Source organism: Orcinus orca, chromosome 6, assembly GCF_937001465.1.
Source record: "Orcinus orca chromosome 6, mOrcOrc1.1, whole genome shotgun sequence".
NCBI lineage: Eukaryota > Metazoa > Chordata > Mammalia > Artiodactyla > Delphinidae > Orcinus > Orcinus orca.
The window spans coordinates 35,453,077-35,741,434 of record NC_064564.1 but is presented as its reverse complement, the minus strand read 5'-3'; the positions used below and the strand labels follow the sequence as shown (position 1 = coordinate 35,741,434).

General features: G+C 44.0%; 1 protein-coding gene across 4 annotated transcripts; it reads left to right on the top strand.

Moving 5' to 3' along the window:
• The first annotated feature begins 78,506 nt into the window (after positions 1-78,506).
• On the top strand, positions 78,507-288,158 carry DAPK1 (death associated protein kinase 1). Of its 4 annotated transcripts, none has more exons than XM_033411366.2 (27): positions 78,507-78,848; positions 79,696-79,865; positions 183,492-183,713; positions 222,380-222,518; positions 224,239-224,368; positions 224,538-224,586; positions 224,673-224,699; positions 225,405-225,557; positions 225,920-225,965; positions 227,115-227,204; positions 228,784-228,876; positions 231,168-231,287; positions 231,745-231,843; positions 232,683-232,781; positions 234,593-234,691; positions 235,591-235,788; positions 237,117-237,314; positions 241,048-241,146; positions 248,601-248,678; positions 262,141-262,363; positions 268,047-268,235; positions 270,308-270,505; positions 272,010-272,148; positions 273,261-273,381; positions 275,668-275,856; positions 285,655-286,883; positions 287,338-288,158. In XM_033411366.2, exons 2-27 carry the CDS (start codon positions 79,804-79,806, stop codon positions 287,369-287,371), a joined length of 4,323 nt encoding a protein of 1,440 aa, XP_033267257.1. In that variant the 5' UTR covers positions 78,507-78,848; positions 79,696-79,803; the 3' UTR covers positions 287,372-288,158. The 4 variants fall into 4 exon arrangements, with proteins under 4 accessions (XP_033267257.1, XP_049566856.1, XP_033267258.1 ...); XM_049710899.1 differs by having other exon boundaries at positions 78,519-78,574; XM_033411367.2 differs by lacking the exon at positions 78,507-78,848 and adding an exon at positions 79,233-79,371.
• Positions 288,159-288,358: the final 200 nt, after the last annotated feature.

Here is a 288,358-nt window from a genome sequence, read left to right as displayed (position 1 = left end):
ACGACTGATGTCCTTATAAGAAGAGGAAATTTGGACACAGATGGCACAGAGGAAAGTCCATGTGAAAGCACAGGAGAAGACGACCATTTACAAGCCAAGGAGAGAGGCCTCAGAAGAAACCAATCCTGCTGACATGTTGTCTCAGATTTCTAGCCTCTAGAACTGTGAGAAAATAAATTTTTGTTGTTTAAGCCTCAAAAAAAAAAAAAAAAAAAAGAAGAATGTGACAACAGGTACAATGGGAGTTAATAATTATTATTACTCCCTCCTACATGATTTCCACTTTTCCTCTTGCCCTTGCCATCTAGAGCTGTCCTCTCCCTCACAAAAACCTACCTCGAAAACTTGGTGTTTGCACACTGCCATGCGATACCACACAACCCGACCCCAAGTCCAATAAAAGTCATGGAGAGAAACTGAACCAAAGCATATGATTCATGATTATCTTAAGAAACAAAGCAAATATCCACCTAAGTGTATCTCACCCTTTACCTGAGAACCACCCTATGGAGAGATTCTGAAGGGACGTCTTCAGCTTTGTAACCTGGTCCTGCTCACAGATGCTAATGGATGTGGCCAGGTCAGACAGTCTTGGACCCTCTGGGGCAATGCTTAGTCAAAACCCACCTCTGCACCGCCACTCATGTTTTATCATCAGGACACTTTCTTACAGAAATATAAAAAATAAAGGAGAAAGAAAAAATATTAAGAGGAGATTAGTATGAGGCCTTTGATCATTTTTTAAAAATCTGCCATTGATTAGTGTTTTCATTATCTATTGCTGTGTATTAAACCAGCCCAACTTTAGTAACATAAAACAGCAACAATTTTCATTCAGAAGAACAGGGAGAGGAGGAGAAAAGGTCTGTCTCGGGCTTCCCTGGTGGCGCAGTGGTTGAGAGCCTGCCGATGCAGGGGACACGGGTTCATGCCCCAGTCCGGGAGGATCCCACATGCTGCGGAGCAGTTGGGCCCGTGAGCCGTGGTCGCTGAGCCTGCACGTCCGGAGCCTGTGCTCCGCAACGGGAGAGGCCAGGACAGCGAGAGGCCAACGTACCACAAAAAAAAAAAAATTAAAAATGGTAAAAGGTCAGTCTCACTGGTTTCCATGGGTTGACCAGGGTCAGCTAGGTGGTTCTTACTCGGCGTCAATCACGAGGCTGCTGTCAGAGAGGACAAGGGCTGGGGTCTTCTTGACGCTTCCTCACTCACAGTTCTGGCCGGTGATGCTGACTCTAGGCTGGGAGCTCAGCTGGGCAGAACAGCTACCCGTGGCTCCCCAGGCATCCTGGGCTTCTTCCAGCAGGACAACTGGGTTCTGAGAGCAAGAATCCCAGGAAAAATAGCCAGGTGATTGCCTTTTAAGGCTGGCCTCTGGGGTCACTGTGCCGCTTCACCATATTCTCATCATCAGAAGTGAGCCTATACTCCCGGGAAGGGAAATTAGACTCCTGATTAGAGGAGTATCAAAGAATATGTGGACATGGTTTTAAACCACCACAGTTAGCATTGTCATACTTTTCCTCATTTGTCCCTTTCAAAACTGGGATTAAATATGAAAAAGACAAACTCACCAAATAAAAGCATCAGATGTTAGATCTCTCTGCTTCAATTTTTGCTCTGACAATCAACCCTTTCTTCCTACACATTTTTTGATGAATCAGAGCATCTCTGACACCTTCTCCACATCCTATTCCTAAATATATCCTCCCGTGGACTCTCAGGGCAAGACTACTCACCACAAGAAAGCTGAGGCTGGTGTCCACAGTAGGGAGACGATAAAGGAAAAGACTCAGACACTGGCATTCCCTGAAAAGAATAACTATGCCCAAAAGTCTAAGAAAAAATTTACCCATATGCACTATTTAGCAAGGCTGATATGTCTGGATCTTTATCAATGCAGAAGCCATAGGTCAATTGGAACATCTGCAAGGGCAGCAGCATCTTTTAAATTTCAGGGACGCTGTTCATTTATTCATTCAACAAACACCCACTGAGTACCTCCCGTGCTCAGGCACTACTCCAGATGCTGGGATACAGAGGTGAGCAGACCAAAGTCCTGTATTCTAGCAGGTGACACAAGTAGCTTACATGAGTGCTGGCTGATAAGTTCTATGGAGAAAAATAAAGCAGGGAAAGCAGAAGAGGCATGGCTGGGGGTTGGAGAGGGCATTGTCCTTCTCTGTAAGATGGTCGGGGAAGCCTCTGGTAAGCCACCGTTCAGGCCTAAAGGAAGTATGAGGGGGAGTCATGCAGAGGCGTGCAGGCAGGGGAGAACGCACGGGGAGGGATCTGAGAGAGAAGCAGTCTGGGCCCATCCCACTGCCACCCCCACTGCAAGCCCCTTCTCCCAGCATCTCATAGCTTCAAGACAATCAAGAATTCGGCCACATTTCATACCAAGACTGAGTTCCCTGCAAGAGCCCAGCTCATTCTCCCAATAATTGAAAGTAGATTTACTCTCCCCAATTTTTTTTTTTTTTTTTTAATTTTTGGCCGTACCGTGTAGCATGCAGGATTTTAGTTCCCCAACCAGGGATCAAACCCACGCCCCCTGCAGTGGAAGCATGGCGTCTTAACCACTGGACCACCAGGGAAGTCCCATACTCTCCTCAGTTTAAAATCCCCCCCCCCGCCAGAGCCTGTTAACGGTGGCTCATGGAGTCACAGATGGACGACGGTAAGAAAAAGAGAACCACGGAAAAAGGGAGAACAAAGAGGAAGTAGAAAAGGTGGAGGAGAAAGAGGAAAAAAAGGCAAACGAGGAATATCCACATGTAAGAAGACTTCCTGTAGCAAACCCATGACAGGTAACCTTGTATCTCAGAACGCTGTGCCTCCTAACATGCCACATATTCTGGGCCCAGGGCAGGTATTACTGCAGTACCTCAAGAACCAAAAGAAGCAAGGCTGAAAGGCTTTGAATTAAAAACCTGTAAACACACCACATAAACACAGGACACAAATGTATGGTTTCAAATGTGCAGACACAGAGAATGGACTTGAGGACACGGGGTCAGGGGTGGGATGGGAGCGGGAAGCTGGGACGATGTGAGAGAGTAGCATAGACATATATACAGTACCGAAAGTAAAATAGATAGCTAGTGGGAAGCAGCCGCATAGCACAGGGAGATCAGCTCGGTGCTCTGTGATGACCTAGAGGGGTGGGATAGGGAGGGTGGGAGGGAGACGCAAGAGGGAGGGGATATGGGGACATATGTATGCATATGGCTGATTCTCTTCGTTGTACAACAGAAACTAACACAGTATTGTGAAGCAATTATACTCCAATAAAGGTCTATTTAAAAAAAACACTATTCCAGATAACAATTAAAGCAATCACATCTTTGGTTCCTATCAGTAAGCAATTTTGCCTGAGTATCAGTAACTTTATCTCTACAAAAGTGCACTTGATTAAATAAGGGGATGCCCAGTTTTAAAAAGAGTTCTGCATTTCTGTGAATTGTTAAGAAAAATAAATAAATATTTCCTCTTTTAAGCTCTTTTGAAAAAATAATTCCCAATTAAACATCTTTCCCTCTCGATCTATTTTATACATGTATTTATTTACATCATATGTATTTCTATCTCATATATTATTTTATTTCAATTAGACCCCAAAAACCTATTTCTTTGGCATACTTCTAATTTCCAAAAGCCCCTTCATTGTGTCTAGACAGACTTTTTTCAAAAGAGCATCAGGGTTGTTTGAAATTTACAAAAAGAAAAAGTTGAGTGAACAAATGCTAAAGTCTTTATTTGATGCTAAAGTCTTTCTATGATGGTTCTATGAAACTTTTTAAATTACCTGCACCAAAGGTTACTGGCCTTTCAAATATGCTGAATCCCACCCTTAACAGCAGCCATCATTACAGGAAGCAGGGGTTTCTGGGTTTCCAGGCCGTGCTCGGTGGCCACGAAGCACTTGATAAATAAGTGCTGACTGAGATTCCTCCTCACCCTCTCTCTGGCTCTGCCACATGGCAAAGAAGTGGTTACACCAGGTTTTCTGACTCAGCTATGACTGAGGAATTCTTATCAGCAAAGGGGCTTTAGCTGGAAGTTCTTACATAAAATAATACTAAGAATTCATCCGAAAAACCACTGTTCATGATTTTTTTTTTTTGCTAGCAACACAAAAGATTTGTACTCAAAACTTACAAGATTGAATTTAGTGTTTGACCTTGGAGTTCTCTGGATACTTTTGTATACAAAGTAAAGAAAATCATTTCTAAGGTATTTTCAAAACATAACTGGCAGCACCAAGTTATATTTATATTAATTATACTTAATTACCTAAAGAAGTAATCGACACGCCAAGAGCAAAAACCTAAATTATTTCAAATGTGAAGATCTATAGCAGCCTAGAATGTGGCCACTGAAAGAACTAGGTAGCTTAACCAATGGTGTCCAGGTTTTTGGTTAAAAATGGAGGAGGGACTTGTCTTCTCTTTGAAACAAACCAAACACTAAAGCTGTATTTAATGCATCTTTAATGAAACTAGAACTGCATCAGCATTTTGAAACATATGCAAGGAAGAAAGACTGCAAAGAGCGGCGACAACTGAATTGGTCGAGGCAAGGGAGGTGTGGTGGGGATTGCTGTGTGCTCACAAGATTCATCTCCTTTTCCTGCCAGCACACGGCCAGAATACATTTCCCAGGCTCCTTGCGGTAAGCTTTGGCATGCTGCTGGGTTTTGACTCATGAGTGTGAGAGGGAATGGGTTACTTCTAAAAGAGGTGTGCCTTCTCTCTCTTTTCCCCACAGCCAGTATGCATAGGCTTGGGAACCAAGGGCAGGGGGTAGAAATGGCCACTTTCAATTTTATACCAGATTACTTCATGGGGAAAATTTATTTTCCCTTCCAACTCTTGGGATCAAAGGGTTTGGTAGTCTTAATGCTCAAAGGAGAAATTCTTTGCCCAAGGAATACAGTTTTGGATCTTGTACAGGAGAAGCTGAGACTGTTCCATGGCCAGTTTGAGCTCTTCATACAATGGAGCCCAAAAGCAGAGGAGAGGGTCTCTGTACCGACGAGGTGACAGGAAGACATTGGATGCCGTGACTCACTAGGTCTGGAACTCAGAAGGTTGATGGGGTACCTCTTAACAATTCTTAGCCCAATACTTCTGGTCAATGGAAAACTGAGGTAATACAATAAAGACAAAACAACCAAGGCCTCAGACCCCACATGACTGAAGGTTTGAGTCATCCCACCAGGTGAAGAACCCTACGTGGCCAAGATGCTGCAAGAAGACAGAGGAAATGGAACATGGAGGCTCCTCAACCCTTCATTGCTGTGCTCTGTCACCATTCTCCTCTGCCTTTGGACCTTTGCCCATGCCGGCTTATGGCAAAAGTTGTTAACGCTCACTGATATTCAGGTGCTCTCCTGCATTGAGTTACCAGTATCCTACCTAATTTAACCTTATGAACATGCTAGACAATTAGGTGGGTATCATCTCTTTCAAATGTTTCCTACTTTATTATTTAAATGAGGTCAATTTACTGCATCAACAGGTTAAATAAGAAAAATCTCCTAAAAATCTTAATGGTAACTTTAAAAGAATGTCTTAAAAATGTTTATGCCTTTTAACTCGAGGAATTTATGGAATCTATGGATATTATAAAGACCAAAAAATGTATACACCAAGGTATTCATTGCAGTATTATATGTAATTGCCAAAAGTAGAAACAACCCAAGTATCAACCAATAGATAAATGGTTAATTAAATTATGGAAATTTCATAAGACAATAATTATACAGCCACTAAAAGTATATTTGCAAAGAAATATTAATGACATGGAGGAAGTTGTCATGCTAAAATAAGTGAAATACTATATACAATACAGTCTACATTAGATGAAGCTTTCTAAAATCTCTCTACTTGTTTGTATTTTTTTTGTTTTCAATGAGTGCTATGGTCTTAATGTTTGTGTCCCCACAAAATTCAGATGTTGAAATCCTAATGCCCAAAGAAGGGCCTTTGGGAGGTCCTTAGGTCATGAAGGTGGAACTCTCATGAATGGGATTGGTGTCCTTATAAAAGAGATCCCAGAGAGCTCTCTCTCTCACCTCTTCTACCATGTGAGGACATGGTGAAAACGTGCCTTCTATGAATTAGGAAGCCCTCAGCAAACACGGAACCTTCCAGTGCTGTAATCCTAGACTTCCCAGTCTCCAGAACTGTGAGAAATAAATGTTTGTTGTTTATAAGCCAACGGGTCTGTGGTATTTTATTATAGCAGCCCAAATGGACAAGACCATGAGCATGAGCCTAAGCTACTTTTAAAATCAGGTAAAAAAAATAAAATCTTAAGGGTTCTATTCACATATGACTTTTACCTTAAATTTCCATCCCCGCCACGTAGTTAGAGCCTCATGGAGAACTAGGAGTGCGCTCTGAAGTTACAAAATCATAATCTTTATCTACTACCTTGTAACTTTAGGCTTTCTAAAAATCTTAAGAGAATGTGCAAAGCAGATTTTTCATAAGTCTAATCCTTCCAGCCAAGACCTGGAAATAATGTGGCCATGATCTTAACAGAGGGCTACAGAACTGAGGCCTGGATCTTTTCCATGGATTGTGTTTCCTGACGCTCCCCTGACTTAAAAAAAAAAAAAAAAGGAACACAGGCATTCACCAGTTTTGTTGTTGTTGTTGTTTTTGTTTTACATCCTGAAAAGCACTAAAGAGACCATTGGTATCAAGAGTCTGCAAAAGAAGTAAACAGTTTTCAATTTGTTGACTCATGTGTAACTCCAACCATTTTGAAATAAGCAGATACAGGAATTATTTCATGAGAAAACAATGCAATAGAGTTAGTGAAGCTCTCAAAACCAACTGTATTGCATTACTCTTAAAAGTAAAAAAAAAAAAAAGAGAGAGAGAGAATACCAGACTCTTCCATGCAGTAAGATGCCCTGTGGTTAAATCAGAAAGATAAGTCATTATCCCGTATGGAATGATAAAAGCAACAGTGGGGTGGGAAGGTGGGGAAATGGGCAGATAAAAAAGACTCTTTCCCTAAACTCTCATCCAGTGATCTGATTATGTTTCCTGGATTATGGAGCAAACATGCTTAGAAGAATGCATTTACTTCACTGATGCCTTTTGGAAGATACTTACTTGACCTTGCTTTCCTCCTATGCCTACAGAGTAAATCTGAGGTTTGGTCCTCCCTTGTATCTGATGGGGCGGCCAAGAGAATGCTCAGGCATGTAAGCAATTTACTCAAAAACAGACACAACACTGTGACAAAGCCAGAGAGCAGCTAGAATCTATTATCCCTTGAATTCCAAATTTTTAGGCTGATTTCTCCCACTGTGAGGATTTTCTGTGCCAAGTCAATTAATTACAGGTTTGTGGATCTCCGTTTCCCTTCCACTCAAAATAAAATGGGTCCCTATCACGTTAGAAGTACAAGGCATTCTGTTTCCCTAAGAAAAAATTATCACGCTCAAACATCTAAGCTCCAAAGAAGATTCAGTTTCGTTTTTTTCTGAAGCATGATAGAACCATGATAAAACTAGCAATCAAAAAAAAAAATTAAATGAAGCAGGTAACTTTGAAGTTGTTTAATACTACCTTCATGTTGAACTCTAAGTATCTGCTGTCAACTAAAGATGAGGAATCCATTAGTACTGTATCTTATAGAATAGTGACATGTTTCATTGTTTTCTCTTTGCCCAATCTTTCCCTGCTTTAACCCATTATCCGGGATGAAACCAGAACAACCTAAAAGCCACAAATCTGATCTCAACCCTTCCCTTTTTCAACCTTTCAATGGCTCCCATTTGAGTGAAACACAAATTCTCCAACATGGCTCCCAAGTTCCCAAATTAGCTGGACTCCTGTCTTCCTCTCCAGTGCTAACAGCTGCCCGGAACCCTTTGTGTCCTCTGCTTCTGCCTACCTAGGGCTTCTCAAAAACGCAGCACTACCTCCTGCCTATGATCTGTGTACGTGCTGTTCTCTTGTAGAAACGGTTAGTGCTTACTATGTGTCCTTGTCTTTCTCTCTAACTCCCAGACCCTAAGCATCTAGGAGGATCCTGTGATTGATTTTTGCCAATGATGTGTGAGCAAAAGTGATGAGCCATCTTCAGTCCGAGGAGTTAAGAACAGGTGTGAGATTTCCACGCTCTGCGGGCCATGGGTGATGGACACCCACTACTGGAGCTGATCTCGCTCTGTCTCTTCTCTATGTGAGTAGAGTGTTGTCCCATCCGTTCCATCTAGCGATTCCGATACTGAGATGCAATGGCCAGAAGTGCTCAGCGTCTCTCCCTGGGATTGGAAGATGCGTGGTACACTACTCCCTCAGCATTGATAAACAGTGCATGGTGCTCTGCTGGACGTGAAGTTCCCATTTTTTCCACTCTAAAGCTTCCCCACTTCTCTGCCAACATGTAAGGCCTAGAACTTACCTTCACCTGCCAGGGAGCATCAGGGACTCAAACCTGGCTTCTCACGCTTTGTTGGAGGTGGATTTTCTGAGGAAGCTTAGCTTCAGGTCCCCTGGCCAACACGTAATTGCTGGTGGCTGACTCCTTGCTAGAACACACTCTGAATAAAGAAGGGCAAATCTGATCAGCTTCTAGTGGTTCCTGTGGAACTTGGACTATAGCATCAGCATCACCTGGGAACTGGCTAGAAACGCAAATTCTCAAGCCCCATCCCAGACCTACTATCAGAAACTCCAGGGGTGGGTTCTACAATCTGTTTGAACAAGGCCTCCAGGTGCTGCTGGTCCTTCAGTTTGAGAACCACAACAATATAATAGGATCTGAATTACTCTATGTCCCAAAGGCATTTATCCTTTGGGACCTATACGCATAAGTGGCACCATAAGGTTCCTTCCCCGGGAGAAGATCCTTCCAGGCTGATACTCCCCCAGTCATTGCTACCAAGCGCCAGACAAGCCCCATCTGAACAGCAAGGACAGCACATGCCTCCTCTGGGATCCACGCTTTTTGCATAACATGGCAATCCCCTTTGCAACATGCCACATGCATTTCCTCTCCTTCTTTTTCTGTGCCACCTGGTATTGTGATCTGTTAGAAGACAAACACACTGAATTTGGCTGTGCCCAGTTACTAAGTGTTCTTAAGAAACAGCCAAATTATTCTCGAGATATGGCTTCCTTCCTACTGACTGTTGCCTTATATTTTTATGAGTGTGCTTCTAACACGTGGAAATGGATGTCCTCTAAGCTGAAATCTCATTTTATACGAGCCAGAAATAGCAGAGAGGGGATTCAGAATAGCAGTTTCCAATATCGATGGACTTCTCTCCAGGCTCATAATATTGGTTACAAGTACCTTGGAACACAGTAGATGAGACAGATGAAGAGGAGGAATTTTGCCTTCAAGGTTTTAACTTACAAGTTGAAACTTCCTGATCTAGAAGTTTTACTTCTAAATAAAAAAAAAATTATTTTTTCAGAAGCATCACAGTGGGTTTCAAACAGCTGAAACCAGGGGTAGATGTAGGTGTTGAAGCCTCCAAAGCTTAAACAGTCTCAGGATTCCTCTTTTTTGAAAAGGATACAAAACTGGGTACGATGTGAAGGAAATCAGAAATTACAACAAAATAAAAATTTTGGAAAACTGGTGAATATCACAAGCATCATAAAACCCAGGAGGAAATAATATAAAAATTAACGTAATATAAAAATAGAGTCCTGACACATCTCAAAAATACTTCCTTCCTACATTTTTGGCCACATGCTCTCTGATCACCTCTTCGTATGACAAAGATTCTATAGCAGCAAATACGAGATCAGAGATCTTTTCTCTAGCATCGTTGATCAAATTTTTTTAATTGAGAGCTTAGAAGTCTCTAGAGCATCACAACTGTTATTGATAATGTTTTAGGAATTGTTGTCAAATTTGGGAAGATTTCTATCAAGTTTCCTTCACATATGAGCTTTCCAGTTTGAAAGAGTTTTCACAGACTGGCTGCATGCTCCACAACGTGTCGACTGCACTTCTCCCCGCCTCCCACATATTTGGGTACCAGGCCTTCTGGTGTCTCTCCACCAGGAGAGCAGCAGAGTGGGTCATTCCTCTTTGAGGACAGGAGCAATAATTGAACTGTGGACAGAGAGGAGTGCAAACCAAATAAGTATATTCCACTAAACCCAAATTAGATGGGTCCCCAACTGAACTTTCCCTTAGACGGTTCCCAAAAATGCCTCGGCCACTTGACCTCCAGCCATATGAGGGGGGATGTACCTGAGGAGAAGCTGGAATAGAGAGAGGCCAAAGTTTCTGACATTTGTACCTTTTACAATATGTGACGTTGCGAACACGTTGCTAGGGCCAGTACGATCCAGGGACCCTGAAGCTAAGCTTCCTCAGAAAATCCACCTCCAACCAAGCGTGAGAAGTCAGGTTTGAGTCCCTGATGTGCCCTGGCAGGTGAAGGTAAGTTCTGGGCCTTTAACTGACAACCAAGGAAAAGGGGAGTCCAGAAGGGACAGAAGGAAATGGTGGAGAGAAGGTGACAAGAAAACACCGGTGGCCTGAGGCTACTGTATGAAGGGGATGGGGGGAGGTACCCTGAAGAACATGAGCGTTTGTAAAGAGGCAAATGCACTCGCCTGTGCTTCTCCAGCTAGCCTGCAACCCAGAGCTCATGTGTCAACGAAGCAAATTTGTCATAAATGATTAACTTCTGGAAGAACAAATCATTTGACCTCTCCAGCTGAACAAACACAGAACTCCAGCGACTCAAAGAGCCAAAGGCAATGCTTCAGCAACACTGAACACATTTTCATAAAAGTCCTGCCATTTCATGTCACAAGAGCCTGAGGGAAGCTTAGGTAATGGCGTCTCTTTAGCTAAAGGAAAAGAATTCCCTGGGCTTGGGGACGTGGCTACAGTTCAGGAAAGATACAGAGAATGGCAAAATCAAAGAGTAATTTTGCTGCAGCTTTGGAAACACCCACGGGTTCTTAAACGGAGAGTTTGATTTATGAAAAGATTCCAGTTTCTGGGATGTCAGCAAAGAAATTGAATGAAGATAGCAAAATAGTGCAAGGAGCCATCGAATTACGCCACGTGCAAGTTTCGAGCGACTCTGCTTCTATCCTAAGGGCTCAGCCATTATAATTTACACAAAATAGCTTTTGGCGAGAAGAGTTCTTTGGGATACAGAATGCAAATGTGCAATCACATTAATTCCAAGTTTCCCTGTTCTGTGCTGCTTTCTTTCACAAGTAGATTTTTTTTTTTTTTTTTTTTTTTTGCGGTACGCGGGCCTCTCACTGTTGTGGCCTCTCCCGTTGCGGAGCGCAGGCTCCGGACGCGCAGGCTCAGCGGCCATGGCTCACGGGCCTAGCTGCTCCGCGGCATGTGGGATCTTCCCAGAACGGGGCACGAACCCATGTCCCCTGCATCGGCAGGCGGACTCTCAACCACTGTGCCACCAGGGAAGCCCCACAAGTAGATTTTTAAATAAGGAGAAAGTACTCCCTGTCCCCAGAGAATTCTTGTTTCATTCAGATGTAGCTTAACAAGGACTTTCACAAATAAAATGCAAGTGAGAATAGAAAAAATTAATTAGAAACAAAGATTAGAATTCCTTTTCATTAACTCCATAAAAACCGCCATTCCTTCAAAAGAAAACTTGAAGAAATGTTAATACACTAAAATTAACATGCAAGTCACCACTTGTTTTCTTTGCCATGACCTTGCTAAACTAAAATTAATGATCTGATCAGCCCAGAGACCACATCTTAAAGGGCATTTTCCCCTATAAAGCGGAAGGTCAGAATTCTGTTCTGAAGCCTGTACCTGACCTGTGGTTATTGAAAAACCAGTGTTCCCCCTTTAGGCTCTGGAAGCCAGCACCCGCTGAACAGTGAGACGGTGACCCTGAGGGATGGCTGATTTCTTTAAATGAAACATCAAATACATGGCGATTCTGGTCATACATAAAAAAAATGATTACAGTTTTACTTTAAATTTTACCCACATGCATACACACACAGTAACCTACAGTTTCATTTTAAGTTTAAAAAGTGGAAAAGATAGAAATAACTTAAGAAAATTATTTAAAACAAAACACATTCACAGCAACTACATTATATCATTTATATGCAATGCATTCTTTTAAAACATAAATATATTTAAGGTGTAAAAGTGTGCTCATCACAGGAAACTTGGAAAGAAAAACAGGAGAAAAAAAAATCATCAATGCATCTAACATCCAGATACAACCATGCCAACCTACGGGTTGATCTTCTTCTGGTATTGTTGTTGTTCATATTTTTTTACATATAAATGTCAATATATGGAGTATTCAAAATTTTATATGCAGATTTTCAGTTTTTCCTGATTATACAAATAATACCTGCTTTTTGTAGAGCATCTACATTATATAGAAAATTGTACATCCAAAATGCTACCATCTAGAGAGAACATTTTAAATATGTTGGTGTAACTCTTTACATTATGTTTTCTTTTTTTTAAAACCTAAGCAAGTAAATATGTTCATATTCTTGTTTAATTATTTTTTCTTTTTCAGAAAGCTTAGGATGTCATAGAATAATAGGGAAATCTAACAAGACAATATGTAATAGAATAAAGTGTTGTTATTGAGAAAATAGAGAGAGGTAGGTCCAAAAATTAAAATGAGCACAAGTTCTGGAAAGAAGGAAAACTTTTACACACTATAAGAAAGAATATCCTAATCAATCTTTGGGGATTGATCAGAACAACTTATTTGAGAGTTGTTCATGCTGAGAACATTCCTTCAGTCTCTTCCCACCCCTGGTTCCCACCCCATCCTTCTGAACTCAACCTGAAGTTGAGAATGACTAATCTTAGGTGCAACATCAAATGCTAAGCAGTTTTCTACCATTGGTCATCTTTCCCATTGAAAATAGGAAAAAGGAGATTACTTAAATAATATATTTGCATAGCATTTCTTTTTTTATTGAAATATAATTGATATATAACATTATATTAGTTTTTGCTGTACAATATGGTTTGACATTTGTGTATATTGCAAAATGATCACCATAATAAGTCTAGTTAACATCCATCACCATACATAATTACAAAAAATATTTTCTTGTAATGAGGACTTTCAAGATCTACTCTCTTAGGGCTTCCCTGGTGGCGCAGTGGTTGAGAGTCCGCCTGCCGATGCAGTTCGTGCCCCAGTCCGGGAAGATCCCACATGCCGCAGAGCGGCTAGGCCCGTGAGCCATGGCCGCTGAGCCTGCGCGTCCAGAGCCAGTGCTTCGCAATGGGAGAGGCCGCAACAGTGAGAGGCCCGCATACCGCAAAAAAAAAAAAAAAAAAAATCTACTCTCTTAGCCACTTTTAAATATGCAGTACAGTATGATTAACTATAGTCACCATGCTGCACCTTACATCCCCATGACTTATTCATTTTATAGCCAGAAGTTTGTACCTTTTGACCTCCTTCACTCCTTTTGCCCACCCCTAACCCCCACCTCTGGCAACCACCAATGGGTTCTCTGTATCTATGAGCTCTAGGGCTTTTTGTCTTTTTTTTTTTTTTTAAGAGTCCACATATAAATGAGATCATATGGCATTTGTCTTTCTCTGTATGATTTATTTCACTTAGCATAATGCCCTCAAAGTCCATCCATGTCATTATAAATGGCAAAATTTCATTCTTTTTTATGACTGAGTAATATTCCATTGTGTGTGTGTGTGTGTGTGTGTGTGTGTGTGTGTGTGTGTACCACATCTTCTTTATCCATTCACCCATCTATGGACACTTAGGTTGCTTCCATATCTCAGCTACTGTAAGTAATGCTGTAATGATGTAGGAGTGCTTATATCTTTTCCAGTGAGTGTTTTTATTTTCTTCAGATAAATACCCAAAAGTAAAATTGTTGGAGCATATGGTACTTTCATTTTTTAAATTTTTAAACTTCACGCTATTTTCCACAGTGGCTGCACCAATTTACATTCCCACCAATAGTGCACAAGAGTTCCCTTTCCCCTACATCTTCACCAGTACTTGTTATTTTTTGTCTTTTTGATAATAACCTTTCTAACAGATGTGAGATGATATCTCATTGTGGTTTTGATTTGCATTTCCTTAATTATTAGTGATATTGATCATTTTTTCACGTACCCGTTGGCCATCTGTATGTGCCTGTATATCTTCTTTGGAAAAATGTCTATTCTTCTGCTCATTTTTAAATCAGATTATTTGTTTTTTGATCTCTAGTGAACTCAGTAGCTAGTGCAACTATCACCACTATCAAATTTCAGAACATTTTCATTATCCCCAAAAGAAACCCATACCCATTAGCAATTACCCCCCCCCCCACACACACACACACAAGCCCTTTCCTCAAGGCCTGGCAATATTTCCTATTTTTTGAGAGTTGACTCTTAAACATTTACTACACACCACTGCTAGGAACCCATCTGTTTCTATAACAGTTACTTTTCTCTTTCTTCTCCCTTAATGCTTTGAGTCTCCAAATACCTTGAGGCCTCCTAAACCTGAAGATCTAGATCACAAAGATTTGTATATCTTTAAAAAGAAGTTATTTAGCTCTTGCTTAATTCAGTTTATCCATCACAGAATGAGATGAAAAATAGTCATGCATAGAGTGAAGATCAGGAACTAATAAATCTTTTAAAAGGCTAGATCACTTTCTGCGGGATTAGTATGTGGGATTTACTTCTGCATGAGACAATGAGCTCTTGTCTATTTTTAGATGAGATAATGCATTTCCTAGGACCCATAGGAAGCTTTGGCTTCTCTTATTACTGAGCACACATGCAGAGACCACAGATTTTGTGAAACAGGGGGAAAAAAATGACAAGGGAAAAGGATTGGTGGTTTGCTCTTTTGATCTTTAATGCAACACCCTCAGGAAAGATGAAGCAAAATGCCCAAGAATTTACTGAAAGAAGTTCACCACAAATACACAAAATGCACATGTCAAAAGATGTATATGCATGTACACACTCCTGGGAGTGCACATGCACCATGAGATTATCTGTTAATGTCCTAATGACTCCCTAAACCCAGAACAGTCTCCCCAGATACGGGCTCCCAGACACCACATGCATATTACTCATCTAATTAATGCTTGCTGAATGAACTTGTTTCTAAATCTTTTCTATTTGCAAGCAGGGAATGCTGGGCTGTCCTCTCCAAGTGTGGTCCACTGACCAGCAGCACCAGCATTATCTGGGAGCTTATTAGAAATGCAAAGCCTCAGGTCCCACCCAGGCTTACTGAACTGCATTTGTATTTTATCAACACCTCTATTTGATTCACGTGTGCATTAATGTTTGCGAGGCGTCGGACTGAAACCGGTGGAGGACCCTTTAATTGACATCTGTTGTCATCTCACTTTTCTGAGTTTGTATAGAGAAAGAATGTGTGGACACTTAGATAGAATTCATCTAAACGATCCCTAACCAGAGTTTAGATGTCTTGGGAATCCCCATCCCATCCCAAGCTTTAGTTTTGGAGCTAAAACAAGAGGCTAATTCCCTGCCCAGGTTGGAACCTTACTGACTGCAGAAGGGCCATTGGCCCGTCTTCATGGATCATGGAAAGTTTTACTTAAAAAAATTTTTTTATCATAAAAGAAAATAATATGCTTACAAAGAAAATCTAGAGAGCTATGGAGGAGAAAATTAAAATCACCTGACTTTTAATCTCTGAGTGTTAAACCCTTAACATTTTGGCACTTTTTTTTGTACATGAGGATGTCCCATGCTGTTTCCAGTGGAATTCTTTATTTTACACAATTGAGAAAATGAAGTATAAGAGTTTGTATCCTGGGCATCCCTGGTGGTGCAGTGGTTGAGAGTCCGCCTGCCGATGCAGGCGACACGGGTTCGTGCCCCGGTCCGGGAATATCCCACATGCCGCGGAGCGACTGGGCCCGTGAACCATGGCCGCTGAGCCTGCGCATCCGGAGCCTGTGCTCCGCAATGGGAGAGGCCACAACAGTGAGAGGCCCGCGTACCGCAAAAAAAAAAAAAAAAAGTTTGTATCCTGTTTTTTTCACAAGTCGTGATTATTCTCATACCCCTAAAAATTCTTCAAGAATGATTTTAATGACCTAATATTCTGTGTGACTGAACCATATTCTATTGAAATAGTCTCATATTCTTGAATGTTTTTAGACTTTTTTAACCCTTATGTATGACACTGTGATTAACATCCTTCTGTACAAATCTTTCTGTGATTTTCTGATTTCTTCTTTATAGAATTTCATAAGTACACTTGTGGGGTCAAGTGGTGTGAACTTTACACCTGATTGACACACAATATAGAACTTTATTGTGTATCATAATGTGGGGCAAGCCCCCCAGAACCTCAGCACGCAGATCACACTCTCACCAGCCATTTCAACTCCCCAGCTTCTTGGATGACAATTACCATTGCATTGTTTTAATTTGCGTTGCTTTGATAGCCAGTGTGGTTTCTTCTGTGAATCTCCTATACTCCTTGGTCTTGATCTGCTTTTTGGTTGGGGTGCTACTATAATCAGAGATGCTAGTATCATCCATCATTAACTCTTTATCTTATCATTTTCTTTTTCCAATTGCCATTTAACTGTTTATAAAGTCATATAAATGTTTTACATTTTAAATTGAATATACTGTAGTCAAAATTATGAATCTTTGTGATTTCTTTGTGATTCCATAATACTTATGCTTAGAAAGATCCTCCCCACTAAAAAACACATAATTAATCTCTATATTATTTCCAGAACAAGGTGGAATAGCAGAGCTGATAGTTACTATCCTAACTTCATTCCTGATCAAGCACAATGTTGGCTTTTACCAACATCACGTCCTTTGCCATTTTTTGGTGATGTTTCCTTAATTATATATATCTCCTAAGACATATTCAGGAGTCTGACAGCCAATCTATCTCATTGATCTGTCAATTCTTCTTCCAGTATCATAGGATTTTAACTATATTTTAGCCTTAAAACACCTGGCCAACTCAGTTTTGACAAACAAGGTGTGCTCTTACTGTTCTACTTTCTACCTTTGGCTTCTTATGGCATAAATCAAATTTCAAACCCCAAAGCTGATATGTCTGCCCACATTTTTGGCAAAGAAGCAGTTATCTTTTGTTGCTGTAATGTAGAGCATTAGATATGAATAGAGGTAGGCTCCTCATAGTGCCCTGATAGCTTTGCCTTTCCACAAAAAAGAAACTGGAATGTACAGAACTTTTTTTTTTTTTTTTTTTTTTTTGCGGTACGTGGGCCTCTCACTGTTGTGGCCTCTCCCGTTGCGGAGCACAGGCTCCGGACGCACAGGCTCAGCAGCCATGGCTCACGGGCCCAGTCGCTCCGCGGCATGTGGGATCTTCCCGGACCGGGGCACGAACCCGTGTTGCCTGCATCGGCAGGCGGACTCTCAACCACTGCACCACCAGGGAAGCCCTGTACAGAACTTTTTGACGTAAGGTCCAAAGCTTCATTATATTTTGCCATGCAAAACAATATCCACAAAAAAAAAAACACAATATTCACTCTCTTTCTTGACATAACTGGCTGTTTGGGGATATTAAAAATCCTCTTTAAACAGCTAGGCAAAAGTCTATTTATCTTTATAGCTATTTTTGTGGTTGAAATTGTGAATATCAAGTGTCCTATATTTTCCTGAAGAAATCTTTTCCTTTTCTTTTTGGCTTATCTCACATAGACTCACTTTTTAAATTCCTCACAGCAGGTGTCCTTAAGTAAACCGCTCAAGGGGTGTAGCGAATGAGGAAGAGTTTACCCTCAGTGTTCAACAGAACCGGTTCATCTGCTGAGTTCCTTAACTACTATTAGCTTCTGCTTTGTCATTTATAAAATTAAGAAAAGAACAGCGCCTGTCTTGTTGAGTTGATAGAATAGTTAAATGAGATTATGCATGGAAGAGGCTAACAGAATGCCTGGCACAGAATCAACCCTCAGTAAATGTTAGCTTAAAAAATAGACCCACTCACTCCAGCCCCCCTCAGTCTTTGCAGGTGATCTTGCTTGACCTCTACTTTGCTGAGAAAGTGAAATTCTCAGTCTACGCCTCCTTTATGCTCATCCTTGACCCTAACAATCTTATTCCCTCCTTCTTCCCATCTCGAGAAAAGAAGGTCATCCTCCTTGCCAAAGCTATCACTGCATATGTGATCATCCTCCAATGCAGAAGCTCTAATCCCTTTATAAACTGGCTTTGGAAGCCACACACTGCTCTTTCCACTATATTCTATGGTCCCACACACCAGCCCTGATTCAACGTGGAAGGGAACAGCACAAGTACATGAACACTAAAAGACAATGACCACAGGGGCCATCGTAGAGGCTACCAGACTGCCGTAGACACTCTCCTCTTCCCCCATCCGCACTGGCCACAATTTCTCATCCTCTGCTCTCTCAGGTAGAATTCCTATCTGCAAACAATCCAAGTTGACTCCAAGTATTCAGAAGAGGAATTTATTAAAAAGATTTTTGGGGGATGGCTGGTGACCCAAGGTGGCTGAAGTTACATTTCCAAGAACAATGCCCAAACCAGGCCACAGAACTGGCAGGATGAGAAGACAATTGCCATCGCTGTGGCTGTTGTTACTGCTGCCTCCCTGGGCATCACAGGGAACCATGGTGGTCACGGTCACACCCCAACAGTGACACTTTATTTTTTTGAGTTGGGACTGCAACCTCACAACCTCTGCTCCTCAAAAAGCTAACAACTCTGTTGCCACCCACCCAACAAAAATAATAGAAGATTCTACAAGTAAGTCTTTACCCAAGTTGTTCCTTTCTGAACAGATGTTTCATATGGGCGTGTCTGATCAGTGCTGCGTGAGTCACATTCTTGCATCCCAAGTGCAAGAGAGGCTGGGAGTCTCAATTTTCTGAGTTCTGCTTTGTTTTGGGTGAGACAAGATGCGAAAGGCCAGAAATACCCCAAACGTTGCAAGGGTTTCAAAAAGTGTAGGACACCCAAAAAGAAGGACAAATTGTCCACGATACCCACTCCTTTTAATCCTTATAATTTGGCTTGTGTCCCGCTGTTCCACTAAAGCTGTTTCTCAGTGGTCCTCAGGGTCATTCAACAAGACTTCTCACCCTGGATCAGTCTGGAGAAATGAAAGTAGCCCTTGGCCATCATCTTAGGCAGTTTCCCCAGAAGTGGACCTGGAGACAAGAATTCCTTTCCAAGTGATTTATTAAGGAGCCTGGCTGAGAAGTGGGGGAGCAGAAGGAAGAGGAAGAAGCCAAGTGCGGGCACAATTTCAGACCAAGTCCCATGGAGTAGATTCAGCCTCGTTCTGCAGGGAACTCTGGAGGGTAAACTACGCCTTGGCGTTGTCCTGCCCTGAGGCCAGGGAGCTTTCACAATCCACCTTTGCAAGGAGCCAGAGAGGGACTTGACCGTCTAGCTCTTTGATCTTGAAGGTCAGATGGCTACAGTAGCCTGAGGGTAGTCCTCTGAAAAAGAGAAACAGATCTGAACCTTTGGAGATCAAAGCACACAGATCCCTTCGGGAAAAAGTGCAAGCCCATGTTAAAAGGGACCTCTCGGCAGAGGACAAACAGAGCCCAGGAGAATCAAGGAGTTAGTATTCAATTTCAAATACCCAGACTCAGGTAGTGGCCCAACCCGAGTCTACAGCCTTACCAGTTGTGCTGTCCTCAACCTGCCACCATGAAGCCATGTGTCTCACGAATCCCCTGGATCTACATCCACCTTCATCCAGCTGTACTGTTGGCTTACACACATATCCCTAACCTTTCTTGACTTTCATAGCATCATTTCCTACAGCAAGAAACGCTCCCCCCTGGGTTGCATCTATCATAGAGCTCCCGGAGAACCTGCTCAAACACTGCCTGGTCTCCCCAGCCCTCAAGCATAGCTCTCTCTTGAACTAGAGGAGCTTTTCAGAGCTTTATCACATATTGTAGGTATTTACGTTCTTGTCTTATCTTCACTGATGGATTTTAGACTCCGGAGAACAAAGGCAGCTTCTTATAAAACTATGTTTACTGCATAGCATCTTCTTCATAGTATTCACTTACATGTGTCTGTTGAAAGAATCCTGCTTCTGAGTTCATGAACCATCTAGAATCTTGCAATTTACTTTGAAAATAGAGTATTCCCTAAAGCAGAACCTCCAGTGTAATACCTTAAATATATCCCTCTGTTGAAAGCAGAAGAATAATATAATATACTTTCACGTAATTACTCCTGATCTAAACAGTAAGTACGGAAATAAAAGATGTGGCTCTGGGGCTTCCCTGGTGGTGCAGTGGTTGAGAGTCCGCCTGCCGATGCAGGGGACATGGGTTCGTGCCCCGGTCTGAGAAGATCCCACATGCCGTGGAGCGGCTGGGCCCGTGAACCATGGCTGCTGAGCCTGTGCGTCCGGAGCCTGTGCTCCGCAACGGGAGAGGCCACGACAGTGAGAGGCCCGCGTATCACAAAAAAAAAAAAGCCAGGGCTGATGTCATCTTAGCTGCTGGGGACCACATGCACTCTTGTGCCCTCATCTACTTAAAATCCTTCAGTAGTTTCCCACTGGTCTTAGAATTCATCATTCACAAGACCCTGTCTAACCCCCAGCCTCACCTCAGCACACTTTTCCTTTGCCCACAAAACTCCATCTGCAACAATCTGTCCTCACTGCTTCTATACACCACAGTTTTCTTTGCTTTAGAACTATTGTCCTCGATGTTCCCTCTGCCTACGTACCTTTCCCTCCCCCACAGGGGACATGGAGGGTTGGCTCGTCTTCATCCTTTTGGTCTCAGATCTCTTAGCATTCGATCTCAAGTGGCCCTTTCACCCCTTCCCCAGGAGGTGTCAATCCTATCACTTCGTTTATGTCCTTCAAAGCCTTGATGACAATCCTAAATTATCATTCAAATGATATTTTCTCCCTTTCCCAAGTAAAATTACAAGTTGCCCAAAGGATATTGCCTTGTATATATGCTCAGGGCCAACAAAAATTCTTGAGTCAGTGTAGGCATTCCATTAATAATTAATGAATGAATGGGAAAATATGCTTTGGAGAAGAAAGGTCTTATTTCAGGACAACAAAACAAAATTATAAAGCAATAGGTAAATTTGACTTCATACCATTTTGAAAGTTTCTATGTGATAAAATGTGAGTAACCATGTAAAAAATAGAAAAAAAAAACTTGGAACACACATAACAGACATTATTAATGATCTCCATCAATTTAGGTGACTGATCTTACATGAATGAGAAGGATTTCACTTTATAAAAAGTAAAAAGGAGTCCAGGGCCTTAATAAAAGATTATCATTAATAACAATGAGAAAATTAATGCACCGCCAAATAAGCAAAGACGATTTATGACATCACCACTAAATCTCCACTGAACACAGGAATTATTTGACCCCCACTCCCTGACCCCAGTGTATCCCTGAACTACTTGTGTCCGCTTAGAACTTTGCACCTCCCCCAAGAAAGGCACAAATCACATGGTCTTACAGCTAGTGGTCTAGGCATCTGTTTGTGAAAGCCTCAGGGAAGGAATGGTGTCTTGTTCGTTGTTCTCCAGAGCCAGCTCAAAGCTTGTCACAAAGCAGGTTCCAAGGTGGGGAGAAGAAGACTGGGAGGACAGGGAGGGTCAATAACTGCAAGAATAAAGCCTTTGAGCAGGTAAGGGGAGATGAAACCCAAGAGTAAAGTGGAGGTGCTGGCCCTCCTTCATAGTCATTAACGGGAAGGCACAGGCAGATGAGGGAGTGTGTGCTTAAGGGGTTTCATTTCCTCAACTGAATATGAGACAGACATGGAGGAATGTAAAAGATTTGAGGGGAGTGAAGAAGGTGTAAAGCAGTCATATTACATACTGAGAAAACGAAGCCGTTAGAAAAGCTTAACAAGGTTGACATTGAGTGTACAATTGAGATTTGTCATCATGAAACAAAAGCAAGAACGAGTCAAGGCGGTTATGCACTATTTTCCAGCCATAACTAGCTGCTCGAGTGAAAGCACAGAGGAGGTGGAGAGCTGCGTTCAATCAAGATTTCAGGTTTGCTGAGAAGCCACTGGGGAGAGGGTCTACGAAGTTCATGGCATGTGCAAGAGGAGAATGGACCATGGACCCTAACCTGAGTAGGAAGGAAATGAAAATATGGTAAATCCCTGAGAGTGAAAATATAATAGGACCAAAGGATTAGAGTCCTTGCTGAGGCTGCAGAATTGTTGGAGTGGAGGCTCTAGAATAAGGGAGATAGAAGGTGGTGGTCAGAGGATGGGCTGCTGAAGTTGATTTTCAGGATGATGAAAAGCTCATGTCTTCACCATGGTAGTCGATAGTTTAGTCGGGACAAAAGAAAATAATGAACGTGAAGAGGAAGAGGAACTGAACTTCTAACGTGAAAGACGGACCATCCATGTGATTGTGGAAATCTCTGAGAATGGAGTGAAAGGTGAGTTTTAAATGACTGTGCCATTAAATGCCTTTGAGATACGGAGGGCATTTAATCCTCTCAACAATTCCACATGGCATGACATTTTAATCCCCACTTTACAGGGCAAGGTACCTTGAATCCTTACCTAACATCACTCAGAGAGTAAGTGATTGGGCTGGAATTGGAACCTAAGTCTCTCTGGCTCCAAAGCTTATTACATTCTTTCTATGCCAGTGTGTGTCTTCCATTTTTCATTGGTGAGACTAAGCAGAAAGGAGTTAAGGCATGTTCCATGGCATTCTTGGGCAGTGAATTCTAAGCCCAGAAGGAAGGAAGCACTGAAACGCCTTGGGGAAGAAAATGCAGACTCTAGAAACTCTTAATCTCCGTATCATGAACTTCCTTCCGGATACTACAATCCCAGTTGGAAATATGACTTAATTGTTCAGAGGAATCAGTGAGATTCCAGAAGTAAAGATACATAATTGAGCCGTAGAACTAGAGGGTATCTTAGAAAGTATTTTGTCCAACTCATTTTCTGCTTAGAAAACAGAAAAAGGTAAGTGCTTTGCCTAATATCACAAAGCTAGGTGGTAACATCAGGTCTAACCAGGTCACTGCCAACCCCGTGCATCACACAGACTGTAGTTTTCCCTCCTACTCCAAGAGGATTTTAAGTCAGAATCTTTGAGACTGTTATGTCTCTTCTTAGATCATACTTGCCCACGAGTTAAATCCATTTTGCTTGGGAGTCTTCTCTGTGGTGCATTTGACCTTTTTATGGCATCCACGAGGCCCTTTTTGCTCAAATTTGCTGACTTGGACCTTCTCTCGGATCCAGGAACAGCCTCCTTCACAGAAACCATGACTGTAACCTGCTCTAAACTTGTGGTCAAATCTTGCCAGAGGCAAGGGTCCTCTTCCTGTTGGTCTCTCCCAGACTGGTCTCTTGAGAAACTGGGAGTTCTGGTACCTGTTGTCAAGAAAGAAGTTGGAATCATTGAACGCGAAATTTGACATGTTAGAGGACCAGCTACATACCAGCTGATAATTGGAGGGTTGAAAATGCACTGAACTGTTTTGGCTTCTTCAGTGAAGTCAGATTCAGCAAAGATGAATTAGAAAGTACTTCCTTTACCACAGGCATGTACCTCAGAACAGTTGATCAAGGCATATCAACGTTAATAAATATTGTGTTAAGCATCCTTTGGCTGGAAGACATCAGCTCTCTAAAATGAAGGCTGTTAAGGCAAGTGGCTGTGTAGGGCCTCATAAATTATGAATTTACTAGTTATGGATGAATACAGATAACCCTGCAATCGGAGATAGCTGGTGATTATGAGCAACGCTTCTTTTCATTCAATTAACCACCTGAAGAATCTGGGTTTTGATTTGGATTTGTGTTTGAACTCTATAGCCTCCTTTAAAACAAGGGGGAAAAAATGTAATGCCAGAGCCTAGTACATCTCTTCCAGATTTACGGTGGAAGAGCTCTAACATGGTTAGAAATCAATGAGTTCAAAGAAAATTACCTGCAATGTGTTATTGTCGTTAATAATTACCATTGATCAACTCAGGAGGGAGGATGGGCAAAATATGTTCCATTTCTGAAATCTGATCTTCCCCACAATTGGAGACAGGCTCCTGCTCTAACCGGTTTGACAAACAGGAAACCTGTCTGGGCGGCTGCCCAGTGATTACCTAGCAAGGAGGCAGGCCCAAGGTGGAAACACAGAGCTCCTCATTTTCCAGTTTACCGAGTATTGCCTACTGCACAGACATCCCGCAGATGTTTAAAAGCAGGGGAAGGAAATTCACGAACGCTTCTGTATACAGTCCTGTGGTCCTCCCTGTGCTTCCTAGGCTACTAACATGTCAGACGAACAGAAGGCGTTCCTCCACCTCCACCCACACCAAGACAGGTGCTTTAATAAAATCTAAGACATCTAGTCAGCATCCCAGAAGAAAGATGTGCTTAGCAGCAGTGACCTTTTAAAGAAAGTTCAAATATATTTTTCCTAAAGGTTTCTCAGGATACTTGGAGCCAAGTTTTCTGATGACTTTTCTAAATATAGTATTGAGAATTTACCACCTGCATTATTAGAGCGAGCCTTTCAATATTCAGCCTCCAAAGATAAATATTAATAATGGACGTCATTTACTTGGTTCATTGTTTCACAAAGTATGGCCCAAGTACATGTTCAGATACCAGAGATGGTATGCAAAGTGATTTTAGGTCCTATCTGATGAATTTTTTAAAATTGAAGTATAGTTGATTTACAGTATTGTGCTAGTTTCAAGAGTACAGCACAGTGATTCAGTTATACACACACACACACACACACACACACAATTTTTCAGATTCTTTTCCCTTATAGGTTATTACAAAATACTGAGTACAGTTCCCTGTGCTATACAGTAGGTCCTTGTTGGTTTCCTATTTTATATATAGTAGTGTGTATATGTTACGCCCAACCTCTTAATTTATCCCTCTCCCCCAACGATGAGTGGTTCACTTAAGGTTATATATTTGTTTAAATGTATATTTGAAAACATAATCAGCTCACCAACTCCATGCTTTAATGAATATAGTTGCTTGGGATGAAGCTAAGGTTTTTAAAGAGTTAAATAAAATTAATTAAAATATTTAAGTAAATAAGAGTACAGTCAATAATCAAATATGGTTGAAGTATTACAAGTAATAACTTGGTGCTTACTATAATTTCCAGACACTTTGCTAAAGGATTGTGGTTTCTGCTCCAACCCTTGTTTCTTCAAAAGCTCAAGTTAATCATATCTGTGAGTTGATGGAACCGAACCCTTTTGGCTTTGGTTTTGTTTTCTGAACACTTTACCTTTTGAACTAAATCCTCTTGGATTTTGGATTTTGCAGGATTATTGGCAGATGTATGAAATTCTCCTGCATTAAACAGTGAGCTTTGGAACTCATTTGGTGGTGAGATAGCAGCTCATACCCGCTCACGTGAGCTGCTTATGTGCTTCTCTTCCTAACTCTGCATCCAGGGAGAGCACTTTGGCAGATTGAAATTGGCCACAGTGATAGTATTTACACCACAGATATTGGCAAATGCTATAAATTAGGGTTCGGTTTTGTTTTTTTCTAGAGAATCGGTTGTGAAACATTTACCAAAATAAAACTTTATTTAGCTCTATTATAAAGTCTCCCTGCAATGAATCATCGGGTCCCTGCACAAGCAGAAACATCCACTCAAACACCCGCTATGAATATGATAGCAGCAGAGTAGGCTTATTTCATTAATGTATTTGGCAATGAATGGGAGGTGCTTACAGGATGTTTTAATGGGGCATAAGGGGGAGGTGGAGAGATAATGGATATAACAGTTTGTAGCAGCAACATACACCTTACTATGCAATGTGCAGGGTTATTGCACCCACATTATTTGTTTTAAAATGTAGTCTGGCCACTCTGGAGTAGATAGAATATGATAGCAGCAGAGTGCATCATAGAAAAGGACCTCCAATAAGGGGCAGGCTTTTTAGGTATTTCCTTTTAAAAAACCCTTCTTCCAACCTCTACTTTTGTTACTTGACCAAAAGTGGACCATTAACTTTTTTTAAAATTAATTTATTTTATTTATTTATTATTTTTAGCTGTGTTGGGTCTTCGTTGCTGCACGCAAGCTTTCTCTAGTTGCGGCGAGCGGGGGCTACTTTTTGTTGCAGTGCACAGGCTTCTCATTGCGGTGGCTTCTCTTGTTGCAGAGCACGGGCTCTAGGTGCACGGGCTTCAGTAGTTGTGGAGCACGGGCTTAGTTGCTCCACGGCATGTGGGCTTTTCCTGGACCAAGGCTCGAACCCGTGTCCCCTGCACTGGCAGGTGGATTCTTAACCACTGTGCCACCAGGGAAGCCCAGACCATTAACTTTTTAAAGAGCTATCTGGATTGTATATTTTCCAAATGACACTGGGGAATCAATCTGTTCTCTACCCTTTTATGCTACACACCACTCCTAAAATATTGTATCTAAGTGAACTCTGATCCATGACGAACATCAGGCTAATGCCAAAAGAGGAAAGAAGTGAAGATGTCCACAAGAAGACAATAAGCAAGGTGGTGAGGAAGGTGAGGTGAATGATGTATAGACAACCATCCCAATAGTTAATTCCCCTGTATGTGTACAGGAGCCTCAAGTTTTTCTCAGCACCAGCTGGCCCCTCCTGTTTCCACTCAGTCTCCTTTCATGTTCCAGTAGCCTGTCAGAACTTATCTCCAGGGGTCTTGAAAGCTCAGAATTCAAGAGCCCAGTGGCTAGCCTGATTGGCTATCTCCTGTAGAGATTAGAACTTCAGAACATGAGTAAGCATTCTCCTTCCCTCTTAGATATATATTTGCTGCTTCCCACCTGAAAAATTGTACAATCTCACCAGCCTAAAGCTCATTACAACTGGGCTGGCTAATTCCCAGGTGGGCATTTCATCAGTGATTTCAAGCACATCCCATTGACTAATGGATTACCCCTTGACTGGGGGGAGGGCAATCAGATAGCATTGACTCCAAGCCAAGCAAGTCACAAAGCTTGCTGGGCTCCGCCATGGAGGGAACTTCTCAGCTACAGGCCCTTCACACTGCACAACCCCAGGGAATACATTTTACACTGTCTTCTATGTGCTGGTGACTCCTAGAATTGTACACTGCACATAGATTATCAAACCCTCACAGATGAAGAAAATAAGGCCCTTAGAGAAGATTGCTTCTCCAAGTCGTTTAGCTACTAAGAGAGGAACTGGGATTACACCCCAAGTCTCTGGGTCATAGTCTTTCTACTACACTAAACTGCCTCCCATATTTACTAGTAATAGCAACAGAAAATAATGATGCTCTCTTACCATATTGAACCTTTATTATGTGTCAGGCTCTGCATATTTGATGATTTACATACATTTTCGTTAACATCATGGATGGAATAAGATATGGACCCTGAGGGGCCTAGGTCTCTAACCTGTTGACCAAGTCATAAGAAAGGATTTGGCAGAGTTTTAGAACTAGAGTTTTAGTCTAAGTGTGAATGCAGGAGGACTCATGTTTCTCTTTGCTTCAGAGCACAATACAGGCTTCTCCTACCCACTCTGCCCCCGAGGAGGTAAGGTGACTTTACTGACTGGTAATCCTGGGCATGTGTAGTTCTGCCCACTGTTTCTCCTCTGCTTTTCCATGATTTAAATCTTCCCAGGTCGGGATTCTCATGTCGATAGAGTCCAGAATATACAGGAGCATGGAGATATGGCTGATTTGGGGCTGCTGACTGCCAAGAGGCCTTGCTACCGTTTAATTATTTGTTGTACTGATTGCATAAGAATAAGCCCATACCTCACCAGGCAATTGAATTAGTGTCCTTTCCTCTCTGCCCTAATATCACCTTCTCATCTTGTCCAGGGTCCAACAATGAGACACTGAGAAAGAAACCTAATTCAACTTTTGGAGACTAGATTCCAATCCTTCAAGCCTCTATCCATGCGTCCATCTTCACCCAGAGAGCTTTTTCAGTAAGGATTACATTGAGCTGCAAGTACCAGAAACTCAACAGTTGTGCCTTAAACAAGTTCTCATTAAACAAGAAGTGCAGAGGGGGAAGTCCAGAGCTGATGTAGGTAGATTGCGGAGATCATCAAAGACCTAGGCTCCCCCTAACTTTTTCTCCGCCATCCTTTGCTTGAAGCATTGATCCTATGGTTGCAAGGTGGCAACACAACTGGGTTCAGGCAGGAGAAAGGGAGCCAGTCAATGGACAAGCAGTGCATGCCTGTGGAGTCTTTCTTTTTAACAGGAAAATAATAGCTTTCCAAGAAGCCTTACCAATGGACTTTCAGACTTACGTCACATGGTTATTGCTAGAGAGCCTGAGAAATCAAGTGGTTTGGGGCAGGCGTGCATGCCATCCTGAACAAAAGAAGAACAAAAGAAAGAAGAAGAAAAAGGGTATTTGATGGTGTCAACCCCCAGACGGGAGTCCCTCCCTGAAGCCCTGAAGCCCTGGACCACCAGTCCTGTCCATGTCTGGATCCTTCTACAGATGTCAGAGTTCCCTCTCCAGCTGGAGTCCTAGTTGTATTTAACAACCAGTTGTATTTAACTCTTAGCTGATTCAGGACTCCCTCTGACAAATTAAGCCCTCCATGTCTTACCTGTCTATTAGCCTTGGTCAAAACCCAGAATATAAGTTCCTTGTTAAGCCTAGAGTCTCCTACACTGTACTGTGCTCCGCCAGTGCAAACTCTCATTCTTTTCCTCCCTCCCCAGACTTTGAGCAGCTCCTTCCATCCACAAGGCCTTCATGATTATTGCCTCCACTTCCATGCCCTTCCCTGAAGTTGAATGTCTCCTATGGCCCTCTCAAGTGAGGTTCTCTTCATGCTATACCCACGGAAGCTCAGAGAACTTCCAGACAAGTTCTGCCACCATCCAAATGAGACACAAAGATTCTCACACTTTGGACCCACTCTGAGAAGACTGGTGCCTTCTCCAGACCTCCTTGTCCAAATCTTCCAATCTTGTTCTTTCCAAACTCCTGGTCATCTGGCCAGAACCAACATCCAGAAATCAGAGTAAATCCTTATTACTTCAGATAACCTCCCCTTCTAGGAAAGTGAACAAAGAGATATACTGTTCAAAATCCTGCCCACTGGGAGGGTTTCCCTTCCTCACTACCCTCATATTGAAATGCTTTTATTACCTACTTCTGGCAGAGGCTGGCATCTAGAAGGAATATCTATGAACAGGATCAAGTTGGGTCTTTTTTAAAAACTTCAGTCACAGGGAGCTCTCCACGTGGGCACAAGTGTGGGCTGAAGGAAGGACAGATGTGTGGACGGAGTAGGCAGGCTGGGAGCCTGAACCACATGGTCGTGAAACCTATTTGTGTCTTCAGAGCCAGCCCAGGCCTACTCCTATAGCTGCTTCTTACACCCCATGACTGCAGCCTGACTTTGTGTGCGCAGGAGGGAGGTCGTCAGATAGTATCCAGTTCATGATCATGCATTTAGATCAGAGCCCAGTAACAAGTCAAGAGCTGTTTCTCAAAAGAGAATCGTTACTTGCTTACGGGAGCATGACATTGCTCAGTATTCCCTGGGGGTTTTGTAGTGATTCTCCCATAAGGACTTGCCATGAGCTTCGTCTACATTCTGATATGCCACAGATCCTCTAGAAATCATTGAATGTTCTGAGCCCAAAGAGGAAAATAAAAGCAAGTCCACTGGAGAGTCATACCTTATTCTAGGCTTCATACAAGGTTGACAGCTGGGGGGGGGGGTCCACTTGGTAAACTGGTCCAAATAGAACACACAGTATCCAAAGAGGATCATTTTGAACCATGCCTCTTTCTTGGTGGTAGGAGACATAATATTAAGCGGCATCTGTTTCCTAGTGAAAAAGATAATAACCTAATATTCCCCAGAGCGCTAGAACTCCAGAAACTTCATATGTTATTTTACAATATCTTTGATTCATGTGCCTTAGGAGAGTAACTAAAGAACCTGCTACTTTCTATTCTCCACAGTCTGTCAGCCTAATGTCATCAGTGCAAGCATTAGGGGTTTATACTTTAGAATGATAATTTGGTTGCAATCTTCATGGATTAGGGTGGGGCACAGAGTCAGAGTTGATACCTGCAGCAAGATGGTAAATGTATATTGCTGACCTGTCGGGTGAAAGCAAGATACTTCTGGTGTTCTCCATTTATTAAAACAGATAAAAAATATACCAGCTAAATAACTGCCCATCAAGTACAAGAGCTTTATAAATTTGCTCCAGTAATAAAATTCAGTGTGATGTGCATCCACAATGGAAATTACCACCTAATTAGATTTATAATTTACCACTATTATACAGGATCATTCCACGTTTTGCATTTGCCAAGCTGGAAAACATATCAGAATGCAATCAAGGACCATTAGACATTCATGTTCAAATATCTGATTGTGACATAATCTCTGAAATTCCCCCAGAAATAGAATTTTGCTTTCTAGGTACTATTCAGTGGGTTTGGCCAATTACTCTGATCAATAAACTAAACTGACATTCTGTATTACTGAGAATTCATTTAATCTTAGCATATAATAGTTTTCCCAATAAAATAGCCACAATTATTTGGGGAGAATGTCAGAAGGAACTTGTTAGACGCATGCAGTGATATAGCACATCCTTTCATCAGTGGTACTCAGCTACACCTTCCTTCAAGAGGCTCTAGATTTTTTGACTGACTCGTATTATGTAGTTGGGTAAGAAGTCTCATTTTCTAAAGTAATAGCTTGAGTCAAATTTTCCTTTCATCCATGGACTGCCTGTTGATTTCATTTCTAAGGAGCCTGTAATTTAAACACCACAGCCAGAAAAGTATACATGTCTGATAATCTCTTAAATTCTTCACACCGTGCTTACCCTGCTGCATAATGAAATGACCGTATCCACTTGGCTTCAGCTGTCATTTGAACTCAGGCATTCTGAGCTTCTTTCAACAACAGTGAGATCAAGGAAACTGATTCAATCGCAGCATTTGTCATCAGCATTTTTGATCTCTCAAGAACAGGTTGTAAAGCTCTTTTTAAATATTGTGATGCCTCTCTCATCAACACAGTCTTCATGGCAAGGGTAGAGGGAGAGTCTTCTCAGTCCTATCTGGAGATAGAATAAGGGGGCAGGCCAGGCACACGTGATAGATCCAGTTCAGCGTCTGTTAGACAAACTCTTGAAATTACTGTTCCTGCCTATAAGACCCTTATCGGTCTTTCTGTGTCATTTAGTAAGGGCCAGCATTTAATCCAAGATTATATAAATTAACCCAGAAAACAAGTAGAACCACAGCTGGTTAGCTAACCCTAGCCCACTTTATGCTGAATTTCTAGTAAGTACACCCATGTACATAGACTTGCATCCCTGGTGAAACATCCTCAGAATCCGTTTCAGAAAAATCCATCTAGACATTTAATGATATAAATTTACAAATCCTTTTAGATTCTCCTAAACACAGTGTCTAAATTTTGCACTTCACCCTCCTAAACCATACTGTGTTTAAGATCTTTAGAGCATCAGTAAGAGATAGGGCATGTGGAAAATTATTGTCTTTCTTCTACATAGAAGATGTGGCTTCATCTGTTAAGGGAAATGCCGACTTTAGAAAGTTTGGAGGATCTGAAAACACTTTGAATCTCACCATATTTCCCATTCCAGTTACCGAGGTCCCTGGTCAAAGCCCTAATGTTTAGTAAAAGACCTGGTCAGATTGTAAATTAAACTGGTACTTAAATTAGCAACCTGCAGAGTCAGTCTGTGAATTTCATTTTTAGCTATTTTAGCCCCACGTCCACAAGCCAAAAGCAAGCTATAAGTATTCAGTGTTTTTCAAGCACTTCTGGCCATAACCTACATTATTCATGTAAAATAAATTTTCTATCACAAATAAGTTCACACATACATACAGTTGAATGAAAAATTACGTGAAATATTTCTTACTCCAGCTATATGTAATGTACTATCGTATTTTCTCTTCTGTTATATGTTATTTTTAAACTCTTGGTAATGACTGCACAATAATGGGTTTCAATCACAATCTCATAAAGATTCTGAGTTTTGTCCCATGTCTTGAGGAAGTTCAAAGTCTGATACAGCTAAAATATCCAATGATGTTAGAAACCATCCTATTCCTACGCTCCCAGAATTTCTCATTCTCTTAAAATTGATTTAATAACGAATTCTAATAATCCCCATTCCTTGAGGACCTATATTCTGCAACCCACTCCTTCATTCTCTTTCCTGTCAATTTTTGTATGATTCAGGGATCTTTGGATGCAAATAACAACAATCAATTCCGACTAACCCAAGTAAGAAAAAAAAAGGGCTAATTGGGAATAAACTCAGTAACATAAAATCAAAAGAACTTCTTAACAACCGAACTTTGGAAAAAGTAGGAATGGTAAGTTTCAGGAACCTCAACTTCAGGAATGTATAGGCTGTCTCCTGAAGGTTCTCTTCCAACCACATTTGTTAATGATTAGAATTTGTGGAAAAGAGAGTCTGATTGACCCCGCTTGATGTGGTGTGCCAACCCTGTGGTTGGCATGGTAACAGGGTCTTCTGATGTGTAGCCGCATCAGAACCACATGGACCAGGATGAGAAATAGGTCCCAAAGGAAGAGATGTTCCCAGACACAAATGACAGATGTTCACTATGGTAAACTGTATAATCAAGCTAGCCACCCATTTTAGAACTGGGTTCAAGGAAAGTCTAGTTCAGCAAACTGCAGAATCCATTTTAAGCATCTCAGACAGATGTTCCTCATTCTCAGCGTAGGGACCACTCAGTGACAGGGCTCTGTGATTCTGGCACTGATGGAGAACTCCAGATGTTCCATGTTCCAACAGGCACTGCTGCCCTGGCAAGGCTAATGGGATTTGGGGTGGGTGTCATTCTCAATGCTAAGTCTCCCTCATTATTTTTGAGATGAGGCTGACGCAGTAAAAAAATTCCCACATTAACCAGAAATGCCTAAAAACAGTAGTTCTCACAAAGAATGCCCACCAGGATAAACTGGGGTGCTTTTTCAAAATAAACATGACCATAATACAACCTCACATATTGTGATGGAGCCCAGATACATGTGTTATGGACAGAGAGGTATTTCTCAAGCATAGCCAGGGTTAAAACTCACTGACTTGGATATCAGAGCAGCCCAAAGCCTGGAGGTGAGAAGCACTGTTTGATCCAGCTCTGAAACTCACAGAAAAGGGGGAAGGCAGGCAAGCAAGTCCCTGAGATTAGGGGAAGGAGGTGACATTACAATGAGGTTTTCTATGTGTAAAGTACATTCGCCTAATAATTTCTCTTTTCCCCTCATCTTATCTTCAGATCTCCATAATTACCTGAAATTCTGCCATTAACAGTTCCTCGTTGAGGCAACCTTGCATATTAAGCCCTCCTAGCCACTAACACGTTAGAAAAAAAATTCTAGGAAAAGAGCTGGGAATCAGAGACAAGTCAGGAGACTTTTGATATAGAGTAAGGAGTGGCATGAATGAAAGAGTGTAATGGGGTGGGGGTGGGGTGTGGCAGGGACCACTGGTTGCCTTTATAGTATCTATTTTCCCTTCTTCCTCACTAATAGAACTGTAGTGTAGCCTAGTTCAAAGACTACATTTCCCAGGCTTCCTTGTTGCTAAGAGCGAACAATGAGATGTAAACAGAGGTGAAGTGGTGCTCCCTTGATCCTTCATAAAGGGGACTGACTCAGCTGAGAGGTGTACCCCTCCACGCTTCCCCTTCTCCTTGATTCCACAACGAACTCAGATTTAGTGACTAAAGTTCCAGATGCCATCTGGAACCACGAGGCCATCTGAGTATGGAAGATGCTTGCTGAAACGGTGGAACAGAAGGACTGATGGAGCCTGGCTCCCTGTGATATGAGCTTCAACTGCCTGATCTCAGCCTTAGACTGCCTACCTCCAGAACTTCCTTACAAGAGGGAGAAACAAACCTCTGGTTTGTTAGGTTGCATACTGGGGTCTTCTGTTATATGCAGCCACGCTTAATCCTGGGGGAGAATCTGGAGTACAGCCCTATGCCCAAAGAGGTCATTTTCAGGAGAGGCTCTCAAAAGGAGGGCTCTGAAATATCTTAATGTATTAAAACAAACAAACAACAAAAAAAAACCTTTAGCCTACATCAGGTGGAAAGTAAAAGAAACCTATGGCTTCCTTTTTTGTAACATATCCACACACACATCGTGTCTGTTTGCAATCGGTCCTGCAAGCTTCACCCCAGCAAGCCTCCCAACCCTCACCAGTGTTTCTCTCCCATCTCAGTAGTCATTGCCTGTCCATCCTCAACCTGTCCCTCAAGGCTGACTCTCCTGATAGCTGTCCCAGGTGCGGCTGTGGTCTTCTGTGGTCTTCCAACCCAGTTCCACCAGTAATGCTGCTTTGTGTGAGCACCTGTAGGGCCCACAGTCCTCACTAAGAGAGGTGCCTCCCACCTGTCCACACAAAACCCAGACAGTACTCAGCAAGGAGAAGTTAGCGTGGTAATGGATGAAGAGCCGCAGATTAGAGCTGATTTATTCTCTTAAAGAGCTTAGAGCTAGAATTAAATTCTGTACATGAAGATCTTGGAGTAAAACCTTAGTATTTTGGAGATTGTGTTTAGTTGTTTTACATGTGTTTAGATATCCTTCCCAAGGTCACATCCTATAAGAGGCAGTTAGGAAAATGTCCAAGATAGGCAGACATTGGGTATTATAAAGTTATTTATGATTGGCAAATTCAGTTGCTAATAGCAGTAAGTTCCAGGCTCTTTGCAGTGATTAGTAGTGAGCACCCAGCCGCTGACCTAGCAGCCAGCAGGGTCCAGAGATAGATCCCTCTGGGCTACAGAGGGAGCAGAGGCCTCTGTAAATGGGCTGGGTGGCAGTTGGACTATAGCAGGCATGGCCATGCGGTCCCCTGGGTAGCAGGGGTTCTGTATTCCCCGTCCTCCCTGCTGACCCCTTCTCTGGCAACCTGAGAGGCCCTCCTTCTGGTGTGCTTGACATCCTGTTTCCATGGCTGGGCCTCACATGCATCTTTCATTGTCCATCAGCTGTATTCATAGACAGGACTCTCCGCATACTCAAATCCTGTACTGTTCCATAGTGTCCGTGCTACACCAAATTGGCTTTCCAGAAACCCATGCTCCCACCACCACACAAACGCACGTGCACACCTCCCTGCTTGGCTCTCAAAGCTGTCTGAATCTCCCATTATATTTCTGCGGTCCCTCCTCTACCTCTGCTCGCGCACACACACACACACACCCTCCCACTCTTGAAGGCTCACACATCTTGAGAACATTGACCACTACTGACTTTGGCGTTGTCTAATTTGGGGACCTTGGATGAATCACTTAGCCCTTCCCACTTCAGTTTCTTCATTAGAAATTAATGAAGTTGAAGAGTGAACTTAAAGATCCGTTCCAATTCTGAAAGGCTGCCATATTTTGCACGTAGATTCTGTCTCCCGTGCAGGTATCTTTCCTGATTAATAATATAGATAATAATGGTGATAGCTAACACAGAGGACCTACTATGTGCCAGGCATAGTGCAAGGTGCCTGACATGCATTATGTCAGTCGACACCTCGTAACAATTGTATTAAAGGTGGATACTATTACCCTCCCTTTTTTTCATTGAAGAAGACCAGAGCATTAGAACTATATGTCCAAGGTAATAAAGAGTACAGCCAGGACAGGATGTTGAGGCTGACCCCAGAGCTCATGGTCATAGCCACTGCACTATCCTGAGGTAATGTCAGGAGCCTGCTGGTTGCACGTCGGTGTCAAGAGTCCTAAGCTCAAATTCTGATGCCACCGTTTACAAGCTAAATATTGAAAACAGTGTTGGCATCTAGTAAATGGCCAATTATTATCAGCTATTATTCTTGTTGCTTTCAAAGTTCTTCCATTACTGTTCTCTCCTAGGAGCCACAGATTCCTTTTGGCTGTGATATACTGATATTACCTCTTAAAGACAAAAAAATAAATTAAAAGGGTAAATAACAAATAAAAAGAAAAGGAAACTCCAAAAGAAAAGTGACACTATATAAGTCCTTGGGAGAAGAATTCTTTTTTTCAAACCTTGACAGAATTCAACCTCCACAAACTATGTTTTTTTCAGAAGAACTTCTGCTTTCTTGCTTTCTTTCTTTCTTTCTTTTTTTTTGCCACATACAGAATTCAAAGAACTGACTTAACAAGAATTTGAGCTCCACTTAAAAACTCCACACTGATATATAGCATGCTCTGCAGATATTATGCTACTGGGTAAGGAAGCACCGCTGTTTCTAGGCAACAGACCAGAAGCAACGAAGAACTAAGCAAACAACTCAAGCTCAAGGGCTGGGAATTCTATCTCCCACTTTGCTTCTCTGACCTTGAGCAAGGTCTACTCCATACGCCCCCCTTTCTGCTAAGTGACGATAACAGGTTCAGCCTTGTTTTGAGAAAGCCACTTCTGAAAGCAACCTGCCGATAAAATGTATAATTAAAATGTGTGGTAGAACATTATTTAACCATTAACGTAATTGTCTAGCCATTACATACATGTGTAGTCTTGGTTTTCACGCAGTAGTTATTAAGAATTCTTCAATCAGACTCTTCCTGAATATAAACAAGGGCTAAATTTGTGTTCTACAATTAAGATTGAAAAATACATACACCTCAAGGGGTCCCAGGTCTGAGAGCTACAATACATACAAGGATGCAAATACCTTTGATATAATTGCTCCACTGCCCATAGTTACTTCAGACTAAATTAGCCTTTATTTAGATAGATCCTGAAAGCTCTTTAACATCTCAGTAGGGAGGATGGCCCACGATGCCTCAAGGTTCATGTGTCACTTCTGCATAACTAATTATTATCATCGTCCTTATTATTAACCATAAATGATGAAGCCCTAACTAATTATTTAATAGAGTCGTCAAGTGTCAGTAAACATTGAGAGGCCTTCTTATTTCTCTTGAGTTATTATTTAATTCAGCTGTGAATGTGAAGTTCAACCTCACTATACATCTGCTTTCATTTAGATGGAGATGAAAGAAAAAATATTCAGCCAAAATCAGAGACAAGACCTGCAGACTTACTGCCCTTTTCTTCTGAGGAATAGCCAATTGTAAAGCCTGCACAGGGTTTGACCTGGTTATTTCTGTATTTGAGAAATTGGAGAGAAGAGAGACACTGAAAATGACCGAAAAGAAAAAACCGATTACTAAAGATTAATGACTAGTTTATCTATTTCCCTTTGTCGTGATAGTAACTCAGAATTTCTCTCCCATTTTGTATTTTCTTTGATTTCTCCTTCTGAGCACATTTGGGAAAAACCCTCAGTCGGAATGTTCACCTTAAAGAAGATGACTGAGTGGAATCGCCTGCGAATAGCAATTAAGAACAGTGTGGCAGGACTTCCTTATTTTCTGTATTGGTTTTTGTTTGTTTATTATGGTTTTTCTTTTTTTTTAGCATTTTTTAATTGAAGTATAGTTGATTTAAAATATCGTGTTAGCTTTAGATGTACAGCACAATAATTCAGTTACATGTATATATATATTCTTTTTCAGATTCTTTTCCCTTATAGGTTATTACAAAATACTGGTATAGTTTCCTGTGCTATACCTTTTCTCTCTCTCTCTCTTTTTTTTTAATAAAATCATGTTGATTTGGAAACCTTCCAATAAATAGCATTTTATTTAGAGAGTTCCATTTCCTCATTTTAAAACCAGCTCTGGTGAGCAGAACCCTGTTTTTGTTTGTTGTTTTGTTTTGTTTTTTAAGTTTAGAATGTCCTTTTAATGATTCAATTAAACTTTACAATAATGCAACATAGTGAGACTTAGGCTAAATAGAAAACCTCAAAGACAGTTATTAACTAGAATTTAATATCCACTGAAGCATAATTTTTTCTCTCTAAAATTACCTTCATTTCTTCCACATATGGCCAACTTAAGACTAATTTGCTTGCAAAATAATTCTGGCTTTTAATAAATTTGGCCTTATTATTTACCTAAGTAAAATTGATCATATAGGCTCTTTGATTTGTTTGTTTGTTTTGTTTTATTTTGCTTTGGTGGAGTTTTAACCCCTGGGCCACCAGGGAAGTCCCGATATAAGCTCTTTTAAATTGGCTTTGCTGGAACTTTCCATAAGGAATCTCAGATTGAACTTTTAAAAGATTTCTCAAGACCAGGAGAGCCATGCCAAGGACTTGTCATCAGATTTCTCCTACAATATCTACAGATTTGTTTTGGTTCCTCTCTTCTCGATGTTCTCAAAATATTTTGAGGTTCCTGTACCTGCCAGAAAGTGACCTTTCTTATTTACCTGGTAAGGTTTCTGGGAACCCTGTAAGCAAGGTATCAGGTTGTTTTTCCAAGGAGCTTTAAGGCTCCGTAAAGTCCACCTTAGTTCTTTAAAGCCATCTGGTCTTACCTGATTCTATGCACATTCTCAAATATGACATTCCAGTCAAAGCCACGATAATATGACCAGTATTTCCAATTATGTCCTATTATAAGAAAAACAGATTCTCATTATACTTATGCAAATAATTATATTATCATGAAAATAACAATCTCATTAAGAGTTTCTAGATTGTGCAGGGATCAGTTAGAGAGAAAAAATGTTTCAATTCTGCTCACAGAGGTATAATTTACCAAATTGCTGTAAGCCATAATTAGCTTAAGGGGAAAGTTCCCTTGTATCTGGAAAACAAAGATTAAAGCCATTATATTTCAGAAAAAAAGTCATAAAAATTATCATTCAGCTCTATCTAATTCTTGTTGATCTTGATCTTCTGTTAACAATTTTATGAAGCCATTAGGTTTTACATTAGAATTCTTTATTACCCAATTCAGTGGTATGATCTGAAAGTTATCAGAAACCTTGCTTGTCAAAAAGTTCTTTCTATGGTTCTTCTTAAAGATGAAGGATTTTTGCAAAAGCAACATAGTAAAACAATAACTGTCTGTAACGACAAAAGACTCAAAAAGTCACAGTTAAAGGCCTGATTACAATGTAATAGTCAAAGAAATTTTGTTATTTTTGGACACACAATATTAAAATGTTAACTAGAATTACGACCAATAACATTATACCAGGACACATTCAATTATTAGAAATTCCATGTAATTTCTAGAACATTTATAGTAATGACATTTACTCATACAATATAACCTCAGAAGGTTTATAACCACTCATTTGACAATGTTTCCCATGCAATTTAACACACTAAATAAGCCTAATTAGTTTAATATCTCTCTGAGATGTTCCAGGGGCTCTCTGAAGCATGTCAAAGTTAGCTAGAGGTCAAAATAACTTCATTTAGAATTTGATTTAAGGAAGTTTATCAAAGATATCAAAAGGTTTTAAAACACTTGGTCAAATATGATCATAGGTCACTGTGAAACAATGCTTAATAAATTAGCCTAGTGACAATAAAAGATTTCAAAGGCAAATACAGAGAGTTGCAACAGATTACTTAAAAGGTAAAGAGATGTTATAATGTTATCAAAAGCAGATCACTAATAAAACATTGTAAATCAACTATACTTCAATAAAAAAGGAAAAAACATCAGAGCAATAGTCTAAGAAAACTTAGTCATCTTAACAGAGAGAAACCAAATTCTAACTTTGTACCACATTACCTTTACTATTAAAATTCTTTCCAATCTTAGCCAGTTCTGATCACATATAAAACTCCTTTCCCAGGGTTTCTTTTCCACAAAACTTCAAAGATTCTCTCTTCACCTTCAGATTCCGTCCTTTTCTCTTTTTTTCTTTTTGTAAACTCTTTATTAGGACAAAATGACCTTCTTTGCCCTTATCAAAATGCACTTCCATGCCTTATATCTTCTTTCTTTTGCATACAGTGATGTTTTCCCAATTAATTTTTAGTAGTCTTAATTAGAATATTTTAATTAGAATCTTTAACCTTTAAAAACCTTAATTTCTAGTAAAAACTAAGAAGTAATCAATTATAAACTGTCCTTTACATTAGCATTCTGTAGAATGACAATCTTATAAATGCTATTTATAATTTCTAAAAACATGTGCTTTCTTATAGAAAATGTCTCAGTGTGGCACCAAACACATTTATTAATAGTCCTAAAAATTTTCAGTTTTTCTGTAAGGAAGCCTATGTTCAGTAATGTTTCAGAATCTTATTTTATTTGGGAATGGTCCAGATATTCAATAAACTTCCATCATTTCTATCTATGTCGTCACAAACAGCAGGATTTCCTTCCTTCTCATGGCTGAATAATACTATCCATTATTTATCCATGGATCTATTCATTTATTATTGATGAATACTTAGGTTGTTTCCATGTCTTGGCTATTGTGAATGACATGGTAATGAACACGGGGGTATAGATATCTCTTCAAGATTCAATTTTTCATTTCCTTTGGATATATATATCCGGAAGTGGGATTGCTGGATCATATGGTGGTTCTATTTTTAAATAACTTCCATACTGTTTTTCATAGTGGCTGTACCAATTTACATTCCCGTCAGCAGTTCACCAGACTTCCCTTATTTCCACATCCTTGCCAACACTTACCTTCTGTCCTTTTCATCATAGCCATTCTAACAGGTGTGAGGTCATAGCTCATTGGGGTTTTGTTCGCATTTCCCTGATGATTATTAATGTTGAACACCTTTTCATGCACATGTTGGCCATTTGGAGGTCTTCTTTGGAAAAATGTCTATTCAGATCCTTTGCCCATTTTTTAATTGGATTGTTCGTTTTTTGCTATTGAGTTGAAAAAAACTCTTATGAGAAATTTTGACCTGGAAAAAAGACTTAACTGTAAATAGACCTCAAGAGGTTAAGGACTGCATCATTTTCCCTCCTGTTGTACTCCTCTAGTCTCAAGTACAGCTTCTGATAAGGTAGTAAGTAAAATTTCTTTTCTGAATGAATTGAATAAATAAGTAATAATTTAAAACACACAAGAACAATATGAAGTGATATAAGATATATCTGAAGGGTTATTGAGTAAAATAGGAAACCATTTTCCTTTGTGGCACCAGAAGGTAGAAGTAGCAATAAGTAAAAGAACACAGATTTTTAGGCAAATATTTTAAAGAACGTGTCAATAGTCAGTACTGTCCAAATATGTAATGCACTGCTTGAGGTATTTGGGAGGGGATGGGTGGCCACAAGACAGAAATAATTTTACAGAGGGATGGGACATTGGACTAAGGTCTTAAGGTTCTTTGCAACAGAATATTTCCCCTGTGAGCTGAGGGAAACATGCAGAGAAAGGGATGTACCTAGAAATGTAAAAAAAAAAATTTTTTGCATTTAAAAAAAATATTTATTTTATATTGGAGTATAGTTGATTTACAACATTGTGTTACTTTCAGGTGTACAGCACAGTAATTCAGTTATATGTCTATATATATTCTTTTTCAGATTCTTTTCCCTTATAGGTTATTACAAAATACTGGTATAGTTTCCTGTGCTATACCTTTTCTTTTTTTTTTTTAACAAAATAAAACCATGTTGATTTGGAAATCTTCCAACAAACAGCATTTTATTTGGAGAGTTCCCTTTCCTCATTTTAAAACCAGCTCTGGTGAGCAAAACCCTGTTTAAATCAACAAAGTAAGGGGGGAAATGTTAACTGTTATTCGTGGAACTCTCCCTGCAGTTCCCCAAATATCATTCATAACAACTACTCGAAGCAGATGTCTCCTCATTAGGAGGTTAGTGGTATATAGGCTGGAAGCATCAGGTTGAACAGTGAAGTCAATATTTGTCTTACTTTACATATCAAACTAGAAAATCAAGCGAACAACTCTTGTTATAACAAATGAATTGGTCTTGATAATTTTGTTACGCTATTTTGATAACAAGCTTGCCAGGGCCTCAGCAGGTATTTATCGAGGAGGTCACACACAGAGGTAACACGCTTTTCATAAGACCACAAATATTATGAAAATGTGATACGTAATTGTTTGCAATTCAAACATCCCATTCTTTAGGTGTTGACAGAAAAAGGCCACCACAGTGTATCTGAGGACCGAGGCAGCTGCCTCTGTTTACCTCCAAGTACAATGGGAGGTTACCTGCACAGGGGTGGAAGCAGGTATTTCTTGGTAGTGGCATCTGTCTCCAAGAGGAAGAGCTGAGTTACCTCACCAGAAACCTCCACCTCGCTTTCACCCTCCCAAGCACAGACCTGCTTCACAAGGTTAAGGACTGTTCCGTTAACAACTTTTTTTTTTTTTAACATTGGAATATAATTGCTTTACAATGTTGTGTTAGTTCCTGCTGTATAACAAAGTGAATCAGCTATACTTCACACTAAAGACTCTTGAAAAGGTTTACTTTGCAAACAACCAATTCCTTTTTTTCTAACATAATGACTTTTAACCCCACAGTTTAAATAGCAAAATAGATCGCTCAACATTACAGTTCAGGCAAAGCCATACTCCATACCCGTGAGTTTACCCAGAGACGCCCATGAGGGATGATTTAGGATCGTGTTCCACGTTCGGGTGACTCTGAGATGTTTGGCTTTGCCTAGATACACCAGAGGGATGTAGGAGTGCCACCTCCAACAACTCCTCCCCCCGTGCTGTGCAGCCTGTTTCCAGGTGTTTCATCACAGCTCTTTCATTTTGCCCCAGAAATGTCTTTCTGAGTTAAAATTTCATTTTGCTGTGCAGTTTTAATGCAAGAAAATCATGAGCCCTCCAAAGGTAGAAAAATTGGTGAAGAAAATGGAGCAGAAGAGAGAAAAAGACTTCATGGTGTCTCTCCTCCATCAACCACCAGGAGCCATCATCTTCCTTCTTGGGGACCAAAACCTTTAGCGCATCATGGACAAACTGTATTTATTGACCTTCAGGCTGTTCTTTAGGACCTATATAAAAGTATCATTGCTCAAGTGATATACTTTTCTACCTATGCACATGGTTTGGGCATCTTAGTGCTGGTCTGGAACACATTCTAATTTTTCCTATTAAAATTAATGGAAATTTTTCTTCCCTTAATGGCTTTTCACTTTATAGCAAGATTTGCAGGAATGAATGACACTTACTAAGCAAGGGATAGCTATAGCCTGGTCTTAACCTGATCTATACAAATGCATTCTTCCACCTCCTCAGTGGAATCTTCTCTAATCGCTAATCTGGTATAGCGATTAGATTAGCTAATCGGTATACTTCTGGTATATTTACTGGGCCCTGAAAATGGCTCTGTTTTCCCTGCCTCTTTCCTTTTGGCAAGTTATTCCTGTTCCCTGCAGTTCTCTCTCGTGGCAGATCACCCTATGCAGATCATGCACGTGCTTCAATACCCTACTTGAATGCCTCCGCGAGCACTGCTTTCTCTGACATCCTGATTGTCTGGTTGGTTGCACCATTCCTTTTCTCATGTAGCCACATCTTGCTGAACATTATGGTAAACTGGTGGACAGGCCCAGGTCCTTCTCCCCAGTAGACTGTAAATTCTACTGTTTTCTCTCCCAACCACCATCACCCAGCCTCACAGCACTTAGCAGGGAGCTGGACAAGATGTAGATGCTCAATAAATATTTATTGAATTGGAATTCTATGGAATGAATTATCGTTTTCTAGTCCAGCATACAGTGCAGGCCAAATCTCTGCATGCCCAAATTATTATTTTTATATAAATTTATTTATTTTATTTATTTATTTTTGGCTGCGTTGGGTCTTTGTTGCTGTGCGTGGGCTTTCTCTAGTTGCGGCGAGCAGGGGTTACTCTTCGTTGCAGTGCACAGGCTTCTCATTGCAGTGGATTCTCTTGTTGCAGAGCATGGGCTCTAGGCACACAGGCTTCAGTACTTGTGGCACATGGGCTCAGTAGTTGTGGCTCACGGGCTCTAGAGTACTGGCTCAGTAGTTGTGGTGCAAGGGCTTAGTTGCTCCATGGCATGTAGGATCTTCCCAGACCAGGGCTCGAACCGGTGTCCCCTGCATTGGCAGGCGGATTCTCAACCACCTCGCCACCAGGGAAGCCCCAAATTATTTTTAAAGAAGTACGCTGTTGTATTTCTTCCTTCAGGATGGTCTGAAACAGGCAAAGACATTTTTGCCCTGACACTGATGGGGATAATAATACAGTGCTTAACTAATTGGCTTTGTACTCAGACCCCTGACTGTGACACCCTGCTCTCCTACTTACTGGCTGTGGGACACTGAGCTAGTTTCTTAATCTGTCTAAGCCTCAGACCCTTAATTAGCAAAGAACAAAATGACACCTCCTTTTCTAGTTATTGTAGGTTCAAATGAATGTTTTTCCTTCCTCTGTCTCTTTTGATTTTAGATATACTTTATTTATTTATTGAAGTATAGTTTTTTCAACATTTATTTATTTGTTTGTTAGTTTATTTATTTATTTATTTGGCTGCACTGGGTCTTAGTTGCGGCACGTGGGATTTTTTAGTTGTGGCACGCAGCATGCAGGATCTAGTTCCCTGACCAGGGATCGAACCCAGGCCCCCTGCATTGGGAGCACAGAGTCTTAACCACTCACCACCAGGAAGTCCCTGAAGTATAGTTGACTAACAGCATTGTGTTCTTTTCTGGTGTACAGCAAAGTGATTCAGTTACATCTATGTGTCTATGTATGAGTATATATATGTATGTGTGTACATACATATGTATACATTTTCAGATTCTTTTCCATTACAGTTTATTACAAGATATTGAGTATAGTTCCCTGTACTATAAGGTAGGACTTTGTTGTTTATTTTATATATAGTAGTGAGTATCTGCTAATCCCAGACTCCTTACTTATCCCTCCCCAACCCCTTCCACTTTGGTAACCATAAGTTTGTTTCCTATGTCTGTGAGTCTGTTTCTGTTTTGTAAATAAGTCCATTTGTATCATTTTTTTAGATTCCACATATAAGTGATACATATGATATTTGTCTTTCTCTGGCTTACTTCACTTAGTATGATAATCTCTAGGTCCATCCATGTTGCTGCAAATGGCGTTATTTCACTCTTTTTTATGGCTGAGTAATATTCCATTGTATATGTGTACCACATCTTCTTTATCCATTCCTCTGTCGATGGACATTTAGGTTGCTTCCATGTCCTGGCTATTGTTAATAGTGCTGCAATGAACATTGGGGTGCATGTATCTTTTCAAATTAGAGTTTTCTCCAGATATATGCCCAGGAGTGGGATTGCAGGATCACATGGTAACTCTGTTTTAAGTTTTTTAAGGAAGCTCCAGACTGTTTTCCATAGTGACTGCACCAATTTACACTCCCACCAACAGTGTAGGAGGGTTTCCTTTTTTCCACACACTCTCCAGCATTTGTTATTTGTACACTTTTTGATGATGGTCATTCCGACTGGTGTGAGGTGATACCTCATTGTAGTTTTGATTTGCATTTCCCTAATAATTAGTGATGTTGAGCACCTTTTCATGTGCCTATTGGCCATCTGCAGACATATTTACTTTAAAGTCATTTTCAGATTGCTCCATTATTTTCATTTCCTTGGGAGTAAATCTTTTTTTCAGCATCAGCTTTCTTCACATGCTTTGGACTTGGAGGCTGAGAGCTCCTCATGAGTAGGAGTTCAAGGGTATATATGTTCCCTTCTCTCTAGTTTAGTCTTCCCTTACTGACAACTTTGCTGTTTCCTCCACAATCTACCCCTGTGCTTCCAGGGAGATCCAGATCTTTTTTTTTTTTTTTTTTTTTTTTGCGGTACACGGGCCTCTCACTGTTGTGGCCTCTCCCGTTGCGGAGCGCAGGCTCAGCGGCCATGGCTCATGGGCCAGCCACTCCGCGGCATGTGGGATCTTCACGGACCGGGGCACGAACCCGTGTCCCCTGCGTCGGCAGGCAGACTCTCAACCACTGCGTCACCAGGGAAGCCCGGAAATCCAGATCTTAATGGAGAATCTCAGGGCTCCCACGTGAAGGTAATATTAAGGTATCACAGAGGTATTGACTGCGCCTACCTAGTCGATTGGACCCCTTCCTAGAGTGAGGATGCATCTGTTTCCTTCTGCCACTCAGGCTCATAAGTTTATGACACTGCCCCTTCAGGTAGTACCAGCACTTCCCTCAGCCTCTGTTTGTGCCAGGATTTGGTGGAACTCCCCAGTTTTAGGCAGTGTGCCTGATACACCTCTCATGAGGTATTTGGTCCCAATTACTCCACAGACATTGAACTGTTCCCTCAGACCCAGAGAACAGCCAGTCATAGTTGCAACCCTGCTCACTGCTCCGTCCTGTGTTCGGGTCTAGAGAGATCTTTATCTTGCTTGGAGGATCTTTATCTTGCATGCCTTTGTTATTTATGTATGTATTTAATATTTTGATATTTTTGTATATTACTGATGTGTGTCTGGAGCTACAGATAGAAAGGGATGGTGATGGGGTTGTTGGGCGTGGTTGAAATCACAATGCTGTCCTAACCTGCCAGGAGCACTGTGGAAGGCGTCCTGAAGGAGGTCCATTTGAACTGGGTTCAGGAGATGAAGCAGGACAGGGAACCAACACTGAGAAGGGGCCTGAGCTCTAGTCTAAGGAAGAAACATATAAGCGGTATGTCAGAGAAGACAAAGAGATTGATTTTAGTTGGTAACCATAGCTCCCAAACAGAAAACTGTATTAGACTGAACCATCTGAAATTGCTTTTTACTTGCAAAAACAGTGATTTCATATGGTTCAACCTAATGTGTGTGTGTGTGTGTGTGTGTGTGTGTGTGTGTGTGTGTGTAAGGGGATGTCATGGGAGTTTAGGCTGAAAAAGGAGGCAAGACCAAAATTCAAAGCCCACAGAAATTAAATGACATACCAAGATGGCTGAGCTCTGTCCTCCTCGAGGCACCTAATTTTGAACAAAACCACAGCAAAGCCATAGTAGGGGATGGACAGCCGCATAGGGAGGAAGGAGGAGGAAGAAAAGAGGAAGAAGCAGTAGAGGAGGAGGAGGATATGGAGCAGAACAAGAAGGAGGAGTAGATATAAAGAGGAGCAGGGGGCTTCCCTGGTGGTGCAGTGGCTAAGAATCCGCCTGCCAATGCAGGGGACACGGGTTCAAGCCCTGGTCTGGGAAATTGCCACATGCCACGGAGCAACTAAGCCCGTGTTCCACAACTACTGAGCCTGAGTGCCACAACTACTGAAGCCCGTGCTCTGCAATAAGAGAAGCCACCGCAGTGAGAAACCTGCGTACGGCAACGAAGAGTAGCCCCCGCTCACCGCAACTACAGAAAAGCCCGTGAGCAGCAACAAAGACCCAACGCAACAAAAAATAAAATAGATAAAATTAAATTAATTAATTAATTAATTTTAAAAATAAAATAAAATATAAAGAGAAGGAGGGAGAGGGGAAGAGAGGAGCTAGGAGGAGCAAGAGTACTGTTTTCTCAGGAAGTTTATGCTTTGGTTCTGAATGTCCAACACTCATAAATAGCATATATACAGGTTTGATTCTCAAGATCTTTTACAAAGTAGAGTATGGTAATGAGTAAAATGGGATAAACCACAAGTGAGGGCATGAAAATGAAAAGAAGGACCCCTGGACGTGACTGGAGATCATCTAGTCCAACCTCCTCATTTTATAGGTGGGGAAACTCAGACGCAGAGAGACTCAGTGACTTGCCTGAAGTCATATAAATTCAGACCCAAGACTAGCACACTAGTCTTGTGCAGTTTTCCTCTCATTTCCTCATCAGGGAGAAGTTAGTTAATTGAGAAATAATCACTGGAACAGATATATTTTGAGCCAAACGAAAGGAAGCAGCATTTATAATTTTGGTTCTTGCAAATGCAAATTTTGTAGACACTATGTTGGTGGGTCTAATGATTTGCAAAATGTAATGGAAATGTCTTTTGAGCAAATAAAATGCATTCCATATAAATACTCTATATTTTGGAAAATGACATAATTGACAGAAGAAAGGAGAAATCCTTAAAAAAACGGGGTAGCAAGAAGCCATCACTGGTCACAGGGAGTTATGGTCATGAGTGATGACAGACCAATAAGGCAGTCACCTCTTGACTGACTCCTTAGACCACTGGACTCTGACATTCCTAATGTGCCTGTTGACTTCTGGGAATAAGCTCCTGAAGGAGGAGATTAACGTCTAAACTGGACCATGTTTTTCCCTCAAACACAAACTTAATGTGTAGATACGGCATCTCTTTTCTTTCTGATCAAAAGCTGACCTTCTCTACACAGCCTCTATACAATGAGTAGTACTGAGTTTTGACATTTTATTAAACTTTGGTTTGTTTTCTAAAGCAAAATTCAGCACTCCATACCTACTTTAGGAGACACCAATAAAATAAAGGAATTTATTGCCCTATCCTAGCCATGCTGTAGTTCTAGAAATTGTGTTATAGGTAGGATAATCTTTTTACTGGAAAGACTGTGATTTTTATCCTTTTTAAAGTTCTATTTTCTTAAAGAGAGAAGTTCAGATATTTTAAGCTAGTAATTCCCTTTCTAGGAAGCAATCCTAAGGAAACAATCAGAAACTCAGATTAACATACAGATATGCTCATCATTTAATCATTTATTATCATAAAAAATTAAAATCAGTCTGAATGTCAAGAAATAATAAGATAATTAAAGTACCACATATACATACACTGGAACATTAGATACTGTTGAATTCATGTTTCAAAGAATATGTGACAATATCTCCTATAGAATGTAAGCTTCCTGAGAATACAGACCAGGTCTGATTTTCCTCAACACTGTATTCTCAATTCTTAGCACAGTGCCTCAATTAATATTTGTTGGACGAATGAATGGGTGGATGAAAGTATTAAGGTAGAAAATAAAAAGAATTCAAAGCTATGTATATATTGTAAATCACACTATTTCTTCTCAAGTAAAACACTCCAAAGAGATACTGTCACTATTATTACAAACAAAAGCAATATTACCAAAAGCATTACCTTCTTGTGGCTTCATACCACGTAAATATAATGAAAATGTGTTTGCATTAAAAAGCAGAAATATGTTCTTGGGTGCTCATGTAGAGTTTTGCTGCATATGATAAACAGGTTGAGAGTAAAACAGAAGATAAACTGTCCTTTTATTTTAATCAATTTTCTCCCCAAATTCTATTATATTGAACCTTATTTTTCAAAATTCGTTCTTTGTTGCCATAGTGATCAGCTCCCAGTGTGAAATTATATCACACTGGCTTTCTTTCAAGTTTCAATAACATGCCGTCACCACCCACTTCTCTTTCAAAATGTTCAAATCCTCTAATCACTCAGTATCTTAATAGCCTCACTTTTGGGGAGTTGAAATGGGAATCTGGAGCTAGGAAAGGGTTGTATACAAAGAGTGGGAGTGAAATAAAAGGAAAATAAAAAAGTAAAGTTTGGAAATAAATTATTATATAAAATAAGGTTTGACCTTCTCCATCTAGCAATCTACTCTTCTCAACATACCTCAAACTTTCCTTTTATACATTATATACTAACGAATGAATTAAGCCTTAACTTAGAAGGAGAGCAATTTGAGAATGAAGGTACATTGTCTGTATTAGCACTTATAGATTATCCTTAATATAGAAAGAGTCTTTACAAAGCAATAAGAAAATATTTTCCTATAAAAGAATGAAGGAAAGTTATAGATAGACAATTTACAAAAGAAAATAATAAAATTGTCAATAAACACATAAGAGGATGTTCAACTTTGCTAGTAGTCAAAGAAATAAAAACAAGATACTGCCTTTTGTCTGGTGTTTGGTAAAAATTAAAAAGGACAATAATGCTAATATAGCTAGAGTCTAGAGAAACGGGTACTCTTAAACATTGTGGTAAGAATGTAAATTGGTACAGCCTCACTGGGTATCTTTTGAATTAGGATTTCCACTCCCAGGAATTTATCTAAAGGGGAAAAAAATAGAGAAATGGGGATATATTCCCATTCACAAAGATGGATATACAATGATGTTCATCTTCTCTTTGTTTTCATACAATAAGTGGAATCAACCCCAATGTCCATCAACAAGGAATATTATATAGATTATGATCTAACCATATAATGGAGTGTTCTGAAGACATTGAAAATGATGATGTAGATCTGTATTTCTTGACATGAAAAGTTTTCACATTGACATGGAAAGATATCCACATAACATGAGGTGGGGGAAAGACATACGGAGATTTGGAAGACTTCTGAAAATACCCTAGGAAAAATAAATGTGTATGAGTCTCCACAGAAACAGGTCTAGACGTGGCTACACCAAACTACAGACTGTGGTTATGGCTGAGAGGTACGTTTACAAGTGACTTTTATTCTATAAATTTCTGTATTGTATGAATATTTATAACTGGCAAATTAAAATCAGGAAAATCAACTGAGATGGTTCCATTTTTGTTACACAGCAAGTAAGTTTCTCACAGAATTTGAAACTTAAGTTCCCAGACACATAAAACTCTTAGGACTGAAGTGGACCTTGGAAATCAGAAATGAAGTGGTGATGATTGGGTTGAGGAAGTCTTATGGAAACACCTGACAAAAACCTGTTAGCCAACAAGTAGTTATTGAATAAAAGCCTGGATTTAGGCCCTCATTTTACAAAACAGGAAGCCCAGGCTCAGAGGATGCTTACTCTGGGTCACACAATGAGTAAGGGAGTAACCCAGGCTTCCAGACTCTGAGTCTCCTGGTTTTCTCACCTGAACAGGCCAACCCCATTGAACAAAGTAACCTTTCCCTCCAGCAATTTCGGGTGACTGCCTATTTTGTATAGCCAACGGTGTTGTTTTCTTAATGGATGACACATCTTGAGCAAAGAAAGAAACATAGTATGACTCAAACAATGAGCTGAGTTTACATAGAAATTATAGGCTGTGCCACTGTTTGGTAAGAGTTTGGAACTAATTACAAGGTATTCCCAAAACAACACCTCTTTGGGCATCACATGCATTTCTGAAGATTTCCTGTGGAGGACTGCTGGCCAAGGGCATTTCCTCTGTGAAAATCCAAACATTGCTTGTTTATTGTTATGCAAGATTTCTAGGAATCTTTCTAGTAACCATAACCAAAGACTGGATGTGTAGCCGCTCACCACGGACCTTCCCACATAGGGACCTATTCAGATAAGGAAGCATTTCTGTTGTTAATGTAAACCATCACTCCCGAATAAAAGTGATTCCATTCTGTCTGCCTTTAATACAGGAGATGGGTATAAATGGAGTCATATTAATGGGAAAAGCCCATATTTCTCTGATCCTTGACTGAAAAGCGTCACAGGCTTTGTCTGAGTGTCCCCGACTTGTGTCTCATCTGGGCTACAAATTTGACCCCTAGCTATATCCCCTACATCCCCAAAGAGGGACTCCCACATTCTTTCTCTCTCCTGGTCTCTTCTTTGAGGCTCTCTGCTCTTAGCTACACTGGCCTCTGCCGCCAGTGCCCATCACATGGAGGTCCAAGTCCATGGTCTGGCTCTCTCTGAATGCTCCCGATTGGACCAAAACTCAATGATAGTCTAGTGACATATTGTCCGAAGACTGGGGAGAAAGCATCACTGGCTCTGGGCCATATTTTGTCACCAGGACCTTGAGGGAGCTGAATCTCTCACCAATGGCTCCCCAAGGCCAGCAAGGTAGAGACAGGACAGGGGCAAGAACACCCTCCCCACGCCCCTATCTCTCCCCAGACACACCAAAATCCTCCTCACCCTTCCTGCAACTCAAAACAGGCTGGATGCAGACCAACTCAGGCAAATCACCGCCTAATGACAGCTCTTCAGACAGGTCTGAACCTTGTCACAGGCTCAAGTAAAGATCTCGGCTACATGCATTTCCCTCGTCATTTTATATTCCAAAACAAAAGCCTATTTTTTTTTTAAAGATTTTTTTGGTGTGGACCACCTTGAAAGTCTCCATTAAATTTGTTACAGAGTTGCCTCTGCTTTATGTTTTGGTTTCTTGGATACAAGGCATGTGGGATCCTAGCTCCCGGACCAGGGATCGAACCCACACGCCCTGCATTGGAAGGCGAAGTCCCAACCACTGGACCACAAAGGAAGCCCCACAAAAGCCTATTTTGAAGGAATGAAACTAGTTTGCACTGTGCTAAAACAAATTTAACATCTGACTACTGTAAAGCAGTCTGTCGATTCAGGCTGAGTTCACTGGGAAGGAAATGCAAAGCAAAACACGTAAACATGGATATGAAAACCAAGGAAGACAACAATGAAATCCAACAGTGAAAATGATGCCTTTCTTTTTGGCTTCAATTTGTCATTTCTTTCAGAACAGATCAAACCACTGTGTAGACAACTTTTTAAAAGTGAGCAAGTTAAGTTTAAGCTTCATTTTATTTCAATTTTCAAAGTGAACTTTAAAAAGTGCTTTAATGTGACTTGCATGAATAAACTGAAACGCTAAACACATAGAAGACAGACTCCGTTTCCATAAGATATGGCTGGGCCCGAGTGAATGCACTCAAATCAATGTCAAACATCAGGGATTAGCTACACAAACACACAGAATTTAGCACCGCTGAAGTTGACCGCTCAGACTTAAATGCAACTGTTCTCAGAGAAGATCAATGTTTATAGCCTTAAATTCATTCGATATTTCATTTAAATGCAAGTTGGTTTATGCCCGAAGCCAAGCCCTGACATTTCACGGGGGTTTCATCCCCAACAGCCCCAACCCAGCATAAAGCCTCACGCAGACTCCCAGGTGCCAAGGAGGCTTCAGGACCACAACCTCAAGGCCCACCGACCAGAGGTCCAGAAACAGTGCAGGAAGGCACACCCACATATGCAACCACGTCCTGAAAAGCCTAACGCCAGCTACCTAACTGGTTTCTCTGCCTACCTCTTACCCCCTCCAGCGGTCTCTATGGGGCCGCCAGAGCCATCCTTCCAGAGGCAAGGATGAGTAACATTTACCCCACCATTCAATTCAAGGCCAAGTTAAACACTTAGGAAGGCATTGCCAAAGAGCAGAGCAGACATAATAGTTGAAAATTAGAAGCAGAACCCAAAGAAAAGCTCCAAATAAAACTAGGTCCAACTCATATAGTTTCTTTCACTGGGTGTCTTTTCATTAGCTTGTATTTCAAAAGTTGTGCACACCCAGCACAGAAAAATCAGAAAGGACACCTCTACAGCCATACTTGCATCTCCCGGAATGGCATTTTTGTACCTATCTTTCAAGATCCTTCCTGTGGGCACACATACATAGAGATAATATTTTTACAAAACTGGACCCCTGAAGTAAGTGCTGTCTGTTACACACCGTATTTTAGGTCAGGGGTTCATAAACTTGGCTGCTTATTATAATCACCTGGGGAGACTTTGAATCCCTTGATGGACAGGCCTCAATCCTGACCTCTAAATTAGAATGTCTGGAATGAGACCCAGGCGTCAGTATTTTTAAAAACTTCCTAGGTGTATCCAAGGTACAAAAGAGTTTGAGAACAGCTGTCTCGTGCACAGTAGCAGACTAGGCCACCCCAAAATACGCCTATGCATCTTTGGCATAAAGATTATTTTGAGAAACTGCAGACACGGGAGAAGGTCCGAAAACAGAGTATAAGTTATCCTTTACTAAGGGACATTTACATTTCTAAGGGAAATCTCCATCTGTAGGGATGTCTCCCTCTATACCAGGAGTAGCAGGATGGCTGTAAGTCACAAGAAACTTGTCAGTGGAGAAGGCACCCCTCAAGTCTGCGGAACAACCTCACTCTCCTTTACTGGGCGTTTCCTGGTACCCTCCCACAGCTGGCTCGCCTCCTGCACACCACACACCTCCAACACCTTTCTTTTGTCTTTCACTGAAGATGTATTTACAGAGGTAGCTTGGGCCGTTTCAGGGAGCTCTACTCAGTTTTCCTGGGCATCTCCTATGTATATGTAAGGTATACATGCTAGTAAACTTTCATTTGTTTTTCTCTTGTTAACCTGTCTTTTATCACAAGGGGCACTCAGCCAGGAACCTGGAAGGGTGAAGGGAAAATTACTTTTCCTCCCCTATACTTTCATAAAGAACCGAGAGTAAGGAGATCGGGTTTGGGGTGAGGTAGGGCGGTAGCAGACAAACTTTGCTGTGTATCCGATCCCCTGGGGAACTCGGTGAAGATACCTGGTCCCAGGCTGTCTCCTACTGCCATGAGTCTTGGACTCTGCGTCCTGTATTAGCTCTCTAGGCAATTCAGATACACACCAAGCTGGGAGGCCACCAGCTCAGATGACCAACCTGCTGTTGTGTGATTGTCTCTTAGGTGACCCTCTCCTTCCTCATGCTCACTAACCATAACCTCAGGAACTGGGCTGTTCTCCATGGCAGAAGCCTCTATCCACGTGTGGCTACTGAGTGCTTGAAATGTGGCTGGCTCAAATTGAGAGGCGCTGCAGATATAAAACAAACACTGAATTTCAAAGACTGAGGACACATTGAAATGATAGTATTTTGACTATATTGGGTTTCTCTCTTTTTTCCTCTTTTTTCTTTTTCAGTGTGGCTACTTAGGAAATTTAAATTACGTGTGTGGCATATAACTTATTTCTATGGGACAGGCTGCTCTAGGGGACAAGACTTACGCCTGTTCACTACCGTCTTTCCAGCACCTAGCTCAGCGATTTTGCATCAAATAGGCAATCCATCAATATTTTCTGGAAAGAGGGAATGAGTCAATGAATTAATGAATGAACATCTGGCAGCCCAGGCATTCACGGTATTATTCCACAGACAAAGGAGAAGCTTTCGAAAAATAGTAGCTATGTTGGTTTGGGTTCCCCCAGAAGCAGTCACTGAGACAAGGATTCAAGTGCAAGTGATCTATTTGGGATCTACCTATTTGCTCTCCCATCCCATCCTAGAGGCGCCAAAAACAAAAGGCAGGGAGTGGAGAAGTGAAACTGGGAAGGAAGGAGGCTAATAAAGGGTGTGATCTCAAGCCAGTTACTACTGTGGGCGACTAGAACTTGATCCTGCTGGGAAACCTTAGGGAACAGCACAGAATTAGTACTTTGAAGTTATCTCCTTCCGCCAGGGTATTTCTACACCATTCCTATCTATCATTAGTTAAAGCTGCTGGGAGGGCTGCATGTGTTCATTCCAGGCACTCTGTCCTACTGTGGGACGCAGACAGAGAAAGCCCGCAGGCAAAGAGACATCAGTGTTAGCAGGTGGCATGTGCTAACGTGGTATGGCTGAGGGGCAGGGGCATAGCCAATGACACCTAACTATAATTCCTTTCAAAGCAAGCTTGTTAATTCCATCAGCTAATAATTAAAATTGGTACCACCATCATACAGCTCTCCACATCCACAAGACAGTCAGTAAAGCCCCTTTGGGACCCTATGGCAGCTCTTTCCTTGTTAACTCCACTTCTTGCCCTCCCATCCCATCCTAGAGGCGCCAAATGCATATGGGGAAGAGGTTACCAGTAATGAGCCCAGTGTGGCTTAATGAAGTGTCACCCAAGTTGGTTAAAGATGACCCCAGCTTTGCTGTCACTGAGTCAGAGCTCTGCCCTTCATCTCCTGTTAGTTCACCCTAGGCAGGTGTCTGCGGGCAATTTTCTTTCTTCTGGTTTCTGCATCACGATGCGTACTCACCCAGAAATGTGACTGGCCCTTGTCTTTGAATTGCCCTCAATACATGTACACGTGAAATGATACACGTGTGTGATACATGAAGTGGTAGCAGCTCAATATTTTAACAAAGAGTCACAAATTTCTAGTTCAGAAAATATGACTTCACTCAGTATTAAGTCATTTCCCAGAAACCAGACCATAGCGGTTCTGTATTTGGAGGTTAATTTCTTCTGGTTCTAATCTGAGATGAATCAGGAGAGGCTCCAGAAAAATTTCATTAAGCACAGTGAAGCAAGGCAAGTAAAACAAGTAGTAAACAAATGGAAAATAAGAAATGGCTGATCTAGGGGGAATCGAACTCAAAGGAGTCTGGAGTCTTCATAGTAATTTTAAATTTACTTGATACCATAAAAATGGATGTGTTTTCCATGACCAGCGCATTGCACTAAGGGCCTTGGTTTCATTCAGAGGACTCGGGGCAAACCACTGTCACAACCTGTCACTGCTGGAACTTTGCATTCGAGGCCCTTTCCCCGGTCTAACATTCTAGCATTTATTTTCCCTTCCTGGAATTTAGGTCGTGTAAATATTAGGTTATTTAATTCAACTTTTAGGTTATACATAATCAGGTTATTTAATTTAGATAGATAGATAGATAGATAATCTTAAAGGTCCTGCAAATAGTTGGGCCACCATAACTTTAAAAATAAACTGGATATTCCAATAAAGATATACAAATTTAAATTAATTCCCCGATCACTGATCCTTCTGTACTTAACAAACACCTGTGAAGCATCAAGAGTTGGCAAACACATAGTTTCTGCTGTACAGCAAAGTGAATCAGCTGTACGTATACATATATCCCCTCTGTTTTGGATTTCCTTCCCGTTTAGGTCACCACACAGCACTGAGTAGAGTTCCCTGGGCTATACAGTAGGTTCTCATGATCTATTTTATACATAGTATCAATAGTGTATATATGTCAATCCCAATCTCCCAGTAAGAGGACTCTCTGTGAGGGTCAGGGGCAAAGGTGGGACGCTGGGGCCATCCGCAGGAGGTCTGACAGAGTGTTTCTCAACCACAGACAGGAACTGTGTAGAGAGAACGGCCCTGTACGGGGTCCTCATAAGCAGCACGTGATGCCTGTGACACAACATTCAGAGTCAAGAGATCACTGCTAAGAGGACCACCAAGCAAAACCCCTGAGTTCCTCCTGGTCCCCTCAACCCTGCTCTGACCCAGAAAGACCCAGAAGTAGGGAGGAGCAGTGATGGGTAAGAAAAAGGGGAAGAAGATTCCCACATCCCTCCCCACTTCTGACCCAAGCGGACTCAGCCTCAACGACAGGAAGAGGAATGTTTCAATATGGAGGGACAGAGAAGTTTGGACTTCGACGTGATGTTTTAATACCTGAAAAGCTCTTAACTGACTTGTTCTTACGAATGGAAGCAGCCCAGGAGGCTATAGAGTGAACCCAGGAAGTTGTATGGGGGCGAGGACGGGGGAATCTCCCGTTGCAAGAGCTTGTGTTGGGGGAAGGACGAACTCGCTTCCTTTTGCACCCCAGCAAGTTCATTAACCTGGTTATGCTGTCAAAGATCCTGTGCTTACAATAACCTAACACCAAACTAGTGACCCTTTTCCTTGGCCTTCGATCTGACTTGAACTTCCTTCTGCAAGGAAAATTGATGTTGACTTGATAGCAGGAAAAAAAAAAGAGCTGACAAACACAGATGTTCATAGTGCATTAGAGAACAGCTCTGCCTGGGCAAAGAACCCCCATAAAGATCCCAAATTGTGTGCTTCCCTGCTGGCGCAGTGGTTGAGAGTCCGCTTGAGACACGGGTTCGTGCCCCGGTCCGGGAAAAGATCCTGAATTGTTGCCATGGAGGAACGTGGGCTGCATCTTTCTTAATCTACTGATTGTATAAGAGAAACTGAATCCACAAATTTTTATGAGAAATACCCCCTTTTTTGTTTAACATTGGCAAGTAATTTTTAAAATTTTAAAAATACTGTGCAGATCCACATGAAAAGAGCCAAGCGGGGGCAGGCAAGATTGTGACTTTGAATCTACCATGGGGTAAGTACAGTCATAGGTGCTAACTGGGTCAGATACAAAGATCTGTAGCATGTGCCATGTCATCCAGCAGCTTCCTATCCAGGAGGACAGATGATGCATACAACTAAACTGCATACGAAGGGGAAAAAGAGGCGGGGAGCAGCGTGTATTAGTCAAGGTTCTCCAGAGAAACAGAACCAGTAAGCTCTCCTCCTATAGGTTCTGTATATATATATATATATATATATATATATATATATATATACACCAATGCACATTGTCTATTATCTATATCTATCTATCTATCTATCGAGAGAGAGACAGAGAGTTTGAGATTTATGATTTCTTTGAAGGAACAGGCATGGGGACTGCAAGCCTATAATTTACAGGGCAGGCTGGCAGGTTGGAAATTCAGGCAGGAGTTGATGCTGTAGTCTTGGGGCAGAATTTCCTCTTTTCCAAAGCACCTCAGTTTTTGCTCTTAAGGTCTTCAATTGACTGATCCAGGGTCACATGATCCAGGGTAATATTCTTTACCTAAAGTCAACTAAAGTAGCTAGCCACATCTACAAAATACCTTCACAGCAACATCTAGACCAGCGTTTGAATAACTGGATACTGCAGCCCAGCCAAGTTGACACGTAAAATTAACTATCCCGTGGTAAGTGCTGTAAGAGAGGTACGAAAATTACTACAGGAGTTCAGAAAAATCTGAAATTAAGGAAGGGTAAAGGGTTGAGAAACAATCCCCATGATAAAAGACTAAAGAAATACAGATTTCTCAATAGAGAAGACCAAGAAGAAACACTGCTAATCAACAGTAGCCAAGCACGTGTTGGTCGTTATTACGTGGTATTTCATTTAATCATCTCAACACCCCCTAATGCGGTAGCAGCTATCATTATCCCCATTTTCTAAATGAAGCCACCAACCCCAGTGTTTTCAATATCATATGACTATTAAGTGATGGAGATGGGGACTCAGATTCAGGCAGTTTGAAATCTCTTGAGCCTTAACCACTACTTATACCACCTCGCAATGAAATCATACCCCACATGTTACCTCATTAATTCTCACAAAAGCCCCATGAGGCGGGTATTACTATATCCCCACTTGACAAATGAGGAAGCTGAGGCTTGAAGTACAAGGTAGCTACACATTTCCATCCTGGTCTCTCTGATTCTGAACTTGTGCTCTGACCACCCCCAGCACCCTGCATGCCTCCCACCTCAGCTCCAAGCATGCAAAGAATAACATGTCAAGTGCTCTCGTTTATGTCCACATGCAACCCACAAGAGGAATGGGGCTTAAATTCAAGCAGAACAAAACATTGACAGAAAATTGGAAGTAACTTCTTGGTTGTACATCAGGGAAATACACGCCTCAACCAGAGAAAGAAAGGTTTATCCTTGGAGACCCTGCTGCTTTCAACATTCACCTCCCGAAAGACAAGACAGGTTATAGTCATTTAATGGGAATGTGTATTGAGACTCTGAATTTTGGTTATTGATTGGCAAGAATGAAAACACAGCCACCCACACAGAAAACAACAGCAAAGTTGGCTTCTCCTAAATGAAAATATTTCTTTGGCTTTCTCTTAGCTACATATTTTTAGCAAAAATTCAACATACACTGCAAATCATGCCTTCATTTCTTGGGTAGGGAATAGACTCATTTCAATCTAACTTCAAAGGAGCAACCAGGAGACTCTTCTTTCTCAGCCCAATTTGAAACACTCCCACACTTTTTTATCCTTTTCCCTCTGTGAGTTATTTTTTCCCTCCTCAGAACGTAGAGTATGTGAGAAAATGTACTGTTCTATTTTTGCTGAGGAATGAATTTTAAGCTCATAAACTGTTAACTATTCAATTGTTATTCTTTCTCTAGACCTTTATATTAGAGTCAATGCTAGGTCTTCCTTCCTCCCATGATCATAAAGATAACATGCGATATAGGCTAATAATTTAGCTATTGTCTAAGACTAAATGATGCTCTTTAATTGTAAGCATTATTTTTATTCTAATTATATCTCTATAACAGTAATCATCCAACCCCTCATAATTTTATGTGTGGTCGTGATATTGTAGGTCGAATAATAAAAACAAAATTTATATTCATTGAGCCCTACTGTGTGCCAGGCATCAGGTTATACACATATTTAAAACTCACATCAACCTTCTGAGGTAGGGGCTAATTGTTGTCCCCATCTTTCTAAGGAGAAAGCCGAGGTATAGGGGACTTCAGTAACTTCCCCGTGTTTACACGGAATGGGGCTGAGATTTAAAATGAAACACCTAACTGCAGAGACCATAACAACGTGCACAGCTCCCACTAAAAATTGGTGAGGTTTTATTTTCTTGTTTTACTCTTCCTTCGTGGGAGTTTGAAACAACATTCCATGAGGGCAGAACCAATAAATAAACACAAATACTCCAAAGGGAAACACGGCGAATACGTAGGTGGCCTTATCCTCATTCAGTGGAGATGCCAGTCAGAAGGTGGGCTGTGAATCTACACGAGACAATAAGCTGTAACATGGAGGCGGAGGTTTGGGAGGTCGTTTACAGCAACCACTTGACCTTAAGGACCATAATAGGATTTCTGGGATGCAGCAAAGCTTATGAGAAATCACAGACATAGAGCCTGACACCTGTCTTAGTCTGTCCAGGCTTCTATAATAAAATATGATAGACTGGGTGCTTGTAAACAACAGAAATTTATTCCTCACAGTTCTGGATGCTGGAAATCCAAGATCAGGGTGCCAGTGTGGTTGGGAATCTGGTGAGGGCTCTCTTACGGGCTGCAGACTGCCAACTTCTTGCTATATCCTTACATGGTAGAAGAGAAGGGAGCGCTCTCGGATCGCTTTTATAAGGGCGCTAATCCTGTTCATCACCTAATCCCAAAGGATTAGGGATTTGGAGGTGCTAATACCATCACATTGAGCACTGGAGTTCAACATATGAATCTGCTGGCAGGGGAAACACAAATGTTCAGTCCATGGCAACACCCAACCCATCTCCCTCTTTTTATCAAAGTGACAACAGAGGTCTAAAGCGGGAAAATGGCTTACCCAGATTCATAGAGTTTTTGGTAAAACTAGAGCCATTTATTCAGTTAACCAATTTCTCTGCACCTCATGACCTCTCAAATAGGTGAGTTGAGTTAGGCAAATGGGTGTGGCTTTCAAAATCAATTCAACAGCTCAAGTTAAACACAGAGACAAAAATATTACGGTACCAGATGTTCACTTTCTTTTTTTTAATTGAGGTATAACTGACGTAGAACATTATATTAGTTTCAGGTGTACAAATAATGATTTGATATTTGTATACATGGTGAAATGATCACCACAGTAAGTCTAGGTGACATCTGTCATCACACATAGTTACAAAATTTGTTTTTCTGGCACTGAGAACTTTTAAGATCTACTCTTTTAACAACTTCCAAATACGCAATTTGGTGTTATTAACTATAGTCACTATGCTTTACATTATATCTCCATAATTTGTTTCTTTTGCAACTGGAAGTTTGAGCCTTTGGGCTTCCTTCACCCATTTTCCACATCCCCCAGTCCCGCCTCTGGCAACCACCAATCTGTTCTCTGTATCTGTGAGCTGGTTTTTTGTTTTTGTTTATGTTTTTTAGATTCCACATGTAAATGAGATCATACAGTACTTATTTCACTTATAATGCCCTCAAGGTGTATCTGTGGTGTGGCAAATGGCAAGATTTCATTCTCTTTCACAGCTGAATAATAACCCACTGTTTAGCACAATTTCTTTAGCCATTCATCCATCAATGGACACCTAGGTTATTTCCACATCTTTGCTATTGTAAATAATGCTGCTGTGAACATAGGGGTGCATATGTCTGTTTGAGTTATTGTTTTCATTTTCTTTGGATAAATATCTGAAAGTAGAATTGCTGGATCATATGATAGACCTATTTTTAATTTTGTGAGGAACCTCCATACTGTTTTCCATAGTGGTTGCACCAGTTTACATTCCCACCAACAGTGCACAAGGGTTTCCTTTCTATTTGTCATCTTTTTTCTCTCTTTTTTTTTTTTTTTTTTTTTTTTGCAGTACGTTGGCCTCTCACTGATGTGGCTTCTCCCGTCGCGGAGCACAGGCTCCGGACGCACAGGCTCAGCGGCCATGGCCCACGGGCCCAGCCGCTCCATGGCATGTGGGATCCTCCCGGACCAGGACACGAACCTGCATCCCCTGCATCGGCAGGCAGACTCCCAACCACTGTGCCATCAGGAAAGCCCTATTTGTCATCTTTTTGATAACACCCTTTCTAATAGGTGTGAGGTGATGTCTCGTTGTAGTTTCAATTTGCATTTCCCTAATGATTAGCGATGTTGAGCATCTTTTCACGTGACTGTTTGCCATCTGTATGTCTTCTTTGGAAAAATGTCTGTTCAGATCCTTGGCTCATTTTTTAATTGAATTGTTTGGTTTTTTTGCTATTCAGTTCTATGAGTTCTTTATACATTTGGGATATTAACTCCTTATCAGATATATGATTTGCAAATATAATCTCCCACTCCATAGGTTGCCTTTTAATCTTGTTGATGGTTTCCTTTGCTGAGCAGAAGTTTTTTAGTTTGATATAATCCCACTTGTTTATTTTTGCTTTTGTTGCCTTTGCTTTTGGTGTTAAGTCCAAAAAATCATCACCAACACTGACGTCAAGGAACTTAAAGCCTATGTTAGCTTATAGGATTTTTATGGTGTCAAGTTTTGTGTTCAAGTCTTTAATCCATTCTGGGTTAGTTTTTGTGCATGGTATAAGAGAGGGGTCCAGTCTCATTCTTTTGCATATAGCTGTCCAGTTTTCCCAGCACCATTTATTGAAGATACTGTCCTTCCCCTATGGTATATTCTTGACTCCTTTGATATAAATTAATTGACCATATAGGCTTGGGCTTATTTCTGGGCTCTCTATTCTGTTCCATTGATGTATATGTTTGTTTTTTATGCTAATACCATGCTGTTTTGATTACTACAGCTTTGCAATATAGTTTGAAATCAGGGTGTGTGATGCCTCTAGCTTAATTCTTTCTTCTCAGGATTGCTTTGGCTATTTGGGGTCTAGATGTTCACTTTCTATGTGGCATTACAGCAGATTTTAGCAATATCTCAGTCCCTCCAAATCTCTATTAACTGGAATTTCCATAAAAGATGCTCATAATTCTTCAAGATTTCACTGTGCTTTCTGGATCATTAAAGAAAAGATAAAATTGTGGTCAGTGCAGGTTTGCTGTTATGCAATCGACTTTATTCTGTCTCTCCATATGGCATTTTATCTTGCATCTTCTAAACTCAGAGTCTGCTTATTAACCAGAGCAGCCAGGCTGAGCAGGAATGGTTAAAAGTTGGTGGAGGTGGGTCTTGTTTCTCTCCAGAAAACTCAGTAGGTTCTAAGTATAACTGGAAAAAACTGGGGCAAAATATCAGAGAGAAAATAGCTATAATACAGCATCACCAGCGTGAAGGAGAACAGGAAGCAGGAGAAATACAGTGGGGGTAGAAAAATAAGTAATTAATCGTACTTTACATATGCAGGATGTTTTATGTTTTTCAAAATTCTGTGTGTGTGTGTGTGTGTGTGTGTGTGTGTGTGTGTGTGTGTGTGGTCCCAGTATGCTAATTCTGCCCCTAGAATATTTATATTAAAAAATATCATCTGGGGCTCCCCTGGTGGCACAGTGGTTGAGAATCCGCCTGCCAATGCAGGGGTTCCAGGTTCAATCCCTAGTCCGGGAAGATCCCACACGCCGCGGAGCAGCTAAGCCCATGCACCACAACTACTGAGCCTGCGCTCTAGAGCCCACGAACCACAACTACTGAGCCCACGTGCCACAACTACTGAAGCCCGCGCGCCTAGAACCTGTGCTCCGCAACAAGAGAAGCCAACACAATGAGAAGCCCACCCACCGCAACAAAGAGTAACCCCCACTCGCTGCCACTAGAGAAAACCCGTACACAGTAATAAAGACCCAACGCAGCCATAAATAACTAAATAAATAAATTTATTAAAAAAAATCATCTGTGAATGAATGTGATAAATGCTTGTAAAACAGCTAATCAGAATGTCTGTCTCTGTCTCTCTCTGTGTCTCTGTGTCTCTGTCTGTCTCTGTCTCTCTGTCCCTGTCTCTCTGTCTCTCTGTCTCTTGTCTCTGTCTCTGTCTCTCTCAGGCCTCTGGAGTTGTGAGCAACACCTAGCATATGAGTGAGTGTCTGGAGCGTGTGGTTTTGTAGGGGCTGAGCCGTAGCAGATTTCATTGGCTTCATGACCATTCTTGTCCAGGAAGCCACCTCTAGTGGCTCTTTCTTCTCTTCACCCTTCACTTTCCTCATTCACAATGTTAAATGACATCACCATTTTTTGGAGATTCACCCAAGCTGTGAAGATGGCGAGGTAATGTCACCACTATGACAATAACATCACTTTAATGTTTAACCAAACCACCCACAGTGCTGTCGGTGACTCAGGACAACCATTGAACATCTTCCTCCATCCGGCCTGGGGGATTGAAGCATTTTGTGCGAGAAAACATGAAATAGGGAAAGATAAGACCTCAGCAGTCCTGACTGTCAATCAAACATGACTGCAAGAGGTGATGTTAGAAAAGAAACTGGATGTCTCCCCAGGTGATCATATCCTCTTGTTGTAAGACCGAAGCATAAATGAAAAAACGAAAGTAAAAGGTAGCTCCTAGGACTGCCTATTAAGTTCAGGGGTGGACCACGTCCCGTAAGCTGGTTTGAATCCTTTGCAGAGAAGGCATCATATATACACTTGAGGGACTGATTGGAAACTTCCACTGCTAGCTGCTCACATGTGATTCTTTGATGTCACTTCCTTATTATCATAATAGGTGGAACCTAAACCTTCAAGGCCAATTAACACATCCTTTATTCAGGTATTTGCATGCTGAGAACTACTGAGGAATGTCCTTGCATGGCAACATCATCCTGTCTATTCTCAAGTGAAGAATTAATTAATGGCCTTGCTCCAGTATAAACACATTGTGTTTTCAATAAAATGATGAAAAGCTTATTTTTTAAAAAAAAAGTATCTTGCAAGTCACTACACTTGAAATTGTCCTTCAATACAAAATGCTGAACAATTATTTTAAACAAATCTATTGTAATAACAATTGATGAGGATGTCAGTTCTGTAAGTTCTCTGACGACTAATTCAGCCAGAGACTTTAAGAATACATTTAGGATTTCCCTGGTGGTCCAGTGGTTAAGACTTGCAGGGGGCTCGGGTTCACCTCCTGGTTTGGGAACTAAGATACCACATGCCGCGTGGCAAGGGCAAAAAATTAAAAAAACATTTTTAATTTTTAAAAAGAATATAGTTATATTGTATATTACATGTAAGATGGTATGTTCTATCACATCAGAGCAGTACTCTCCTTGAAGAATTTCAAGAGTTTTCTCAATGCCACTCTGACTAAAATTCTGCAATTCTTTTTTTGAAAAGAAGTTTTATTGAAATTCACTTGTTTTAAGTGTTCAATTCAATGATGTTTAGTACATTTGCTATTCATTTTCAAAGTGATTTTCCCTGGTAAAACCATGCACTGAGTTTTCCTCAATCATATGAATCATTTCCAATTTGGGTGTTTTGGTTGCTCCTGTATCTAGGTTACTCATTTGTACAGAACTCCCAATTCTTGCTAGCTAGAAGACTGAAAGGCCTAGGTTTCCCTGATGACAGCTTTTAACAAATATTTGGTTGCCTCTGCATTGTAATCAAAATACTGATAAATCCACCTGGTTAATCCTAGTTATCGTCACAAAAGACTCCAAGGGCAGGCCATGATATGTTTAACATCTACAAAGCTGCATATAAGTCTGTCTTTTGCAATCATATTTTAAAATGGTTTATTCCACTGTCAAAATACAATGCATTTGATCATCATTAAATAAAATATTCTCGGGCTTCCCTGATGGCGCGGTGGTTGAGAGTCCGCCTGCCGATGCAGGGGACACGGGTTCGTGCCCTGGTCCGGGAAGATCCCACATGCCGCGGAGCGGCTGGTCCGCTGAGCCTGCGCGTCCGGAGGCTGTGCTCTGCAACGGGAGAGGCCACAACAGTGAGAGGACCGTTTACCGCAAAAAATAAATAAAATTTTCTCTGCTTTTTGGCAGGTGGACAACCTATCAGTCATTGGGAAAGATTGCCACAATGCAGAATTTAAAGGTGCTGTAAATTTTGCACCTTAAGAACACCTGTGCCTTGGTGTGCTTAAACAGCTTTCAGTGCATATTAAAAGCCAGCTGATCTAATTTAGCAGTACAGTGATCCACTTGGAAAATAGGTAGAACTGTTATGCTTTCAATTAACATATATGTAATCAAAAGGTAAAGAAGGAAAGCCTAGGAAAGAAACAATTATTCGGCAGTTTTAAATGAAATCCACGTGTGTACCAGGTGTAGGACACTCAGCAGTTATACAAGGCACGTTCCTGAAGAAGCAAACTCTGTACTGAGAGATGAGAGCAGCAAATGGAACAATGAAGGCTATATAAGGGAATACATATATGGGAATAAATTGTGTAGAAAGACCTAAAGTGTCAAAGCAGTTTAGAGAAGAGAGATCAACGTAGACCATAAGTATTAGGGAAATTTTTATGGAGAAAACAGGACATGTTCTGGGCCTAAGGGATAGTTAATATTCTCAACAGAAAGTTTCCAAATTTGGGAATTCTTCAGTACATACAGTAATAATTTTGATGGAGTGGCATAATCTATATTTATATCCAACTAAATTGACTTAGGAATAGCACATAAGTAAAAGTGTATCCATATCCTTATATGCAGAACAATAGAACTGGAAGATATAAAAAGTAGTTTGCACATCTAGAATTCCTGAGCAAAAGAGAAGATCCAATAATTTAGGGAGACCAGGCTTACCAAATTCCTGACTTGGAGCCCTACAAATGATGATATTAAAGGTCTCAGAAGTTGAGCTGAAGAGAAACCGTTTAACTCTACTGTAGAATGTGTGTGGTTTTTGTAGGGGCTGAGCCGTAGCAGATTTCATTGGCTTCATGACCATTCTTGTCCAGGAAGCCACCTCTAGTGGCCCTTTCTTCTCTTCACCCTTCACTTTCCTCATTCACAATGTTAAATGACATCACCATTTTTTGGAGATTCATCCAAGCTGTGAAGATGGCGAGGTAATATCACCACTATGACAATAACATCACTTTAATGTTTAACCAAACATACTGGAGAATTCTGTAGAATTCTCCATGATTATCTGACCATGGAACACTCTCACAAAATACATGTTACACAGAATACACATGTCAAAGAACTGAATCCCATGGGACACAGATTGGAAATAGAAATCTATAACAATAAAAAACAAGCAACCCAGTTTTAAAAATGGGCCAAAGACCTTAAAGACACCTCACCAAAGAAGATATGCATTAACGTGTATGCACTACTACACATAAACTAGACAATCAACAAGAACCTACTGTATAGTACAGGGAACTCTACTCAATATTCTATAATAACCTATCTGGGAAAAGAATCTGAAAAAGAATGGATATATATGTATGTATAGCTGAATCACTTTGCTGTACATCTGAAACTAACACAACATTGTAAATCAACTATACTCCAATATAAAATAAAAAATTAAATAAAAAAAAGAAGATATGTAGGTGGCAAATAAGCATATGAAAAGACATCTGCATGATTTGTCATCCGGGAAATGTAAATTAAAACAACGAGATACCACTACACACCTATTAGAATGGCCAAAATTCAAAACACTGACGACACCAGATGCTGGTGAGGATATGGGACAGCAGGAACTCTCATTCACTGCTGCTTCAAACGCAAGATGGTACAGCCACTTTGGAAGACAGTTTAGAAGTTTCTTACAAACCTAACCAGGATCCAGCAACCACGTTCTTTAGTATTTACCTCCCCAAATTGTAAACTTAACGTCTACACAAGCAACTGCCTATGGACGTTTATAGCAACTTTATTCATAATTGCCAAAACTTGGAAGAAACCAAGATGTCCTCAGTAGGTGATGAATAAATAAACTGTGTCACATGCAGACAATGAACTTACTCAGTGCTAAAAAGAAGTGAGCTATCCGGCCATGACGAGACATGGAGGAAAGTTAAAAACACATTCTTAAGTGAAAGAAGCCAATCTGAAAAGGGTACATACTGTATGATTCCACATATGTGACACTCTGGAAAGGACAAAAACTATGAAGACAGTAAAATGATCGGTGGTTGCCAGGGATTAGGGGTGGGGGAGGGAAGGATGAATACTCAAAGCACAAAGGATTTTTAGGGCAGTGAAACTAGTCTGTATGACACTATAATGGTAGATGCATGTCATTATCAATTTGTCCAAGCCCACAGAATGTACAACACCAAGAGTGAACCCTAATGTAAGCTATGGGCTTTGGGTGATGATGATGTATCAATACAGGTTCATCAATGTGACAAATGTACCACTCTGGTGCAGGATGTTGATGATGTTGATAATAGGGGAAATTGTACATGTGAGGGGCAGGAACTCTATGGGAAATCTCTGTACCTTCCCCTAAACTTTCCCCTCAATTAATCTGCTCTAAAAAATAAAGTCTATTAAAAAAAGTAACCCAGTCAGGCGTGCATTACACATCAGTGGAATCTGGTCCACACACATATTTTGTTTGCTACATTACCTACTTACATTTCCTGTCTGGTACAAAGCTTCATTTAAAAAAGAGAGAGAGAAATTGGCATTGAGAGCTATTATGTGACTTGCACAAGGCCCCATGGTGGTGATCATGGCACAGTGAGTGGCGGAACCCAGGTCTCCTCAACGCCAGTCTTGCGCTTCTTCTGCAAAGTTCTACCTTACAGAAGCTTCCTTGTCTGTATCCTGAAACCCTCAGAAAGACAGGTGAACAGTTTAGAACAATGTCACAACTAATATTGAGAGGAAAAATTAGGAGCCTAAAATGTAACCTACTTAAACGTGGCCAAATATAAATAATCTTTAAAGGGATGAAAGAAAAATGCCTTATGGTTTTAAAAGTGTCAAAAGTGTTCAAATGCATAAAGATGATCACAAGAAGAATTTGCAATCACTAACCAATTCCATAAGGATTTCTGGTCTTTTTTTTTTTTTTTTTTTTTGCTGCACTGCGTGGCTTGTGGGATCTTAGTTCCCAGACCAGGGACTGAACCCTCGAGCTAGGCAGTGAAAGCGTGGAGTCCTAACTACTGGACGGCCAGGGAATTCCCTCTGGTCTACTTTTTAACCACACAAATCTATTATTTCTCCTTAAGAACTGGTGTACTTCCACCCAATCCTTACCTTGAAAAAGCAGACATTTCAAAAAATCATGGCTGAATGCAGTATTTGGAAAATGATCTGATTTAGTCAAACATGTATAAGACCCTCAGCTCCCACTTTTCCTCTTTTCACATGGAAGTTCTTGCATTCCGTACTGCCTGACAGTAACCTAACGACCCTTTTCCATTTGTGTCCTTTTATCATTTTTAAGTTTGATTCCTTCTTCAATGGCTTTAATCATTTTAAACATTCTTATTTTACAACCTCTATCCAATTGTCCCATTAACTAAAATTCTGGGGAGAGAAGTTATTCCCGACATTGATGAAGTCTAGTGGTTTCTAGTTCTGTTGTACTGGTTCCTTGAGGGTTCTACAGTTTTCAATTATGAGCTCATCTTCAGCGGGGTTTGGGTACCCTTCCTGGGGTGAGATGAGGGCAGGTCTCTCCAGAGGAGTTTACCAGCTCAGGACTACTTTCCTGACGTAGGTGATTCTGGACCAACATAAAGTGTCAATTTTAAACTCAATTCCATGTGAGGAGGAGACCTGATGTTACAAATTCTCAAACACCTTGTGGCAGATCAGTATTTGTCATCAACCCATATTAATGGGTGAGTTTTTATCCAGTCCAACTCTTACTAAAGGTTCAATCTCTTAAAGAGTGTTTTATCTAAAACTGCCCAAAGTCTCAACTCCTGTCCCACTTGAGTATTAAAAATCCCAACCCCTTATATTCCTGAGCCTGACACCCATCCCCAGTGCTGTCAGGATCCACTTGTACCTTTATTTATTCTTTTGGTTGTATCTTTCTTACTTTCTTTCAGGTACAGATGTGCATTTAAATGATGTTATTAGTGTTTTGAATACCTCACAGCTAGAAGGTTTTAGGGTTTCTTGTTCACCATACAGCCAAGTTCAAAATGCCCTTTAGCTTTCACTGCACGGCTTCTGTTAGAGAACAAGGGAACAGCTCAGGCTGGTCAGATTATGTTATACACCTTTCTTGATAACTCTATTACAATACATAAAACTACTATTATAAGTTCAAAGTTTTCCAATGAACTGGAAAATGCTGTTGTGTATTCTTTTCTGGGAGTTTTCCTTATATTTCACGATAAACAGAATTTGTAAATAAATTGAGGAAGCAGCAAACAGTGAATGGGAGAGATTTTTGGTCACATTTGAGATTCTTAAAAAAATACTTCTCTGTGTAGCAGCCATTGATGTCAGCAAGTAACACATGTTCATAACCTCATACCATCCTTTGAAGCAGCACTGATGAATTTCAAAGCTTCTTGTTGCTTTAAGGAACTTTTCCAAGAGAGAAAGGGGAATCAGCTCAAACCTTCTTGGACAGATATTGGAAATTTGGCCCATGCCAATTATCCCCCAATGTCCTTCCAAACTCTAAGAAGATAAGCACAATTATTGTTGATGAACTGTTTAATTAATGTATATATTATTCGGCATACTACTTTAACTAGAATTTATGATACTATAAAGTTGCATTTTATGTGATATACATATGTATACGCACGTGTATCTATAACAGTAGAGTGCTGTGGTGATACCTACAGTGCATTTATGCCCATTTTATTAGGCTTGGAGCATAATTTTACTCTTTTGAATTTTCACGGAGTTATTGTCGCTGAGCCTTGGCTTTTATGACATATTTTTGTTTACTGCCATAGTTTTTCCTTAGTCAGTAGTACAACCTCCAATTATTGCATTCTTTCCATGAAAAAGCACTATATGTTTACACCATGGGCTTCATGATGCTCTAGTTTCCTAGAATGCATTTTGGTTAAAAGCAAAAATTGTTTGTATATCAGAACATGATTGTAGCTAATTAATTACACCAAAAGGCAATTAGTCCAGGAAAAAATTTCACTGTGTGCCTAGTACCATGCTTTTTTAGTACTAGCTTTTTGAGATATTCTAAAAGATATAAAACATGGACCTCTAACTCTCAAGGGGCCTACAAGTATTTTAAAAGCTTATATAAATCGAATACCTAATCAAATATTTGCAAAACATTTGATTTTGCAAATCAAATGGACAAAACCCATTTTTAAAAAGATGTATTTAAGACATACTTAAGTCAATTAAAGTGTAATATTTTTTTTTTGGTCATGCTCTGCAGCATGCAGGATCTTAGTTCCCCAACCAGGGATTGAACCCATGTCCCCTGCAGTGGAAGTGCCGAGTTCTAACAAATGGACTGCCACGGAATTCCCCCAAAATGTAAATTTTTCTTTAATGTATGAAAGAATCTAGTTAATATTTGAAAAATTAATCACCCTTGCAAAAAGTTAGGATAGGATGGGAGGTTGGGAATCTATGTTTTTTAAACATGAAGATAGTGAGGTAGACTGGAGAGATGGGGGTGGCGTGGAGGTCTGCAGAAGAGGTGGGAAATGCATTTTCAACTATTGTGTCTTTTTTAATTGCATAACCTTGATTAGGAACTACTCTCATTGATTGTGGCTGGAGAGCTCCACTGGGGGGATTTCTTCTAGGAAACTTAAGCAGGAAATTTCAGAAAAACCAAGTAGATCCTTTCTTTAAGAGGATTCTACAGAAATATAAAACGTGGCTACTTCTTAGTCATTATTCCCTGGGTTTGTCTTATTCACCATTATCCTTACCATTCAATAAATAATTAAATCAATGAGTGAACATTAAATTACTAGAAGTACTTCTGAATTCCCAGGAGGTTATAAACCCAGTGTAGTGTTCTTAAGTGGTATTTCCTCAGAAATTTTCATCATCCGACATTTCTTAAAATTAAAAGAAAATGGTAGAAATACTTAAACAACAAATTAAATTAAGCCCATTCTTCTTCTTTTTTTTTTTGCAGTACGTGGGCCTCTCACTCTTGTGGTCTCTCCCGTTGTGGAGCACAGGCTCCGGATGCGCAGGCTCAGCGGCCATGGCTCAGGGGTCCAGCCGCTCCGCAGCATGTGGGATCCTCCTGGACCGGGGCACGAACCCGTGTCCCCTGCATCGGCAGGCGGACTCTCAACCACTGCACCACCAGGGAAGCCCAAGCCCATTATTCTTATACAGTTTTTTGAAAAGAATATATTTGGACTTATTAAGTCTAAACGAAAAACATCAATTTTCTATAGGTGTGCAAATTTATGAGAATACAGCACTGAAAGGGTCAAAGATTATTGCTTTATTTGCAAATCTTCAGACTGACAAAACCCTCTGGAAAAATTTATGATGTTTGTCTTTTTTAAAAAGAAATGTTTCTATAAACCCTAACAAACTGCTATGAATAAGGCTGTAAATCACTTCACTGGCTTGAGTAATGGGACTTGTATTTCATGAAATCATGCCAAGAAACCTGGAGGCTTTCATTAATATTGAATTTCCTGTAATATTTAATATCTCTGTGTCCCCCAAAAAGACAAATTTTGATACTGACCCAAAACACTTTTACCATAATTTTTTTCTGAAAGGAAAATAAATAGAAATCAATGATATTGTCTGATGGTTTTAAAGAGGTTCATTAGTTACCAAAAGAGAAAAAAAAGTTAGAAGCAGTAGAAAATAAATAGAACTACCTTCACTAAATCAATGTGGCTGTAGGTTTAGATTTTATCTGTAATTATGATTTGTACATCCAGTTCTAATGGATGAATAATGTTGACTTCCTTCTGGATGACTTTTCTTTCAGTCTTGCTTTAAGTTTGTTTTGACAAAACAGAAACTCTGTTGAATGTTCCACTCTTCCTCTTCCCCATTATATCCAAATGGATATAATCCCAATTATATCCATTTTATGCAAATAGGGAAATGTTGTAGAATCTGGTAGCTAACTGCACTAAAAATCCAATAGCAGGAACTCTGTGGAGAGAGAAGCGTACGTGTTATATGAATGCTACATTTGCATTTAATAGTAAAATAAGTGACATGTACAGTGCTTAGAGACAGATCTGTGTACCTCTAGTTAGGAACCTGGCTGACATTCTGGGCCATGAGTTTTATAAGTGCTGCTCAGTGTTACCAATCTTTTGCTTCAGGTAGTGTCTGAACCTAAAAGAAATTGGGCCAGGAATAAAAGAAATCAGGCTAAGGACCAAAGCATCTGTATCCCCAGATGTTTATAATCTCCTGTGGCCTTTCAGACACTGGTCAGTGATTTGTATGTGTTTATTTACATACCTCTTGGGGTTTTTTTTACAAAGGATTTAATGAGGGTTAGCGATGCATTCGATACCACAGGATACAATAAATAAAAATTGGAAAGAAACTGAGTCGGAGGGAAAGTAGGTGTAGACAAGTAGGCAAAATCCATGCCATGGGGTCTTAAACTCTGGGTCCCATACTCCAGTGCAGAGGGCCAGGCAGGTAATGTCAAGCCCTAATCTTTAAACCCATGAGCTACAAAAAGGCTGTGAGTCTGGTACAATGGCAGGAGAAGGGGTCGGAGAGGTGCTTCAAACAGCTCACAGCTCAGAAGGAGTTGTGTAATGTGCATTTGATATTTTGTTTGTGAATATTCAATTCTGTTACAGAAAACAAGAAAATAAATGGGATGGATGAAACTCACGAGATTTGTTAAACACGGAGAGGAAGCTAGTAACTTATTAGACCAAGAAGACAGCAAATATTTATGATGCACTATACATACAGGATACACATAAGGCACTCAATATTCATGAGGTCTCAATTCACCACTCATTGGTGGTACCCATTCTGACTCCAAGAAACACAAGTAAAACCCATAGCTACTCAGCAGACTAATTGGCAATCTATAGCTACTGGCGAGGCATACTTGCCCCTCTGTATTTGCTTGAGTTAATATGCTTCTGTTCTCAAGAGTTTTGCCCCTAGCACTCTCCTTTTTAGTCCTTCATCCTGTTCCTAAATGGCCTCATCTACTCTCATGCTTGAAGCTCCTCTGGTGTACACCAAAATTACCCTCGGCCATCCCATAGGTACCCAACTCCACCTGGATATTATCTAGATGCCCCATGGGCACCTCAGACTTCATATCTCCCGGACTGACCTCATCTTCTCTTTCCCCAAACAGCTTGTCCGTCTGTATTTCAGCCCACATAGCAGCAATATCTACCTAATCACTCAACCAAAAATTTGGATACTGCCCTGACTCTGTCCTTTTCCTCTAGTACCAAGTCCTGTGATTTCTACCTCATTAAAGTTTCTCATTGTTTTTCTCTACCCACCGTCTCCAAGGATGTGCCAGATTAGCACTAATCACACTGGGTATCAAAGAGTCTTCAGAACGAAGACCTAAGTGCCGAGCACAATGGACAGGACTGCAAAGATCTCCCTTGGTTTACCTCTCCGCTCTCCTCCAAGTCCTGGACACAGTGCAAAAGACGCTTCCCCTCTCTACTCTTACCCCTTGACATTTCACTGACTGAATTCGGATTACTTACAGATTCCTGAACGAGCCATTATGTCTCACATCCACGACTCCATCCTCACTGTTTTCCTCTCTCTAGATGTCCTTCTCTCCCACCTCTACAACCCCACAGTCCACCACCCCATCATCCACCATTTTATTCTGTTAACTCTTAGTCTTCTTTTGCATGTTTTAGTGGGACTGTCAACTCCTCCAGAAAACTCCCCTGGAACCCCAGGCTCACCCCTATCATCATCCTCCATCCCTGGCCTTTATCTGAATTAAGTGCCCTCCCTTCGTGTTTCCACAGCAGTCTGTCAGGGCTGCAGAGGAAGGAGATGGCACACTCAAATTAGGATGATTCAAGGAGGTGTGGGAGAGGTGCAGGGGAGCCATAAGGGATGGGGCAGGAACCCCAGGTTAGTAACATGGAGCTGCCACCAACTCTAGGTCTGAAGAGACTAGGGGAGAGAGTGGTTACCAACACCTGGACAGAGAAAGTCACGTAGAAGAGTTTATCTGGTGAGGAGCCTTTGTTTGATAGTGACCAAGGCAAACCTGCAGTGAGAAAAGCATGACAATAATTACCCTGGCCTCATTCTTCTCCCTTCTCCTTGACGCCATGCCACGTTCCCCGCTGGCCAAACCAACCTGCAGCCAGAACATAAGGAAATGAGTTAAAATAATCTTACAGCTCAGCCTGCAGACCTGTAGGGGTGGAGAAGGATAGAAAATACATCTAGAGAAATAAATGGATTATATCTAGCACAACCACACTTTAATAGAATTGTCTCTTTGTTCTTTAGTCTCCATCACTAGACTGAGTTACTCGAGGACTGAGAATGTTTTATTTATCTTTGCATCCTTAGTATCTAATATGTGTTAGACAATAAAAGCTTATTCAGCGAATATGGCAAATTGGCCATAACTTGGAGGATTACATTTTCTGATCTTGCCACTTGCTTTCTCACTTTGGAAAATGGAGAACAGAGTGAGCGCTACAATTTTCATTGTCTGACAAAAAAGAAACGTCATTTGGTCAGGAGTAATGAGTTCTCTTAGCACTCGGTGCTGAGAAGAATTAGAGTCAATCATGTGACTGTCTACCTAAGAAGCACTCAACTGCATAATGGGCAATATCTTCAACATGGAAAGCACAGGTGCAGAAACATTCTTCATGGGGTCATTTAAAAATATTAGCCCTTGATAAAAGCCAAAGGCATGTTATTAAAAAGTAATCCAAAGGTGAACTGAGCTAGTGTGTTCCACTCTGATTAATCTTAGAACATCTTGCCCAAGAAATGGTTAAGCCTTAGACTTCAAACCTGACCCACTAAAAAATTCCAGTCCTCTCTGGATTCTCTCATCTTTCGTCAGCCAATAGATGAAAAGGATCAACTGAGAAACTCAATGCACTGAGGAGTCATGGATCCATTAGAGGGCAGAAGCCTGGGTCCCTGAATGACTAGGTGGAGTGGAGCCCTTTCTCTAATCTCTGCAAACCTCTGTGCTGAGAGCAAGAAATAAGCCTTAAATGTGTCAAACCTCTGAGATCTGTGGAGTTTTATAGCAGCAGTTATTTTACCCTGACTAGTGCAGTTATAAAATAATGTCCTAAATTCTATACTGGAGTCTGTTTTAAATGTTATCACCATTATTATCATAAGCCATAGTCCATATCATATTCAATTTCTTTTCATGGAAGTCCTTTCCAGCTTGAATCTCATAATATCAGGATTATAGTATTGTCTTCCATAGGAGAAAAGTCTCTCAGAGCTCTTCCTTCTTGGACTATGATAGAAAATATAACACCAACATTCTGATGTATTTTATAATGTAAAAAGCCCTGTTTCATGCATTATCGTTTAGAATCTCCCAGCAACTCTGAGGAATACACTCTATTATTATCCTCATTTTGCAGGTGGTGAAACCGAGACTAAGAAAGATAAAGTGGAGAAAACAATTTACAGAGTTGTTTGAAGATAAAGCAAGAGAATAATTTAGTCTGCCTGGCATTTGGTACATGTTAAGAATTAAGTTTTCTTACATGTTATCTATTTCCTCGTAATAAACCACCCCAAAATAATGACTTAGAACAGCAGCAATCACTTACTCTGCCAGCAGAATTGGGGCTGTGGAGACACAAATAGCTGCGGGTGGGGGTAGGGTGGAACAGCTGGCTTCCTTGGGCTTCTCTCTTTCTGTGGTCTCTCCACATGGTCTCTCCACATGGCAGCCCCAGGGTAACCATGGCAGCTGAAGGCTTCCCGAGTGAGTGGAGAGAACAAGAGCAAGAGAGCAAGCAAGAGAAAAAAAGAGAGAGAGAGAGAAAGAGAACGTTAGGCAGAAGCTCTAACACGTTATGACCCAGCCTCAGAAGGATATCACACTGTGTCACTTCTACTACATTTTCTTAGAATCAAGTCACTACAGATAACTCACATTCACGGGGAGGAATGTGCTTCTTCATTGAATTTGGGGGCACATTTCCCTCTCTAAAATGTTTTCCTGAATTAGTACAGACATGAAACTAACAGGTAAGGGACACAGCCAGGGTCATTCACAGCTAGGGTTAAATGTTTCCACCACTATTAGATCCAAATGTGTGACTGCCAAGCCCCTGCTCTTTTTCACTACTCCAGAAAATCTCCTGTGATCAGCATGTCAAATAGGGAAGACATGCTAGTCCCCAAACAGAGGCAGTTCTTCTCATTGCCTTGGAAAGCACACTTAAACATGTATTTTGCAGGAAAATATTACCCTTAAAGCAGTCATCCATAAGCACTTTCCAAGTATCTGTGTTTTTAATCTTCCGCCAACAGATGTATTCATTTGCATTTCCCCTAGATGAACCACGTTTTTTTGTTATTTTTGACTGTATATCTCACCTCTCAAGATCCTTTTGTATTAATTCTCAAACCCATCACTAAGGTTGATGCCGCCACCCAATTTGGAATCTTCCCTTGATTCCATGATCATGAATGTGTGCCCTTCCTGTGGGCCACTGAACGAAATGTTCTTTAAGAGGAGGGTCTGACGTAAGATCTGAGGGGCATTCTTTTTTTTTTATCTCCCAAGAATTTCTATTGAACTAAAGAGAGTTTAAACCATCTCATTTTAGAAAATCTGGAAATTTGAACGATGACATGGATCTGAAATCTCAGAGCGTTCACATACCGGTTTTTGTAACTCTCAGCAGTAAGGCAAATTTCCCTATAGGAGCTTTTCTCTGTTTAGGGATCCCCAGCAGTCCCTATGGGGAAACATCCTTTTTGTTCCCCCTGAACCCCAGGGCTTGGTGGGGGCCTGAGGTAAGAAGTAAAGAGAATGGATAAGGGTCTCCAATGTAGACCAGCACAGTCCACAGGAATGTAACTGTAAGCCACAGAGGTACCATATTTTCTAGTATCTGCATTTTAAAAAGTAAAAAGCGAAATTAATTTTAATAATATATATTTCATTTAACCCAATATGTACAAAATACTATCATTTGAACATGCATTTCATATTAATATAAAAAATATTCAAGGGATTTTTTCATCCTTATTTCCATACCAAGTCTTGGAATCCCATGTGTATTTGACACTTCTTGCACACCTCATTCCGGACTAACCACATTTCAACTCATCAATGGACAATACTGTACTGGACTGCACACATCAACCCTTCGTTTCTGTTGCTGCATCGGGCCTCTGAGACCTCAAACCTTTCTTCTCTGGTTTCATACCTTCTTACAGTTCAGATCTCAGCTCAAAACACCTATCCTGAACAGAAATCCCTTCTAATGCTGTCCATTCCCGCCCGCCCTGTCATTCTCTATCCCGTTACCCTGCAGTATTGTCTCCATGGAACCAATCCCTTCTAAAATGATCTCATTTATTCGTTTACATATTGATTGTCTAGCTTCTCCACCAGAATGTAAGTTTCAAGAGGGCAGGGATTTTTTTTTTAAACCTATTATGGTCTCTGTGATTCTCCGGTGCCAAGCACCGTGCCTGGACCACGCGGGGCGCTCAGGACACCTCTGCAGGATGAAGGAATCTCATTTCTCTGGAGCCCCGCCGAAGGGGGCAGCGTAGCAGCGTGTCACAGGTGGGGCGCCCATGTTGCGCGCGGCCGCGCTGGCTGAGCTCCTGGCGCGGGTGTGGGGTGAGTGGGTGTGTGCGGGGGTGTGCGCGGTAGAGCGCGCCAGCGAGCCCAGAGCGCCGAGCGGGGAGGAGCAGCCAGCGCCGCGCAGCACCCGCAGCACCGGCCCGGCCGGGCAGCTCGGAGGTGGGTGGGCCGTGTCGCCAGCCCGCCCGCGGGGTCCCCATTGGCCGCCTGCCGGCCGCCCTCCGCCCGGAAGGCGGCGAGGAGCCGAGGGGCTGCTCCGGAGCAGGAGCGGGAGAGCCCGGCCGAGCCGACGCCGGACGGACGCGCGGGGTCCGCGCCCCCACTCGCTGCCTCCCTGCGCTCCCGCGGCCGCCCCGCTTGTCCCCGGCGCTGGCGCCTACCGTCGACCTCCGACAGCGCCCCGGAGAGACCCGGGCAGCTCCCGGGCGCCCGGGTGAGTGGCCGCTCGCGGCTCCCCGTCTCCTCCCGGGCCCCGCCGCCTGCTTTTGCTTTCACGGCCGCGGCGCGGCGGGGTTGGCCCGGGCAGCGCCCAGGGCAACCGGGAAGGCCGAGGCGTGGTACACTTGACTGAGGGGAAAAGGGGAATGGCAGCCAGGAGATGACCCCAGCCCCGCGGGCCGGGTGGGAACAGGTGGCGCGGGCCGGGCGCTTTGTGTCGGGACGCGGAGACCGGGAGCGGGCGGCCGCGCCTCCCTCGGCCGCTCCCTTCCCTCCCTTGCTCCCCCGGGCGGCCGCACGCCGGGTCGGCCGGGTAACGGAGCTGGAGTCGCCAGGAATGTGCCTCTGGGGACTGTTTGGCTCGTGGGAGGAGAGAAGGTGGCTGAGGCGGCCGGGGAGGTGCGGGAGCCGAGAGGTGGCGCGGGGGCTGCACCGCCGCTCCAGGCAGGAGAGGGATGCTTCCAGCTAGGCGCGTTCGGCCCCGGCGAGGGCTTCATTCTTCCGCTGCGCCCCTGGAGGTGGGGAGCTGGGTGGGCGTGTGTGCAGAGAAAGGGGAGGCGGGGAGGCCAGCCACTTCCGGAGCGGGTTCTGATCCGTGCCGAGCGCCCTGCTTTCGGGGACGCGGACCTTGGGGTGCGGTTGTGCCCGGCCCCACGCGTGCGCCGGCGATGCGGGGCTGGGGGCGTCCCTGGCCCGGGTTTAACAAAGAGTGCTGCTCTCTACCCGGCGGGGTGCGGCAACTCCGGAGAGGTGGTCTTCAGCGAGCGAGTCTTAGCCCTTGGGAGGGGTACTTCGTTTTTGGGTTGTCATTTTATTGTTGTTATTGCCTTTTTTTTTTAAAGGACTGTTGACTGATGCATGAGGGGCCCACGGAGGCGCAGGAGCGGTGGTGATGGTTTGGGAAGCGGAGCTGAAGTGCGCTGGGCTTCCGTGAGGCGTGACAGTTTATCATGACCGTGTTCAGGCAGGAAAACGTGGATGATTACTACGACACCGGCGAGGAACTTGGCAGGTACTGGGGGTGCCGGAAGCGCACGTTTCTGGGTTGTGGGAATGCACAGTACTGCGGGCAGTGGGCGGTAAACAAATGCAGTTTGAATTCAGGCGTCTCCCTCGTCCTTCCAGGAGATGTGCAAATTATAGAGAAAAGAGTTAACTAACCCAGCAAGGACTAGGGACCGGAAATAAACTACCTAAAACAAGGAGCTGGCGGTGGAGAAGCTATTTCAGTGTTAGATTATGATGCAGAGTGTATTGATCAAGACCCCTGGACAAGAATAGATTTAGTTGTCTGCAGTAACGCTTGTCAGCTTTTGCCCTTCTGAGACAGTGAGGCAAAAGCTGAGATATAGTTGAAACTGGAGTTAGCTCCAGTTAACTGTGAGTTAGCCCTTATGTGTACAGAGAGTACAAACTAATTCATAGGCTTTTAAAGGTTTAATACTTTCCCTCTTTCGGAATTTTCAGAATAACATGCACAAGTATCGGTAGGTCACACATGGAGACTTGCCAGATGTTGATGTTGGGTTTGGATTTTGAAACTTCCTTGAACCAGGAGTTTAATTACCCAGTTGGTGTCAGTGGTTGCTTTGGTTTCATTCACGATGTTAAATTTTTAACACGTCCCTAGTTGAGAGTCTAATATGACTATCTGGATTCAGAGCATACTTCCATTGCTGCAGGAGCTGTGATTCTGAATGTGAAGCCTTTCAGTGCCAGGTGAACAAAGAATGATTCTTTGGGGGCCTCTAAGGGCTGGATGGGTTTCCCCTTGACTGGGGATTTGACAGGGTGTGTTATGCTCTGGTCTAACTTGAGCAGAAAACCCAGTTTTCACACCTAAATTTAAATTCAACATAAGAAATTTGACTGCAGTGTATTTGTATCGTGAGTCAAGTAGACAAAAGGATCTTTAAACCAACAAAAAAGTATGTATTTACTTACATGTGTATCAAAATATGTATTTTTCCGTATACACCTGATGTCCTGATTCAGTGCTTCCTGTTTCCCCATGAAAAGGAAATTCAAAACTACCCACACCCTAGATGACCTTGTGAGAATTGTGAAAGTTGCGTTTAACTAAAATTTTTTCAAGTTCAAGTAATAGTTCAGAACAAAAGCAATTTTTAAAAAGATACTTTATCAAAATATTTCTGTATACATTTAGTATGGATTCAGAACATCACTGGGAAGTTGTGCTTGGGGGAGCTTACTATATATTGGAGATTTACTGAGTGAATAAGTAAGAAGGATAGCTCTCAAAAATATTTCATGGATATGTTTAATGTTAAGGTTTAAGGGTATGTGGTTGAAATACTTGGTTTAACTAGAATTAACTAGAATTAAGTCACTTTATTCCTGTGGTTTTTAGCAAGATGAGTGGTACGTGGTGTTTTCCTTTGGGAGCAGGGGAAAAAGGCAAAAAAGTATGTTTAAATTCTGTTTGTGTAGGGTGGCCTGATTATATGAATTCTCTTATAAAGAAAGATGATTAAAAGTAGGTGAGATGATTGCTTTATAGATTAAGTATGTTGACCTTATTTTCCTTAAGATCTTTTGGTAGAATTATGTGTTATGAGAAGGAAAAATAATGAGGCCTCCCTGTGGCTGGCGGGGGAGTTTGTGATCTTTATTTCGTGGGTGGGATGACAGGCTCTCTGCCTCTGCGCTGGAGAGCAGTTTGCTCATTTGTCACTAGATTTTGCTTTGATTTGGGCTCATTCTACATTTCTGTGTATAATTTTCTCCCCACTGTGCAAGACTAATTGACAAATTGTTTATTGAATAATTTAATTTGTGTGACCTGTGAATTTGAAAGAAGTGCTTTGACAAAGTGGGAGTTGGGAATTTTTAAAAATAAAGTATCCATGCCGATCTGTCTGATAGGTCTTTTTCTTTTGTTTAAAAATGCAGTAAATGGTTGATTTTTTTATTTCAATGTTTTTTTCGAGTCCTGTGAATTTTATGTCTGCCAGGAAATAGCCACTTCCTGAAAACAGATCCTGGCATAAGATGGACATATAGGAAAGATGCTGCTTGTGTCACTGAGAGAAGATTGGGAGTAGAGGAAGGAGCTTAGTAGTAGCAAATGAAAATGGGCAGATGTTTAACACAAAAGCAAGCTTGTTCTAAGCAGTGAGTTGTAAACAAACCAACATCTATGGTTTAAAACTTCATCCACATGTCTTTAGCAGTAATCTACACAATAGCTACTCACTTACTTTATAAATGGTCTAAGACAAAGTCCATAGCTAGAGGAGGGAGGATGGGTTTTTAAACAAGTAGGATATAGTATTTTGATTATTACTATTGTTACTTTACTTTTAGGAAAACAGAAAGTGTGTGTGTACAAGGGTGAGAGTGTGTGTGTGTGTGTGTGTGTGTCTATGTATATTAGTGTGTGTACTGCCCAGGTGTACTGTAAAAGCTGTCAACTCTAAAGAACTTTATAAAGTATTATGATTATTTGTAGTAGTGATAGAGCAGACAGACCACTGGACAGATATTCTGGTCCAGAATTGGCCCTAGAACTTGCTAGCTGTATAACCTTGAATAGGTCACTTACCATCTCTGACCCTCAGGATCTTCATCTATAAAATGAGAGACCTAGTGCTTATTTCATGGCTGTTGTGAATACCAAGTAAAAGAATTTTATCAGCCGTCAAGAGTTAAACAAATATAGATATCATCAGCAGGACTGGTTGAGACATGTGAGTATTCCAGGCATGCTAATAACTTGGTTTGCAACTTGATATTCTTTTTTCTGTTTACCAATTTGGGGAAGGGAGGTCCTGTGGGAAAAGGGTCATGGGGGAGACCCATTGCTGACAGCCCTTGGCCTCTCCACTCTGATTCTGACTAATGCAGCTCTGGCCTTGAACTTGCACACCCTTCAAGTAGAAACAAGTCCCTGCAGTGAAAAGGACTGTCATGGTTAGAATATTGTTTGGTGACCTGTGTTGACTTCAGGAGGCCCTTTGGGTTTCACCCTCTATCCCAGGAGGTAGAACGAAGAACTGCTTCTGTCACATGTAGTGGTTTCTGGGAGGGGTTCTTTTAAATGCGGATTTCTCCATGTGCTGTTACACTGGGTCATTTTAATGCCCCAGGTGCCTTAGCATCTCTTATCAGTTGGCACTCGGGGCAGCTGAAGGCCAGCTTGTCCCACCATCGCGCTCCAGTTACATCCCTGGCTGTGGTTCAGCCTAACCTGCGAGCCTTCTTGGCACCTCTGTGAACACCGCCTTCCTGAGAACTGGCCTTCTTTCTCTTACACCGTCTGACCTTATGTGATCTGAAGACCTGGGTCCCACCTCCTGAATAAATCTCTCCACAATGATCTCTCCCTTTCAGAAGCCAAATGACTTGCTCTCTGAAGCACTCCACTGGTCATGACCACAGACTGCCCCGTCCATGCTCCATCCTTGCTTTGTGTTGTTAATATTCTTGTATGACTCCATGTAGCCGGCTTAAAAGTTCCTTCAGGGTGCGCTGTGGGCTCTTTTCTCCCCTGTGGGTGTGCAATGTGCTGTATCATTCTGGGCAAAAGTTTCATCGACGCCTGAATCGGCAAATGCAGGCCGGCAGGTACCATACTGAGACCAGAATGGGGACTTGAGATGCAAATGCTGATGCGGGTGCTGAGGCCGATGGAGAGGTGGTGTGTAGCGTGGGACAGCCCGGCCCCCTCCTTTGGGAAGTGGGGAGACACCTACCTTTGCAGGATGCTATACGAATTAGAGGCAGTGGCTGTAAACATCTCACACATAGTCGCTGCCTCAGATATTATTTTTAATAACCTCTTTTCCCCGTTACAGCATTTACCACAACGCATACTCATTACTTGTTGGATTATCTACTTTCGCCACAGCTTGTCACAGGGTTGTGACCTTGGACTTGCTTGTCATTTTTTATCTCTTATGCCTAATGAGGTGCATGACGTAGGTGCTCAATAAATGCTGACGGATTGAATAAGTGGATTAATATTTGTAAGGCACCATGAGTACACACACACATGCACCTATATATGGTTACATGTATATGGCCCTCAATGAGTGATGACTCTGGTGGGGGTGAACTTAGGATATTGAAGGCTGCAGCTCATCAAAATAAAAGCTGTTTTTCCTTTTGCGTTCTGTGGCTAAGGTGCACAGCAGCCAGCGTATCCAAGCACAAGATCAGTTTTAAACAAAACAAAGTGGAGCATTAAGTATTCTCCATTTGTTTGGATGGTTGCTGGAAGCTAATAATTTAAAGTTAAAACACTCTCATTGTGGCATAAAATCCAGAGGCATTTTAATTGACGTGAGGAATTGTAATAAACCCTGACAGTCTGAGTACATCTTTCTGCTGGTTTACTGTGAACTGCAGGAATCAGTCCTAAGACTGGCAATCCCGTGGGGATGGGAGAGGGAGAGACTTCCCAGCGTGTTTTCTCCTTGGAAGCGGGACTCGCAGGCTCACAAGGTTGACTAGTGAGATCATCCTGTAGGACCTCCCTGAATGTGAGTTTTCTCTTCTCATTTCTGCTTCTGTGTGCCCTCAGCTGTTTCCTCTGATGGGAAAGGCTGCAAAGGTTTAAGAGAGATAAAGTTCAAATATATGTATTAGAGGTAACAATCAGGGATTTTAAAATTTTGTGCATTCTAGCATGCGAAGGGAGGGCACGGTGACAGTAGTGAGGGGCAGTTGGGTTGAATGCTTGCTTGCCAGCACTGGGAATGCGCCTCCGGACCACCTGGGGATGTAGAAATTAGGTTCACTGGGACCTGGCGGGACATACCATCAGGAACGTAGGCTATGGAGGCGCTAATTGATGGGGAAGCCAGGGAACGTTGAAGCGGCCTTTTTGGTCCTCCTTCGCCCTTTTACCCTAGGCTTGTGTCTCACCCAGCCGCTTAGGAACCTAAAGGCCCCATAGCGTTGGCAGGCCCCTGCAAAGCTGTGAAAAACACAGTAAGCTTACAGAGATGCGTGGTCAGGTGAATTTCAGTAATTGCAATACAGGGTTATATCAGAAGAGGTGACATTATCAGACGTATCCTGTGGTCTCCCAGCAAAGTTGTAACCCCAGAAAGGTAGAGACCATTTCCTTCAGGCATTGGGGTGGGGGTGTGTGGATACCTTCAGAGGTGGTGTGGTGGGGGAATGACGGGGGAGCGACAAGGTCAGGATTAGGTGGTCTGACCTCTGGGACACCCTGTAGGGGAATGAATTATGAACTTTCACCCCTAATTCTACCCAGTTGCAATGTGTACCTAACCTAACCTAATCAGGCATTTTATATGCATGAAATAAAGCATGATTTTAATGGAAACATATTTCTGATCAGGAGACAAAGAATGCCACCTGCTGGTAGAGGGGAGGGGCTCTTGTTGGTGAAGGGTAGCCCAGGACCCTTGGGCACTTAGACCTAGAAGAAGCTGAGCAGTCAGTGAGTCCTTCCTTCTTGTTTCATCCCATCAGTCCTTAGGTCAAGTGGCTTTCTCAAGGTAGCTGGCTACCAGGTAGCAAGAGATGGACCTAGACTCCCGAGCAGGACTGTTTTCATTATATTCTTCACACTACTTAGGATTTGGCAATTCTCATTTTTTTAGAAGCCAGATAATGTTGATATCGAACAGAAGTGATTTGGGCAGCCATCTCGTGCCTATCCATCTTAATACGTGCTTGGAGGGGATGGTCAGGAGTAACTAGTAACCGCTTCATGGTGGGTTTCCATTTTCACCCCATGAAGAGGCTGACGCTTTGAGTTCAGAACTCTCGTGGGCACTTGACAACACACGTGACCTTCTTGCCTTTTCCAAATGGCTCGTGCCCCACAGTTATGAATGGTGCTAGTACATGCCGTAGTCTTACCCAAGTGCCAAAGTGCATAATTTAGCTTTTTAGAAAGTTCACAGAACACTTTCATCGTTATTTAACCTTTGAGTCATGGAATGTATAAGAGTCGTGGCTCTGCCCAGTAGGCCACCCCACTAAAAGACAGTTTCTCATTTCATTAAGTGGCCCTAGTCTGTCTGGTTTAAGGCTGGGGTGTGATTGTTTGAGGCTTTATGTGGAAGGTGATACTTAATTGTTTTGCTTTGGTTTGCTGTGGTAAGTGATCACAACAGAATGCATCAACCCTCGGCCTTGAGAGAGATTATATGGTAGTATAATTATTTATAATATATCCAGTCTATCACTTTGTTTACATTCTAAATTAATTCCTGTAAATGTACAGTTAGGAGAGAGTAGAGGAAAAAATGACTGACCTTTGGTTTTTCTACATCATCTAACAAAAATGGGTTTAAAAATTACTCTGTCGCGCTTCCCTGGTGGCGCAGTGGTTGAGAGTCCGCCTGCCGATGCAGGAGATGCGGGTTCGTGCCCCGGTCCGGGAATATCCCACATGCCGCGGGGCGGCTGGGCCCGTGAGCCATGGCCGCTGAGCCTGCGTGTCTGGAGCCTGTGCTCCGCGGCGGGAGGGGCCCCAGCGGTGAGAGGCCCGCGTACCGCAAAAAAAAAAAAAAAACAAACACAAAACTTTGTCTAACTAGTACATCTTCCTTAGGTAAAACAGAAAGTGTCATATGCCCATTCTAGGTTTAATGTACTAAAAGGATTTTTACAGGGAAGGAGTCTGAAACCTGAAATAGTTGGTCTTATTTTCAATCCCAGTCCAGAACAAAACAAAACCAGTCATGTGCTGGTAACTAATCTCTGGTGATAACTGACAGGTGTGATCCTTAGTGACTCTTGTTTATCGCTTCTGTCTTTTGGAGGTGACGTTGAGAGCTCGTGTGGCTTACAGACCACACTGCCGTCATTTAAGTATAATGTTGCTAACCTCTGAGACGTGACCACGGGGCTTTCCCCTATGTCCTACCTGTCGACATTCCAATTGTCAACTGGAGAAATTTTATTCAGTACTATAATGTATTGATACATTCAGAGATGTCAGGAGGGGAAGGAGGTGGGGAGAAAGTTGTTGATTCTTCCCTTTGTCAAGCATTCAACTTTGGATGAGGAATGTAATGTTTGAGCAAATGAATGCTGTGAACTGCCGATCTCTGGTGTTTGAAAGGTTTATATTGATGGTGCTTATATTCATAAGCCGGATGGCTTTCAGCTGGGAAATTTAGCTCTGTGTGTGGACTCTTGTGGGACACATTCTATTTTCGGTCAAAACTGTCTGATTACTCTTTCTTAGATATAATGTGATGAATGGGGCTGGTTTTCAGATATCTCCAGTACAGTTGATATAGTAAGTTTTCACGTATAAGGAATGAGTGAATTTCCATTTTTTTTTCCATTGTTAGTTTTTTCTGTAGTTCATTGTTTTCTACTTTTGAAACCATGCAACCCTTCCCTTTTTAACTTGTAAGAATTGTCAGGATTTTCGAGACCTTACTTTGGTCCTCCATGCCCTTGTCCCTGGCCCCCCAGTGTGGAATTTTCCAGTTGCAAAAGAAGTGTAGGAGAGGTAATCAGTACCTTTTTTTTGGTCCCATCATGAAGCGGGTCAGATTTCCCTCTGAACTGCCTGTCTCTATGTCCGCCTAGCAACTCATACCACCGTCTACGACCAGGCTGTATATGCAGGAGGGTAGGTACGACTCAGGTGATAGGACAAGATAGTGACAGAGGGATACGTTGGCACATAGATGGAGTGGCTTGGGGGAGAAGAGGTCAGTAGTTAGTGCTGATTCTGTTTTAATGTTTCCTCCCTCCTTTGAGAAGTTCTTCTAAATCGTTTTGCCTCCTCTGGGTAGAGTGCAATTTATTTCTTTTTTTTCCATCTGTGGTTTATGGGTAAGTGGCAGAAATATGTGTCTCTGGGAGAGTGATGAAAGACTGCAACCTTTTGATGTAATATTTAATAGACTGAGAATTGCAAGCTGCTTCCCTTTACAAAAACAAAGCTATGGGCACTGTAGGTATACGAATACTGTAGAGAATAGACTTTTCACAGCTAACTGCTGAGCTGGAAATGCTGAATTGCACCTGACACCCGGAAGAGCTGTCCTGAGAAATTTGGTAAGCCAAAAAAAGCTAAGAAGTTATTTGTTATCTTAAAAATACTATTTTACTGGTACATAAATCAGTGTAATTGAAGCCAGATCCTGCCAAGGGGTTTCTGATGTACACTTGGAATGTGAATATAGAAAGTTGTCTTTCTAAATGTTGTCCTTGCCCCTCAGAGTATCTAGAATCAGCGTGTGAACTGCTGTTTGTAATGCCAGAAACTTCCACCAAAATATCCTCAGGAGCTCCCCTGTCTTTGGATAATCACAGGTTTATTTCCTTCCCCTTTCGTGGCCGGCTTACACTTCTCTGCAGACCATAATTGCAGTGGCACCCGTGTGCTCGGGACAAGGCCTGGCTGATGTAAGGCACCTCTGCTCTTGTTTTCTCCCTAATGTCTCTATTTCCACATTGAACAATCGGAGTGGAGGAGAATCCTCACCTGTCATCCCATTTGGTGGAGAACTTATAAAATGACTGCTTGAGACCTTGTTCTAGGAATTTCTTTGCCATGTAATTCAAACTAGCTTTGGAATGGAGGGAAGATATTTACAGTTCCCCATTTAGAATGGATAAGATTTGAGCACCTGGCCGATATCCCCCCCTCAGGAGCTTCAGGAAGCTGATTCAATTGTTTGGGAGAGGAAGTGAATTAGAACAAGTGGAATATTTTCCAGGATGAAGTTTTATCGGTCTTGCTTTCCTCCCCACCCCTCCCATGGCACACAGAGATAGGAAAGCTTGGCAAATACGGCAGTGGACAGGCAAGGTAAGTCGAGGTGGTGTAGAAGCAGGAAGTCCCTCGGTTTTGCTAAACATGCTTCGGGCACTGAATGAGTATATCCGGTTTTATTAATGTTACCAATTAATATGGACCATCCTTTGTAGGCCTCCTCTTCAGAGGCAACATTCTCTTTCATGCAGATAATTAAAAACATTAAAAAAAAACCTTTTGCACCCACAGGGCAAGGTCAGGCAGAGCAACCGCGGAGCAGGACCCCGCGTCCCGGCGGGTCTGGGCTCCCAACATTCCCAAGTCTCTGGCGCCCCTTCCCCGCACCCTCGCCTGACCCCGCGCCCCAATGTGTCCTTTGACCCCATCCAAAAAAGTGTTCTGAACCAAGCCGCCGACGGAGGAGGGGCCCACAGCGACCTGAGGGACCGCTCTGCTGTGCAGACGCTGCGGCGCAGCCGGGCACCCGCTCGGGGAGGCGGCGGGGAGGCTGCAGGGCTTCGTCCCCTGGCGCAGCCTGCCCTCCGCCCTTCGCCCTCCGCCCGCGGGGCCGGGGTCCTGACCGACCCACGCGCCCAGGCCTGCTGGAGGAGCAACGCGGCGGCGCCGAGGCCGGTGTCCTCGCCGACCCCGAGCCTCCTCCCCTCCGGCCCAGGCTGGGTGGGTGGCAAAAAAAAATTGTTTTAATTAAAAAAATTATCAGTATTAGAGACAAGTTTTAACCTGGAGAACTAAAAAGCGAATGCAAAGTGAGCTGGCCTGTTTCGGCCTGCAGGCTTCTGTGGAGCATGTCCACAGCTAGTCGTGCAGATTCTCTCTTTTATTTCCTATATCCCTTAACAATGTGCGGTAAATAACTGCGCACTTGGTATTATTTTACACTTGGCTTGTTCACGTGATTCTTGGCTCTCTCTGAAGTGTGAGTTTTCTGAGAGTAGAAAACATGGCTTTTTGTGTCTCTTACATGGGGTGGGATTCAGCTAAGCCCACAGGAGGCTTTGTTTATTTGCCTTATGAAGGTACATGTCCAGAAATTAGAATGTGGTTCAGAGCTTTTGACCCAAATCCCTGACTCCACAGTGCACTAGCTGTTGCCTTGGGAAAGTCACTTGACTTCTGTGAGACCCAGTTTTCTCATCTGTGAAATGGGGATAATAAGCATACCTCCCTCATAAGGTTGTTGTGAAGACACACGTAATGCGTGTAAGGCACTTGGCCCAGTAGCAGGCACACTGTAAGTGCTGGAGAAGGGGCCGCTGTTTAATAAGACAGATAGCGCAGGAGAGACTGAACATATGCTTCTGGATCCTTGTCACCGGGGTCCTGCCTTTTTCTGTTAGTTCCTCATTTCCCCACCCAGGTTCTGACCTGGTCTCCCAGGGGCAGGGTGGGGGTGCCGGCCCTCTTCTCCTCAATTCCATCCTTCCTCCTTCTCTTCTTTTCTCCTCTGTCTCTCTCCCCATCTTTGGCTCAGCCTGCGGGGTGGGCTCATTCTACCAAGTTTGACGTCGTTTATGTGATCTGCCCTTCTAGCTGCCTGTTCGGGCTGGCTCGGGCCCAGGACTCGGTTTATGTGCTGGGCTCCCTGGTGGGTCCGCCCAGTAGCGTGGTCAATGATTTGCAGAGCTCCCGAGAAACAAGTTAACCAGGAATTTAGCCGTGCGTTTGAAAGCGGGCTGCTGGAGATGGGGCTTACAGGGATGCCATTGCCAAAGTGCACCCAGACGCCCCTGGAAGAGGGAGGGAGGAGCTCATGTCAAGGAGGGTCTATTAAGATGGGAAAACATGCTTTCAGGGAAGCCAGGACAACTAAAAGCTGAACAAGAGCCGGGAGAGAGCTGCTCGGAAATGCTCAGAGGGACGGTCATCCTGGCGTCATTAAGAACCTGAGGTATGTCAGCACACAAATTTATGTTTTAACAGGGTGTACTGTAACTTCCCGAAAAGTCAATTTCATTTTTCTAGCTGCTTTTTAAATGAAAAAACTGTCTTAAGCAGCCCAATAAGAGACTAGGAATTTGATCAGATGAACAAATCATTGATTTTTCTTACAGATCTTTATGGAAGAAGGGATCTGAATGAGTGTGTGAGTTCCATTCTGAGATGAACTTGCTGCAGAAGGCAAGACGTACGGCAGGTCTGAGCCTCCGTTCAGTTCTGACACGTACTGATTTAAGATGTGAAAATAAGTGTTTGGCCAAGCCAGAATTGCCTGTGCCAAGAAAAGCCTATTAGGTTGGTGGCTGAAAGGCTGAATTGTTAGGATTTACTTAATGGCGAGGTTCTGCCAGCTGCTGGGAGTGAATGCCCACTTAGGCATTTGAGTGCATCCTTGTTCCCTGGACTGGGGGCCCATTTGTTCAAGGAGCATGGCGGTCGCACCAGAGGCCCCTTTAAAGGATGCTTCCTTATTCTTTGGGCCATTGAGTAGAGATATCTGTAGTTTATAAAAGTGACATTAGATGCTCACAAATTTGCAAAGGAAAATGCCCAGAAATTGGGTTTATAAGGTAAATTCAAGAGAAATATCAGGGAGTTGACAATGCTAACTATAAACAGGTAACATAAGTAGACCGTTAAACAGAAGTGTCGTGTGAACTGTGATATCCGTCCATCACATATTCATTCGTCCAGGGTTGATTGGACTTCTGAATGATAGGGCACTGGCTGGGGTGTCAGGCAGGGCCGTTTATCTCAGCAAGCTCCTAACCAAGTAGGGCAGACAGACTTTATACAACCAATGATAATAGAAAACCTAAATAAGGAGTGAGAGGAATTCAGTATGAAAAACTGTTTCTGGAGTTCAGGCGAGAAGAGGCCATTCTGAATTGGAGGGTTCATTCATTTATTCACTCATTCATTCAGATTCTTGTGGGGACAGAAAAACATAAGCAGGTGGGTGCCTGAGCGGATCTGTGTGCGCGCACGTGTCTGCCCATTTATTCCCTGGAAGAAATTGGAACTCAGACATGAAGGAGGAGACAAGGGCACTAAGATTTACTGGGAACCCATTTTAGACCAGGGGCTGGAGGGAGGTATTTAATCCACATTTTACAGATGAGAAAACCGAGGTTCGGAAAGACATTGGCCTTGGATAATGTGTTTAAGATGGTGGAGGCAACCATTGGACACCCAAAATTGCTAAGTCACGACTGGAGATTGGGTGATGGGTGGTAGGGCTTACTCTGTGACCTGTTTCTCTGCCCTGTCATGGAAGCGAGAAGTTTAAAGAACTTTAAAACATCCAGCACAGTGCCTGGCTCATACAATGTGTTCAATATATGTCTCCTTCCTTTTTTTAAAAAAAATAAATTTAATTAATTAATTTATTTATTTTTTACTGGGTTGGGTCTTTGTTGCTATGTGCAGGCTTTCTCTGGTTGCATCGAGCGGGGGCTACTCTTTGTTGCAGTGCGTGGGGTTCTCATTGCAGTGGCTTCTCTTGTTGCAGAGCACGGACTCTAGGTGCGCAGGCTTCAGTAGTTGTGTCACACGGGCTCAGTAGCTGTGGCTCGTGGGCTCTAGAACACAGGCTCAGTAGTTGTGGCTCATGGGCTTAGTTGCTCCGCGGCATATGGGATCTTCCCAGGCCAGGGCTCAAGCCTGTGTCCCCTGCATTGGGAGGAGGATTCTTAACCACTGCACCACCAGCGAAGCCCGATGTTTCCTTCCTTTAAACTGAAAGTTCTCAACCTTGGTACTAGTGACATTTTGGTAGAGATGATTCTTTGTGGTTGTGGGATGTTTAACAGCATCCCTGGCTTCTGCCCTCTGGATGCTAGTAACATCTGCCCCAGCCCATTGAGAACCACTGGGCTACAGTATCAGGACAGGGAAGTGTTAACAAATGGACCTAGGGGTTGGAGCGGGTAGTAGGCAAGGAAGATCCTGCACCCAGTGAGCAAAGAAAGTGCCCCTGAAGGAAGGTATTGACCTTGGGTGTCCAGAGCTTAGGAAGGAAGAGAGCAGGATGCAGATGGTGTGAGCCAGAGGTCTGAGGCAGGTGTTGTCTTAGTCTGGCTTTTATGTACTATCCCTGGAGTGGGTGTGTCTGCTGTTTCCCAGAGGCGTGGGGTGGCACTGACAATGAGTAAGACCTGGAGAGACTTCCGGATGTCGCTTGTCCAGTGTGGTAGCCACCCATGACCAACATCGGAGTTTCTGCCTTGCCCCATCCTGCTGAGCAGGCTTCTCTGAGTCATGGCTCGGCTGGGTCCCCATCACTGCCAGACTTCAGTCCACCCTCCTGTCTCCTAAGGGGGGCCTTCTGCTGCCATCTCCACGACTCTGTTTTTAACCTGCTGAATAGCTTTGTGTGTGTGTTTTTTTAATGCTGATTTCTAATTTTTAGTCAAAGCTCGATAACTCCTTGCTTTTTATTCGCTTTTCATTCTCTTAGGCCCCAGATCTTGCCTCTCCAGCAGGCTGGATGGCATAGCATGCTGTGTGACTGTGGGGAACCCATATAGCTTAGTTATTGCCTCCAATATCCCCTCTTCCAGCAGGGGGCTTTTAAAGGTGAAAAGTCAGGTCTCAGGATGTGGCAGGAGGTGTGAAGAGTGCCCTCTCCCAGCTCCCTGGGGGAGGGGCACTTATACAGAAGTCACCTGGGGAAGCTTGTCAGTGGTGGAGGGTGTGAAAGGACAGGGGCTGATTTGGAGGGCACGGTGGGGAAGGGAAATGGGTCAAGCAGGGTGCTGGCAACAAATGTGTCCACTCCTCTTCCCTGGTGGCACAGTGGCACCTGCCAATGCAGGGAACACGGGTTCGAGCCCTGGTATGGGAAGATCCCACGTGCTGCAGAGCAACTAAGCCCATGTGCCACAACTACTGAGCCCGCGTGCCACAACTACTGAAGCCCGCACACCTAGAGCCCGTGCTCCGCACCAAGAGAAGCCACCGCATTGAGAACATGCGCACTGCAACGAAGAGTAGCCCCCGCTCGCTGCAACCAGAGAAAGCCCGCACGCGCAGCAACGAAGACCCAACACAGCCAAAAATAAATAAATAAAATTAAAAAAAAAAGAAATGAGTCCACTCCTGATAGTCAAGGTGAAGGACGGCCAAGTACACACAGTCTGGGAAGCTGATACTGTGCCTAGGGCTGAGCTGGGGCCACTGAGGAGGGCCTTCAGCACATATGCCACTTCGGGGAAGACACACCCTGACTTCTCCCTCCTCCTTTCTGCCAGTGCCTCCTCTTACCCCCCCCCCGCCCCCCAGGGAGCAGGATATGGGGCAGCCTCCAGCTGGGCAGAGAACGGTGAAGAACAGATTGGGGGTGGGGTGGGGAGGGTGGGTGGACAGATGGAGGAGATGGAGAGTAACCAGGAGAGGGGTGTCCACTAGTGACAGCTGTGAAATAGCACTGGGTTTGCCATGGAACTGCTCCCCTCTGTTGGTGCAGGTGATCAGAATCTGTACTCTCAGTGTGCAGGGTCCTCCTCCCTACTCTGAATACTGGATTTATATTCCATTTTTCCCAGGAAGTCACTCCTGACCATCCCCTTTCAAAATGTTCCCTCCTCTTGCAAACTCCTGGATATTTCCTCTTTGGCACAGTCATCCAGCATTTAGACTCTCCATGTTGCATTGCTGGCCGTCCCTGCCTGTGTGTGTGTGTGTGTGTGTGTGTGTGTATCTGTGTTTATCTTCCCTAGATTGTAAGCCCCTTAAGGTGTCATAGTTCTTTTGTTCCCAGCATCTTGCACAGAGAAAGTATTCCAGAAATACCTGTTGTCTTAATTGGTCATATTACAATATTCTGAAATGAAGGACTGTACCATAGTTCCTATGAGTTTTAAAGGTGGATAAGTAATCACTAAAAAGTTCCTTAAGATGCATAGTATGTTTTCATCCTTGGAATAGCCCTGGGTAGTGACAGCCCTGTAAAGGTCCAGAGTGGGTCCCAGTTTCAACTGCTAGCTGGAGAGTAGGATATGAACAAAACGGCTATATCCTTTCCATTGTATAATTTCCATTGCAGAAATCCTGATGATTTCCCCCAAATCTATTGGTACTTTTTTTTTTTTTTTTTTACCATGTTACCTATTCTCATTGTCTGATTTTAAAGTCTGGGGGAGGCTAGTGGGAATACACTGTGGTTGACCCCCTCTCGGTTACTGAAGGGAAAGGTACTAGAGGCAATAGGCACCAGCGGTTGATGTGCCCATGTCACAGCTAGCGTGGTTCTTAGAGAAAGCAGCACATGTTTGTGTTGAGTCTGTGAACACAGCCTCTACAGCACAACTGTTTGCCCTGGAATATTTGCAGTTTAAAAGTGAAAACCATGGGACTTGATGTTAAACCTTTCTGCAGTCGGCAGTCTCTTCAGTACCATCAAATTTGCTCTCTTTTTTTTTACGATGCTGGAAAACTGGGGCTTCAGAAGGCAAAAAGGAAGTCTGAGTATAGAATTGACTTCTTCCCCAGTAAATTTTAATTGATTCTAGTGCGAGTAGAAAGGTGTATCATGTGTTCTTAAAAGATAGGATTTAATTATGATTTAAAATTAATTCTCTAGAAAGTGCTGGAGTTGCACCCAGAGAGAAAAAAACAGAGGGCTCTGGTAGAATCCTGTAAACGGATTGATGGGAAAGTGGGCTCCTGCTGCTGAGGGTTTGGGAGCGTTGCCAGCCTTACGACAAGGTGTCAGTTAGCCTTCCCACTCAGGGAGCAAGTGGAGGGACTGCCAGCTTGGGGGAGCCCTGCTCTGAGGGGGCAGGGACATCTGGAGCCAGAGCAGTTTCCAAGGCGGTGCAGCTCTTGTTTCTCGGGTAGCATTCCTTCTTGTGGTAATAAAGAGGTTACAGGCGAGAAGACAGCTGCTCGAAAGCCAAGGACAGTTGTTGCGAACAGGTATTTAAAAATCAGCCACCGTGGGATGGGAAGAATCAGGATATTGGAGACAACTAGGGTTCAACTTTATGGCTTGAAGTTTCTCTTTTGACCCTTGAAGGCAGGTGGGAAGTTGTTGTTTTATGCTTCTTTTTCAGATTGGGAAACCAGAGTTTAGAGAAGTTAATCTCAAGGTAGCAGAGTTCAATTCAGTGTGAATTGAAATGCGTGTATGTGTGTATATACTTACATACATATATATATATACACATATATATATATATATACACATATATATAATGTACACATGTATATCATACATACATTTATTGTAAATTTTACTAATGTAAAGGATGTGTAACAATTTACAAATAATCACAAAATATCCATATTCATGATTATAAATTCCATATATATAGCCAGAATGCGTTTGTTAATTTTTGCTGTGGTCAACCTGTGCTTGATGATGTTTTGACAAATGGAAAGGCATCCCCATCTGCTAATTCTTTTCCCAGTAAATTGATTGCCACTCAATCTGGCATGTGATCTACTGTCCAACGATTTCTCACCCTTGTACAAATTATATTCAGTAAATTGAACCCTCTTTCAACTTCAGCACTGCTGATTGCAGTAGTGCTATCCTTTTTGCTTTTGGTGTCATTGCCGGGATTGGGACATTGTTGGATTCTGTATTCTTTAACAGTGGCTATGTGTAACACGCAGCTCACAAAATTTCTGCAAAATGAGCAGTAGGCTCTCATGAGCAGCACGGACTGGCTGGAGCGCTTCCCCAGCTCCGTGTTTAAGCAGTTGTCTGAGAAGGCAACTGCTTACCTGTCTTACTCACTGCTGAGCCCAGTTCCAAGGCTGGTGCCAGATGTGTGCTTGGAGACTCAGAAAGTGTTGTTCACATGGATGAGTGAGACTTCAAAGCTGGAAGCAGCAGCCAGTTCATGGGACTCCAGTTTGCACCCCATGAGGACAAGGTCCTTGCTTGACACTGAGGGAGCTCAGGAAGGAAGAGGCACCAGAGACCATCTCCACCATCAGAACTGCCTGACAGAGCCCTGCCTTCTGGTGGGATGTTAGCGCTCGGGCAGTGACACAAAGAAGAGGAGAGAGGACAGCATCTCCTTCTGTGTCCCTTTCTTCCAGCTTTATTAAGTCTGGCATTTTTCTTCCCCATCTTCTAGGGAAGGCAGGGCCTTCTTGTCTACCAGTGTAGGGACTTGCCCTAGTCATCAGTACCCGATGCGGGTAACCAGTTATGGGGAACAAGAGACATATAGATCCCTTTACGTCTTCTAAAATGAAATGGGTCACACCTTTCACACAACACAGAGGTCAGAGAGAACAATGCAGGGAAAGTCGTGTCCCTCCTTCTGTCTTCCAGCTACCAGCTCCTCAGCTTCTTGGGGATCCTTCCAGGTAGAGCCTGTGCATATTTCAGTCAGTAAGCTTATGCATATTTTCATGTTTTTACTGAGATCGTATCATGTTATATGCATTGTTCTACACTTGGTTTTTTTCACCTCACAACGTATTTTGAAAATCATCCCATTACTGCAGAAAGAGAAAGGCTTCTTTCTGTTCTTTGAGTTTACCGTAATTTATTTAACTCTCTCCCTATCTATGAACTTTTAGGGTTCGTTTCTAATTTTTTATTACAAATAATTCTTCAGTGAATACTTTTGTATAAAAGGTTGAAATTATCTGTAGGATAAATTCCTAGAAGTGAAATAGCTGGGTCAGAGGGTATGAGCATTTGTCATTCTGGTAGATATCGCCAAGTTGCTCTTCACAGAAGATAAGCCAGTTTACAACCCAACGACCCAAAATTGAGAAAGCTGATTTCTCCACCTTCTTTTAAAACTTCTGGGTGCATTCTATTTTGATAGGTGTGGTTTCATTAATTTTTTTTTTTTGGCCCCGCTGCATGGCTTGCAGGATCTTAGTTCCGCAACCAGCGATTGAACCCAGGCCGCGGCAATGAAAGCGCCAAGTCCTAACCACTGAACCGCCAGGGAATTCCCTCGTTAATTTTTAAATATGAATGAGTATAAGCTTCTCTTCATGTGTTTAAGAACTATTTGTCTTTGCTGTGAACTTTCAGTTCATACTATTTGCTCATTTTTCAATAACTTTTTAGACCTCTATTAATTTGTAGGAACTCATTATATATTAAAAATTGCTTTATGCCCATGGCATGATTTAGACATCTTTTCTCTAGGTTGTTCTTTGTCTTTTGACTTTGTTTCTGGTCTTTCCCCCCCCCATGGATATGTTTTTCTGTATTATGGTAAAATATACATAAAATAAAATATACCATTTTAACCATTTTTCGTGGATTTTTTTTTTTGGCGGTACGCGGGCCTCTTACTGCTGTGGCCTCTCCCATTACGGAGCACAGGCTCCGAACGCACAGGCTCAGCGGCCACGGCTCACGGGCCCAGCCGCTCTGCGGCATGTGGGATCCTCCCGGACCGGGGCACGAACCCGCGTCCCCTGCATCGGGAGGCAGACTCCCAACCACTGCGCCACCAGGGAAGCCCCATTTTAACCATTTTTAAGTGTACAGTTTAGTGGTATTAAGTACATTCACATTGGTTATGCACCACAATCCAGCTCCAGAACATTTTCATCATCCCAAGCGGACATTTTTTTAAAGTAGTCAAATTTATCCAAGTTTTTTCATCTTTTTTAGGTTTTGTATCACATTTAGAAAGTCTCTGCTCATTTTGAGTTCATTAAAAAATATTTTCTGTAGTTTCTTCTAGTACTTTTATGGTTTAGTACTTATGTTTAAATTCTGTCATCCATCTGGAATTCCTTTGGGTATAAAGTGTGAGGTGTGACTCCAAGTGTACTTTTTCCAGATAGGGAGCTCCTTAGTTGCCATTTGGCCATCAAACAGGTTTGAGGACTAGCTAGATTCGGTTCTTGGGAGCTATAGGGAAGCAGCAGAGGAAGCCACTTTGAGCCGTCCATGTGAGCGTGGGAGACTTCAAAGTTAAGCCTGACCTAGACTGAGGAAATTGAATTGTAGGAAACTATGAACTCCTAGGTATTTATGTTTGCTATCCTCAAAAAAAAAATCACAGACATGCTAGTCAGTACTTTGAATTTGCTGAAAGACGGTCTGTTCCCCCTGACAGAGGTGGATAGGATATGTGCAGCACACAGGACAGAACTTCTGGCTCTTAGGCAAGGCCATCCTGCAGGACGAGCAGTTTGTACCCTGCCAAAGGCTCTGCAGCAGGCTGAGAAGGGGTGGGGTCAGGACTGTAGTCCAGCTGATGCTCTGGGACCTCTTCCTGGAAGAGGGGGCACGTGTTTCGCAAAGGCTCCAAGTAGGCCAGAGGTGCCCTAACACTAGAACTCAGTTTCCCAGGTCTCTAGACCCACTGGCAAGCACCCTTCTGGATCCTCCCAGGCTCCTCGAGTGGAGGATCAAGGAGCATCCCTCACGTTCCAGGTGGACTGGGCTGTGGTTCGGTGCCCTCACTCTCAGAGTAACTAGGCAGGGCCTGGGATCATTGGAGCCCCCTGGCTGGTTATCTCAGGCTGCAAGAAGCATAGATATCCTTTCTATATGGTCCATGAGGTGGGATAGAAAGGTTGGGAAGCACAGACTTGACCTCTTGAACTTGCATCTTTCTCAGAAGCCTGCAGGTGGAGCTGGGGTGAGTTTCCTGCCAGAACCACCTCCTCACAGAATTCCAGGGGACACCAGTCACAGACATTCACATCCAAGCTGTATGAATGGTGTGCCCTGCAGTCTCCCCAGGGTCCCATTTTATCCCGTGGAAGCCTGTGGTGGCCCAGTGGAAGCAATTGGGGTGGATGAATGTCTTTCTGTATGTGGGGGTGAGTTCCAGGACTTTCTGCATCTCTGTTTTTCACTGTGCTTAACTCAAAAATGAGTTGAATTAATGAACGATGTGATGTCAACTTCCAGAAAAACCTGTGGTATTTCTTTTTTTTTTTTTTTTTTTTTGGTGTGGTATTTCTTTTGCAAAGCAGCCAAAGCAGCAGGTTGGGAACTCTGGTCTACCTCCCCCTTCCCCTGTGAGCTCTCCAAGGCCTGGCACTGGGGCATCTCCGTTTTCCCCAGCTCCTCTCTCTAGACCTGACTCCTACTGGATGCTTGAAAGTTTGAGGAGCTTAATTACCTGTCCCTGTTGCTCCTAAGGACACAGCCAGTCAGTTGAGCCACCAGTGTACAGAGAGATGCAAGTTTGGTTTTATGTTTTATTTTATTTTTATTTATTTTTAATTTTATCTTGGAGTATAGGCAATTAACAATGTTGTGATAGTTTCAGGTGCACAGCAGAGGGACTCAGCCATATGTATACATGTATCCATTCTCCCCCAGTAAGTTTGTTTTTGAATATTAAAGTGGAACTCACCTAGAAACAGCAAATATTTAAATTCTTTGTTGGGTTTTGCTCTTTTTCCTGGTTACTACTAGATTTTTTTGCGGGGGGGACCTTTTTTTCAGATATAGTTTGCATGCAGTAGCATTAGACTTTATATTGTACGGTGTTATGAGTTTTAACAAATACATATTGTCATGTAACCGCCACTGCAATCGAGGTACAGTAGTTTTGTAATCCCCTCAAATTTCCTTGTGCCTCTTGTAGTTACCACCCCCACTGTCCCCAGCATCTGACCACTATTTATCAGTTTTCTGTTCCTCTCTAGTCTCTCGTTTTTGAGAATGCTGTAGAAATGGAATCATAGCATGTGTACCTTTTAAGTCTGGGTAGCATAATGCATTTGACATTCATCCAAGTTGTTGCTATATCAGTCATCCCTTTGTATTGCTGAGTAGTACCCTGTCCTATGAACATGCCACAGTGTATCCATTCACCAACTGAAGGACATCTGGGATTTTCCAGTGTTAGCATTTTGACTCCATTTGCTAGTGGGTGGGAAGCTTTCTAGAGGATCACTGTGGTCCTAACCAAGTATGTTTGGTATCTTTTTCGAAGACATTCCCCAAGACACTGCTGTGTAATTGTGCACTGAATGGTCCTTTAAGGTGATGGTAATGGTGGTGTCACTGCCCAAATCTGGTTGACATCTCACCATTCAGCCATCCTTAATTGTTCTCTGCTGTTCTCTGACACGCCTTCTTTGATGTTGAGGCCAATTAGAAATGTTATAAAGGCATTTCTCTGAAAAACTCAGAACCCAAACTAAACCACCTCCATATGCTGTTTTCTGCTTCAAAGGCAGCGAGAGGCTAGTTCGACACAATTCCTTCCCATAAGAACAGAGAAGACTCTTGGCAGTGGGGCCAAGGAGGAGGGGATGGAAAGAACCACCTGAACAGAACACACTGGTCTCAGGCAGGCTGTGAAAGTGGATGCCTGAAGGGTGGAGGGCCAAAGGCCATGTTAGTTGTGCTTACTTAGCTGATGGAACAAACATTCCACAAACATTCTGTGAGACCAAAGGCTAGTAGGCGGCTGCACACTCAAGTGAGGAGAGCTGGGGTCTACATACTTCACTGATACATTGTTTCATTTGGGGCAACCCTCTGCCTCTCTAGGTCTTGATCTCCCAGTGACTGAAAAAAATCCGAGAAGGGAATTGAGGAAACTCATCTTTTGACCTTGACTTGTGTGCTCTTGAGCATTGTGTGTCCTTGGGTGGGTCACCTACCCTCCAGTTCCTCTTTGCTAGAATGAGGGGCTTGGAGGGGATGGGCCTCCTGGGTCTCTGACACTGATCTCACCCTCTCAGAGCCCAGCACATACGGGCTCTTTGCATCTGCTGGGTCTGCAAGTCCAGAAGCAACAGCTCGGTACCACAGGGAAGCCCCCGCTGCCATCACTGCTCACCAGTCATGGCGGTGGGGGGAATGCTCTGTTGTAGGACAAGCCTGGGCTGGCCAAGCCCCCCTAGCAGAGTGCAGAGAGAGCTTGCTCCCCCTGGGAACTTTTCTGGAAGCTTCTCTGATGCATTCTGAATCCAGGCCTATAAGGAAGGTGATCTGGCAAAAGATCCCCAGAGCCTTTGAAAACCCCTTTTATAGATGTTCATGCAATACTGTCTTCCAAAACACAAACTTCATGTTTTCTTTGGGTCATTTCCAAACACTGAGCTTTTTTCTGAGCTGTCACTGGCTGAAGTATTGGGACTTACCTCAGGTGGTTCTTTCACATCCTCCTCTTCTCGCAAGTGACATTTAAAATACTTCTCCTTTGATAGCACGCTATGTTAAGCCAGGAAAAAATCCAAGGACTGGAAGGGATCTTCTGGCTGAGGTCTTATCTGCAAGCGATCGTTTGTCGACTGGAATGCAGAAACCGCGAGTCCTCCTTTGCTGCTGCGTTCTAGTGACTTTGAAGTGGAAAGTTAGATTTCAGAAGCACTCCCAGTGCGCTGTGCAGGCCACATTATTTCATACTCCTGTATGCATAGGTAGTTTGAATTCATCATATGCGTTCATCAACATAGTAAGCCACATTTGTACAGAGAATGCCGGTGACACTAACACGAACGTGCCGTGTAAGCCTAATATCCAGATGGTTGAACACTGTTCTACATTAATCATTCTTCCGAGTACTTCAGCAATATATGGACGCTTTATCCATTTAAGCTTATTGTTGGAATGCGATGTCTATTCCCTCTTCCTGGGATGCTCTTCCCCCCGAGAGTCACATGTTAACCCTCACCTCCTTCAGCGTTTGCTCAAGTGTAACTTTCTCAACGAAGCCAAACTTTACCACCCTATTAAAATCACCTCTCACCCCACACTGTACCCCATTTTCTGCCCTATTTCTCCCCCAGCACTTAGCACTTTCTAACATACTACTAACATAACCTTACCTTTTTAAAGTTAAGGATGTTCTTTATTCTGTGACTCTTTGGGCAGAGATCTTTGTCTCTTTTGTCTTAGGCATCTAGAACAGTACCTGCCTGACACATAGTAGGTGCTCAATAAAAAGTGATGGAGTGAATGCATGCATGAATGGGGGGATGAATGGCATAGTTATTTGGTTATTTGTTTGTTTTAATTTCTTGACCGCAGAGCTGGAGGGAAGGCCCAGGTTGCATTGGAGGAGACCGAGCTTTAACACCACATGGGCTGCAGCCCATATCCCTTTTCCTGCTGGATAACTGACTACATTGAGGCTGCCTGGAGCAAGGAAGCTGCCAGCCCCAGAGGCTTAGGCTGGCCCGGGAGAGCCCAGGAGGAGGGGTCCTGGTTGCCTGCCCCTTAGTGCAGGGCAGATCCCCTCTGTTGCACTGGGATCTGGTCTCCTGCTGTAAGTTTCTTCCTTGTTGCCTCTGGCCCTTTAAACTTGGGGTTTTATGAGAATATCTGGGGTGGTGGAGTATCTGATGTCTCCTTCACTTCTCAGAACTCCTGCTTCCTCATCTGCAAAATAGGATCCTAAGAACTGCCTTAGAGATCTGTGTACATTAAATGAAAGAATGTCCATAACTTCTTACTGCAGTGCTGTCATTAATTTTTAAGCTCACTGCTCCCTCCCTGCTACTATCCGTATTTAGAATTAAAAAGCACAGCCTAATCTTGCCCTCCTGTTTTCCCCAACAAGAACCTATATGGTTTCTCTAAAATGCAAATCAAAATTACAGTGAGGTATCACCTCATACTGGTCAGAATGGCCATCATCAAAAAATCTACAAACAATAAATGCTGGAGAGTGTGTGGAGAAAAGGGAACCCTCTTGCACTGGTGGTGGGAATATAAATTGATACAGCCACTATGGAGAACAGTATGGAGGGTCCTTAAAAAACTAAAAATAGAACTACCATACTACCCAGCAATCCCACTACTGGGCATATACCCTGAGAAAACCATAATTCAGAGAGAGTCATGTACCACAATATTCGCAGCTCTATTTACAATAGCCAAGACGTGGAAGCAACCTAAGTGTCCATCGACAGATGAATGGATAAAGAAGATGTGGCACATATATGCAATGGAATATTACTCAACCATAAAAGGAAATGAAATTGAGTTATTTGTAGTGAGGTGGATGGACCTAGAGTCTGTCATACAGAGTGAAGTAAGTCAGAAACAGAAAAACAAATACTGTATGCTAACACATATATATGGAATCTAAAAAAGAAAATGGTTCTGATGAACCTAGGGGCAGGACAGGAATAAAGACGCAGATGTAGAGAATGGACTTGAGGACACGGGGAGGGGGAAGGGTAAGCTGGGATGAAGTGAGAGAGTGGCATGGACATATATACACTACCAAATGTAAAATAGATAGCTAGTGGGAAGCAGCCACATAGCACAGGGAGATCAGCTCGGTGCTTCGTGACCACCTAGAAGGGTGAGATAGGGAGGGTGGGAGGGAGACACGAGAGGGAGGGGATATGGGGATATATGTATACGTATAGCTGATTCACTTTGTCATAAAGCAGAAACTAACACACCATTGTAAAGCAATTATACTCCAATAAAGATGTTTTTTTAAAAATATGTATATATATAAGCGCCTTTTCAAAAAAAAAAAAAGGAACTTACATGGTTTCTCTTGTGTTCTGTTATTCTTCCATTCAGCATAACTTATACCATAGCAACGTAGCATTTTCCAGAATGTGAGAAATAGCTGAACATTGAGACTGTCACTTTTGTGCGGTTGTCAGAGATCTAGGAGAAGCAGTTGAGAGCTCTTTCGACTTTTAGCACCAACCTCAGAGACCCTGTGTTACCAACATAGGTTGTGTTATCAGTTCCTGCCTTTAGTCTTTTAAAGGTAGCTTGATTTTCAGTCTGCAAGTTGATTTCAAGTTTGTTTTGTATGTACAATGTACATTCAGCACATTAACAGCCTCGATCTCTCTGAGGGTCAGATAATAGGTCTGCTTTTCTGCACCCATTTTGAAGTTAGCAGAGACAGTTAATAGGCAGCTGCGTGCCCTCCCTTTTAGTTTTAATAACGGACGAAAAGTTCTTTCATCCACTGTATTTCTTCGAAAATTCCAGAGCAGTTTTCCTCTATTTGAGGAATATTAATGTGGCTCTTTAAAAAGATAAACATGTTATTTCATTTCTAAACTTGACTTTCCAGTGGAATTCTGGCATTCGGGGACAGCCTGGATGAACTGGGTTGGGTGTTGCTACATGAAAAAGATGTGCAGTGGGGAGCCTTCGTGGCCAGTGGGAAAGGACATCCAAGGATATCTCTAAGGGGCCCTTTTGAAGGTCAGGCTCCCTGGAACAAAGATACTCATTGGGCCCAGATCCGTGACCTCTTCATATTCATGCAGATCTCCCCTTCAAATAAGTAATTTCCTTCCCCAGGGGGACAGAGCAGCCGTGAACCAAGGATTAGCATCAGGCCTTTTAAAGATAGAGACCGATGAATTTAAGAAATGCTTACCCTTTAGAAAGTCAAGTAGAGACATAGATATATTTTAAAGTATCTGTCTATCTAACCCTCTCCCTCAAAGGAGACGGAGAGGGAGGGAAGAGAGCCAGAGAGTGCGAGAGAAAGCTAGAGAGAGGTGCATTTGTGGAGGAGATGGGGGAAGGGAGGAGAGGGAGAGAAGAGACAGAACCATTTTTTAGGGAAAATATCGTCTGATAGTTCTGGGTTGCACGCAGTGGGTTTGGTTCCGTGTGCTTCTCGTTTGCACCCCATGATGGATCGTGGCTTGTTCACAAGTCCTCTTGTGCACGGTCCCCTCCGAGTGGAGGGCTGTGCCCCATGCCCTCTGCTGGAGTGCATTACTGGGCCACCAGCCTCCAGCCTGTTGTTCAAAGAAGAAACAATATTTGAAAGCTGGCCTGATTTTTTTTTTTCCCGTTGGGCTTTCCTGCATTTTCTTTACTGAGCATGTAATACGTTGTATTATAATTGGGGAAAACAGAATAAATAGCAAAAAGAAGGGTCATGAGGTGAGACCATCTGAAGGCTTTGTAAGTTGTTAAGAGGGAGAGGTGGGGCGAGGACACAGTCACTGGGCAGCAAAGACTGGTGGGTTTCAGGCCAGTGCAAACCTCTGCAAGATTAGTGACCCAGGACGAGTAGAAAAAAGTCATCACTTCTGTTTAATGCTAAGAAAAAGCCACCCCCTCTCTGGCAGAGGGCATGGAATCCTTCAGGATTTCATACAGGACTAGATATTACGTATAGTTTTAAAAGCTAGTTACCTTAAAATTAAACTGTTATTGTTTTCTCTGGCTTACAGGAGAGTTACAGAATATTGGAGTGAGGAAGTGGGGGGGAGGGGCCTGAAAGATGGGTATCAGTTCAGAGCAATCCCCTGGACTCTCTTATTTCTGCAGTTCTCCCCCTGTGCGTCCCGTGGGCATTTGCCCCATGATCTGTTACAGGTAGTGCTGAGAGTGTTCCTGGCTCTTGATTTTCCTTTTTCGAGGCACCATCTCATATTCCTGAACGGGCTTTAGTGCTGTGCTGGGCCTGCTCTCTGTCTGGCCACATGGGCATTAATGACACCCTTTGAGCTCCTCCTATTTGTAAGCCCTTATATGCCGTGGATAACTGGGGCCAGAAGTGGCCAGGGTACTGTGGTTTATATCAGGGGTCACAAAAGATGACTTGAAGGACAAGTCTGGCCCAACGCCTTTTTGTCCAGCCCACAGGCTAAGAATGGTTTTCAAATTTTTAAATGATTGGAAAAAGTCAAAAGAAGATAATATTTTGTGACATGTAAGAATTAGATGAGATTCAAATTTCAATATCCACACATAAAGATTTATTGGAACACAGCCTCACCCATTCTTTTACATTTGGTCTACGGCTGCTCTCATGCTATAGAGTTGCGTCGTCGTGGCAGAGATCTGGAGCCCTTGAAGCTGAAAATACTTACTATCTAGCCGTTTACAGAAAAAGGTTTTCAATCCCTAGTTTACATCATTGGGCTGTGCCTGTTGTACTGTTGTCCTGTTGTTTAAATTTTGAGATCTGAAATGTATTAAATTAATCCCACTTACATTATAATGTAACATTTTTGTTTTGACAGCACTTTTCATGCCCCCTATAAAAATCTGAAAATGCCAGACAATGACTCAATGTTGAAACTGTTGAATACACAGAGCCAGGTGTCCATAACCGAACGCTCTGATGCTTTAAGAGAAGAAAAGCCTCATCCCTCCTTTTCCATCCCCTTCTTTTTTCCCAACATGTTATTAAGAAAAATTTCAAATATGCAGAGAAGCTGATGGAATATGCAGAGAAATTTACTATGCAGTGAACACTGATATGCCCACCACTGAGATTCTGCATTTGCTTAACATTTTGCTTTATTTCCTCTATCCTATATCTATCCATCAGTGTACCTTATTTTCAATGCATTTTAACATAAGTTGCATATGTTACTACATTTCAACTATGGGTTACTTTTATTTCCACTGTTGATGAGGCATAACCAGAAGGGTGTGGAATGTTTTCATTCTCAGAATGGAATAAAAGGGAGGTGGTAAAAGCAGATAGGAGCAAACAGGAAGAGATAATGTAATTAAAGCCTGGGTTTAAAAAAAAATACATGTGTTTGTGTGTGTTTGTATGCGCACACACACATTGTAAAATTGTGTGTGCATATACATGTGTGTGTATATATGTATGTATGTCTACATATAAAATAAAGGACAAAAATTGTCCCTAAAGTAATGGAATCTTAGGGAAGCTTATTCAGAGGCAGCTGCTGGCAAAGAAGTATGTGTAGCTGTGCCCGGACACCAGGACAGTGTTGTGAAATTAAAGATGCCAGAGACAAGGCCATGCTGAGTGTCTAAACTGGGGGCAGATGTGTTTTAAGGAAGGAAACACGTGGCCACCTGGGTAGCCCTGTTTCTAGCCAGGCCACGTGGCACCGCCAGGGCAGCCTCGACTTCCCTGCCCTTCACTGGCATGTCCTCTAGAAGCCTGAGCTCTCCTGAAGTTGTAGTTGTGTTGCAGTGCTGCCCGAACCTATTTGGCTGTGTTTCAGGAGAGCATCCGAGGAGTGGGACGAGGCAGGAAAAGTGGTGTCTGTGTGTTCCAGGCGGCTTCAGATGGGTTGAGTGCTACCTTCAGGATCAGAAGCCAGCCAGTCCAGAATGTGCTTGTGTCTACGTGTGCAAGCAGCGCTCTGGGGAGCAGAGCCGGGTGCCTGGGGGAAAGTCTGAAGTGCATTAGGCAACCTGCTACCTGAAGGACCAGTGAGGAAACATTATCAGAGAAGCCCTTTTGGACAGGAACAATTAATCTTTAACTAACTCATTATGTCCATTCATTTTCTCACAGGCTTCTCAGCTCCCTGTCCTGACGGCCTATTTAAATGCGTTTGCATAGCGCTTTACAAATTTTAAAGCACTTTTCATGGGTGGTATTAGCCGTCACTATGATCACGTGGGGGTTATTATCCCAATTTCTTAGGAGAGGCAAATTGATTTGAGTTCTTAGGGAAAATTGTGTAATAAACACTACAGCCTATCTACCAGTAAATGTACATGGAGCTATACACCACATGTGGCAAAATACAGATGGCTTATTTTGGTAATTGTTTTTTGTTTTAATGCTATAATGCTGTTCCAACTGGTTTGGCTTAGAAGTTTTTTAATTGACAGTTTTTGCCCCTCCCAATCTTTGCTCCCTGAGGGCTCCCGTACGCTGTTGGACTTTTAATCGAACCTTCTAAGGCCCTTAACATAATGTTGATCCTCGTGCAGATACTTTGTAATGTTTACTTTAAACTGACTTTGAGTTATTGATAGGATGACTTAGTTTTGATTCCATCTCTGACTCAAGGATCAGCAAAAATAACTTTAGGCACACTCGGTGTTCTTGTCAGTAGATACTGTTGTGAACAAGCGAAATACCTTTCTGTTGATGACCATTATTTCAAAATTATGTTCTTCCTTGTGTTGTATTCTTCCTTGATTTGTTTTCTATAGTCGATTTGATTTGTGCAAATGTATTTGTTAATATGAAGAATATTTTTTTGGAAGACATGTTATTCAGAAGATTAAGGAATAAATAAACAGTTCCTGGTTTCAAACAATATTGCAAAGCTATAGTAATCAAAACAGTATGGTACTGACATAAAACAGATACATAAAAAAATGGAATGGAATAGAAAGCCCAGAAATAAACCCACATGTTTATAGTGAATTTTCAACAAAGGAGACAAGACTTTACGAAAGGACAGTCTCTTCAATAAATGGTGTTGGGAAAATAGGATATCCACATGCACAAGGATGAAACTGGACCCCTATCTTACACCATACACAAAATCAACTCAAAATGGATTAAAGACTTGAATATAACTGCTAGAAGAAAACATAGGGGGTAAGCACCTTGACATCAGTCTTGGCAATTATTTTTTGGATTTGACACCAAAGCAAAAATAAACAAGTGGGACTACATCAAACTAAAAAGCTTCTGTACATCAAACGAAATCACTAACAAAATGAAAAGGCAACTTATGGAATGGGAGAAAATACTTGCATATCTAATAAAAGGTTATTATCCAAAATATATAAAGAACTCATATAACTCAATAGCAAAAATACCCAAACAATCTGATTAGAAAATGGGCAGAAGAACTGAATAGACATTTTTCCAAAGAAGACATACAAATGGCTAACAGGTACATGAAAAGATACTCAACATCACTAATCATCAGGGAAATGCAAATCAAAACCACGATGAGATATCACCTCACACATGTTAGAATGGCTATCATAAAAAAGATAAATGTTGGTGAGGATGTGGAGAAAAGGGAACCCATGTGCACTGTTGGTAGGAATGTAAATTGGTGCAGCCACTATGGAAAACAGTGTGGAGGTTTCTCAAAAATTAAAAAATAGGACCACCATATGATCCAGCAATCCCACTTCTGGGTATATCCAAAGCAGATGAAAACAGGATATCAAAGATATATATGCACCCCCATGTTCATTGCAGCATTATTCATAATAACCCAGATATGGAAACAACCTAAATGTCTCAATGAATAAAGAAGAAGTGGTATAGAATATTATTCAGCCATGAGAAAGAAGGACACCTTGCCATTTGTGACAACATGGACAAACCTTGAGGGCATTATGCTAAATGAAATAAACCAGACACAGAAAGACAAACACTGCATGGTATCACTTATATTATGTGGAATCAAAAAAACTGCCCCCAAAACCCAGTCAAACTCACAGAAAAAGAGATAGAAAAATGGTTACCAGGGGCTGGGGGCAGGGGAAGATAGGGAGTGGTTGTCAAAAGGGTGCAAACTTTCAGCTACAAGATGAATAAGGTCTGAGGATCTAATGTATAACATGGTGACTATAGTTGATAACACTATATTGCTATTGTATGATTGAAATCCACTAAGGGAGTACACACACACACACACACAAAAGAATAAATAAAAAATCTTCATCAGCTCTTAGCTGCTGGAAATTACGTGATGTAAATGATTGGATGACACAGAGACCATATCTCTTTTTCGTGTTCTCTGTGTGTTTCTAGCCCCTGGCTAATCCTCTTGTAATGGCCCCTGTTGTGTTTTCACCATGGTTTATGAACTGCTTTTCCATTAACTCCCCTTTTCTGGGTTTACCTGACTCTGGATTATTGTTTCCTCAACAGCATCAAGCAGAAATCAGCAGAGAGATGCTTGTGAACATGCTGTATCCCCAGTGTTCTTAGATTTATTTTAGTGTTCAATCCTAGGAGTGACATGAAATTAATTTTTTTGATATTGATTTACATAAAAATTATAAGTCCTAACTTTTGAGCGTGGTTTAAACAAATCCTGTAAATTTGAAACTGGTTCTTCTGTGGGATCAGCATTTTATATTGTAAATTATAGACACTAAGAATAACTTACAAGGAGGTTCAGTTGATCCTAACGTGGAGTTCTCACGTGTGAAGGTCTCCTTTGATGTCAAATATAATGTAATATATTTTTAATGTAATACTGTCTATAAATATGGTTTTTTTCTCTAAGCAAGGTTATAGTCTTACCTTAGTTAATTTAGATACATAGTCCTTTAGAATTTTATTTCCCTTTATATCATAATTCACATAATTCAGGATATCTTAGAGTATTTCCAGATCCATAAATTTGCTTCACCAATTCTTTACAAAATTATTAAACTGTTTATTATTTTTAATAAAATAGGTGATGATATAGTAAAGGTCTTTTGCCTAAGACATACTGTTAAGGCAACTTAATATGTTTGTACGTATAGGGAAGAAAATGGTTAGACATATAAACCAAAGGCCAGTGGTGGTTATCTTTCCGTAGAAAACTGCATTTTGGTGATTTTTGTTTCCCTTTTACTCATCGGTTTTCTAAAATTTCTACAGTAGATGTTTTACCTAATAAAATGGAACAAAATGATACTTTACTTTTTTTTTTATTATTAATAAAGTCAGTTATACCTGCCCCTCAGCTTTTCTCCCCTCCCAAGTGAGGCAGGACTCACATGAATTTTTTTTTTAAGCTTTATTGAGGTATAATTGACAAAACTTGAAGATATTTAAAGTGGACATCATGGTGATTTGATATACATTGTGAAAGGATTCCTCCCATTTACTTAGTTCCATCCATCACTTCATGTGTATATGTGTGTGTGTATATAATTTTTATATATATATAAATTTTTTTTAAGTGAGAACATTTAAATGCTACTCTCTTAGCAAATGTCCATTATACAATGCACTGTTATCAATGGCAATCACCTCAGGGTTCTACCTGGTGTCCTTGACTGCATTCTAGGTTAGGTTACTGCTCAGGTCAGCCCCAGGTGCTGTAGGAGCTCAGGAGTAAGGGTAGTCTGCTGTCACCATGCTGTGGCCTCACTGGCTGAGACATGGGTGTGGAGACAATTTAATTTAATTAAATTGTATTTAGAAAAAATTGATACTGATGAGAGATGAGGTTTTGATGTGTTTTGGAAGTCCTGTTGAGGACATCAGCGTCTCCTGTGATACAGCACTGTCTTACCTCCCCCACTGGACAGGCTGGGGGTCCGGGGAGATGTTCCTGGGTGTGGTAGGGTCTGCGTATATGTGTGTGGTATATGGGATGCATGTGTGTGGGTGTGTGCGTGTGTGTAGTATGTGATGTGTAAGGTGTGTGTCTGTGTGTTCTCGTCAGGAGTAGTGGACGCCATAAAGGATGCGTTCTCACGCTCTGCTAAATGGAGGGAGAAGGGTTTCAGGAAACAGCAGGTGTAATAAAATGTGCAGCTGTAAAGTTAGAAGAAAATGTTGTTGAGGACCAGATTGGTTCTCAGGCCCAAGAAGGAGAAGGAGCATCCTCATAACATCCACCGCTTAAAACTATAAACATCAGATAGAGCCTCAGGCCACCCAGGGGCTGAGAGGAGCTAAAATGTGCTCTCATTCACAAAAGCAGTGGCTGCCAGCTTGATCCACAATCCTATAGGAATTACAACTGTTTTACTGGTCCCAAACGCTTTGTAATTCAGCAGATGGCTTGAAGAATTCAGTATCTTCCCATTTTTACTGTAAAGTTAAAGGGATTCTAATTAAAGCTAAAGCTACAATCTCAATGTCATTGTTTAAATGAATTCACTAGGACTATAGCTGTGGAATCTTTTTAAAGACATTTTAAGATGTTAATTTCCTATAGAAGTGTAGTATACTAATAACTGAACCAAATAATTACACTAAAGAATGATTTAGGGATCTGCCCTTTTGGAGTACATTTTTTTTTAAAAAAGAATTTTTTCTTTCCTAATTATAAAAGTAATAAATGGTCATTAAAAAAAAAAACCCTGAAAGAAAAGAAAAATCACTTATAATCCCCCCCACCCAAAGAGAATCATTGTAAATATTCACTCATTTCCCAATCATAAATGCAGATGTCTGAGGCTGTGTAGGGGTATGTGTATTGGTTTGTTTTGCACGTCTGCAGTTAAAGGCCAATATCTTTCCATTCAACTTAAGATTCTATTATTGTCTCCCTTTAAACGGCCTTTATCTGAAATCCCCAGTATGTCACAGTTCACACGTCCTGGAGACCTGCTGTTAGAACAAATATTTGAACAGAATTCTTTTAAAATCCTGAAATGTACAAGATACAATATTTAAGCAAGACTGACTTTCTGCCCAGATGTTTTGTTGCTGGCTCATTCTACAGGAATTGCCTATATGACTAAAAATTCATTGTGAGAGATTAAAATAAATAAATAAATAAATAAACAACAAAACCAACCTTACGTCTGATTAATTAAAAATGTTAAATTTACCTATGTTAAAAAAATTAAATTACAAAACAACAATGAATTAGTATAGCTTTATAAACTGTTGGCTTTGTTGTTTTTTGTTTGTTTTTGTTTTGTTTTGTTTTTTATTGGCTTTGTTGTTTTAATTTTAACAATTTTTAAAATTAGGTGGTTTTGAGTCTTTAGCTGTGATGTCTTTGTACTTGTTAGACAGTAAAGGCCTTTGTACTCTAAACAGTGGGCTAAACACCCTAACTGGATTATATATTGATATATATTTGGAGGCCTTTTATGAAAACTCTTGGTGTTAGCTTAAGTGTCCTAAAAGTGATAAGACTTACATTAAGACAGTTACTAAAGTTCAGGATGTGTAGATTTTATATAGACTTAAGATGTATAGATGTATAGTTTAAGATGTATAGGTTATATGTGCTGGTAAAAGCTAGATGTAACCTTTTCCTGGCTGCTATTAAGTTAGTTTAATAGGAAAAATAATTGTAGTTGATAATAGGAGTATCAGTGTGACCACAGAAACTAATTCTATTATTATACACATTATATGACAATGTAGTGGCTCACTTATCTGTCTCTTTCCTAAACTGTGAGACTCTCAGTGAAACCTGTGTCTTAATCATTTTTTAATTCCTAGGGCTGACATGTACTTGAGATAGAAATAATTGTTGAAATAAGGAAAGACCCTCTCTCTGAACTTTCTCTTTACTCAAGTTCATTTGGACTGTGACATACATCCCACAGAAATCTGTTTCAGTTTTCTATGCCAATCTCAACCTCACACAGAAATGAAAGTAATTTGAAAGACTTTCCAGGAGCATTCTCATACTTTCCCACATTTTAATTAAAGTACTCCAGATTTTCAAAAAGAAATAGTAATATTATTATGTATAAATTATCAGAAGTAGTTACGTAAAGACAACATCAAGACATTCAAATAGAACATCCTTTTACTAAACATTGAATATTGGTTACTGCTTTTATTCCTCCATCAGCCATTTCTGGTAAATGCTTCTATATTCCTGTGTAGTTTATGACCAGCTCAAGTATAAGTGATTCTTCTTCTAACGCTTAAAGAATGATGACAAGAGACAACGAAAGGCAGTAGAGCAAACTGCATGCCACTGGAGGAAACTTGTGACTTTCTGAAAACTTCCTCAAAACACTGTGGTTAACCAATGAAGAAATGCAAAAGGGGAAATGGGAGGTTTATTTTTAAACTGAAGATAGTAGTAAGAAGACCTAGAACCTCTCAAGAATATATTTTTCATTAACTACAATCACACATCACATTCCCACAGGTGCTATCGTGATCTGTAGGGCCATTCCTGTTACTAATGTGATTGATTCATTTTTCTGTTATATATCTATCACATATCTGTGTAGTCCGTATGTATTTATGCTTTTCCTGTTTGTTACAATTGGATTTTGTTGTTTTCAGCAGTTGCTTGTTTCTCAGGTCAGAGAATGTCTTTGCTCATTTTTAAAGTGGTATCGATAACTACACAGAATTAAATGAATTTTTGAAGAAATTGAAATCAGCAGGTTGTTTTAAGGACTACAGCAGTATTTATAAGCCCTTTGCTCTGATAAGAAAGAATCAGGGACTTAGTTAAACTAAAAAAAATAACTTATAGGGTTTGTCAGCAAACTTTTGTGCTAATCTGTCCCTTCATAATGATTTAGCTCACTTTAATCCCAGACTAACAATAAAAAATTAATAAGGTGCAAAACTTACTTATTAATAGTAATGGGTAGCATTTCCTGAAAACATGAGACAAGTCAAGACAGTGTTAGTGTTTAGCAGTGCTTTCTGCAGATTATCCCACAGTCATCACAACAATCATAAGAGGTTGCTGCTGTTACACGTATTTTACAGATGAGAAAACCGAGGCTTGACAGGTAAAGGGATTTGTCCATGTCACACAGAGAGTAAGGGATAAAGCCAGACTCTGAGCCCAGGTGTGTCTGGCCTCCTGGTCCCAGACCTTGTGCTCCACCCATCATTGCTAACTTTGTCAGCAGTCCAGCATATGAACCTGCAAGCAATGCACATGTCATTGCCTCACCAGACCTACCCTGTGCTGCAGGGGTTCCAACTAGGTTTTCCTATGCATGTTAATGAGTACTTATCAAGTACCTACCCTGCTGGTTGACTTACATTCAGTGACTTTTTGAAGCCTCGCCAAACCCTATGCAGTTAGAAGGATCATTCCCATTTTAAGGATGAAGAAACTGGCTTTGTGGCTAAGTCACCAAAAGACAGATGGCCAGTGAGAAGTGAACCCAAGTCTGTCTGAAGTCAAGTGTAACACCCTTGCCGTTACCCAGGGCTGGCTTCAGAGTCAACGCAGAGCCACTCCCCAAGGCCTTGAAATGATTGGATGCCCTGCACAGGTTTGCTAGCCCTTATCACCACAGAGTTCATTGACAAATACGGGAAATGTTATCAGGATCCTAAATAGATGTTCAAATAACCTGGCGTATTGTTAGCATGTCATTTTATAACTAATTATCCTAATGTGACTGGACAGGTGACAAATCAGAAAATAAATTTTTGTTGCTTCTACCGTGAAGCATGTAGACATTTTGTAGGAATTATTTTAATAAATATTTAAAATATGGCATATATTATATAGAACAAGTTAGAGAATGTTAACATAAAAGAGGTTCTTTTTTAAAATTAATTAACTAATTTATTTATTTTTTGGCTGCACTGGGTCTTTGTTGCTGTGTGCGGGCTTTTCTCTAGTTGCAGCAAGCGGAGGCTACTTTTCCTTGCAGTGTGCGGGCTTCTCATTGGGTGGCTTCTCTTGCGGAGCACGGGCTTCAGTAGTTGTGGCCCTCGGGCTCGGTAGTTGTGGCGCACGGGCTTAGTCTGCGGCATGTGGGATCTTCCTGGACCAGGGTTCGAACCCGCGTGCCCTGCATTGGCAGGTGGATTCTTAACCACTGCGCCACCAGGGAAGCCCAAAGGAGGTTCTAAAAGTATTATTTAAGGTTGCACATTTATGTGCAAAATATGTAATTCTTGTCTGGATAGTTCTGCTTGTCTAAAACAAATGATCTGATAAGGAACATGCCTTAGCCCCCGAAGGTGAGGGGGAGGGGCAGGAAACCTTTATAAAAAACAAAATTATGGTGGCCTCCTTAACAGGCATAAGGTTGAATATTTCTCAATGCTCATCTCTTAAAAATCGCTTTTCATTCAGAAAATTTCCTTTGCTCACCAATTAAATATAACTATTAATCATTTTGAACCCAATTTCTTTAAAATACACTGTTGTTAATAAATGTTTTCTGGTGGTAGATAAGCGGATTCTGACGTAGTTAATAAAAACAACACAATCAGCCTAAATGATTCTAAGGATTATCTTTTCATTTCGTGGCGCTTTCTGCGTATTTATCATTTATCCCTATCTGGGTTTTTTTTTTCTGCAGTTGCTTTATTAAGCATTGCATTATTTGGTAATACAGATTGTGAGTTGAATGAAGTGGTATAAACTTGGGAAAAATGTACAAGGCTCACTTAAATATCCAGATTACATTCAGTATAGTCTTATGTGTTTAGAGTTTGTTTATTGTAACACTGTACCGTAGGTTTAAGGATTGAGGACTTAGAAGACGATTGCAGCCTGAATTAGTGATCTGTCATATTTTAAGCAAACTTGTGGTGATATAATAAAGATAGAAGTTGTAAATATATAATCCTCCAGAAGGCAAGGGTTCTATCCAAAAAATTATTTCAGATAATGTTTCAGAAGAGGAATATACATGATTAAATATATAAATCTATTGTCTTAGGAAAAATTATACAAGGAACATGATTCATTATCCAAATTTTGAAAAAACAGAAGAAAATTCACCCACAGCTCCACTGTTTCAATAAAACTCTGTCATGATTTTGAGTTAATAAATGCTTGTTGACAATAAAGATAAAACAGTGAGCTCACCAGATTTTCATTTTTAAATATTGCATGCATGAGCAGAGAAAAATTTTATAAATACCTTACTCAAGAATATATGGTACTTGAGAATCTGAGTGTGTACAGAGGTATGTGTATCCATGTATACATATACGTACACACGTTTCAGGAAATTGTCTAATATTTCTTACAAAACACAATCCACATCTTTATGAAGGTAAGTATTTTTGCGTTGTATTTAGTGACCGTATCATTTATTTTTCATAGCAAGATTTGGGTGGTCCCTACAGATGGTGCTCTCCTCCAAGCTCTCCCTGGCAAGGTGGATTCTATATGTCCCACTTCAAACAGGGAAGGCAGGACGACTTGAAAATGTTGAATTTTAAATGAGAGTTTAAGATTGACATAAAGTTAACTTCCCCTCAGGTATCCAAAATGCAGGAAGAAAAAAAGCATTTTTCTCTAGGATGAAATAGAAAAGTGAAGATTTTCATTCAGTCCCTGCCCCACCCCGCTCCCAGCTCCCCCAGGCGGAACTGGCAAAACAGCTCTGCTTTGTGGCAGGTAAACGATTTTCTGCACGTTTGTGGCCCACTCTTGCACCTCGCACACTGTGTGTGTGGGTCTCACACTCCCTAGGTTGCTTTCAGCATCTCACTGCTTGCTTTCAAATCTGCTTCCCATCTGGAAGATATTGTCAGCTACCACTGTACTTCGCAGGCGTGGACAGAACTCCTGAAGAGCAGAGGCTGTCGGACCAGCTGTTGAAGGGCTTACCACCTTTTATTCAGAAAGTCAGAGGCCCCCAGCAGCATGGTCTCCCTGCTTCTCCCAGAGCAGGCTCCCTGTTGAGATGTTAGGAAGGACTTAGCTTGAGAATGGTTCCTGAACCCACAGCTAAACTATTTATTAATCATCTCAACTCCAGCAGTTACTTGGGATGAATAGATCTTAATGGCTGCTTAATGAAAATATACATAATATAGAGGATTAGACAACCGCAAGCAAGAGTCTACGTCATTTATTAGTTTCTTTCCATTTTAGGTGAGTGTGGACCAGACTGAGAAAAATATGCTAGACAGACATCAGTCAGAACATCTAGGATCCAATCCTAGCTTTGCCCCTGCTGGTGACCTTGGGCGAGACGTTCCAGCTGTAAAATAAAGGTGTTTGTGTGATCATCTGACAATTAGGTTTGAGCGATTGCACATGGTCCTGTAAGATGGACCATTTTGCTGCGTCCCAAAAAAACTCTAAAAGAAGAGTTTTGTTTTGGCTTTTTGGTTTGATTTGGTATTTTGTTTTTTTTGCTTTGTTTCTTTTTTTGTTTGTCTTGCAGAACTTACATATCCTCAGTCCTTCCCACAGCACAGCTGAATAACACACTCCAGCTCTTTGGCTAGGAAATTGATTTTCAGTTAAACAAACTTGAGTTTTCCAGTGGTGAGACTGGGTGTGGTGGGGTGCAGCTGTTTCCAGATGTAGATTTTGTTATTATTCAGGTATGGTGAGGTCAACAGGTCAGGAGACTACTGCCACTGGAAAGGTGGTTTATTACTGACGGTTCCCAAGAGGAGGGGGCACACCACGTTTGGTGGGGGGGCCACCAGGGGAAGCACCGGGTGGTCAGGAGGCAGAAGGACTGAGGGGAAAATGTGGGTAAGAGCCTATATTGTGGTTTCCGCAGAAAGGAATGGGCCAGACTGCCTAGTTTGAGTAGCTTCAGAAGGCCCTGCGGTACAGGAGTGGTCTGAGCTCTCTGATACCTGACCCTGGAGTGAGACTGAGGGATACTGACCCAGAGTGTGAGGGCCTAATAGCGATGGTCGGGGCGGGGTGGTCTGGGCTCTGGATTGGCTGGTTTGAATATGAAAGGTACACTGGCAGGTGTGTTATTATCTAAGAACTGCCTAGTCCCGGGAGAGCGTTCCTTCCTGGGTTGCAAGGTCCTGGAATAGAGCAAAGCATCAGAATATAGAAAATAAAAAGGCATGATTGATGCAGACAGTGTGTTGGTTTGGGATGACAAGAGGCACATCCTTTTTCCCCCTCTTCCACACCCTGCTTCTATGCACCTCGCTTCCTTTCTTCTGCCCTGTTCTCTCTGCCTTCTACCTCATCTGTTTTTGTTTTCCTCGCCCTTCCTTTTACCAGAAGATTCAGACCAAGTCCAAAAACATCTGCACTGACTAGAGCAATCTGCGTTCTTTTTTACCTTTATAAGTAAAAAATTCACAGGGGGGGTTTAAATACCTGATGTAATGATAATAGCAGTAACAACAATGATAATAAAGCCAAGACCCTCCCTGCCATCTTAGCAGATTTTTACTTAGGAGCCACTGGCTTCCTAGGGAAAAGGCTCCTTTCCTTTCCTAGAGGAGTCCCGTCCAAGAGAGCTCTCTGAATGGAAATCTCTGTATCTGCACTGTGCAGTACGGGAGCCACTGGCCACACATGGCTGTTGAGCATTTGAAAAGTAGCTAGTGAGATTGAGGAGCTGAATTTTTAATTTTAGCTCACCTAAAGTTAAATTTAAATAGCCACCCCAGCTGGTGGCCACAGTGCTGGACAGCGCACATGTAAGGACACTCTGCCTGTCGTGTGCCAGGCACTTCACCTGGGGCTCCACCAGATAAGTGCTATTGTACATTCTGTAGGAAACATTGCGGAAGCACCTAGTCAGTCACTTGCCCAATGTCACACAGCTGGTAAATCGGGATTCACACCCAGGCAGCTTGGCTACAGAGGTCGTGCTTTACCACCACCTCTACTGAGCCTCCCCTAGCTTTGAGGGGCAGAGTTGCTTTCTAAACATCAGACTTTTTTCTCGTGGGGGCTGAAGTCAGAAGGCTTAGGTTAGAACCCTAGTTCTGCCCCTTAAATAGCTGTGTGATGTGTATGTCACTGAGTATCTGTGAACCTCTGTGTCATCGTATGTAATATAGGAAGGATAATTCTTTCCCCTTGCATTTTTTTTTGAGGGGAAGGAGGGTCCTAACATTTTGTTTGCATTTCTCTCTCTCATCATTTTGTGGACTACATTTTTCTTATTGCTGTGTCTATTCTGCAAAATATAAGCTTGAAAATGTCATCGGTAAAAGGCATTTGGTTATTAAAGAGTTATACTGATTTACATTATTTTTTCCTTTAACACTAGAATGCTGGAATTGCTTCTTTGATTATACAGGAACAACTAAACTTACGTATTCAGAATTACCTCGCTTACTCAAAGAGGAAAGCATGGCATTGTTCTTATTTGTGTAAGGTTTTCCTTTTAAGTAACTGTCTCTGAGCCAGTTCCCCATATTTGGCTGCCGTCTTGGGGAGCATGGTACTGATTTTCCTCCTGGTGTGCACACTCTGAGGTTCTCCGTTGGAATCTCCCCATCAAGTTTCAGTAGCTGGTTCTGCTTTTCGGAACTTCTGTCAATGCCGCGCCTCCACACGAGGCTGTACAGGACACAACTTTTCAGAACTCAGCACTGAATGTGAATTTAATTTTTATGTGGTTTGTTGGTTTGGGTTATCCTCAGGATTATTAAGAATAGACATCCCTCATAAAAAAAGAATGAAAATTTTGCCATTTGCAACAGCACAGATAGACCTGGAGGGTATTATGCTAAATGAAATAAGTCAGACAGAGAAAGACGAACACTATGATATCACTTATATGTGGAATCTAACAAATACAACAAACCAGTGAAGATAACAAAAAAGAAGCAGACTCACAGATATAGAGAACAAACTAGTGGTTACCAGTGGGGAGAGGGGCAACATAGGGGCAGGAGACTAAGAGGTACAGACTATTATGTATAAAGTAAGCTACAAGGATATATTGTACAACATGGGAATACAGCCAGTATTTTATAATAACTATAAGTGGTGTATAACCTTTAAAAATTGTGAATCAGGGGGCTTCCCTGGTGGCACAGTGGTTGAGAGTCCGCCTGCCGATGCAGGGGACACGGGTTCGTGCCCCGGTCCGGGAAGATCCCACATGCCGCAAAGCAGCTGGGCCCGTGAGCCATGGCCATTGAGCCTGCGCGTCCGGAGCCTGTGCTCCGCAACGGGAGAGACCACAACAGTGAGAGGCCCACATACCGCCAAAAAAAAAAAAAAATTGTGAATCGGGGCTTCCCTGGTGGCGCAGTGATTGAGAATCTGCCTGCCAATGCAGGGAACACAGTTTCGAGCCCTAGTCTGGGAAGATCCCACATGTCACGGAGCAACTGAGCCCGTGTGCCACAATGACTGAACCTGTGCTCTATAGCCCGTAAGCCACAACTACTGAGCCTGCGAGCCACAACTACTGAGCCCACATGCCACAACTACTGAAGCCCGTGCACCTAGAGTACTCACTGCAATGAAGAGTAGAGCCCACTCACCACAGCTAGAGAAAGCCCATGTGCAGCAACGAAGACCCAACACAGCCAAAAATGAAAATTAATTAATTAATTAATTAAAAAATTCAGCCCAGAACCCCAACAAATGACTGAAAGAGCCTCCTAGGTTGTTGCATGTGTCAGTACTTTGTTCTGGTTGATGAGTAGTTTTCCATCGCAAAAGTAAACTAAAGTTTGCTTAGTCACTGTCCTGTTGGTGGGCACTAGTTCTGGCTGTTGTGACTAAAGCTGCCAGGAACCTCCTGAGCCAGTCTTTCTGTGGACTTGCGCCTTTGTTTCTCTTGGATGTAGACCTAGTGTGGAATGGATGGCCTATCTCCTTCCAGCTGTAACCTACTGAGATTCAGAAGTAAACCTCTGGGCTTCTGTTTCCATATCTGTGGAATGAAGATTATTAGAGTCAATAAATAATCTTGAAGAAAATAGCTTCCTTCTACATTTCTCTACAATAATAACCAAGAGATGGAGGATTCCCCAGAATGTCAAGTCCTGTCAGCTGTAGGACAGTAACCATAGTAACCTTTGAATATTGGCTCTGCAGACTTGGGGAAAGTGGAAAAACAAGTGAATTTCGTACTTGCCATAAAATGGCTCCTGTAGAATGATTGACATTTGGCCATAAATGTTCCTTAACAGCATAGAAAGTATACAGTGAAATAATAATGAGAAAGTCAGTTTCTACTTGACTAACAGTGTGAGAGGTTCAACAAATATATATAGAATGGATAAACAACAAGGTCCTACTGTATAGCACAGGGAACCGTATTTAATATCCTGTGATAAACCATAATGGAAAAGAATATGAAAAAGAATGTATATATACGTATAACTGAGTCACCTTGCTGTACAGCAGTAATTAACAGAACATGGTAATGCAACTATACTTCAATCAAAAATAAATTTTAAAAAAAGAAAGGCACAGACTGGAAGAAAGTATTACATCATATATAAGTTACAAAGGACTTGTGTTCTGAATTTATAAGAACCTTCTACAAATTCAAACAACAATAAAAAGACAATCAGGAAAGAGACTTGAAGAGGTACTACATAGACGAAGTTATCCACATATATGAAAATGTGCTCAAACTCATTCATCCAGACAGTCAGAGGAGAGTCTGAACCCCTGTGTCATCTCAGGGACTTGGGACCAGGAACAAGGATGAGATGCCTCAGCGTCCAGAAGCAGCAATATTCAGGAAGGCAAAGACAAAAAAATATGTGTGTTATATTTTTATATATAATAAAAATAAATAAAAGCCTTTTCAGGGTTGTGCAGAAGAGCCTGGTGCCCAAGGTAGAACTCTTAGAGAGCCTGGGAGGGAGAAGTTGCTCCACCCACAGAGAAGCCAGAGGGGCCGACTCAGGATGGAAGGGTGGATGTTGAAGGGCATTCCTCTCCAGGCCAGAGGACCCCAGCTGGTGGATTCCCCCACCCCCACCCCCATCTGCTGTGGGCAGCAGCCTGAAAGTGTTGCTGGGATACAGTCCAGTTGGGAGGCAGCAATTACAAACCACAGACCCTCCTTCTTAAAAGTGGGTGACATCTTCATGTCCCTTCATTTAGATCCTAGGCCAGGATCTATTGGTCTCACTCTAAAGTTAGTAATGAAGTCCCTAAAGACCCAGTGGCTGAGGGTGTTACTGGGACAGCAGAGCAAAGGGAGGTGGGGAGATAGTCCCCAGGCCTCTGCTGGCAGCTGATGAAGGACAGAGAAGAAGGTGAAGTCCTCCAGAGCTGCAGGGAAACGGGGACAGAGTTCCCTGGGCATCCTTGGGGGCCAGCCCAGCAGGATGTCCCTTGCATCCTGCCATGGGGAAGCAAGCGATCAGCACCCCGCACGCTTCCAAGGCAGCTCAGGTGCCTGATACATCAGCACAGAGAAGCCTTAACGAAACCAGAGGGTGTAGAACCCTGACGGCAGATCTTAAAGATAAGCGTCTGCCTGTACAGTCATCTCCCTGCAGCGATAGACATGCGAGCCTGAAGCTGATGCGGGAGTTTCAGATCCCTCTGTGGGATGGCAATCCACAGGCAATCTAGATGAACTGCACTCCAGATAATCTCAGCTGCCAGTAAGCCTGGGGGCTTTGTGATAACCAAGATCAAGTTCTGAGATGACCAGGAGGCCCATGTAACTCTCCCCACAAGCAGCTCACTTTTCAGGCTGCTAGTGACGGAAACGTGATGCTGTCCGGGGTCCACTCTCTGGGCCCCGGCAGGGAGCCCAGGAGCAGGCAGGAGAGCTTGCAGCTGGTGGCCATTCCGAGTGTGGGGACTCGGTCAGATGAGGCTACAGACACCGCAGCTCTGGTCAGGGATGCTCAGGGCTTCCTTTCCAACCCTGAGAACGTCCCAGAGGAGAGAAAGGAGGGGAGTGTCGGCCTGAGCATGGACAGGGACGCTGCCTGAGAAAGAACCTGGCACGCATCAGGGCTTGTGAGACTCTGGGCCCAGCAGACTCATCTTCTTTAGCACCCCTGCAGAAATGGGTGCCAGTAGCATCTCTTTTTGCCAATCACATACAGAAAAATCAACACTACTTTTTTTTTTTCTTTTTAAATTGTGGGAAAATGTACATTCCATAAAATTTACCATTTTAACCATTTTTAAGTGATCGGTTCATTGCCATCAAGTCCATTCACATTGTTGGGCAACCCTCACCACCATTCATTCGTCTTCAGAACTTTTTCATCTTCCCAGTGAAAACTCTGTACTCATGAAACACCAACTCCCCATTCCCAACCTTCCTCCTAGCCATTCTGCTTTCTGTCTCTGAATCTAAGACTGCTCTTGAGCTCATCCTTGACATTTTTATTGATACTGCCAACGAAAAAAACTAATCAATAGTTGATCTAAGAAAGAAATGGAAAATTTTATTCAAACCACCCTGAGGATGATAACCCGGGAGACAGTCTTTCAGAAATCTCTGAGGACTGCGACCAACCGTTAGAGGTCAAAGCACAGTTATAATAAGTATTTGAGATAAAGGGTTATACATCAAATGACAGTATTGTTGACAGTTTACACAATCCAGGCCTACAAAGCGAGTAGTGGGTCATGGGTCATCTTGGCCTCTTACAGGATTAAGAACGAAGGTTATCTCCTGAGTAGTTGTGACCCTTGATGAGATTAAGAAGGAATGTTATCTCCTAAGGAGGTCTGGGTAATGCAGATGCACAACACACACTAACAGGGAGGGAGGAGAGGCCCAAAGAGGCAGAGAAAAATTTTGTTTAAATTTTTCTCATCTTGCCGTAAAATATGAATTTTATTTCATCAGTACTTAAGTTTCCAGCCAGCCAACTAGGCAAGAAAGCAAACAAAACCTCATTCATCAGGTTCTTTGAATATGTTCTTCCTTGATTTTTGTCTGTGACCTAGGGTGGGGTTGGGGATTGGAAATTGACACCTACAGAGCAATCTCCGAACCTCCCCCAGCTTTCTGTTCGTCTGCATCTCAATAATCATTACATGGATGAGATCATCTATTTGTGTGTCCTTCTTTTCCATCTGACTCTGAGCTCCCTGAGAACATGGGCCCTGTCTGATTTGTCCTTGTATCTCCAACACTGAACACTATGTCCAGCACATGGTGCTCAGTATTTATTTATTTATAAATATTCTCCAGATGAGGGGGACGAGGAGAGGAGGAAGAAAAGGAAGAAGAGAGAGGATGAGGTGTGTAACTTGTGGGCAGAAAGGCGAGGCAGGAAAACATCCCCGTATGTATCTTCCACCAAGTTCTGACATGTTCAAGGGAATAAAAGGAACTGGATCGGGGAAATTTGCTATCGATTAAGTAGACTGTAAGCATTTTGGGGAACTCCTCTGAGAATAGTTGAGAGCTCTATATACCCCTTTCTCAGAAAAACGCCCTCAAATACTCAAACACATAGCCTGCTCACAGACCTGCAGGTCAGAAATCCTGTCCTGAGGCATAAAAAATAGAATTTTTATTTTCATGTCAGTAGTTTAGTTCATAAGGAGCTACAGATGCATTAAAATTTTACCGTAGGTTTTGCCCTCAATGAGGGCAAGGGAGTCAAAGGAGAATATTCTCAGATGCGGTCACACTGATGCTTTTAAGCGTTCTTGTTGCTGACTACCATTTTGAAAATGATTATTATTCCCGTCTTGTGCAATGCCTCAAGGCATTTTTTTAAAATATTTATTTATTTATTTTGCGGCACGCGGGATCTTCATTGCTGGGCACGGGCTTCTCTTTCGTTGTGCTGCGCGGGCTCCAGAGCGCGAGGGCTCAGTAGTTGCAGTGCTCCAGCTTAGTTGCCCTGAGGCATGTGGGATCTTAGTTCCCCAGCCAGGGATCGAACCTGTGTCCCCTCCCCTGCATTTGGAAGGCGGATTCTTAACCACTGAACCACCAGGGAAGTCCCCCGCAAGATCTTTTTTAAGCTCAATAGCAATCATTAATTGAATTAATGATTAAATAATTGTGGAATACTGGAAGCAAAACAAGTAAAATGTAATACCAAAAAAAGAAAAGTCATCTTCATTTCATCTAGAAAATTCAGTTTAAAGAAAAAAATCCTGCCCCTCCAGACATAACAGTGACTAAGCCAGAACACTCCCTCTGACTCAGCGGGACATTGGGGGGCCCAACCTTACACAATCCCCCTCCAACCCCGTGCACTGCCTTGACTTAGGGGTGCTCACTTAGCTTCCTCCAGTGGTCCTGTAGTGGGGGCATCCAGGGAGACTCCTGATCTCCATGGCAACCTGGATCCAAGTAAGCAAAGCCCATCAACTGTTCTGGGCTTGCTGACTACTCGGAGGGACAGAGGCAGCTGGTCCCGCCCTGGCTTCCTGCACCACCTCCCCTGGACACCTGGAGCAGGGGGTTTCTGCTCTCAGCTTCAGCTGGTTCTCCAGGAGGTCTTTAAAGAGAAGCCCAGCTGGTGACAAATTCTCTACCAGAACCTGGAGTGCTGTTGTAATGATGCCTCTTTAGATGGGTCAGGGAGCCAAGTGACTTGCTGGAATAGAGGAGGAACTGTGGACCGGCCTCCCAGAGCCGCAGCAAAGCAGATACAGGAGAGCTGTGTGCTCAGGGCAGCCTCACTAGTATAACTTTTAAGGACTTGGGGGTTTACATAACATCCCTTTTTCTCAGCTAAGTAAGTTCCTTCTTTCTGAACCTCATTGCTCTGAGAAGACCCAGTTTCTGATCTAGCTGTCCCATTCGAGCATTTCCCTAATATAGCATGTGCTTAAGCAGATGTTAAATCAGGAAGCAATTAGATCAGAGCTAAGCCTGGTCTTAACCTTCTAAAGCAATGTATCTGTCCTTCCCTTTAGCCTGTCTCCTGTCTCATGGACACAGGGAGAAGCTGGGACTGATACCCTGGGGTCATCTGGTACTTTCCTTGGGAAATATTAGTAAACAAACAACAAAAACAAAACAAAAAATTTAAGCCCCAAGTTTAAAAAACTAAGCACTAGAAACACCTTAAAACTTACTGTTAAGCACAAGTATGCAGAGTGCACTATTGTAAAATTACTGGCTAACTAAAAAGTAGGTGAGTTCCATGTCAATATGATGAAGCAGTGCACAGAAAAATTATTATTGAAAGGAATGGAGGTAGTCACGTGCTGCCACTGCGGGAGATACTGTTTTATTCTTAAAAAGACAACTGAGAAAATTAAGTATTGTGAATGAAGGAGCAAGTGCAAATGTGACCATCATAATTACTGCCGAGGAGCAGAGGAAGAGCCATTTATCTCCTTTCTAGTCTTGGCCACTGGGACTCATTGGTGAGGCAGGACCAAAAACAGGAGAAGGCAATTTGGGGTGGACGTTTCATTAACAGCAACTTGTGTGGCCCAGCAGCTGTGAGGGTCGGGCACCGCACCAAGTGCTTTTTCATGTATTATCTCGTTTTAATCCTTGCAGTCCTTGCATATTCATGTTGCGGGTGAGGAGGCTAAGGCAGCAAGCTGGAGGGCTTGCCAGAGCTTCCCTGTCAAAGGTGGCAGGGCCGGGTTAAGTGCCCACGTGTGCCCCCACACCCTCTCAGCTACTCACGACGCCCAGCTTGCTCTCTGGCTCACTGATTTACCACCGTATATTGATGGGAAAGCTGCCACACACTGGTCAGCGTTTGGCCCCTGGGGTACCTCGGTGGACAGGACAGCGTGACCCCGTGGTCTGGTAGGGAGGAGGGTTTGGCGGCGGTGCGGCAGGTAGGGCCACCGTGTTCTCGCGCCGAAACCCGGTGAAGCAACTCCACCGCCCTTCCACGGAGGGCATCCTTGGTCTCTGAGAGGTGAAGTCGTTTGCTCAAGGCCAAGGTATTCGGAACACGATGCGAGGATTCTGGCCCAGGCCTGTGTGGCGCCCAGCCCCTCAGGAGGACAACTTCCAGGCTGAAATGGGGTGCGGTCACCGAGGTAGGGCCCAGAGGCTGGGGGCTTGGGCCGTCTGAGCTGCTTTTCCCGAGGGGCCAGCCCAGAGGTGGAAGCAGGGCGGGCAGAGCTCCTCGGACCTGGTGGTGGAGGTGGATGGAGGACCTTCAGCTTTTCCCGTCTGGCCGGCAGCTGCTCACGCCCTTTATGGGTCAAGGAAAGAGGAAGGTGGAGGCCTGGCCTCTAACCCCATCCTCCCTGAGGCCGCTCTGCAGGAAGCCTCCCGGAGGGCCAGCACCTCCTTTCTCGCCGGGTGGCTTCTCGGAGCTCAGTGTCTGGCTTTGTGAGGCCAGTGGTTTTCAAATCCTCTTTGGTCTCGAGCCCTTTGTTCAAAGCGTGTTACCGGGCAGCCCCACACGCGCCAGGCAGCCCTCTGAGGCACGCGTGGGACTCCTGAGAAGAGTCCAGAAGCCTGGGATCTGCCTTTTCCTCCGTGGCGGGACCTCGGGAGAATCACCTCTCGTCTTTGTCCTGCCCTCTGTTCACGACATCTGGCCCCTTCCTCGTGCCTCTGATGCGCTGTATTCGAGAAGAATATTCGTTTTCCTTCTGTGACTCAAAGAAGCCTCTTTTGTGAGCTCTAAAGCCATGCAGATTAAGAAATTACAAATTTAAAATAACATCGAGGGACTTCCCTGGTTGCACAGTGGTTAAGACTCTGCCCTCCCAATGCAGGGGGCCTGGGTTCCATCCCTGGTCAGGGAACTAGATCCCACGTGCCTGCCGCAACTCAGAGTTCACATGCCACAACTAAGACCCGGTGCCACCAAATAAAAATAAATAAATAAATAAATGAATAAATAAATATAAAAAAATAGCGAGTATTCATTGTTTTTTTTTTTTTTGGCCATGCTGCACAGCTTGTGGGATCTTAGTTCCCCCACCAGGGGTCAAACCCCGGCCCTTGACAGTGAAAGCACAGAGGCCTAACAACTGGACCGCCAAGGAATTCCCCATGTTCATTGCTCTTATTGACAAACAACTTTAGTCATTAGAGTTTTTTTCCTGTCTCCTACAGAATCCTCCTCTTATTACTTAAACCATTACTTATTGAGAAGTTATCTATTAAGAGAAAAATGTGTTGGGTTTTTAAAAATACCTAATCCTTTAGCCAAGTGTGTCTCTTGGAAGAGTCAGTTATTAATCCTTAGAGCATTTTCCTTCTTTCACTTACCCAACCATGATCAGTCTTTAATTTTAACTTCAGTGATCAGGATCCTGAGTGAGAGCCCAGCGTGGTAACTGGTACTTAGCTCGTCACACGTCCTATCATCTTGCCAGCCCCTTGGAAGCCAAGTGCAGGATACAGGTGATCTGTCTGGCTTCACATCATGGTCACAGAATCTCCCAGGCTGATGTCTTATCTGCACACTGGGTGTCTTGGCCTGTCCATACCGTCCTTGAGGGCTCCTAGGAAGATACTAAACAATATGGGTCATATCCTTTTGTCATGAGTAAACCAACGGGCAGCATTACAAAATCTGAGAATAAACCCACAGACTAGTGGGAGAAAATAAAACAAGCAAGCACATAAAATCAAGGGATATATTATAACCGTGAAAAAATCTTAAATAAGTAAAGGAGCTTGGAATCACCTGAATATATGCTCCACATATATAAATGCACACATATATATGTCCACACACATAAACACGTACACAGTAGCAGATAGGCAAGGTGCAAGACGGTCATTGCATGTCGGTGCCCCTCTTGAGGGACATGAACAATTCCTGGTACCAGCTGGTCCCTGGGTGTCTGCTATCTATCCTGCAGAGTCATTGGAGGGAAGGGCTGTGATTAAAGGGGTTCCTGTTGACACGGGCAGCAGTTTTCCTCTGTGGATCCCTCACTTGCCTTGTTGAACAGCCTGCTGGGGCCAAGTGGGGGCTCAGTCAGAGGCTGCTCTGGGCTGCGCCTACCCATGTGGCCTCCCACCTGTGGTCCCCATCCCCTCATTCCCTCTGGTTGGACTCCTGATAGGCAGGTGGGAGAAGGGAGACCAGACCTCCCTGCACCTGGTCACCGTGCCTGGTACCTGGTGGGCCATCTTGGAGGTGCTGTCCATTTCAGTTGTTTAATCAGAATCTGTTACGCTTTCTGTGGATGGGGAAGGTGTACAGATGACTCATTCATGCTCTCTCGTTGCAGGGAGTCCCACATGTATGTGTGTTTGTGTGCATTTGTATTCTAGTTGCGCCCTTCCCCAAAATAATACCTAGCATTCATTGAGCTCTTACCATGTGCCTTACAGGTGTGATCTCGTTTACTCCGCTTAACAGACCTATAAGTTACATGCTAATACTATAACTTATGTATAACATATATATATATGTTAGGTGTAATACATTTTACACGTGAGGAAACTGAGGCAGAGAGAGGTTGTGTGTCATCACTGGTACACCCCAAGTTCCCAGTGTCCCAGGAAGGCTTCTTCCCATTACTGTATAGTGTAGTATACAGTAGTGTCTATACCGATGCTGTGCGCTAGAACTTTCTGCAATTATGGATATGTTCTGTGCTGTCCACTGTGGTGGCCTAGAGGTTCCTTTTGAACTGAATGGTATTCCACTGAATGTATCTCACATTTTCTTTATCCATTCATCCACTGATGGATATTTAGGTGCCCTTCCATCTTATCTTTTCTTCCTTTCCCTCCCATTTCCGTCCAAATATAATAGGTAATTAAAATATCTAGACAATTATTGTATTAGATGAGGAGCAGTTTGTGCTTATTTCATATTTTAAGAGCAGCAAGTGCCGAACCTTTATTCTCCCCCCAGCATCACCCCAAGATGTACCAAATGTGTCTGCCAAAAGTGGATTTTTAGTCTGATGAAGCCTCCTGTTGACTTTTAATTTCTCTGGGTCATTGACTTTCCATAGAAAAAAGAAATTCCCCAGGTCTGCTTAGGGTATGACCCTGTTCAGATGGTAGGTTGGAGAGGCTCTGCATTGGGGTAATGTTTGGGTATGTTGGGTGACAGTAGTCTTGACCTGTTAAAGAGTTAATTGTTTTTTCCTGCAAAAGTGGGGAGGTAAGTGGCCGAGTGTGACATGGTGGCCCCTCGGTGCCATTGGAGACACAGACCCCTGGGTTTCTCCCCTGCCATCCTTAGGGGTCACTGTCATCTGTGAGGTTCCACGGTGGCCACCAAAGCTCCATCCACCATGCCCATGGTTCAGGCAAGAGGATGGGAAGCGTAAAGGGTCCCAGAGGTGCCACCCGAGGCTCTGTCCGCTTATCAGCCAGACTATGTCACACGGTACCCTGGCCCCACCGCCGGAGCATGGGAGGCAAGGCACGTGGCTGCCGTGAATAAAGTTTGATTCTGCTGGGAAGACAGAAGCGGGTGGACATAGGGCAGGCAGCCAGCAGCTCATCTGGTGGCTTCAGCATCCACCCTCTTGGGGTTCAGGCTATGGTACCAAGAATTGGGGGCACAGACCCCTTTCAAATGGCCTGCCCTTGATACTAGAGGCATTTGTCTGCTTCTTTTGCTGCTAGAGCAGGCCAGCTTCCCTTTGTGAGCGCGGGCTCTAAATTCTTCCAAAAATAGAGGAAAAGGGTGTGTTGTATCCCTGTCTGGTTTCTTTGTGCGTCTGGTCACGGAGAAGTGTGGGATAAAGTCGCTGCCTGTGAGGTCTCCTCTGCATGGGACTGTTTTAAAATTCTTCTATTTAAATGGGTTTTAAAATGTGAAAGGGGAAAAAAGGGTTGTCCCCTTAAAGAAGTCTCTTTCAGACGATGGTTCATCAGACTGCGGCTTAATAAAGACACTCATTCATAGTGATTAGGTCTTTGTTAGAAAGGATGGGGGAGAGTTTTTGAGGCTGGTTTGCAGAGACTGCGATTGCCCAGATACCCTCGTGGTTTGAGCAGACAGGTAATTTACTCTTCCTCCGCGCTTCACAGGGGGCCTGTGAAGGAAGGGGGCACAGGGAGTGTGGAGATTGTCATAAGTCCTGGCTCCTCGAAGGAGTGAAGTAGGAACAGGGCAGTCAGGGTTCCAGGCCCTACTCTGGAGGGCTCAGCGGGAGTGCTGGGGAGTTTGGGCAGGGTTTCCTTGCTGAGTCGCTGTGAACAGAAGTGGTAGGCTTTGGGCATCCCGGGGCTGGCCTTTGAGGCGATATAGCTGTGGGACCAGAGAAAAGACACCTCTTGGGGAAGCAGGGGAATCTCAAGCCTCGGAACCCTCAGACCAGCTGTATAGAGACAGAAAAGGCAAGTCAGATTCCAGGGGAAAGAAGACAGGCAGGAACTGGCTTCCATACAGTGTATGTACTAGTGTCGGGGGGACAGTCTATGAGTCAGCAATGAGCCCAGGAAAACAGCCGGGTTTCAGACCTGGGTTTGCTACTTACTCTAGGCAAGTGGCTCACTCTTTGCTACTCAGGGTCAGGATTGTGAATGAAATGGCCCCGATGGGCAACACGAATATCCCCTGACCCTATGATCTAGACTTGGGGATGCTGTCAAAGGGGTCAAAGCCAAGATCCCGTGCCAGAGAGGAATTTGATAGGCCGCAAGCTCTCTCCCTTAACCCAGTCACTTCTGTGCGTTTCCTGCAAAGAAAGGAAGTAAAGCAGTTTCCTAAATTCAGGGCAGGCAAGGAGAGAGAAGTAGGAGCAATTAGGCAGAGGGAAGTGAGGAGCACGTAAACTGCTCTAAAACCAGGAGTCATCTTGCTTAAACGGGCTATCACTTTCTTCCTCCCAGCAATTAAGGATACTTACGTGTTCAGCGTAGTTATAGTAAGTTAGGACAGGCAAAGTCATGCCGCTGTAACGAACAATGCCAATGCCCAGTATGAGCGAGCTGGGGGCTCTGTCTCACACGTCCTGACCACGGGACCAAAGCTCTACCATCTGAAAAATGACAGTCACCTTGGTGAGGGAAGAGGATGTGGCATATTGAGGACTGGCTCTTGAAGCTTTCATCCAAGGCAAGTACTTTGGTGGCCAAAGGAAGTCACGTGGCCAAGCCTAACTTGAAGAGCATCGGGGGCGCCCTCCTACCGTATCCTGACCGGAAAGGTCCCTGAAATATGTGATGAATAGCACTGCCACAGTAGTTATTTTAATAAAGAGTTACATTTTTACAGAAAAGGGGTCAGGAACTGGGTCATTTGCTAATCCAAGTCCCTACATTATTTATACCTGAAGAAAGCTGAGATTCCCATATAACCTTACCATACCATTTAGCTTAATCTCAAGCACAATGTCCAGAAGGAAATAAATCTTGCCAGGTCTAACCCATAGAATGATAGCTTGTCATTGTCAGCTGTCCAGATTAGGAGGACGGGTTGAAACAGCGGTCTGCTGTTACTGCCGAGGAAAGACAATTTGCCGTGTATTAAGTTTAAAGGGTGACTTAAAGAGGATTCCGCCCAGACGTGATGACTGCTCTGCTTTTTCAGTGGAACCTAAAGCAGGTGCTGACCTCTTAAACTTTTTTACTTCCCTCGTGACACATGATGGGATTTGGAGTGAAGGTTGGTAAATGGAGGGAGAGCAACGGTCTCCCTGGAGATTTGCTACTGGTGAATTTCGGGGCACATTCATGTTCTTTGTGAAACGGTCACGTTCTTATTCTTTCGTCTCAACGTTTTTTGTAAGCAAAAGAGACTTTTTATTCTTTATTCACTGGGCCTTTGGGAATTCTCTGCTGATAAATTCCAATTCCTGAGTTTATAATTATGTGTATTTGTGACAATTTAATTAGTCCACATGAATTTATTAAACACGCACTGTGTGGAGAGAACTACGGGCGTTGCAGTTGGGGCTACAAAGGTAAATAGAATTTTAGGCTACTTGAGTGCTTTTGAATTTAAGGGCCCCGCAGAGAAGGTATAAACTCGTGCCCTAATAATCTCTCTTTCCGTTCTGGGTTGCACCGTAATATTCATGGTCGCTAAGGAACCTCTCGGTGACCCACCCCCTGGCAGTTCGGCATTGCTGTTCTTCCCTTCCCTTTGAATCAGGACTGGCCCTGTGACTTGTCCTGGCCAACAGAATCCTGCAGAAGGGATGTTGTGACTTCCAAGGCCGGGCCTCGCTCTCTTGGTACACGTCATCCTCACATAAGGGCTCTCTGGGTGACGTCCTGGAGGGTGAGAGGCACGTGGAGGGAGGGGCCCAGCTGACGGCCAGCAGGCGCCACCGGACACATAAGCGAGGCCATCAGCCCCCGCCAATCCCACTGGATTGCAAACAGGTGAATGAGCCCGGATAGCACCATGAGGAGTGGACAACCTGCCCAGTGGAGCCCAGCCCATACTGCAACCATCAGAACTGTGAGCAAGCCAGTTATTGTTATTTGAACTACTAAGCTTGGGGTGGTTTTTGTGCCCAGTGGTTGACCGTTGCCCAGTCCCTGCACTGACCCAGCCAGACGGACCTTCTGGTCATTCTCCAACATGATGTGATTTTTGGCTCCTCCTTGGGCGTGTTGTCCCTTCAGTCTAGAATGCCGCCCCTCACTTCCTTTCTCGGAACTTTCTGTCCTATCTTCAAGATCCAGGTACCTCTCTGAGTTCCCCTGGAGCCCTCGATACACGTCTTTTATTGATACTTTCTCTGTTGTCCTGTGGTTCTTTGTTTACAGGTTGGTATCACCCATTAGATAGATGCTGACCTCCTAGGGGAAGAGGCTGTCCTCTCCTTCACTGACTCCTGGGCCTCTACTCAGATCCTGACACACAGTGGATGTGGCAGTCCATTGGGAGACAAAGTGTGGGGAATAACTCCTTTGTGAGAGTGGGCACTGCACTGGTAGTGGGAACATGGCTGCCGAGTCCTGACTATAACTGGATATCATACAGCAGTGCCTCTCACACTTTAACCATGTGCACGTGATCGCCTGGGATCTTGTTAAAACGCGGGCTCTGATTCAGTAGGTCTGGAGAGGGGCCAAGAGTCTGCATTTTTTTTTTTTAACATCTTTATTGGAGTGTAATTGCTTTACAATGGTGTGTTAGTTTCTGCTTTATAACAAAGTGAATCAGCTATACATATATCCCCATATCTCCTCTCTCTTGCGTCTCCCTCCCACCCTCCCTATCCCACCCCTCTAGGTGGTCACAAAGCTCTGAGTTGGTCTCCCTGTGCTATGTGGATGCTTCCCACTAGCTATCTATTTTACATTTGCTCGTGTATATATGTCCATGCCACTCTCTCACTTCGTCCCAGCTTATCCTTCCCCCTCCCCATGTCCTCAAGTCCATTCTCTGTGTCTTTATTCCTGTCCTGCCCCTAGGTTCTTCAGAACCCTTCTTTTTTTTTTTAGATTCCATATATGTGTGTTAGCATGCGGTATAAGAGTCTGCATTTCTAACAAGCCCCCGCAGTCCACACTTTGAGTAGCAAGGCCATAAGATAACCCAGGTGCCCAAGAACAACAGTCAGTAGTTACAGAGGTCCTCAGTGGTTCAAAAAAAACAGGGATGAGTCTTTTTTTATTGAAGTACAGTTGATGTACAATATTATATAAGTTACAGGTGTACAGTATAGTGACTCACAAATTTTAAAGGTTTTACTCCATTTATAGCTATTATAGGATGTTGGCTGTATTTCTTGTGTTGTACGATATATCCTTGTAGCTTATTTTATACATAATAGTCTGTACCTCTTAATCCTCTACCCCTCTGTTGCCCCTCCCCACTTCCCTCTCCCCACTGGTAACCACTGGTTTGTTCTTTATATCTGTATCTGTTTCTTTTTGGTTATATCCACTAGTTTGTTATTGATATATTTTTTAGATTCCACATATACGTGATCTCATACAGTATTTGTCTTTCTCTGTTTGACTTATTTCGCTTAGCATAAACCTCCAAGTCCATCCATGTTGTTGCAAATGGCAAAATTTCCTTCTTTTTTATGGCTGAGTAGTATTTCATTGTACATTGTACACCACATCTTTATTCATGAATTTGTTGATGGACACTTAATAGGGATGAGCCTTAATAGCAGTGCTGATGGCCGTAGAACACAGAATATGGCAAATAAAGTGAGCTTGATCATTTTGAGGGTGCTCCAATTGAAGAGCAACGGTAGAAGGAGATAAATATTTATTGGGAAAGGAGTGTTCTAAATAAGCTGAGATTTTTAAAGGATCTACCAGAAATAAGGTGGGGAGAATGAACTATATCAGTACTGTTGACTACAGAACTAGCCTAGATTCTGACAGATACTAAATACAGAAAAAAAACAAAAAAATTTTGTAGACTGGTGTCCTGAAGAAGAACAAGGATGGGGTAGACACATTAATCGACTTCTTAGAAGGATGAAAGGAAAGCAGTGAACACTGGGGAGCTGGTTGTATCAGGCTAACCTTATTTTCTTATTTGAAAAGATGACTGGGCTGCGGGAACAGAGAAGTGTGGTCCTGGCACACAGCGGATTTCAGCAGGGCATTTGACTCCTACCTGGGACACATCCTGTGGTCAATATGGAAAAAGCATGTATGTTTCGAAGTGTACAGTGTGTATGTTTGGAAGTGTACGGTGTGTATGTTTGAAAAGATATTTGTACATTTTGATGACTAGTTGGAAATCAAGACAGCAAGAACGCGGATTGATCAGGTTTACCAATGCAAAGAGAGGTGCCCTAGAATTTGTGCTAGTGGTTCATCTGAAGATATAGTTGGTACTTACGAAATATAGAGTTCCTTCCAAAACAAATTATTAGGAGATTAAAATATACTCTTTCTATTGACACAGCAAGTAAAGGCAAAGTCGAGGGGACTTGAGAAATGCTTGGCGTCACCCCCCCCCCCACCGTGGCTGGTGCCAAGTCAATCTGTAGCTGTTTATTGTCTTGAATATGTACTCAGATTAGCTGTGTAGCAGGCCATCTGCCGTCTCCTCCAGACTCAGTTGATAGGCCCTGGGAAAGGGAGATCCTGCCAAAATGCAAATAACCTACTAAACTGATAATAAAGGGAAAGATAAGGTCTGTGGGGGGATGGGGTAGGAATAAGTGACTGTCTTCTCAGCTCCTCTTTGTCTTTCTTCTGCCTGTATTTCTTCCTGTTAGAGAAAGACCAGGTGTGCGTCAGGAGACCCCGGTCTCGATTGGAGATGCTGGGTCAGACCCGAAGTAATGGGGCAACTAGGAGGCTCAGTTGTAAGACTACGTTTTGCAACCTCCCAAACTAGTCTCTTCGTTTGAACTCAGCAGCTGGCTTGGTTTCCACTGGTCGCCTTGCCGAGGTGGAAGCCCTGGTCAGAGTTGCGCTCTTCCAGGTGAGGGCTGTGGTCTCTGCCCCCAGGGGGCTAGCACCTGGATTCCCCAGGTTGCCTGCCATCACATTAATTCATGAGCCCGGTCTCTTCTCCCCCCCCCCCCGCCCCTGCCCCCAACTGCCCTCCATAGCATTCCCACCCAAGCATGATTCAACTGTTCCCAGCAGCAGTCTTGAGCTGATTGGACAGCTGTCATTTACATGCGCCTACTACTTTAGTTTCCAAACACTTTCATATTCACCTTCAGCTCCTTTCAATACTCATAGCCACCCCAGGAAGCTGTCACTAGTCAATTGGAATAGTAATGTTAAAGAAACTAAGGCTCCATCCCAGGAGGAGGTTGTGACCATCTAAGACCTTGTAGCTAAGGAGTAGGAGACCAAAAATGTGAATGCAGATCCTATCCCCAGTTCTGTCACTTTAGGGTGAGTCGTTGAGTAAAGAAGAGTTTGCCAACTCAGATGTCAGCAGGGCCTCTGCTCCTAGCAGCAAATGTGTGAAGCTGACCAGGTACCAGGCAATAGGGAGCAGTGAGGCCTGTGTCCAGCTGGAGAGCACAGGGCCATCCCAAGGGGGCTGCCATTATTCACCGTGTGATGGTTGTATGTGCGGACTGGGCCAGCACTCAGCTCTTCCAAGTCTAGGCAATGCTGAGAATTCGTTTTAAAATATTGACGATGGATTCATTTCTTTTCACACTCTGTGGCTCAAACAACAGTCATCCCCACAACCCTCCAGTTTGATCAGTGGATTAAAGTAACATTCCCCGGTGAATGAGGCTTCGCTTCTTTTGAGGGTACTTGCCTTTTAAAAGAGTTTGTTGAAGCAATTTAGTTTCTAATTAATGCAGTCCATGGGGGAGATGTTTTTTCATCCGCGTCACTACCTTCCTGAGCCTGCTTTAAGTCCCTCAGCTTCAACAAATCTTGGCTAAAGAGAGTTTGAAAATGAGATGCAGTATGCATGGCATCACCCCGCAGCTTAACCGTATTGCCCCCATCCAGGGGTCTAAACTCCACAAGGTGGCTGCCCACCAGGGTACAGAAGGGGAGGCTATCTAAACTTACCTTGGGGGATGCACAGAAGTCATTAAAAAAACATTTTCCAAAAATCCTTGGAAAGGGGGAAGGGGACTGTCTAAGCTGTAGTTTATAGTTTGGAACTGTTGCAGAGCAGATCCATTTTTAAATTGCAGTTGTTAATCACCCACGCCCTGTGTTGGAAGGAGGATCTTGCCACAGGAAGGGACTTGGTGTAATCCTGGGCTGAGGTAATGAGCAGACTTAATACTGGGAAAGGAGTTTAGAGGAACATAGAGTCAGCTCCAAAAAGGAAGTGTCAACCTAGCAGGAGTGATTGAAAAAATATGGGGGTTGGGGGGTTCTCTTGATATAGGGAACGCCTTAGGCCATCTTCATTTTGCATAAGCGGCACCAGTCTGCGTTAGTCTCAGGGGTTCTGGGGGATCTCCTGGGAGCTTTAGAAACCACTGCTACCCAGGCCCAGCCTCCAAGATTAGATTTAACTGGTCCAGGTCTGGTCTAGGCACCTGCATTCTCTACGGCTCCCTGTAACTCTGGTTGAGAACGATTACTCCAGGTTTGGGGGTTTCAGACTTCACAGCATCAAAGAGCCCGGGGGGCTTGTTAACATGGGCATTGCAACGCCTCTCCTGTCCAATGAATAAGAACCTCAGGGAGGCCCTGGACTCTTTATTTTTTAAAGACCCCAGATGATCCTTGACTTAGGTTTTGAGCAGCCCTTTGTAAACCACCCCCTACCTTGTGGGCACCCAAGTACACACACAGAGATGCCATTTGCAACCGATAAATAGAAATACTTTAGTGTCCCACTTTGGCAAGCACTTGAGGTGAAAATAGATCTCCTGAAACAGATGTCAGTTAAGGCACAAAGGCTGTGACTGCCTAACTCTTAACTGCTGGGGAGTGGGGTCAGCGGGGACAGTGAGGACTGCACCAGGCCGGGCTTCTGGTTAAACTCAGGCTTTCCCTGTGAGAGGTCTTCCAGCCCATTGATCTTGTGTCATTTGTAGAAAGGGTGGCAAACAGCTGTAAATGCAGGGCTGAGAGCTATTTGTCCCCTTGCTTTGTTCTCTTTCAGATTACAGAAAACACTTTTGACCAATAATGTAAACAAAGTTTTACTTATTCTCTTTTGATTCAAAAAATCACCATAAAACACAACTTCAGAAACTCTGAATGTCATGATTTTATAGCTGGCGATATAATATTTGTGTTTCTGGGTCTTAAGTTGTTAGAAGAGCTTATGAAACAAAAGCAGTTTGTTTTTCCCGCATCTGATTCTTACACCCCTCATTTTGAAGTTTGCACTGCACATTTAGTGTTGGTCTTTGCATAACTGAGTCACTTGCTAATATAATTTTTGTTGTTCTTTTGTGATAAGAGCAGAATTTCTGTGAGTTGCAGTCCAGGAGACAGAAGGTACAAACACGGCAGATCAAATATCACCTGGGCCTGTATGGACTCCTGACCTCGTTTCCCTCTTGTATCTACAGGATACGCACTTCATTCTGACCGTTTAAGCCTCTCTGTCTACTAGAAACTTCCCTTCTGATTCCAACCTTGTCTAATTATTAACACTCTGAGATACTACTTTTCAGTTGATCAGAAAAGGGGAGAAAACTTGGGTTTAGGACTAATTTTATTACATCTCAAAATGGCTTTGATGGAAATCTGCCGTATGTATCTTTTTATATATCATCAGGTGCTTTGCTTTAACTCCAAGGATATTACCCTCCAGTTGGGCCATGCTCTTTTCCATTCTTCTTCTTATTTTGTTACGCAAATGAACAGCCAGTTGCACACAGCGTAAATAATACAGGTTTTGTGTGCAGAGCTAGAATTCGTGGGACACCTACAACCAAAGACCTTGCGTGCAGGGAGTGAAAACCCCGCTGAGCATGTCCTCTTCTCAGGAATTTCTTGAAGGAAGGGAATCATCATTTACGGCAGCCACCCTAGGAGATTTTATTCCAAAGACTGAATTTTCTGTTCAAATGTCTGAAATACCTGATTCCCTAGATTTGGGGGACAGAAGAGGGAGAGAAATTACTCAGGAACACATAGGGTGTTGGCTATGCGTCTCAGCGATTTTTTTTTTTTCATCCTAAGTGTCATTTGCTCAATTTGTTTTCCTTGCTTACATGTGGAACTGACCCCTAAACGTGCTGATAAGAGAAGAATAAGTAAGTAAACACTCCCAAGGTTCGAGGCTGATATAAAAGTCACTTGGTTTCAGTGAACCGGACTGGAACACGAGCCTTTTGTTTGCTGTTGAAAGTTTAGCACTTGAATTTCGGGTTGGGCTGTTCATTTCATTAAGGAAAATGTGGACACCTCATGCCAACTCCTGTTTTCCTTAGTCCCTGAGAATGGAAGGCATTGTGTATTTGGTCCACACACCAAAAAGTGAACAGTGACTTAATTGTGCCCTGGGAACAAAAGCTATTACCTGGGGACAAGATGGGAGACCCCAGGCTTCTGCTCACCCTGCTTCACTCTTTACAAAAGTCAGCATTGCTGGGAACCCCAGAGCAAATGTTTGCATTGTGGCCACTGTTTGCGTTTGAAACTGTAACCCGTAGAGTGGTTTCTCCTGGTGCTTACAATTGAGAGGAATGTGGCAAAGTGGGGACCAGGCTTATGCGAAGAGATCAGGCGTCGGGCCCCAAGTCCCCCGACAAAGACCAGATGTCAAGCAGAAGGGGGAGACCGAAAAGGAAACAGAGAGAGTTTGGTTCCTCCACTCAATCTGCCTCTTCCTCGCAAAAGCCCCAGTGACACACATTGAAGCTTGCATCAGTCATGTGGCTGCCCATCTGCTTGCCAGCAGTTCAACTTTGGTTAAATCTGTTTAAAAAGCACTTACGCACTGTTCAGTTATAGGCAGGCAACGAGTATGTGCCAGTGTGAGAATTGGGGGGGCATCAGCTTTTCAGGCAGATGGTGGCAGTCCCTTGATTCTTCTGTCACATGAATATGATGACACTGTACCTCCTTGAATGGTGATGTCGGGGTAGGAAGCCTCTTTCCTCCTGAGAGTGCCTAAGGAGCTGGCTTTGCTGTTGGTTAAAGCCAGCACTTTGGTTGATGACCCCGAGTCCCAGGACATTCTGTTTTCTTTTGCCTTTGGAGTATCGGCCAAGACTGAGATTTTGAATGTTTTTTGGTTCATCGGGGAGAATGTTGACTTGCCAGGGGTTGGGAATAAAGTATCTCAAGTAAAAAGAGTTGCTTCACAATTTGAAATTCCTCTTCCCCCAGTGGTTCTCTTGAGTTCTGGTAAATCAAGACCAATGAATATCACAGCTAATAATAGTGGTAGCAAAAACAAAACTAGAATTTTTTTGACCTTTTATACTATACCATAACATGTATAAGCATTATCACTTATAATCCTTACAATAAGTGGTTCTTATTTTTAGAAATGAAACAAGATGAAAAGCAAGTATTGAGATTGGATCTCAGGACAATGGCTAAATGTGTTATGTTCTCCATGAAATCATGACATCATGGACCTAAGCCAGCATTTCCCAAACTTTGGTGTGTACATGGATCACCTGGGATCTTATTAAAATGCAGATTCCGATTCAGTAGGTGTGGGTGGGGACCGAGAGTTTGCATTTCTAATGAGTGTGATGCTGCAGGTCCGCGGAACACTCTGAGTGGCAAGTTTCTAAGTCAGAGATTGCCAAACCTGGCTGATCGTTGGAATCGCCCGGAGATTCTGGAACACATAGCTTCCCTTCCACCTTTGAGATGCTGATTCTTAAGACCCCAGCCTTACTTTTATAAAATGAGCAAACAGTGGCCCTGAGAGCGGCTGTGATCTATACAAGATCACACGCGAGAATCTAGCCTCCTGGGATCTGGAACACACTTGTTCCTCACACTACCTGTGACTTAACGTTGACTGGTATCACGTGCTGAAATGTGCACCCAAGTTCCCATCTTCTTTCCTTCTTGCCGAATCTGCACAGCTGGCAAACCACCCTGGTTGCCGGGAGGAATGGGCCTCACTTCCCCCCGCATGATCTGAGCTGGTCTTCCTCCTTGGACTGCTTATTGTGTGCTACACATTTCTCCCAGGTGGCACCAAAACTAAGGCTCTGTCTCTGCAAGATGGAAACACTGCTCCCTGAAGAGCTGGTGACACTCGAGTTCTGTCCTTGCACACAGCCATTTATTAATACGACATCAGGAGGTGATGTGAGGAGGACAGGGGGGCTGGTGCTGGGGCAGTGGGGCTAAGTGGAGGTGTGGTGTGTTTGCAGAGGTGAACAGCGCAGCTGGGGGCTTCTCCGGCATGGCTGCATCATTGCTGCCCATCCCTGACCAGGAAGGCTCAGACTTCTGGAAGTGCTCCCAGCTCTAGCCAGCACCTTATGTAAGTGTCCTGTGGCCTCAGGACCTTCTCTAGTCACTTCTGCACAGCTTCCATCTCCCTAAGTGTCCAGGAACTCAGCAAGCTTATGAAATGGTCCTACAGGATTCACTTCATGCCCCTGATCTCTGTGACTCTAACCCAAGCTGACCCTTGATCATTTGGAGTTTTGAAGATATTTTCATTACTGAATATTTGTTAGGATTAGTTTTGGCTGCTTGGGTTTGACAGAAAACCCAAAATAATAACAGCTTAAAGAAAATAGGACTTTATTTCTATCTTGTGTAGGAGTCCAGAGCTGCTGTGGCAGCTCTGTAGTATCAAGCACTTTGCCTTCTTTTATGATGTCACTCTGCCAATATGGCTGCACATGCGTCAGCCATCACATCTTCATTCCATCCAGCAAGAAGAAAGAAGGGCATGCCCTTTCTCATGAAGGACATTCCTTGACGATTGCACCCAATACTTCTGCTCACATCCTGTTCACCAGAATGTAGTTACATGGCCACAGCTAGGTAGTTACATGGCCACAAGAAAGCTAGGAAATGTAGTCTTTATATCAAGGTGGCCTGATTATCAGCTGAAAATTGATAATTCTAGGACTCAAGACAAAGGAAAGATCAAATATTAGGATAGACAACTGGCCATGCCTCACCAAGGTCTTAAGGTCATTTTCAAACCCAAGTAGTGTTTGAATTAGAACCAGATTTTCAGATTGCTGCTTCCAAGCCACTTTATATACCACAGGAGGTTTGAGGTTATGCTGGATCTCTTAGGCATTCCTCCAAGAGGAGCCAGAGCTGGCCATTACACTTTTATTCAATTAATTATGATTTAATAATTTAATTAATTAGGGCTGATGTGGAATGCAGATTTAAGGAGAGAGTTGCTGGCAGTAATCAAAGCTTTAAGGCAGAAGGCAAGACTCGTAGATTGATAGCATTTCCCCTGATGCCGTCTTCAGCTTGCTAGAACTGCTTGTTCATATGTTTGGAGCTGGGCAAAAAGATTAACTATAACCACGGAAAGAAGAGAAAAATGGACCAAGTCTTAGCACCAGAAGGGATGGTTGTTTTGAGTCAGCATTGGGTGCTTTCTGGAGCATGATAGAACCTGTGAATCTTAAGGAGTGTCTGGGTCCTGAGATCCTTATTTTGTAAAATGAAAGCCCAGATCTAGAAGTACCTGGGATGTCAGTCTTCATGGGGGTTTCAAAGACACAGTTTGAAGAGTGGCATCCATATTATTTGAACATTGATAGTTAAATAGATTTCCTCAGATAGTATACGACTGAGTGGGCCATTCTGTGTTTTTTCTAGAATGTTCTGCCTTGTTCTTAGAAAATACCTAGGATAACTTCTGTATAGCCCATAAATGGATGTTAACACCTCACTTCCCCGCCACCCCTCTTTTTGCCTAACAGCAAACACAAAGTTTTCTCTTTAGAAGAGAATGGCCAAGAGAGGTGGGAAAATAAGAATACATTTCTTAAACCTAATCATTCCAGACAGTTGGAACAAAGCAATCGTCACACAGGTAATAAGGAGCTCCCCTGACAAGTGGAATCTAGAGCAGAACAGAAGGTGTGGGTAGACCTGGCCATGCCTTGCAGGGGGAGGCTGTGAATATAGTTACCTCCTGAAACCAAAGTAGGCAAATCACACGTCTTTTACAGATGCTTCCCATGACTTGACGGCTTGCTTTTACCGACTATTCAGGATGTCTGCTTTAGTGTAATGCTCTTTAACATCAGTGTCCAGTGTATTCCAAACTCCAGTGGATTTTGATGGGCTCATTCTTCACAGACATACACATGGAAAATACGTTTGAATTTGTGCTAAAGGCAGGCTGAACAGATGTTTTCTTATACTGAATGCATTGCTGCTTTCCTGTACTAATAACTGTAAGAATTTAAAAACAGTATAATGAACTCATATATTTGCTCCTGCATTTTCCCCGTGTTATATAGGTCATGAGTTTTCAGGCAGCATGATACTTGCTTAGAGGAAAGGTTTTATCTAGTAAAATGTGTGTATGTTCTCTGAGGGAGAAAAGCCAGGACTTGGGCATCTGACAAGCCTTGGTTGCATCTCGACCTCACCCTTCACTAGCTGCCCATCCGTGGCAAATGACCCTGTTTCCCTGGATCTCAGTTTTCATTTTCCTGTGATAGAGATGGCCGTGCCTCCTCACAGGAGGATGGCATGAGCTCTAGAGGATGTGAAGGGTCCAGCCCAGTGCCCAGTTCCCTGCAGCTGCTCAGTGAATGGGCATTTTCTTTCTTTGTTTTGATTTTCTGGACCTATGCCTTCTTTGGAAAAAAAAAAACCTGCTGGTCAGTGTTTAGAGGAAGAAATAATAATCTGGTTTGTCACTAAAATTTATCTGAGAATCTGCTATGGGACTCAAGGTCCCTGGGGCAAATCCAAGAAGCTGTTGCTCTACAGCAGTAGCTCTTGAAGTGTGGTCCTCAGCCCCACAGTATCATCGCCTGGGAAATCATCAGAAATGCAGATTCTCAGGCACCACCGCAGACTTGTCAGTTGGGAACTCTGGGAGTAGAGCCCAGCAATCTGCGTTTTAACCAGACTTCTGGGTGATTTGAATGTATACTAACATTTGAGAACCACTCCTCTCTACATCTGGGTTCTCGGACCTTGCTGGACCTGAGAATTCTGAGGTGCATTTTTATTTATTTATTAGATTAATTAATTAATTAATTTTTGGCTGCGTTGGGTCTTTGTTGCTGTGCACAGGCTTTCTCTAGTTCTGGCGAGTGGGGGCTACTCTTCGTTGCAGTGCACAGGCTTCTCATTGCAGTGGCTTCTCTTGTTGCAGAGCATGGGCTCTAGGCACGTGGGCTTCAGTAGTTGTGGTGTGCGGGCTTCAGTAGTTGTGGCTCGCGGGCTCTAGAGCGCAGGCTCAGTAGTTGTGGCGCACAGGTTTAGTTGCTCCATGGCATGTGGGACCTTCCCGGACCAGGGCTCGAACCCGTGTCCCCTGCGGTGGCAGGCAGATTCTTAACCACTGCGCCACCAGGGAAGCACCACCCCCCACATCCGGCCCCAAGGTGCATTTTTAAATACCTGCGCCTGGGCCCTGATCCCAGAGATTGTGATGCTGGGAGTCTGGGGTGGAACCCAGCATGGTTTTTTTTTAAAGTCTCCCAGGTGATTCCATTATGTGCAAGGATTAAAAAATTTCTGCTCTAAAGAGTTTCCATCTCATCTTCTCTCTTTCTCCTTCCCTCTTACCCTCCCCCCCTCCTCCTCTTCTCTCCTCCTTCATCTACTCTTTGGGGCGGGATGCTGGAATTAGGGCGAGAATTGTAACATGAGCTCAGAGGGGCTCACAGGGAGTGGGTGAGATGCTACCCACAGACCACAGAAAATTTCCATTGCCTTTGCCTCATTCCTACAGCCCTCTGCTATGTTTTGATGGAAGTCTTCTGATTTTAAATGTACCACATGCTCGTGTAGAAAGTTTGAAAAAACCTGGGAAACTTTGAAGGAGAAAATGGAAATACCCCATAATCCTATTCCTCCAAGGATCCCATTAAATGTTAACATTTTGCTGTATTAGCCTCCAGTCTTGCACTTATATGTCATGTTTAATATGAAATTAGGATCGTATGTATAGCTGCCTATCTTGCTTTTTTACCTAACATTATATTATGATAATTTTGTATGATATTCTTTGAATTTCAAAGCCAGCATCAAATTGCACTTTGTGGATTTGCTGTAATTGGCTCAGCCATTTCACTCTGGTTAATTCCATTCTTTTTTTTCCAGGATAAGTTCAAATATCCTTGTAAATAAGTCCTTGTTTTTCTGATTATTTCCTTAGGGTAGATTCCTAGAAGTAGACTCACTGAGCCAAAAGTTAAACTTTAAAAGTTCTTGTTACCTAGTGCTAAATTCGTTTCCCAAAAGGGCTGTGCCGTTTTCACTGCTACTCTCTGAAAGTGTTCTGTTTGCTTGTACTTTTGCTAACATTGGTTATTATCTAAACAAACAAAACAAACAAACAAAACTTGTCATTTTGCTGAGGCAGGTGGTCGTGTTCTTGCTGTCTAGCAGCTCTCTGTGGACATGGTCACAGATTTCTAAACACGTGTCTTATCTTCCTTTCGTTCATCTTTTGGATCGTGTTTATCTTTTAACATCTGACAGCACTGGTTTGGGAATTTTCATCTTATCTTGGGATTTGAGACCATCTGGAATTTCCAACTCTGCTCTCTTATAGCTCCATCCTCACTGTATCTGGGCTGCATCTTCACTGCCTTTGTACCTTTGAACCCATTCATGCCATGCACACCAGCTTACCAGGAAGACACTTAGGACAGTACCCTCAAGAGACCCTTAATAAGTGCTCTGAGATATGACAGCAAAGGGCATACATCAGGTTACAGTCACAGTTAAATTATTGTAGATCATCAACCAAGGTGTAAGTCATCTAATGCAGAAGGACACTGCATCTGCACCCAACACACACACACACACACACACACACACACACACACACACACACACACCCCTTCAAGTGCATTTCTGTAGTGCATCATGTAGGGAAGTCTTTTAAGGACCCTCAACAGAAAGAATCAGAGAATTCATTTTCTTGGCCTTCCTTGACAAATGATATTTGCTTGAAGCACCAAATAACTTATAATTGTAGACTTTCCTTTTAAACTGAATGTGCCTTGCTTCAGTGAAGGAAGAGGTCGAGAACATTTCCACTATCCACACTTAACATCGTGCAGCCATCCCAACTTGTAACAATGGCTAAGGCCATGTAGATAAAACCAGGATAACTTGTCTTTAGGTTTGGGACCTCCTAGGAAAGTCTCTGTGCTGGAAGGGTGCTGGTGAAGTCATAAACCATCATTGCTGTAATTCATGAAGCTTCCGGCACCTTCACATCCTAGGTGCTCTACTTTTGGAAATGTAGACAACTACGTGCCAGCTTGAATTCAAGCTTAGAGCATCTGCGGTCTGGGAAGAATAACAGTTAGAGACCCAGCTGATGGTGAATTTCAAGAACTTTGCATTATTTGAGAAGTGGGGAAGTTCAGGAGAGACAAGAGCAGGAAGGATTGAACTCTTCTATTCCAGGGTCAAGGCCACAGGTTTACACATTCTCTTCTATTTGTTTGCAAAGGGATTCCTCTTCTTCAGTTTAGGGAAATCAGATAACTGATGCTGCAGAAACAGACTGATGGCCTTATTTTTATCCCGAAGGCTCCTGGATGTCTTCTGTCCTATCCATCCACCCATCCATACATCTACCTACCCACCCATTCAGCCAGCCAGCCAGCCAGCCATCCACCCATCTCCCCACCCATCCATCCATCTCCCCACCTACCCATCCATCCATCCACCTACGTACCCATTCAGCCAGCCAGCTACCCAGCCAGCCAGCCAGCCACTCAGCCACTCATCTATCCAGCCACCCACTACCCATCCACCCACTCACCCATCCACCCACTCATCCACCCATACATCCATCCACCCATCTATCTTTCCAATACAAATTTATTGAATACCTGCTACTAGAAAGCAGCCACTGTGGTCCATGGTCTTCTGAAGCACTGCAATACTGTACAACACGAGTGTGTGCTGTGTATCCAGAGGCCTAGGAGTGGCCTGGTGTGGACTCACTGGCATATGCAGATTTTTTTTCACTTAAACTGGACATTATGACAAACAAATAGAAAATTAGCCAATAATAAGGCCTAATCTATTCAAAGACAGTAGTTACTGCATGTAAATAGTGATTGAAGGGGCAGGCGGGGAGCAGCTTTAACTGTGGGTAAGAGAACCTCCAGGTTATAGATAGAACTGCCCAGTCTGCTCCTTCTTCCCGACAATTCCTTTTAGTTCCTAATTTAAAAAATAAATAAGTAAGAAGGTCTATGGTTATGTTTAGATCATTTTACAGGTGTGGTAGGCTTGGATAATGGCCCGTAATGATGTCCTCCTCCTAATCCCTGGAACCTGGTAAAGGGGACTTTGCAGAGATGGCAGTAGGAAACTAACATGGGGAGTGGGGTGTTCCAGTGCAGAAGCAATCTCAAATATTTTGTCCTCATAAGTATACTTTACTTTTTTATACTACATATCCTGGTTTGGGGTTTGAAGGGTACAATCTCCATAGCAGATTACACAGGAATGAATTCTATCCTCCATCCCTTTATCTTTGGAGGAATTTTTCGCTCCGAAGTTTAGTTTATTGGATGTTATTGGCACTTACTGTATACAACGCTAACATAAGAGTAACTACACAGGTTGATACCTGCTCTTGCTTTGCATGACTTTACCACCTGCTCTAAGACTCCCTTCATCTCAGCCCTCCGTGGTGTCCCAGTAGTGATCTGATTGCCCCATAAACGTAGCACATGTATGGCTCTCCCAGGTAGGACTGCAAAGTTAAACTTCTGAAGAGGATTTTGGAAGTTTTAGGGAGAAGCAGTACTCAGAGTATGGTTCCAACAGTGCATGAGGACAGGTGATATGAACACATCATCATTATTTCAGTGTGTGGCCTTTATACAACTTGGTGTTGACTCTACTGTAAAATGGAGATGACACAGACCTCTGTGGGATGCTATCCTCCATCCCCCTACTACAAAGTCAGCGGAGAGGTAGAACTACCATATGACCCAGCAATCCCACTACTGGGCATGTACCCTGAGAAAACCATAATTCAAAAAGATACATGCACCCCAATGTTCATTGCAGTGCTAGTTACAATAGCTAGGACATGGAAACAACCTAAATATCCATCAACAGAGGAATTGATAAAGAAGATGTGGTACATATATACAATGGAATATTACTCAGCCATAAAAAGGAATGGAAATTGGTCATTTGTAGAGACGTGGATGGACCTAGAGACTGTCATACAGAGTGAAGTAAGTCAGAAAGAGAAAAACAAATATTGTATATTAATGCATATATATGGAATCTGAAAAAATTGGTATAGACAAAGAAGAAATAGAGACATAGATGTAGAGAACAAATGTATGGATACCAAGAGGGAAAGGGAGGGGTGGGATGAATTGGGAGATTGGGATTGACATATAAACACTATTGATACTATGTATAAAATAGATAACTAATGAGAACCTGCTGTACAGCACAGGGAACTCTACTCAGTGCTCTGTGGTGACCTAAATGGGAAGGAAATCCAAAACAGAGGGGATATATGTATACGTATGGCTGACTCACTTTGCTGTACAGTAGAAACTAACACAACATTGTAAAGCAACTATACTCCAATAAATTTTTTTTTTTTTAAAAGTAAAGTCAGCAGAGAGGGACTGCGTGCCCCAGTCAGAGGTGACCTCTCTGAGTGGTCTCTCTACCCGCTCAGTCTCCTGGACCACTTTTAGACTCATCATCTAAAACCACGATGCAGGCGGTTTCACTCAGCTGTTCAGACCAGCCTCCAAAAACATAGCTTCCTTGCACACCAGCTGTAATCCTTAAATTGCATAGTTTTTGTGCCTTTGTTTCCATTTTTCCTTCTGAGGGGAGGAGTGGGGAATGGCAGTGAGTGGTGGGAGTTACCTTAATCTGTCATTAAAGCTCTTCTGTCTGTAGGCAGATAGACTCAGCTTTGCCAGAGCACAAATCGTGATGATGGAAACAAGCTGTGACTTTTTAAAAACTTAGCTAATTTTTTTTTTTTTTTGGGGGGTGGTACGCGGGCCTCTCACTGTTGTGGCCTCTCCCGTTGTGGAGCCCAGGCTCCGGACGCGCAGGGTCAGCGGCCATGGCTCACGGGCGCAGCCGCTCCGCGGCCTGTGGGATCTTCCTGGACCGGGGCACGAACCCATGTCCCCTGCATCGGCAGGCGGACTCTCAACCACTGTGCCACCAGGGAAGCCCTTAGCTAATTTTACTTAAACAATATTCTGCAATCAAAATGGATTTTAAATTGTGTAGTTATCCTTATCGATAATAAATAAGCTGATTCCAGGTCCTGTGCTTTCAGAGGTGTTTAAGCCCATTTCCGTTTTGAGATCCACATGTTATTTATGGCTAGGTCAGGGTGGAAATTAGAAGTTGATTCTTCTCCCAATTCCCTCTTGGCCATGTGGACAGTAAGCTGTTGTGGGTCGAAAGCAATGTGCTCACATGACCAGCCTACAAAACAGAGCCAGCCTTAAAACCTGCCTGACTGAACCAGTTTGGAAACTTGGAGAAACTTCTCACAGGGGTAGAGGGTCGTGGCCAGGGAACAAACCAGCAATTCATCTTATGCCCTTCACCTGGAGTAGATCATGTGCCCGGAGGTCATATGTAGTTTTCAACATTTCTTCCGTCTTATTTTCTTTCATTTGAAACTCTGGGCTTAATGTAATAAGAAAAGGTAACTGAAATTTTGAACAGGGCCTCACATATAGAGTTCAGTATTCTACCAAAAAATGACTAAACTTTTCAAAAGAAAACTAATTTAGAAGGCCTTCAAAGCTATATACTTAAAACAATCAACTTTATGTTTTCAACGAAGATAGATTTTGTGTTCTGCTGGAATGTGGCCCCTTACCAGGTACGTCCTTCTCCTCTGATTCCCTTCTTAATGAGCTAGAGTATCTAGCGAGATCTGAATGAAGTGTACACAAAGTAAAACTGAAAGAATTGCCACAATCTTGGCAGCTTTTCTGATTGTACCAAATAATTTAAAGCAAAGTGAAGTTGGAGGTATATATGAGTCAGCTCAGGCAGCCATAACAAAATTCCATAGACTGGATGGCTTAAACAACAGAGATGTATTTTCTCATAGTTCTGGAGGCTGGAGGTCCAAGAATAGGGTACAGCATTGTTGGATTCTGGTGAGAACTTTCTTCCTGGCTTGAAGATGGCTGCCTTCTCGCTGTGTCTCTTCTTACAAGGGCACTAATCCCATCATGAGGGCCCCACCCTCATGACCTCATCTAAACCTACTTCTCTCCCAAAGGTTCCAAATTCCACCTCCAAATATCAACATACTGGAAGTTAGGGCTTCAACATATGAATTGGGGGGGACACAAACATTCAACCCTTAATGCGGTGAAATGAGTTAAAAGGCTGGACGTGTCATGAAGAAAACAGTAGAGAAACAACAGTCATTAGAGTCTCTGGGACTGTAGCCTTCTGGGGCCCAGTAATGGTTGACATTCAGTGACAGTTTTCACTGCTCTTCAGTGTAACAGAAGTATGAGTCCTTAAAATGTAGTCAGGAGTGGCTGGCAAGTTTGTTGAGACTGACATTCTACTTCAGTTGCTTCTCCCTAAATGGGGAGAAAGAGTCCTAGAGATGTAATTCTCAGCCAGGCAAGGGAAGAATAACATTTCATTGTTACAGATTCCCCCCTTTTGTGATATTTTAGGAGAAAAAACTCCCACCAAACTGTGCCTGACACACAGACGGTGCTCAAGAAGTGTTCACTGAGTGAGTGAATGAGTGAATGTATGCATGCAAGTAACAATCACCTGGAATTCAGGCAGAGACCCCAGTTTTTCTCAGCATATTTAAACTGGCCATCTGGCAGGAACGCTAAGCACACTGTACATAAATGCCTATGGCAGATTTAGTGAGTCCTGCGTGATAGGCTTGTTAATTCTTATGACTTTCCCAAGCAAGGGGAAATAATGGATGTCAATACTGTGATCTCTCACAAGTGAGGGAGAAATGAATCAGACCTGTGTTTGAGAAATATGGTGCATAGAGAGGGCAGATGTCAGTGAACATGAAAATCCGGGCTTGCAGGCTTCCCTTTCACCCCTCCCCTGCCATCCTGTCAGCTGCATTAACCTCCCTGTGGATGATGATATAACCATTACCCTGCCTCCTACTTCCTTTGACCCCCTCGTTTCCAGTATCCTTTTCCTCTGCTTCATGGTGTCACCAGAGACTCTACCAATATCTCCATTTCCAAGCAGGCCTTCTCACAGCACCTCCCCCACTGGCCAGCCCACCCCTTACACCATAGATACTCTTTGGCCTTGCAGTCATCCACCACTTCTCCATATCCATCACCATTCTTCTCTACTTTAGTCCTTGGGTAGGAGAAGGGGGTAACTGAAATAAATAAGATCATATCCAAAATCAATTTACCGAATAAGGTCAAACTTTTAAAGTTAGCTGAATCATAATCTCTGTGTTTCTCACTGGGGTGGATGTATTTTTGTAGCCTCATGTAGTATGCTGCTTAGAAATCTTGACGTTTGCCTTTTTGGAGCTATAAGACTGTCTACACCAAACAGTGGTTCATGATAGCAGGAATTTGCTAGAGAAGGCTGTACGGAGTCTTAGTAAATGCCTTCAAATGCATAAAAGTTGGTTAAAGCACGCAGGTTGTCCAGTTGACTCCTGTACTCTAAACAGCAGTGTACGCTTACAAAGAAGACTATCTTTGAAGAATTGAAAACATATTCACATAATTTTAAGAAGAATATCCAGAATACCTGGTCTGGGTTGTCAAGAGAATGTTGGTCTCTATTCTTCTTCTAATAAGGTCAGCGGTAATATCTTTATCTTCCAATGGTTAATGTGTTAAATTAGCAATGGTTTACCTCCTAGGGCTTTCACAAGTATCCTTTCCACCTCCCTTCTGTAAATAAAATAATCACGCTATGTCCCAGTTTTATATTATGGCTATAAAATTAGCCTGAAGCGGTGCTGTGTGACACAGTAGCCACCAGCCACTTGTAGCCATAGAGCCCTTGGAGTGTGGCTGTCACAACTGAGGTGCGCTGTGGGTGTCAAGCACACACTGGAGTTCAAGCACCCAAGAAAGGGTAAAATAAGTCATAATAATTTTTAATTCTTGATCACATGTTGAAATTATAACGTTTTGATATGTTGAGATAAATAAAATATATTATTAAAGTTAATTATACCTGTTTCTTTTTACTTTTCTTAATGTAGCTACTCAAAAATTTTAAGTTGCACATGGGGTTTGCATTTGTGGCTTGTATTATATTTCTGTTGGACAGCTCTGTCTTAAATAAGTCATGTTTTAATTTATAAATGTTTATTGCTTAAAACTTAATTTTATATTTATGTCCTAATTAGGAAGATGACATATTTATTTATAACTATGTAAATATATAAATCTTATATAAATATATAAGATTACATATTTGTAATTCAATTACTATAGGAAAAAACTATTAGATACATTTCTGGACAAATTAATTGACACTGGGACTTAAATAGATTAATGTAAATTGAATTGACCTTAATATAGTTAAATTGCAAGCTTTTAAAGCTTTTCTTATGTGAAATTTTATTCTAAGTATGTTTGCTTAAGAGAGGTTAGAATTCTGGAACTAGTGCAAAGTTCAGTTCCGTTTGCTTTGCCCTGAACCACAAATATTAACTCTTCTGAACCAGTAATATAGTGACATGACACCCAGAATTTTTAAAGTTAATTCAACGTCCTAAAAGTCATTTTCTTCAGTTTGTTTACATATGTCTTTATCGTATCCCGTGGACCTAACAATGAAAAACATCTAACATTTTCTTTAATTGGGTTAGTGAATCAAGAATTAACAAGAGAAGCTTGGAATGCCAAGGCCCAAGGCTAAACAAATTAATTCATCCACCCATTCAGCAAACATTTGCTGAGAGGAAGAGGGAGATGAGGTGTCCTAGCAGGGTTGGAACTCCTCTTCTCCCTCACCATGTAAGGTTCAGGGATTTGTAGACAGACCCAAAGACATAGATTCAAAAGCACACGGTATGTTCTAGTAGCTACAGGTTGCCGAGTCCATCGCTGTCGGGTTTATAGGGACAGAGTTACAGCTAGCTCCCAGGCATGAAGCTTTCCTCAGTGTTCCCTGTCTTCATGGCAGGTAGATGATAATATTTCACATATATGTTATTAATAATGGGAGAAAAAACAAGGCCAGATCTTTCTCTACTCCCTTTCTATATTTTATATTTTATATTTTATATTTTTTAATGCTTTGTTTACCTACACAGAGCGTGTCTGTGCGTTAGAAAATGTTAATCTTATTTTCTTGTGCATGATAAATGTTGGTCTTGAATGATCAAAGTCACAATTGTTAGCTTGAGAAATTTGAGGCTTCTTTGACCATAGGTAAACTCGAGTTAGAAACAGCCTCAAACAGCCTCAGTTAGAGTCTTTCCTCCATGGCTGTCCAAGAGATGGACCTATAATTGTCCCAGGGTGAGGTTGCCCCACAGAATTTGACCATCCAGTCACTCCTGAGGCCATGAGGCCAGAAAGATGTCAGAATGATTTTAGTCAAGGACCCAAGGTGTGAAAATTGGCCACTTTTGTTCTCATGCTTTCTGTCTCTTCACCCTGAATATTTCAGTATTTCATAAGTCCAAGTGATTAGCACCTTCCCCACATGCCAAGGTGTTCTGAAGCCATCAGCCTTCATGGGAGATCCACTCAGCAGCCCACGCTCAAGACAGCGTCTCCAGAACAGGGTGAGAAAGAAATTGCATAAATCTTTCCTTCTCTTATTTCTCTAGTAAGACAGTGTAAGAGCCTTGACATGTGTCTAAGAGATGCAGATGGTTTTAAGCAACAATATTCAATAATAGCACAGGTTTTTCCCACTACCCAAAAGGAGAGCATTCCTATGAAGCCTCTTCTAAGCTGAAATAGCATAAAGTGAAGAGTATCCCCCGCTTTCCAAAAGTTCATTTTATACCACTTTGCTTTTATGAAAAACCTACGTTAGTACCTGTTTTTGCTAACTGCAAGAAATCCAAAGAGTAACAGAAATGTGTTTTTTTTTTCATAAAAGTAAAAATTCTCTTTTCTCCTTAAGGCTCTCATCAGGCAGCTTGTAAGTGGCAAGGCCAGGATTCGAAACCAGGTCCTCTCTTTCCAAAGTTCGAGATACATGATGTCATGCAGATCTGTCTGTCTAGATATTTATTGTAAGTTTTCATTTTGGAAGACTTGAATGGGCTGTTTCTAAATCCTGCTTAAAAGAATTCTTTCCTTCCCTTGTCATCCCCTATTAGAGACTGACCTGAACTTATTAGGGATCTTTGGACATGGACACAGAGGTTTTATTCCCAGCTGTGATATCACTTAAATATTTCCAATTATTAACATTGTATTTGTGTGATAGTATGGAGTGTATAAAACACAATCACATCTTTTTACTTCTTTTTAGTCTTACAACAGTCCTATAAGCTAAGCATCTTTAATCTCAGTTGTGTGTGTGTGTCTTTTAATTTCCCAAATGACCATGCTAAGGTTCAGGAAGGGTACTAAAGTATCAGCGTTCCCACTGTTGCTAGATGGGAGAGTGGGGTCAGCTGCCTCCTGGCTGAGCTCTCTTCCCTCCCCACAATGCATTTCCACTCAGGTTGTTAATACTGTCTGTCACTTTGGAGAGTTAATCTCAAGGTGCAGATGCATAAAATGTATTTCCAAAGAGAGTCTAGAGAAGTTGATGGAAATATGGATTTGATTTTGAGTTTCAGTCTGGGAAGATCATTAATATAACAGAGATTCAGAAAATGCGTGAAGAAAAAATAGTGTCATAGGATTTCAGGTATACTAAATAATATGTTTTCTTTTAGTTAAGTGAGGAGTATAGCAAGCCAGAGTCTTGATTTCTGCAACCCCTAGAAACAGAGCATCTTAAGGTTGGAAGGAATTTAAGAGACCATCGTCCAACCTCCCACTCATTCTTGGCTGATGGCCTGATTCCTCTTGACAGCTTTTCAGATAGTGACAGTTCTTATGACCAGAAGCAAAACCTCCCTATTGTCCTTGTCCTCCCCCGACTGCCACCTACACTGCCAGCATCTTTCCTACCAAGTGCAAGTGCCCAGCATGAGGCCCAGGCTTGCGCTGAGAGCAGGAGCAATGCACCCCTTCAGCACACTGGGACCAAGTGCATGGTATGGACAGTGAGGTTACACTGTGCTTGTGTCATGTGTGGTCAGATAGAACCATCGTCTGTTTTCTATAAGAACTGCTGTCCCGTGAGGTTCATTTCCTTGAACTTAACTTTAGGGATATCTATTTCTCTTACGAATTTTATTATTCAGCCTGTTGGGATAATTTAGACTCTAGGTTCTGTCAGTAAATACAGCCATTACTTTTAGACTAGTTATTTTAAAATGTGGTAAGTATGCTTTCATCTGATACTCTGAAAAATGTCTAGAACAGCGCTAAACTCGAGAGTCTTATGGCCTGCCAAAATCCGCCACATGGTGATTCACCATTTCAGCTACAAAAATGTCATGAAAAATTATGTCACAGGCCCTGCTGAAATCAAAACATTTTCTTGTCTGTAGCATTTCCCATTTCTGCTTGTCTTAGAACCCAGTTGGGACAGTGGGAAAGTTCTTGCTGGTTATGCTGTTGATCACTTGCTGTTTTTAATTCATCTGAACGATAACTGATCCTCAGTTTTTGCTGGGTACTAATAACAAGCTAATTGATCTTAGGTAGGGAGTGGGTCCTCTTTTGAACATCAGTTCAGCATCACTCCTTAACATTTGTCCGAGATTACCAGCAATAGAGATTGCTTCTGCCACACTGAGGTTTAACTTTCCCAGACCTGTGGATTGGAATTTCTTTTATTTGTCAAGCCAGACAATCTTTTACCATGTCTTTTCTAAACTCAAGCTTCGGTTCCACTTTATCAGTGTTTTCCCAGTCTTCCCTAAGGGAAGACCATTGACCATTGACCTCATACATGAAAAAAATGAAAGCTTAAGAGAATTAATTTTGTTTCCTACATGTCTATTACACCGTCGACTCTGACCAGCCGTTTGTAGCCCTTTTCTATCCATCGTCTGTTAAGTTTTTGAGGGTTTTTTTCCCCCAAATCTTAGCTCATTTAGGGTTCCTATTGGGTACATATGAGAGCATGAACCTAACCTCCTCATTTTCCCTTCTTCAGAAATCTGACCTCATGGAGTTTGCAAATTGCATTGGCCTTTCAGGGGCCAGTTACAAATTGCTTAATGACTATGAGCAATTCTTATTTAAAAAATCTTTAGATTGTGCTTCAGTTAGGGGATTTACCCAGTTACCTAAAGTTATAGCCTAAGGCAACTGCTTGGGAAAAGCACTTGGCCCTAAGGAGATCTTAGCCCCAAGGAGACTGGGGGAATTCAGAGAATTGTCAATAGCCCTATGAGAACCGTAATACACCTTTGCTTTTTAAATGAATGTACAAGATCAAATGCACTGATTGCCCCTTTGACAGCTTCTAAGGCAGGTGGGCAGCTCCTGGGGGGCCAGTTGGGACCTAGCACAAGGCTGGAGCCCAGTAAATTTTGGAGAAAAGTAAATGCACATGGACTGCCTAGGGCCAGGAAGTTCCTAAAGCTAATGATGAGACATCTTGTGTGATATTTTAAAATACTGGAACAACTGTTTTTCCATGTCCAGAAGGTCAGTGGAAACAATTTAAACAGTTAAGTAGTCAGCATATAAATTTAGGGTGACCTGTAAGGTGATTGAGTCAACATGTATTAATTCCAAAATTGTACTGAATGTACCATGTTGGTCTCTTGGTACTGAGTAGTGGTGTCAATTTTCAGGAAGGATCTTATATACAAATGTGATATAAACAATATTTTAGAAGTTAATATATTGGTAGATCACTATGAAGGGGATTAAAATTCAGACTCTATAATAGACGATTCTTCTAGTGTTACTTCTTTGTGGTTCTAAATGTCATAAATAGTGGTGTATCTCTCATGGTTGCCTAACAGGTCACAGAGTAGCTAGAAAAATGGGTTCTACTTTTGTGCCATTCACTTGCCTGTTAAGTGGAAAGTTAGTTCCAAATTGTGTATATTGGACTTCTACAGCCCCTGCCACCATGAAGCCACCTAGCCACACTTGAGTCCAGCTGCCCTCCCTTCTCAAGTTGCTCTAGAATCCCCAGAAGTCAGCCCCTAGACCGTAAGGCCTAAACAAGTGGCCTGGAGTGTTGCACATAACCTCTGGTGTGCCCGCCTAGGGCATCACGAGTGTGTTTGTTCCCATTAGATTGTCCACTGCTCCAGGCCTATAGCCATGTTTCCTTTGGCCTCATTACCTGCCCGGAAGTTGTGGATCTTTTTTTTTTTTTAATATTCTTTTTTTTCTTTTAAACCCCACATTTGTTTATTTATTTATTTTTGGCTGTGTTGGGTCTTTGTTTCTGTGCGAGGGCTTTCTCTAGTTGTGGCAAGCGGGGACCACTCTTCATCACAGTGTGCGGGCCTCTCACTATCGCGGCCGCTCTTGTTGTGGAGCACAGGCTCCAGACGCGCAGGCTCAGTAGTTGTGGCTCACAGGCCTAGTTGCTCCGTGGCGTGTGGGATCTTCCCAGACCAGGGCTCGAACCCGTGTCCCCTGCATTAGCAGGCAGATTCTCAACCACTGCGCCACCAGGGAAGCCCGAAGTTGTGGATCTTGAAAGCAAGTAGCCTGGCCCAGGTGTTTCTACGAAACTGCAGATAAGCACAGGCTCTTGATCGGGTGACAAGACAGTGTAGACCTTCCGGGGAGGTGTTCCGGCAGCCTCACTCAGCTCTGTGGAGTCCAAGGCCATCAGTGGGGCGGGGGTGGGGTCGCAGAGCCCCTCAGTGCCCCACACTGCAGATGAGGAAGCGGGAGAAAGGTTTCTCACCTGCACCTCTTCAGGGGCCGTTCCAGAAGTTTCCAGCAGACACAGCTTCTGAAGCCCCTGCGCATGATCACTCTGAGTCTCCCTGAATGCAGGTTCCACATTTGCTTAGGAAGCGACATGTCACGAAAAGGCCTTGGGGTTTGAAGCCTCTGCTTCGGGAAGAATCACTTTCATACCTCATACACGTGAATTATTTTTCATTTTCTTTTATGTTTGACCTAAGACCTGCTAAGGGGCACCTGCTCCTCAGAAGTCTCCCTTCCCGGGAGAAGAAACGTCATCCGTGTGTTCGGGCTCTGGGCTGGGCTGTTTACAGCCCTCCCGGCCTCCAGCGATAAGCTTCATGTTTGCTCTGGTCGGGGCGCAGGGGTGAGGTCAGCCCACGTGGCGGGCTTCCAGGGAGTTCTGCTTCCATTGAGGGAATACTCAGCCTTCCCGGGAGCTCTGGTTTCTCTTTAACTTATCATCTTTCAGTTTTATCTGCGTGGCTCTCTCTTCAGGTAACTCCAGCAGTGAATTTCCCTGCCAGCCTCTCCTTGCCTGGCCTGAAGTGACCCCCTCGGTCCTCTACCTGTTTTCTCCTCTCCCCAGACTTCCTCCGGGAGGTGAGTCCCCTCCTGATTCAGAGCCAAGGTGACAGGTCCATAGACATCATGGGAAAGGGCTTGGCCAAGAGCGCTGTGAAAGGACTCCTCCCAGCTAGGCTGATGGCCAGACAGCAATTGGCTGCCTCATTGAGACCTGGGCCTGCGACTTCTGCTGCCCCAGAGAAGGCAAACCCTCAGGAAGCCACTGCCCCAGCTGTATTCAGTGTCCAGAGCCAGACAGGCTCGTGAGCAGTGTCTCCAAAGAGCATCGGTCTATGGCTGCACTAAAAGCCGTGTAATGCCAAGCGTATTTGAATTTCTGTCAAGTCACTCAAGTCCAAACTCTTCACTAATATAGACCCGACTTCCTGGAATAAGATAGAGCTGATTCTTCCCATGACAAAGTGTGACAGAGGGTCCCAAACCTGCTCATGAAAACACGCAAGCAAGTAGTATTTCTACCTAAACTGAGAGGGAAGACATGAAAATAGTCAAACATCTTTGTTCAGCACCTCGAATGCTCCAGAACTGGGCAGAGTACATATGGGAGGGCGGGGGTCATCCCACAGTTCCTATAAGTTACATTTAGTCTATGCAACTCAATACAGTATTTGCGCACTTACAACCCATACCCATCAGATTGCGGAACTGGTCCTTTCTCGTTCCCTGGAGCGTGTTCCCTCATCTTGAACCCTAGCACCTTGCACGAATCTTTCTCTCTGGCTGAGACATAAGGAACTTCAGCTCAGCTCCTCGTTTGTCTTCTCTCTCCCTGTGAAGTTATATGAACCTCCTGCTCCCTTTTTGTTTTTTTCCCCTGAGAACGGCTTGCTGAGTTAAGAACAGATCGTACCTTATGGCCCAGTTACCTTTAGTCCAATAGCTAGAAGGGGATTACATGACAAAGTCAGGATGATCAAATAATGGGATTGGCCCAGGGGGTAGCTTGCTGAAGTTGGAGTGATCAAACAAGGGACGGACCCCTCTGAGTCTCGATGGGACAACCGGAGGGCCCCCTGCAGCTCCAGCTGTCTGGGGCAGGAAGCCCCAGTCGCCAGTCCCCCGATGTGGTCACCATTCATTAAATGGGCGAGCTGACCCTGGAGTGATGCCCTGTCTGTAAAGGCATTTGACTCTCCATAAAACTGGATCCACGAGCAATCCTGGTTCCGATGTGGGACTTACTATTTGGAGAAAACATTTGGAGTATTGCTGTTTGTTTTGTCTGGTCCATTGGAGCATTGTTTAGATTGTATTAAATGACACTTTTCCAGTACTTGTTTTCTTCTTTCCTTTCCCTTTTGGCTTTAAAAACAAAACCAAACAGCTCTCAAACACCATGTCTGTGCTCTGAGTTCGGTACCAGGAGTGGTGCTCAGCAGTGGATAAAGCTCCCCTCAGCCCTCAGCTAGAGCAGGACACGCACCTGCTCTGCACACCTCCATCACGTAGCACGCGCAGCTCTGTCATAGAGAAATGTATAAAGTCTTGTTAATCCCTGTGGGTTGTAAGTTCCTTAAGTCACAGACCGGATCTGAATCAGGCAAGATGATTAGGCATGAGTAATGCAAACTGAAGGAACTGCACCCAGAACAAGATGTTTTTTCTAGGCTCCTGAAAATCAAGTGCTGGGGGAGGCCATTCAGGACTCACTTTAAGGGCTCCACAGGATCCAGGCTCCTTTCCACCACCACACTCCTCTCAGGGCTGGTGCTCACGGTCCAAGGCGGCGGCAAGGGCTCCACACGTCACCTGTAAACCATCCAGCAAGTATCACTGCGCTCTGCCTTGGAGCTCCCACTCTCCACACCTACTCAGCCTGTTCTCAGTTGCCACGGTAAATACCCAACCCAACTGACAGTCTGAAAGAAAAGGAAAACACAAAATTCCCTGCTGGTCTCCAGTGGCACTGGGCTTCTGTTAGGACCGAGGCCATCATGCGTTTGCCTGTCTCCTGTGAGCAACCCAGACCAGCAGCCAGAAGGAGGCCGGGGAGCCCCAGGTCCGAGGCAGCAGGTGGCCTCCTCTCCCAGGCGTGACTCGGATGGTCCCCACCCTTCTAATAGGCCAGAGCCCCAAAAGGGTCTGGACCCCCATGGACACCTCCATCGAGCTCTGCACTCAGCTCCACCCAGGCCTGTGACTGATATCGTGCCTTAGGAAACACCTCAAAATGCAGCTCTTGATTGAAAAGGAAAAGGAAACGGTGCATTCAGAGTCAGTCCCAGCTCTTTTTTTTAACCTTTTTATTTTATATTGGAGTGTAGCCGATTAACCGTGTTGTGATAGTTTCGGGTGCACAGCAAAGGGACTCAGCCATACATACACATATATCCGTTCTCCCCCAAGCTCCTCTCCCATCCAGGCTGCCACATAACATTGAGCAGAGTTCCCCGTACTATATAGCAGGTCCTTGTTGGTCATCCATTTTAAATATAGCAGTGTGTACATGTCAGTCCCAAACTCCCTAAATATCCCTTCCCCCATCCTTCCCCCCAGTAACCATAAGTTCCTTCTCTAAGTCTAGTCCCAGCTCTTAAGAAGCTGACCATTAACCGGGAGAGAGGAACAAAGCAAACTTCTATTAGAAAACTGGACTTCACGACAAAAAAGTGGTGAACAGCACCCTCCAACCTGCTGCAGCGCTGAATCCTGTGCCCCGCCTGCAGGGTCCTTCACAACAGAGGCCTGTTGTGACTCTGTTGACCCAGTTTTCCCTAAAAGTGCTTAGCCATGAAACTCTTTCTCCAAGTAGCCTTTTTGTTTTTTAATTTTATTGAAGTATAGTTGATTTACAATATTGTGTTAATTTCCGCTGCACAGCAAAGTGTCTCAGTTATACATATATATTCTTTTTCATGTTCTTTTCTATAATGGTTTATCACAGGATACTGAATATAGTGTGCTGTGCCATGCAGTAGGACCTTATTGTTTATCCATCCTATATGTAATAGTTTGCATCTGCTAATCCCAAATACGAGCCCCGGAGAACCCACTCTGGGAAATGCTCTTCCAGGTGGATCTCAGACCTTCCCCCTCCAAAGAGGTATCCTGGGGACCAGTGGAGTGAACAAAGATATCCACTGCTCTCTTTCTGATCTTCCTTATTTCTGAGTCTTCACCTGCTCTGGTTTGCTAATTTCTTAATTATAATGAGGCTGCTCTAGCCACCCGATACTCAGTGTATTTGGTTTCTCTGACCCACTGGCAGCACCACACTTGGGTGGGAAGTGAGACCCTTGCCTGCCCTTGCCATGGGTCCTGGGTCTTGCCCTGTTCTCCTGGACTTCTCTGTGTCCTGTCTTCTGGGAGGATGCTCTCCCCAAGGGGGTGGCCTCTGGTCCGAGCTCCTCTGCCCAGTTTGTGGCTCCCAGCATACCCTCCGGCAGCACTTACGTTCTGCATCTCACTCCTGACTCGCATGTGTTGTCCCGGTTCCTGGGGTGACAGTGCTGCTGTTTATCCCCTTGGCAAACTCTGCTTCTCCCTGTTGGTACCCTGGCAACCTGCTCTGTTTTCTCACTGGTGGGGGAACTGTTGTTCTCCAGATCACGTGCCATTTTAACTGACCCATGGCAGCAGTTCAAAATAATTTTTGGAGGGTCGTTTTTTTTTAATAATAGTGATAAATCACCAGTTTTGTTTTTTTGTAAAAAGTGGTTTCGCGGGCTTCCCTGGTGGCGCAGTGGTTGAGAGTCCGCCTGCCGATGCAGGGGACACGGGTTCATGCCCCGGTCCGGGAAGAACCCACATGCCGCGGAGCAGCTGGGCCCGTGAGCCATGGCCGCTGAGCCTGCGCGTCCGGAGCCCGTGCCCCGCAACGGGAGAGGCCACGATGGTGAGAGGCCCATGTACAGCAAAAAAAAAAAAAAAAAAAGTGGTTTCGCTTGCTGTCACATGTAGCTAGCTTCTCAAAAGGCAGAAAGAGAGCAGTTTCCAAGTGTAGGCTGCACCGCGGAAACATTCCAAGGGAATTTAACTTGGTGCTGAAGTACCAGGTTCCCATACTGAGTTAGCCATCATCATATTCTGAAATCTGCACAGCCGGTGGGTTAGGATGGAAGGGGAGGTTTCCACTGAACGAGGACAAAGTGCTTCCTCTTCACCAGAGACCCCTCCAGGTGATGTCACTAGGGGTAGGCCCTGGACGTTCAGAGCAGTCAGGATGGAGATTAGCAGTCATATGTTTACTGGGTCCTGCTGGAGAGTTTGGTTCTTGTGTGTTTCCCAGAGTGGGGACCTGCTTCACCAGAGAGACTGGGAAAGGTAGGTTGGAGATGAGCACAGCTCAGGCAGACATCTGCGAAAGCATTTCAGGGAGATCTTTGGGTTTTGTTGTCGTCGGTTTGGGGTTCTGGCACAGAGGTCCCTCGTAAGTGATGCAGCATTTTTCTTGAAAGAGGGGGAATTGCTGCCAAGATGAGAAGCAAAGAACCTGAAAAGTGAGGCCACACGTGCTGATGTAACGAGGGGGCTGTTTGTGGGAGGCCCTACCCCACCCCAGGGGGACCTGCGTTCAGAATGGTCTGGACACTCTCACTCCTTTCCCAGGCTCTCCCTTTAGGCTCGTCAGCAGCACTGGTCACCTTCTGGCGCCTCACCTTCTGTACTGAATCCTTTCTTCGTGTAGCTTCTGGGGTCATCTGTTTAAAAAACAAAAATAGTGGCTGTTCCACTTATCCATTGCTGTGGAACAAACACCCCAAAACTTGATAGCTTGAAACAACAATTTTTTATGAGCTCATGCTTCTGCTTCTGTGGGTTGCTTGACTGTTCTTGCTAGTGGTCTCTCACATGGTAGCACTAAGATGTTGGCTGGGGCTTGAGCCATCTGAAGACTCACCTGGCTGGTCTTTTTTTTTTTTTTTTTTGAATTTTTGAATTTAATTTAATTTATTTATTTATACAGGAGGTTCTTCTTAGTTATGGATTTTATACATATTAGTGTATACATGTCAATCCCAATCTCCCAATTCATCACACCCCCCCCAACTTTCCCCCCTTGGTGTCCATACGTTTGTTCTCTACATCTGTGTCTCTATTTCTGCCCTGCAAACCAGTTCATCTGTACCATTTTTCTAGCTTCCACATATATGCGTTAATATACGATATTTGTTTTTCTCTTTCTGACTTACTTCACTCTGTATGACACTCTCCAGATCCATCCACGTTGCTGCAAATGCCCAATTTCATTCCTTTTTATGGCTGAGTAATATTCCATTGTATATATGTGCCACATCTTCTTTATCCATTCGTCTGTCAATGGGCATTTAGGTTGCTTCCATGACCTGGCTATTGTAAATAGTGCTGCAATGAACATTGGGGTGCATGTGTCTTTTTGAATTATGGTTTTCTCTGGGTATATGCCCAGTAGTGGGGTTGCTGGGTCATATGGTAATTCTATTTTTACTTTTTAAGGAACCTCCAAACTGTTCTCTGTAGTGACTATATCAATTTACATTCCCACCAACAGTGCAAGAGGGTTCCCTTTTCTCCACACCCTCTCCAGCGTTTGTTGTTTGCAGATTTTCTGTTGATGCCCATTCTAACTGGTGTGAGGTGATACCTCACTGTAGTTTTGATTTGAATTTCTCTAATAATTAGTGATGTTGAGCAGCTTTTCATGTGCTTCTTGGCCATCTGTATGTCTTCTTTGGAGAAATGTCTATTTAGGTCTTCTGCCCATTTCTGGATTGGGTTGTTTATTTTTTTAATATTGAGCTGCATGAGCTGTTTGTATAATTTGGAGATTAATCCTTTGTCCATTGATTCACTTGCAAATATTTTCTCCCATTCTGAGGGTTGTCTTTTCATCTTGTTTGTAGTTTACTTTGCTGTGCAAAATCTTTTACGTTTCATTAGGTCCCATTTGTTTATTTTTGTTTTTATTTCCATTACTCTAGGAGGTGGATCAAAAGAGATCTTGTTGTAATTTATGTCAAAGAGTGTTCTTCCTATGTTTTCCTCTAAGACTTTTATAGTGTCCAGTCTTACATTTAGGTCTCTAATCCATTTTGAGTTTATTTTCATGTATGGTGTTAGGGAGTGTTCTAATTTCATTCTTTTACATGTAGCTGTCCAGTTTTTGAAGCACCACTTATTGAAAAGACTGTCTTTCCTCCATTGTATATTCTTGCCTCCTTTATCAAAGATAAGGTGACCATATGTGCATGGGTAATCGCTGGGCTTTCTATCCTGACCCACTGATGTGTATTTTTCTGTCAGTACCATACTGTCTTGATTACTGTAGCTTTGTAGTATAGTCTGAAATCCGGGAGCCTGATTCCTCCCACTCCGTTTTTCTTTCTCAAAATTACTTTGGCTTTTTGGGGTCTTTGATGTTTCCATACAAATCATGAAATTTTTTGTCCCAGTTCTCTGAAAAATGCTATTGGTAGTTTGATAGGGATTGCATTGAATCTGTAGATTGCTTTGGGTAGTATAGTCATTTTAACAATGTTGATTCTTCCAATCCAAGAACATGGTATATCTCTCCATCTGTGGTATCATCTTTAATTTCTTTCATCAGTGCCTTATAGTTATCTGCATACAGGTCTTTTGTCTCCCTAGGTAGGTTTATTCCTAGGTATTTTACTCTTTTTGTTGCAATGGTAAATGGGAGTGTTTCCTTAACTTCTCTTTCAGATTCTTCATCATTAGTGTATAGGAATGTAAAAAGATTTCTGTGCGTTAATTTTGTATCCTGCTACTTTACCAAATTCATTGATCAGCTCTAGTTGTTTTCTGGTAGCATCTTTAGGATTCTCTATGTATAGTGTCATGTCATCTGCAAATAGTGACAGTTTTATTTCTTCTTTTCTGATTTGGATTCCTTTTATTTCTTTTTCTTCTCTGATTGCTATGTCTAAAACTCCCAAAACTATGTTGAATAACAGTGGTAAGAGTGGGTCACCTTGTCTTATTCCTGATCTTAGGGTAAATGGTTTCAGTTTTTCACCATTGAGAATGGTGTTGGCTGTGGGTTTGTCATATATGGCCTTTATCATGTTGAGGTAAGTTTCCTCTATGCCTACGTTCTGGAGGGTTTTTATCATAAATGGGTGTTGAATTTTGTCAAAAGCTTTTTCTGCATCTATTGAGATGATCATATGGTTTTCATCCTCAATTTGTTAATATGGTTTATCACATTGAATGATTTGCATATATTGAAGAATCCTTGCATTCCTGGGATAAACCCCACTTGGTCATGGTGTATGATCCTTTTAATGTCCTGTTGGATTCTCTTTGCTAGTATTTTGTTGAGGATTTTTGCATCTATGTTCATCAGAGATATTGGCCTGTAGTTTTCTTTCTTTATGACATCTTTGTCTGCTTTTGGTATCAGGGTGATGGTGGCCTCGTAGAATGAGTTTGGGAGTGTTCCTCCCTCTGCTATATTTTGGAAGAGTTTGAGAAGGATGGGTGTTAACTCTTCTCTAAATGCTTAATAGAATTCACCTGTGAAGCCATCTGATCCTGGACTTTTGTTTGTTGGAAGATTTTAAATCACAGTTTCAATTTCATTACTTTTGATTGGTCTGTTCATATTTTCTATTTCTTCCTGGTCTGTCTTGGAAGGGTATACCTTTCTAAGAATTTGTGCATTTCTTCCAGGTTGTCCATTTTATTGGCATAGAGTTGCTTGTAGTAGTCTCTTAGGATGCTTTGTATCTCAGTGGTGTCTGTTGTAACTTCTCCTTTTCATTTCTAATTTTATTGATTTGAGTCCTCTCCCTCCTTTTCTTGATTTGTTTAGCTAATGGTTTATCAATTTTGTTTGTCTTCTCAAAGAACCAGCTTTTAGTTTTATTGATCTTTGCTATTGTTTTCTTTGTTTCTATTTCATTTATTTCTGCTCTAATCTTTATGATTTCTTTCCTTCCTCTAACTTTGGGTTTTGTTTGTTCTTCTTTCTCTAGTTCCTTTAGGTGTAAGGTTAGATTGTTTATTAGAGATTTTTCTTGTTTCTTGAGATAGGCTTGTATTGCTATAAACTTCCTTCTTAGAACTGCTTTTGCTGCATCCCATAGGTTTTGGATCATTGTGTTTTCGTTGTAACTGGTCTCTAGGTAATTTTTGATTTCTTCAATGATCTCTTCGTTACTTAGTAACTTTTTTTGTTTGTTTGTTTTGGTACACGGGCCTCTCAGTCTTGTGGCCTCTCCCGTTGTGGAGCACAGGCTCCAGACACACAGGCTCAGCGGCCATGGCTCACGGGCCTAGCCGCTCCGTGGCATGTGGGATCTTCCCAGACCGGGGCACGAACCCGTGTCCCCTGCATTGGCAGGTGGACTCTCAACCACTGCACCACCAGGGAAGCCTGAGTAACGTATTTTTTAGCCTCCATGTGTTTGCGTTTTTTACATTGTTTTCCCTGTAATTGATACCTAATCTCATAGCATTGTGGTCAGAAAGATGCTTGATATGATTTCAGTTTTCTTAAATTTACTGAGGCTAGATTTGTGACCCAAGATATTATCTATCCTGGAGAATGTTCTGTGTGCACTTGAGAAGAAAGTGTAATCTGCTCCTTTTGGATGGAATGTCCTATTAATATCAATTAAATCTAGCTAGTCTGTTGTGTCATTTAAAACTTGTGTTTCCTTATTAATTTTCTGTTCTGATGATCTGTCCATTGGTGTTAAGCGAGGTGTTAAAGTCCCCCAGTACTATTGTGTTACTGTCGATTTCCTCTTTTATAGCTGTTAACAGTTGCCTTATGTATTGAGGTGCTCCTATGTTGGGTACATAATATTTACAATTGTTATATCTTCTTCTTGGATTGATCACTTGATCATTAATTATGGAGTGTCCTTCCTTGCCTCTTGTAACATTCTGTATTTTAAAGTGTATTTTATCTGATATGAGTATTGCTACTCCAGCTTTCTTTTGATTTCCAATTGCATGGAATATCTTTTTCCATCCCCTCACTTATAGTCTGTATGTGTCCCTAGGTCTGAAGTGGGTCTCTTGTAGACAGCATATATATGGGTCTTGTTTTTGTATCCATTCAGCAAGCCTGTGTCTTTTGGTTGGAGCATTTAATCCATTCACGTTTAAGGTAACTATTGATATGTATGTTCCTATTACCATTTTCTTAATTGTTATGGGTTTGTTTTTGTAGGTCCTTTCCTTCTCTTGTGTTTCCCACTAAGAGAAGTTCCTTTAGCATCTATTGTAGAGCTGGTTTGGTGGTGCTGAATTCTCTTAGCTTTTGCTTGTCTGTAAAGCTTTTGATTTCTCTGTTGAATCTGAATGAGATCCTTGCTGGGTGGAGTAATCTTGGTTGTACGTTCTTCCCTTTCATCACTTTAAGTATATCATGCCAGTCCCTTCTGGCTTGTAGAGTTTCTGCTGAGAAATCAGCTGTTAACCTTATGGGAGTTCCTTTGTATGTTATTTGTCATTTTTTCCCTTGCTGCTTTCAATAAGTTTTCTTTGTCTTTAATTGCTGTCAATTTGACTACTATGTGTCTCAGCATGTTTCTCCTTGAGTTTATCTTGCCTGGGACTCTCTGCGCTTCCTGGACTTGGGTGGCTATTTTCTTTCCCATATTAGGGCAGTTTTCTACTATATCTCTTCAAATATTTTCTTGGGTCCTTTCTCTCTCTCTTCTCCTTCTGGGACCCCTATAATGTGAATGTTGTTGCATTTAATGTTGTCCCAGAGGTCTCTCAGGCTGTCTTCATTTCTTTTCATTCTTTTTGCTTTATTCTGTTCTGTTGCAGTGAATTCCACGATTCTGTCTTCCAGGTCACTTATCCATTCTTCTACCTCAGTTATTCTGCTGCTGATTGCTTCTAGTGTATTTTTCACTTCTGTTATTGTATTGTTCATCTCTGTTTGTTTGTTCTTTAATTTTTCTAGGTATTTGTTCTTTAATTCTTCTAGATCTTTGTTAAACATTTCTTGTTTACAAGAAACTTTTCACTATCATTATTCTGAATTCTTTTTCTGGACGATTGCCCATCTCCACTTCATTTAGTTGTCTTTCTGGGGTTTTGTCTTGTTCCTTCATCTGGTACTTAGCCCTCTGCCTTTTTATCTTGTCTATCTCTCTATGAATGTGGTTTTTTTTCCCTCACAGGCTGCAGGATTGTAGTTCTTCTTGCTTCTGATGTCCGTCCTCTGGTGGATAAGTCTATCTAAGAGCCTTGTGCAAGTTTCCTGATGGGAGGGACTGGTGGTGGGTAGAGCTGGGTGTTGCTCTGGTGGACAGAGCTCAGTAAAACTTTAATCCGCTTGTCTGCTGATGGGTGGGGCTGGGTTCCATCCCTGTTGGTTCTTTGGCCTGAGGCGACCCAACACTGGAGCCTACCCAGCTCTTTGGTGGGGCTAATGGCAGACTGTGGGAGGACTCACGCCAAGGAGTACTTCCCAGAACTTCTGCTGCCAGTGTCCTTGTCCCCATGGTGAGCCACAGCCACCCCTGCTGCCTCTGCAGGAGACCCTCCAACACTAGCAGGTAGGTCTGGTTCAGTCTTCTATAGGGTCACTGCTCCTTCCCCTGGGTCCTGATGCACACACTACTTTGTGTGTGCCCTCCAAGAGTGGAGTCTCTGTTTCCCCCAGTCCTGTAGAAGTCCTACAATCAAATCCCATTAGCCTTCAAAGTCTGTTTCTCTAGGAATTCTTCCTCCCGTTGCTGGACCTTCAAATTGGGAAGCATGACGTGGGGCTCAGAACCTTCACTCCAGTGGGTGGACTTCCATGGTATAAGTGTTCTTCAGTTAGTGAGTCACCCACCCAGCAGTTGTGGGATTTTATTTTATTGTGATTGCGCCCCTCCTACCATCTCATTTTGGCTTCTCCTTTGTCTTTGGATGTGGGGTATCTTTTTTGGTGAGTTCCAGTGTCTTCCTGTCGATGATTGTTCAGCAGTTAGTTGTGATTTCAGTGCTCTTGCCAGAGGGAGTGAGTGCACATCCTTCTACTCCGCCATCTTAAACCAATCTCCCGGCTGGCCTTTTAAAGCTACTGTCAGCCCAGCTGGAGCTATTGACGGGAACACATCCACATGGCCTCTCCAAAGAGCTTGGGCTTCTCCCAGCATGGTGGCTCCGTTCCCAGAGGGAGCTCCAAAGAATGTGCATGCTGAGCAACCCAGGCAGAAACCCCAGAATCAACTCTGCCTCATTCTAGTGATCAAGCAACGCTCAGATTCCAGGGGACCAGGATGATGGGAGAGGCAGGGCCACACTGCGGAAGAGCATGTGAGATAGAAGATATGGCTGAGGCCGTGTTTACAAAATGCAGTCTGCTTCCCATCACCTACCTACAGGCTAAAACTTCAGCATACAAACAACGTCACAAGATCCTTTAGGAACCAAGGGGGTAAAAATCAAATAGGTCCCACCCAAAATGAAAATAGCTTTGTTGAGTCCTAATGGGGAAAAAAAATGTAGAGACTTAACACTCAGATTTCAAAGATGTTGGAAAGAAAAATGCCAAGAAGAAATTAGGTGCTGCTTTTCAGCCTCTGAAATACTACCATCTTGGCTTCTTTGAGAAATCTGAAGCTGAGACAGCATACTAATTTTCATTCTTTACATGTGCTTGATGTGCTGCACTCACATGAGTGGCCTCATTTCATGTTGCCGTTGCCCTTGCACAGATGTGGAAACTGAGGCTCAGCCAGTTCCCTGCTTTCCCATGTTGTTGGCAGAGTTGGGGCTGGCATTGCTCCACTCTGGGCAGGGCCATGATTGTGGGGATCCCTCATACCTCCCCCATCACTTCCTCCTCCCTCAGAAATATTATGCAGGCTCTTTCATGCCCCCCTGCCTCGGGTCACGCTCTTCCTGCTCTTGGAAGCGTCCCTCCAACACACACTTTCTTCCTCTCCTGGCTGGAGCCCAGCCTTCAGGACACAGCCTGGGCCTCCTGACCTCACCCTCTCGCCTGGAGTGGCCCTGAGTGGCTATGTCCTGTTTGTGGCCCTTTCCACATTATAGCGTTACATGCTTCTCCCTTCCTTATTCTATAAACCCTTTGGGGTTTGTATCCCCTGCCATAAATGTGAATTATTATCAAATGTTAACTCATCCTTGAAAAATCTTTTCTGTCACCTCACCTCTTATATAAGACCTGTAATTTCAGTATTCTAGCAGGATTTGAGTCAATGCCACTCTCAGAATGCAGTTCTTCAAGACAAATAGATGACCCATAAACCAGCACTAAAATTTTGCCACGGGCTTGATATATGAATTCAAAAGTAAAAATTATTTTGTGTTAATTAAAAACCTTTTTGCAAATCTTGGGAGGAGGGGAGAGATGGAACTGATCAGCTGTTTGATTTAATCCAGATCTGTTTCCAGCATTAATGTGGGGAAGTCACAATCATAAATAGTTACCAAAAATAATTTTAACTGTCATATGCACCGGGTAGATACATATTTAAAATCAAAGAAAAAATTACACCCTGTTTTAGTCACTCTTTTTGAATCCGCACCCACCTTCCTTGGTGGGAGCTCGTTCAAATGTAGTGTCTGGATCAAGGTCGATGTTGAAAATGTCAGGCCCTAGGGTAGGTACCAACCCATAAGGTAGAAAAAATTGTCACTCCAGCCAGTTTGCTCTTCATTCTAAATGCAGCATTTTCTCTAACATTGTGTGTCCATCCAGTCTTTCCCCAAGTGAGAGCAAAACTGCCACAGAGAGATAAATTTGAAAACAAAACCTGGGGACTTCCCTGGTGGCGCAGTGGTTAAGAATCCGCCTGCCAGTGCAGGGGACACAGGTTCGATCCCTGGTCCAGGAATATCCCACATGCTGCAGAGCAACTAAGTGCCACAACTACTGAGCCTGCGCTCTAGGGCCCATGTGCCACAACTATGGAGCCCACGTGCTGCAACTACTGAAGCCCATACGCCTACAGCCTGTGCGCCACAAAAAGAGAAGCCACCACAATAAGAAGCCCGCGCACCACAACAAAGGGTAGCACCCACTCGCACACAGCAAACGAAGACCCAACCCAGCCAAAATAAAATAAGATAAAATAAAATAAAATCCTTACTGGATTAAACAAACTTCAACAGGTTTAGTTATGTATGTATGTATGTATGTATTATTTTTGGCTGCATGGGGTCTTAGTTGCGGCACGTGGGCTCTTCGTTGCAGCACACGGGCTTCTCTCTAGTTGTGGCGTGCGGGTTTTCTCTCTCTAGTTGAGGTGCACTGGCTCAGTTGCCCTGCAGCATGTTGGATCTTAGTTTCTGACCAGGGATCGTACCTGCGTCCCCTGCATTGGAAGGCTTTACCACTGGACCACTAGGGAAGTCCCACAATAAGTTTATTTTTAATGAGCAGTGAAATATACACAAATGCTTCCGCAACTGTGTGTGATCCTTGTGTGCTGACCTTGAGAATGCACCTTCTGTGGTTCTTTCTTATTGTTAGTATCATGCTTCCTAAGCACACATACAAACAGGGTTCTCTTTTTATTGCAGAGCCCCTCTGAGCATGTTAAAGCCATGGTTTCAGCTAATTAAAACACTGTCTGAGTTTTCAGTGGGGAGGAGGAGGCTGCATTGCCCAAACTTACTTAACCACAAGGCCCCTCTCTTTGCCTTGCCCTCACAAAACTCTTTCCTGAATGATACTCCAGTCCTGTCTGTGACTTTACGGGAGTGGCTTGTATCTCAGACAAACTGGACACAAGCCCAGCACAGCAACTGTGCTCAGTGAATAGAGCTTTGGAGGCAAATGCACTTGGGTTTGAATTCATTTCTCAATTATGCAATTTACTTGCTGAATGATTTGGGGCAATTTTTAAAGTCTCTTTGAGGCTTGGTTTTCTCATTGATAGAAGAGACAGTGATAATGTGAATCTCATAGTTGTGATTATTAATAAGATAATACGTGTAAAATGCCTTGCATAGCATCCTGGATACAGTTCACTGAGTGACTACAAGGGTACTGTTTAAATTACATATATTGGTAAATTAGACAAAAAAATCACATTGGAAATTAGGTTAGGTGTTTTTATATGAAGCTTTGCTCCTTTTAGCTAAAGTTTTTCTCTCTTTTTTTTTTTTGAGTTTATTTTTGTGTATGGTGTTAGGGAGTGTTCTAATTTCATTCTTTTACATGTAGCTGTCCAGTTTACCAAACACCACTTATTGAAGAGACTGTCTTTTCTCCATTGTATATCCTTGCCTCCTTTGTCATAGATTAGTTGACCATAGGTGTGTGGGTTTTTCTCTGGGCATTCTATCCTGTTCCATTGATCTATATTTCTGTTTTTGTGCCAGTACCATACTGTCTTGATTACTGTAGCTTTGTAGTATAATCTGAAGCCAGGGAGTCTGATTCCTCCAGCTCCATTTTTTTCCCTCAAGACTGCTTTGGCTATTCAGGGTATTTTGTGTCTCCATACAAATTTTAAGATTTTTTGTTCTAGCTCTGTAAAAAATGCCATTGGTAATTTAATAGGGATTGCATTTAATCTGTAGATGGTTTTGGGTAGTATAGTCATTTTCACAATATTAATTCTTCCAATCTAAGAACATGGTATATCTCTCCATCTGTGGTATCATCTTTAATTTCTTTCATCAGTGTCTTATAGTTTTCTGCATACAGGTCTTTTGTCTCCCTAGGTAGGTTTATTCCTAGGTATTTTATTCTTTTTGTTGCAGTAGTAAATGGGAGTGTTTCCTTAATTTCTCTTTCAGATTTTTCATCATTAGTGTATAACAATGCAAGAGATTTCTGTGCATTAATTTTGTATCCTGCAACTTTACCAAATTGATTAATTAGCTCTAGTAGTTTTCTGGTAGCATCTTTAGGATTCTCTATGTATAGTATGTCATCTGCAAACAGTGAGAGTTTTACTTCTTCTTTTCCAATTTGTATTCCCTTTATTTCTTTTTCTTCCCTGACTACCGTGGCTAGGACTTCCAAAACTATGTTGAATAATAGTAGTGAGAGTGGACATCCTTGTCTTGTTCCTGATCATAGAGGAAATGCTTTCAGTTTTTCACCATTGAGAATGATGTTTGCTGTGGGTTTGTCATATATGGCCTTTATTATGTTGAAGTAGGTTCCCTCTATGCCCACTTTCTGGAGAGTTTTTATCATAAATGGGTGTTGAATTTTGTCAAAAGCTTTTACTGCATCTATTGAGATGATCATATGGTTTTTATTCTTCAATCTGTTAATATGGTGTATCACATTGACTGATTTGCATATATTGAAGAATCCTTTCATCCCTGGGATAAATCCCACTTGATCATGGTGTATGATCCTTTTAATGTGTTGTTGGATTCTGTTTGTTAGTATTTTGTTGAGGTTTTTTGCATCTATATTCATCAGTGATAATGGTCTGTAGTTTTCTTTTTTTTGTAATATCTTTGTCTGGTTTTGGTTTCAGGGTGATGGTGGCCTCATAGAATGAGTTTGGAAGTTTTCCTTCCTCTGCAATTTTTTGGAAGAGTTTGAGAAGGCTGGGTATTAGCTCTTCTCTAAATGTTTGATAGAATTCACCTGTGAAGCCATCTGGTCCTGGACTTTTGTTTGTTGGAAGATTTTTAATCACAGTTTCAATTTCATTACTTTTGATTGGTCTGTTCATATTTTCTATTTCTTCCTGGTTCAGTCTTGGAAGGTTATACCTTTCTAAGAATGTGTCCATTTCTTCCAGGTTGTCCATTTTATTGCATTGAGTTGCTTGTAGTAGTCTCTTAGGATGCTTTGTATTTCTGCAGTCTGTTGTAACTTCTCCTTTTTCATTTCTAATTTTAATGATTTGAGTCCTTTCCCTCTTTTTCTTGATTTGTCTAGCTAATGGTTTATCAATTTTGTTTATCTCCTCAGAGAACCAGCTTTTGGTTTTATTGATCTTTACTATTGTTTTCTTTGTTTCTATTTCATTTATTTTTGCTCTGATCTTTATGATTTCTTTCCTTCAACTAACCTTGGGTTTTGTTTGTTCTTCTTTCTCTAGTTCCTTTAGGTGTAATGTTAGATTGTTTATTTGAGATGTTTGTTGTTTCTTGAGGTAGGATTGTATTGCTATCAACTTCCCTCTTAGAACTGCTTTTGCTGCATCCCATAGGTTTTGGATCTTCATTGTCATTTGTCTCTAGGTATTTTTTGATTTCCTCTTTGATTTCTTGGTTATTTAGTAACATATTGTTTAACCTCCATGTGTTTGTGTTTTTTACGGTTTTTTTCCCTGTAATTGATACCTAATCTCATAGCATTGTGGTCAGAAAAGATTCTTGATAATGATTTCAATTTTCTTAAATTTACTGAGGCTTGATTTGTGACCTAAGATGTGATCTATCCTGGAGAATGTTCTGTGTGCACTTGAGAAGAAAGTGTAATCTGCTGTTTTTGGATGGAACGTCCTACAAATATCAATTAAATCTATCTGCTTTATTGTGTCATTTAAAGCTTGTGTTTCCTTATTAATTTTCTGTTTGGATGATCTGTCCATTGGTGTTAAGAGAGGTGTTAAAGTCCCCCAGTATTACTGTGTTACTGTCGATTTCCTCTTTTATAGCTGTTAGCAGTTGCCTAATGTATTGAGGTGCTCCTATGTTGGGTGCATAATATTTATAATTGTTATATCTTCTTCTTGGGTTGATCACCTGATCATTAATTATGGAGTGTCTTTCCTTGTCTCTTGTAACATTCTGTACTTTAAAGTGTATTTTATCTGATATGAGTATTGCTACTCCAGCTTTCTTTTGATTTCCAATTGCATGGAATATCTTTTTCCATCCCCTCACTTTCAATCTGTATGTGTCCCCAGGTCTGAAGTGGGTCTCTTGTAGACAGCATATATATGGGTCTTATTTTTGTATCCATTCAGCAAGCCTGTGTCTTTTGGTTGGAGCATTTAATCCATTCATGTTTAAGGTACTTATTGATATGTATGTTCTATTACCATTTTCTTAATTGTTTTGGGTTTGTTTTTGCAGGTCCTTTTCTTCTTTTGTGTTTCCCCCTTAGAGAAGTTCCTTTAGCATTTGTTGTAGAGCTGGTTTGGTGGTGCTGAATTCTCTTAGTTTTTGCTTGTCTGTAAAGCTTTTGATTTCTCCGTTGAATCTGAATGAGATCCTTGCTGGGTGGAGTAATCTTGATTGTAGGTTCTTCCCTTTCATCACTTTAAGTATATTATGCCAGTCCCTTCTGGGTTGTAGAGTGTCTGCTGAGAAATCAGCTGTTAACCTTATGGGAGTTCCCTTATATGTTTTTTGTCATTCTTCCCTTGCTTCTTTCAATAATTTTTCTTTCTTTTCTTTTTTTTCCTTTTAAGATGTTGGGGGTAGGAGTTTAGTCATTTATTTATTTATTTTTGCTGTGTTGGGTCTTCGTTTCTGTGCGAGGGCTTTCTCTAGTTGTAGCAAGCGGGGGCCACTCTTCGTTGTGGTGCGCAGGCCTCTCAGTATCGCGGCCTCTCTTGTTGCAGAGCACAGGCTCCAGACGCACAGGCTCAGTAGTTGTGGCTCACGGGCCTAGTTGCTCCGCGGCATGTGGGATCTTCCCAGACCAGGGCTCAAACCCGTGTCCCCTGCATTAGCAGGCAGATTCTCAACCACTGCACCACCAGGGAAGCCCAATAATTTTTCTTTGTCTTTAATTTTTTGCCAATTTGATTACTATGTGTCTCCGTGTGTTTCTCCTTGGGTTTATCTTGCCTGGGACTCTCCGCGCTTCCTGGACTTGGGTGGATATTTCCTTTCCCATGTTAGGGAAGTTTTTGAGTATAATCTCTTGAAATATTTTCTTGGGTCCCTTTTCTCTCTCTTCTCCTTCTGGGACTCCTATAATGCAAACGTTGTTGCATTTAATGTTGTCCCAGAGGTCTCTTAGGCTGTCTTCATTTCTTTTCATTCTTTTCTCTTTATTCTGTTCTGCAGCAGTGAATTCCACCATTCTGTCTTCCAGGTCACTTATCCGTTCTTCTGCCTCAGTTATTCTGCTATTGATTCCTTCTAGTGTATTTTTCATTTCAGTTATTGTATTGTTCATCTCTGTTTGTTTGTTCTTTAATTCTTCTAGGTCTTTGTTAAACATTTCTTGCATCTTCTCGATCTTTGCCTCCATTCTTTTTCCGAGGTCCTGGATCATCTTCACTATCATTATTCTGAATTCTTTTTCTGGAAGATTCCCTATCTCCATTTCATTTAGTTGTTTTTCTGGGGTTTTATCTTGTTCCTACATCTGGTACATAGCCCTCTGCCTTTTCACCTTGTCTGTCTTTCTGTGAACGTGGTTTTTGTTCCACAGGATGCAGGATTGTCGTTTTTCTTGCTTCTGCTGTCTGCCCTCTAAGTTTTTCTCTTTTTAATAAAATTTGTGATTGTGTATAAAACACATTTTTTTAAGTAGGTAATTCTTTAATGCAAGGGTGGGTCTCCTTGTTTTTATACTCATCTGACCAGTAGAGCTTAATAAATGTTTATTACATTGAAGTAAAAGTTTTCATTTTAAAATGAGTGTGGCTGTCTGTACCTAGTGCAGCAAACTGTCAGTTATTAAATGACGGAATGTTAGTCGAGTTTTTTAAAATGACACACAGTTAATTCTCATTGTGGTATGTTCTATAAATTCATCACAAACACTGAATTAATGGATACTGAACCATTGGTTCTGGAGGACATACAGGGTTAGGTACCGGTGAGCCTCTGGTCACATTTTCATCAACAGATCAATGCATAACCTTGTTTGATGTGTGTTTCTTTTTAAAGGTACCTTATTTAATATATATCGTTGATTCACTAACAGTGAACTCACAGCCAGCACTGCTTATCTAGCACACGTTTTCTCTATAAGGTGCACCATAGCGTCCATGCTTCTGGACAACACTTCAAAGCCATGTTTAGGGACCATTAAATAGTGAAACCACAAACAAAAAACACAAAATTCAATTAAAAAAAAACCCCAAAACAAAACAAAAAACCATGGCACTAAACAGACTGTAAAGTGGACACTGTTTACAGTGTGAGAGCTGAAAAAGGAAGGCAGAGTGTGGCCTTGCCCGAGCTCAGCTGGGAGCATGCACGTCTGGCTATTCAAATCCACAAATGACCACAAAAGTACTGCGAGTATTGATTTTTTCGTTTAAAAATAAATTTTAGGGAGTAAGTGAATTCACAAATATGGATCCCACAAAAAATGAGGATAGCCTGTACTCTGTTTTGTCAAGTTTAAATGATAATATACAGTGAGTTTTTGCTTTCTAGTGAGGAAGGTACATTCCCCATCCACGGAACCGTCACCACAGCCTGTGTGGGCATCATTCACTGAGGAGCCTCGTGTGTTTGTCACGGGAGGGGGGCTGGAGCGACAAGCAGTCCCCCAAGTGGGCAGCAGTGGTGGCCTGGCTTCTCTGTGTGTGCTTACCCTCCTCCTGCCCAGAGCTCACCCTGGAAGCTGGAGCAGGATGTTGCTCTGGGAGCCCACAATTTAAAAGCCCTTGCCACAAAAATCCCAAGCAAATTGTTTTTCAATTGAGGCGGGGGGGGTGTTGGAGAAGAGGACTTTCCCCCAATGTGGCCAAATGCAGGGTGGAATGTGGGCGCGAGGGAGACGGGGGCCAGGTGCCCAGGCAGGGAAGGATGGCAGCAGCAGTTAACCAACGGCCCAACTGGAATTAGGCCTCGCAAAGCAAATCACTGTGTTAGAGAAGAATGTCTTCTCTGAGGAGTCTGTCCTCAGCCTGCTGGTCGCCTGAGGAGGTGGCCCTGTGGAAATGCCCGACGAGCATCACCGAGTCACACCAAGCCCCTCCCTGTGGGCCTTGCATGTGGCTCAGCTGGGACTCCATCCTCGTCCCAGGCACTGAGTGCAGCCAGCTTCAGGGACCAGGAGTCCTGAGCAGCTCCTCTCCCTCGGGGTGGGGCAGTGAGAAGAAGGGGGACAGGACGCTGTGTTGGAAGGCTGGAGCCAGCCTCCAGATTTAGCAGCAGTTTTACATACTTTAACAGAGTATCGCCCTGCTGTGTGTGTGTTTGGTGTTGCTTTTCCATTTAGGGCTCTCTTCCCCCAGGCAGTCCTGAGAGGTGACATTTTGGGGGTAAATACTGCAGCGCTTTGAGATTTGAGCAACCGTGAGCTAATGACAATAACTCCAGTTTGGGGGACTTCCCTGATGGCGCAGTGGTTAAGAATCTGCCTGCCAATGCAGGGGCACGGGTTCGAGTCCTGGTCCTGGAAGATCCCACAGGCCACGGAGCAACTAAGCCTGTGTGCCACAACTACTGAGCCTGCACTCTAGAGCCTGTGAGCCACAACTACTGAGCCTGCGTGCCACAACTACTGAAACCCACATGCCTAGAGCCCGTGCTCCACAGCAAGAGAAGCCACCACAGTGAGAAGCACGTGCACTGCAAAGAAGAGTAGCCCCCGCTCGCCGCAACTAGAGAAAGCCTGCACGCAGCAATGAAGACCCAATGCAGCCAAAAAGTAAATTTAAAAAAACACAAAAAATCCCCCAGTTTTGGAAGAAAATAGCTCACAGTTACTGAAGATTTACTATTGCCAGGAACTGTTCTAACCACTTGACCCATCTTAGCTCATTTATCCCTGCTCCCTCCATCCCAACAACCCTCCCAGGTAGGCACTCTATTGTACCCACTTTACAGGTAAGGAAAGTGAGGCAGAGTGGTTAAGTAGGTTAAGTAAGCCCACAGGTACGCAGCTACTAGGCATTCAAATACAGGCAGTGTGAGCCCCTCGCGGCTCCACGGCTCTATGGAATTACAGTGAGGCAGCTTCAGTTTAGCACCTCTGGTTTTTAGGGTTATAGATTCGGAATTCAAGAGCAGGACATCAGCATTGTGCGTGGGCTCCTGGCGGGGCTCTGCACCAAGGGCCTCGGGGATAGAAGATGCACCCGACAGCCCTCGGTCCTGAAGGGATTACGGTCTTGGGAGGGGTGGAAATGGGCAAGAAACAGGAAACAGCAGGTGCCACAGAGGGGTATGAGGTTCCCTGTGGACTCAGGGGTGGAGCACTGGTTGGAGCAAGGGAGTGGGGAGGCAGATTGTTCAAGAATTGGCAATAAATAAGGAGAAGTGTCTTTAAAGAGACAGCATTGAGATAAGTCTAAAAGGTGTTTTCCAAAATTGTTCTACACCCTCGTCTGACCCTCTGCAGCCAGGGTTATTCAGAGCACTAGCGTGCTGCCGTGGGGCACTAGAATCACATCCTCTCCTGTGCGGGGGCCTTTCCCACCTGCTGGCCCCTCCTCTCCCACCAGCACCCCTCATGTGGGGACCCTGAAGTGTGAGTGGGGGATCAATGATTTGGTGAGGGGATGGGTTCCAGATGTTTTCGCTGCAAACCTGGGCAACATGGTCAGCTTAGATCTGTGCACACACTACTGGCCTCGACACACAGGACGTTCAGAACCATGCCTGAACTCAGCCCTTAGGGTTGGGAGGCCTGATGCTCTCACTTCCCATAATTAAAAGCATCAAAGGTCAACGTGAAGGGTTTTCCTGGTGGCACAGTGGTTAAGAATCCGCCTGCCAGTGCAGGGGACACGGCTTCGAGCCCTGGTCCGGGAAGATCCCATATGCCGCGGAGCAACTAAGCCCGTGGGCCATAACTACTGAGCCTGTGCTCTAGAGCCCACGAGCCACAACTTCTGAGCCCGGGTGCCTAGAGCCCGCGCTCCGCAACAGGAGAAGCCACTGCAATGAGAAGCCCGCACGCCTCAATGAAGAGTAGCCCCCGCTTGCCGCAACTAGAGAAAGCTTGTGCGCAGCAATGAAGACCCAACGCAGCCATAAATAAATAATTTTTTTTTAAAAGTTTAGCTTAAAAAAAAAAAGAATGTCCAAAACTTTAAAAAAAAAAAGGTCAGCATGGAACATTTGGCAGTGAAAACACATTCGGAATAGTCTTTGAGTTTAGGCTTGCATTCAGCAGGCTTTTGGCTCTTTGCTTTTGTTTTTTAAAGCAGTGATTCAAACCACTGAGTTTGCCTTGAGTCTGCCTTTACAGCCCCCGAGACAAGTGTCTGTGACTGCAAGATATGTGCAAGGCCCAGCTCCTGGAAGCATGGGTTGCTATGGGTTGGGGGTCCTGGGCTGGCCCGGGGCCCCTTGAGAGCACTCAGTGGGGACTTGGTACTGTCTTTGAGAGGAGAGCGGATACAAGCACCACTTCACTGGCCTCTGTAAAGCAGTAACTAACTTTGTTTTGTATTCAGGCTGTTTTTCCTCTTTCCTCCATAAGCCCCATCTCCGCTGCTCACCTCCCACCCCACCCCCCCCACCAGAGAGAAAGCCCAGTTCTTCACTCCCCAAAGAAATCAGGAAATGGTTGTAATAAAGTCATAACAGATCCCATGACTCTTTAAGGCTGTGAGTTTACGGGCAATAGGTGCTAGGGTTCCGATGTGATTTATTCTTCAGCTTCTCGGCTATCCTGCTGCAGGGGGAAAGATGGTGTTAATAAGCTGTCATGCAAAAAAATTGACGCTGCTGTAAAAATAATCCTTCATTATGTATTTTTTCTTCACTGGCCTCCCGCTGCCAAAGTAAATGAGTAACGTTTTAAAGTATCGATTCTTTGACATCAAAATATTAACCTTAATTTGATTTTTCTGTCTCCCTTTTGTCTTCTTGTGAGGAGAATAAAGCTAGCTAGAAATAACTGTGGTAATTCTCCACATGGCAGTTCCCTAGAAGGTGCCAAGAAATATACAGATCCTGTGATGGGTGGATGGACCCTGGGCACTAGGGTGTTAGGGAGGAAGTGAAGGTGCCGCCATTGACACAGGAAGCATCCTTCCATTACTTTCAGGGTAGCCTACTTGCTTCTCAAGATTTCAGCTGCTTACATAGTCACTTTATTTTGTCAAGCTCTGTTATTATATTCTTTTATATGTGGATAGGAGACTCTGGTTGCTTGCTGTCGAATTTAGGGTGCTTTCCTCTGCAAGAAATAAAAAACCCAAATCAAACTGGTTTTAGTGGTAAAGGGAATTTTATTGGCTTACGTTGCTGAAAGATCTAAAGGCAGATAACTTCAGGCTAAGGTTGATCCAGCCATTCCACAGTGTTACTGCAGTGTTACTGGTTTCTTTCCTTTTACCAGCTTTGCCTCTACTTTAGATCAAGAGTGGTCATAAGATGACTGGCAGCAGTTTTGGGGGGTCAAAGTGTCTCAGAAAAAATCTTTGTCTCACATTCTCCAAAAGGTCTCACTTAGGTCATGTGACTTATCAGTCCCTGAAGTGTGAACAAAATATACACAGGCAGACTCAGAGACATCACAGGTTCAGTTCCAGACCACGGCAATGCAGCAAATATTACAATAAAGTGAGTCACAGGCATTTTTTGGTTTCCCAATGCATATAAAAGTTATGTTTATACTATACTGTAGTCTGTTAGGTGTGCAATAACATTTTATCTAAAACAAAACAATGTAGATACCTTAGTTAAAGAATAATTTATTGCCAAAAAATGCTAACAATCATCTGAGCCTTCAGCGAGTTGTAATCTTTTTTCAGGGATAACATCAAAGGTCACTGATCACAGATAACTATAACAAATATAACAATAATCAAAAAGTTTGAAATATTGCAAGAATTACCAACATGTGACACAGACACAAAGTGAGCAAATGCTGTTGGAAAAATGGAGCCAACAGACTTACTCAATACTGGGTTACCAGAAACCTTCAAATTGTAAAAATATCTATGAAGCACAATAAAGTGAAGCATGATAAAATGAGGTATACCTGTATTGTTTGTTGTTGTTTTGAGTGTTTCAATTGACAAATATTGGTGCTAGAAATATTTCATTGAAGGCAGGGCCCTATATATTTTTCTGTTGGTCCCGATCCCTTGCTTTCCTAGACATACAGGATAAGAACAAGGAAATGAGGTCAGACAGGAGGGAGCTCCTTCCTGTGGCCCCTGAATCTGAAATGGGGGAGATGGAGGAGAGCAGAGAAACGGGGGCATATTACCAATTAATAACATTTAATTCAAGAAAATAAATTTTTGTTCTTTGCAACAATGTTCATAAAGAGACAGGCTTAATGGAACTGAAATACAGAAGAAATTTCTCTGGTGAATTTGTTAATTTCCCACAATTTGGACTTTCCTATTTGTAATCCTGTTGTCCTCCCCCCGCCGCCTCCCCCGCCACACACACACCACCACCGGCATGGGGCCACATCCTTGCCCAAACCTGGGTTTTAGTGAACAATAAAGGATGTATAAATGACCTGGGACCTCTTCTGCCTTCTCTCTTCAGTGGGCAGTTTGCAGTTGTGAAGAAATGCCGTGAGAAAAGCACTGGTCTACAGTATGCCGCCAAATTCATCAAGAAGAGGAGGACCAAATCCAGCCGGCGGGGCGTGAGCCGTGAGGATATCGAGAGGGAGGTCAGCATCCTGAAGGAGATCCAGCACCCCAACGTCATCACCCTGCACGAGGTTTATGAGAACAAGACGGACGTCATCCTGATCCTGGAACTGTGAGTGCTGTGGCTGGGCGGGGAGGAGGGTGGGCTGCAGGCTTCCCGGCAGCTGGACAGCGCAGTGACCAGCCCCGGAGCCTCGTCAGGGATTGACTTGGCTTTGCCAAGTTCGAGAACTGCAGTGGGCGGTGCGCTGTGAGGCCGGCTGCAGTTATCTGGAGTAATTCTGCAGCAGCTTCCGTTGATGGGGTCCCACTTGATCTGCAGGTGGGTCCCCAATCTTGGGGTTCTTCCCCGTTTGTCTTGAGGTCGTCTGCCTTTTGAGTTTCATGTTAAGCTTTAGGCTTACGTTCTTCCCTCCTGTCACGCTGTTCCTCTGCCTCCCCTCTGTTTTCCTACTTCTCTTTTTCTCTTTCTTTCTCTATTCTCTTCCCTCTGTCTTACCACACCCCATTTTTAACTGTTGGAACTGTCAACACTCATATGAAAGGGTAAAAGTGAACCAGAATCACTCAGGGTGAGTGATTGTTTTTAAAGCGTTTTGCTGATTTTCTCAGGCACACCCTGCCCATCGGATGTTATTGTGGGAAACTGTAGCGTGATGTTCTGTGACGCATCCCCCTGTCCCTGGCCCTCTGCCTGAGGGCCCCACTCCTGGTCATGAGTCCAGCAACATGGGCTGGCAGGAGAGGAGAGGAAGTCATCAAAAACACGCCATTGGGAGTGTCTCTGGGCTGTTTGGATGGAGGACACACATTAGTACCCTGAGGGCAGAGGGAGGGATGGATGGAGCAATCCTGGGTGGTTCTTAGTGAACCACCCATTTCCTGGAGCCTCGAATTAAGATGTGTCCTTCTGCCAGCCCAGCAGCTCCCCCTAATGTGCAGATCTCTTAGGGCTAAGAGGTGATTTTTGAGACCAGGGGAGATGGAAGTGAAGGGAGGTATACAGAGGAAGCCCAGCCTTGGGGGCACTGCACTATGGGGACCTGCGCTTTGCTGTCACAAGGGCCTGGGATGCCCACTGCCTCTTGCCTCACCATTGGGATCTGGGCACATACCTTTATGTGTCTGAGCAACAACCTTCTTAACTATAAATTGGGGTCAATAATACCTACCTCAAAAGAGTTTTGAGGAGATAAATGAGATGAGAACGTAAACATGTCTGGCTCATGGATGTGTTTAATACATGTTTCTGGGAAGTTCTCAACCTCTGCACTAGTGACATATTGGGCTGCATAATCCTTTGTTCAGGGGGCCATCTTGTGTGTTGTAGGATGTTTAGCAACATCTCTGGCTTCTACCCACCAGATAGCATCCTCTTCCCTAGCTGTCACAGCTAAAAATGCCTCCAGACACTTCCACATATCCCCTGGGGGGCAGATTCTTTTCTCCCCCTACCCTCCTCCCCATCCCCCCACCCCCTCCTTGAGAACCACTGCTTTAAAGGAAGAGCAGGGTTTTAAGGGCACAGAGGATTAGAGGCCTGCTCAGGATTCAGCAGAGAAAAGACAGGAATCAGAGTGTAATCCTTGCTATGGCTTTATATGGTGACTTGGAAACCAGACAGAACCAAGATCAAAATCCAGGGCAAATCCTTTACCATTTATCTCTAAGCCTAAATTTCCTCCCTTAAGGCTGTTGTCAGAGACCATGAATGCAAAGTTCCTGGGAAAGAAATTATGTAGATCACAACTGTTTTGCGTTTTCAGAGAATTACCAGGTCACGCGTAGTAAGTCAAGAATATAATTTGCTCCCTTTGTATATCAGAATGTACAAATGATGCCGGGGAGTTACTTCCACCTGCGTGTGTATATTCTGGATTCAGCTTCTGTTGACTGACTCCCAATTCGTAGGTATTTTCCACTAGGTGCATTTATCCTGTGCATAGAATGGATAACATACAGATTTTTTTTACCACTTGATTTAAATTTTTTTAAAATTATTATACAGTAAATTTGATGTTGGGGGAGGGTTGTGTAATTCTATGAAAGTTGACACATGTATAGATTTGTGTAACCACCACCCAAATCAGGATTCAGAATAGTCCCATTGCCCCCAAAACTCCCTTGTACTCTCCCCTTCTAGTCACACCCACCTTCTTCCCTCTACCCTCTGGCAATCACTGAGCCATTCTCTATTACTGTAGTTTTGTCTTTTCAAAAATTATATAAGTAGGATTATAAAGTATTCAATCTTTTGAGACCGACTTCTTTCACTCAACATAATGCTTTTGAGATTTGTGCATGAGTCGTTTGCTCCTTTTTATTGCTGAATGGTATTCCATTGTGTGGTGTTTGTTTATCTACTCACCCATTGAAGGACATTTGGGTTGTTTCTAATATTTGGTGATCGTGCATACAGCTACCATAAACAGTCATGTGTGTGAACATAAGTTTTCATTTCTTTGGGGTAAATAACACTGAGTGGGTTTGCTGGGCCATGTGGTAAGTGTACATCTAACTCTACAAGCAGTTGCTAAACTGTGTTCTAAAGTGGCTTCACCATTTTACAGCCCTTCCAGCAATGAATGAACGTTCCAGTTGCTCCCATCAACCCTTTGTATTGTCAATATTTGTTTCTAATTGTAGCCATTCTGTTAGGTGGATAGTGGTGCACAGCTTTACACAGTTCATTATGTGGAGACCTTGAATAAAAGTTGAGGGGCTTCCCTGGTGGCGCAGTGGTTGAGAGTCCGCCTGCCGATGCAGGGGACGCGGGTTCGTGCCCCGGTCCGGGAAGATCCCACATACCGCGGAGCGGCTGGGCCCGTGAGCCATGGCCGCTGAACCTGTGTGTCCAGAGCCTGTGCTCCGCAACGGGAGAGGCCACAACAGTGAGAGGCCCGCGTACCGCAAAAAAAAAAAAAAAAAAAAAGTTAGCTCACAAAGAGCAGCTCTTAGGTGGAAGAAGCAGGAGGGATCTTAGAAGATGGCCCCTCCCCCACAGGGTCAGATGCATGTTTGTCTTCCCTGGGTATTTGCTCCTTACAGATTCCAGCATTCCCTGTGAGCTGATTGTCCTAGCCTTTTCACCCACCGGGCATGTGGGGAGTAGTGATGGTTACTTTTATGTGTCAATTGATTGTGCCACAGGGTGTCCCTACATTTGGTTAAACATTATTCTGGGTTGTGTCTTGAGGGTGTTTCTGGATGAGGTTAACATTTGAATCATAGACTTAGTAAAGCAGATTGCCCTCCCCAATGGGGGTGGGCCTCATCTAATTAGTTGAGGTTCCACATGGAACATAAAAGCTCACCTTACCCTGAATAAAAAGGAATTCCTCCTACCTGACGGCCTTCAAGCAGGGACATTGGCTTTTTCCTGTCTTCAGACTGAAACTGATACATTGGCCCTACTGGGTCACCAGCTGGGTTCAGTGGACTCCCCTTGCAGGTCTTGGGACTTGTCAGCCTCCATGATTGCATGCGCCAGTTTCTTAAAATAAATCTCTTTCTCTCTTTATATCTGTACATCCTTTTGGTTTTGTTTCTCTGGAGAACCCTGACTAATACAGTGGTACCAAAGGCTAAGGAGGGAAAGTGCACCCTTGTTTTCACATCACAAGTCTGTCCCATTTTATATCTATATTTACTTTGCCATGAAGAGGTGTTTTCATTTTTAATAGACTATTCAAAATATTAGGTCTGCCCAGGAGAAAGAGTCATCTTTGCCTTTGAGAAAATTATTGTTGTTGTAAATTCTAACAGCTTTAAAGGAAGATTTAGTCATCAGTGACATATTCCATCTCTTCTTTCCTTTCTTAAGAATGCTGGGATACAGTGGTGGTTAAGGAGAGAATAAAATGTAAGAATTTGTCAGAAAATAGCCCTATGACCTAATAGGGGCCCCTTGTCTGTATCCTCTGGTTCAGAAATCTTTAAGTGGATATATTTTTTTGATTTTGTTGCTTTGGGATGAACTCCATGGCAATAGAGCTTCCTTCAGGCTTACTAATGAAGCTTGCTCCCTTGTTGAAACTTCCCTCATTGAAGCCTGTTTCCACGTGGATGTGTGAGTTCTCACTCCCACATCTGGCCCTGTCCTTACCACTGAGACAGAGACCCCAAACTGCCACTCCATGCACTATTTCATGAGCTGCCCCTAATGATCTGGGCAAGATACAGAAATGATATCTTTTCCGTTCTTTGTACAGAAGCTACTTGGTGTCTGTGTTAAAGGCACAGTTGTCAAATCCTACTCCAGGATTTGACTTAAAATTTCTGTAAGCCCTGAAAGTAGTTTTTAAGAATGATATTTCCCCCACATGCTTCTCTGGAAAAGAATCTTTCCACACCTTATCTGCTATTGCAGCTCAGCAGAGCGTATACACCAAGGAAATAAACCTGATGTCTCAAAATCACAATTCCATGTCCTCCACATCCCATCGTTCCATAATGAAGTCATACAAAAATCTCTTTGTTCTGTTACAGCTCACCCGTGCATTGTCACATGGGCAAGCCACTACAAAACTTTGATCTTCAGCGCATGAGTCATTTCATAGCTTGCCCTGTTACCTGGTGAAAAGTGACGCTAAACAAAGTCAGTGCTAATCAGAGACACTGGCTTCTAGAATTCTGTTCCTAAACTTGCTGCTCAGAAACAGCTAAGTATTTCAAGCTGTGGATAATTTAGGTTCCCTCTGCCCAGACATGGGTCAAACCCAAATGCCTTTAGGGGCTGGACAGGTGATGTAAGTGAGTGAGGTTGTTCTACACAAAGCCTCAGAATCAGGGAGGCATCAGGGAATGGTGGGGACTGTGGCTAACTGAACCCTCAGCCGCTCTTCAGTTGATTGTTGCCATGTGGGATTTTGGATCCAGTGTTGCCAGACCCTGCAATCTTTTTCAAGAAAAGTCTGGTATCTAGGTTTTTAATTTTGGCAGTTCATAGTATTCATGAGCAGACAAAATAAAACCTTCCTGAAGGTCACATGTGGCCTTCACAGAACTCCAGATTCTAGCCTGTTTTATGTAAGCAATAAGTATTAGCAGCATGTGATAAATACAGTCAGAGACAGCCCCAAAAGGCTAGCAATTCTGTTGGAAAGGCAAGATACACACTTAGCATTACAAAATGATTTTTTAAATGTCCAGTGTGGTTTAACAGTGGTTCTCAAACTTCAGCGTGCTTCAGAATCTCCTGAAGCCTTGTTAAAATACACATTATTTGGCTGCACTTCCAGAGTTTCTGAATCAGTATGTCTAGGGTAAGGCCCAAGAATTTACATTTTAAACAAATTCCCAGGTGATGCCGATGCTGCTGGTCTAGGGTTCACCTTTTGAGAAGCTGTAGTAGGTTGAATTGTGTCTCCCCCAAAATGATAGGTTGAAGTCCCAACTCCCTTTATCACAAAGTGTCCCCTTATTTGGCAATAGGGTCGTTGCAGATGTCATTAGTTAAGATGAGGTCACACTGGAGTAGAGCGGGCTCCTTATCCCACGTGACCTTATAAGAAGAAGGCCATGTGGAGACAGAGACCTGGGGAGAAGGCCCTGTGGAGATGGAGGATTGAAGTGATGCAATAGTAGCATCTACAGGCTACTAGGAGAGAGGCCTGGAACAGATTCCTGTTGGAGCCCTCAGAAGGAACCACAGCCCACACCTTGCTTTCAGACTTCTGGCCTCCAGAGCTGTGAGACAATGAATTTCTGTTGTTTTTAGCCACCCATTGTGTGGTACTTTGTTACAGGAGCCTTAGCAAACTAATAGAGAAGCACTAGAATAGAAAACTACCCGTTGCTGGACTGCGAGCCCACTCATGTGTTAACCAAAAACTCTGTGAGCCAGTTAACAACAAAATAAAACACCTAATCATGGTAGTTCTTCCATCAGGCAACCAAGAAACAGTGGGATGCGTGACGCTTCCTCCCTGCAGGAAGCTTGCGCAGAGGAGGGCTGGAGTGGGGTAGGTGATTCTGGGTCTACCTTAAGTCAGGAATGGACATCACCCTGTCATGGCCTGCTTCAGGAGGGTCACCTGAGCTTTGGATGACCTGTCTGAAAGGTTACCCTGTTAAGATTTATAAAGTAAACATCCTAGAATTGCCATGTAAACTTGGCATAGAGGATTGTTCCAAAGAAATCAAGCCAGTTTGGATCTCCAACCTTAAATTTTCCCCTTTATTTGTTCTGCTTGGAATTTAAAGCAGGTCTTTAAGTTAGAGTAGTCTCTCCCCCCCCCCCCCTCTCTCTCTCTCTCTCTCTCTCTCTCTCTCTCTCTCTCTTTCTCTTTCTCGTAGGAAATTCAGTTTAGTGCAATATGCAGTGGTTGTAGCCAGGTGCAGGACATGGAATTAATGCACTCTATTTTTATTTATTTAATAAAGTAAATTTTATTACTTTTTTACTGTGGTAGAAAACACATAACATAAAATTGACCATCTTAACCATTTTTAAGTATACAGTTCAGTAGCATAACGTATTCACCTGTGCAACATATCTCCAGAACTTGTTCATCTTGCAAAATGGAAACTCTATACCAATGGAAGAACAACTCTCCTTTTCAGCTCTCTTTCTGACTTTGTCTAAGTTAATAATTTCTGGAATTCAGTTTGTTCATTGCAAACAACTGCCGAGTTGTATTCAGATATTTGTGTAATACTAGATCACTTTATGCGGGATCATTGTTAAGTTGGCTCACTCTCTTGTAGCCAAACGGAGATGCAGACTCATAAGAATATAAATATGATTGTTTCATTGTACATCAGCACAGTGGATGTATGTGGATAGGTTCATGCTTCACTGACAGCAAATCCAGAATTGCAAGGGCCTTTCAAGAAGCAAATGCAGTGATTAAAGTGATGGTTTCAGGGTACCTTAAAAGTGGCAAAGTTGTACTAAGCTGAACACAGTTATAGGGACATAAGTGATGCTGGTAAATGAGGCGTATCTGACGCCAGGGGCCTTTCAGTCTCCCACCCCCATTCTCTGCTGCTCTCCTGGTCCTCACAAGACACAAAAACACGTTAAGATTGCTTAAATGCTTTCCTTCCTTCCTTCCTTCCTTCCTTTCTTTCTTTCTCCCTCTCTCTTTCTTTCTTTCTTTCTTTCCTTTTCTTTCTTTCTTTCTTTCTTTCTTTCTTTCTTTCTTTCCTTCTTTCTTTCTTTCTTTCTTTCCTTCCTTCCTTCCTTCCTTCCTTCCTTCCTTCTTTTTTTTTCCTTTTTTGCTGCTACATTTGTTCTCTCTTCTCTGAGCTCCAGCCAGCTCTTTTTGACTTTTTGAACTTTTGTTTTTATTCACAAAGGTAATTTCAAGAACTGTTCTGGGTTACACTTTTGGCTTCTGGATCCTCAGATATCTACTATTAGGCAAGAACAGAGAACTGAAATGCATTTGGCAACAGTCTCAACCTTTCACAACAGAATTAAATTTGTGTAGAATAGGTTATTTTCCACTCAGGCATTCTCTTGAGAAATAAAACCCTGTATGTATGTCTTCCCCCATGCTCTTACTTCTTGCTAATTCGGTTGAAAGTGTTTCCTTGGCGTTTATTAAATGGGCATTTTTATTCACTTAAGTGGATTATTTGATTTCCAGATGGTCTTAGAAAAATTGGGACAATAAAAATCATAAAAACAAATCACACGTAGTATCTGTGAGCTCATAGATGTGTAGTTTTTATCATATATTCATAATTTTAATATCTGGCTCGATTTACTCTGTGCTGTATACGTAAGTTATAGATAGTGAGTATTTGAAATCTTTGCTTATCTCCAAGAAAGGTGTATAATTATTAAGGTTTGGTAAACTGGGGTAACACTGCTGCCTGCCAGCCTCAGAGACTTCCATAGCTGCAGTGATGGGCTATTAATCCCTCCTCAGGGACCACAGATTCTACTTTATGATGCTCTGGGGTACTCCAAGTCCCTGGGAACTGTTCACACTTCCTCTTGGAATCTCACAGCCATGTCACAGATCTCATTCTTCTTCCTGTCTTGGTTAACCATTCTCCTAATCAACACTTCAAGAGCATGCAACAGGTTACTCTGTAGAATTGTGGCTTCAAATGACCCCTCAGGCGTTCTGGTTTCCCCTCTTGCTCTGCTCCCTCTCCTTGCCTCTCTGGTTTCGTCCGTCCGAGGTGGGGGCCGTCCTGGACACGATCACAGCCTCGCTGCACTGCTCAGCTTCTTTTCTGCCCCCAGAGCCCAGGTCCCTCCCAGGTCGAGGGCTGCTGGTTTGGTGGTCCACGTTCAGTCCAGACCTTCTGCCTGGCTTGCCTCACGCTGCTCATACAGCACCCACGTCTAGGCACACGGCGCCCAGAATTCTGGGGTGTGGTTGGGATCAGCTTCGGGAACAAGAAGCTGGGGGGGACTCCCCCCGAGCCAGTGCCACAGAAGAGAGAGCATCCAGATCACAGGTCATGGGTGGGATTCCCTTATTAGGCTAGTATTTAGAGTAGATCAGTAACAATCTCTCCAGAGCATCGATGACTCCCTGGGAGCCTCCCTTCTGCCTCTCGTCATTGAAAAATGTTGTTTAAAGAACAAACAGAAGGTCAAGACCTTCAAGATGGCGGAGGAGTAACACGTGGAGATCACCTTCCTCCCCACAAATACATCAGAAATACATCTACACGTGGAACAACTCCTACAGAACACCTACTGAACGCTGGCAGAAGAGCTTAGACCTCCCAAAAGGCAAGAAACTCCCCACGTACCTGGGTAGGGCAAAAGAAAAAAGAAAACACAGAGACAAAAGAATAGGGACAGGACCTGCACCAGTGGGAGGCATCTGTGAAGGAGGAAAGGTTTCCACACAGTAGAAGCCCCTTCGCGGGTGGAGACTGCGGGTGGCGGAGGGGGGAGCTTCAGAGCCACGGAGGTGAGCGCAGCCACCGGGGTGCGGAGGGCAAAGAGGAGAGATTCCCGCACAGAGTATCGGTATTGACCAGCACTCACCATCCGATAGGCTTGTCTCCCCACCCGCCGGGGCGGGCGGGGCTGCGAGCTGAGGCTCGGGCTTCAGAGGTCAGATCCCAGGGAGAGGACTGGGGTTGGCTGCCTGAACACAGCCTGGAGGGGTCTAGTGCGCCACAGCAAGCTAAGAGGGAGTCCGGGAAAAAGTCTGGACCTGCCTAAGAGTCAAGAGATCATTGTTTCGGGGTGCGCGAGGAGAGGGAATTCAGAGCACCGCCTAAACGAGCTCCTGAGACAGGCACGAGCCGCGGCTATCAGCGTGTACACCAGAGACGGGCATGAGACACTAAGGCTGCTGCTGCTGCCACCAAGAAGCCTGTGTGCAAGCACAGGTGACTATCCACACCTCCTCTCCCGGGAGTCTTTGCAGCCCACCACTGCCAGGGTCCCGTGATCCAGGGATAGCTTCCCTGGGAGAACACATGGTGCACCTCAGGTGCAACGTCCCGCCGGACTCTGCCGCCGCAGGCTCTCCCCTCATCCGTACCCCTCCCTCCCCCCGGCCTGAGTGAGCCAGAGCCCCACTCAAGCTACTTCTTTAACCCCGTCCTGTCTGAGCGACAAACAGATGCCCTCAGGCGACCTACACGCAGAGGTGGGGCCAAATCCAAAGCTGAGCCCCTGGGAGCTGTGCGAACAAAGAAGAGAAAGGGAAATCTCTCCCAGCAGCCTCAAGAGCAGCAGATTAAATCTCCACAATCAACTTATGTACCCTGCATCTGTGGAATACCTGAATAGACAACGAATCATCCCAAATTGAGGAAGTGGACTTTGGGAGCAACTGTAGACTTGGGGTTCGCTTTCTGCACCCAATTTATTTCTGGTTTTATGTTTATCTTAGTTTAGTATTTAGAGTTTATTATCCTTGGTAGATTTGTTTATTCATTTGGTTGCTCTCTTCCTTTTTTTTTTAATATAGATATATATATATTTTTTTCTTTTCTCTCTTTTTGTGAGTGTGTATATGTATGCTTCTTTATGTGATTTTGTCCGTATAGCTTTGCTTATGCCATTTATCCTCAGGTTCTATCTGTCCGTTTGTTTTTTTTCTTTGTTTGTTTGTTTTTGCAATATGCGGGCCTCTCACTGTCGTGGACTCTCCCATTGCAGAGCACAGGCTCCGGATGGGCAGGCTCAGCGGCCATGGCTCACGGTCCCAGCCGCTCAGCGGCATGTGGGATCTTCCTGGACTGGGGCACAAACCCGTGTCCCCTGCATTGGCAGGTGGACTCTCAACCACTGTGCCACCAGGGAAGCCCTTTTTTTTTTTTTTTAGTATAGTTTTTAGCACTTGTTATCATTAGTGGATTTGTTTTTTGGTTTAGGTGCTCTCCTTTCTTTTTTTAAATTAATTTTTAAGTTTTTAATAATTTTTAAATTTTTATTTTATTAACTTTATTTTATTTTATTTTATTCTTTCGTTTTTTCTCCATTTTCTTCTGAGCCATGTGGCTGACAGGGTCTTGCTGCTCCAGCCAGGTGTCAGGCCTGTGCCTCTGAGGTGGGAGAGCCAAGTTTGGCACCAGAAACCTCCCAGTAACATGTAATATAAAATGGCAAAACCTCTCCCAGAGACCTCCATCTCAATGCTAAGACCCAGCTCCACTCAACGACCAGCAAGCTCCAGTGTTGGACACCCTATGCCAAACAACTAGCAAGACACTAGGAACACTAAAGCACCCATTAGCACAGAGACTGACCAAAATCATAATAAGGTCACAGTTACCCCCAAACCCAACACTGGACATGGTCCTGCCCACCAAAAAGACAGGCTCCAGCCTCATCCACCAAAAAGCAGGCACCAGTCCCCTCCACCAGGAAGCCTACACAACCCACTGAACCAACCTTACCCGCTGAGGGCAGACACCAAAAACAACGGGAACTACGAACCTGCAGCCTGTGAAAAGGAGACCCCAAACACAGTAAGTTATGCAAAATGAGAAGACACAGAAACACACAGCAGATGAAGGAGCAAGGTAAAAACCCACAAGACCAAACAAATGAAGAGGAAATAGGCAGTCTACCTGAAAAAGAATTCAGATTAATGATAGTAAAGATGATCCAAAATCTTGGAAATAGAATGGAGAAAATACAAGAAACGTTTAACAAGGACCTAGAAGAACTAAAGAGCAAACAAACAATGATGAACAACACAATAAATAAAATTAAAAGTTCTCTAGAAGGAATCAATAGCAGAATAACTGAGGCAGAAGAACGGATAAGTGACCTGGAAGATAAAATAGTGGAAATAACTACCATAGAGCAGAATAAAGAAAAAAGAATGAAAAGAATTGAGGACAGTCTCAGAGACCTCTGGGACAACATAAAACACACCAACATTCAAATTATAGGGGTACCAGAAAAAGAAGAACAAAGAAAGGGACTGAGAAAATACTTGAAGAGATTATAGTTGTAAACTTCCCTAATATGGGAAAGGAAATAATCAAGTCCAGGAAGCACAGAGTCCCATACAGGATAAATCCAAGGAGAAACATGCCAAGTCACATATTAATCAAACTAGCAAAAATTAAATACAAAGAAAAAATATTAAAAGCAGCAAGGGAAAAACAACAAATGACATACAAGGGAGTCCCTAAAAGGTTAACAGCTGATCTTTCAGCAGAAATTCTGCAAGCCAGAGGGAGTGGCAGGACATATTTAAAGTGATGAAAGGGAAAAACCTACAACCCAGATTACTCTGCCCAGCAAGGATCTCATTCAGATTCTATGGAGAAATCAAAAGCTTTACAGACAAGCAAAAGCTAAGAGAATTCAGCACCACCAAACCAGCTTTACAACAAATGCTAAAGAAACTTCTCTAGGAATGAAACACAAGACAAGGAAAAGACCTACAGTAACAAACCAAAAACAATTAAGAAAATGGTAATAGGAACATACATATTGATAACTAACTTAAATGTAAATGGATTAAATGCTCCAACCAAAAGACATAGACTGGCTGAATGGATACAAAAACAAGACCTGTATATATCGTGTCTACACGAGACCTACTTCAGACCTAGTGACACATACAGACTGAAAGCGAGAGGATGGAAAAAGATACTCCATGTAAATGGAAATCAAAGGAAAGCTGGAGTAGCAATTCTCATATCAGACAAAATAGACTTTAATATAAAGACTATTAGAAGAGACAAAAAAGGATACTACATAATAATCAAGGGATCAATCCAAGAAGAAGATATAACAATTGTAAATATTTATGTACCCAACATAGGAGCACCTCAATACATAAGGCAAATGCTAACAGCCATAAAAGGGAAAACCAACAGTAACAGAATCAAAGTAGGGGACTTTAACACCCCACTTTTACCAATGAACAGATCATCCAAAATGAAAATAAATAAGGAAACACAAGCTTTAAATGATACATTAAACAAGATGGACTTAATTGATATTTATAAGAAATTCCATCCAAAAACAACACAATAAACTTTCTTCCCAAGTGCTCATGGAACAATCTCCAGGATAGATCATATCCTGGGTCACAAATCAAGCCGTGGTAAATTTAAGAAAACTGAAATTGTATCAAGTATCTTTTCTGACCACAACGCTATGAGACTAGATATCAATTACAGGGAAAGAAATTTGTAAAAAATATAAACACATAGAGGCTAAACAGCACTACTAAATAACCGAGAACACTGAAGAAATCAAAGACGAAATCAAAAAATACCTAGAAACAAATGACAATGAAGACCCAAAACCTATGGGATGCAGCAAAAGCAGTTCTAAGAGAGACGTTTATAGCAACACAGTCCTACCTCAAGAAACAAGAAACATCTCAAATAAACAAGCTAACCTTACAGCTAAAGCAATTAGAGAAAGAAGAACAAGAAAACCCCAAAGTTAGAAGAGGGAAAGAAATCATAAAGATCAGGTCAGAAATAAGTGAAAAAGAAATGAAGGAAACAATAGCAAAGACCAGTAAAACTAAAAGCTAGTTGTTTGAGAAGATAAACAAAATTGATAAACCATTAGCCAGACTCATCAAGAAAAAAAGGGAGAAGACTCAAATCAATAGAGTTAGAAATGAAAAAGGAGAAGTAACAACTGACACTGCAGAAATACAAAGAATCATGAGAGATTACTACAAGTAACTATATGCCAATAAAATGGACAACATGGAAGAAATGGACACATTCTTAGAAAAGCACAACCTTCCAAGACTGAACCAGGAAGAAGTAGAAAATACAGACCAATCACAAGCAATGAAATTCAGACTGTGATTAAAAATCTTCCAACAAACAAAAGCCCAGGACCAGATGGCTTCACAGGCGAATTCTATGAAACATTCAGAAAAGAGCTAACACCTATCCTTCTCAAACTCTTCCAAAATATAGCAAAGGGAGGAACACTCCCAAAATCATTCTATGCGGCCACCATCACCCTGATACCAAAACCAGACAAATATATCACAAAGAAAGAAAACTACAGGCCAACATCACTGATGAACATAGATGCAAAAATCCTCAACAGAATACTAGCAAAGAGAATCCAACAGCACATTAAAAGGATCATACACCATGATCAAGTGGGGTTTATCCCAGGAATGCAGGGATTCTTCAATATATGCAAATCAATCAATGTGATAAACCATGTTAAATTGAAGGAGAAAAACCATATGATCATCTCAATAGATGCAGAGAAAGCTTTCGACAAAATTCAACACCCATTTATGATAAAAACCCTCCAGAAAGTAGGCATAGAGAACCTCAGCATAATAAAGGCCATATATGACAAACCCACAGCCAACATAATTCTCAATGGTGAAAAACTGAAACCATTTCCTCTAAGAACAGGAACAAGACAAGGTTGTCCACTCTCACCACTATTATTCAACATAGTTTTGGAAGTTTTAGCCACAGCAATCAGAGAAGAAAAAGAAATAAAAGGAATCCAAATTGGAAAAGAAGAAGTAAAACTCTCACTGTTTGCAGATGACATACTATACATAGAGAATCCTAAAGATGCTACCAGAAAACTACTAGAGCTAATTAATCAATTTGGTAAAGTTGCAGGATACAAAATTAATGCACAGAAATCTCTTGCATTCCTATACACTAATGAATAAAATACCTAGGAATAAACCTACCTAAGGAGACAAAACACCTGTATGCAGAAAACTATAAGACACTGATTAAAGAAATTAAAGATGATACAAACAGATGGAGAGATATACCATGTTCTGGGATTGGAAGAATCAACATTCTGAAAATGTACTACCCAAAGCAATCTACAGATTCAATGCAATCCCTATCAAACTACCAATGGCATTTTTCACAGAACTAGAAAAAAAACATTTCACAATTTGTATGGAAACACAAAAGACCCTGAATAGCCAATGCAATCCTGAGAAAGAAAAACGGAGCTGGAGGAATCAGGCTCCCAGACTTCAGACTATACTACAAAGCTACAGTAATCAAGACAGTATGGTACTGGCACAAAAACAGAAATATAGGTCAATGGAACAGGGTAGAAAGTCCAGAGATAAACCCACGCACATATGATCACCTTATTTTTGATAAGGGAGGCAAGAATATACAATGGAGAAAAGACAGTCTCTTCAATAAGTGGTGCTCGGAAAACTGGACAGCTCCATGTAAAAGAATGAAATTAGAATACTCCCTAACACTATACACAAAAATAAATTCAAAATGGCTTAAAGACCTAAATGTAAGGCCTGACACTATAAAACTCTTAGAGGAAAACATAGGCAGAACATTCTATGACATAAATCAGCAAGATCCTTTCTGACCCACCTCCTAGAGAAATGGAGATAAAAACAAAAATAAACAAATGGGAACTAATGAAACTTAAAAGGCTTTTTACAGCAAAGGAAACCATAAACAAGATAAAAAGACAACCCTCAGAATGGGAGAAAATATTTGCAAGTGAAGCAACTGACAAAGGGTTAATCTCCAAAATTTACAAGCAGCTCATGCAGCTCAATATCAAAAAAACAAACAACCTAATCCAAAAATGGGCAGAAGACCTAAATAGACATTTCTCCAAAGAAGATATACAGATTGCAAACAAACACATGAAAGGATGCTTAACATCACTAGTCATTAGAGAAATGCAAATCAAAACTACAATGAGGTATCACCTCACATCAGTCAGAATGGCCATCATCAAAAAATCTTCAAACAATAAAGGCTGGAGAGAGTGTGGAGAAATGGGAAGCCTCTTGCACTGTTGGTGGGAATGTCAATTGATACAGCCACTGTGGAGAACAGTATGGTGGTTCCTTAAAAAACTAAAAATAGAACTACCATACCACCCAGCAATCCTGGCATATACCCTGCGAAAACCATAATTCATAAAGAGTCAAGTACCACAATGTTCATTGCAGCTCTATTTACAATAGCTAGGACATGGAAGCAACCTAAGTGTCCATTGACAGATGAATGGATAAAGAAGATGTGGAACATATATACAATGGAGTATTACTCAGCCATAAAAAGAAACGAAATTGAGTTATTTGTTGTGAGGTGGATGGACCTAGAGTCTGTCCTGCAAACTGAAGTAAGTCAGAAAGAGAAAAACAAATACCGTATGCTAACACATATATATGGAATCTAAAAAAAAAAAAAAAAAAAAGACGCAGATGTAGAGAATGGACTTGAGGACACGGAGAGGGGGAAGGGTAAGCTGGGATGAAGTAAGAGAGTGGCATGGATGTATAAATACACTACCAAATGTAAAATAGATAGCTAGTGGGAAGCAGCTGCATAGCCCAAGGAGATCAGCTCGGTACTTTGTGACCACCTAGAGGGGTGGGATAGGGAGGGCGGGAGGGAGATGAAAGAGGGAGGAGATATGGGGATATATATATACATATAGCTGATTCAGTTTGTTATACAGCAGAAACTAACACAACATTGTAAAGCAATTATACTCCAATAAAGATGTTTTAAAAAAAAGAACAAACAGAAATAGTTCTAAAAACAACCTTATATTGCTTTTTTCCCTTACTTGTCTTTCCAAGTAACTGAATATTACCTTACTTTCTTATGTTTCTTTCTTTTTTTTTTAATCATGTGTCTAACTTGTTTTCATTATGGTCGAAATCACTCTAAGGCAGAGGAGGAACCTCAGCAGTTGGTATTTGCTTGTTCCATCCTGAAATGTCAGTTTCATTTCCAGCCTCTAAACGAATGTAGTTACCAGTCATGGCTACAGTGAAACGTGAATGCTGCTCTATTGATGAAATCAGGTGTAAGTGAAACATCGGCTAAAGGACCTCGTTCTCCCTAGATGACAGAATATTTTCCCCCAATATTTTGATGATAAAATTCAAGTAGAATTGATTGTTTCAGAAACACAGGGTAGAATGTTCACTTGTATTTAGTCATGTGCAGTCGGTGTGGATCTTTCTATATAAACTTCCTTGAGAGAGAGGATAAAGGACAAGAGAGGCTTTCCTTGGAGAAGAAAGAGAAGCTGCACTTCACTGAGTCTTTGGGTCAGTCAGTCTCTGCGGGGCCCCTGCCTTATGTTTTCTCATTTAGTCCTTGGGCACAAGCCCAGGAGGGTGGTATTGTCACCACCCTCCAGATTTGGAAAGCTGTGCCTATCCAATCCTGATAGAGGGATGGGGGATTCTAACTCTCAGACAGCTTCTCAGGGAGGGAAATTTTTTGTTTGAGTCCTGAAGTTCTGCTGAGCCCCTGTAGGACTTAGCCGACAAGGCTAGGCCGTCATCTTTGGGGGTTGCGGGGAGGGTGAATGAAATAAAAGACCATCTTGGAGCAGGGAGGGTGTTCCCGGTCTGCCCCCTCACCCTGTTCCTCATCTAGGGCTGCAGTCACCTTGACCATGACCTTCAAGGGCAGTGATGCTCACATTCCAGTGGCTCTTGAGCCGTATTTGCTCCTCTCAATTTCAAAGCAGTGACTTAGCAGCTTTTGAAAGCCAATCTGGACCTTGAGAACCTTTCTGTTTCTCTCTTTGTTTCTGTTTCTCCGACAGTCATGTTGTTCTTACCCCCTCATTTCTTTGTGTTTCCACGATGTTGGGAGAGAGCAGAAAACGTCCTAGTGTCCCCATGGGAATGAAGGTGTCCAGGGCGGCTTTGTGAGGGCCCTGGTGTGTGTATTTGCCCCCCTCAATGTGTTTCTTTGAGGGCAAGAGCATATCCTGCTTTGGGTCCCACAGCTCTTAAGACTGTTCTTGGCCCAATAAATGTATGCAAAGTCCAGATAGAGTCAGAAGAACATCACAATATGATGGAAGGGGTCACGTGTGGCTCAAGAGCCAGCTGACTACTGATGGAGACATTTTTCTTTGTGAGATGCTGATTGACTTGCTTGGGCTTCAGATAACGTAGTACTCTTTTTTTTTTTTTTTTTTTTTTTTTTGCGGTACACGGGCCTCTCACTGTTGTGGCCTCTCCCGTTGCGGAGCACAGGCTCCGGACGCACAGGCTCAGCGGCCATGGCTCACGGGCGCAGGCGCTCCACGGCATGTAGGATCTTCCCGGACCGGGGCACGAACCCGTGTCCCCTGCATCGGCAGGCGGACTCTCAACCACTGCGCCACCAGGGAAGCCCAAACGTAGTACTCTTGACTAAGTTTCTTAGAGGGTAAGGAATAAAACCTTGAACCTGAGGGTTTGAGTCAGTCTGGATTCTACCAGAAAGCAGATGGCACACCCAAGCAGGGATATTTGAAGAGCATTTAATAAAGAGACAATTAATAAAGGTGTGTCCAAGGGTTAAAGAAAACAAGTACTGGGAAAGCACCCTGGAACTAGTGATAGCAAGGTGCTCCCACCACCCTTAGATCTGAAGGGGAGGAGAGGGAGTGACTTAGGAAAGGATAACTTCCTGGAGAGAAGAACCACCTGACCTGAGCTGAGCGCTCAGTAGAGGGACTCGGCCCTTCCTTGGCAACCTGGCAGGGGAAACAGGGTTGACCTCACTCTCCTTCCCTGTTGATGCTGCCTATTGACCAAACCAAACCTGAAGCCAATTGACAAGGGAACCTTTTCATTCAGTCTCAGTGAGCAGCCTCCCTGCACCCAGAAGTGGATGGAGAAGAGTAGAACATGGACCTGGAGAGGTAAATAGAAAATAATCTTGCTCTGGGTTTAGAGGGGTTTTCTTCTTGATTCTCTAATCCTTTTGACACTAAGTACTTACAGTCCGAACTTCCTGGCACCCCCTCATGAAATCTGTCCAGACCTGAAAAATACCAATCTGTCACTGGATGGTTAGGGTCCATTTGATCTCATGCCCTCTTTTATCAAAGGCTGTGTGCCCATCACACATTCGTAAAAAGGAAGGACTTTTTTTGAAGCATGACTCCCTTTTGTTTTCCCCGTTTTTCACTTTATTAAAAACTCTATTGGGGCTTCCCTGGTGGTGCAGTGGTTGAGAGTCCGCCTGCCGATGCAGGGGACACGGGTTCGTGCCCCGGTCCGGGAGGATCCCACGTGCCGCGGAGCGGCTGGGCCCGTGAGCCATGGCCACTGAGCCTGCACGTCCAGAGCCTGTGCTCCGCAATGGGAGAGGCCACGACAGTGAGAGGCCCGTGTACCGCAAAACAAACAAACAACAACAAAAAAACAACTCTATTGGAGTGATGAGGTGGAGACATGGAGGGCAAGGCTCGAAGTCCTGGCTCTTTGACAGGCGGTAGTTCTCCTTTGCCAGGGTAACTCACCCAGCAGGAGAGTTGTGTTCATCCTGCCTCTCTTACCCCTTGAGTGCTGTGTCCCTCTCTGAAGGGACAGGAGTTGTCTTCATGCTCCTTGTCATCCATGTGTCTAATGGCGGCAGTGGGAAGGATTTCCGTGGAGATGGGAAGCACTCTGTATCTTCTTTCCTGTGATTCTCATTCCCTCTTCAGATCACTTTAATCTACCTTCCATTTCTCTACTTGCCACTGAAAGGACTCTTGCCGAAGCTTTCTAATTTGCAAAATTCTTTAATCTATATACAACCATGATACTCAACTATCACCTTCCAATATATTGATATCCCTACAGCTATATCTCTCAGTCTCTCTGCAGCCCCACAATTGCTTCTCCAGTTGCCTGTTCAACGTCTACCCAAATGGATCTCCCCAAACTTAACATGTCCTAACTGAACTCATAATCTTGCACTCTCCAATTTACTTCTCCCCCTCCTTCTCTAGCTCAGTTCGTGGCATCACCATAGTCCTGGTTGCCCAGCCTGGAAACCTTGGCACCACCCTTGCCGCTTCCTTCTCCCCTCACTCCCCACTGACCTACACAGCCAATCTTTCATTACATCCTGTGGGTGCTGCTTCTGAAAGATTTCCTGAATCCCTCTCTTTGTTACCATGCTCATACTTTTTCTCTGGTCCAGGATCTCATTAACTCTCCCCTGAGTTATTACAACATCCTCTAGTTTCTCTTCTGTCCACCTCACCCCCAGATTTATTATACAACAGCTACTTCTCTTGCTTAAAAATCTTTGATGTGAATAAGCATGTGAAAAGATGCTCAATATCGTTCATCATTAGGTATTCCTACAAATCAAAACCACAGTGAGACCACGTCACATCCAGTAGGATGGCCATAATAAAAAAAACACAGACAATATCAAATGTTGGTGGGGTTTTGGAGAAATTGGAACATTCTCCAAAACATTAACATTGCAATGTAATTAAAATGTAATGTAACATAATTACATTGCTAGTGAGAATATAAAATGGTTCCGCTACTTGGAAAACAATTTAGCCATTCCTCAAAATGTTCAACATAGAGTTACCATATGACTCAACATTTCCACTCCTCAGATTGTACCCAAGAAAAATGGAAATATATGTTCATACAAAAACTTATTCATGAAGTATGTAGCAGCATTATTCACAAGAGCCAAAAAAGTTAAAACAACCCAAATGTCTATCAACTGATAAATGGATAAACAAAAATCTATACAATGGACTGTTATTTGGCAATAAAGAAGGCAGAGGTACTAATACATGCTGCTGTGGATGAATCTTCGAAACATTAAGCTGAGTGACAACAGCCAGGCTCAAAAGACCAGGTATCATATGGTTGATGAATATGAAATGTCCAGAATAGGCAAATCTGTAGAGACAGAATGTAGATTAGTGGTTGCCTCAAGAACGTGGGGTGTCAGTGGCAGGGAATGAGGAGTGGCTACTAATGGGCATGAAGTGTCTTTTGGGACCATGAGAATGTTCTAAAATTAGATTGTAGTGATAACTTCACAGCTCTGTGAATATAGTAAAAACCATTGAATTGTAGACTTTTTTTTTTTTTGCGGTACGCAGGCCTCTCACTGCTGTGGCCTCTCTCGTTGCGGAGCACAGGCTCCGGACGCGCAGGCTCAGTGGCCATAGCTCACGGGCCCAGCTGCTCCGCGGCATGTGGGATCCTCCCGGACCGCGGCACGAACCCGTGTCCCCTGCATCGGCAAGCGGACTCTCAACCACTGCGCCACCAGGGAAGCCCGAATTGTAGACTTTAAAAGAGTCAATTATATAGGAAGTCATATCTCAAGAAAGCTTTAGAAGATACCTTTGATGGCTCCCTCCTGCCTGCACAATCCATAGAATGGTGTAGGATCTTTGAACCCATGTCCAGTCCCCTCCTTATATCCAACCACTTCCCCTGCACTCCTTTGCCTGTGCCCCTGATGCATGATTCACAGAGAATCTCTTGTCTTTTTCAGATTCTGCCAGGCTTCTAGGCGCCCCCAACCTGTGTTTATGCTGCCCCCTCTGCCTCTCACTCCATACCTTGTCCACCTGGAGAATTCCTACCCATCTGTCAAAGCTCAGCTCACACATCACCCTCTCTCTTTGGCTCTCCTGTCTGCCCCAGTTAGATTTAATTGCTTTCTTCTGTGTGTTTTTGTCACCTTTGAGAAGTGTGTTGATTATAGCACTTACCATACTATATTTTATATATATTTATATATACTTTTATATATATTTTTTGTGTTGTTCCCCTGTAATGGATTGTGAGCTTTCCAGGAGATATGCTAGTGTTTTATTTACTTGTCTTTCCATCTCAAGCCCCTAGAAGAGGGCATAAATACTAGTGCACAGGCAGTGCCTGGTAAAAGCGGCTGAAGTTGAATTCAGTTAAGGAGACTAGCAGGGAGATGCTGATGAACAGCGATGAGTGGCTTTTCTAGCGTTAGGACAGTGGGGATGAAAAGAATTAACAAAGCCAAAAGCTGTGCTTCATTTGTGACCTGTGAAAGTTGCCCTCTCTCCTGAGAATAGAGCAGTTTGTCACCTTAGCTAATTTCTATCTTGGGCCTGAATAGGACCGTATGTTTAAGCTGGGTGCATGGGATGAGGAAAGAGTAGGATAGAAGGATAGTTGATGGGATTCCGAGGGTCAGGAATTGAGAACCTACAATATGCCTGACATTGTGACGCCAATGACAATCAGAGGTAGGTGGCTAAAATTAAAGCTGCTGATTGTCATTGGCATCTGGTATAATAATCCCATCACATGGCAGGTACTCAATAAACATTTATGCAAATGAAAAAAAGAAAGCTTTTGAGACCATCAAAAGTCACCCTTGCCCGTTACAGCATTCTGCATAGAGCCTGCCCTTCTCAAACCCCGGCATGGTCCCAGGCTGATCATGCTGTTGGAAAAGAGATCCAAATCCCATCTCCATCTTTCTTCGAGGCCTCCGGTTGAGGGGGTGACTCTCTGCTCTCAGCCTCCTCTTCCAAGGAGCAGGTTTCAGGCTTCCCTTTCCTTCCCTCCGTTTACCGACCAAGGTGGCCAGTAGGAGGCGCTCAGCCTCACGCCACTCCTCTACCCATGACTCCCCACCTTCTGCCGGTGGCCATGTTTTTGGCGTTCTCAGGGGGAAGCCAAGGTAGGGCATGACCTGAGAGCCTCCCACCTGCTGAGTGACTATCAACTCCCTCACCTTTTCCACCTCTTCCTCCTCCAACTCTTATTCGTCTTCCTCAAATCCGTCCTCAAACTGAAGGGAAAGACCACTTTGCTCTACACCTATTTAAAATCACAGCTTTCCACATCGCGGGTAGCCTGGCCCACACCGTGCGTACTTCAGATTGGCCGGTGCCACCTATGTGATAGGCCATTGGTCTTTCATCCCGTGATTTCCAGGTCGTTAGCAATAGTCAGCAGCTTTCGTCTGAGCCCTTCGGGATGGATTGTCATAGAGAATGAAGCTGATCAAGGAGTAGTTGGAGGAGATGGATCCCTGTGCTTCCCCAGATAATAGCCTTGCCTTGTTTGCAACTAGACGAGCCAGAATGATTTTGGAAACAGCCTCCATCTCTGGCTGTTCCAGTGTGGTTTACTTCCCACTGGCCTTTTGTTCTTGCACCAGTTACAATGACCCAGGCTGAAGAGGTGTCTGGCTGCCCGGCTTTTCCATTTGCCCCACTTTTTTTTTTTCTTTTTTTTTTTTTGCGGTACGCGGGCCTTCACTGCTGTGGCCTCTCCCACTGCGGAGCACAGGCTCCGGACGCGGAGGCTCAGTGACCATGGCTCACGGACCCAGCCGCTCCGCGGCATATGGGATCCTCCCGGACCGGGACACGAACCCGTGTCCCCTGCATCGGCAGGCGGACTCTCAACCACTGCGCCACCAGGGAAGCCCTTGCCCCACTTTTGATTGACCTCTGGAGCCATTAAAGTAGAAAGAGGCTTGTCAGTTGCTGTGGTCAGTCTTGCTGTTGAGTTTCCCATGTCCCTTTACGTGAGTACCTTCTTTTGTTGAAGAAATCTGCATGGGCATATTGAAAGGAGGGACCAGTCTGTCTCTCAGCGCCTTCTTTACTAGCCCCCAGCCTACAGCAGTACTGCTCATCCCTCGTCATGTGACACTGGTTTGGGGTAAACCGATGAGGCTGTTCATGGCTGGAGGTGACCATCCTTTAGGTTCAGATGGGCACCTCTGGGCCCCATCCAGACACCTGAAGGCTGGGACCCCTCTACTTCTGTTCATCTGTACCCCTCCTATGGTAACCCAGTTGGCAGGCTCGGCCACTGAACTGTGGGACACCATGCCCAGGAGGCTACCTGTGGCCTTTCTAGCGAGCTTCTTGCCTGAACCACCTCAGCTGGGATTCCTGCATTCCTGGGCCACCTGTGTCCGGTCTTCCTGCATCTCCTGACCTCCCTAAGCTCCTCAGGGCTGAGCAGTCTTTGTGTGTATCATGTAGCCTCATGTGTATCGCCCTCACTGTCGGCGTGGCATTTCCTGAGGATCCTCCAGACTCTGTCTCTCTCTTGAAATGTAGGGCTGGGACTGTGTGCTCTCCTCAGGATGTGGACGGATGGGCAACCACTTGTCTTCAGGTTTTAAATCCACCGTGCATTCCCAGCACAAGTGGCCGAGGATCTCCTCTGACGCTGGTTCCCTTCCTTGCGTGCTAGCATCTGCTTTTTCTCATCTGAATTTTTTATAATTTCACCCGGAGCCGACACTTTTGACTCTCCCTCTCCACCCTCCCTTTCTTCTTCCCCACCACCCCCATTAGAACAGAGGCCTGGGTGCCCCCAGATCTGGGGCTGCACATCACCCTAACTCAGAAATGCAAGGTTCTCCAGACGGCATGCTGGGCTCCCAACACGGCCCTTTCTCGCACACTATTCCCTCTCTCCAAGGGCATCCTTCGGTCTCATGGAATTATCGGGAAAGCACACTGAGCCATTGCTCTACAGAGGTTTTTGTTCTTGCTGTCTTATACCTTTTTCCCTCCTAAACGGATATACTCCATCATTTTTTGTTTCTGGGAGGTTTCTGGAAACTTGAAACTGATTTTATCTATTTGGCATATTTTTATGTTCCCTCCCCCATCCCTTTCTCCTTCCCATGTCCCTTTACTCCCTAGCCAGTATGGGGGAAAATGCAAGTAGGGGATCGGAAAATGAGGAAGTGCTCAGGGTTGGGGGTGGGAGGGCTGTGGCTTACATGAATCTACTGTAGGTGTGATGACCACCTAAATAAGACATCCTGCGGCATGATGTGTCACCCCACTGCCTGAGCAGCAGGCCCTGACACCCAAAAAACAGACATCAAGGTTTTCTTCTCCAGAGACCTGCAGTAACAAACCACGTCTCTGAACCGGTACCATATTTTCAAGAGTCGTGATGATTTTGATCTAGTCAGTGGCAGAGGGCAAGTAGATTCTGATTCCCGAAAGAGGAAGAAAGAAACAAAACTGGTTTGGGTTTGTTGGCTTGTTTTGCAAATGCCTCATTATATTCCACATAGAGCTTCTTCAATTTAAAAGAAATAATTAGGGATTTTTTTTAGTACCATGTCCAGCTGAGAACTGAAGCCTCCTGTTTGAAAGTCTGCCTCAGCAAACTGCGGCTCTCTCCTTCGACCTTGAACTTGAGCCTGTGGTCATTTAAGTGAGGGGGTTGGATAATCGCATCCGGGACCACTCGGACTGGAGCACAATCGCTCATTATACTTTGTCCACAACTACTGCCACCTTCTTAACAGCTGAGTGATGTGGCCTGGCCCTGTGCATCGTGCCTGCTGTATTGATAAATCATGATGCATTTTCTGTTTACCAGTCCAGCATCCTATTTCCATCCTGGATACTGAAAGAAAGTCATGATTCTGCTCTTTCATTCATGAATGAAAGTGACTGCTTTAAGATCTTCATCTCTTCACAGAAGTCATACTTTAACCCAGCTTCACAGATTAGTCCTTCCTGACAATAGAAGACCAGATTTTTGAGGCAAGGGACCTTTTGGGGACCCCAGCTTATTTCCAAATGTATGTCTTTGTACAAGACTGGAATCTTCCTTTTCTTGCCACAGCTGGCAAAGCCAACAAGTTTGGTGCCTCTTGCACAAAGTGTACACCCCTAAAAGCACATAGACCAACTCGCTATTTATTTAATACCATTTCAGGTTTTCTTGCCAGTTACTTCAGTCAGTCATTCTTGAATCATGGAGGTGCCATGTCCACCGGGATGCAAAGAAACTGAAATGAAATTGTTAATTCTTGAAGAGTTAGAGGACCAGGCAGAGCTGCCCAGGTGTGGTGGTTGCGCGGTGGGCTGGAGGGTGGGTTGGGAGTGGAGATGTGAAATGAGCTAGAGCTTGTGTGAAAGTTTCCGAGCACCAAAGCAGAAGGGTTTTTGATGTTTCATGAGCAACTACTTTATGCCATACTCTGCTAAGTGCTTTTCATAGAATCTCATTTAATGAAGAAGCCACAAAAGTCATCAGCCTCTTTAGAAAGCTCAGCGTTAGGAGCAAACCCCCTAAGATAAGGAAGTAAAACATTTCCCCTATCCCCGGAAGGGAACTCAAGCAGCTGTATTTTCTCTGAATAGTAATTGACATTACTGAGGACTTTTTATGTGCCAGGCATTGAGCTAATTAAGCACGCAAAAGCCCAAGGAGGTAGTGTTCTGAGGCCCCATTCTGGGTGTCTTTTGCTGCATAACGAACCACCCCAAAGCTTAACGGCCTAAAATGGCAACAGTCATTTGTTTTGATCATGACTCTCTGATGTGGGCAGGGATCAATGGCGCCAGCTCCTCGCTGCTCCCTGTAGCATCAGCAGGTGACTACTTGGGGCTGGAGGACCCCCTTCTAAGACAGCTGTCTCACTTGACGGGCCAGGTGGTACTGACCGTCAGCTGGGAGTTCAGCCGGGGGTGTTGGCTCTGCTCCACGTGTGCCTGCCTCTCCGCAGAGCGGCTTGGGCTCTCCCACAGCATGGCAACTGGGTTCCAAGGGCAAGAATTCCAAACGGGATGTAGAAACTGTCAGCGTCTTATGACTGACACAACATCACTTCTTTCATCTTCTATCGGTCAAGCACAGAGCATGCTCAGGTTTGAGGCGAGGAGACCGAGGCCACAGCTCTCAGTGGGTAGTGGCAAAAAACGGGCAGCCACCTTTATCCTCCACGAGCCCAGAAAGGTTAAGTGCCTTGTCCTGGATCACACAGCTAGCACGTTGACAGGTCCCCTGTGCTCTGCGTCTTCTAGATCCTGTGACACTCCCCGAGGTGCCCAGAGCACCTGACGGACCTCAGTCCAGATTTCTGTACCTTTTCCTGCCATGAACTGGGCCTGTAGTGTCAATGCCCAGTGAAGCAGATTCTAGAAACATTCCTAAATCACTTCACCTGTATTTGGAATTGACTTTAAGAACATCCCTGGAAGAATCCTAGGCCTGAGAAGAAAAGACCCAGGGGTACGTGAGAACCATTTTTAGATACGGGAAAGCTGGTTGTGTAGGTCACGGCGTGGCTTACATTCTGCATCCTGTATTGTTCGTGAGCAGAGCTTGTCAGACTACAGCCGGTGGGCCAAAGCCTGCCACCTGGTTTATGTGTAGCCCTCGAGAAAAAAAATAGTTTGACATTTTTAAATGGTTGAAGAAAAAAGCAAGAAGAATATGTAACAGAGTGAGATAGTTGCAGCGGAGACTGTATAGCACACAAAGCCTCTTACAGAAAAAGTTAGTTGACCTTTGTTCTAGAAGGCAGAATCAGCACTGTGTTAGCAGAGCTAGATTTCAGGTCCATGTAAGAATTTTCTATCTAGAGCTGTCCACGTGCAGGAACAGCAGCTCTCAGCTGAAGGCCATGCAGGCAGAGGGCTGTGCATAGGATGCTGCTGTCAGTGGTGTGCTGGTAAATGTGTACCGACCGGCTCTCCAGGGAAGAAAAACCCTGATATGTAATGTTTGTCTGTTTCTTTGGATCCCACCGTGGTCACAGCTGAAAACCGTGGTCACTTTTCAGTTCTGGCACGATGTCACGAAAGGTGGAGTTGGGAAGAGATGCACATAATCGGCTGCAGGAGTGTTCCAGTTTACCACTGTGATGGGTTCAGGGGATCGATGCTCTATAATGCTGCCCTCAAGTAGCTCCCAATGCGGAGAGCTGCAGGTGTGCAGGGAGGAACAGTAGTGCTGGGAAACCTTTGACATTCCATCTGCCTCTCTGGGCCTCCATCGTTAGCATCTGCAAACGCAGAAAGATTACGTACCGTGCCCTGGATTACACAGCTGCTAAACTCCACCTGCCATTTCCTGCCTCACATTTGGTTTAGAAAATCTTGATTTCTACAAAGAGTGATAGGTTGGACTGCATGCAAGTCGAGAACTTCCATTTAAGAAAACATCACTTTAAGCAAAGGTAAAATGTAAATGACAGATTGGAAGAAAACATGTGGAATCTTAAGAGATCCAGGCCTAATGTCGAAAGGATGTAAAAAACACCTATCAATCAATTAAAATTAAAAACAAAGACAGTCCAATAGAAAAATGGGCAAAGGGTGTGGACATACAGTGTATACCTACTCAGATACGAAGGGGCTTCCCTGGTGGCGCAGTGGTTGAGAGTCCGCCTGACGATGCAGGGGACACGGGTTCGTGTCCCGGTTTGGGAAGATCCCACATGCCGCAGAGCGGCTGGGCCCGTGAGCCATGGCCGCTGAGCCTGCACGTCCGGAGCCTGTGCTCCGCAGCGGGAGAGGCCACAACAGTGAGAGGCCCACGTACCGCAAAAAAAAACAAAAACAAAAACAAAAACGAAAGGCTGATAAATGTAGGAAAGATGATTAGCCTTTCGATATGAAAGAATATCAGCCTCACTACTAAGCAGAGAAATAATGGGATAATAGTGGGATTCATTTACTTCATCCATCAAATTGGCCCAAAGTAATAATACCAAGCAAGTGAGGCTGTGATCAGAGCACATTCATTGACTGCAGCTGGAAGAACGTAAGTTAAAACGTCCATACGCAAAACTAAATTTCCTTCTATCTCCCCCCCTCCCCAACCTTGGCCCTCTCCCTCCCTCCCTCCCCCACCTCCCCCAAAGTAAAGATGGTCCGAATTCAACTTAATGGTTTTTCAACTTTATGATGGTACCAAAGCAGTAAGCACTCAGTAGAAGCCATACTTCGAAGTTTGAATTTTGATCTTTTCCCAGGGCTAGTGATACGTGGTACAGTCCTCTCCCATGACGCTGGGCAGCTCCCAGTCAGCTACACGAAGGGAGAGGACAGACACTCTACAGGGTACCGCGTTGCCAGCATGTATTGCATATTGTGTTTCATGTTTCAAATCCCATCATGTCTACAAAGTAACCGCTGACCCAGAAATTCCAAATCGGGCCTAGAAAAAAACCTCACATTTTCAGAGGAGGCAGGGACACAAAAAGGTCATCCGCCTTGTAGTTTGCGGTCGTGAAAAACTGGAAACAACCTAAAGCCCCTCGGTCGGGGAATAGCTAAGTATACCCTGATCTAGATATCCCTGTGAGCGCCAGGCAGCAGTGAAAAAGAGGACACAGGAGCTCTGTACCAACGGGCATTGCTGAGGTGAGCTAGCAAATTCTAGAACGGCTCAGGCAGTCGAGTACCATTTATGTTCTTAAAATGGAGGTGAAAGAATGCTGCGTAGTCTGTAGAACATCCCTAGAAAGTTCCAGGGGCCTATATACCATAATAGTGTACACAGGTGCTCCTTGACTGATGTTGGGGTTATGTCCTGATAAACCCATTATAAGCTGGAAATGCATGTAATACACCCGACCTCCCGAGCACTGTAGCTTAGCCTGGCCTCCCCTAAACATGCTCAGAGCACTTTCATCAGCCTACAGTTGGGCAGTTGTCTTGAGTTTAAGTTCAAGAGTAATTACCTTCCCCTTCTTCTCACCAGAAGCAGGAGACACAGATGGACATTTCGTAGACATGGTGGGATTTGAAACACAAAATACAATACACAGTGAATGCTGGCAACATGGTACCTTATAGAGTACTGGTCGTTTCCCCTCGTGATCGCATGGTTGCTGCAGCCCGGCAACACGGGAGAGGAGTGTACCAGGCGTCACTAGCCCCAGGAAAAGATCAAAATGCAAATTTCATTTCTACCAAATGCTTATGGCTTTTGTACCATCAGGAAGTTGGAAAATCGTAAGTCAAACTGGCACCATCTGTACTTTTGTGGAGGGTGTAGGGAGGGAGAGGGCCAGGACTGGGGAGAAGGGGAGATAGAAGGAACTTTAGTTTTGTATGTGGGTGTTTTAATTTTTCTTAAGGAGAATATATTTATGTATTTCTTGTATAATATTTTCAAGAGACCAAGTTAAAGTTCGGTGCTCCCCACATGGAAGGGCTTCTGTGAGGGAATGTGCCGTCTCCCTGGCTAAGCCCACATCTCCCAGGTTGGCCATGCGGGGACCACTTGGGAGGGGTGTGTGAGTGGTGCTGACTTTGGCCCATGAGCTTGAACTTCCCTTGAGGACTCTCTCTCTCTCACCTCCGTCCAGGCCTCAATGTTCTCTTAACACTTTTGCCTAAGTGAGGAAAAGCCTTTGTCCTTAATTTCCTGTTGCAAGATTGAGGCTGGCCAGGAGCGAGGGCAGCAGTCACATTAGATGGACCCTACTGGGTTGAGGTTACCAGCACTGCCTTCTGCCCGCCCCTCCCACCTTCCCCCTCAGGGCTCTCATCCCTGCGCCCTCCGGCTGCTCTCAGGCACATCTAGACTTCTCTATGTCTAGACCCAAGGAAACTGGGCCGAGGCACCCTTCCAACTTACCTATTTCATGTCTAGGAACCCACCTCTTCCCCAGATTTTTGGCCCCAGGTATGTCCACCCATTTCAGGAAAACTCTTCTGTTTAACCATAGGCGAATGTGTGGTCTCATTGTACTGTTAGCATGACAGCCACATCAGAAGCCCACACCGTACGATGGCAGCTGGACAAGAGATACACAGAGAGTAGCTTCGAGGGTTTTCCTCGCCTGTAGTTAAGAGGAGTGAAGGCCCAGGATGGCTGCATGGAATATTGACCCGCTGACCATGTGGCAGACACACTCATCCTACATCATATTATCCCCATTCATCCCCAGAGGTAATAATGAACACTAGGTGTTACTATTCCTATTCTACAAGCAAAGGAACTGTGCCTCAGAAAGTAACTTAACCTATCTGAGGTCACAGAGTCCAGACTGAAACCCAGAATGCCTGCCTCCAATGCTTTGTAACCTGAGCCATATTTTTCCTTTAGGGATTTCATTCTAGAAGTCTTCAGAAGTCTTCTCCCTGCTTTTTGCATAACCTCCCAGAGTGAAATGAAAGATCACTTCCCCCATGAATTTTGAGTGCCAGGCATTCTTTTCCTTGAGAATCCCCAGAGCTCCTTTTAAGTTGTTGCTTAAATTTGAAGTGAAAACAGACAGAAAATGTGTTTACAGATACGGCTTGCACTAATTCAAGAGGAGGCATGAAGGTTAGGACTCCTTTGATATTATTTATGTGATTTGAGGCAACAGTATATAATCAAAGAATGCTATTCGCAGACTCCTAATCTACTTTGACCTTAAATTCACACCTATTTCATGGATGCAAAAAGGAAGGTATCACATTGCGTCTTTCCTTTGGATTCTCCAGCTTCAGTTTTGCATTCCTCAAAGTCCTCAGTAACCCAGGAAATTTAGAGGGTGAGAGGTGAGAATGTGAAAACCCTTCAGGACTTCCCCTAGATTAACAAGAAAGAGTGTTCAGCAGTTGGTGATGACAATGGAGCATTGGGTTTTAATTTGGGGTTTATTTAGAGGCAGAGCCGAGAAGTGGTTGGGTACTTCCCCTCACACCTTCACAGCACGGTTCACCAGGAGAGTTAGGTTTCAAAGAAGACGCATCTCAAAGTGTTGGGGAAATTACTTCAGGATGGGATCAGATATGCATTTTTCTCCCACATTTTCTGACGTGAATTTAAAAGTTTTTATAATAGTGCATGGATGAACCCTTCCTTCACAGGAGAATCTGAAAGCAAGACTAACAAAAAACATCAGTAGATTCTAATTATCGTCTCTCTCTGTTGCATCCTCTCCTTTTCCTGAGTTGCTTTAGACATCCCATATGTAATACTTTGTTTGCAGCCTGTGAGCAATTACTACCTGTTATGGTTTGAATTGTGCCCCATGCCCCCAGAAAAAAGAAGATACGGTGAAGCTCTAACCCCCAGTACCTCAGAATGTGACCTTATTTGAAAATAAGGCCTTAGCGGATGTAATCGGGTTAAAATGAGGCCACTAGGGTGGGCCCTTATCCAACCTGACTGGTGTCCTTATATAAAGGGTAAAATTGAGCCATAAACACAGACATGCACAGAGGGAAGATGGTGTGAAGAGACACAGAGAGAAGGAAGTCCATGTGCAGGTATAGGATTTGAGGGATGTATCAACAACCAAGGAAAGCCCAAGGTTGCTGGCAAACCACTAAAAGCTGGGAAGAATTAAGGAAGATTCCCCTACAGCCTTCAGAGGGAGCAAGGCAGTGCTGACACCTTGATTTCGAACTTGTAGCTTCCAGAACTGTGAGACCGTAGATTTGTTATCTGAAGCCATACAGTTTGTTCGTGTAGCCCTAGTAAACTAACACAGCTACCTGTACCTAACCCTTATAAAATACACATGTAGGATAAATAAGATTGAGAATTTCTGTTCATCTGTTATAGTCAGCGTGACATTATATTTTCCAAAGATGGCTGCAAGATCATCCCCTGTCCTACGTGTCTGTCTAGACCCTTGAAATTCCCCCATCAAGAGATGAATTCTAGGGCTTCCCTGGTGGTACAGTGGTTAAGAATCCACCTGCCAGTGCAGGGGACACAGGTTCGATCCCTGGTCCGGGAAGATCCCACATGCTGTGGAGCAACTAAGCCCGTGCACCACAACTACTGAGCCTGTGCTCTAGAGCCCACGTGCCACAACTATGGAAGCCCATGCACCTAGAGCCGGTACTCTGCGACAAGAGAAGCCACCGCGATGAGAAGCCCGCACACCGCGGTGAAGAGTAGCCCCTGCTCGCCACAACTAGAGAAAGCCCGTGCACAGCAACAAAGACACAGCACAGCCAAAAATAAAATAAATACATTTTTTAAAAAAAGAGATGAATTCTAAATCCCCTCCCCTTGAACCTGGATGGGCTGTGACTCCCTTTTGATGTTCTATGACTTCTGAGGCAGCTTCCACCCTGTTTCCTAGAACACTTGCCCTGGAGCCCTGAACTGCCATGTAAATAGTCCACTTGTCTCGAGTCCTCCATGCTGTGAGGAAGCCCATACTACCCCAAATGGAGAGACCACATGGAGACACAAGACTATATGGAGACAGATACCCAGACGCCCCTAGATGCTCCAGCAACCCTACGGTTTTGGCTTCAGCCACTATCTGGTTGCACCCCCATGACAGACACTGAGCCAGAGCTGCCCAGTCCAACCCTTCCTGGATTCCTGACCCATCGAAGCTTTAAGAGATCACAAAATAATTGACATATTTAAAGCCACTAAGTTCTGGGGAGATTTGTTACACAGCAGTAGATGTCTGGGACAGTTAGTGTACTCTGTGCTTTGCATTAGGTGTTTTCATTTTAATTTAAAAAATGGATTGAATTTTTACTTCTGACTAAATAGTTTTATATTTAGAGAAGACAGACTATAACCACAAAATCTCAATGATTTAATCTAATAGTATTTATTTCTCACTCACTCAAAGTCCAATGTGGATGTTACAGGTTGGGTGGCTCTCCTACAAGCATTGACTCAGGGATCCATATTCCTTCTACCTAATGTCTTTGCTGTCCCCGGTCCTCCTTGGGGTCCTCTGCTGGGTCATCTGTGTTCAGGTAGCCAAAGAGAAAGGGTAGAGAGAGAGTGGAAGATCATGTGAGATATTTCAGAGGCTGGGTCTGAAAGTGGCACACGTCATTCTGGTCCACGTTGCACTGGCTAGAACTAGTCCCTGACTCAAGGGAGCTGGGAAGTGCAGATTAGCTGTGCACCCAGGAGGAAAAGGTAAGTGTAATGGGAGCATAGCTCTGCTACATTCGCACGCTGGCTGATAGAATCTTGTATTATCAGAACTGGAAGGGACATGAGAGATCGGCTTCTCCAAGTGTGGTCCACCAGCATCAGGACCACCTGAGGGACTTGTTAAAATGCAGATTCTGGGGCCCCACCTGCTGAGTCAGAACCTCAGGAAGTGGGTTCTAGCCAGTTGATTTTTGCCAAATCCCCCCCAGTTCTTGTTATGTACACTAAGGTTAGAGAGTCGCTTACCAGTTCAACCCTGTCACTGTACAGATAGCAAAGTTGAGGTCCAGAGAAAGGACGTGACCTCCATACTTCCCTTCCAGCTACTCACAACCTGAGGCCAGAGCTGGAGTTGGGGACCTGTGTGCTGAGGCCCATCCAGTCCTCTTGCCGCCCCTCCCAGGGTTCTGCATCACAGCTGGCCAGGACCCCGATGGTGTGCCCTGGCAGAGCGTACTCGGTTACTGAATTGTAGCCTTGGCCCCCAATTCAACAACCACACATACTTGCTCTGAGACACCAACAGGGAAATCCAGCCCAGTGTGGTAGAATCACAGCGTTTTCCTTGAAAAGTCTCATCAGTTTATAACCAAGAGTCCCCTGCAGTTTAGATTATGACCAGATCTAGTCCAGAATCAAGTCCTGTTGTATCTTGGACATGCCTAGCAAGAGTCGGGGAACCGGAATAGTGTTTTAATATTGAAATTGGAATCCTATAATAATTTCTCTTCTGTCACTCTGCAGGCCTACCTTATCTTTAAAGCTGTAATGTGTCCTAATGACATTCCGATAGAGCTAGCTTGTAGGGGAGGCCTTGGTGGTAATGAAAGGCATGGGGAGGAGAGGGAAACTTCATATTTTCCAGAGCTCTTGATGAAAACAGCCAATGCTTATTAGCATGCATTCCACACAATTTCCATGATGATGCTATAATTTAAAACACTGACTGAAAGACCTAATAAAGGAGGTGAAACTAGCTTTCTAAATTTGCTGAACAAATTGCTCATCTCTCCCTCCATCAATCTTCCTTCTCTTGAGCAAAATGTAAAATTTGGAACAAAGAGTGAAGATACTAGGGTTTTGACTGATCTTTTTGTTAACAGTATTCTGCTGTGTGGCAGCTGCATTGTAAGCATTCGAGTTCTGATTCTAAGCATGTATGTGAAAGTTCCCATGAAAAAAAATCTTCAAGTCACTGTCTACCTTCTGAGTTTGGGGGACAAACGGGGGTAAATTAACAAAGGATACTTATCACGCTCCCCAACCTTTGCTGAAATCACTTAGTTTCAATTACTTTGATTAATCACTGAAGATTTTGTAAGCAGCTAAAACATCTGCCTTCCCATATTGGCGTGCAGGAGAATGAGAATGTAGATAAGACCTTCAGGGCATCAGGAAACCGGTGATGGTTCCAGGCCCAGTGAGATGGGGGGTGTCCTTACCCTCCTGATGCCTAGCTGAACGATTTGGCTCCCAGCACAAGCTCATCGCACAAGCGATGGTGTGGACCTCATCGTGAACAGCATGGGATTTGCACAGGGCTTGCGAGCAGGGTAGATGGAGAAAATCAGAGATGACGCCTGCCTCCTTCCCCTCAGTTGTGGTCAGGCACTGCCACTTTGCAGTCTGGCCCCTCACTCCAGGGGCTCCAGGGTTGTTCCCAGTTACCACTTCTCTTGTCAGGAAGCACTGTTGGAGTTAAGTTACTCGGGACAGGAAGACTGGACAGGGCACGAGGTGGCCAGCCTGTAGAAAGGCAAACCTGATCTTTGACTGAACTGAGTAAACAGACCCAGTCAAGATGGTGAGTGTTCTGGTCAGCTATTGCTGCATAACAAACTACCCCCAAATTTAATGGGGGGCAGGGTGGGTTCTCTGGGAAGCAGACTCTGAGCTGGAGAAGAGCATGCAGGATGTTCCTTAAGAACTACTCTTAGAATCAAGTCTTCCAAGGGAGAAGAAGCAGTAGGAGTGGGCAGAGAAAGTCATGCTGTCTTGCAGCTCAGTGACAGCCCCGGCTGGCCCGACAGAGTCCTGGAGCCAGAATGACTCTTGAGAGTTGCCCCACATTAGGCTGAGATGACCTGGCTTTTATATCAGGGGTTCACAAACTGGCATGTCTTACAAATCAGGTGGCCACCTCTCTTTGTAAATAAAGTTTTACTGGAACACAGTTCCACCTCTTCGTTTACGTATGATCTAAGGCTGCTTTCACGCTGCTTGGGTAGAGCTGAGTAGTTGTGACAGAAGCTGCATGGCCCACGAAGCCTAAACTATTTAATATCTTGCCATTTCTAGAAGTGAGTCGACCTCAGCTTTACGCTTCCACAGTAGCCATTGGCTGTGGGCTTCCAGGGAAAGGACAAGACCTTGGGCAGTGGGTCTGCAGCAGAGGTGAGCCCTGCTGGATGAGGGCTGAGGGCTGTGCTGCTTCCATGCCCAGCACTGGGGACAGTAGGTCCTTCCTCAAGGGGAATGTGTGCAGTGCTCATGGTGTCCACCACAGCGGATTAAAATGACCGTTGCATTAGGTGGGTCAGGAACTCCGAAAGGGCTCAGATGGACAGTCTGACCTCCATGGCCTCATCTGGGCTGGAGGGTTCACTGCCAAGATTCCCTCCTCACTCAGTGCTCCTTTGCCTCTTTCTCTCTCTCTTTTTTTTTTTTTTTTTCTTTTGGTGGTATGCGGGCCTCTCACTGTTGTGGCCTCTCCCGTTGTGGAGCACAGGCTCCGGACGTGCAGGCTCAGCGGCCATGGCTCACGGGCCCAGCCGCTCCGCGGCATGTGGGATCTTCCCGGACCGGGGCACGAACCCGTGTCCCCTGCATCTGCAGGCGGACGCTCAACCACTGCGCCACCAGGGAAGCCCTGCCTCTTTCTCTCTTTATGGGGCATCTCATCTTCTGGGGGTTCTCCATGCCACGGTATGGTTTCGGGATCATCACACTTCTTACAGGAGGGACTCAAGAGGCAGGATGTGGAAGCCCTGGGCCCATGAAAAAGCATACCGGAGGTGACACAGCATCACTCTGCTGCGTCTTATTGGTCAAAGCTATGATGGGGCCCATCCATATTCAAGGGGGTGGAGCCTCAGATGCAAGGTCACAGCACAGAGCAGGGGCGGGAAGTGCTGTTGCACCATCTCTGGAAAATCCACAGTGCCTCAGTGGGCCGGGTCTCGGAGCTGTTTGAGCACATCCTTCCCACCTCCACAGTCGCCATCATCACGAGGGGGGCTTGAAATGACCATGGTGGGAATATGACACCTCGGGGATGGGCTTTGCCCCAGCCCAACCCCAGAGAGCCGGTTGTTAAGTATGGCCCAGCACACCATGGCTGCCGTGGTCGGGGCAGCGGGGGTTACGATTTGAAGCAAGGCAAGAAGAAAGACAGCAGTACTGATTGATTGCTGAGGCACTCAACATATCCTGGGACATCAGAACAACTCTAGGGGGTGTCTCTTATTTCACAAAAGAGGAATCCCAGGTGTGGCGAGATTGGGTAACTGGGCAGGATTCGAACCGGGCTCTCCTCACCCTCCGCCAGGTCTCAGGAAGATGAAATAGGCTTCTTGTCACGGGCCTGAGGGAAGCTCAGGTTGGGCGAGAGGGAGGAAAGCCAGCCATAGAAGGAAGGGGAGCAAAGGCCTGGCCGGGGCAGCCGTGAGGTTCCTGGGAAGGACTCATGCCTCCACATCGGGCCCAGCTGTGTGGACACTGGAAGATTCGCCCCAACTCCTAGCAACCAAACCCCAGCCCTTTCTTATTGTCAGGAAACTTATCAATGTTGTAAAGGCACAAGCAGGCTGTGTGAGCAAGGGGGAGTGGGGAAGCCACTGAAGGGGAGGCAAAGAGAGGAAAGGCCGACACCATATTTACAGGAGCACCTGTAATGCTCCCCTGACCGGAAGTACAGTGGTTAAGCCAGACCAATGGACTTGAAAGCGGGAGAGGGGAGAAGCAGGGCAGGAAGGGGACTTTCATGATGGAGCCCGCCCTTAGGCAGGTGGCATGGATTCTTCCTTTATAACAGTACCGGTTCCCCTTACTGGGCCTCAGCCTAAAGCTAGACCTGCCTGCCGCGGGCTTTACATATATTTATTATCATTAGTCCTCAAAACCCTCAGAGGAATGGGTCCTATGATTCCCATTTGATAAGAAAACGAGGCTCAGCAAGAAGGAGTAACCTTCTGGCCGCAGAATCAAGGTTTGCGTTGGATGTGCCAGCTCTGGACCATCTCCCCACCGTGCGGCCGTGATGCCACAGTTTACCTAAGGAATGGCCGCGCGGGCCAGAGAGCAGAGAAGCAAACGGATGATAGAGCGTCTTTCTCAGCGTTAGTTGGTTCACAACTTCCCATTTTTTCCTTCTTTCTGTTCCCTAGAGTTGAAAGATTCCCTCTCCCTGTTTTGTTGGTTTTAAGAGGAATAAAGAAGACAAAATGTGCGACGCAAAGGGCTGCACGGAGTTGGGCAGGGAGCCAGTGCAGGGGCGCAAGGCGGGACGGTGCGTTGGTGGAGGGGCGTTGCTGCATCAGCTGCAGGCCTCTGCCCCCCAGGCAAGGCTCAGGCTCTGTGGCAGAAACGCTCTTGGGCCCCGGGAGGTGGAGGAGTCCCTTCGCCCTCCCCTCCGGATAAACATCCTGAATTTAAATATCAGAGGGAGGCCTTGCAGCGGGAGGATGCAATTAAGACTTCCGAAAACTGATCCTCAGTTTTTCGTGTGCTAAGAATCACCTGGGGTGCTTGTTTAAAATGCTGCCTTCCTGGTCCCCACTCTTAGAAACTCATGCAGCAGGTTGGACGTGAGGCCCAGGGTCCGCATATTGAAAACACCCCAAGCAATTCTGGTGCCAGGAGATCCTGAGCCAGGCTAAGAAAAACACCCACTTGGAGGGTGATGGTGCAGGATCTGAAACTCTTCTTTTACAAAAATAGCTTTTTTGTCATTATAATTTCATCTCAAGGACACCAGTTTTCTTATTCTGGATGTAGATGTGGTAGGTATGTTTATGGAGCTGTCTTGCTGAAAGAAAGATTATGCACATATGGTTATGTGCATAATTGCAGTTAATTATTATGTTGTGAACATATGGTTAAACTTGATAAAGATTAACTTATAAAAACTCTTATTAAAAGTTCCCTGTTATTTGCCATGAATCAGTACCGTGGATTTTTTTAGGGGAGTGTGTTCATTCATCCACTTAATTAAAAGTTTTTTCATTCTTGCTGCGTGGCTGGCCCTGTGCAAGGATGGGGAGACTGCGCGCAGTGGGCCAGCAGCCGGGAGCTGACCGCTGCCCTCTAGGGCTTTACAGTCTGGCCAGGGAGACAGATTCATCAAATCCCCAACAACCACGGGCATTTCGATTTTGTGTATGTTTATTCTTATTAGTTAAGGTGTTTGTTAAGTTCATTACTAAATGTGATTTTTATAAACGTAGAAGTATTTACATATATACAAATACAAAGCATACAAACAAAAAATCCTTGTCAGGCCATATATTGTGATTTGTGTTTTAAAAAAAATTGGCTAATACAGAGATTTTGAATTTTCCAGGTGTCTCTCTTTGGGCTAGGAAGATATAGTCTATAAATTCTATACAAAGTTGGATTGTAGTTTTTTTTTAATCAGTGAGTTAAGACTTCCTCTCTAAACATGTTTAATTAAGATGTCTGAAGGATGCATTAATTTTTTTCCCCATCACATTTCTACTCTCTCCCCTATTTGTGAACCTAGCACATTAGGAAAGCAGTACCCAAGTGCTTTCAAGCACAAATGTACCTGAATGCAGAATTCTTATCCAACAGGGAGAAGCACAGAGAATTCTGATTCCTTGCTTAGCAGTTTCAGCATGTCCTCAATGCTATTTTCTTGCCAGACACTTGAGCGTGCAAATCATCTATGAGAGAACAAATCAATATGAGACAGAACTGTCATCAATAACGTCTGCCTCTTGATTTTCAGTGTTGCAGGTGGTGAACTCTTTGACTTCTTAGCTGAAAAGGAATCTCTGACTGAAGAGGAAGCAACTGAATTTCTCAAACAAATTCTTAATGGTGTTTACTACCTGCATTCCCTTCAGATTGCCCACTTTGATCTCAAGGTATGTTGCTTGGTGTGAATCAGATAAAAGCTTACACGTACCACAGCATTCGCTGTCTGCTAAGAAAAACTGAGGGCGTCCCAAAGAGATACACGTTTTTTTCCTAGAGGGGTTTAACCAATGAAATTATCAATATAAATCAGCAAGTGTATGATGCGTGCCTACTACAGGAATTCCTAACCAATGTGTGAGATAGAGGCTTAAGATGAATGATTACATTTGAGAATTCTTGGGGAAGAATCAAGGGGTCTTACCAGCCAGGTCTTTAAGAAAGGGGGCTGCTGTTGGATATGGGGTATTTTCAACCTAGAGTACCCATTGGCTGCCCAGTTTCCATCCCCTTCTGGCTACAAGGCATATAAGATGGAAGGTGTCTTGATCTCTACTCTCCCTCTTGATGCAAAGCCTTCTGGGCTGACTCAGTCTCTGGCAATCAATCAAACCAAACTCTGAGACTGGCTAATTGTGGTCTTTGCTTGGCTGGAGGCAAGGCATTATCGGACATAAAAAGGCACATCATACTCCCATCCATCACAGAGGTGATGGTCTCTCTGAGAGGGGAAGATATACATATGAGCAACAGAAGTGGCAATGTAAGATTCAGGTACAATCCGAGGCAGCGAGAAGATTATCACAAAAAGTGTGGGGTTGATTGCCAAGTGAGTGATTCAGACCATTGGAGCTAGGATAGATGTAAGAGAAGGGAAGATTTTCTCCATACTTATTGTAGCAGAGCCGTCAAGACCCCATCTGGATCCCCCAACACTCACTAACACACACCCTAAAGACTGCTGCTGGGAGCTGGAAATGCCAAAGAGTAAATGCCTACTGAAGCAGCTCTTAGCAGTGGAGCTGGGGAGAAGGTGGATAAATACCCCAACTCCCTCGTGCTTCAGTTGAAAGATTCTGAGTGCTGCCCTTTCTCCCCAAGTCCTCCAAAGGGATTGTGCTCCAGTCACTCCTACCTTGATAAGACACTTTGTATCAGCTTCCTTCCTTCTGTTTCCTGTCTCCCCATTCCTCTACCAAGTATTCCCTGGAGTCCCCTCCTACATAAGCTGCTTGCATCCAAATCCATGTCACAGGTCTGCTCCTGGGAGAATCTAAACCAAGACATTTATTTTTCCTAGTGTTCTCTTGCAACTACTCTTTCATCCCTACGTTTTGGTTGTTTTTTCAGGGAAGAGGAAGAACTATCTGCCATCTTGTCCTCAGCATAACATATGATAGGGTTTTTTTTAATTGTGGAAAAATAAACATAATATAAAATTTACCATTTTAACCATTTCAAAGTATGCAGTTAAGTGACATTAAGTATATTCACATTGTTTTACAACCGTCACAGCCATCTATTTCTGGAAATTATTGATCTTCCCAAACTGAACCTATGTACCCATTAAACCCTAACTCCCCAACCCTCCTACCCCCAGCTGCTGGCATCCACTATTCTACTTTCTGTCTCTATGATTTTGCGTATTCTAGGTATTTCATGTAAGTGGAGTCACGCACTATTTCTCCTTTTGTGACTGACTGATTTCAGTTCACATAGTGTCTTCAGGATTCATGCATATTGTAGCACATGTCAGAATTTCCTTTCTTTCTCAGGCTGAATGGTATTCCATTGTATGGCTAGACCACGTTTTGTTTATCCGTTCATCTGATGGGCATCATGTTATTTCCACCTATGAACATTGCTGTACTATTTTTCTTTTTTTTAAAGCCTGAAAACATAATGCTTTTGGATAGAAATGTTCCCAAACCTCGGATCAAGATCATCGACTTTGGGTTGGCCCATAAAATTGACTTTGGAAATGAATTCAAGAACATATTTGGGACACCAGAGTTTGTTGGTAAGTTTTCTTATTCCTGTGGTCATTCATTTCTCATAAACATTATGCTGGCAAAATTCACCCTGCTGCAGCATCATTTCCCTGGTACATATTTCTGGTTTATACATGAAGATTAGAATCTGTTGGTTCACTTTCTTCCCAAACTAAATGTGCGTTCATTTCCTCTTAGCTCCTGAGATAGTCAACTATGAACCTCTTGGTCTTGAGGCAGACATGTGGTAAGGAGCATGTTCTTGATGTTGTCACCTTTCTGATTTATTTTACTATTCTTCTGATGTTGTTTTTCTTTTTATTTTGTGTCTAGGAGTATTGGGGTAATAACCTATATTCTGTAAGTACCCAGATCCACAGCTCATGTTCTTTTCCTTTTTCTTTGAGACCGTATGTTTTACTGACCATTCTATGTGTCGTGTTGATCAGTTCAGCTTATGTATGCTTTTTTTTTTTTTTTGCGGTACGTGGGCCTCTCACTGTTGTGCCTCTCCTGTTGCGGAGCACAGGCTCCGGACACGCAGGCTCAGCAGCCACGGGTCAGGGGTCCAGCCGCTCCACGGCATGTGGGATCTTCCCGGACCGGGGCACGAACCCGTGTCCCCCGCATCGGCAGGCAGACTCTCAATCACTGCGCCACCAGGGAAGCCCTATGCTTTTTAAGCATATTCATTTTACACCTCCACAACATGTTTACTTTATACTAATGAAACATTTTCTCCTAATTTGAAATGAATCATCAGAAACTGCAGCATAATCACTGAAAGAAAGCATGGCTGTCTATTACTGCTGAGAAAATAGGAAAGGCTTTCTTTTTCTTTTTTTTAAGCTACTAAATGCTGTTCTAAATTAACTGTCCTTTGCATTAAGCTGAAGCTTTTGTGCATAACAATTAAATGGCCTATAAAATGTAACTGAATTCTAAAGTGACCGCTCAAGCACCAGATTATAATGTTATTCCTCACTCCCTTTATCAGATATTGTAGGAACAGAATGACAACACAAGAGGGACTTACTCATGTTCTGTGCCCTGTTTTATTAACAGCCTAAGTGGGGCATCCCCATTTCTTGGAGACACTAAACAAGAAACGTTAGCGAACGTATCTGCTGTCAACTACGAATTTGAGGAAGAATACTTCAGTAATACCAGTGCCCTAGCCAAAGATTTCATAAGAAGACTCCTCGTCAAGGATCCAAAGTGAGTGTCCATTATACCCGAAAGGTGCCCAGCTGTGGCCTCAGCTAGACGAGAGTTAGCACCTGTCCTGTGCACACGGCCACGTTTTATGCGACCCTGGTTGTTTCCTCCTGGCAAAGAGAAGCATGCCGTGTGAAACGCTTCAGAAAATGCAGGCAGGGCCCTTTGTACCTGCTCAGTCAGCCCCTGCGGGCACAGTGAAATAATCACACAAAGACTGATGTTGTTTTCGGCTCCGTGAAGCAGGCCCCGAACTGCATTTTCCAGAGCATCTCCTTGGTAGGCCCAGCCGGCATGGAAACAACCTTAGTGTTTGCTTCTATGGTCACTGCATTTTTTTTCTTTCCCCTCCCCCCACAAAGGAAGAGAATGACAATTCAAGATAGTTTGCAGCATCCCTGGATCAAGGTAAGTTGCATATTGTGATTGGTTTGGGGATTATAGGGCGACCTGGAATTCGTTTGTCCTAGGGTATCACTAGGCACTGTGGGTTCTAACCACGGTCACGTCTGGAGTATTGTGTTTGCTGTTGGTGCTATACTTTAAGACAGCTGACAGCTGAGAGAATCCTCATGATGACGGAGGTAGAAAGGAGCGAGCTACCACAGTGCAGGACTGTGATGAGGAACTGAAGGGCAGGTCCACTCAACAGCCTCGAGTTTGATTGTGGGATATTAGCCCAAACAATATTCTTGAAAATTCTTGAATTAACTTCCAGCATTTAAGTATCATATCAAATCTGGATTTCCAGCTTCTCTTGAAAAATCTGAAGATCTATCAACACTGAGCCCTCATTCTGCAAGGCTGCCAGAAACTCTGCCCAGTTGCCTTTGTACCAGGCCAGCAGCCACCCCCGATGTATATACACCTTTACACTGTTTGCCTGGCGCCTGTCAGCATTTGGGTTAAAGAACGGAAGTTGCTTCAGCTAGACCAGAAAGGACTAAGAGTGGGGAAGCATGGCAGTTACAGAATAAAATCATGGAACTATTGTGGTGCAGTAACTTGCGTTGCAGAAGTAGGTTTGGGGCAGCTGGAGACCTCTGTCTGTGCCAGCTCCCAGCAGTTGCCTGGGCTTCCCTAGAAGGCAACGGTGTCTCCTTCCTTCAGAGGTAGAGTTGCATGGCCTCCTGAAAAAATGCAGTAGGAGGGATTTTAATGCTGTAAGATAGACCGAATTTGCTAACATCTGAGGTCCCAACCAGCTCTAAATGACTTGATGATGTTAAGTTCACATGCCTCGCAATGTGGCCTCACCGTGAATCATGCCATTCCCAGATTCTCTTATGGAAAGTTGTAATTCAGCTTGTCCAAGCTCAACTTTTCAACTTTCCCTCAAGATCCAGCCTTCATGGATTTGCTCAAACCCTTAGCCACAAGAGTTTAGCCTCTGGAGACTAGGTTCCTGAATCAGGCATATTATCCCAACTCGTTTTGTTACTTCAGCAAGGTGAATATGTAAGCGTCCCAAATAATGAGAGGTTTTCAAAAGTTGTCATGTAACGCATTTCTATAATTTGAGAGCTCTAAATGGTCTTTTTTGGATTTTCGTTTTAGCCTAAAGATACCCAACAAGCACTTAGTAGAAAAGCATCGGCAGTAAACATGGAGAAATTCAAGAAGTTCGCAGCCCGGAAAAAATGGAAAGTAAGATTGTTTGATTTGAAGGGATGAACTAATTCTGTGTCCCCTGTGGCTCTCCCTCTGTTCAGGGCTCACTTCTTCTGATACTGGCAGTGCAGAACTGCATCCTTTTTAAAAATTCACTCTGTAGTCATCTGCACTGTTGCCCTATTTTCAAAGACAATCAAAAATACTATTTCAGTCCTATTAACTCATCTTTTCACATGTAATTTTGCATTTTTTTAAATTAAAACCATTCCCAAGGCAAATTTTTAAATCAGTACAATAAAATTATAGTGCAGTCTTTTTCTAAAGGCAACAAGCCACATTTTAAATAGATTTGTTTCTTGCGGTAGGCACCATAGCATTATGATTATACCAGAACTTGTGTAAATGGTTCTCTAAATCCAGCCTTGGTCTGTGAGTGGTTGGGATGGGGGTGGGGTGTGACCATGAGCGTCTGCGATGTGATCCCTTCTCAGTGCGGATGGTTTCTGCAGGGGCTGAGTAGGATGTGGCTCTAAAGGGCATTCCAGCCAAACTTGAACAAATGAAAATTCAGGGTTAAGAAGGGGACAGGATGGCTTCCTGTGCACAGGGTCATGTCAAGCCCAGAGGAGGCAGGTACTTGCCATGTCTCCTCATCACTGGGCCAGAAGTGTACCTCATTGTACTCATCAGGTTGGGGATGGCTTGATAGAGATGAGGAGGACCACAGCCATGGGTTACTCAAGACTTGACTCTTAGTCTCAAAGAAGCCTTGAAAATAAGGCTTAAAATGTAGAGTGAACCACCATAAGTTTCTCTTTCTCTCCCTCTCTTTCATTCATGTACAGACACGCACACACACACACATTCTTTACCTGTTGCTTCTGCCTTTGAGAGTAAGTGCAGAGGTGTTTGTCCTATAGGCTAAAGAGTCCCCAACCTGCTCATTTCCAACAACTGGATGAGTTTTGAGAGTCACACTGTCTGCCATTACCAACTTGCCTGGGCACCGAGGACACAGGGCAAGACCCTTGCATACCATGCTTCTCTGAGGGGAGACGTGCAAGGGCTTTGTTAGGGTAAGATCCCATTCCTCAAAGAGTAGAGAGTGAATATGGAGAGAGAAGGGATGCATCCAGTTCTGCAGCTTAATAACGAAATGCAGGAGAATCTCTCTCTATTGTTGTCTTGATTTATAAGACCTTCAGAAATTTCTTTAAGCAAATATGATCCGGGCTTCCCTGGTGGCGCAGTGGTTGAGAGTCTGCCTGCCGATGCAGGGGATATGGGTTCGTGCCCTGGTCCAGGAAGATCCCACATGCCGCGGAGCGGCTGGGCCCGTGAGCCATGGCCGCTGAGCCTGCGCGTCCGGAGCCTGTGCTCCGCAACGGGAGAGGCCACAACAGTGAGAGGCCCGCGTACCATAAAAAATAAAAAAAATATGATCCAACCTGCTTGTGGGATCGCCCACCCCTGAAGAATAATACACGCTGTCAGCCTTGAATGCTATCTCAAAGGCTTTGTCATTTGCACTAATTTGAGTATTGTTATGTAAGCTCTCTCTCCTCCTCTCCCCCTGCATTTTTTTCACTCTCTCTCTCTTTTTTTTTTAAAGCAATCTGTTCGCTTGATATCACTGTGCCAAAGATTATCCAGGTCATTCTTGTCCAGAAGTAACATGAGTGTTGCCAGAAGCGATGATACTCTGGTAAGCAAACCTTTTCCCCAGATAGGTTTGTTCTTAGCACTGTGTATTTACCGTGTTTAGGTTGTTTAATTTGTTCAGCAACCCAGAAAACCTGAAGTCTTGGAAACATCAGGCCTGTTCTTCCTCCTCTTGAGTGGGGGAGTTGGGGTGGCTGATTGGATCTACTCTGTTACTGTTTCGTCCTTTTTCCTCTTTGTTTTGATTGGCTATACCTACTAGCTCTAACACTACCACCTTCCCACCCTCCTCTCACCCCCAACACGGTTTGATAAAAGAGAGGCTTGCCAGTAGAAGAGGAAAGATCATATTCTAATTTTCATGAACTAAAACGAGAGCCCTCTGTTTCCACCAACCTTGGAGAATCTTAGACTGTACTAGTACAAAAGGGGCAGACAACCCTCCTTCTGAACACATACACACACACACACACACACACAAACACACCAGAAAATCAGGGGAAATGCAGTGGAATTTGCTGATATAGTTCATGGTAGACCAGAAGGCTAAACCCACTCACTTTGTTGATGTTGTATTGATTTCTAAAGGCTCTTGAGAACAACTCCACGACTTTTTTCCCTTAATCCAAACTGAAACCTAATCACAGATTAACTCTTCAGATATGACTGGACACATCAGAATTCAACGAGACTTTCCCCAACAGTCAGACAACGGGGCTTTGTGAATCCTGGAGGTAAAGGGGACTCCAGAAAAGGCAGAAAGGGTGGTTCTGTGGGAACCAGCCTGCTCCTGTAACTGAATAGTCAGTGTTTCCTGAGTGGAATCCGGGAACTCCAAGGGCAGGATCACACATCAGCAGACACCAGCTCTTTTTTTACTCCCTGAAGCCAGTAGTTTTACTCAAGTTCCAGATCTAACCTTATAGCCTGAAAAGAGATAGGAAATTTTAAAAAGAAATAAAGAAGTAGGAGAGAAGCAAGTTAGGAGGAGAAGGGAGAGAAAGAGGAGGAAAGCTGGACTGGGGAATTGTTTGAGGGTGGCCGTGGAACCAGGACAAGATATAAACTATTAATCTGAGTAAGGTGATGAGAACAATGAAATCTTACAAATTAAAATTGCCCTGAATAATCAGTTGGGAGACAGTTTGTTGCAATGAAGAGTTTAGGGTAAGAGAGGGACAGGGCTTGTGTAGAAGCTCCAGGTGGGAAGACCCCCCTCCCCAGCCCTCAGGGTCTCTCTCTCATCATCTCAGTGTCCTGCTGATCGTGAGGCTGTGTTACAACAACGTGCTTATTCCTCCCATTCTCCCATTTCTTGTCACTCTCACTTTCAGTCAAATGTCTCTTAGTCTTCAACTCGGATTGTGATAGAAAAGCAAAACCAGTGGTGTTCTTAAACATGTACTCTGTGCAGATATTATTATGTCTCTCATGAAGCTTGTTTGGATTCAGATTTATAGAGAAGAGAAAGCAGAGTTCAGAGAAACGCCTTCTCCATTCCACCCCCCATAGGCAGAGGTTCAGCCTCTGTAGGTACGCTTTTCCAGATTTGAAATTTTAGTAGCAGTACCTCTGTAAGTCCAAAACTTTTGTTTGGGACTTTTCTAGCTTATTTTTTTTTTGTTTTAATTTACCATATTGTGCAAATTTCTTATTATTTATATTTAAGAAAGTACTTTAACAAAGTAGCAAAAATTTAACAAACTTACTGTTCCACAGTATCTAGTTATTTTCTCTTTGTAAATGAAATGCCTCCATTTTCCCATTTCTGGCCTTTATTTTTACATTTCTCCCCTTTTCATACCTTTTTTTAAAAATAATTGTGACCAGCTTTCAGAGAATTTTGCTATGTTATAGAATACCTAGAGAATGAAGAATTTCTAGTGCTCAAAAAATGACAATCTGTAATTGCAAAAATTACAAAGTAAGACTTTCTTATTCAAAGATAACATTTCCTTGGTTCTATGGTTTTTAGAATCTGAGTTACACCTGAAATTTTCTACAGTGGTTTCTGGGACTATATGTTTTTAAAGATTCCTAAGGTAAACACAAAGTGTAGTTTGTCATCAATCGTTGTTCTAAATCTGAATCTTAAGAGATGTTTGCTCTCTGGGTAATAATGCAGGCAGCATAAAGACACTGATAAATAGTAGGTGAAGGGGCAAAAAATGACCTCCTGCTTCCCTTCATGACCAGGTGGATTTTGGGATTAAATGGCTTACTTTCCCCTGAACACTCCTTTTAATAAATGAGCATTGGTTTCTCTGATGTTGGTAGAAGGAGCAGCATGACCAACAGTCTAACACTTTTTCCCTCTTCCATGTCTCTCTCAAGGATGAGGAAGACTCCTTCGTGATGAAAGCTATCATCCACGCCATCAACGATGACAACGTCCCAGGCCTGCAGCACCTCCTGGGCTCCTTGTCCAACTATGACGTTAACCAACCCAACAAGGTCTGATGCTGTCCTGCCAGGGGTAGTGGGGGTCGGGGGGTCATGGTGATTGGGCACCTCCAAGTCCAAGGTGGAAAGACCCCATCTGCTCTTCATTCTCCCTTACTGTTGTAAGCTCCATACTGTGGGGAAAATCACTTCTGCTTAGAAAGTGAGCTGAGTTAGGAATAAGGTCTTTTTGCATTGAGGGCCTTTCTACACGCACCTAGCACTCGCCTCTAACCATGAAAATTTAAATGTGCTCATCGTGCAAATGAAAATGTCACTTTGGATTGTGAATCCAAAAGAGGAAGATGTTGTGTCCTTCTGACTGTCTTCCGTTCCTGTCACGCAGGACAGGAATGTGTCCTGTGTCTGTGGAGACACAGGAAGGTATCTGGGGCAGCAGGGCTAGTTTGGGCTTTTCCTTTCCTACCAAACCTGAAAAATAGGTATTTTTTTTTCTTGCCTTTTCCAGCATGGGACACCACCGTTACTTATTGCTGCTGGCTGTGGGAATATTCAAATACTACAGTTGCTCATTAAAAGAGGCTCAAGAATCGATGTCCAGGATAAGGTCATAATTCTGTTTTATTGCAAAGGAATTAATTTTTTAAGTATTTCCAAATGTCTCTAATCGAAAGGTAATAGAGAAAAATAACACATATGCCCTACTTCGTTTCTCAGTTTCCTATAAAGGAAGATGAACTACTTGAATAGCCTGTTCCTGTCTAACATGTTACAGAGAAAAAGGCAAACATTCATCTTCCTCGTGGCTCAGTTGCCCTGCATCATCCTTTCTTTGTGTCCTGCCCCAGATTGACTCCTTACTGATCATATTTACTCAGCGGTGTTATTTGATGTCACATTGAAAATGTTTTAATTATCCAATTAATCTCATCAGAAATGTATTTTTCCGCACATTAATTAGGGCAACAGAGTAAGGAGGATATGCTTTGAGGTGTAGACCACATTGGAAGTGTAGACACAAGTGATGATCAGCTAAGCGTCATTACAACGGGTCTGTCATCAGCTTCCATAGACTTTCAACTGAGCTGTAAAGGGACTAGATCTGGCCCTTGACAATATAGGGAATTCTAACCAGAAGTTGAAATGAAGGTTTTAGGAAAAGAAAAACAACTTTTTATTTCGAAATAATTCTAGATTTACCAAAAAAAAAATCTGCAGAGATAGTATAGAGAGCTCCCTTATCCCTTTCACCCAGCTTCCTGGAATGTTAACGTCTTACATAACCTTGGTCCCTTTGTCAAACTGAAAAGCGAAGTGGGGTTTTATTCCTCTTGGGAGTTGCTCCTTTGGAGGTTGTCATCACATAGGAAGGGAAATATAGCAACTGAGTGATGTTTGCATTCAGATCCAGCCTGGGAATGTGACTCTGCCTTGGTTTTTGTACAGGGTGGATCCAATGCCATCTACTGGGCCTCTCGGCATGGCCACGTAGATACCTTGAAATTTCTCAATGAGAACAAATGCCCTTTGGATGTTAAAGACAAGGTAAGGCCACTCCTCTTCTTAAGGAAAGTAATAAAAGGCATGCCTTCTGCATCATGACCCAAAGAACAAGGATTCAGGACCAAAATCTTCCTACAGAGAATTTAAGTAGAAGTTTCTTTTTGCTGGTGGCTTAGTCTAATATTAAAATCAGGGGGATTCCCTGGTGGCGCAGTGGTTGAGAGTCCGCCTGCCGATGCAGGGGACGCGGGTTCATGCCCCAGTCCGGGAGGATCCCGCATGCCGCGGAGCGGCTGGGCCCGTGAGCCATGGCCGCTGAGCCTGTGTGTCCGGAGCCTGTGCTCCGCAACGGGAGAGGCCACAACAGTGAGAGGCCCGCGTACCGCAAAAAAAAAAATTTTTTTTTAATATACATAAATAAAATCTGATTTTACTTGAAATCTGCCAAGGGTTTTCCATGTTTTATAAGCAGTGAACTATCTTCCCCATAACATGAAAACTCAGTTCAGCCAGAAAGACAACCAGAAAGTGACCTGAGTCCTGGTCCTCTTCTTGACCCGCCATGTGCACATCTCTACCATTCTCTTCCTCTTTGATGTGACTGACTGACAGTGCTGACCTTACGATCACTGGCACTAGAAGGGTTAATGAGACAATGCAAGTAAAGTAAGGCTTTTGGGGTAAAGATGTTATCAAAATGATTGGTTTAGGAAGATACCTTACTTTCACGTACCCATGTTTCATTCAGTCCACACAGCGGCCCTGTGAATTCATTGCAGGGCTGGGACCTGAACTTAAGATTCCTATTTTCTCATCTGTTATGTATTCCATTATGCAACCCCTCTCTGATTCTACTACCAGTAGACTGAGTTGTCATGTTCAGTCAGGGCTGCCACATACAGTTGTATGTATTGTGCACTGCACCATATCTAAGGGAGGACATTTACATTAAAGACATACATTTATTTTTTTTCATTATTATTTTTTAAATATTTATCTATTTATTTTTGGCTGCATCGGGTCTTTGTTGCAGCACTTGAGATCTTTCGTTGTAGTGCACGGGCTCTTCGTTGTGGCCCGTGGGTTCTGGAGCACGTGGGCTCTGTAGTTGTGGCTCGCATACTCGGTAGTTGCGGCGTGCAGGCTTAGTTGCCCCATGGCATGTGGGACCTTAGTTTCCTGACCAGGGATCAAACCTGCATCCCCTGCATTGGAAGGCAGATTCTTAATCATTGGACCACCAGGGAAGTCCCGACATACATTTATTATAACAGTTTTCTGCCGGGTGGCAACAAGTATCTCATTCTGTTATGTTTTTAGATCAGTTTATTCTGACAGTTTCATGGCAGATATAAAAAAAAATCTTAAGGAAGTTGCATCTATGACTAATTCATAGAATGTTATTGTATGGGCTAATGGTAATGTTTTTTAAAATCTCTGAGAATGTAAGAAATGACATTCTAAACATAGACAAAATGAAATCAGAAACTTGGTATTAAATAAAACCCTGTGTTTAAAGAACTTAATATTAAAAAAGGAATTTTGTGTTTTGAAAAAAAATCACATAGCTGGAAGCGTCAGTATATAATGAGAATTGAGACCAGCTATCACAAAAAAGGGAACGCACTCTTACTTAGGGAGGGAGGGTTATCACACACAGGATGAGCCAGGTGTGTGGATTTAACTCTAGCTACATAGTGGGTGCCCCACCCCAGGGTCCTTGGCCCAGTCACCAAAGGGGCATCTGGCCTGAGAGGGGCAGGTACCACCTCAGGGGAGGAGGTGGAGCCAGGCATGGGTGGGAGTGGGACGGCTCCCAGGGGGCTCTGAATCTTTGGCTGTGTCTTTTGCAGTCTGGAGAGACAGCCCTTCATGTGGCAGCTCGCTATGGCCATGCCGATGTGGTTCAGTTACTGTGCAGCTTTGGCTCAAATCCCAACTTCCAGGACAAGGTGGGTCATGGTACCTGATGTCCTCACTTCTTTCTGCTTTTTGCATGGGTATACAGGCAGCCAGGTGATGTGTCTGGGTCTTACGGAGTTTTATCCAAGTTAGGTTTTCTGCTTAGATTACAGAGGGCAGGGACTCGAACAAAAGCACTAACATTCATTCATCCGTTCATTAATCCTCTGGACAACCCTATAATTCTCATTTTACAGATGAGGAAACTGAGGCAGAGAGAGGTTCAAGAACTTGCCCAAGGTAACACAGCTCAACGGTGGTGGAGCCGGTGCTCAAGCCCACCCGGTCTGGTTCCAGAGTCTGTGTTCGTAACCACTACAGTACAGCCGCCCCTCATAGACAGATACATGTGTCTAATGATGTCGATCATGAATATGTAGACCTCACGACCAACCATTTTTGTTAAAGCTTGGTTGTCTTGGCCCCTTCTTTGCCAGAGCAGTAATCAATTTATGTGACTCATCTTTATGCTATATACATGACAGGAATCTTGGGGTGTCAAGATTATTCGAAGAGTTCCTGCTCAGAGAAGTGCTGTCCCATGGTTAGTAGTCTCCAATGAAGTAAAGGACAGACAGCACTTTTACGAGACAGATGATATAAATCCACCCACGCAGAGGCTCTATTGTTCAGAAGAGCTGAGCCATGGTTCCAGTGGGCTCCGCAAAGTCAGTTGTCAGTAAAATGCTGAGAAAGCTGAATTCGAATTAAGGAAAGCCGTCAGACCCATGCCCGTTATTTCACACTAATGTTTTGCTCCAATAGCTACGAGCTCTTTCAATCCGCTGCCTTGAGTTTGCTGCCAGGTTTGGCCAGGACTCTCACCATGCCCGTACTTTCTTTCATAGTCTTGCATTCTCCTCCTCTATGTACTTGTCTCCTTGGCCAGGAAGAAGAAACACCCCTGCACTGTGCTGCCTGGCACGGCTATTACCCTGTGGCCAAAGTCCTTTGCGAAGCCGGCTGCAATGTGAACATTAAGAATCGAGAAGGAGAGACCCCCCTCCTGACAGCCTCCGCCAGGGGCTACCACGACATTGTGGAGTGTCTGGCTGAGCACGGAGCCGACCTTAATGCATCCGACAAGGTGCTTAGTGGGTCAATATATCCCACTTGCTGAAAAGCGATCTGGGGGGCTGGAGGGACCACAAGACTTCTCAGTGACTTTACCTAAAATAACAAACTTGAGTGCAACAAGTTATATCATCCTTTCTCCTCTCCAAAGATTCTGTGATTCTAGATGCTGTTTAATAATTAATGTTCATTTGTGGGGTGTAACAAAATTTATGAATTGGTCAGATGACTCGGGTCTCTGTTTTTAGCCTTTTTAGCTTTGCAGCAGGTACAGTGATGATCACAGAGCCCAAGACAAATCCTCACTTAGGACTGAAATTGGCAACACACTATTAATTTGTAGATAGACAAAGAAATAGGTGGTTTATTTACTTCCATCACCTGCTATTTTGTAGAAAAACAATAAACTATTCTTATTCGTTTGGCAATCTCAATTCCAGGCCAGGTTTTCCTTTTTTAATTAAGCACATTCAGCGTAATCTGTTCTTATAGTGAACTCGTACTTACAATGAGGCTGTGATGTTGCTATTAGATCTGGCGCACTGTGGTTAATTTAGGAACTGCCACTTGTGGAGTATTTTCTGGGTACAGAGAAGTAGCTCTCAAGTGGGGTGACCTTGCCCCCAGGAGACATTGGTAGTGGCTGGAGACATATTTTGGTCGTCACAGCCAGGGTGGGGCATCTAGAAGATAAAGACCACGGGTGCTGCTGAACAGCCTACAGTTCCCAGAACAGGTCCCAAATGTCAGTAGTGCTGACACTGAGCAACCCTAGAACAAGTACGTTACAGAGATGTTTCCACACTCCCTCTACCCAGCGCCTACAACTCAACACGCTTCTTCACCGGGGGTTCTAGAGCAGGTGAATTCCCGGACTGATGCTCCTATCCATGACAGCAAGTCGCCTTGCTCTCTCAGTTTCTCCTGGTGTCAAATAAAATAATAAACTTTCTCCTTAGGAAGTTAGTAAACATTGCTGAGCAAATGTTTTGAAAAGTGTTTTTCGAATACTTGATAAAAGAGGCCATTGGAGTACCAAACATAACTGAAGTCCTATAAATTCAGACACAAAAAGGAGTGTGGAGTCTTCCTACCCGAACGTACTGGCCAAGCCTAGGTTAATTAAGCTGACGTTCAGCTTGGTCTGGGATTATTCAGAGTGAGATGTATGGGGCCTCGCCCCGACCCCACCAGGAGTAAAGTTCACGGTTTTAATCCTCCTTCAGGCTTTGCAGTAATGGTCCCATTGCCAGTTAAACCTGGCCCAGTGCAGCCGGAAAGGGAAGCGTCCAGGCCCACGTGCCCAAGCGAAAGCGCTCACGGCCCTGGTGTTTGTTGCAGGACGGACACATAGCTCTGCATCTTGCTGTGAGACGATGTCAGATGGAGGTCATCCAGGCTCTCATCAGCCAGGGCTCTTCCGTCGATTTCCAAGACAGGCATGGCAACACCCCCCTCCACGTGGCCTGCAAAGATGGCAACGTGCCGATTGTGGTGGCCCTCTGTGAAGCCAACTGCAATCTGGATCTCTCCAACAAGGTAAAGCTGGAAGGAAGATCCCTGCAGGGTCCGTCTGTGTCTGTCTGTCCACGTGTTTCCGGGCTTGGGCAAGTTTCTCTCTGCATCTTTTCGTTGTTCGAAGTCAGTATTGCTTATATGAACCTGTTCCTTTTTATAGGGCTCTCCACTTGAAGTATATTTTACATCTGACTTTTGAATAATTTCCTAGAGTAACAGAAAATTACATTAATAAGTACTTCCTGCTAAGCCCGGCTTACCATTTATGGGCATCGAGAAAGAGAGAGAGTGTGTGTGCGTGTGTGTGTGCCTGCGTGCGCACGCACGCGCGTCCCCTCCTGTAGAGGAATCAGAGAACATGGTACAAATTGGGGCACCTTCCTGGAGCACTAAGTCTTCAGGGAAACACCTAATGAGTTCTGATGTGATTGAAATTCCTGGGGCCAGATTTCTCCAGTTTCCCCCACTGAGAGTTTTATGGTCAAAAGTTCATAACATCTTTTTTGTGCTTAATAAGTTTGGTAAGACCAAGGGGATACTATCATTTGGTGAATGATAAAGAAATAAAAATCCCCATATGCTGACTCCTAGAAATTAGCTAACACCTTCTCTTTTCCCTGAACACCATCTAGATTTTCATTACCAAATATGATAGAACAGTTGGATATTCATGTGGTTTCAGCCCTGCAACTGTATGAAAGGCAAGCACTATTCTGTTATGATTATGTTAAAAACAAAGTCCAGGTAGAATTAATTTTTTAATTGCAGGAAATGTTTGTTTATAAATGGTAGACATGATACCAGCAGAATTTTATTATGATTTGTTTGAGGTAAAAAGAATTAATATCTGAAACAACTGGAAAATGATGCTTCTATCAAAAAAAATAGTCCTCTTGCGTATTACGTGATTAATTCTAATGGGAATTGAAATTGGTAATCTTCATATTCTGGAAATATGAAAAGACAATATACTAGGTCTTAACCATTAGCTGCTGGTTGCTTTCTTAGTTTATCCTATTCTAACCTTGCCAAGTCAGTTATATAAGTGGCTTAAGGAGGAAACTAAATGCAATATTAAGCAGCATCAAGACCTAGGCTTTCCTTCCAGGAGTCTTTAAATGAATAAAAAGCAGCTTAGGAACCTCGTGGCACTCATTTGAATACCTTTGACTTGGCCATTGTACACCACGACTTTGTGGGTCTCACGCCTTCTTCAGAAGGGTTGGTGTCAGCTTGTTTTCCTGTTCATTTTTTCGCTGTTTATTTTAGGAAAGATGCTGGGGGCTGTAGGGGAGCTTAAAAGATGCACAGAAAAGTAAGAGAAAGGCATTATTTCTCCAGAAAGCACATCTGGCTTTACATGGTCTCACCCCGGTAGCCGGTTGTCAGCATGGAGGTGGCACAGTGATGGCCCATATCCCACAGGCAGACTGTCACTCCTTTCCCATGATGTGTCCTGCCTTTTCCTTACCTGGACTCAATTCCCCCGGAGATGAAAATGTTCATTCAGATCCTACCCCTGTCAGCAGTATGTGACAGGAACTTGTCACTATTTTTGACGCTCATTGCAGTGAAACAGACATGTCTTTTTCTGCATTCTTCTCATGTGAAAATCCGGAGAGTGGCTATTTACTCGGCCACATCGGGAAATGCAGGAGAGGAGAGGAACTAGATGATGCAGAGTGCACGGCCCTTAACCCTTTGTTCCTTTCTGGATTGGCTCTTCTTATCAGCGAAAGTAGAAAAAGCACGTCGATACACACGTGTGTGTGCGCGCACACACACACAGATGCGCACACACATCCAGGAGCCTGCAAGAGAATTCCGTGCCTGCCAAGCATTGATGAATGCCCTTCTGTGACAACACTGTGCCAGGCGCGGGTGGGGAGCAGGGCTAGGCAGGGTATGGACGGCAGGGAATGGTTCTTGCCCTCAGGCTGCTTTTGGACAGACACACAGACATTTCAATATAACAGCATCTCATATTGCAGTCACTGCTGTGATAGAGGTACAGGTGCTCCAGAAACATGGACATCTGGACATTAAAGAAACCGGGAAAAGCTTTTCAGAGGTGATCATTTTAAATGAGTAGGACTTGGACAGATGAAGAAGAGGGGAAAGCATATTTCAAGAAGAGGAGGGAGGCAGTTAGAAACGGCACTGAATCCAGATGGTGAAAGACCTTGAGTGTAATGCTAAGGAGTTTGGGTTTTGTTCTGTCAATCACTGGGGGCCATCAAAAGTGTAAACTCTCCTAGTCCATTTTATTCATCACACGTCTCTTCATTGACCTTCTTCCCTTCTCTAAAACTATGCATCCTGTAACCAAGACTATCCTCCTTACACAGAAATCCAAACTCTTCATCCAGGTCTTCCAAACCTCCTCCTTTCCTTCGCACTTTAACTCTAGGGTATTTGAAAGCTTCGTATCTGCTTTCTAAATCACGCTAGAAGCTAACAGTAAACAAAACATAAATTTGCACATACATTGCAGCGTTATTTATAATCGCAAGAAGTGGAACCACCTTAAGTGTCCATCCTCAGCAGGCTGGCTAAATGAGTGATGATATAGCCGTATATTGAATATTATTCAGGTGTCTGAAAGAATGTAATAGATTTCCTTATAGACATGAAAAATTATTCACAACCCATTGTTAGGTGAAAAATGCAAGGGACAGAATAGAAGGTGGAGTGTGATTAATGTCTTGGCTCTTCAGATTATTCCTCTCCATTTATGGATTCATAGAGAAAAGCCTGGAAGGTTTGAGTAGGGGAACTTGGGGGAGGGGGAGGGGGAGGGAGACTTCATTTTTCTCCCATATATCCTTCTATGTTGTTTGGATTTTCTACCTGAGCATGTGTTAACTTTCTAGCAGAAACCTGTATTTGCACATAAACAGTATAAAGCAGAGATACCCACACTTGCTCAATTTGTGTCTTCCATAGTGTCTTAGTAATCTTTTTCATGGCTCCCCCGGAGCAAAAGAAATACCTAAAGTTCTGTTCTCATAACTCCTCAAACCTTGGACTCAGAGTGGACACCACCACCCTTATATCCTATTCTACGTGGATTTTCTCAAGATATTTGCCTCTTATCACAGCAGCGACCAACCCCCTGCTGTGCATACATGATGTCATTGAAAGGAAGGCAGTACCAGCTACTTTGAGACTTTGAACTACCTGGAGCTGGTAGTTTCCCTGGTGTCTGAACCTGCTGGTTCCATCAAAAATTTAAAATGTTCCTCAGCACCCCATGAATTCACTGTAGTGCCTCCAGATGCCTTGGGTTTGGGAACCCATAGGCATAAAAAATGGTGGGTATGGCCTTGGAATTTCACCTCATTAGAGTGTCTTCAGTGGCTGTGCTTCCATGCCTTTTCCCTTTGCTGTATCTAAATTTGAACTGTGGTGCGGATCTTTCCGGAACTTTGGGGCCCTTGAGCCCTGACTCATGCCTCCTTTCTGCTGGCGCAGCAGGAGACTTAATTTAGTTATCTTATGATAAGCCTCCCACTCTTTCATCCTTTTAAGTTTTATTTTAAAGTTACTCTTTTAACTGAGAAATACTTGAAAATGTTTTGCTTGGCTTGCCTCCCCAAGGAGATGGCAAGTTTCTGGAGAAGGGAGACCTCGCCTCCTATTTCTTCTTGGAGGATCCCAGATGCCCCAGTGATGGCCCTGTGAGGTCACTCCATAAACGTCTTCCTCAGCAGCAGCCGTGAGGACTCTCCTGGGTCTTTCTTGTCTCTTCCAGTATGGACGGACGCCTCTGCACCTTGCAGCCAACAACGGGATTCTGGACGTGGTCCGCTACCTCTGTCTGACAGGCGCCAACGTGGAGGCGCTGACTTCGGTGAGTAGCCCTCTGGCAGGAGAAAGCAATTGCAAACCCCTCAGGCCTCGAGGGCACAAGGGGAAAGGTATTGCTTGCCAGCTGCACTCCAGAGCAGACAGGCTGCCGTTAAGCTTCAGCTCCTCCACTGCAGTTACGTAAACATTTGCCCACACAAACCCAGGGTGAGATCCCGAGAACGCCTCCTCCTCTTCTTCCACCAGGTCTGCACTGCCAGGAACACCTGCTGTTTCCCACTGGCCTTTTCGTTTCCTGCGTTACGCAACACGCCTTTGTGTTTTCCATTAGGTTGTGTGTTTATCTTTTCTAAAAGTGCCCCCTCCTTCCAGGGAGGGAGGAGGAAGGCCCCCCAGCGTCGGGGGAACAGGTGACAAGAGCTGTTCTCTCTTTTTTAAAAAAGTCCGGCTTTGCTCTTAGGCCCACAACATATTTTAAAATGAGATTTCTTTAAATCTCATTTCTTTAAATGTCTCACTCCCGACATTCCCCGTTCCAGACCTGGTACCTCCCTGCAGAAGAAACCCTTTGTTTCACATTTCAAGAAATACCAAAGAGGAAAAATATGTCCGCTAAGAGATAAGGTTGCTGTTTTTACCGCTGCGGTGAAACATTATCATTTGAGTTGTCTCTGGCCCAACAGTGGATTGAGTCTCCATTTGCTCATGTGGGTGATTCCTAAAACTCACTAGGACTTTGCTGACATAAAGTGTTTCTCTAAGGAGACCCATCGGAGTCTTGAAATATGGTGGCCAACCTTGGGAAAATCAGGGCTCTGAGGCTGGAGAGTCATACAGGGGTTGGCAAACTATGGACCACAGGCCAAATTCAGCCTGCTGCCTGCTTCTTTTAATAAAGCTTTACTGGGACACAGCCACGCCCATTGTTTACACATTGTCTGTGCCCATTTTCACTCTACAAGGGCAGACGAGCGATTGCAACAGAGACCCTATGGTCCTCAGAGTCCCAAATATCTGCTACCTGGCCCTTGACAGAAAATGGGTACTGGCTCTTGGCCTAGGACATTGCCTCCCTGGCTGCGCTAATGTGACAGGGATGTGATTCCCTCCCCACAAGCAGTGGGTCTGTTCTCTGCAGTGTTGAGCCCTGAGCTGGGCTCTTCTGCAGGCCCAGTGCTTACCAGCGCTCTACTTGGGGTTGTCTCTTCTTAGGGCACCTCCTTGTCCATCACAAACCCACCTACCGCCGTGCAATGACCTGATGAGCCATTATCAAACCCTGACCATCCATGCCTTGACACTCGGTCCAGCTACTCCACGATAGAGCACTGATGTACATTTTGATGGGGAGAAGCACTTTTTTGTTACAGATGTTGCCTCATAAAAAATAAACTGTCGGGCTTCCCTGGTGGCGCAGTGGTTGAGAGTCCGCCTGCCGATGCAGAGGACACGGATTCGTGCCCCGGTCCGGGAAGACCCCACATGCCGCAGAGCGGCTGGGCCCGTGAGCCATGGCCGCTGGGCCTGCGTGTCCGGAGCCTGTGCTCCGCAACGGGAGAGGCCACAACAGTGAGAGGCCCGCGTACCGCAAAAAAAAAAAAAAAAAAAAGTAAACTGTCGAGGACGGCTGTGAAGATGCCAGCAGCTGCTCCTGCCTACCCGGCAGTGTGGGCCGGGACCTTCGGCCTCTGCTGGGTCCTTGGGCTGCCCCCTGACCACTGTGAGCCCGCGGTCATCTCGCCGTGCCTTTGGCCTCCCCTCAGGAGGCCCTCGGGTGTAACTCTGCTCCCCACCCTTCCCAGCTCACTGCAGGCGCTTCTCCCTGGTCCCTACGAGTCCACCACGGGGCCTCAGTCATTTATTCATTCAGCAGATACTGAGCATACACTGCGCACCAGGCACAGAACAGCGAACACAGAGGGGCCAAGTCAGGCAAGCTGCCCCTCCCTCGGGAAACTTCTAGTCTAATGGGAGAGAGTCAGACCCAAGGGTCACAGCTACTGGATGGGACCCGTGAGAATTAAGAGCCAGAGTCCCCAGGGACGTTTCCAGGCGTGTCAGGACCACTCCTTAGAGAGAGTGGAGAGAGAAGGAAGGGCCTAGGCCGGCGGAGCTGGAAGAACAGTGAGCTGGAGCGCAGCCTGGACTGGCCCGGCCAAGGTGGGGCTTGGTGGGGCTGGATGTACATGGCCCCCCAGCGGGCATGGTGGAGACGGGGGTCTCCTAGGGCGGGGAAGCCACGTGGGCTCCACGCAGGGTGTGGGTCATCTCAGAGGCGCCGTGCTGCGGGCTGAGGCCGGCTCCACGGAAGGACAGCTTGCTGCCTGTGTCGTCCTAGACTTTGTAGTGGCCGCACCTGACAAGGAAAAAGAAACAGGAAATTAATTTCACTGATATATTTTCATATGTTAAAAGTAACATATAAAGTAATGTATTTTGCCCAATAACATGCAAAATATTATCATTTTGACTTGTAATCAGTATTTATAAATTATTGAGATACTTCCAGTTCTTTGATTGAAGTCTTGGAAATCTGGGTACGTTTTATACCCACAGCACATCTTAGCTCGGCCATGTTTCCAGCCCCGCGGAGCCGCGTGTGGGCTGGGCTGCCGCCTTATTGGACGGCACAGCCCAGCCCTCTTCGTGAGCCAGCTTTTCCCCTCTGCCTGACCGCAGGGTTCTTCCCGTCGGGCACCACCTCCCTCGACCCTACAGCTCCTCTAGCTGTTACCCTGCCTCTCCCAGTCTGTTCTCAGCCGGGATAACTGAGAAGAGTCTTCTGAAGGTCCGGTCCTCTTTTCCCTTCCCTCCCGCCTCTCCTCCACCTGCCACAGTCTGTCCTCGACTCCCGGAATTCCCTCGACTCTGCAGAAGCCCCAGTCACCTCGCCTTCAAAATTTTTTTATTGTAAAATAAAACAGATTTTTTTTAAGGAAAGGACACGAGCAAAAGTAAAACTTGGTGTATTTGACAAACACCTTTGTAACCCCACTAAGGTCAAGAGGTAGAATTTTCGAGGCCACCCCAGAAACCCCCGGTGGCCTGTCCCAGCCGCAGCTCACCCCCGCCCCTGCCCCCAGCGGAAGCCCCACTCTGACTTTTGTTGTACTATTATCACCTCCTTCCTTACCTTTCTTTGTTGTCTTGCTCACCTGAGTGCCAGCAGTTATGTCTAGTTATCTCTCCAGGACACGACACTTCCTTGACACTCTCTCCGGCCTTGGGTAAGAAAATCCTACTGGCCCCTGCTTCCCCTCCCATCTCTGCCTCCCTCCTCCAGCTCCAAAGCTCTTGCTGCTGTTCCACGCCCCCTGGCCGGCTGCCCTCCCGCTCTCTGCCCCCTGCTCCTCTCACCAGCCCCAGGGGTGCAGCTGCACTTAGGAACTCAGGTCCACGTCCGGGTCTCCGGCCCCACTTGTTCCCTGAGCACTGCGCTGGGACCCAGCCTGGTGAACACCACCTGTGGAAGGCCCCCTGCCTCCACGCTGCATCCTCTCCCTCTGGGTCTGCTCTCCTCCCTCAGTGTCTGCCCTTTGCAAAAGCCTTCTGCGTACATCCAAGCGTCTGGTCCAGGAAATGTGGATGCTCCCTTCCCTGGCATCACGCTGGTGGCCACATCCTGGATTCTTCTCGAACTCACAGCTCTTCGTCCTCTGCCTCCACTTGGTTAAAATCTCAGTGTATTTCCCCCAGGACCAGCTCTGCCTCGGAACTGGTCCCTCACCTGTAGCCTCATGGCCCTCCTGACAGTTCTGACCCAGCGCCACATTTATCATTCTGGAAAAGCCAGTCTGCAGTGGGTTCCCGTTGCAAATCATCCCGGGGCTCCGTTGCCCTCAGGATGTGCCCTCCATGGCCTGGTCCCTGCCCACTGCCCACCTCACCCTTCACCTTGCACCCCCTTGGCTATACCAAACTGAGTAGGACTCTTTGCAGGTCCGGGGACCTCGCTCATTCCACCTCAGCCAGTTGGTACGTGCTGTTCCTTCCCTCTGGAACCTCCTCTGTTTCCAGCCCCACCCCTTGCACATAGTGCCCCCACGTACACACACATACCCCTACCATGAGGCAATAAGACATGCTTCTGCCTTCACAGGGAGAGCCTTTCAGTGCCTAGGAGGCACCCAGGCACATAGTAGTGCGTGATGTTGGTGTCAGGAAGATTCCGGAACACTAACTCTTTGTCATCTTGCAGTATTCAACTGGAGCCCCAGGACGCCTCCTCTTTCCCAGTCCCCTTCAGTGGGTGTGATTTGCCCCCTTTCTTGCTCTGTTGGAATTGACTGCTGATTCTCCCATGAGGCTGTGAGCCCTTGGCCATGATCACGTGTAACTTGTCCTGGTCTCCTAACTGGTGTCCCTGCTCCCATCCTGCCCTGTCCACAGTCTGTTCCTCACACAGCAGCCTGCCTGACCCTGTGCAGACATATGTCAGATCATGTCCCTCATCTGTTCAGACCTTCCTTCAGCGTAAAAGTCCTTGTGATGGGGACGTCCCTAAAGATCTGCATTGCCTCCCTGTCCCCCATCTCTTCCTCCTCCTCCCCTTGCTCCGTCTGCACCAGTCACACGAGCTTCCTTGATATTCTCCAAACATGAGAGTCATCCTGCTGCCTCAGGGCCTTTGCACTTGCTGTTCTTTGCAAGACTTCCTCAGGTATCCAAATGTCTTGCTCACTCACCTCCTTCAGGTTTTGACTCAAATATAACCTTCTCGGGCTTCCCTGGTGGCGCAGTGGTTGAGACTCCACCTGCCGATGCAGGGGACACGGGTTTGTGCCCCGGTCCGGGAAGATCCCACATGCCACGGAGCAGCTGGGCCCGTGAGCCATGGCTGCTGAGCCTGCACGTCCGGAGCCTGTGCTCCACAACGCGAGAGGTCACAATAGTGAGAGGCCCGCGTACCACACACACACACACACACACACACACAAATATATATATATATATAAAACCTTCTCAGTGAGACCTCCCAGACCACTGTGTGTGACAAGCAGGGCAGTGAGTGCTAGGATCGCTTGTGGGCCAGCTGCAGACCTGGCACCTTGCTCAGGGGTGCATGGTAGCACAGGGCCAGAATGAAGAGATCCAGCTCCTACCCTTTTCCCTCTTGGACAGAAAGTCAGGGAGTTTTGGGACACTCTCAGCTCTTTTTTTTTTCTTTGATGATTACTGCTGCTTGCTTTTTCTGCGCCTGGTACTTTGTTGGTTCTTTCCATTTGGTTTTCTCTAATCTGCTCAAGAACCTATGCAGTCAAGGTGTCATTTCTCATGCTGTAGATGAAGAAACCCAGGCTTCGGGAGGCCGAGGGACTGACCACACAGCTGGGGAGGGGCAGAATCCGGACTTAAACCTGGGTCCTTCTCACTCCAAAGTTCAAACTCTTTCCACTACCCTGGCAGACATTGCTTTTGGAAGCCCAAACAGTGTCCTTTAGAGCGATACGTTTTGCAAACTGTGAAGTGCTGTGCAAACGTAAGGAATTGTTATTGATGGCTGTTTTCCTGACATTTGAGAGACTTAACAGTGGAGAGTAACTTGGCCAGTGAACATCCTCTGTCTGTGTGCTATGCAGATCTGAGGTCTTCAAGAGAAATTCATGGCCAGTCACACCAGAGGACAGAAAATTTAAGTCGAAGCTCAGATTGCTTCCAACTAAGGCAACGGTCCCAAAACTTCGCTGCACAATAGAATCACCTGGGAGGGCTTTCGAACCCTAATGTCCAGATCGCACTCCAGAGAGGTAGAAGCAGAGCATACGGGTGGGAGCCTGGCAGCAGGAGTTCTTAAAGACCCTGGTGATTCCAACGTGCTGTGAGATTTGGGAACGAAGGCCTGTTCTTATCACGTCAGGAAGGATCTAGACAGTTTGGCATGCATCCCTGGTTTGGATGTGGTGTCTGACAAATTACCTAATTCACCCCAAAGCAAACTAGAAGCTTTCGTCTGCCCGTTGGAGCCATTTCAGGACTTGAGGGGGGGCAGAGAGAGGCGGGTGGCATGACTGTAAAGCACGCCTCCTCCGGAGTGCCCACCTGAGCTTCGACCACAGCCTACGGCTATGGTTCTCAGTTGGGCAGCTTCACCCCCCAGGGGACGTTTGGTAATGTCCAGAAACACGGGGTTGTCACAGCTGGTGGAAGAGGGATGCTACTGGTGTCTAGTGATGGAGGCCAAGGTGCTGCTAGCCATCCCACAGCGCACGGGACAGCCTTCCACAGCAGAGAATCGGCCTGGCCACAATGTCAGTAGTGCTGAGGCTGAGAAAAGCTGATCTGACGGCAGGGATTGTGACCTGGGTTGAGAGATTGGCAGGTGTGCTGTCCGTCAGATCCGGGCATTCCCCCAGCCTCCCCGGGGAAGAGAACTTTAACTGTCACTGGTGAACACTGAGAGATGGGCCAAAGGCCCCTTAGTCTTCTTATTAAAAAAAAATACTGCTTTTATTTCTTTTGAAGTTGCCTCCCATCTTTTCTACTTTTAAATTTGTAATAATTCCTAAAACTGCAGCAGAAAGATCCCTCAGCCTCCGTTCCCTCCTTGGTAGTGCGTGAACAGCCGGCGTTCCTGCCGCCCTGGAGTGGCTCTGAGGTTACTGCACACGACGCACTGAGATTATTAAGAGGCGCTCAGTAAATGTTAGCCATCATCGTGCATGTTCACGGCCTGGAAACAGAAAGGAATTCGTTCAGTGTGAAACTGCAGCCCTGTGAAAATTCTCTAATTAAAAAGCGAACACCAAAGTGCTGTGGACCCTTATTTCCTCCTTTTATGTTCACCGAAAATCTTCAGATAAAAATTGTAAAACTCAGCCTTTCCTTTGAAATGCACAGTAATTAACAGTAACTAGCTTGATATGAGTGCTACAGATTGTCTATGGAAGGATTTTTTTTTTTTTTTTTGCGGTACGCGGGCCTCTCACTGTTGTGGCCTCTCCGTTGCGGAGCACAGGCTCTGGACGCGCAGGTTCAGCGGCCATGGCTCACGGACCCAGCCGCTCCGTGGCATGTGGGATCTTCCCAGACCGGGGCACGAACCCGTGTCCCCTGCATCGGCAGGCGGACTCTCAACCACTGCGCCACCAGGGAAGCCCTATGGAAGGATTTTAAGACGTTAGCTTCCACTAACTAGAATTCGCCAGCAAATGGCAGTCTTTACCGTTGGCCTAACTGAAGAGAGGAGGCTCAGGACACAGGGTAATCTGCCCGCTAACGAGGTGCCCGGTTTGATTAAAGCCTGTGGGCCTGAGACATCTCGCCATTGGACCTCAAAGCACCGATGCACGTTTTTTTCTACCTCTTATCTTCCTTTTTTGGACAATCAAGTGAAATAAGGATTCCACAGAAAGGGAAATAATCCAGGACATGGTCTTTTGTTCACCTTATTTGCTTCTGATGCCTGTTACACTGTTTATGCCTTAGATGGCAGTACTGGTGTATGAAACACACAGCTCTCTGTCGTGAAGGAAAATACTAATCGTTTTTCTCCAACAGGATGGAAAGACAGCAGAAGATCTTGCTAAATCGGAACAGCATGAACAGGTAGCAGGTCTCCTCACAAGACTCCGAAAGGTGAGAAATTGTGGTCTGAAGTGCTCTGTTTTTATGTGGAAGATTCTGTTTTTTCCCTTGTAAACTATGAAGATGAACAAAAGAGGCTTTGGACACACAAGTGGTACCAAAAGGCACTGGTCCTGTGCTGTGGTTTGCATATCGATTTGCGTGAACACATTGGCTACCTCTCTGATTTCTTCTTCTGTATCGAGACTTGGAAATCATTGGCCTCTTTGCAGTCGCTGTGCCTGGTTTCCCTCCTACCCGCTTTGTAATACCTGTCCCCTCCCCACCGTGAAGTAGAGGGGAAATGAGAAAGCTGACTCTGCTTCTTTCTTTCTTAATGTTTCGAGCTCCAAGATATCACTTGTGCTCCAGTTTATCAAACCTTGTTGCTCTAAGGTTTGAGGAAACATGACAAAAATAAGTAAATGCAGGTGTACCTTTCCAGCCCACATCATAGCAGTATGTACTGAGAGACTTCAAAATAGTCAAACCCTTTAAGCTAGGGATTCTATGTCTGTGACTCTATCCTGAAGAAATGGAAGAAACACAGAGAAAAAAAGTTCTATGCACAAAGATATCCATTGCAGTATTATGTATAATACAGTAATAAAAATTGGAAACATTGAATGACCAACAATGAAGTCTAGTAAATTGACAGACAGCTATAAAAGAGAGTGGTTTGGGGCCGTTAAAATGTTTTTGAAGAGGTTTTAGTAACAGGAGTTTATTGCTTAGGATGTTCCTGGGCTTCAAAGCAGAAGATAAATTATGTGCACATTGTAATCTCAGTTATGTCTTTTTAAAATGCATGGGAAAAAAGGGTAACAGTGGTGTCTTTGGATTTTGCTTTTTTAATTAACACTCTTCTTTAAACATTACTGTATTTTTTCCAAATTTCGTATAATAATCATGTAATAATTTTTCAAAAGACAAACTTTATAGGAATAAAAAAAATTGCTCAGTTAAGTGCTCATTGGAAAGGTATTGTCCAGAATAAGCTTGGGGTATCCTACAAAGATCCTGCCATATAAATTGAAAAGTGCCTGGAGGAGGGATTATAATGTCTTATAATCACAGTAACTTTCACAGCTACTGAAAGTTTGAATTTTCATAGTGGTCCCCTGGTCTCCTGGTCCTGGTTGAGAGGGGGAGTGAGAAGGGACACATCCGTAGGTTGGAATGATTTCTTCCCCAGTGCTCGGAGTTGACCTGGGGAAGATAATTCATTTCACACCTTTGTGCTTTGGATCCTGTAAACTGATAAACACTGAGATCCCCCAGGCCACTGCAGGGGTTCAGTCTCCCCTTTGATCTAGAGGTTCTACAAAGAGATCCCTCCTTATTCACACGTTCTTACAGGAAAGACTTAAATTAACTCTGGGCTTCGAATTCTCCTACTCTGTACCACCACAGACTGTCTCATTGTGAAGGAGAATTTGAACTAGAAAAACAAGGGAAAACTTTTTGTTTACAGGCAAAACAAGGGGGGTGCAGGGGAGCCTATGAGTCTGTCAGCAAATCAATAATGAACTTTCACATAAAATCTCCTAATCTTAAAATTCACTTTATTTGAAGCTATTTTCAGCCAAAGGAAACACACCCTCAGGCCACCGGTTTGCAACCTCTGACTTTTGCTGGATTTTATAGCAGGGAGCCCCACATTGGAGTGTGTGTGGAGTCTTACGTTCATAGACAAAGTGTCACAATATAAGAGCTGTTTTAAACTGATTCCCCATTATAGTATTCATCCATAGAGGAAAGAAACTGAAACGAAATCTGGTCCACAGGCTGGATGCGCACACGTTTTTACAGTTAATTATTTAGCCTCTAGTATGGACCACTGGTAGAAAGCAACACTTTATCAGGCTTAACACCTTAGCAGGTCTATAAACATGCTGAGTCAGGTATTCTCAGGTTTCCCAAATTCCAGAGACGGGGATTTTAGCCCACCTGCCACTCCCGGCACCGTCGTCCTGATCGGAGCCCCCCAGCATTGTCCTTGTGGGTGTTTTGTGGGCTCAGCTGGCACGCGGGGAGCCCCCTCACAAGGGTAGCACTCTGGACAATCCCATTGCCGCATACTTTCCTGGAGTGCTGTTCACCATCTCAGAAACTCTTGTTATACGGCAGTGACCCCAGGGGAAGGTGCAGTCTATTCATCTTTAAGCAAAAATCAACTGCAAACCACGATCTCCAGTGGTCTGAGGGTCACCCTTGGCCGAGGGACGAGGCTTCTCCTTGGACTGTGCTGTGTTTTACTGCCCATCTACCCCTTAGGAAGATCCTTCCTTTTATTTAAAAACAGATTGCTACGCTGGGTGCAAACCCAGGTGTCTATTATGGCAGATTGGAAACAACGGATAAATGCCCAGAAAAAAAGACAGGAAGGAGAGTACCTAAGGTTGGGTGGATTGGATGGGTGTAATATGTTTCGACTGCTTTTATAATTAGGAACATATAGAGGAGGTACAGCTCCATGCATCTCAGGGAAGGGTGGCTGTTTCCAGACCAGAATTTTGAATTCCGGGTGGCGTGGGTGTTTGCCTGGTCCCAGTTTGGCTTTCCCTTTTTTTTTTTTCTTCCATTAATTTGCACTTTGTTTTTTGGTGTCTAGATTTTTTTTAAGAGGAAATATGACAACCTTTAGTAGTTTACCATTATCCTGTGGTTTTTGTAAGGAGACAAAGAAAGTCATTTCAATGCCTGTGAATAGAGTACGTCATCCCTGTTAGAGCCCACAACCTACCTAAAAGTTCACCTCTCATCTTTGCTTTGAGAGGCAAAATATGGGGTAAAGGCTGAGAGCACAGACTCAGGAGTCCCCACGCTGCCACCTAGCTGGATGAACTAGCCACCAGTTTAACAGCCCTGGGCCTCACTTTCCCTGTCTGTTAAATGGGCTGAATATAGTGCTGTTCACGGGATGGTGATGAGGGTCGGATGGGTGACGTAAATGATGTCCTTAGAGCATTGCCTGCACACAGTAAGCACCATGTGTTTGCCACAGTCGGCATCCTTGCTTGCATCCTGTGGACCACTCTCTGAGTCTCGGGGAAACATGGAGGTTTCCGTGGAGGCTCCTCTTGTGACCCACCCCCCCCAGGAGCAGATGTTGAGGCTCCTCTTGTGACCCACCCCCCCAGGAGCAGATGTTGGGGCATCAGCAATGGCAAATGTGGCAGGGTACACTTGAGAGTCACTTTTAGTAACAGCCACCATTTACTCCTCAGTATGTGTGGCAGCACAGTAATTTTACATCCCTGCGATGGGGATGTTCCTGCAGGAAACCTGGACTCCACAAGGTTAAGCAATGTACTAATTAGTGCAGAGCAGAGATCCAGACCCAAACAGAAATATCTGCTTTCAGGGCTCGATCAGGGGCTCAGGGCTTCTTCGGTGCTGATTCCTCACCAGCCAGGGATGGTCCTTTCCCCCAGTGAGCTCACGTGCTCTGTGGCAGGCATGGGTCGCCTTCCGCGGGGTCACCCAGAGCCCCATTGCCTTCAGCAGAGTTTTCCCCAGCTCTGTGTTCAGCGAGACGTGCGTTTTCGCTTGCCTTTGTCATTCCCTCAAACGGCTCTAGACCTCAGCTTTCTGAGTCTCCAGAAAGGGAGGAGTTGGCTGCCAAGCATTTCTAACCACCCTCTATCTTTTTTTTTTTTTAAATAAATCCCCAAATAAATAACTGCTTGGGATTTGGGGACACCCAGCACTGGAACCTGATTCTTGAAAATGATCGCGATATCCCAGTGCATCCCTGGAGAACGCATCGCAGAGGACTTGTGGGCGGTTGCCTCAAGGAGCAGGCTCTACCTGCAGAGAAAGCCAAGAAAGTAGATTTATGTGCAATCATAACCTGGACCATCTGCAGGAAGAGACTGTCCACAACCCGGTACAATGGGTGAGGGGAACGGGAAGAGGGTAATTTATACTTAGGGGCATCTTATCACCATTTCCTTTCAATGTCATTGTCTCCCCCGTATTTGCCACTGTTTCTCACCAGAGTGTTAACAGCAGCAGCATTTGGGGTGGGTGGAACTTCCTGTCCTTGGAGGATGCGAGGACCCCCAAGCGTCTAATGTCTAAGGTATTCCCTCCCTCATTCATTGTGGAAACCGAAAAACCTGCCTCTGCACCTTTCCTAACACCCCTGAGGTTGCCACCCTCAGTCCTACCCACCCCACGTGGATCCTAAGCACAGTCATGGGGAGAAGTCTGCATCTGGGACAGCAGGGAGGTTGGCCTTAAATTGCCTTGCTATGCCATTTGGTTTCTGAGGGCCAAATTAGCAACAGAAATGTTCCCTGTGTTTTCACCTTTAATCAGTTGGCAAGTCTAGGGACGTATTTTTAAACATTTGTTAGGGGTAAGCCATGGAGCTTTCCCTTCTGGAAATAGAACCAAAGTCATCTTGTTCTTCTGCCTGATCTAGGTGTTGGTACGTTCCCAGGGTTTCATCTGTTCACTCTTAACCCCCTCCCAGTGGGTAGTGTCATCTTTGCCTTTGACTTCAACTGTTGACACGTACTGAGGACTTTCCAACCCTCCCTCCACCCCTCATCTCCTTCTAGAAGCCCACACCTGCGTGTCCATAGATTTTTTTTTTTAATTTATTTATTTGTGGCTGTATTGGGTCTTCGTTGCTGCACGCAGGCTTTCTCTAGTTGCGGTGAGCAGGGGCTACTCTTTGTTGCAGTGCACGGGCTTCTCATTCCTGTGGCTTCTCTTGTTGCTCTAGGCTCTAGGCGTGCAGGCTTCAGTAGTTGTGGCACGCGGGCTCAGTAGTTGTGGCTCGCGGGCCCTAGAGCACAGTCTTAGTACTTGTGGCACATGGGCTTAGTTGCTCTGCCGCATGTGGGATCTTCCCGGACCAGGGCTCGAACCCTTGTCCCCTGCATTGGCAGGTGGGTTCTTAACCACTGCACCACCAGGGAAGCCCATGTCCATAGATCTTCTGATCTCCATCTGATGATTCACAAACTTGATGTGTTTAAAAGTCTATTCTTCATCTTCCTCTCTAGTCTGTTCTTCCCTAGTGAATGCATGACTCTTTCCAATCACGGAAATCAGAAATTTGGAAAAAAAGAAAAAAAAAGTCATCGTGTTGACCAGCTCGGGACAGCAGAGGGTGGGCCGGAGGAAACTGAGAGAAGATTTTGATCCTTTGAGCAGGGGGCTGACTTCGGGGAAGTGAGACCCTTGCAGCCAGCACATCTGGGCAGGTGCGGGGAGAGGGCGGCTGAGCTGGGGCTTGTGAGGGTAGGAAGAACACAGTCCATCTTCCTCTCTGATCCAGTTCAGCAGGAGATGATTTGGGGGTAGTGGCATGTTGGGGCCCCAGGTACTGTCTGGGAGAGCCCCCAATACACATCTCTCCCCAACTGCGTGTCCAGTGCCTTCCACATTCGGGGCTTGAAATCAGCCGTGGTGGTGGTATTTCCACCACAGGAATCAGCAAACACTACAGATCAGGCCTTTCCCACCCCCGCCCCAAGCCCCCTGCAATGAGCTGGTTTTCCAGCACACCATTGCTACGGGGTCTCTGGAGGCTCCCACAATTCCACCTTGCATTGTAGGCACCATCTTCTTATAAAGGGGAGCTGCACCCTCTACTGTCCCCGGCTCACCCCCACTACTAAACAAAGCCCCCTCCGGCCCTCCAAACCTGCCCAAGACCTGTGTTGTTACTTAGCCAAACCACTTCTCCTTCTCCTAGAGAAAGGAGGGGTGCGTGTTGTGACAGGCGGGGATGGCTTGCACTTAGATTTTGCGTTGGCATCCATTTTTACTATCACTGCAAGGTCCATTCTCATCTGATTTTAAAATACTACTTTCAAGGGGGTTTGGGGAGTTGGCTTATTTTTATTTTGTTTGATTGTCCCTCTAATCAGCTTTTCTGTAAACTGATATTAAAAGTAGTTGCTTTTCCTAAGCCTGAGACTAGACAGTGAAGAAACATGCCCAGGAATATTTTGAAAAATAGGACAAAGTTGGGAGTTTGCCCAGAATTTAAAATTCACCACAAGTAAACTGCATTTGCATAATTAAGAGTTGCTGCTCCCATCCTGCTGGGTCTAATTGCATCCTGCCACGTGTGGAAAGCCATGTCATCTCTCCATGCTCTTATCTGTCTTTCCCAGATTGGAGATGGTCCTCCCTGTCAATCTGCTGACGTTTAGTTACCTTTGCAGATGAGAAAGTGAAAGCTAAATTGCCAGGGGGCAAAAGGTGCTGGAAGAAAGGAAACTAGAAACCCAAATTAACCAGGCCTTCAAAAAGCAATGCAGTTTCCAAATAATACTCGTTTAAAAGATAGTCACAGTATCTACTATAGGCCAAGAACTGTTCTAGGCCCCAAAGAGACCACAGCGAACAAAAGAGGCAAGACCAGCCAATAAACAAATAAGAAAATGCCAGATAGGTCAGGGGGTGGCAAACAATGGTCATAGAGCCAAAACCAGCCCATCGCCTGTTTTTGTAAATATAGTTTTATGGGAGCACAGCTACACCCCTCCATTTACTCCTGTCTCTGGCTGGTTTCTAGACACGCACGTGGCAGTCACAACAGAGACCACCTGGTGCTTTACAGAAAGGTTTGCTGCCCCCTGGTGTAAGTGTAGGGGATTCAAATGGGCTGAAATGAGAGAAAGTAAGGGGATGGCAGGTGGTGGCTGCTTTCCACTTACGGGTGTGGGGATGCCTCTCTGATGGTGACATTTAAACCAACACCCAAAGGCAAGAAAGAGGAGCCAACCGGAGGAAGGGCTGGGAGAAGGCAGAGGGAATGAGTGAAAAGGGCCTGAGGCGGTAAAGAGTCAGGTGCGTTCTAGGAAATAGATCGAAAAGGAGGGGCTGATGGGGTTAGCAGCAGAGTCTGAGTGCGGTCTTTGGAGCAGAAAATGATGCCCGAGGAGATCTGATCTGAAAGATAGGCCCAGCTTTACAGATCTTGGTAAGGTGATTGGGTATTGGTCCAAGTGCGTTAAGTAAGTAGGTTAGGAATTTCCCTCTGCTCAGACCGGGAGACCAGATAGAAGGTGGTCTTGGCAGCCAGGTGAGATAGGACAGCTGCTTGGACCAGAGCTGTCCAGGCTCGGTTACTTTGGGAGCTTTGGGCAAGAATACAAATGGGAGCTCGCTTTCCTGTGTAAATATTTAAAGTATATAGTTAAAGCTAACGGGGAAACATGTGCTCTAGCCTCCCACTCTCACAGACGCACCTTTGGGAGCACCTGGAAGCCCAGCTTCTGGTTTAGGATTCTGATTCCTCGGGGTTCACTGCTGCTTCCCCCCAGCTTCCCAGCCCGCTTGCAAGAGGCCTCACCACGTCCCAGCCACATCTGCCAGCCTTTGGGGGAGAGGGGGACAGGACACGAGAATATTTCAACGCATGAGCCAAGACTTGGGTAACAAAGAACCCTCCACTCCCTCGGGCAGTGTCCCTGCTCATGCTTCCCCGGCCCAGCCAGTGAGGACCTGACCAGCCCAGGCACAGGGAGGGTCTTAGGGCTTCTGTTAAATATAGACCACGGATGGACTTCAGTGCTCCCCCTCCAAAGAAATCGATATCCTATCACCTTCTAGAGCTAGCCAAGAGCACACTCCGTACCTTCCTCTGCCCCTGTCCGCATCAAAACCATAGTCTGCCTTGGAGAGCACACACTCAGGCTGATGCAAGCTGCCTTCCCGGGGACCCCGGTCTGGATGCGTCCCTGCTGCGACATCTAGTGGTGAAAAGTGGAAACGCATCACCCACCAGGAGGGAAGAGATTTCAGAAACTTCTGTCTCAGGTTGCTATATCAAATTCAGTTGTGTTCAGATTCTCCAAAGTTCTTAGTGAGCACGAAGAGGGGTCATCCCCGAGGACGAGGTTAAATTTCCTTAGACAGGAAATCTCGAGTATATCTTGCTTTTCCTTGCCTTTCAAGATAATGGTGGATTCTGTCAGTCTTGATGGAGAGAAGTTTCCTGGCTCATCTTCCCAAGGGCAAGGTGAAGGGTGAATGAGTCCATCCCAGCCCAGGCCAGCAGGTCCTGGTGGAAGGGGAAAGGAAGGGCCAGGAGATGTGCAAAGGCCCTGGGCAGAGGGCAGGAACGTGGGATGGCTTGCAACCCCTGTACCCCTTTCTTTGGCCTGCGAATTATTTTTCTCATCTGCCCGCCATTCACCTCCACTTGAAAGGTGAGAATGCACGTGTGTTCGTATGATCGTCTGGAATTGAGGACATTGTAAAAGCCGAGCTGTCAGTCCAGTGAAGCAGTATTTTCTCGGACAAAAGATTTCCTGAGGACAGTTATTATTGGGGAAACAACATGTGAGCTAGTGATGGGTTCTGAGATGAGCACAGCCCCTCCAGATGAAGGCTCAATCTGCAATTTCATAAAAAAAAAAAAAAAACAAACTTGAAGCCTCCCTGGGGCTCCCCGAGGACGTGGAGCCTGTTAACACGGGCCAGCAATCCAACTCATTTGCTTAGGAAAAATGAGGTGCCAAAATGTGCCCTTTGTCCATGCAAATCCAGAGCAGGGGGGCCCCTTCTCATTCTACTTGCCTTTATCGTAGCAATGACTTATAAATCTTACTTTAAATCGGGACCCTGCACTAACTGGGAAGTGTCTTCTGAGTGGGACAAACTGGAAATGGCCCTCCTTGGATATTCACAGTGCTTGTAACTCAAGACATCCCCACTTTGAGATTCTGCTCTCGATCTGCAAATCCTTGTTTACCGCTCCCTGCTCCCCAGTCCCCTTCTGAGAAACCCACCACCTCCCTTTCACTGACAGCAGTGGTAGAAAAGAGACCTGGTGGTGAGTTCTGTCTTTGCCTTGGGCAAGTGTCTTGGCCCCTCTGAGCCTTGGTTTCCACATCTGAAACAGAGAACGACCACATTAACCACAAAGGTTTCTTTGAGGTTTAATAAGGGATGTGAGTGAAAAGACAGCATAAGCTGGAAGATACAAATGTGGAAGTTACTCCTGCAGACAGGAAATGCATCTGTCACAACTCCTCCGTTCGTGAAAGAATAATTCATGACCCCTCCAGGGGTACTGCAGTGGGCGTGTAGCAGAGGAAAGAGACTGGCTCAACCCCAACTTCAGCAAAGACAAGTGGGGATTTATAGCCAAGGAGCAAGGGTGGGGGGAGGTCAGTGGGTGGAAAATTGCTAAGAGGAAACCCAAAGGCTGGGAGGCTTCTTGCTGGATTGAGTGCTTTAGATTCTTTTATGAGATGGTCAGCCGGTTGTGGCCACAAGAGGAGACAGAGGGGAGGCTCAGGGCAAAACATAGCTTTTTATATCATAGGTCCCAGAGAGACAGGGGTTAGAGCATTGCCACAGAGCTCAGACTCAAGCCAGGGGCAAGCTGCGAGCCCCCGGGGCAAGCTGCGAGCCCCCGTGGCAAGTGCCTTTGCTAGGGATCAGGGTGGTACATGAGGAAAGGCAGGGGGAGCGGGGGGCAGTGTCACTGGTGCGTTTGAATGTCACGGGGTCACCCTTGGGAGGGTAGGAAGGGGAACTTATGGCTGAGGCCACCTTGCAGACGGGTGCACCTGGGCCGGCACTCACAGCCTGTTTGCGGGGATGTTGAGGCAGCGGGAAAATAGGAAGTTTTAAAGGTTATAATAGTCATCAGGATTCTTGCTGAAGGCGCGCCAGGGTGATCAGGTATCAAGGTTGGGCATGAAGAATTTGCTCAGATATCAGGGGTGGGGGATTTTCTGTAAACGTGACCCTGCAGGATTCTTGTTTAACCTGGACTAACCAGACCAAGGTCACAGCCCACTGTCACTGGCTTCTCGTCCCTCTTGCCTCCATTTCTGGGGCTGACCCGGGAAGCAGACAAACAGATCGCCAGCCGCTGCCGGCCCGCCACTGCCCTGCGTGGAGTGGGGAGGAGTGAACGGGGCTCTCAGGCTCAGGCGGCGCTGAGCAAAGTGGAGACATACCGTCTGTCAGCTGCGTAGGGCAAGCCCACTTTGGTTCAGAGCTGCTGCTGGAAGCACGCAGGGTAGCACCTGTGTCCATCGGGTCCCTCGGTGCAAGTCTGCTCAGAGAGGAAGGGCCTGCGGGGACTCGTGCAGAAAGGGCAGAAGTGCCCTCAGTCCTTCACACAGGACAGACATGTTGGCCAAACTCACAGTGCCAGGACCAGGAAGGCACGAAACAGAAGAGAGCAGCGAGCGATTCACTGCGCAGTGCGTCCAGACCTAATGACGGGACTGAAGCAGTGCCTTTGCACTGTGTCGGGAGAAGCAGATACTGGCTTCACACAAAGGAGCTGGGCGTGTTAGGTGGCTGTGGGTCATGAAATAGGCGGAGAAGTTTTTAATTTATTCGGTGAGGTACTCCTAGCGGAAGGGGATGCTTCTAGTTCAGACACTCAGCGTGAGGTGGGTGGAGGTGTAGCGGGTCCTGACTTAGAGGGAAGATAATGGGCTGGTTTCGGAGATTAAATTAGAATGAGAGATGGTAGATTTCTTTCAGGGGGTCATGGGCTCATCGGCAGCAGTAGATGGCATGGGGGAGAATGCCAGCACCCGATTTCTTCATGCCTGCTCAGCAACACCCCAGTGAGTCACTGTCTCAGGATAGAACTTTTCAGCTTCTGTGCTGACTTGGGTAATAATTCAGGGAAATTGTGGGCAAGATATCCCAGCTTTTTCCACCCAATGCAGTGCTTGAGGTTAGAAAAAGAAACCAGATCACTGTCCCAACCATGGTTTCCAATCCTAGCCGACCCAATACTTTATAATGTACATATTGTGTTGCCCCTTTACTCTCCCAAAATAAAATTCAAAGGTAACAATGTACCTACACAGGTAATTTTAAAAGATCAATAGAGGGACTTCCCTGGTGGTCCAGTGGTTAAGACTCACGTGCTCCCGATGCACGGGGCCCAGGTTCGACCCCTGGTTGGGGAACTAGATCCCGCGTGCCACAACTAAGAGCCCGTGTGCCGCAACTGAAGATCCCACATGCCACAACTAAGACCTGGCACAGCCAAATAAATAAATATTTTAAAAATACAAATAAAATAAAAGATCAATAGAGTGCCCTAACGATAATATAACAAAGACATCGAAGGAATATATATAGTATAATAGAATGTGTATGTAAATGCGGAGCACAGGCAAAGAGGAGACATTGTGAAATTGGCAGATACTTGGACCCATCTGCAGAATCACTGAATGTAACACCTACAGACGCCACGGATGTGGGAGGGATGGCAACTCAAATACAGCAGCAACAGGCTGACGTTTCAGAAGTGGGGATCACAGCTCCTGAAAGATTAGGAAAAAAACCCATGTATATGTAATTCCACCAGCGTATAAAATAGTTGCGTTCTTGGGAAAGTCACTATGTATTAAACCAAGCCCTCCCAAAACCCTCTGGGAGGGTCATAGGTAAAATGCAATTAAGTCCTAAGCTCAGATGATCATAAACAAGGTTTTTCTCTTATATAAATGCTCAGCAGACACTCAGAAGTCAGGCCGACTCAAGAGAATGCTTACCGCTCAGGACATTGTATGTACACGTCAGTACCCCTAGCACCCACCTACCCACCGCCAGCAGTATCCCCCAACACTGAGAACTAAAGCTGCTACCGTCCATTTCCAAAATGCCAGCTAGGGGACAGTGTTGCCCCTGCTGAGAAAGAGGGGTCAGAGTTTACCAAGAGAAAATGGGGGTAGGAACTCAGGAGAGCCGTGTTTGTTATTGAGCACGCTCCCGTCCTTGGTCGTTGGTGGAAAAAGTAACGGTGGCTCAGCTGGAAGAGATCAGCAGTAAATCAGCGCCTCCCAGGATTTGGGTCTGGAAGCAGTGGTCCGGCCAGGTCTGAGGTCACACTGAAAGGGAAAGGCAGACACTTGCCTCCGAAACGCTCTTGCGTGGGTCACCCCCTGAGTACATCATTGACACAACACCTCTTTATCGGGCATCCTACCTGTGCCAGGTGCTGGGGATGCCGTCTAACCCCTCAAGGTCTGGCCCTTGAGTCTAAAGGAGAAGAGTGTCACATGATTACCCTACAGTCTAGTGGGGTGACGATGGAGAGCCACACGTGCGCTTGAGCCTGCCTGTGAGGAAACCTCCTGGAGAGGCCACAGCAAGATAGGTCTCCTGAGATGCGTGGAAGTTAACAAGCTAAAGCAAAGGGGATCTTCGTGGGTAGGGGAGAAGGGCTCAACCTCAGGCTGCAAGCCACAGCTCTGACAGGCTGTTATTACTGGGTTAGGAGCTGGGAAGCGGGCCGGGTGTGTGAGTCTGGGATGGAGCCAGGGTGTCATGATCAATGCCCCCCGCCACGTAGCCCTTGAGGTGGGTTCTCTGGGGGCACAGAGCACCTCAGCAACACCATCCCTTCAAAAGCACCCATGTTATATTTGATGTCACACTGTTCGCATGTCTGTGTCCCCCCAAAACTGCAGATCTGGGGTGGGTGTAGACCTTCCCGTTCCAGCACACGGGAGGTCCTCCATAAATGTTTGATGATGAATGTGTGAATCTAGGGCTGTGGAGACCCCTGCTTCTCCCCTGTAGGGCTGAGAAAGAAGAAAGCGGAAAGGTTGTCATGGCCCCCAGGCCCCTCCCCAGCATTTAGCTTTGTACCACGTGATGCCCTTCTTCTCATCATCTCGTACCTTCAGAGCGTCGTAAAGGAACAAGACCCCTCCACCGAGAAGGAGGAGGTGACCTGACCAGTCTAACGGGGCTGACCCCGTTTCACTTTTAAATGGACCACTTGGCAGGAGTTGCTCCATGCAATTCATTGTGCATCAAAATGCAATGGAGGAAGGCAAATCCACTGAGACAGAGCACATCGGTGGTTGCCAACAGCCGGGCAGAGAGGGGCCTGGGAAGTGGCTGCTCGTGGGCACAGAGTTTCCTTGTGGGGGGATGAAAACACTCTGGGACCAGATCGCAGTGATGGTTGTACAACATTGTACACGCACCAAAAGCCTCTGAATGGTTCATTTTAAAATGGTGAATTGTATGTTTATTTTACATTTAAATTTTTTTAATGCGGTGGGGACAGAACAGACTGTATCTGCCACCTGGGTAGAAATTGCAGGTTGGGGTACAAACTTCCAGTTATAAGTTAAATAAGTCTTGGGGATGTAACGTACAGCATGGTGACTGTACCGCACATCTGAAAGTTGATGAGAATAGATCTTTAAAATTCTCATCACAAGGAAAAAAATTGTTACTATGTGTGGTGATGGATGGTAACTAGACTTACTGTGGTGATAAATTTCACAATATATACAGACATCAAATCATTTACATTGTACACCTGAAACTAATATAACGTTATAGGTCACTTATAACCTCAATTTTTTTAAAAAGGCAAAGAAAACTCGCAGACCGGAAGGATGCAGCAGCGGTCCTGAGCCGTGGGAATCAGCGTGTGCCTTTTCCTCCGGGCTGCGCTTCTCCTGTGACTAACAGTCCCTCTCTCATCTATATTCAGGACACGCACCGAGGACTCTTCATCCAGCAACTGAGACCCACACAGAACCTGCAGCCGAGAATCAAGCTGAAGCTATTTGGCCACTCGGGGTCTGGGAAGACCACCCTGGTGGAATCTCTCAAGTGTGGGCTGCTGAGAAGCTTCTTCCGAAGACGCCGGCCCCGGCTGTCCTCCACCAACTCCACCCGGTTCCCACCCTCACCCCTGGCCTCCAAGCCGGCAGGTAGGCACCGCACCAGCCCCTGTCTCTCCACTGGGTACTTCCAAGGTCAAGGTCTGGGAGGAGGTGTGGCTTTGTTTGGAGCACTTGGCCTGAGGCTGACCGGTTCCCGCTGCCTTGGTGGCTTCCAGGTGTGGTCCTCCCGGCTCTTGGCCAGTGAGCGCACCCTGCCCCGGTGCTAGCGAGGAAAGGGCCACACTGAAATCACGGTCCGCAATCACGAACGTGCAAAATGGCACAGTCGTGTTCTGCTCGGGGACTCTGCCCTTGAAGACACAAAGAGCTTGTTTGGACTGACATAGGTTCAAGGTTGCACGGATGGAATATCAGCCCGCAGGACGGGTCCTCACCCCTTATGCTTTCTTCTTGGAATGCTGCGGGCACATCCAGGAATGTGAGAGCACAGAGCCACAAAACTGGGTGCACGGGGAAGCCCGTCCTCGTGTATCTGGAAGTGGGGTGGTGACTTTGAAAGGCTCCTTTATGGCTCTTCGGTTAGCCCGTCTGTTCACCTGGACCCTAGTCAGGAAGACGATTTTGCCATCTGCCTCCACCTCCCACAGACGCGATTATCAACGGGTTCACACCCGGAACTCCAGGGTGGCCTGTCCCTCCCCAGGGAGAAACACCTGCAGTGAGCAAGAGGAAGTGGTGCAGTCTGGGGTGTCATTTTTCCTAAACCCACCCTTTTAGAGTGAGGAAATGAAGGTTTTCAAAGGTAAGAATAGAGACCTTCAGAGAGTTTCCTAAACAATGTCAGTGTTGAAACTCTGTGCCTCAGACTCACTTTCTGTACATATTACGAAGGTGTCATATCTGCTCCCTAGGATGAAAACAAATGTTTTAAAGTTTGTGTTTCTATGTCATTTCTGTCTCCGTGAGGAAGGATGTCTGGGCAGCATTAGCTGGAGTGAGGGACAGCTGACCAAGATCTGCACGCCCCTTTCAACTTCTCCCCTCCGAACACAGCAATAGAATTGAAACTAGGGGGAGAAGTGTAACCAAAATGGATATACAATTAGAATGATTACAATATTGCTAACACGTGTTGCTAATGCGTACTGAGTACTAACGACGTGCCAGGAGCTGGGCAGAATGTGGTACGTGTGACACCTCATTTAATCCACGTGACAGACTTATTGGCATTTTTACCACCCTTTTGCTGAAGCCTTGAGGGGTCAAGTAGACTGCCCGGAGTCACACAGCTGGCGATTCAGGAAGTGTCTGGCTTCTGAGCCAGGGCTTATTCATGATACTTATAACTCCGTCTGCCTTGGGGCATATATGTGCTCATGTTTTCCATTTTCCACTGTAATTTTGCTCAATTTCAGTATGTAAGATAGGTCTACCCCTTCTCAGAAGCCGATAGTTTTCCAGGTTTCATGATTAAGTTGAGCCTCTAATGTGTGGGCCAGACCAGTATTGCTTCAAGGTTCAAAGTGAGCTTCTCTAGCAGTTCCTCGTGTCACCCCTAGAGGGAACCAGCTCTCTCCTGCTGTGGGTTAAGGTCACTCCAGTCTGACTCTGGCGGGGCGGGGGGCGGCAGGGGGCCAGAGAGACAGAGACAAAGAGCAGAGACAGAGAAAGACAAAGAGATGAGAGCTATCCAGATCTGTGACCTGGAATTTTTATAAGTCGTATTGGATATGAATTTATACCTCGGGAGCCCATGGGCTAACCTGAAGCAGCCACATATCAAGTGACATCTGGGTTCCCCCGGAGGGAGAACGGCTCAACCCTCACCCCTCAGAAGTAATGTCTCCATTCATCTTCCTTCTGGTCAATTTCCCACATCTGGAAGAATCCAGAAGTAGATTCTTGATAAAATGCAGCTCAGGATGGCTGCATTATCAGCAAATCTCACTGTGTCCTTCAGCCAGGGCTTAGAGAGACTTGGGTCATGGGGCTGCCTGACACAAGATTCTCTCGAGGACAACAGGTGCTCTGGACCAGGAGAACCTCCCCCACTACACTCAGCAGAGAGAAAAGTAACTCGAGGCGCTGGGAAATAAGGTCAGAGGTCAGCAGCCTGGTGAGCTGCAGCGTTGTGTAGTGTGAGGGGAAGGAGAAACATTGAATTAGCTTCCAACGTTTAAAAGTCAAGATGTCTGGACTTCCCTGATGGCACAGTGGTTAAGAACCCGCCTGCCAATGCAGGGGACACGGGTTCGAGCCCTGGTCCGGGAAGATCCCACATGCCGCGGAGCAACTAAGCCCTTATGCCACAACTACTGAGCCTGCGCTCTAGACCCCGTGAGCCACAACTACGGAGCCCTCGAGCCTAGAGCCCGTGTTCCTCAACAAGAGAAGCCACTGCAATGAGAAGCCCGCGTGCAGCAACGAAGACCCAATGCAGCCAAAAATAAATAAATAAATAAAATCAAGAGGTCTCACCTAAAAAGTTGGCTATTTGGTTTCTTGTAACAAGTTGGTAGCTCTGGCCACACTGGATTCACATTTCCGCCTGGAGCCGGTTAGTGGAGAGGAGCGGCTACCCCATGTAGAGGGGCCCTGGCTCTGCCTTTCACCCTGTCTCACACAGCGCCCTAACTCCAGGCGGGAGAGCTCAGGAGCAGACCCCTCCACGCCCGTGTCCGAAGGTTTGCCCTGTGGCAGAAATGACATTTCAGGAGTGCATTGGAGTGTGTGACCCCTGGACTAAGGTCACACCTAGTTCATCCCAGAGCTGTCTGGCCAGAGCCAGGCAGCCTCCCGCAGGGCCTGGGCAAGGACGGAAGAGGCCCGCGCTGCTTCATGCCCAGGTGGCTGGTCTGCTCCAAGGGGGTGGGTGAAGTTTCTATCCAGACAACCCCTGCAGGTGACAAGATTCGTCCTCAGTTAATTCTAGTCCTGCCTGACGCTGGGAAGAGCCAGGAGGCTGTGTCTGCAGGAGGCTCCGGAGCAGGCACTCCTCCTGCCCTGCCCTGCCCAGCGGGAGGCGAGCACACCCTGGGCTGAGGGAGCGCAGCCGCCTGCATGGCCTGGACCCCGCCAGTCCTCGACTGGGCCTGGCCCTAACAAAACAGCAGAAGGGAGTCCTGGGAAAAGCAGCATAGCGCAAATAGGAAGCGGCAGGAGGGCCACCTGCGGGAGACCCAGCCAGAGGCATCTGGCAGGTCCTAGGGGCCTCGTGTGCCGTAGGGGAATGGACGGAGCAGCGTTTCTTTGTTAGGCACTTGAGGAAAGCCTACTCCGGAGTGTGGCCTCCAGGGAAGGAGGTCCGTCTCCAGAAACAGCAGCATTGTCCCTTCACAGTGGCACTGCTAGTGCCTGGGAGCCATGCTCTGCTGTGTCCCAGGCCAGAGCTCTGGATGCCCCTGACCTCTGCTAGAATGGTCAGGCCTTCTTCCTTTCCCTGGGAGAGGTGCCCACGTGGGCACATTTCCATCACTCAGGCAGCAGGAAGGTCATTTGCCTTTAGAAACTTGGCTTTGCATTGCACTGGAGGCTAAAGGCTGAGCCACCAGCCAGGAGACAGGATGGGGTGGTGTGGGGACCTGGGGGCAGCCGCTCACGGCACGTGGCTACCACGCATACACTGCCTTTGTGGCCACAGCTGCTGCACTGTGGTTCTGCGGTAGGAAGGAAACCCCCGGTGCCAGTGGAGGAGCACGCAGCCAGGAAGATCACTGCAGGAGGCTGTTGCCTGCTCACCAGAGAGGAGCGTTTGCAGGAAGTCTCTTCTGACCTGGGTGCAAAAGCGGCTTCTCCCTCGGGGCCTGCCACTTTTTACCACTAGGGGTCAGTGGTTAGCAAAAAAGTTTTCCTCCTATGATTTTAATGTTTCCCTGTGAAATTGTTATTTTAATAATACCGTATACAAACTCTGTCCTAACCTTTCATCCTCCCAACAAAAACTGTCCGTGAGGTGCCGGAGTGCCTGTCATTTACCGAATCCATTCTGGTCTCCCTCGGCAAGCCCCAGCCCACAGTGCCACTAAGACAAAGCTTATTCCCAACAGGGGTCGTCCCCAGGTTTCCACGCACAGGGAAATGGACAAACCCATTCTTGTGAAGTCGCATGGCTTTTCTCAGACTTGGACTAAAAATCTCTAAAGAAATACACTAAAATGTCCATCACATTGGCCTAGAGAGTTGAGTCATTTTGTTTTCTAATTTGCACTTCTGTTTGCCAAGTTTTCTACTTTTATAACCCGGGGCAGTGGGGAGCTCCAGTTTTCTCCTCCTCCCTGCCAACCCCTTGGATATTCCCATTGTCCTGTCCTCAGTCTGAAGTCTTTGGTCTTTGAACAAGGGTTACCTTTGTGTTTGGATCACCAAGTTTAAAAGTCAGGTGGCTCAGGTGAAATGGTCATTTCTTTAGTCTCTTGCAGTGACTGTCACTATTAACTCTGAACCAAAGGTACGAACTATATGGTGCGATTCGGTTCACTGAGCCCCTCCCTGATGCACTCATGGAGCCTCCCCCTGTGCCCACCCAAGTTCTAGCCCTGAAGCGGAGAGGCCAGGTCTGCCTTCACAGTGCTGTCGGGGGTCTGTTGCGAGAGACGGGCAAAAAGCCGGAAGGAGGTCAGGACCAAGGGCACACAGGGCACCGCTCCTGGCCGAGGGGACCCAAATGTGTTATTCAGCTGATTCCCCTGCCCCACAAAGTTCTACCATTATTATTTATGTAAAATTTTAAAAACTGATTCTTTTTATTTACTAAAAGACATAGGTTTGAAAGTGAAATCGCTAATGTCCTTACCATAAATGGAAAACCCATGTCACTACTACCAATAAATAAAAATAAATGCAATGAACAGCAATGTGATTAAAATCTAGCTATATACTGTTGCCCACTCCCTCTTTTTTTTTTTTCTAGAAAGAGGAAGAACATGCTTCCATCTTTTTCTTTTTTTTTTTTTTTTAATTGGGATATAGTTTTTTACACTCCCTCTTTACTAAAAGGGAAGATTAGCAAGGATTGAAGCCATGCTAAAAACTTAATGTCACGCATTGAGACTTGCTACTAGAGCAATTTAAAGACCTTCAAGGGGATTTTATAAAGGAATGGCCTTCTCACTGTGTGATTCAGCGTTACTTAATGCCATGCATTTTGCATTCAACCTAACAATCTCGTGTACCAGAGTGGTACTCATCTCATCTGTATCAGTCAGGGTCCTGGTGGAGATTTAATGAAAGTTCAAAGTCACAGGCACAATTCACAAGAACACACAAGAGACGGTGAAGCATCCGGAGGCTAGGAACAGAGGGGAGCCATTAGTTACCACCCCTGAGGCTGAAAAGGCAAGAGGAGGAAGTCAGGATCCTGGGAAAGCTGGAGCTCCAGGGGAGAAGCCTCCAGGGCGTCTCGGGTCAGAGACACAACTGCTATCAGAAAAGCAGCAGGCAGTAAGGAGGGAAAATATATACCTCGACCTTTCTCTCCTCCCAGCCTCTACAGTGCCTCCCAATGGTGGACCCTCACCGGAGGCAAATGGCACGCAAGCCTAGGAGATGCAGTCCATGGGGTTAGCCTCTCGGGACACAGAGCAGCGCAGGAAAGGATGCGGGAGGTGAAGCAAACAATCAACACAGTGTCCCTGGGAAACATTGCTGCCCAGCATACGCGAGAGGCACACGCACAAAGCAGGCTGAAGCAGGGGTGGGGCAAGGGCAGAGGGCAAAGTCTGGGAAGGAGGGCAGGGGGCAAGGTCTAACCTGCTTGCTCTCTGGCCTGCAGTGTCCGTGAGCATCAACAACCTGTACCCGGGCTGTGAGAATGTGAACGTCAGGAGCCGCAGCATGATGTTCGAGCCGGGCCTCACCAAGGGGATGCTAGAGGTGTTCGGGTCCCCGTCCCACCACCCGCACTGCTCCGCCGATGACCAGTCCACAAAGGCCATCGACATCCAGAACGCCTATTTGAACGGTATGGCTCTCCCACCCCAAATGGGAAGGACCTCGAGTTTCCCCCGGGGAGCCTGGCCCAGCGGGCATCCGTCACAAAGGTTGGAAGAAGGGCCAGCGCAGAGTGATGTTGGGAGTGACCCAGGACTGAAGCATGGCCAGTTAACAGCCCCAAAAAGTAAAACTAAACCCCCTGGTGTCCCCAGCACCTGGCAAAGCACTGGGCACACAGAGGTGCTTAATAAATGACTTGAGTACATTAGTACATTTTTTAAAGTACTGCCGAACTTCCACTTGGATGGGAAATCTCATAAAATACGGTCCCACTAGCTTTTTGACATACTCGAGTTCGAAACACAAGGGCTGCTCCCCCGGAGCTCCCAGGGCCCCCAGCTGGGCCCAAGGCACTGGAACACAAGCCTCTTCGAGACACGGTCCGGAGCAGGGATAGAGCAGTTTCTCTGAGGCTGAGTTCCCACGGCTGTGAGGATATTACGAGCTGGTGTTTATTGAAGGTCCTAGTATGATGTCTAGCAGGGAGAGGCTCTCAAAAAGTGGAAATTGGGAGCATATTCATGAAGGCCCTTTTATTATACTAAACCCAGTGAAAAATAGAATACTCAGGGTGTTTACCTAAAGCAGTGGTTCTTAGACTCCAGCATACGCACAAATCCCCTGGAGGGCATGTGAAAACACAGACTTGCCAGCCCGCCCTCGAGCGTCTGATTCATCCCATCTGGGGAGTTTCTTGGTGATGCTGCTGCTGGACCAGGGACCCTAATGAAATAGAATAAAAGTCCGTGTGCATTCTGCTCTCTTAAAAGCTGAGTGTTCTCTGAGCTGCCGGGAGCAAAGCCGGCCCCGCAGCATAGGGAGAGCACCCACCACCCCTACCCTCATCCTTCGTCCTCCCCTGGCATTATCCCCGTCCCACGTCCCTCGCAGTGCTCCCCAAGCTCAAAGGGCCTATTTCTGTGTTCCAGAACTCTTCACACTAAGGCCTTAGCTGCCAGACTTAGAGGGCCATGCTCCCCAGGAGCGCCTGTGCTCTAGAAAAGCCCTATGGATCTTCCAAAATGACTCTCAACTGCAGAATTTCTGGCACAGGATAAGCACCAAGGGGAAAAATTAGGGAAAGGAAGCCTGAAATCCTATAACATAAGTGGTCCTGCCTGGCTTCCCGGAGGCCAGTGGGTAGGTGGTCACTGACCTGGTGGGATGTGGCAGCGTAGAGGTGACTGTGTCCATGTGTCTGCACAGTCATTAGGAGGTTCCGGGTGCCTAGGAACTCCAGGTCAGAATCTCACCCATGAGACTTGCGGGAAAAGCAGCCGTCCCCAGAGCTCCTGTGTGGGAGAGTGGGAGAGTAGCTGCCCCCCTACCCACACCCACAGCCTTCCTCCCCCCGCCCCTTCGGCCACCTCCCCAGCAGAGGTGGCCTCTTGGACCCAATTTCCTCACAGCTCCTCTTGCATCCTTCCTGTGCAAAGCCACTCATCAATTACTGCACCTTACACCTGTGCACGGCACCCTGCTCCCTTCTGACCGATCAAAACAGGTCTCTCACTCACCTGTGGAAGGTGAATTTAGTGACCGTTTAACCAAAATTAAGGTTACATTTCATAGTGAATATACCAATATTTGGGGGTGAAAAACATAATATATGTGTCCACGTACACCTTTCCGTGTATGCTTATAGGCATGCATATACACACACGTGTGTGGGTGTTGTGTGTGTGTGTGTGTGTGTGTGTGTGTGTGTGTGTGTACCACTCTGCGGTATTATAAGTAGATGTGCTAGAGAGAGAGATACAGATACAATAATGAAGGCATTAAGGAAAATTGATAAGCAGATACAGATATAAGTAGGTTTATGGATATAGATATTATAAAAGGCATGGATGTAAAAATAGACATAAGAAATAGGGAAATGTAAATATTCCGTATGTAGATCTATACTTAAGTAGATGCATAAATAAATAGATGAATGTCACTGTCCCTACTGGTCATCCCTAAAGTGCTGAGAAAAACTGTGATTGAAATTTGGTGGTGGTGTTTCACAATCATAATCTTTCTTTTTCTTTTTCTCTGTAGGCGTTGGCGATTTCAGTGTGTGGGAGTTCTCTGGAAATCCTGTATACTTCTGCTGTTATGACTATTTTGCTGCAAATGATCCCACGTCCATCCATGTCATCGTTTTCAGTCTAGAAGAACCCTACGAGATCCAGCTGAATCAAGTGGTTTTCTGGCTCAGTTTTCTGAAGTCTCTTGTCCCGGTTGAAGAACCCATAGGTAAGCCGAGGTGCCCCTCAGGGAGGGCGTGCCCTTCCTGCTGACCTCACACCCTGGTCACGCCCGGATCCAACAGCTTGTGGCCAACAGCTGCGGGCACCCTTGTTCCTCCTTCCTATCAGGAGATTTCAACTCTGGAAGTTTCCTAGGGCTCAGCTGTTTTTTTTTGTTCTGCAAGGAGTTGTTTCATGATTGCATATTTCTGCCACAAAGACTCGATTCTGAGCAATTCCTTGAGAGCCATTTCTTGCTTTCTTTCTATATTTTAGGGCTGTGGTCATTTTTGTTAGGTGCAAAGTGGAATACCTCTTTGACAGCTACTGTGCCTTACCTAATGGGTACATAATTAATAGAATGAGCTCTCCTTCGTTCTGTAGTTCCATCAAAAATGAAAGAAAAGGGGGCTTCCCTGGTGGCGCAGTGGTTGAGAGTCCGCCTGCCGATGCAGGGGACACGGGTTCGTGCCCCAGTCCGGGAAGATCCCACATGCCGTGGAGCGGCTGTGCCCTTGAGCCATGGCCGCTGAGCCTGCGCGTCCGGAGCCTGTGCTCCGCAGCGGGAGAGGCCACAACAGTGAGAGGCCCGCGTACCGCAAAAAAAAAAAAAAAAAGAAAGAAAGAAAAGGAACCGTGTTAACTGAATGCATTATCTTAGCCTTATCCCTAAAGGAAAAGACAGCATGGACAGACTTATTTTCATCTTTTCATACAAAAAAAGAAGCAGCCTTCCCTGATGAAATGCAAAACTCAGCAGTCATTTTGTTTTTGAAAAACTTACAATAATAAAATAAATTGGGCTAATTCCCCTCAGGGTACCTCCAATTTTGCCTTTTTTTTTTTTGCGGTACGCAGGCCTCTCACTGTTGTGGCCTCTCCCATTGCAGAGCACAGGCTCCGGACGCACAGGCTCAGTGGCCATGGCTCACGGGCCCAGCCGCTCCGCGGCATGTGGGATCTTCCCGGACCGGGGCACGAACCCGTGTCCCCTGCATTGGCAGGCGGACTCTCAACCACTGCGCCATCAGGGAAGCCCTTGCCTCTTTCTTTCTCACTCTTTTTCATGTTTTCGTTTTAAACATGCCCATAAGTGAGAGGCTCTCTGCCTGTGTGAACTGCAGGAGTCTCCCTTCTGAGCCATTTCTGTGCTGGTGCTGCATTCAGCGGGCTTGCTCTCATCTCGTAAAGGGTGTCCCCCTGGTCATCTCCTCACCATGCAAACAAGGCCTATTTGGAGGAAGATCTGAGAAGCTGCCTTATGCCCTGTGGTCGCTTCTACTCCACTTCTGAGCAATCTTCCCGGAGGCCCAGGAAATAGGCTCATTCCATTCTGGGCCAGGCCTAGGCCTTCCAGAGGTCACTCCTAGCAGCAGGCCTGGGGCCCTCGGGTCTGCGGGCAAAGTTGCATGTCCACCTGGCGAGACGGCCCAGGCCTCAGGCAGAGCACGCAACCTCAGCTGGGCAGGATGGAGGACCCACCTGTGAAACGGCTTGCTCTCTGCCCTCAGCCTTTGGCGGCAAGCTGAAGAACCCACTCCGAGTTGTCCTGGTGGCCACGCACGCCGACATCATGAACATTCCTCGTCCAGCTGGAGGCGAGTTCGGATATGACAAAGACACCTCGTTGCTGAAAGAGGTCAGGAACAGGTAAGTCGGCTGCTGCATCTTCAGGGGTGATACAGCCAAAGTCATGTGACCCAGGGAAAGGAATTAAAGAACTGAAAGGCCTCTTTGGCTTGGTCGAATTTCTTTTACCAAATACACATAATAACAAATCGAACAGAAGTAAAGGGCACATAATAAAAACCAGCAGCCTTCTCACTTCTGTCCTCGCCCCCGAGTACCCCTGCCCAGGGGTAACTCCTTTTAGTTGTTGGATGTATTTTTTTTCAGCTCTAGGGAGGAATAATTGACAAGTGAAATTGTAAGATATTTAAATGGTATGAAGCGGCGATTTGATGTGTGTGTACAATGTGAAAGGATTCTCTCCATCTCGTTAATTAACGTATCCGTCACCTCACCCATTTATCTTTTTTTTTTTTTTTTTTTTTTGGTGAGAACATCCATCAGCATTTCTCAAAATGTAACCTGCTAGTGGATCATGAAATTCATTTAGGAGGTCTGGAGTGGAGTGGAGGGGAGAAGGACGTGATGGAAAGTATCAGAGTGCATTTTGTATCAAGTATTTTTGGAGAACTTCTTTTTCACTTATAAATATGGATGTGCACAGAATCACAATGTAAACGTATCTATTTTTACTTAGTGTCTATCCCCAAAACAGTTTGAACCTGCAGTTCTATTTAATATGCTGGTAATGTGAATTCTTGGTTTATCAACTGACAACCCTTCTCTGTTATCTTCCTGATGTGAGAAATAGGGCTTCTACTAAGATTTTAGATCTAAGGTGTTATTTCATACTCATCCCTCTGTTCTCACTCCATCAACCTGCAGAAGCATCTCTTCTTCTGCCTTGTAAAGTGAGTGCATTAGGCCTCCCCTTTCCTGCATCGGGGGAAGCTGTTTCCCCCGTTTTGTGGAAGCTGGGGCGCCTGTCTGCACCCGGAGCAGGCGGTGTCCCCAGGCCTCCACCCCAGGGTGACGTTACAGAGTCCAGCCAACAGCAGGTGTGGGGTGTCTCTACAAGGCCACCAGAACTTCCTTGCCTCCCATCAACCTTTTGGGCCAGCAGGAGCCTGGCCCTCTGTGGAAACACCCAGTGAGACTGTGTCACTCTGAGGAGGTCACTGCTCTTTCCTTAGGTTTGGGAACGATCTTCACATTTCAAATAAGCTGTTCGTTCTGGATGCCGGGGCTTCTGGGTCTAAGGACATGAAGGTACTTCGAAATCACCTGCAAGAAATACGGAGCCAGATTGTTTCGGTGAGTATACCTGGGGAGGGCTGGACCCAACCTTCCCCCGGACCATCCAGTGACCCAGGAGTTGGGCCTCTTTGTGTGGCCCTCTGGGTTTGGTCTGGTTTTCATGGGACCCAGTACGCGGTGTCTGCATGGCCATGTTTTTATCCTGTTACCCTGGGGTAAGGAAGGAAGAGTAGAGAAACAAGGAGAGATGGCCATGAGATGAAGCGTTGTTATGGGCAAGGTTAGAGTATATGAAATTCTGACAGTTTGGGTTGTTTGTTTAAAAGTAAAATTGTTTGTTAGAAATTACAAAAGCAATGCAAAAGTGACTTATTGTGAAATATTTGGGAAATGCAGAAAAGTAGGAAAACCGTCACCAACAAAATTCACTGAAGAGCATAACATAATAGCTGTCCAAATGGAATAAGGTGGCGTTCTTGGATGGCAAGACTTTATTACTAAGTGTTTCATTTTCCCAAGTTATATAAACTTCATACAGTTCCAGTCAGCATCTGAATGGGGTTGAGGAGATTGGGTTTTTGTCTTAAAATTTCAATAGAAGAATAAATGAAACATGTTATAAAGGCTCTGTAATCAATAAACCAATAAATAATTGGAATAGATTAGTGAGTGTCGAAGTAAATCAGAACATCTGCAGAAATTTAATAGACAACATAGATGTTATTTAAAGTTAATGGAGAAAATGTTTATTTAATAAATGATCTGGCACACCTGGCTGTTTGCCTAGAAGGAAATGAGGTTGAACTCCTGCTTACTACATAGCGCAAAAATAGACTGTAGGCAGATTAAAGCTTTTAAATGTAAAAAATAAAGTAATATCTTGATGGAAATGCAAGATCATTTATTTTTAAAATAACTTAGAAGTGCTTTGAGAAACCTTTTCAGCCAAGTTAGAAAACCTCAGAAGTTTTCAAAGAAAATACACCAATATTTTGTCAAATACATTTGACAACATAGAAGATTTTTCTGGCCAATAAATTCCATAAACAAAGTTAAAAGGTGAGATAGATTGGGGAAAAAATATTCTCAATGCACCTGGCGTATAAAAGGTTGCTATCCATAATATTCAAAAAGCTGTCTGAAATGGGTAAGACATGGGCAAATATCCCAATGGAAAACTCCTAAAACAAAATGCTCCGGGGACTGTTCCTGCTTCTAAGCTCGAGTGTAACAAGGAGGACATGGCTCTCGCTCCCCTGCATGGCAGGTGCCATCTTTAGTAATAACTCACCGTTTGCCTGATAGAAGTGCTGTGCTTACAATACCAGGCTCCGGTTCTAGACATGCTTTTGGAATTTTCAGGAACCCTCTCCTCTCTCGTGAAGCCTGACCCTCGCTTTCTAAAGGGGGGTACGTTACGGCAGAGTCAGTGGGCAGGGTAAAGCCTAGAGGGCTCTGGAGAACCTGGTCACGGAAACCAGTGGGTGGCGATCGGGAACAGTGGTCTGTGGCTGGCTCAGCGCCTGCTCACCAGGTGGGATGAGGGCCTGTGCTCCCTGAAGAGTCTTGAGCTGGGGTGTGGCATGATGTCTGCTTCACATCCCGCACACACCCAACTTCTGCGGTCAGGCAGATGAAACTCACCAAACAAACTGCCTTTATCCCTGGGAATATTGTTCGTTGAATAGGGAGTGGAATTTAGGGGGTGTAAAAGATGAGATTCGAGAAGGGACTGCCTGATTAATGATGCAGTGCAGTGTATGGCTCGTGGCGTTTTTAACTAGGAAAGTGTGCTGATTATGAGTCTGTAACATAGACTGATTTATTTAACCAAGTTAAGAGCTTAAAAACTCATTTCAAGCCAATTACCAAGAACTAATCAAATTTGAAATATTTCAACAGTAATCCCCATGAATACCTAATTTACTGGTAAAAAGCCATCTAATGTTGATAATGATACTCTCTTTTCCTGTCTCTTCGTTCATAAAGCGGCCATCACCTGGCTGAAACCCTCACTCCAAGAGAGGGAGGGAGGAAAACATTAGGACTTCATGAACGTTAGTTAATTGAGTCCACAATGCCAAAGCCATTTTTTGTGAATCCTTGCCATCTATTTAAGACGAGCAGTGGAAATGAAAGCCTCTATAAAATTTTATATTTGTTAAATAGATTCTGCTTAAAGGCAACACTGAAAAAACAAAACTGCCCCAGTACTTAACCAAAAATCACTGGCGCATCCGAAGAATTACATGCAACAGTGCAGATGTGAGCGGCATCATTTTGTGCCGGCTCCTCCTGAGTCCCCACAGCTGTGCGTTGACCTGCCTGTACTGCATGTTCTAGGTCTGCCCTCCAATGACTCACCTGTGTGAGAAAATCATCTCCACCCTGCCCTCCTGGAGGAAGCTCAACGGGCCCAACCAGCTGATGTCATTGCAGCAGTTTGTGTACGACGTGCAGGACCAGCTGAACCCCCTGGCCAGCGAGGTGGACCTCCGGCGCATCGCCCAGCAGCTCCACAGTGCCGGCGAGGTGAGGGCTCCAGCCCTGGCAAGGGTCTGGGAGGGGGCCCTGGGATGCATTTCCAGTGTCTGAGTGGGCTGAGCAGTGGGCTGAGCTGCGGAGGCCGAGTGGCAACTGCCTATTACCCATGATGTTTCCAGACGTGCGACTATCACAGGAAGGCTCCAGTGATTCCCCGAACTGCGGTTCTTTGCTCTCCTGTTCACCTTAAGAGCTGTTGTTTCGTCTTGCTTTGGTTGGTTTGTTTTCCGGCTTCTCTTAGTTTGGGAGCACAGTTCCTGCTACACTGGGTGACGGGGCCTCTCCTCTCTCTCCCTGGGGCAGCTGATGCTTAGCTGTGATTCCTGCAGCCTTCAGGATGGCTGCTCTCCATGGAGTGTATCAGCTCCAAACAGACCTCTTGGGCTCACAGACAATCAAGAAATAGTAGTGATGTATCTTCAAGGAGAGAACGTGTGGAGACACTAAGACACGGCAAGCAGTGATCCCCAGAAATGACCAAGAGATAGGAATCTCTCTTCCTGGTTCAGCTCTGGGGTGCAGTTTGGGAACCCTGTTCTAATTGCTTCATATGCTGCCTGTTCCTCTCAACGGGGCATAGCCTTCACGTTCTTCCATCATGTGAAATCAGGAGACAGTGTAAGCTAGTATGGGCTAAGACAGTTCTGATTATGAAAAACCAGAAGCAGTTCCAGGAATTTTGCAAACCAGAAGCTTCCCTGCCCAGTCTCAGGTGCCATGTGTGGCCCTTGGCCATGGATTACATAGGTTTGAAATTCTACTTGAATCAAGAAGCCAGCGACCCTAAAAACTAGAGCCTCAAGCAGTGATTGTGTCAGTCTTTAAATTCCAATGAAACTACCGGCTAATCTACTGGCCCCTCCAGCAGTACTTTTTTTTTTTTTTTTTTGGTAACATCTTTATTGGAGTATAATTGCTTTACAATGCTGTGTTATTTTCTGCTTTATAACAGAGTGAATCAGCTATATGTATACATATACCCCCATATCCCCTCCCTCTTGCATCTCCCTCCCGCCCTCCCTATACCACCCCTCTAGGTGGTCACAAAGCACGGAGCTAATCTCCCTGTGGTATGCGGCTGCTTCCCACTAGCTATCTATTTTACATTTGGTAGTGTATATATATGTCCATGCCACTCGTCCCAGCTTACCCTTCCCCCTCCCCATGTCCTCAAGTCCATTCTCTACGTCTGCGTCTTTATTGCTGTCCTGCCCCTAGGTTCTTCAGAATGATTTTCTTTTTTTTTTTTAGATTCCATATATGTGTGTTAGCATACGGTATTTGTTTTTCTCTTTCTGACTTACTTCACTCTGTATGACAGACTCTAGGTCCATCCACCTCACTACAAATAACTCAATTTCGTTTCTTTTTATGGCTGAGTAATATTCCATTGTATATATGTGCCACATCTTCTTTATCCATTCATCTGTCGATGGACACTTAGGTTGCTCCCATGTCCTGGCTATTGTAAATAGAGCTGCAGTGAACATTGTGGTACATGACTCTTTTTGAATTTTGGTTTTCTCAAGGTATATGCCCAGTAATGAGATTCCTGGGTCGTGTGGTAGTTTATTTTCAGTTTTTTAAGGAACCTCCATACTGTTCTCCATAGTGGTTGTATAAATCTATATTCCCGCAAACGGTGCAAGAGGGTTCCCTTTTCTCCACACCCTCTCCAGCATTTATTGATTGTAGATTTTTTGATGATGACCATTCTGACTGGTGTGAGGTGATACCTCATTGTGGTTTTGATTTGCATTTCTCTAATGACTAGTGATGTTAAGCATCCTTTCATGTGTTTGTGGGCAATCTGTATATCTTCTTTAGAGAAATGTCTATTTAGTTCTTCTGCCCATTTTTGGATTGGGTTGTTTGTTTTTTTGATATTGAGCTGCATGAGCTGCTTGTACATTTTGGAGATTAATCCTGTGTCAGTTGCTTCATTTGCAAATATTCTCTCCCATTCTGAGGGTTGTCTTTTCGTCTTGTTTATGTTTTCCTTTGCTGTGCAAAGCTTTTAAGATTCATTAGGACCCATTTGTTTATTTTTGGTTTTATTTCCATTTCTCTAGGAGGTGTGTCAAAAAGGATCTTGCTGTGATTTATGTCATAGAGTGTTCTGCCTGTGTTTTCCTCTAAGAGTTTGATAGTGTCTGCCTTACATTTAGGTCTTTAATACACTTTGAGTTTATTTTTGTGTATGGTGTTAGGGAGTGATCTAATTTCATTCTTTTACATGTAGCTGTCCAGTTTTCCCAGCACCACTTATTGAAGAGGCTGTCTTTTCTCCATTATATATTCTTGCCTCCTTTATCAAAAATAAGGTGGCCATATGTGCGTGGGTTTATCTCTGGGCTTTCTATCCTATTCCATTGATCTATATTTCTGTTTTTGTGCTAGTACCATACTGTCTTGATTACTGTAGCTTTGTAGTATAGTCTGAAGTCAGGGAGCCTGATTCCTCCAGCTCCGTTTTTCTTTCTCAGGATTGCATTGGCTATTCAGGGTCTTTTGTGTTTCCAAAGAAATTGTGAAATTTTTTGTTCTAGTTCTGTGAAGAATGTCATTGGTAGTTTGATAGGCATTGCATTGAATCTGTAGATTGCTTTGGGTAGTATAGTCATTTTCACAATGTTGATTCTTCCAATCCAAGAACATGGTATATCTCTCCATCTGTTTGTATCATCTTTTTTCTTTCATCAGTGTCTTATAGTTTTCTGCATACAGGTCTTTTGTCTCCTTAGGTAGGTTTATTCCTAGGTATTTCATTCCTTAGTATATAGGAATGCAAGAGATTTCTGTGCATTAACTTTGTATCCTGCTACTTTACCAAATTCGTTGATTAGCTCTAGTATTTTTCTGGTAGCATCTTTAGGATTCTCTATGCATAGTATCATGTCATCTGCAAACAGTGACAGCTTTACTTCTTCTTTTCTGTCTTGGATTCCTTTTACTTCTTTTTCTTCTCTGATTGCTGTGGCTAAAACTTCCAAAATTATGTTGAATAATAGTGGTGAGAGTGGACAACCTTGTCTTTTTCCTGAGCTTAGGGGAAATGGTTTCAGTTTTTCACCATTGGGAACAATGTTGGCTGTGGGTTTGTCATCTATGGCTTTTATTATGTTGAGCTAAGTTCCCTCTGTGCCTACTTTCTGAAGGGTTTTTTATCATAAATGGGTGTTGAATTTTGTCAAAAGCTTTTTATGCATCTACTGAGATGATCATATTTTTTTTCTCCTTCAGTTTGTTAATATGGTTTGGTTTTCCTCCTTCAGTTTGTTAATATACTTTATCACATTGATTGACTTGCATATATTGAAGAATCCTTGCCTTCCTGGGGTAAACCCCACTTGATCATGGTGTATGATCCTTTTAATGTGCTGTTGGATTCTCTTTGCTAGTATTTTGTTGAGGATTTTTGCATCTATGTTCATCAGTGATAATTGGCTTGTAGTTTTCTTTCTTTGTGACATCTTGGTCTGGTTTAGGTATCAGGGTGATGGTGGCCTCGTAGAATGCGTTTGGGAGTGTTCCTCCCTCTGCTATATTTTGAAAGAGTTTGAGAAGGATAGGTGTTAGCTCTTCTCTAAATGTTTGATAGAATTCGCCTGTGAAGCCATCTGGTCCTGGGCTTTTGTTTGTTGGAAGATTTTTAATCACAGTCTCAATGTCAGTGTTTGTGATTGGTCTGTTCATATTTTCTATTTCTTCCTGGTTCAGTCTCGGAAAGTTGTTAATTTCTAAGAATTTGTCCATTTCTTCCAGGTTGTCCATTTTATTGGCATATAGTTGCTTGTAGTAATCTCTCATGATCCTTTGTATTTCTGCAGTGTCAGTTGTTACTTCTCCTTTTTCATTTCCCATTCTATTGATTTGAGTCTTCTCCTCTTTTTTCTTGATGAATCTGCCTAAAGGTTTATCAATTTTGTTTATCTTCTCAAAGAACCAGCTTTTAGTTTTACTGATCTTTGCTATCATTTCCTTCATTTGTTTTTCATTTATTTCTGATCTGATCTTTATGATTTCTTTCCTTCTTCTAACTTTGGGGTTTTTTGTTCTTCTTTCTCTAATTGCTTTAAGTGTAAGGTTAGCTTGTTAATTTAAGATGTTTCTTGTTTCTTGAGGTAGGATTGTATTTCTATAAACCTCCCTCTTAGAACTGCTTTTCTTGCATCCCATAGGTTTTGGATCATCCTGTTTTCATTGTCATTTGTTCCTAGGTATTTTTTGATTTCCTCTTTGATTTCTTCAGTGATCTCTTCGTTGATTAGCAGTGTATTGTTTAGCCTTCATGTGTTTGTATTCTTTACAGATTTTTTCTGTAATTGATATCATTGTGGTCGGAAAAGATACTTGACATGATTTCAATTTTCTTAAATTTACCAAGGCTTGATTTGTGACCTAAGATATGATCTATCCTGGAGAATGTTCCATGAGCACTTGAGAAGAAAGTGTATTCTCTTGTTTTTGGGTAGAATGTCCCATAAATATCAATTAAGTCCATCTTGTTTAATGTATCATTTAAAGCTTGTGTTTCCTTACTTATTTTCATTTTGGACTATCTGTCCGTTGGTGAGAGTGGGGTGTTAAAGTCCCCCACTATTATTGTATTACTGTTGATTTCCCCTTTTATGGCTGTTAGCATTTGCCTTATGTATTGAGGTGCTCCTATGTTGGGTGCATAAATATTTACAGTTGTTATATCTTCTTCTTGGATTGATCCCTTGATCATTATGCAGTGTCCTTCTTTGTCTCTTATAATAGTCTTTATATTAAAGTCTATTTTGTCTGATATGAGAATTGCTACTCCAGCTTTCTTTTGATTTCCATTTTCATGGAATAGCTTTTTCCATCCCCTCACTTTCAGTCTGTATGTGTCACTAGGTCTGAAGTGGGTCTCTTGTAGACAGCATATATACGGGTCTTGTTTTTGTATCCATTCAGCCAGTCTGTGTCTTTTGGTTGGAGCATTTAATCCATATTACCATTTTCTTAATTGTTTTGGGTTTGTTATTGCAGGTCTTTTCCTTCTCTTGTGTTTCCTGTCTAGAGAAGTTCCTTTAGTATTTGTTGTAAAGCTGGTTTGGTGGAGCTGAATTCTTTTAGCTTTTGCTTATCTCTAAAGGTTTTAATTTCTCTGTCGAATCTGAATGACATCCGTGCTGGGTAGAGTAAACTTGGTTGTAGGTTTTTCCCTTTCATCACTTTAAATATGTCCTGCCACTCCCTCTGGCTTGCAGAGTTTCTGCTGAAAGATCAGCTGTTAACCTTTTGGCAATTTCTTTGTATGTTATTTGTTGTTTTTCCCTTGCTGCTTTTAATATTTTTTCTTTGTATTTAATTTTTGACAGTTTGATTAATATGTGTCTTGGAGTGTTTCTCCTTGGGTTTATCCTGTTTGGGACGCTCTGTGCTTCCTGGACTTGATTAACTATTTCCTTTCCCATATTAGGGAAGTTTTCAACTATAATCTCTTCAAATATTTTCTCAGTCCCTTTCTTTTTCTCTTCTTTTTCTGGGACCCCTATAATTCGAATGTTGGTGCGTTTAATGTTGTCCCAGAGGTCTCTGAGTCTGTCCTCAGTTCTTTTCATTTTTTTCTTTTTCTTTATTCTGCTCTGCAGTAGTTATCTCCAGTATTTTATCTTCCAGGTCACTTATCCGTTCTTCTGCCTCAGTTATTCTGCTATTGATCCCTTCTAGAGAATTTTGAATTTCACTTATTGTGTTGTTCATCATCGTTTGTTTGCTCTTTAGTTCTTCTAGGTCCTTGTTCAACGTTTCTTGCATTTTCTCCATTCTATTTACAAGATTTTGGATCATCTTTACTATCATTAATCTGAATTCTTTTTCAGGTAGACTGCCTATTCCCTCTTCATTTGTTTGATCTGGTGGGTTTTTACCTTGCTCCTTCATCTGCTGTGTGTTTCTCTGTCTTCTCATTTTTCTTAACTTACTGTGTTTGGGGTCTCCTTTTCGCAGGCTGCAGGTTCGTAGTTCCTGTTGTTTTTGGTGTCTGCCCCCAGTGGCTAAGGTTGGTTCAGTGGGTTGTGTAGGCTTCCTGGTGGAGGGGACTAGTCCCTGTGTTCTGGTGGATGAGGCTGGATCTTGTCTTTCTGGTGGGCATGACCGCGTCCAGTGGTGTGTGTTGGAGTAACTGTGAACTTATTATGATTTTAGGCAGTCTCTCTGCTGATGGGTGGGTTTGTGTTCCTGTCTTGCTAGTTGTTTGGCATAGGGTATCCAGCCCTGGAGCTTGCTGGTCATTGAGTGGAGCTGGGTCTTAGCGTTGAGATGGAGATCTCTGGGAGAGCTTTCGCCATTTGATATTATGTGGAGCTGGGAGGTCTCTGGTGGACCAATGTCCTGAACTCGGCTCTCCCACCTCAGAGGCACAGGCCTGACACCCAGTCCGGAGCACCAAGTCAGCCACACGGCTCAGAAGAAAAGGCACAAAAAAAGAAAGAAAGGAAGGAAGGGAGAGGGGGAGGGAGCGAGGGAGGAAGGAAGGAAAATAAAGTCATTAAAATAAAAAAATTTATTAAAAATTTTAAAACAATTTTAAGTAATATTCAAAAAAAGAAAGAAGAGAGCAACCAAAAAATCAAATCCACCAATGATAACAAGCACTAAAAACTATACTAAAAAAGAAAAAAATAGACGGAACCCTAGGACAAATGGTAAAAGCAAAGCTATACAGACAAAATCACACAAAGAAGCATATACATACACACTCACAGAAAGAGAAAAAGGAAAAAAATATATATATCTATATATAAAAAGAAAAGGAAGAGAGCAACCAAATCAATAAATAAGTCTACCAATGATAATAAACTCTAAATACTAAACTACAATAAACATAAAACCAGAAACAAATTAGATGCAGAAACCAAACCCCAAGTCTACAGTTGCTCCCAAAGTCCACCGCCTCAATTTTGGGATGGTTTGTTTTCTATTCAGGTATTCCAGAGATGCAGGGTACGTCAAGTTGATTGTGGAGATTTAATCCGCTGCTCCTGAGGTTGCTGGGAGAGATTTCCCTTTCTCTTTGTTCGCACAGCTCCTGGGGTTCAGCTTTGGGTTTGGCCCTGCCTCTGCGTGTAGGTCGCCTGAGCGTGTCTGTTCTTCGCTCAGACTGGCCAGGGTTAAAGTAGCAGCTGATTAGGGGTCTCTGGCTCACTCAGGCCGGGGGGAGGGAGGGGTACAGAATACGGGGCGATCCTGCGGCAGGCAGAGGCCGGCGTGACGTTGCAACAGCCTGCGGCGCACCATGTGTTCTCCCGGGGAAGCTGTCCCTGGATCACGGAACCCTGGCGGTGGCAGGCTGCACAGCCTCCCAGGAGGGGAGGTGTGGATAGTGTCCTGTGCTTGCACACAGGTTTCTTGCTGGCTGCAGCAGCAGCCTTAGCATCTCATGCCCGTCTCTGGGGTCTGCGCTGATAGCCGCGGCTTGCTCCCATCTCTGGAGCTCGTTTAGGCGGTGCTTTGAATCCCCTCTCCTCGTGCACCCCAAAACAATGGTCTCTTGACTCTTAGGCATGTCCAGACTTTTTCCCGGACTCCCTCCCGGCTAGCTGTGGCGCACTAGCCCCCTTCAGGCTGCGTTCACTCAGCCAACCCCAGTCCTCTCCCTGGGGTCTGACCTCCGAAGCCCGAGCCTCAGCTCCCAGCCCCCACCTGTCCCAGCGGATGAGCAGACAAGCCTCTCGGGCTGGTGAGTGCTGGTCGGCCCCGATCCTCTGTGCGGGAATCTCTCCACTTTGCCCTCTGCACCCCTGTTGCTGCGCTTCTCCGTGACTCCGAAGCTTCCCTCCCGCCCACCCCCTGTCTCCTCCAGTGAAGGGGCTTCCTAGTGTGTGGAAACTTTCCCTCCTTCACAGCTCCGTCCCAGAGATGCAGGTCCTGTCCCTATTCTTTTGTCTCTGTTTTTTTCTTTTGCCCTACCCAGGTACATGGGGGAGTTTCTTGCCTTTTGGGAGGTCTGAGCTCTTCTGTCAGCGTTCAGTAGGTGTTCTGTAGGAGTTGTTCCACATGTAGATGTATTTCTGATGTATTTGTGGGGAGGAGGGTGATCTCCATGTCTTACTCCTCCGCCATCTTGAAGGTCTCTCCAGCGGTACTTTAAATGATCGAATCCAAGGGTGGGGATAAGCAAGGGATCAAACCTTACCTTGTAATATAGTGCTAGATATAAAAATATATATTGTAACCATAATAATAAACTCACTCTTTTCAATACAGTATTCTCTTGCCTTGTGGCATTTGCCAGTAATTTTCTAGCTCATAGTGATTAATCCACATTATTTGACAACACATCCCTCCTTGCCCTTGAGACGTTAATAAGTAAATGAAGGCAGAATGAAAAAGAAGGGAAATCTAAATCAGGTGGCCCCCATTCTCATTGGCCTCCAGCCCCTCCTCCAGTACTATTCCTGCCCTCTAGTAAGTAATCTAAGGATCTTTTCAGATTTCATCAGTTGTCCTGTCTTTTTTCGGCTCAGGATCCCACACTGCACTCAGTCATCTGTCTCCTTAGTCTCCTCCAATACGGGACAGTTTATCAGTCTGTCTTTTGTGACCCTGAGGAGATAGTTGTGTCTAGGACTGAATTGCAGGCAGTATTCCACCAAATGCCTTACCAAAAATTAAGTAGATACTGCTCTACATTCCAGAAATGTACACTCGAAGTCTCAATTTTGAACAGAATCATATCTACAAGGCATCTCAAAGATTTAAACCAGACTGTGGGGAGAAAAGTACTTCTGGTGCAAACAGGTCCAGGGTCTCAGCCTCCACGTGAGCACAGAGTCCACCTTGGATCACCATTCTTTGTAGAACTAGCCCAGAGTAGGGAGGGAAGGGAGGGAGGGGTAAGTGTTCTGTAAAGGGGAAAGTTGCCACTTTTTTCTTTCTGACTTCTGCTTTTTAAAGAAATGAATGTGACAGGAAAAGCTTAAGTCCCTTTTGGCCACCTCTCGCCACTTTCCTCTCTCCCCACTCCAGGGCCAACCACTGTCATGGTAGCGTATCTTTCTAGACCTTTTTTATATGTGTGTGTGTTAAAAATTTACCTAACAGTCTAATATTGTAACATTCTGAATCTTTTTTGAAAAATTTCAAGCATTCAGAGAACTTAGAAGACTAGTACAATATCTCCTCATATCCTCGACACCTAATTTAACCAGTTGTTTACATTTTGCTACCTTTGCTTTATCTCTTTCTCTTCTATTTCTTTATTTGCTTTGCAAACATTATGACCTTTCACCCCTAAAAAATTTAGCTTGTACCTCCTAAGGAAAAGGACATTCTCCCACATAACCACAATATAATTGATTATTACTTCCTGGAAACATAACATTGCTATAATACTATTGTTGAATTTATAGTCCTCATTCAAGTGCTTGCCACTTGTCCCAGTAATTTCATTTATAGCTAATGTTATTCATTTGTGTATTTATCTGGGGACTCAGAATCCAGTCAAAACTCACCCATTGCATTTGGCTACCCTCTCTCTCCCTCTCTCTCTCTCTCTGTGTGTGTCTTTTATTACATTGACCTTTTATAAGGGTCAAAGGTAGTCTTTTCAGAATCTCCCTTCTGACATTGCCAAGCTGGTTTTTTGGCTCAGTATTGATTTTTGAGATCTGTCCATATGAATGTGCTGAGTCATTCCTTACAATATCTGCACAGATTTCATCCCTGCTCAGGCCCTTTAGTGCTCCGAGCAGCTGAAGCATCTGGCCATTTAGGTTCCTATGAGTGACTTCCCGTTGTCCCCTCTGGCAGATCAACATCATGCAGAGTGAAACCGTCCAGGACGTGCTGCTCCTAGACCCCCGCTGGCTCTGCTCCAACGTTCTGGGGAAGCTGCTCTCCGTCGAGACCCCACGGGCCCTGCACCATTACCGGGGCCGCTACACCATGGAGGACGTCCAGCGCCTGGTGCCCGACAGCGACGTGGAGGAGCTGCTGCAGATTCTCGATGCCATGGATATCTGCGCCCGGGACCTGAGCAGCGGTACCATGGTGGACATCCCCGCCCTGATCAAGACTGACAACCTGCACCGGTCCTGGACGGATGAGGAGGACGAGGTGCGGGTCTACGGCGGCGTGCGCGTCGTCCCCGTGGAGCACCTCACGCCCTTCCCGTGCGGCATCTTTCACAAGGTGCAGGTGAACCTGTGCAGGTGGATCCACCAGCAGAGCGTGGAGGGAGACGCGGACATCCGCCTGTGGGTGAACGGCTGCAAGATTGCCAACCGTGGGGCCGAGCTGCTGGTGCTTCTGGTCAACCACGGCCAGGGCATCGAGGTCCAGGTTCGCGGTCTGGAGACGGAAAAGATCAAGTGCTGCCTCCTGCTGGACTCGGTGTGCAGCACCATCGAGAACGTCATGGCCACCACGCTGCCCGGGCTGCTGACGGTGAAGCACTACCTGAGCCCCCAGCAGCTGAGAGAGCACCACGAGCCCGTCATGATCTACCAGCCGCGAGACTTCTTCCGGGCACAGACCCTCAAGGAGACCTCGCTGACTAACACCATGGGCGGGTACAGGGAGAGCTTCAGCAGCATCATGTGCTTCGGCTGTCACGACGTCTATTCGCAGGCCAGCCTGGGCATGGACATCCATGCATCAGATCTGAACCTCCTGACCCGGAGGAAACTCAGTCGCCTGCTGGACCCACCTGATCCCATGGGGAAGGACTGGTGCCTTCTCGCCATGAACTTGGGTCTCCCCGACCTTGTGGCAAAGTACAACACCAACAACGGGTCTCCCAAGGAGTTCCTCCCGAGCCCGGTCCACGCCCTGCTCCGGGAATGGACCTCCTACCCCGAGAGCACGGTCGGCATCCTCATGTCCAAACTGAGGGAGCTGGGGCGCCGGGATGCGGCGGACTTCCTACTGAAGGCGTCCTCTGTGTTCAAAATCAACCTCGACGGCAACGGCCAGGAGGCCTACGCCTCAAGCTGCAACAGTGGCACGTCTTATAATTCCATTAGCTCGGTCGTGTCCCGGTGAGGGCAGCCTTTGGCTTGGGCAGGGTCTCTTCCAACTGCAGAGGCAAGGGGGACACAGCCCATCTTTCCCACTGCAGATTCTGGTGCGTCCTTTCCTACGCCCACATCCTGAAGGACGCCACCCTCCCTTCCGCTTCACCTATTTCTCTGCTACTACCTCCCTCCTCTCACACATTGCGTTGTGTGTGAAGGGTCTTTCTAGTTTAAGAACAGACCCTATCCTTTCCTTTGGCCATTTGAAAAGCTAGCCTCCCTCCATCTCTCATCCTCTAGTACCTTGCTTCTTACTGATAATTTTACTGGAATTCCTAACTTTTCAATGAAATTTTTTTAAACTATTATATTGATTGTCCTTTTTAAAAAAAAAGTGCACATTTATCCAAAATGTGTATTTCTTATACTTTTTTCTTTGTTATACCATGTCCTCAGCTTATCTCTTTTATATTTGTAGGAAAAACTCCCATGTAAGGAATCCCACTGTATGATTTATAAACAGACAATATGTGAGTGCCTTTTGCAGAAGAGGGTGTGTTTGAAATCATCCAAGTCAGCCCGGAGCTGTCGCGAAAGAAACGCTCCCTCTCTGTCTCTTGCTGTATGCTGATCATCGCCAGAGGTGCTGCACCCGAGGTTTTTTTTTTTTTTTTTTTTTTGGCAATTTTTGTGTTTCCTTTGACAAGGAAAGGGGAGAAAGAAACCTCCTCTAGAGCAATTTCATGGCCAGTGTTGTTGCTACGATAAGACATGTTTGTGTTTGCTTTTGTTTCAACGTCCGTGTGAACATCCACGTGGAACCTACAGACTGTCACGCTTCATCATCCCCTGTCATCTCAGGTAGAAGGCTGACACTGTTTTAGGGAGCCAAGACCTGTGTGAGAATTCAGAAGACCCCCGACTCATGATCTGTGGCAGTTTGTTGTCATTTGTGCATAGCAGATGGTTCTCCACATTTAGATCCTGGTTTGATAACTTCCTGTACTTGAAGTCTCAAAAAGAAAATAAAGGAAGCAAGTTTTCTTGCAGTGATTTTAAATTGTGATAGAGTTTTAAATCGAAATAAGGGAACATGTCCTAATTCTTCTGTCCTGAGAAGCATGTAATTTTAATGTTATATCATATGTATATATATATATGCAGTATGTATATACATATATATTAATACAGGTATTTTTACTTAATCTATAAGATGTAGTAAAAAAGGTTTTCTTTTCTTTTTAGTTTTTTTTTCTTTTCCTTTTTTTTTTTTTAATAAATAAACTGTTGCTTGTTGCATTAGTTTGTTGGTGTTTAATTCAAAAGGGATTCTTTTTCTTTGTTTTGTTTTCATTTGCCAGTACCCCACCTCGTGGGACAAACCAGTCCAGAAAGTGATTAAACCTAAACTCTCAGGGGTGGAAATCAACCCAGTTTATTAGGTACTTAATTATTACTAAAGTTGGGAATGGTGTGGGGAAGCAGAAAGAACTCAGGTG

What these genes read in the sequence shown, in the direction of transcription:
- DAPK1 (XM_033411366.2), top strand. Translation starts at nt 79,804, where the DNA reads ATGACCGTGTTCAGGCAGGAAAACGTGGATGATTACTACGACACCGGC. An exon ending in CTTTGGATGTTAAAGACAAG is followed by an intron (nt 232,782 to 234,592) that starts GTAAGGCCACTC and finishes TGTCTTTTGCAG; the next exon opens with TCTGGAGAGACAGCCCTTCA. An exon ending in CCCGGTTGAAGAACCCATAG is followed by an intron (nt 270,506 to 272,009) that starts GTAAGCCGAGGT and finishes CTCTGCCCTCAG; the next exon opens with CCTTTGGCGGCAAGCTGAAG.